Below are 288358 nucleotides of genomic sequence, written 5' to 3'. Positions count from 1 at the left end.
GACCCAACAAAGCCAAAAAAAATTAAAAATTAAGGCTAAGTTGTGAAATATATTTAGGTGCTTAATCATGGAAACCATGTGCGTTCTTCATATGTTTGTTTCCTTAGCTTAGAGACATAAGGCAACTAAGAGAAAGACCAAGATTCATATCAAAGCAGGGAAGAGGATACTGCAACTGGGGTAGAAATAAATGCACAGTCTGTGGACAAAGAATTCCTGTTGAGCTAATAACAAAAAATATTTACAAGGTGACAGAACAAAAGGAATTCTCTTTGCTTCACTCTGTACCATTTTGTAGATTGTCATAGCATAGCAGTGACAAAAAATTGTCAGTGTTTTTCAAGAGGAGTGGGAAGATATGCATATAGAAATGTGTTTGATTTCTAAAGGTTCTTAGGCACCACTTAAGTTTTATAGGTGTGTACCTGAGATCATTCTTTACATGTGCCAGAGTTATCTGAATATAGACCAAGATCAGGAGCTTTGAGCTCTGTTTCAAACCCACCTCTGTTATTTACTGGCTTTATGATTTAAGGCCAGTTGCTTAGCCTCAAAATTATAGTAGTTCCTGCTTTATAGGCTGGTAGATAATAGATAAAACTTTAGGATAATGCATGTAAAGTGCTCACCACATAGTAAGCCCTAGATAAGTGCTGATCGTTATTATTAATAACTTTGCCCAGTTACAATAATAATAGCAATTTTCATGAGCCAGGAATTCAGTCACAGCTGGGAATCTGGAAATACATGAAATTACTCAACAAACAGAAAGAACAAAAGCCTAGGCTCCCCTTGCAGATCTCTGCTGAAAGACTTCCTCATGTCCTTTCACATCCTCTCAGGGTACTTATAGCAGTGCAAAGATTGTGGTGTCTTCTCAGACCAAACTGACTTCTCTTTGCACTTAAATTAGATTCTTGGGGACCAGTTGGGAACCCACCAGTGCTTTGAACTGGAGACTCCAGCAAGCCAGTAGGTTCTGGGGAATCTCTGGTTTCCAGTGATTCACAGATCAGAGGTCACCACAAATAACAGCACTTCTTAACCATCATTTCAGTCCCCTTATTTCCCACTCTTCACTGTTTACAGAGATGCTTCCATTTGAAATAAAAGCCTGGGACCATATGACTTCACAGGTGAATTCTGTCAAAAAATTTAAAGAATTTCAGTCGTTGTCAGACTCTTCTAAAAATTAGAGAAGAAGGAATGCTTCCAAATTCAGCATTTCCTAGATACTAAAGCCAGACAAAGACACTATTAGAAAATTACAGGCCAATATCCCTGAGTAACATAGGTGCAGAGATTTTCAACAGAATTCCAGCCAACGGGATTCAAGAGCATCTTAGAAGGATCATTCACCATGATCAAGTGGAATTCATCCCTAGGATGCAAGAAAAGTTCAGCATACATACATCAATGAATCTGACACATCACATTAGCAGAATGAAGGGTAAAAAGTATATGATCATTTCAACAGGTGCAGAGAAAGCATTTAACAAAATTTAACATCCTTTAATGATTAAGAGCTTCAGCAAATTAGGTTTAGAAGAAATATTTCTCAACATAATGAAGGTCATATATGACAAGCCCACAGCTAGCATCACACTAGAAAGTTAAAATCCTTTAACTTAGTGGAAAGTTAAAACCCTTCTAAGACTAGGAACAAGATAAGGATGCTCACTCTCATCATTTCTACTCAACTTAGTACTAGAAGTCCTAGCCTTAGCATAGCAGTTAAGCAAGGAAAAGAAATAAAAGGCACTCAAATTAAAAGGAAGAAGTAAAAGTATCTGTTTTCAAATGATATAGAAAATCCTAAAGATGCCACTGAAAAAAACTGTTCTGTGCTTAGTCGCTCAGTCATGTCTGACTCTTGGCGGCCCCATGGACTGCAGCCTGCCAGGCTCCTCTGTCCATGGGGATTCTCTAGGCAAGAATACTGGAATGGTTTGCCATGCCCTTCTCCAGGGGATCTTCCCAACCCAGGGATCGAACCCAGGTCTCCCGCACTGCAGGCAGATTCTTCACTGACTGAGCCACCAGGGAAGCCTGTTAGAACTAGTAAATGAATTCAGTAAAGTTGTAGGATACAAAATAAACACAGTCAGCTGTGTTTCTATATCCTAAAAAACAGCTGTCTGAAAGAGATATTAAGAAAGCAACCTCGTTTACAGTAGAGTCAAAAACAATAAAATACTTTGGAATAAATCTAACCAAGGAGCTGAAAGACCTTGGACACTGAAAAGTGTAAGACCCTGATGAAAGAGACTGAAGAAAGTACAAATAAATGGAAAGCTGTCCTGTGTTCTTAGATTTGAAATAATATTGTGAGAATGTCCATACTACCCAAAATGATCTACAGAGTCAATGCAATTCCTCTGCAAATTTCAATAGCATTTTTTTTTTATAGAAATAGAAAAAAGCTATCCTAAACTGGTATGGAACCACAAAAGATCCTTATCTTGTAATGTCCAAACATAGAAAGAAAAACCTCATATAACGCAGTAGCAAAATAAGCAAATGATCCAATTAAAAATAGGCAAAGAAGCTGAATAAATGTTTTTCCAAAGAAGATGTGCAGATGGCTAATAGGTAAATGAAAAAGTGCTCAAATGTCACTACTCACCACAGAAATGCAAATCAAACCCATAATGAGATACCACTTCATACCTGTTAGGTTGGCTATTATCAAAAAGATAAGGGCCCAGCAATTTGTGTTTTAACAAACCCTCCATATGATTCTGGTGCCTGCTCAAGTTTGAGAACGCCTTCCTCCAGCCACCAGAATAGGTCAGTTCTTTGCCATGGAGATGCTTTGGTGCTTGTTTCCAGGGATCAGGCTATTGAGAGCAAGAGGCATGGTGTTGTTCTTTATGGTCTTATCTTTATTTTGTCATATTATCTCTTACTTTTCCTGTAGAGAAACTAACAGGATGCAGCATCCTTCTTACAGCTAAATCCAGCTGTGTTACTCTGCTTGCATATGCATAAATATATTAGACTTATTTCCCTCTATTGCTCATTATTGCAAAATGTGAGGTTGAAAATTTTAACTGAATTTATCCTTTTAAAAATTAACCAGTAGCATGCCATTTCATTCCCTAACAATCTTTTCTTTCGTGTGTTTCCTTTTTTCTCTTTAGGAAACAAAACACAGTATCTTCATCATCTTTAATCCTGAGGCTGAAAATCGAGAACTGGTTGTGGATTTTGCATGTGTATGTATATGACAACAGTTATGATTGCTTCAAGTATTATGGTACTGATAACACCAATGCCAAAACTATTAAATAAGGCTAATGCAGCCAATATAACTTACAAAGCAGTTACATGTATTTTCTTATTTCATGCTTACTTTTGCTATAGATACTATTTTTATTTTAAAAATGAGGAAACTGATTTTCAGAGGGTTATAATTTAATTATTGAGCATCATGAGATTTTTTTTATGGGGTTTCCTAGGTGGTGCCATGGTGAAGACTCTGCCTGCCAGTGCAGGAGACACAAGAGGTATGGGTTCAATCCCTGGGTTGGGAAGATCCCCTGGAGTAGGAAATGGCAACTCATTCCAGTATTCTTACCTGGAAAGTTCCGTGGACAGAGGAGACTTGTGGGCTACAGTCCATGGGGTCACAAAGAGTCAGACACGATGGAGCACACACACTCACCATATCATTCTAAACAGAGCTTTCTGTTGGAATACCAGTAACAACTAAAGCATACTGAGCACTATCTAAGACCTAGAGACTGTCATCCAGAGGGAAATAAATCAGAAAGAGAAAACAAATGTTGTGTGATACTGCTTATATGTGGAATCTAGAAAAATGGTACAGATGAACGTACTTGCAAAGCAGAACTAGAGACACGTGCAGAGAACAGCCTTATAGATGCCATGGGGCGGGGGAGGAGAGGGCGGGATGAAGTGGGAGATTGCAGTTGACAGATATACACTAGTGTGTGTGAAATAGGTAAGTGACAAGATCCTAGTGGACAGCACAGGGGCCTCTACTCCATGCTCTGTGGTGACCTGCACGGGAAGGCGATCTAAAAAGAGGAGCTGCACCTGTATATACAAAGAACTGATTCACTTTGTTGTGCAGCAGGAACTAACACAACATTGTCAAGCAACTGGACTCCAGTAAAAATTAAAAAAACCATGCTGGGTGCTGTCTTTGTGCCAGGTATTGTGATAGATAGGTTCTGTTTTACTTGACCCATAAAATAGCCCAAATGAGGTGGTAGATATTCCTCTTCCCGTCGTACAATAGGTAAACAAAGGTTAAAAAACTTGCTTTGTTTTTCAAAGGTTAAATTACTTGCCTGTATCATATATAGTCTTATGGAGCTAAAATTCAGTTCCAGGTTTTTAAAATCTGAAAACGCTTGTTATTTTTGCCTATTACAGGATCTCTGGAGATGCTCATCTGAGTAGTATCTTAATCTTTCAGAAACTGTTAGTATTATGAAGGAAATTTCCCCTTCCCCTATATTCTGTACCCAGCAAGAAACATAGCAAGAATGAGCCAAAGAGTCTCCATCAAAGACTTGACTCCTTGAAGCCAGGGGACTTTGCTGTTGAGGGATGGAACAAGGAGTTACTAGCACCCAATTTATTATATTAGTTGCCATTGATGGTTCAATTTGTCAGTGCCCATCTCTGACCAGAAAGGATTTTTGGAAACCATAAGGGTCCATAAGAGATCTCCCATAATCCCGTAAGTGCCTCTATCTGCAAGTGGGAAGGATAGCCATTTCCTAAGAAGCCTGCCTCCAGCTGGGTTGTGTGTGTGTTAGTCACTCAGTCATGCCCAACTCATTCTGACCCCGTGGACAGTAGCCCGCCAGGCTCCTCTGTCCATAGAATTCTCCAGGCAAGAATACTGGAATGGGTAGTCATTTCTTTTTCCAGGGGATCTTTCTGACCCAGGGATTGAATCCGGGTCTCCCATGTTGCAGGCAGATTCTTTATCATCTGAGCCATCAACTGGGTTATTTTAAGTTAATTGGGACATTCTGTTATTCTCATTATACAGGGGGCTCAAGTACAGTCCAGCTTGAGACATATACTTACCTGTTCAGCACAAGATTACTTTGAATAAGAAGCTTAAATGGTAAGTACAAACTGGTTTGCCAGGATTCAGTTGGATTTTTTTGTTGTTGCTGCTTAGTCACTGAGTTGTGTCTGACTCTTTTGTGACCTCATGGATTGTAGTCCACCAGGCTCCTCTGTCCATGGGATTTCCCAGGCAATAATACTGGAGTAGGTTGTCATTTCCTTCTCCAAGGGATCTTCCCAACCCAGGAATTGAACCCATGTCTCCTGCATTGGCAGGTGGGTTCTTTACCACTGAGCCACCAGGGAAGCCCATTCAAACGGTACAGAGATACAAGCAAAAATAAAATAGAAGCTTTTCTGTAATCAAATTTTAAACATTTGAATGCTTTTGAGCAAGTTTCATGGGGAGAAGACAAGAAGAAAATCCCTCTTCCATCCCCTAAACCAAGCATCACTTTGATCCTATTACAAAAGAAGCAAAGTTCACTTTCCCCTTGAGCTTTTGCCAAGTCTCTGGTCTACCAAAGGCTGAGCAGGCAGGATGAACTCGCTGGATAAACATGTTATCAGTTATCCTCTAATTGGGGTTGTTGATCTCCAGTTTCCAATAAGGACTGGTCTGTGCTTTAATCACCAGTGTGCAGCAATTCCCCTTTTTTTTGGTCCCATCATGATTCTTCCTTGTTCCTAAGGAGCTACTTGTACATGAAAGAGAGTTACATGTCATAGATGTATTAAGAACGCCAAAGTTCTGAGCTTAAACTAACTGTAAGTTTTTGGTTTTTCTGGGAACGGTTTTTTTAAGATACAATTCACATAGCATATAATTTCCTTATCATACAGTTTACCCATTTAAAGAACAAAACACCTGTTCATTCCCCTGTGGCACGGGGGAATAAATAGATTTTTCCTCCAGTCCTTAATCAGCAAGTATTTATTGAGACCCTCTGGTGGGCCAGGCATTGGGCTAAATGTTGGAGCCCTAACAGTAAATAAAATAAAGATGGTTCTTGCTTTCATAAAGCCTTTAGTCTAGGGACAGAGATATCATAGCCCAATAAGCTTATAAATAAAATAATTAAAATCATGGTAAGTGCTGCATAGGAAACATAGGAAATAATGAGTTGGACATCAGGAGGAATCTCAGGTGGACAGTAAGGGAGAGGACTCACATAGGACTGAGCCCCTGAGCGGGGAGAAACCTTGGCGTGTGCCGGGCACAGAAGGGAGGCAGAGGGGCTGAATTAAACCAGGATAGGGTGAGGGTGTTGGCGTGAGATGAGGCTGAAGAGGGAAATAGGAGCCTTCATATGTGTTTACGAGCTCATGTCCTGTACTGTTGAAAGAATTGAAAATGGGAATTATAATCCAGTGTGTGAACTTAAGGCTTTATGTTAATGTTGGAGCACTGTGCTTCAAGCTCTGGACAAACGTCATTCGGTGAATTAGAAACCCCCCAGCCCCAGGTGTGGCACACAGGCTTCGTTGCCCTGCAGCATGTAGGATCTCAGTTCCCCTACCAGGGATCGAACCTGCATCCCCTGCATTCCGAGGCAGATTCCTAACTACTGGACCACCAGGGAAGTCTTCCCCCCTCAACTTTTTGGGCTTCTCCGGTGGCTCAGTTGGTAAAGAATCCGCCTGCAATGCAGGAGAATACCTGCAACACAAAAGACATGAGTTCGATCCCTGGGTCAGGAAGATCCCCTGGAGAAGAAAATGGCTACCCGCTCCAGATTCTTGCCTGGGAAATCCCATGGACAGAGGAGCCTGGGGGGGACTCCAGTCCGTGGGGCTGCAAGAGTCAGACATGACTGAGCAACTAAACCACCACCCCCAGCCCTAGAGCCGGGTTCTCTTCCCTTCCCTAGCAGACTTTCTGGAGAGTCTAGACTTTAGAAGGGCTCTGTCATGGTATTCTAGAACACAGTGGGAATGGCATGCCCTGGAGTTGGACACCAAGGATGTATTGACTGCATATCATCTCAAGTTCAGCTACTCAACAGGCCATTTCATAGCTAGCCCAGTTTAGATGGGGTCAGAGATTGCCCTGCATTGGACAATATCCATTTCTGTACTGTTATATAACAGTTACAATTGTTGATTCAAATGAAAATATTTAATTAGTTCTTATATGACTGACTTGGTCTGTTTGAGCCAGGCTTAGATAAGCTAATTTTCCAGGCCAGCAGATAATTCCTCTAGATCTTTATGGGTCACATAATGATGTGGGAGTTCTTATTAAAACACGCACACACACCCAAGTGCCTAAACAACTGTAGAAAACCTCCTTAAACTCAGCCATTAATATCTCATAGAATGTTCAGATGAAGAAGGGTGCTTTTGACAGCCTGTTCCAGAAGGTGCTCACATAATGTACGTTAATTTTGGGAATTTAAATTTGTCACGTGAAAATAATTTAGACAGGAAAAAAAAAATCCCAAATCATCTCTCATACTTAAAAAGGCCCGTTAGCGAGCTGACAGGCATAGCTGAGGTTGAAGAGATTGCAGACTTGTGATGAGCAGGTCAGCAACGATGAGCTCCTCTGGGCCTGCAGTTTCCAGTCAAGGGCAGTTGGCCTGCTCGTGGCCACCTGCTGAGGATCGTAATAGCTGACACTTACGGAGCCCTTCCTAGGCTCTAAATACAGTGCTCAGTTGATTTTCATGTGCTTTTTACCCCTCACAACAGCTCAGTGAGATAGGCGTTAATAGTCACCCTCCTTTGATGGAGGAGGCGTTAACATGCCCACAGTCCCCCAGCTGATGAATGGCGCTGCTGGGACTTGAACCCAGACATCAGATGGGAGCTTTGCCCCGTGTTCTGTGCCCTGTTACTTCTTCACGCTGTGTCTCTCCCTCAGCTGCAGCTTTGCAGGGAGAGCAGTGACTGCCTGAAGTGAGGGTAGCAAATCCACAGCCTGGCGAGTAGTCACTGGTGGGGCCTGGTGGAAACAGCTGTGTCCGAATTGAAACGGGGGTTATTCACTAGGCCAGTCAGGTCTTTGCTCCTGAATATGAATAGAGGAATGTAGTAGAGTTATTACAGAAGGAAGGGGCCACCACCAAGAACAGCTATGGAGAGCTCAAGGAACTGAGGCCATGGGCCTAGAGGTCTAGAGAAGCTGTGAAGGGACCAGAGCGAGGACCAGGCAGACGTGTTAGTAAGCAGGGGTGTGAGTGGGAAAGACCCAGATTAGAGGACAAAGTGGATAGCCCTGGACGAGAGAGAGGGTGTTCCCGGTGGCTCAGTGGTAAAGAGTCTGCCTGGCAGTGCAGGAGTCACAGGGGACCCAGGTTCAATCCCTGGGTTGGGAAAGATCCCCTGGAGGAGGAAATGGCAATATTCTTGCCTGGAGAATCCCATGGACAGAGGAGCCTGGTGGGCTACAGTCCAGCGGGTCGCAAAGAGGCAGACGTGACTGCGTGACAGCATGCACGGACAGTAGAGAATAGGATGTGACAGAGCGCTTTGTGAACCCTGCTGGTCAAAGACGACAGAGACCAAGTCCAGGGTCACGTGCCCATTATCCCCTGGTGCCCAGGGATGCTCAACAAATGCTGGTGGGTTGAGTGGGGAAGGAAGGTGACTCACAGGAGGATGACGGGGCCCTGCTGGGGGTAGCACGCCTCACGGCAGTACAGAAACTCTTGCTGCTGAGAAGCTGAGACCGTTTCAGCCTCTGGAGCTGAGTGACTTTCAGGGGACACTTCTCTCTCTTCTGTGGCTCCTTTATTCTCATGAGACTTTCTTCTCCTTTATCGTTGAGTGCCATTTTGATAAAACTCTGTTTACGTTTTTTGACATTGTTTGAAGCTACTTTTTGGGGGGGGGGGACAAGAACGCTGTTTATGTGAAAAGAGGAATCAATTTCTTGACATCCCCTTCAAATATTCCTTTGCTCTAGTTAGGGATAGGAGCGAGAATAATCAATTCCACCCAGAAGTGATTGCTTTTTAAAATCAAAGCATGTAAAGCTGTTTGCTTAGATTTCATAACATCTTAAGTGTAACAAATTTCAAGTTACTGTTCAATGATGAAAGATGTTTTGTTTTTGTTCTTTTGTAAAAATTCAAGATTGTTCATGCATTTGCATGAATAATCTAAATAATGACTTTTTATTTATTGCGTGCTCAGTGGTTCAGCCATGTCTGACTCTTTGTAACCCCATGGACTATAGCCAACCAGGCTCCTCTGTCCATGGAATTTTCCGGGCAAGAATTGTGGAGTGGGTTGCCGTTTCCTACTCCAGGGGATCTTCCTGACCCACGGTTCGAACCCAGATCTCCTGTGTCTCCTACATCTGCAGGCAGAATACATGAGATAGAGTAAAATTATTAAGATAATTTACAAAGTCTACTTCATGTATTCTCTTCCGTTGTCATTTATATGCTCAAGAATGGTGCTCAGGCCAGCTTTATATAAAAGTTTACACCCACAAATTTACTCCTTGGGACCTGGTCTTGAAATGTATTTAAAGAACCAGATAAACAACATGGGGGGCATGCTTCATGGGGAGAATACAAGATTTTTGAGTCAATAGTGCAGATTTCTAGTCCCAGTTTTGCTACTTTTCTTAGTGCATCTCAAGCAAATGACTTAATTTCTCTGAGCATCAGTTTTCTCATTTGTAAACTGGGATATGTAATAGTAAATTTAGCAATAACTATTTAACATGATTCTGTTTTCGATTTCATAGCAAATTTGATAATGATCTATATGCGAAAGCACTAATGTGATGATTATGGTTGTTCCAGACTTTTCCTTAATGCTGATTGTTGGCTACAAGCTACATTACTAATATTTGCTGCACATATTTGCTTTATTTACTGGCTGAGTGACTTTGAGCAAGTTGTTTAATATCCTGTCATTATTCTTTCAACAAAGAGTAAAGTCTTTAACATGGCTTGTCTCTCCTCAAGACCACATCCTTCTCTTGCTGTTAAGGCTCTGATCACACTGGCCTTTCAGGTTGGATGGAAGCCACGGATGGAAGCCACAGCTTTGCCCCTGAGAGCCTTGCCTGTGTTTCTTTGGTTGAAGTGCTTCCCAATTGCAGTCTTTCTCTACTTCTCGCCTCTCTTTGTTATGCCTATAAGTCTCAGTTCAAATGTCACACATCCGGGACAATCCTGGCCACCCACCAAATTAGCTCAAGTCTACGATTACGGGTGCTTCTACCAACTGTCTACTTCTTCCTTGTACTCTTTACTGCATGTTATTAGTGGGACAATTGCAGTATCTTCCTGAAAACAGAGACTATGTGTATGTTGCTTCCACTGGGAGCCTAACACATAACTAAGTGCCTGTCGTGTAGTAGGACCTTAAACATTTGTTGATTGAATACAGGGAAAATAACTTGAATATAATCAGTAAAATCCATAACGCAAAGTCAGCATATTTACTTAGTCAAAGAAGATCTATATATACTAACAGTATAGTAGTAGAGAGAGTGATCAAATGTGTGCAATAATTTATTGATTATATAGGAATTGAGTTTGTCGATAAGTATGTATAATTACAAGCTAACAAAATAGTTAAAAATTAGTATCTGAGAATATATAAATATACCAAGGCAAGGTCAGGTAAACAGATAGAATAAATATTTAGACTGGAAGGTTCAACAGGGTTAATAAAATTGAGCTGTAAATGTGATTCTCAGCTTGCCAGGGGCCATAACAAAAATAAATATATGATCTGTTATGTGATGGTCATTGACCTGAGGGAAAAACACTCCAGTCTTCTGGAGAAAAGACGGCTGTTCATGGTGCTCTTTTTTTCTGGAAAAAATTGCTTTGCAGGGAGAGAACTTATTTTCTCCCTGACTGCTTGAGCAGCTTGGCCACCTTACAAAACCTTCAACATTAGAAGGTCGGAGATTCTATTCCCACATCTCCTCTCCAACTCTCCTGCCTCTTCTCTCCTCACCTTGTTTCTTCCTTGTCTCTCCTGAAATTTCTATCTCACTGCACTTAAACAGTAAACTTCAAGTGTGGTTTTTCCTAGAGCTAGGGCAGTGGTGGCGGAAGGTCTAAATCTGGCAGGTCCTAATTTGGTGGTGTATGCAGTGAAAACAGTCCGACAGCCCAGCTCCAGCACTCACTCCACACTCCTGGACTGAATTACTTCATCTCATGGCTGCTCAGTTTTCGTGTCTACAGGGAGCTGCTGGTGCCAGCTTCAAAGGGCAGCTGAGAAGCTAACTGTGAACACCTGGGGCTGTGCCTGGCCGAGCCTCTGTCCCGTAAATGTTCTTTCTTACAGGTTTCTTCCTCCTTCTCGGAACTTGCATAAGGATCCATGGAGATAGTATGTGTGTTTGAAAAACTCTAGTAAATGTATTAGCTTGTGTATATTCTAGAGGTCCAAGGAGAGGAGAGACCCACTCTTCTAGCTTAACCAACAGCGAGGCAAGAGAGAATTGCTCTTGATTAATGATCTCCTCCCCGAATGTTATTATTATTTATTTACCTAAACCAAGACAGCGAAGAATGGATTCATAGCCTCTAATCTTTTCATTATATATATATATCATATATATGTATGGGGATTCTTAGGTGGTGCTAGTGGTAAAGAATCTGTCTTCCAATGCAGGAGATGTAAGAGACGCAGGTTTGATCCCTGGGTCAGGAAGATCCCCTCAAGAAGGGAATGGCAATCAACTCCAGTGTTCTTGCCTGGAGAATTCCATGGACAGAGCAGCCTGATGGGTTTCAGTCCGTGGGGCTGTGAAGAGTCAGACACAGCTGAGCGTACACACATACACACCACACTATATATATATATATATATATATTTAAAAAATTAATTTATTTAATTGAAGGATAAATGCTTTACAGAATTGTGTTGGTTATGTGTACTTACAAGTAGTTTAAAAGTACTTATGCAATATATTTTAAAAAATTCCTATTTCTGCAAAATAAGACAGTGCATCAGTGGTACTTGCAAGTCAAAACAAAACAGGAAGTTATGGAACCAGCGGTATTCATAGCCAATGGTCAGGAATGACTTAACACTTGAGCTTTGGTTGGGGTTCCCCACCTTCACAACATTTTTACTGAAAAACTGGACTCTGACTTAGCTGAACTGAATTACTGCCAGAGTCCTCTTTCTTTAAAATTCTCAGATTTTTTGTTTTCTCTCTTTTGCTAAATTTCTGTAGTAAAATTAAAAAACTAAGCCTATCATCCTTGAGTAAATTCTTCTTGCCTTTTTAACTTATTCAAGCCAGATGTTTCCATTTTGGAAGGTCCTGAGGAATACACAGTTTCTATAGGACCCGCCTCAGTTATGGTGGTTTCTATGACAAAGCCTTGGGAGTGACAAAGTATTTATATTGCCTGCTGGTTAGTGGCACAGTACACAGAGGGACATGATTATTTGCACAGTGATTTCCTCTAATTTTTTTCTTCTGAAAGAAAATACCCTGGTAGCCCACCAAATCTAAAATTGGATACTCTGTATGTATCTCATTATGGTTTTGTGGACAAAGGAACTAAAAACAATGGTAGTTTAAAAATAAAATTGCTTTGTTTCCTCTGGCTGTGTCAGATATGTAGACTCTTTCAGGGAGGAGAAAAGGGTACTAATTGTGTGGTTGTAACACACTAGCAAAAATGTCTTTAGCACCGAGCATTATAATTGGTAAAGTCTGAGTGGAAATATACAGAGAAATCCAGGATTTTTATCTCTATTTAAGAATATTTAGATTTAGTCATCTGCAGATATTATTGAGAAAGGTTTTAATGATCAATATCCATCCAGAATTGACTGGAAAACAATTCTGTTTTGAACATCTGGCATTTCACTGGGTTCAGCAGTTTTCTGTCTTCACAATTTCTAAACTTGGAATAGTAACCCCAAAGACAGCCAGTGAAGGCAGTTCTTTGTGGTCTGTGAAGCTCTATTGCACAATTCTGCATTGGAACTGGTGAACCAACATTTCTAGCTCTGGGAGGCTAACACGGTGTTTACTATGGTTTCTACATAGTATCTGTGTAACACATAATAAAGATGAACATATATCTCCTTGTTGAATGCTTACTATGTTTAGCACAACTCAAAGTCCTTCACCTATATTATATCATTTAAATCTGAATTGATATTATTCCCATTTTACAGAAGAGAAATTGAGGTTCTGAAAGTTTAAGTGATGCCGGTGTGTATTTTGCAGCACACATTTCAATCCAGGAGTCTCTGGCTGTGGATTTGTTCCTTTAAGTTGCTCCATGTGTTGCTTCTCAATGTCTGCTTAATAGTTACTGTATTATCAGTAGGATAGATGAGTGAGGACTGGTTTATGGTCCTACACTACAGCTTTTTTTGTGGGTGACCTATGTGGCATGTTGTTTATTCTTTGGCTTTGGTTTCCTTATCAGTCAAATATATAGAACTGAACTGGATGGTTTTTAGAATTCCCTTTATCATCCTATTGTATGAGTCTATGATTAATATAAATTATTTGGGCAGTCTGGATAATTTGAGTAAGCAGTGACTGTTGTAATCTACGTCATAGCATTTTATAAAGGGGAATGACTTAACCATGATACTGGGCATGATAGACAGTGGAAAGTACCCTGGACTTTCTGATGACCTTCTGGAAGGAAGTCCAAGGATCTGTGCCTGGCAAGGAGTAAGTGCTGCACAAATGTTACTTGGAAAGCTATGGGGAACCTGCAATCTATTTAGGTGTGTGATGCAAATAGAGTACTTTTATGCTTATGACCGTAAGGAAGGCTGAACACCAAGAATTGATGCTTTTGAATTGTGATGCTGGAGAAGACTCTTGAGAGTCCCTTGGATAGCAAGGAGATCAAGCCGGTCCATCCTAAAGGAAATCAACCCTGAGTATTCACTGAAATGACTGATGCTGAAGTTGAAGCTCCAATACTTTGGCCATCGGATGCAAAGAACTGACTCATTGGAAAAGACCCTGATGCTGGGAAAGATTGAGGGCAGGAGGAGAAGGGGGCAACAGAAGATGAGATGGTTGGACGGCATCACCAACTCAATGGACATGAGTTTGAGTAAACTCTGGGATGCTCCTTATTGCCAAATTGAGACTTAAATTGAAGAAAATAGGGAAAACCACTAGACCATTCAGGTATGACCTGAATCAAATCCCTTACAATTATACAGTGGAAGTGAAAAATAGATTCAAGGGATTAGATCTGATAGAGTGCCTGAAGAACTATGGATGGAGTTTGTGACATTGTACAGGAGGCAGTGATCAAGACCATCCCCAAGAAAAAGAAATGCAAAAAGGCAAAATGGTTGTCTGAGGAGGCCTTACAAATACCTGTGAAAGGAAGAGAAGCCAAAGGCAAAGGAGAAAAGGGAAGATATACCCATTTGAATGCAGAGTTCCAAAGAATAGCAAGGAGAGATAATAAAGCCTTCCTCAGTGATCAATGCAAAGAAATAGAGGAAAACAATAGAATGGGAAAAACTAGAGATCTCTTCAAGAAAATTAGAGATATTAAGAGAACAGTTCATGCAAAGATGGGCTCAATAAAGGTATGGTATGGACCTAACAGAAGTAGAAGATATTAAGAAGAGGTAGCAAGAATACACAGAAGAACTATACAAAAAAGATCTTCATGTTCCAGATAATCATGATGGTGTGATCGCTCACCTAGAGCCAGGCATCCTGGAATGTGAAGTCAAGTGGGCCTTAGGAAGCATCACTATGAACAAGGCTAGTGGAGGTGATAGAATTCCAGTTGAGGCTATTTCAAATCCTAAAAGATGATGCGATGAAAGTGCTGCACTCAATGTGCCAGCAAATTTGGAAAACTCAGCAGTGGCCACAGGACTGGAAAAGGTCAGTTTTCATTCTAATCCCAAAGAAAGGCAATCCCAAAGAATGCTCAAACTATTGCACAATTGCACTCATCTCACACGCTAGTAAAGTTCAAGATTCTCCAAGCCAGGCTTCAACAGTATGTGAACTGTGAACTTCCAGATGTTCCAACTGGATTTAGAAAAGGCAGAGGAACAAGGATTGAATTGCCAACATCCACTGGATCATCAAAAAAGCAAGAGAGTTCCAGAAAAACATCTACTTCTGCCTTATTGACTACGCCAAAGCCTTTGACTGTGTGGATCACAACAAACTGTAGAAAATTCTTAAAAAGATGGGAATACCAGGAATATACAATGAAGAAAAGACAATCTTTTAACAAGTGGTGCTGGGAAAACTGGTCAACCATTTGTAAAAGAATGAAACTAGAACACTTTCTAACACCATACACAAAAATAAACTCAAAATGGATTAAAGATCTAAATGTAAGACCAGAAACTAGAAAACTCCTAGAGGAGAACACAGGCAAAACACTCTCCGACATAAATCACAGCAGGATCCTCTATGACCCACCTCCAAGAATATTGGAAATAAAAGCAAAAATAAACAAATGTGACCTAATTAAACTTAAAAGCTTTTGCACAATGAAGGAAACTATAAGCAAGGTGAAAAGACAGCCTTCAGAGTGGGAGAAAATAATAGCAAATGAAGCAGATGACAAAGAATTCATCTCAAAAATATATAAGCGGCTCCTGCAGCTCAATTCCAGAAAAATAAACAACCCAATCAAAAAATGGGCCACAACTAAACAGACATTTCTCCAAAGAAGACATACAGATGGCTAACAAACACATGAAAAGATGCTCAGCATCACTCATTACCAGAGAAATGCAAATCAAAACCACAATGAGGTACCATCTCATGCTGGTCAGAATGGCTGCTATCAAAAAGTCTACAAGCAATAAATGCTGGAGAGGGTGCAGAGAAAAGGGAACCCTCTTACACTGTTGGTGGAAATGCAAACTAGTACAGCCACTATGGAGAACAGTGTGGAGATTCCTTAAAAAACTGGAAATAGAACTGCCATACGACCCAGCAATCCCACTCCTGGGCATACACACCGAGGAAACCAGATCTGAAAGAGACACGTGCACCCCAATGTTCATCGCAGCACTGTTTACAATAGCTAAGACATGGAAACAACCTAGATGTCTACTGACAGACGAATGGATAAGTAAGCTGTGGTACATATACACAATGGAATATTACTCAGCCATTAAAAAGAATTCATTGAATCAGTTCTAATGAGGTGGATGAAACTGGAGCCTATTTTACAGAGTGAAGTAATTCAGAAAGAAGAACACCAATACAGTATATTAATGCATATATATGGAATTTAAAATATGGTAACGATATGAGAGACAGCAAAAGAGACACAGATGTTAAGAACAGTCTTTTGGACTCTGTGGGAGAAGGCGAGGGTGGGATGATTTGAGAGAACAGCATTGAAACATGTATATTATCATATGTGAAACAGATCGCCAGTCCAAGTTTGATGCATGAAACAGGGTGCTCAGGGCTGGTGCACTACGATGACCCAGAGGGATGGGATGGGGAGGGAGGAGAGAGGGGATTCAGGATGGGGAACACATGTGCACCCATGGCTCATTCATGTGAATGTATGGCAGAAACCACTGCAATATTGTAAAGTAATTAGCCTCCAATTAAAATAAATTAATTAATTAATTTAAAAAAAGATGGGAATAACAGACCACCTGACCTGCCTCCTGAGAAATCTGTTATGCAGGTCAAGAAACAACAGTTAGAACTGGACATGGAACAAGAGACTGGTTCCAAATCAGGAAAGGAGTACATCAAGGCTGTATATTGTCACCTTGCTTATTTAACTTATATGCAGAGTACATTATGAGAAATGCTGGACTGGATGAAGCACAAGCTGGAATCAAGATTGCTGGGAGAAATAGCAATAACCTCAGATATGCAGATGACACCACCCTTATGGCAGAAAGTGAAGAAGAACTAAAGAGCCTCTTGATGACAGTAAAAGAGAAGATAGAAAAAGTTGGCTTAAAACTCAGCATTCAGAAAACTAAGATCATGGCATTGGGTCACATCACTTCATGGCAAATAGATCAGGAAACAGTGGAAACAGTGAAAAACTTTATCTTTTTGGGCTCTAAAATCACTGCAGATGGTGACTGCAGCCATAAAGAAAGCTGAGCGCCGAAGAATTGATGCTTTTGAACTGTGGTGTTGGAGAAGTCTCTTGAGAGTCCTTTGGACTGCAAGGAGATCCATCCAGTCCATCCTAACGAAATCAGTCCTGAATATTCATTGGAAGGACTGATGCTGAAGCTGAAAATCCAGTACTTTGGCCACCTGATGCGAAGAACTGATTCATTGGAAAAGACCCTGATGCTGGGAAATTTTGAAGGTGGGAGGAGAAGGGTACAACAGAGGATGGGATGGTTGGATGGCATCACCGACTCAATGACATGAGTGTGAGTAAACTCCTGGAGTTGGTGATGGACAGGGAAGCCTGGTGTGCTGCATTCCATGGGATCGCAAAGAGTCAGACATGACTGAGCGACTGAACTGAACTGAACTGGGAGATAGTGAAGGACAGGGAAGCCTGGCATGCTGCAGTTCACGGGGTCACAAAGAGTCAGACATGACTTAGCTACTGAACAACCACAACTGTGTGTCAAGCACTATTCTGTACTCTAGGGAAACACCAATGAACACATTAGCTATATATTTTTGACATTGTGACATATCTGACGTTGTGCTGCTCATATTTTAGTTGGTGAAAATAGATGATAGGAAAAAAAAAGTAAACTTGTAGAATGTTCATGGGCTTCCCTGGTAGCTCATATATAAGATATAGACAGTGTTAAGTGCTATGGAGAAAAATTAGGTAAGGAAAGAGGAAAAGGAGTAGGGTGGAGAGTGTTATTGCAGTTTAAGGTAGGCTGGCCAGGGACACTCTCATTGTCTCATGGGGAAGGTGGTTTCTGAGGAAGGACTTGAAGCAGGTGAAGGAGCGAGCTCCTTGGCTCAAAGAAGGATGAGCAATCCTGGCCAAGGGGATGGCAAGTGAGAATTCCCAAGAATGGAGCTATGCCCAAGGCCATGGACCAATAGTTTGGTGGGCAAGCAGGGCGTCAACCAGGAGCTGGGAGAGGAGTCGTAGGAGATGCTTTTGGTAGCGAAGGTTCTGGTAGAGTAACACTTTTGACCTGTGTGCATGGGAAGCCATTTCAGGATTGCCAGTGGAGGACTGTTGTAACCTGACTTAGAATTTTCAAAGGATATGCTGGCCAGGGTGTGAACAGACTGAAGAGCAAAGTCACAGGCAAGAGATCATTTCACTGCTCCAGGCATGAGGTGATGGTGAGTTGAAATAGGGTCCCAGTGTAGAAGTGTCCAGAAGGGTTCAGCCTCGGGTTCTCTTTTGAGGGTACCATTGACAGGATTTACTGATGGATCAGATATAGGATGTTGAGTGAAAGAGATGAGTTAAAGATGGCTCTAAGGTTTTTTGACCTGATAAACTGATGGAGTTGCCATTCATTCAGAGACTGGAACAGACACAGGTTTGAGGGGAATGGTTAGGAATTGGGGATTGGCTTGTGAAGTTTAAGATGCCTGTTAGAAATTTTAGTGGAGATAAGGAGTTGGCGTATGGATACACAGGACTGGAGTTGCCGGGATAGCACTGGGTTAAAGGTGTAAATTTGTGTAAAAGTGTGTAAGTATAAATAGTATATGTAGGTCCAAGAGACTACATAATGGAAAGGATGCTAATAAAAAATGATTGAGATACAATATTTTCCCTTAAAGGGTGAAAAGCGTGGAAATAAAAATAATTAAAATAAGAAGGCAGAATGTCACAAGTACTTAATAATTAAAGGAAAAAAAGTTGCCATAAAATGGTATACTGGGAATTATGAAGATGTAGTGAACACGATCGGTGGAACATGATACAGGAGAATGTGATCAAAATGCTTCCTCAAGAAATCAAAGAATGCTTCAGAAAGAAGACTGGATTGTTTAGTCACTCTTAAAGGGAAAATAGAAATTTTGACAGGAAGAAATGGGTGGAGAAATACAACTCAGGCCAAAAGGTGGTTGTTAGTAAAAGCACCAAGAATGTGTGGAATGTCACTATAGTTGGCGAGTAATGAGAATTAAGGTTTTTGCCAGATCCTTGTCTCTATGGAGCCTTAGATGCCGTATGAGGAGGAGAGCTCTTTAGCAGACTGTGTGCTGCCACTTCCTAAACTTTTGGTTAAATCGTTGTACAACATACATACTGAAAAATGCTTAAATCCCAAATGTATAGCTCAATGAGATTTTACCACACAAAAATACTCGTGTAACCAATACTTCAATCAGAAAAACACCGGCACCCCAGAAGCCTCACTATTCTATCCCTACGCACAAAGGAAACCACAGTTGGAACTTCCAGCACCATAGATTAGTTACGCCTGATCAAGCCTTATCTGAATGAAATCATTTAGTGTTGTTACTCACTTGTTTCTACTTTTTTTCAATCATTGTGTTTGTGTTGCTTATATTCATTGTCTTTAGGAGCAGTAATTTGTTATTTTTCATTTCTGTAAATAATGTAGTTTATTTTTTGAATCTACTATTGATGAGCAGTTGGATGGTTTTGAAGTTTTGGCTATATATATTATGCTACTGTGAACACTCTTATGCATGTCTGTTGGTGAACACATTTTTCTTGGGCATTTGCTTGAGAATAGAGTTGTTGGCACACAGGTAATATAAATGCTCAGCTTCGGTAGGTAATGCCAGTTTTCCAAAATGTTTTTACCAGCTATCATTAAACTACCACTAGACTGCATGAAAATTCTGAAGGAGATGGGAATACCAGACCGCCTGAACTGCCTCTTGAGAAACCTGTATGCAGGTCAGGAAGCAACAGTTAGAACTGGACATGGAACAACAGACTGGTTCCAAATAGGAAAAGGAGTATGTCAGGCTGTATATTGTCACCCTGCTTATTTAACTTATATGCAGAGTACATCATGAGAAATGCTGGGCTGGAGGAAGCACAAGCTGGAATCAAGATTGCTGGGAGAAATATCAATAACCTCAGATATGCAGATGACACCACCCTTATGGCAGAAAGTGAAGAGGAACTAAAAAGCCTCTTGATGAAAGTGAAAGAGGAGAGTGAAAAAGTTGGTTTAAAGCTCAACATTCAGAAAACTAAGATCATGGCATCTGGTCCCATCACCTCATGGGAAATAGATGGGGAGACAGTGGAAACAGTGTCAGACTTTATTTTTTTGGGCTCCAAAATCACTGCAGATGGTGATTGCAGCCATGAAATTAAAAAACGCTTACTCATTGGAAGGAAAGTTATGACCAAACTAGATAGCATATTAAAAAGCAGAGACACTACTTTGCCAACAATGGTCCGTCTGGTCAAGGCTATGGTTTTTCCAGTGGTCATGTATGGATGTGAGAGCTGGACTGTGAAGAAAGCTGAGTGCCAAAAAATTGATGCTTTTGAACTGTGGTGTTGGAGAAGACTGTTGAGAGTCCCTTGGACTGCAAGGAGATCCAACCAGTCCATCCTGAAGGAGCTCAGTCCTGGGTGTTCATTGGAAGGACTGATGCTGAAGCTGAAACTCCAGTACTTTGGCTACCTAATGTGAAGAGTTGACTCATTGGAAAAGACCGTGATGCTTGGAGGGATTGGGGGCAGGAGGAGAAGGGGACGGCAGAGGATGAGATGGCTGGATGGCATCACCAACTCAATTGGCATGAGTTTGAATAAGCTCCGGGAGTTTGTGATGGACAGGGAGGCCTGGCGTGCTGCAATTCATGGGGTCGCAAAGAGTTGGACACGACTGAGCGACTGAACTGAACTGAACTGAGACTGCATGAGAATTACAGTTTCTTCACATTCTTGCCAACACTTGGAATTGTCAGACTTTATAAGTTTTAAGCCATTCTGGTGTGCATAGTGGTAGGTGGTTATAATTTTAATTTGCATATTCATGATGACTAATAACATTCAGCACCTTTTGATGTGTTTAATTATAGTTGATATTTGTAAGTGCTTATTCAGGTTTTTTTGTCAGTTTTTACTGGGTTGTCTTTTACATGCAGATTTATAGGTATACTTGATATATTCTGGGTACAAGTACTTTTACGGATATGTACATTGCACGTATCTTCTTTAAGTCTCAGTGCATTTTCTTTCTCTGAGTAATGTCCTTTAATAAACACACATTCTTGATGAAGTCTCAAGGATTATCAAATTTTCTTTAAGCTTTATGTTTAAAGATAAAAGTTGATATCTTCCTCCCTACATAAATTATACATTACATGTATATGAACATAAAGCACCCTTTCTAGACACACCCAGAATAATGTTTAATCAAATACCTGGGTACTGTGTGGCCCAGTCAACATGACACACAAAATTAACCATCACAATTATGTTACAGTTAGAAAGCTTGTTTTTCATCATAAAATTAACACATGCAGTTATGGAATTTTGGAGAACTGATACAAGGGTCTCACAACTCAAAGCCTAACACAGTATCTGGCACTTAGTAAGTTCTCCAGGAGTGTATGATAATTGAATGAAGGTGCTAGGAAAGAAACCTTTGTTAATGTATTAGCGCTCTTTTGTCTATCTGTTTTTTTTGTTTTCTACACTTTTGATACTATTTGATGTATTTTAAAGTCACCTTTTATTTGGACTGTTTGATTTTCTAAGTGTTGAGTCACTTCTTTCTACTAAACAAGTGTGAAGATTTATCATTTGGCGTTTTCTCATCTTCCAAATAACATGATGTGAAGATGAAGCATGGGTTTATCAATCCCTACTGCACCAAAAATCTCTTCGTGATAAACTTTTCCTGCATATATGTCTGTTTTGTCTAATGGAAAGTAGCTGAGGTGTGTAATCAAGCTGATTTGGGGGAATCTTTATAATTATCAGGAAAACTCAGGAACTATCTGTTAATGTGAATTTTCTGGCAATGTGAACTGTGGGAGTAACAAAACATCTATTTTGATTTATTTGACTTTGGCTCCAGTTTCATGGGATTTGGGTTTCCTGTGATTGGGTCTAAATAAGGAGAATCATATGAGAAAATGAAAGATCAGAAAGCATGACTCAGAGCCTTGTTGGACAGGAGACTGAAGCTACAAAATGTCTCAGGCAGAAGAGCAATTCATTAATTACCAGTGGAAAGAAAAGTTGAATCCAGGATACAGTGTTTTTCTTGAAGAGGTGAGAAGGCCTTGGCAGTTGGAGTAGCAGAACTGAAAAGAAACACGTACATCTATTTACTTTGTTACCAGTACATTGGTTTCATAAGACATTTTTGCTTTCTTTACCATAGTTTCTCTACTGTAAAATGAAAAAGACATTTATGGGATTTAACTTTGAAAGCTTAATTCTAAAAATCATATTTTAAAAATATCAGTTACGGAAATCAATTCATTCAAAATATACGTTGGGCAGCTATGATGTACACAATATCGTATTTGTTTTTATAAAGTGCCAAAGCAGTGTAACCCTTCTGCTTTGCTCTGAATGTGTCCCCCAGAATTCATGTTGACATTCGAACTCCCAAGGTGATGATGGTATTTGCAGGTGGTTAGATCTGGAGGACGGAGCTCTCACAAATGGGACTAGAGCCCTTATACAAGAAGCTCCTCAGAGTTCCCTTGCCCCTTTCCATCCTGTGAGAGAACAAGAAGTCTGCAACCTGCAACCTGGAAAGCTTTCACTAGAACCGACCATGCTGGTATCCTCATCTTTAACTTGCAGCTTCCAGACAGTGAGAAATAAATTTCTATTTTAAAAATAAGCCACCTAGTCTGTGGTAGTTTGTTATATATAGCAGCCTGAATGGACTAAGATACCTTCCTCTTTCTGTGGTACCTCAAGCCGGGTTCTGCACACAGCAGGTGCTCAATAAGTGTTATAGAAGGGTTCCTACCCCCACGAAGCTTACATCCATTTAGGAAAAATAAAAGACACAGTTACAGATTCGACAGTGACATGGCAGTCTTCCAGCCTTGTGATACACATCAGACTTTGAGTAGCATCAGAGTGTCCAGGTGGAGAGAACGGTGGGCAAAGGTGGCTGAGGAAGCTTTCCGGGCCTAACAGGGAACAGTGATTCAGACAGGTGGGAGGAGGGGGAAGATGCTCAGGCACAGCACGCAGCCCCTGGCGATCCTGGGGGGGCAGAGCACCCACCTGCTGCAAGGAGCTGCTTTTAGAGAAGTAGTGGGAGATACAGCTGCGAGAATCTGGGCTGTCTGTCCTGGCCCTGGGCTACAGAATAGAATTTTGCTCTTTATCCTGTAAAGAGTGGCTACCTTTGTTTTTGAGCAGAGGAGTGACAAGATTGAACTAGCGTCTTTAGAAAGTTCTGTGAGCTGTCAACAAAAGGAATGAATGGGAGAGAACCCAAACCAGAAGCCAGATACTCTTATTATAGCAGATGAGGGTCTGGTTTTGGGAAGTGGAAAGAGAAAGTGGACATGTAATTGAAAAGCTTTATTAGTGATCGAACTAATAGAAAATTAACAGTTTGGTAACCTTGGGAAGGTGAAGTGGGAAAAGGAAGAACGAAGGAGGATGACATTTGAAACTCAGGTGTCTTGAAGCATAATGTTCGCCTTTGACAGAAGTAAAATAAAAGAAGAAAGGGAAGCCAGACAAAAGGCAAAGTGGATTATTTCATTTTTACACTAATACATCATGATTAATGGTAAGGCATCTTGTTTAGTGTTTCTATAATATAGCTTACTGGGTGCTATCCCTGGGATAGTAAGTCATTTGTGATGATGCAGTAGTCTACTGGAAATCCACAGTTGGTTAGAGATATGCAAATACAGGTAGAATGTGAGGAAAAGGCTGGGAAATAGCTTATAACATCTCCCACATGGAAGTGTGCAGAGCAGACGGCACAAAATGACTCATTTTAATCTCCCATTTAGTTCTCTTAGTAATTTGTGTTATTTAGTTTGGAGCAGTGTATCTATGACTGAATGATTAAAGCGTTAATGTTCACTTCTTTCTGCAATAGCCAGTGAGTGATATTTTAAAATATCATCAACCAGCATTTTGAAATAATTCTTTCAAATAATGTTTACATCCCATCTTAGCATACGTTTGCCTTAAAAATGTTACAAGTATATATATAATGTATGTAGATTTACATATATTTATATGTATATGAATAATTTCCATTTGTAGATTCAACAGTATACTGGAACAAAACCAAACAGGATCTGCTGTTGCATGTTTTTATCAGCTAGTGCTGGGGAGAGTGATTGGCAAACTGAATTGCAATGCTATTATTAAAATTCATGAACCAGAGAATTACCAACGTGTAATATTCAAAAGTATCTTTGACACATTCCCTAAAGCTTTAACCATCTTGGGAAAAAATGTTAGAAGTCTGTCAGGAACATATTGGATTTTCCTAAAGCATATGGTGATGAAATAGAATATCACTTTATGAGAAAATATTGTCATATTGGCTTCCTGGCCCAACATGTCATAGTCATTTTCTATTTCCATTTTTGTATTAGTAGTTGCCTTTCTCTTGTGCCCTTTCTTTCTAGGATGAATTTAGTTCCTGGTCTTGGAAGAATGTCAGTGTCTGGCCCCCCTCTCTCCTTTGGCCATTCTTTTGTTTTCATTCTTTCTTCTAGAGTCTTTTGTTCTCTGCAACAAAGTTTTATACTAAGTTTCAAGACTGGGAGGTGTGTGCTTTGATCAAGTTTTTGTTTTGACTGCGCTTAAGAGTTTTTGTCTTCTAACCCTTTCTCGCCTCCATAGTTTGTGTGCTGCCCTTTTATCCTTTTTTTTCCTGAAGTAATTGTTTTCATCCCAAACCTTGCTGGATGGCAAGAATGGAAGTTGTTATTCTCTAGCTTTCATTAAAAGAAGTCTGTTTTTATTTCAAGAAGATGATAGGAAAAAAAAAAAAAAAGCCACTGGACCCTTTTAACCACATTTTCTATTTGGTCTTCTTAGGCTCTTTGTGAGCATTGAAAATGTTCCCAGAGTTGGTCTAACCCACAGCACCCAGCTGGTTGGTTGCAGGCAGTGTTGTGGGTTGGCATCCTCTAGGGTGGTTGGTTGGTGAGCTCCATTTCCAAGTTCCTGGAATTGTCACATTAATCTGTTTTCTGAGGCAACTGAGGAGCAACATAGTCTTACCCAAGGGCTTTTATTGTTTTAGAGGCCAAGTGGGCATTTCTAGTTGGCTGTGAATTTCAAATTCTTTGCTGTGTCCTCTCAATAATTGAGACCTGGTGAACTTGGATAAACTGCTCTTCAGCACACACAGAACTCCCTACTTGAGGCAGCTGTGATGCATGCCATAATTCACCCCCTCCCCCGGTGAGGACAAGAGACGCCTCCCCTCAGAGACATTTAAGACAGCAAGTTTTAAATTTTGTACCAGGAAATGGACTGGGAAGACATGGCTGAAAGCTGGACCAAAACAAAATCTGGGCCCACATCACCTGGGGTACGGCCCAGTTTTTGATATTCATCCCGGAGCTGATTCAATCAGTTGTAGTACTGGGGGAGGCTTACGTTTGAGAAAAGAGACATAAAAGATAGAGACATAAAAATCACAGCCTATTCAGGGCAATTAGAAACAGTGGGACATCAAACATTTCTTGCAAGCGAGTTAATTCCAGAGGAATGATTTAGATATAAACCATTAGCCTCCAACTAATAATAAAAATAAATAAATAAATAAAAAGAAAAAGAAAAATCAAAGGGTGGAGCAGTATCAACAATAAAAAAAAAAAACATTTAAACAAATACTATTTAAAAAGATTTAAGCATTAAAAAAATATATCATCATTAAGTGATTTCCCAGCTTCCCTACTTTCTAGATTCAATCTGTTCTCCTTGATATTAACAGATATATCTTAACTTGCTGTTTACCCCTTTGGGATCTAGATCACACTAAAAGTACTTAGATTGGCCCATAAATATCACTGAAATACCTAAAATATAATACTGTTCATACAGAAATTATTTTCTGTCATGAAGTTAATTTAAAATGGTTAAATTCCACCAGTTCTTTCACTTCTCCATCTGTGAGCCACTTTGTGACCTCAGTTATACTGTACTGTCCAAGCTAATTCCTCCTGCTAGAATATTCCTCCCCCCACTTCTCACCTATTGAAACCCCTCTTGTTGGTTAAAGTTCAACTCAAATGCCACTTCTGGAAGATCTGCTTATCCAGTGCCTTCTCTGGACCAGATGGTATTCTGAGAGCTGGGGACACATCAGTGAATAAGAATAGAGTTCCTGCTCACATGCAGTTTACATTCTGGGAGTTGGCGATAGCCAGTGATAAATAAAAAAGCAAAATGGCTGTCTGAGGAGGCCTTACAAATAGCTGTGAAAAGAACAGATGTGAAAAGCAAAGGAGAAAAGGAAAGATGTACCCATTTGAATGCAGAGTTCCAAAGAATACCAAGGAGAGATAATAAAGCCTTCCTCAGTGATCAGTGCAAAGAAATAGAGGAAAACAATAGAATGGGAAAGATTAGAGATCTCTCTAAGAAAATTAGAGATACCAAGGGAACATGTCATGCAAAGATGGGCTTGATAAAGGACAGAAATGATATGGACCTAACAGAAGCAGAAGATATTAAGAAGTGGTGGCAAGAATACACAGAAGAACTATACAAAAAAGATCTTCACGACCCAGATAATCATGATGGTGTGATCACTCACCTAGAGCCAGACATCCTGGAATGTGAAGTTAAGTGGGCCTTAGAAATCATCACTACGAACAAAGCTAATGGAGGTGATGGAATTCCAGTTGAGGCTATTTCAAATCCTAAAAGATGATGTTGTGAAAGTGCTGCACTCAATATGCCAGCAAATTTGGAAAACTCAGCAGTGGTCACAGGACTGGAAAAGGTCAGTTTTCATTCCAGTCCCAAAGAAAGGCAATGCCAAAGAATGCTCAAACTACCGCACAATTGTACTCATCTCACACGCTAGTAAAGTAATGCTCAAAATTCTCCAAGCCAGGCTTCAGCAATACGTGAACCATGAACTTCCAGATGTTCAAACTGGATTTAGAAAAGGCAGAGGAACCAGAGATCAAACCGCCAACATCTGCTGGATCATCGCAAAAGCAAGAGAGTTCCAGAAAAACATCTATTTCTGCTTTATTGACTATGCCAAAGGCTTTGACTTTATGGATCACAATAAATTGTGGAAAATTCTGAAAGAAATGGGAATACCAGACCACCTGACCTGCCTCTTGAGAAACCTGTATGCAGGTCAGGAAGCAACAGTTAGAACTGGACATGAAACAACAGACTGGTTCCAAATAGGAAAAGGAGTACCTCAAGGCTGTATATTGTCACCCTGCTTATTTAACTTACGTGCAGAGTACATCATGAGAAACGCTAGAAGAAGCACAAGCTGGAATCAAGATTGCCGGGAGAAATATCAATAACCTCAAATATGCAGATGACACCACCCTTATGGCAGAAAGTGAAGAGGAACTAAAAAGCCTCTTGATGAAAGTGAAAGAGGAGAGTGAAGAAGTTGGCTTAAAACTCAACATTCAGAAAACTAAGATCATGGCATCTGGTCCCATCACTTCATGGGAAATAGATGAGGAAACAGTGGAAACAGTGTCAGACTTTATTTTTGGGGGCTCCAAAATCACTGCGGATGGTGATTGCAGCCATGAAATTAAAAAACGCTTACTCCTTGGAAGGAAAGTTATGACCAGCCTAGATAGCATATTAAAAAGCAGAGACATTACTTTGCCAACAAAGGTCTGTCTAGTTAAGGTTATGGTTTTTCCAGCAGTCACGTATGGATGTGAGAGTTGGACTGTGAAGAAAGCTGAGCACCCAAGAATTGATGCATTTGAACTGTGGTGTTGGAGAAGACTCTTGAGAGTCCCTTGGACTGCAAGGAGATCCAACCAGTCCATTCTAAAGGAGACCAGTCCTGGGTGTTCATTGGAAGGACTGATGCTGAAGCTGAAACTCCAATACTTTGCCCACCTCATGCGAAGAGCTGACTCATTTGAAAAGACCCTGATGCTGGGAGGGATTTGAGGCAGGAGCAGAAGGGGATGTCAGAGGATGAGATGACTGGATGGCATCACCGACTCAATGGACATGAGTTTGAGTAAACTCCAGGAGTTTGTGATGGACAGGGAGGCCTGGCGTGCTGCGCTACATGGGGTTGCAAAGTGTCGGACACGACTGAGCAACTGAACTGAACTGAACTGAATGATAAATAACCAAAAATGCAGATATGTAACGTATCAAGTAAGTTGAGGAGATAAGGTAATAAATAAAATAAAGTAGGGGAAGTGGCTAGAAAGTTGGGGGAAAGGTCAGTGAGGAGAATACAAACTCTTCTTTTGTGCTTCTATAAAATATAATCACACTTTAAAAATTACATATTTTTAATATGTGAGAAAATGACATTAACGTCTTAGTTGTAAGTTGCTTGCAGACAAGAAGTTGTTTGTCTTTGTATTCACCAGTGCCTGGTATACAGTAAGCATGTAATCAATGTGCAGTGTGTATGACATCGGTGGCACATTGGAAGCTGACAGTTTATCTACAACATCACGCATGAATGTTGATGTTGTGTAAACTAAGTCAGATCAAAAGGAGAAGGGTGTCTTGTCAAGCAACTAGGGAGCAGGAAGGGACATTGGAGACAGAAGTCCACCTTCTAAGGCTGGAGATGCTCAGTGGGTGGAGGTCAGAGAAGTCCAAGGAGGCAAGCATTCAGCTGAGAGTGTGCTGGAAGGAAGGGGAGAGGCAGGTTGCTGCACCAGAGGGACTAGAACAAGGATCACTGCCGATGCTAATCTGGTAAAGGTCCCTCTTTGTACTAATTAGTGAGCCTGGGGACCGCAGCAGCAGGGACCCCCCCAGTGGTGAGACTTTGAAGCGCATACTGAGCTTCGGCTTCCATATGATATCCCTTTAATTTAATGTGTTAATTAGCTTATGTATCATTTAATCCCATGAATTAAGCATCTTTTCTGAATAAACTTTTTGGTAAGAGTACTAGCAAGGCTAAATCTGGCTTGTACTTCAGCTGTTTCCAGAAGTGTTAGAGTGGGATAAGAAGTGAGCGGGGAGTAGGCCAACCACGGAAATATTCTGTGTAGCTAATTACTCAGAAATTCACACTAGACTTTAGTACCACAGGTCTTTTTTTTTTTTTAAACCAACAGGACATACGTAGAATTGACAATGTGCGTGCTGAGTCACTCCAGTTGTGTCCAACTCTTGGCGACCCTGTGGGCTGTAGCCTGCCAGGCTTCCCTGTCCATGGGATTTTCCAGGCAAGAGTACTGGAGTGGGTTGCCATGCCCTTCTCCAGGGGAGCTTTCCGGTGTGGGATCAAACCCACATCTCCTCTGTCTCCTGCATTGCGGGCAGATTCTTTACTGCTGAGCCACCAGGGAAGTCCAGAATTTACAGTGTATCATGCACTATTTTAAACATTTTACTTACCAAATGATGTCTTGCGTTTGTGGTGCCCTTTTCAGTGTCAGATAATTCCATCTCTCTGCTTGATCTTTACAGCCTTGGGATGTGATATTCATTCCATCTGGCCTTCAGATATGGGAGGGTGTGGTCATTGCCAGTGAGCTGCGCAGAACTGCTCAGGTTCTGAGGGCTGTAGACTCCAAGACTCCAAACCCCAGTGCTCATGCATTGTGTTGAGCAGATTTGTGAATCTATAGATTTGAAATGAGAGCCAGATATTGGTCAAGGTATTTTGTTACTTTCTAACTTGAAAAGAAGCCAGATTCCTCTAGCCATCAGCTGCCCAGTTTAAATAGTGTGGTCAGGGTGTACTCATTTCAAAGCTATATTCAGGGAAGTGACCCTGTCTTCCTCTAGAAGCCTCTCAGCTTTTCCAGTTGTCAAAAAGTTATGCTGGAGAATGGGTTGTCTATTAATGGAATTTTTAAAAAGTTGGAAAAATTTTTGTAGCTTAAAGAAGGCAGTTAGTGCTTCTTTTTTTTCCTGGTGTCAATGTAGCTTTAACTAACTTTAGATGTTCAGTTCAGTTCAGTTCAGTTGCTTAGTTGTGTCCGACTCTTTGCAACACCATTGACTGCAGCACGCCAGGGCTCCCTGTCCATCACCAACTCCCGGAGTTTACTCAAACTCATGTCCATTGAGTCAGTGATGCCATCCAACCATCTCATCCTCTGTCGTCCCCTTCTCCTACCGCCTTCAATCTTTCCCAGCATCAGGGTCTTTTCAAATGAGTCAGCTCTTTGCATGAGGTAGCCAAAGTATTGGAGTTTCAGCTTCAGCATCAGTCCTTCCAGTGAACATTCAGGACTGATTTCTTTTTGGATTGACGGGTTTGATCTCCTTGCAGTCCAAGTGACTCTTAAGAGTCTTCTCCAACACGACAGTTCAAAAGCATCAATTCTTTAGCGCTCAGCTGTCTTTATAGTCCAACTTTCACATCCATACACGACTACTGGGAAACCATAGCCTTGACTAGACAGACCTTTGTTGGCAAACAAACGTCTCTGCTTTTTAATATGCTGTCTAGGTTGGTCATAACTTTCTCGCAAGGAGCAAGCATCTTTTAATTTCATGGTTGCAGTCACCATCTGCAGTGATTTTTGAGCCTCCCAATATAAAGTCTGCCACTGTTTCTCCATCTATTTTCCATAAAGTGATGGGACCAGATGCCATGATCTTAGTTTTCTGAATGTTGAGTTTTAAGCCAACCTTTTCACTCTCCTCTTTCACTTTCATCAAGAGGCTCTTTAGTTCTTCTTCACTTTCTGCCATAAGGCTTGTGTCATCTGCATATCTGAGGCTATTGATATTTCTCACGCAATCTTGATTACAGCTTGTGCTTCTTCTAGCCCAGCGTTTCTCATGATGTACTCTGCATGTAAGTTAAATAAGCACGGTGACAATATACAGCCTTGACATACTCCTTTTCCTATTTGGAACCAGTCTGTTGTTCCATGTCCAGTTCTAACTGTTGCTTCCTGACCTGCATATAGGTTTCTCAAGAGGACGTCAGGTGGTCTAGTATTCCCATTTCTTTCAGAATTTTCCATAGTTTATTGTGCTCCACACAGTCAAAGGCTTTGGTGTAGTCAATAAGACAGAAGTAGATGTTTTTCTGGAGCTCTCTTGCTTTTTTGATGATCCAATGGATGTTGGCAATTTGATCCTATTTCCTCTGCCTTTTCTAAATCCAGTTTGAACATCTGGAAGTTTACTGTTCACATATTGTTGAGGCCTGGCTTGGAGAATTTTGAGCATTACTTTACTAGCGTGGGAGATGAGTACAATTGTGCGGTAGTTTGAGCATTCTTTGGCATTGCCTTTCTTTGGGACTGGAATGAAAACTGACCTTTTCCAGTCCTGTAGCCACTGCTGAGTTTTCCAAATTTGCTGGCATATTGAGTGCAGCACTTTCTTTCTTTTTTTTTTTCCATTTATTTTTATTAGTTGGAGGCTAATTACTTTACAGTATTGTAGTGGGTTTTGTCATACATTGACATGAATCATCCATGGATTTACATGCACTCCCCATCCCGATCCCCCCTCCCACCTCCCTCTCCACCCGATCCCTCTGGGTCTTCCCAGTGCACCAGGCCCGAGCACTTGTCTCATGCATCCAGCCTAGGCTGGTGATCTGTTTCATCCTTGATAATATACATGTTTCGATGCTGTTCTCTCGAAACATCCCACCCTCGCCTTCTCCCACAGAGTCCAAAAGTCTGTTCTGTACATCTGTGTCTCTTTTTCTGTTTTGCATATAGGGCTATTGTTACCATCTTTCTAAATTCCATATATATGTGTTAGTATATCGTATTGTATTGGTGTTTATCTTTCTGGCTTACTTCACTCTGTATAATGGGCTCCAGTTTCATCCATCTCATTAGAACTGATTCAAATGAATTCTTTTTAATGGCTGGGTAATATTCCATGGTGTATATGTACCACAGCTTCCTTATCCATCCGTCTGTTGATGGGCATCTAGGTTGCTTCCATGTCTTGGCTATTATAAACAGTGAATGCAGCACTTTCACAGCATCATCTTTTAGGATTTGAAATAGCTCAACTTTAGATGTAGAAATAAAAAATCTTCAATAAAGTATGCTTTAAGTAAATAAATTAGGGCCTTGATTTAAAAATACATATATATTAGCAGTAGCCAGAAGATGTTTTCGAAATGATCCAAAGCTATTTTCTTTATCTCTCTCTGTCTTATGAGGTATAAGTGAGGCAAAATAAACCAAAGGGATTTACCCACATTTTATTGTAATAAAATTCTGGACATAGAGAACCTAGGTTGGGAAAAAAACACACTTTTCTCTGGTTCCTTTAATTTATATGAATCCACTACTGATTCATAAATTTGCTAGCATAGCCTTAAGAAATGTCTTACAAAATGGGGTATTGATTTCCTTGTTTATTCTTTTTCTCCTTGATACCTAGATTTTCTTTCAGTCCCAAAGTAGGGAATGGAAGAAAACAAAATCCTGAAATAATGAGTAGATATAAAGACTGGGGACAACAAATGCTAAAATGTACTAGGTTTTAATATTGTGTGATTATTATAGAAAGATTTGTTTTTGTAGGAAAAAAGTTGCCTTGTATTTTGAAAATTACCATGTATAGTAGTTACATGTCATTAAGACAATTTTTTTTTTCAAAGGAATGTAACTCCTGAGCTTTACATAGATAGAATCACAAACTCAAATACTCACATAGGCCAAGTAATAGGAGAGAGTGAAGTGGGTCAAGGAGAGAGGATGAGATTTGAGGCACAGCACTCCCCCCCGCCCCACCCCCCACCCCACCACTTCCGTGGTCTGGCTCTTCTGATCCAGCTGCAAATGTGGGCCTTGGGCAGCTAGATTTCCCAGTCTTCAAGCTGGGCATCTAGTTGTTGATGTGAAAGTCCCCAGTTAAAAATTGGTATGCAATTCACTAGTTGGTTTCTGGCACCAGAGCATACCTATGGGCTGGCCTCAGCTTGAGAAGGGCTGAGGTTTAGCTTCTAAGACAGAGGATTGCCTCTGCACTTTTTTGTTGTCTAATTTTATTGCAAAGCCAGAAACAACAGCAATGAAGGCTTGAGACTGTGGGAACAACCATTCTTCCAATGAAGTTGTCTGTTCTCAAAAGTTCAAAGGAATGCTATTTTAAAAAGAGGAAAATTATAAAAAGGTACTTTATAGTCCAAATGAACAGCAGTTGCAGTGTTTGGGAAGTATACTAGGCAAGCAAGTGGAATTGAATAAAATTCTGGTAGTCTTTCAAGACCATTCTTAAACCCCACTTACTCTTGATCCTTTTGCTTTAAAACGAGCTGTAACATCTGTGCTGTGTACTGGAGGACTGTAATATTTATATCTAGAGTGATACCTAGCAAAAGGTTTAACAGTAGAATTATCATAGATAATGACCAGTCAGAATGTCTACAGTCTTTAAGAAATGAGTACAGATATGCAATGCATGTCAGCTAAGCACAAACCCTGTCTATTTTATCCTTGAGTATCCTAGAATTTTGTTACACAAAGGGTAGACCTCACAGCTGCATCAGCATCACCTTGGTGCTTATTAGAAATGCAGACTCTCAGGCCCCACCCAGACCTTCTGAAGCAAAATATGCACTTTAAAAGATAATTTTATTTTTAATTTATTTTTTGGCCGCACCATGCTGCATGTAGGATCTTAGTTTCCTGACTAGGGATCAAACCCAAGCCCACTGTACTGGAAGTGCAGAGTCATAACCATTGAACCTCCAGGGAGGGTTCCAAAATACACATTTTAAGAGGATCTCAAGGTGATTGATACACACGTTACAATTTAAGAAGCACTGTCTTGGAACACTTTATAGCTCTCTTTGTCACCTACCATATCCTGCTTATTAAAGGTTTTTTTTTTTTTTCTTTGTCACTTGTAGATTATTAATTTGTTGAAAGCAAAGTCTCCACCGGAAAAAATTCTACTACTGTGCTCAGCATCTTGACCACAGTAAAGAGTTAAAAAATTGTATTGAATTCAAATGGCAAAAAAAAATATATATATAGTCATAGCAATACTTATAATTAGAATACCTCAAATTTATTGGATGCTATGTGTCTCATGCGATTGTATTTAATTTAGTGCTCACAATTGGTCAGAAGTGAAAATCATTATTAAATTTATGTTACAATGAGGGTGGGGAGGATTTGAAAGGTTAAGTACCTTCTGCTGGGACATGAAAGGGCAGAGAGGGGACAGCTTCGCCTGATGCCACGCCAGATCCCACACTGTTAGCAGGGGAGTAGTTGTGAGTGAAGGAAATAAGAGAAGAAGATTGGAAGAAAACTATTTCAAGTTTGTGAGACAAGGAGAAGGATGTTTTATTCTTCATGATATTAGAGGATTCATCAATGGCTGTCTTTAGGATCTTGTCCCGGCAACATCATGCTTCCTTTTATTAATACAACAGGAAATATCTGCTGGTGAACATCCATATTTGGCCAGAAGATGGAGCACTTTTGTCTTCATATTTTATTGATTCATCTGCCTGGAGATGAAAAGGCAAGAAAATTTTTTTTTTCTCCCTCTGACAGCTGTTTTCCCTTTTCTCCTAAAGGAGTGAAAGGGATTAAGAACTTGGCTAAATGTAGGAAAGATGATTGAGTGTGGGGAGAGGAAAAAGAGAGGAGAATGTCACTTGGCTTTTCAGACCCTTCCAGTGGCAAGCAAAGAGCTTGATAGATTCTGTGGGACTGGAAGACCTAGTAACAATTTAATGGGACCATCAGACAGTACTATTATGGTGGTGATAGGCAGTATGTAATTATTTTTAACATGCACGTATGGTTAGGGCTTGACATGTATCCTAGTGGTGTTCTATGAAGTACAGATGGAATGAACTAATGAAGTATAGATGGAATGAACAATTCTCCCTGTGTTCTGGCAAAGAAGCCAGCCTAATAACTCACTGAGGGATAAAAACATGCAATGAGGAGCTTAATGACATTAAGTCTCTGCATGAGAAAGGGAGATTCTCTTTTCATAAGCAAGCTTTGAAACTTTTCCTAATGCTCTTAGGAGGAAATGTATTCGATTGTTCACAAGACACTCACTTGGAAAGAATTGTCTCAAGCCTCTTTTCCGTCCTGTTTTAAGAACTAGATGGTGGTTCCTGCATAGATTTTTCCACCTGCCAAAAGTTGGCTTCAGGAGATATTTAGTTAAACATCACTATAAGCAAAACAAAACATATTAATGTTCATTCCATAGCTATGTATGCCATTGCGCCTACAATTTAGGCAGCCCTTCCAACAATATCCAAGAAGAATATTATCTGCAGAATCTCTTAGCATAAGTTAATTAAAAGACATAAAAACTTATATATGTATGTATATATATATATATATATATATAGTCAAAATGAACAGGTCTCAGGAGTCATTTCTTAGATTTCAAGATAAATTAATGTCATAATAATTTATTTAAAACCCACTTGCGATCACACATATGAACTTCCATAATTATCTCTTATGGGATAATAGTAAAGAATTTGTTCCCATTAAAATCTTGGCTTTGGTGGTTTGGAATCTAACATATTCTTATTGAATTCTTAGGTAATTTAAATGACACTTTTAAATATAAAGTCTTACTGTAAACAAATATTAAATTTGGTTTCAGGATGATATGCAAAGATTTCTAATTTGGGATTTAGAACAATTCAAATCATGGAAATATTTTTGAAAAACCTCACACTCTGTATTTCACTAGCTGTTGACATGAGTTTGTCGCTGGCGAGAAGGTAATGTTCATCACCTGTGCATCTCTCGGTGCCCCTGAGTGGGCTTCTAGAAGGGGATCCTAGAATGTGTTCACAACCTGGGTCGGGGCTGGGTCCTCTTACTGCTCCATCTCTGAACCTCAGTCAGACCAGGGGAGGCTTGATGGTCTGAAAGTCCTTAGCTCACACAGGCCTGGCCCCATCCCAGCAGCACAGGGGAGAAGGTTCCCAGTCCTCTCTCCCCTCCGGGAGCCCTGCACTTCATGGGGGAAGAGCTGGAATGGAGAGGAAAAGGTGAAGTAAGCAACAGACAGAGGACACGCTAGACTCATTCAGTCTACAGATGTTTTTGGAGCACCTACTATGTGCCAAGGGGGCTTCCCCAGTGACTCAGTGGTAAAAGAATCTGCCTGCCTATGCAAGAGATGCCGATTTGATCCCTGGCTGGGAAGACCCCCTGGAGGGGAAAGTATGACAATCCACTCCAGTGTTCTTGCGTGGGAAATCCCATGGACTGAAGAGACTTGTGGGCTACAGTCTGTGAGGTTGCAAGAGTCGGACATGACTGAGCATGCGTGCAATGTATTTTATTTATGAAAATTAAAATTTATCACAAAAATACAGTACTTTAACTGTAAAAGGGTTTCATGCCTAAAAAATACTAGAGATTAGTAAGATACTGTTCCCACAATGCATCCAGAGACCTCCAAAATGGTTTATATTTTTCTACTTAGGATGTGAATCCAGAGAAAGACTCCAGCTGTCTGGCCTTGACTTTAGATTAACATTAGTTCTCCTTTGACGTCTCTCTGTCTCCCAATCCAGTTAGCCGTCATGCCTGCAAGCACCTTCTGTCTGCAGTGGAACTCCTGTGTCACAGAGAAGACTGCTGTTATGCTGGTTAGGAGTTTAAGCTCAGGAGACTAGCTTCAGATGATAGTTTTGCCACTTTACGGCGATGAGACCTGGGGCAGAAACTCTCTGGGTCTCATTTTCACTGTTTCATGAAGGGAGGATAGTAGCAACATCTACATTGTAAGAAAATTCTGTGGATTAAATGAGATAATGTAGGCACAGGAGTTATCAGAGTGTTCTTCTAGAAACAAATTCCCTCAAACAGCTATTTTTATTAATAGCAGGAGAATAGAACCCATCATCTTCACTAAATCAGCTTGTATTTTTACCATTTAATTTTATTTTTGAAATAATATTTTGTATGTATTTTATTACATGAGCAATATACAACCATTATTATAATTTCATGTAAGTAAGAAGGAAAAGTTATTTTAAATCTTACCATCTAGAGAAGACATTTATAATGACAGCAACAACAACACACGCACTTTTTTCCCTGTGCAAATATGTGCCTCCATTATGCATAAGTAATTCCATTAAACTAAAGTGAGATTGAAAACTCTATTAGTGTTTGTCAAAAGCACATGCACTGCAGCCAAACTGCCCCGGTTTAATTCCCGACTTTGCCAGTCAGTGGATTACATGACCTTGGGAAAATTACTGACCTCGTTTATGTGTTCTTCATCTGTAAACGGAGAATAACTAGCAGATGTCCCTCAAAGTGTTATGAGGAGTACGGGAGAATTTATGTAAAGCCTAGCACTCTTTATTATAGAAATTCCTGTGTCAGGATATATCTTTTAAGGATCCCGTTTTAAAGGCCCCTTTAAGGGTAACACATCAGGATCTAGTGTGAATCTATTCCCATTACTTTTCTCTCTGCTACCTTGATGCTCTAGCCCTTTAATTCTTCACATGACCACTGTTGTTACTGCTCTGGTTTATAGGTGATTTCTGGATGGAAAAGTCTAGCTCAGTTGAGATAGAGTAAGTACCTACAGTAGGATTATTTTTCCCAACAAGATTTAATCAGGTTGGGAGTAGTAACTGTATTTTACACTTCTTCATATTACCCATGTATATACATGCTATGCTTTGAATGTTAAAAATATGATTTTTGAAAGAGTACTTGAGAAGTCCATAAAGTAACATTCATCAACTGAGAAAATGTTTACTCACTGTTCTAAATGAGTTACTTGTATTTTTTCTTTTTTCTTTTTTTTTTACTTTGGGAAGAGGCAATTGAATGTGCTGATAAAGATTTTTTTCTATAATGTTGCTTGAACTGTATTAGAATTTTTTTTTTTCCTTTTCTTGCAGGTCCTTAAGCATTAAGTATTTTTTCCTTCAAATTCACATTTGCTGTTTGCTATTTGTCTGTACAAAGTGTAAGCCAAAAGATGAAAGTAATACTCTAAAAAAACCTGAAATCTCTCCAAGGATGATTGCAACAAAAGTTATCCATTGCAACTTTATAATTAAAGTGCTTGATGAAATGCACATGTTGAATAAGTTTTTTAAAAAGTTCCCCTTTCTGCCTTCTCCCGTTTAAAAGATTAATTCATTTAACTGAAACCAACCAGAGGAAGGAAACAGTATGCAGACTTAAAATTTTGTTTGGAAACAATTAAGTTCTGTCTTTCCCAAAATATAGATTGTGCAATTAATAGGGAACTTGGCTAGAGCAAGACTGTTGACAAAATGTAGCTAGAAGATTTGAGCTATTTTTAGTTATTATGCTGTTTGTACTTAATAATTTTTAACATGAACATTTACTTATATGGAAGTTATTCTTTTAAGAGAAAATGAAGAAATAGTTGGCATATGTTTTGAGAAAATATCTTGTTTTTAGTAAAAACAAAAAAACAAAAAACCCAAGAAACCCTATACTTTAAGGAGATAAATATCCTCATTGACTTTAAGTGGGGGGAAATTGTTTTAGGACATATAACCCTCAATTAAAAGATTTATTACAGAGGATGAGGTGGTTGGATGGCATCATAGACTCAATGGACATGGGTTTGGGTGGACTCCGGGAGTTGGTGATGGACTGGGAGGCCTGGCGTGCTGCGGTTCATGGGGTCACAAAGAGTCAGACACGACTGAGCGACTGAGCTGAACTGACATGTAAAGCTTACTCTGAAGAAGTAAAAACTCTCATCTATAAAACATTTTAATACCTCTTTTGCTTTCAAATATATCTAGTCACTGAAAGTCTAATAAACTTTTGTCTGGTAGAGAAAATTAGGAGAATTACTGTAATAAATAAAAAGGATTTTTAATTAAGATTGTCAGTAAAAGAGGTCATTCTTCAGTTCTTGAAAATACTTAAAATCTCTTCCTCTCTTCAGTCAATTCTTTGGGACCCGGTGGACTGTAGCCCTCAAGCTCCTCTGTCCATGGGATTCTCTAGGTAAGAATACTGGAGTGGGTTGCCTTGCCCTTCTCCAGGAGATCTTCCTGACCCAGGGATCAAACCTGTGTCTCTTATCCCTCATACATTGGCAGGCGGGTTCTTTACCACTAGCACTACCTGGAAAGCCCCCTCTCTTCAATAGATGGTTTCAATTATGATCTTTCTTCCAGTGTTTTCCCTTTCATAGGTAATAAAAGACAGTTTGTGTTTTCTCCTTGTTAAGTACTGTACACCTTTGGTAAGTGGGGGAGGAAGAAATGAGATGTTAAACACCTCATTGCCATGACACTTCAGTATCTCCATCCAGCGAGAGTGGATATGTCAACAAAATCAAAGAGAGTAGGTGCCTTTTCTCTGGATCTCAGTTCACCTACTTGGAGCTCATGGTTTCCTCTTGTCCTGGCTTCTTCAGAAGAATCTGAGAGCTCTGGGACTTCCAGTGGATCGGCTTCACTGGAGCTCTGGCCTGTGCTCTGGATCCATTAGATGGAGCCAACCTGGGATCTAAGCAGACAGCTACAGGGTCCCCCTAGCACTGGCTGCCCCATTCTTTTTTTATTTATTTTTAATTGGAGAGTAATTGCTTTACAGTGTTGGTTTCTGCAGGTCAACAATGTGAATCAGTCACAGGTATATATATTTCCTCCCTCTTGAACCTCCCTGCCACACCATCCCACCCTCTAGGTTGTCACAGAGCACCTGGTTGAGCTCTCTGCATCATGCAGCAGATTCCCACTGGCTGTCTATTTGGCAGACGGTAATTACATTTCAATACGACTCTTTCAGTTGTCCCACCCTTTCCTTCCCCTGCTGTGTCTGCGAGCCTGTTCTCTGTGTCTGCATAGCAGCCCCATTCTTTTTTTTTTTTTTTTTAATTTTTTATTAGTTGGAGGCTAATTACTTCACAACATTTCAGTGGGTTTTGTCATACATTGATATGAATCAGCCATAGATTTACACGTATTCCCCATCCCGATTCCCCCTCTCACCTCCCTCTCCACCCGATTCCTCTGTGTCTTCCCAGTGCACCAGGCCCGAGCACTTGTCTCATGCATCCCACCTGGGCTGGGGATCTGTTTCACCATAGATAGTATACATGCTGTTCTTTTGAAATATCCCACCCTCACATTCTCCCACAGAGTTCAATAGTCTGTTCTGTATTTCTGTGTCTCTTTTTCTGTTTTGCATATAGGGTTATCGTTACCATCTTTCTAAATTCCATATATATGCGTTAGTATGCTGTAATGTTCTTTATCTTTCTGGCTTACTTCACTCTGTATAATGGGCTCCAGTTTCATCCATCTCATTAGGACTGGTTCAAATGAATTCTTTTTAATGGCTGAGTAATATTCCATGGTGTATATGTACCACAGCTTCCTTATCCATTCATCTGCTGATGGGCATCTAGGTTGCTTCTATGTCCTGGCTATTATAAACAGTGCTGCAATGAACATTGGGGTGCACGTGTCTCTTTCAGATCTGGTTTCCTCAGTGTGTATGCCCAGAAGTGGGATTGCTGGGTCATATGGCAGTTCTATTTCCAGTTTTTTAAGAAATCTCTTTCCATAGCGGCTGTACTAGCTTGCATTCCCACCAACAGTGTAAGAGGGTTCTCTTTTCTCCACACCCTCTCCAGCATTTATTGCTTGTAGACTTTTGGATAGCAGCCATCCTGACTGGCGTGTAATGGTACCTCATTGTGGTTTTGATTTGCATTTATCTAATAATGAGTGATGTTGAGCATCTTTTCATGTGTTTGTTAGCCATCTGTATGTCTTCTTTGGAGAAATGTCTGTTTAGTTCTTTGGCCCATTTTTTGATTGGGTCATTTATTTTTCTGGAATTGAGCTTCAGGAGTTGCTTGTATATTTTTGAGATTAATCCTTTGTCTGTTTCTTCATTTGCTATTATTATAGTAAAGTTGCAGGATATAAAATTAACACACAGAAATCCCTTGCATTCCTATATACTAACAATGAAAAAACAGAAAGAGAAATTAAGGAAACAATACCATTCACCATTGCAACAAAAAGAATAAAATACTTAGGAGTATATCTACCTAAAGAAACAAAAGACCTATACATAGAAAACTATAAAACACTGATGAAAGAAATCAAAGAGGACACAAACAGATGGAGAAACATACCGTGTTCATGGATTGGAAGAATCAATATTGTCAAAATGGCTATTCTACCCAAAGCAATCTATAGATTCAATGCAATCCCTATCAAGCTACCAATGGTATTTTTCACAGAACTAGAACAAATAATTTCACAATTTGTATGGAAAAACAAAAAACCTCGAATAGCCAAAGTAATCTTGAGAAAGAAGAATGGAACTGGAGGAATCAACCTGCCTGACTTCAGACTCTACTACAAAGCCACAGTCATCAAGACAGTATGGTACTGGCACAAAGACAGAAATATAGATCAATGGAACAGAATAGAAAGCCCAGAGATAAATCCCCGAACCTATGGACACCTTATCTTTGACAAAGGAGGCAAGGATATACAATGGAAAAAAGACAACCTCTTTAACAAGTGGTGCTGGGAAAACTGGTCAACCACTTGTAAAAGAATGAAACTAGAACACTTTCTAACACCATACACAAAAATAAACTCAAAATGGATTAAAGATCTAAATGTAAGACCAGAAACTATAAAACTCCTAGAGGAGAACATAGGCAAAACACTCTCCGACATAAATCACAGCAAGATCCTCTATGACCCACCTCCCAGAATATTGGAAATAAAAGCAAAACTAAACAAATGGGACCTAATGAAACTTAAAAGCTTTTGCACTACAAAGGAAACTATAAGTAAGGTGAAAAGACAGCCCTCAGATTGGGAGAAAATAATAGCAAATGAAGAAACAGACAAAGGATTAATCTCAAAAATATACAAGCAACTCCTGAAGCTCAATTCCAGAAAAATAAATGACACTTAAAACAGAAGGGCAGAGACTGCTGTTTCCTGACCATTGACATGAAAGGTTTAGAAATCAGGCAAGTCTGGATGGGGTAATAGGACTCATCAAGGCCAGTAGGGGGCATCATGACTGCCTCCCTCTTCCCTGCTGTTTCATATTTGCTGGGCGTGTGTGTGTGTGTGTGTGTGTGTGTATGTGTTTAGATTATACTTCTATATAAAAAGATATACGTGATTCATAATCACAAAAAATGACAAAGTAATACATTTACAAGGATTTTAATAAAGACACTGCCCAGCCCTGCTTTACTCCATCCTGCCTCCTGTTTCTAATCCCTTACCTTGGAAATACACTTAGAAAACTTTCAGTTTTATATTTGGCATTTGCTTTCTTATTTCTAAGTAATAGCTACAGATATTTTTTGATTTCCAGTGTTATCTATTGACTATCTACAAATCTTTCAAATATAATGTTCCTCATAGCTGAGCCATATAGGGTACTGATTAATTTCCTTTCTTCTATAATTTTCCTTCCTTGATGTTAATATTGTCTCAGTTTTTTTTTTTTTTTGGTCCATTGCTCCATATTCTTTAATGAACATCTAAAGACACTCAATATACCAGCAGATTTGGAAAACTCAGCAGTGGCCACAGGACTGGAAAAGGTCAGTTTTCATTCCAATCCCAAAGGAAGGCAATGCCAAAGAATGCTCAGACACTGCACAATTGCGTTCATCTCACACGTTAGTAAAGTAATGCTCAAAATTCTCCAAGCCAGGCTTCAGCAATACGTGAACTGTGAACTTCCAGATGTTTAAGGTGGATGTAGAAAACCAGAGGTCAAATTGCCGACATCCACTGGATCATCGAAAAAGCAAGAGAGTTCCAGAAAAACATCTATTTCTGCTTTATTGACTATGCTAAAGCCTTTGGCTGTGTGGATCACAATAAACTATGGAAAATTCTGAAAGAGATGGGAATACCAGACCACCTGACCTGCCTCTTGAGAAATCTGTATGCAGATCAAGAAGCAACAGTTAGAATCGGACATGGAACATCAGACTGGTTCCAAATAGGAAAAGGAGTACGTCAAGGCTGTGTTGTCACCATACTTACTTAACTTATATGCAGAGTACATCATGAGAAACACTGGGCTGGAAGAAGCACAAGCTGGAATCAAGATTGCCGGGAGAAATATCAATAACCTCAGATATGCAGATGACACAACCCTTATGGCAGAAAGTGAAGAAGAACTAAAAAGCCTCTTGATGAAAGTGAAAGAGGAGAGTGAAAAAGTTGGCTTAAAATTCAACATTCAGAAAACTAAGATCATGGCATCTGGTCCCATCACTTTATGGAAAATAGATGGAGAAACAGTGGAAACAGTGGCAGACTTTATATTGGGAGGCTCCAAAATCACTGCAGATGGTGATTGCAGCCATGAAATTAAAAGATGCTTACTCCTTGGAAGGAAAGTTATGACCAACCTAGACAGCATATTAAGAAGCAGAGATGTTTGTTTGCCAACAAAGGTCTGTCTAGTCAAGGCTATGGTTTTTCCAGTAGTCATGTATGGATGTGAGAGTTGGACTATAAAGACAGCTGAGTGCAGAAGAATTGATGCTTTTGAACTGTGGTGTTGGAGAAGACTGTTGAGTCCCTTGGACTGCAAGGAGATCCAACCAGTCCATCCTAAAGGAGATCATTCCTGGGTGTTCATTGGAAGGACTGATGCTGAAGCTGAAACTCTAATACTTTAACCACCTGATGAGAAGAGCTGACTCATTTGAAAAGACCTTAATGCTGGGAAAGATTGAAGGCAGGAGGAGAAGGGGATGACAGAGGATGAGATGGTTGGATGACATCACTGACTCTATGGACATGAGTTTGGGTAAACTCTGGGAGTTGGTGATGGACAGGGAGGCCTGGCGTGCTGCGATTCATGGGGTCGCAAAGAGTCGGACACGGCTGAGCAACTGAGCTGAGCTGAACTGAACTGAATAGTTCCTAATCCTATTTGGCAAGTGTACAGGCCCAGCTTTGTTGTGAATGGTTTGTAAGTAGGAAGTTAAGGGATGGAAGGTGGTACATGAAAGGACAAAGTTCAGGTTCTGTGCTGTGTCTTGTAAGATCTGGCCCCTGGCCAACCCCCTGGCTTCATTCCTCCTCTTTCCCTTTAGTTTGCTTTCCAGTCCCTCTTGACTCATTTTAGATCCCAGAATTTACCAAGCCAATCTTCCCTGGCCTCTTTACCAGCCTGTGGCTGGCTGAATCACTCTTCTGACCCTGTTACCTGCCACTTGGTCATCCTCAGGTACCAGTCTTCCATGACCCCTAAAAAATGTTAGTGGGTCCTGTGATGTATTCCTATAGCACTGTGCTCTTCTCACTCACCACTCTTCATGCTTATTTTATTACTTGGTTAACATCTGTTTTTCTCTCTGAACCATAAGCTCTGTGAAGGCGGGTCTGGGTGGTCTTGTTCCCTGAAGGGGTTCTCCACATTTGGCATCTACATTTTTGGCTATTTGTAAATTTTATATATTATATGATGGGACCTCTAAGAGAATGGCAGGGATACAAATGTACATGCAAACATTGCAGTGATTTAGGCTGAGAAAATCCTGTGTAAGGACAATGAATTTTTTACTCACATGAAGTAATTCTGTTTCTCCTTTATACGCTGCCTAACCTTAAACTGGCTGAGAGTTGTAACTACAGAGTAAAGGTGATGTGGCTTCAGAGATTAGAAAAGCTGGGTCTAAGAATTCAATTCTTACTTAGGTTTTCCAGATGCTGTTAGGAAACTTTGAAGAAGTCAGTTAACAGTTTGGAGTGTCAGCACAGCTGGCCATGAATTCTCCAGACTTCCATCTACCATATTGTACTGGAACGGTAGGACATGCCCAAAGCTCTGGTTCTCTGAGCAGTAAAACCAGAGAAACCAATGGGGGCTCTGCCTCATGGAGTCTCTCATCTAGGAAGGGAGACCGGTGATCTGCAGCTAAATATACACATAAATACATACTTACCGATGGAAAATGTGGTGTCAAACTGAAGACAATAATGATGGAGAACAAAGAGGTAGCTGTACATACATGGCAGGGAGGAAAGCCTGAGGATGCATCACTGAAGTAAAAAAGTAGGACAATGGAGGAAAAGTAATTTTGAGGTGTCTAGGATAGGTAGCGGTTAAGGTCATGTCTCAAAGATAGCAGGATTACGTCCAGGACACAAAAGGAGTTCCTTGTGGCTGGAAGAGAGGACGCAAAGCAGGAGGGGGCTCAAAATGAAGTCTGAGATAGTAACCTTCATTATTTGGGATTGTGAAACCAGTGCTGCTGTATTTGTGGTCTGCACATGGGCCGCAGGTCTGCAAACTATCGGCCACTGTCTGTGATCAGAAAAAGAGCCATGCACATAGAAATCAACTATGCCACCTAGGATGCTTTTTTAGTATGCTTATACACACACACGCATGTAGCAAAGGCTTTCTCAGTAAGGGAAGGAGTGGGCAGCTTTATATTGATGTTATGATGTAAATTCCTTACCTTGATGAGGACTGACACTTTGAGCATGTGATGGACAAACACTGAAGGATCTTCAGGGCATATGAATGAGAATATGTGGTGGTGAGGGAGTTGGTGGGAGGATGTTATAGAGTGACTGGATTCACTTTTCAAAATAATTTCTGTGGCTATAGAACAGAGAGTGGAGTGGGAAGACGCAGGAGAAGCGTGAGTCAGGACCAGCGATCTAGGGAGGAGATGGCAATGGCCTGAACCAAGATGGTGGCGATAGAAGTGGAGGACTAGTGGACTGATCACTGTTTTCTTGGAGATAGGATCAGTAGGATTTTCTCCTGGATTGGAGGATGAGGAATTAAGAGGATCCTTCACTCTTAACCTCCATGTTTCTGCTCGGAACAGCCTTTTGAATATTCATGCTGTTGACTGAGATAGCGACAGTTGAGAAGGAACGAGTTTAGAATAGGGGAGATGGTATGTTCAGATATTAAGAGTGGTAGTTCTAATAGCGGATTTTTTGGGGGAAAAAGAAGTCTTTATGAAATCTTCAAATTAATAAATAATAGCACAGTCCACTTTTTTTTTTTCTCATAAAATGCCTCTTTTGAGTTTTTATGTCTTTGGCAGTGGAAGCATGGAGTCATAACTACTGAACCACCAGGGAATTCCCATAAAATGCTTCTTTTGAGAGCAAGGAAAAGAAAGACAAAAAGTTGTGTTGAGATATAGATGTTGGGAGTGGGTTAGGTTCATTCATCAGCTGAGGGATCTTTTCAGCATAAGTGATTTAGCTCTGTGACTCAGCCAAGTTATATAGCTATCATGATCTTGAAGAGAGCTTCTGAATGGTTGAAATTATAAATGTTATACCCACGAATACCAAGGGGTATGTCCAGGGTGAGGAATAAGTTTCATTTTAACTGTCAACTGTGATTAATTTTTAGTGAGTGCTCTGAAAGCTCTTTTGGAGGCCGCATCTGGATTGAGTGAAAAGTCTGCTGTCATCAATTTTTTAGTGTGTACCTTGGATGCAAGAGGAACTGTGGCAGCAGACAGGCCAAGTATCTGCCGACCCTCTGTATCCTTCAGGTATAGAAAATGAATTGGATAAATGTCTCAGCATGTGTGGCGATAGATATATCATTCCAAAACCTGCAAAATGGAACAAGCACTAAACTTTGAAGAGGACTGTCTCTGTGATTAAAACTTGGGATGGATTCCAAGAACTGGAATACAGTGTTGTGACTGTTCCTTCCTTTGACCATGATACTGGAACCAAAGCTCACTGATAATAACTAAAATGCCCTCTGGGTTGTTAATGCAGTTTTGGTCTGGGATCCATTAGAGATACAAAATCAGCCTGATAAAGATTGGGCAAGTTCCACTGGTCTGCCAGGGCTAATTGCCATGAAGTCAAATTATATGGCTGCATTTGGTGATACAGTGGACCATTCTCAACTTCTCCCATTTTATTCTAAATGCACAAAGACTGTTTTGCTTTCTGTTTACTCATTTCAGTTTAATTTGGCTCTATCATCCCTTCCACTACCTCTGAACCTTTACCAGCAAATGATGGCTTTTTCTTCCCTACCCAAAAGAAGATTCTGGTGATTGTGTAAAATATTTTGGGTTGCCAGAGAAATGGAAGACTAGTTTGGATACATCAGAGAGTGGCAACATTTTGATGGAACCTTGGGTAGGGTGCTGCCAACCTCTGCTCAGGTTGTACAGATAGGAAGTCTGATTGGTGATATTAGAGTTGGCTATCCAAGGACTCTGCCATGACTTCATCAATAATAATGATAATAATTTTCATGGTGAAACAGAAGGGGAATAATGACTTGAGGAAGTTGATAGAACAAATTACATCAGTTTTAGGGCCAAAATTCATGAACAGCTTCATTTTTCTAGTGGAGAGAAGACCCTAGTAATTTTCATAATTTAGATACCTTTGTCAAGGAGCTACCAAATCAGCTTGACATGAGAAAAAAATGAGTCAAATTAAAAAAAAATTACTTCAAATTTACCCTGAGATGTTTGCTATGGGAGTGCAAACTGAATTGAGATAACAAGTGAATGCTTGTTTATTGGTTAATATTTGGGTAGACTCATAGAGTTCGGGATGTTTGAGGTCATTCTGTCTACATGATTTCAAAGACTTTAATAGCACAACTTTCTTTTTTTTTTTTTGAACTTTTTGTTAAACTTCAGTGAAAAACAGGTAAAAGTAAAAGTGATTGTGTAAGCGATGGTGTAGCGAGCTGAGAGCCTGACCCCCTTGGGTTTGTGACTGTCTCCACCCACCTGGTTTTTCCATGAGATACCACTGTTCTAAGGACTCAGTTTGAAAACTACTAATCTAATGCAGTGTCCTCATTTTATAAACAAGGAATAAGATGACTTACCCAGAACCATGCAGTTGATTACTGGGTGGACCTGCTCCCCATACGTATGATCTTTCCATTACATTATACTTGGAGTGTCCGTGATGACCTTCCTGTGTCCTGCTGCTAAGCCTCTTCAGTCGTGTCCGACTCTGTGCGACCCCATAGACGGCAGCCCGCCAGGCTCCACCGTCCCTGGGATTCTCCAGGCAAGAACACTGGAGTGGGGTGCCATTTCCTTCTCCTGTTCCCTGAGCTCCACTCTAATCCTTCCTATTGCTCTTGTCAGCAGGGTTCTATTTATAATCTTACTCTTTCCTTGTTATTTAGTAGACTTCATCCCCACCACTGCAATTCTCATAACAGCCTAAAGAAAAACTTCTCTGACTCCATGTACACATGAGGGTGCAGTGAGGAACATCGGGTGTGACTTCCTCAAAGGCCGCTGCTCCCGAATGTGCCCTGTGAGCAAGGGTCCGATTCCATGATGGACAGTGGGTGGGAGGGGAGCGGGGAAGTAGAGTCTGCCTAGTCATCTTGTATTGTACTCCCCTGCCATGTGACAGAATAGAGTGATAAGAAACTCTCTGCAGGTCTTGGGTTGTTTGAATACTGCTGTCTTTCTAAGAACTGGCATTTTGTCTGGCCTCTGTTAAGTGTTAAATTCTTATATCCTGTTTTGTGAGATTTTTAATCATTTAGTTAATGAGCAGACTACTGCAAAGCATAATAGTGTCTGTCACCTGAATAAAAGAAGCAGTGTTAATTTTATGTGAACTTGTATTTCTAAGGTCACTGATTTTTGGAGGTAGATACGGTCTTGAATTTCTTCTCCATTTTTTTCTCTTACAATGAGGAAGCTGATGTTCAAAGTGGTGAAGAGCTGTGTCTGTGATGAGTCAGCTAGTGTGAAGCACGGAAACTCAAACTCAAACTCAGTTCTCCTTATTCAAGACCCATTGCTCATCCCACTGTTTGGTTTGATTTGCATCCTCTCATGCAAAATATCTGTGTGAGAGAGGGGGAGATTTTCCTATTTCTTTGATGGGGAGGGGTAGACAATAAAGACCCTCTGAGTGCTGAAGTCTTTACCACATTTACAGGAAACCTGCTTTCTAAAATCATTGTTTGCCAACTCCTTTGGTCATTTAAAAAAAATGTTTTTTTGAAAATTGAAGAAGGAAATGGCAACCCACTCCATTAGTCTTGCCTGGAGAATCCCATGGACAGAGGAACCTGACAGGCTACAGTCTGTAGGGTCGCAAGAGTTGGACATAACTTAGCAACTAAACCACCACCACCATGGGCAATAATATCTCTTGGAGAGATGAAGTAATCTATATGTGACAATGATGAGAGGGAGGAGCCTTTATTGTATTAGCTTTGTCCTTAAAGAGTAAATAGCAGTTATTTTTCCTATCTTTGAAAGCAGTCTATTAGCGATTAAGAGTTTGGGCTCTGGAGCTGGACTGCCTGGGTCTGAATTCCAGCCTTGCTTTTTAAAAAATTTCTTGGCTGCAGCACATGGCACTCAGGATCCTAGTTCCCTGATCAGGGATCAAACCCATGCCCCTGGCATTGGAAACACAGAGCCTCAACCACTGGCCTGCTGGGGAAGTCTATAGGCTTGCTTTTTACTGGTTACATGACCTTCATTGAGTTAGTTAACTTCATTGTGGCCAGTTTTTTTTTTTTGCATTTGTAGAGTAGGTAAATAAGAGTAAATACTTCAGAATGTTCTGAAGATTAAATGTGTAAATATGTACAACTGATAGAATAGTCTAGCATATATTAATAGTAAGCACTTAATAAATATTAACTATTATTATTCTCGTATGGCTTAAAGGCATCCTCCAAATCCAGATGCACATCAAACTTCTAATTGTTTGAAACAGGATCTGGTAAGTATTTGTTGTTTGAAGCAGCTACAGCTTGAAATAATTTGTTATGCAGACATAGATAACCATACATCAACCATGATTAAACGTCACCACCAATAAATATGTAGACAGTCTAGACAGAGCACATCTGATGTCTAATTCTTGTTTTTTCATGTACTTATTCAATATGCATTTACTCTATGCTAGGCTTTGTGAACACAAAAGTTATAAATAATTTTTTAAAAAGACACTGTCCTTGCCTTCTCAGAAAAATAAGCTTGAAAAATTTGTAGCAGACGTATTTATGCAACTAATTTATTGTAAACTGTGACTTGTTTTGTTTAATTTGAATAATTTGTTAAATATGTAATTAAGTATCTTTACTCTATTAAGACAAGCAAACAAACCAGTCCTTCTGATTGCCATGGATTGCAACAGCCATCTCTTTCTACGTTCGGAAGCTTTTAGACATTGCCAACCACCGATATCCTCTTTTGGGATGACTTTGCTTGTTAGGGTCTTCCCTGGTAGCTCAGTTGGTAAAGAATCCGCCTGCAATGCAGGAGACACCAGTTTGATTCCTGGGTTGGGAAGATTGCTGGAGAAGGGATAGGCTACCCTCTCCAGTATTCTTGGGCTTCCCTGGTGGCTCAGCTGGTAAAGAATCTGCCTGCGATGCAGGAGACCTGGGTTCTATCCCTGGGTTGGGAAGGTCCTGGAGAAGGGAAAGGCTATCCACTCCAGTATTCTGGCCTGGAGGATTCCATGGACTGTATAGTCCATGGGGTCATGGGGTCACAAAGAGTCGGACAGGACTGAGTGACTTTCACTTTTCTTTCACTTTTTGCTTGTTGGAGACCAGAGCTGGTAGAAGGTCTGTTTTCTGGACTTTATTCTCTTGACATGCTTTCTTGAGTGTAATTAACGTGGCACATCCCGAGTCAGGTGAACCGGGGGTGGGAGGAGGAGGGTGAGGACACAAACCTGAGTAAGATGTGGTTTCAACCCTCAGAGGGCTAGGCAGAGAGAGGTGGGGTAGGGTGGGGATAGAAATAAACATGGGATGGTCTTGCCTTCAAAGAGCTCATTGTCTGAGAGAGACGGTCAGTAAACAAGTAGTGACCGAGCGTGAGAATCCTGCGGAGTGCTGGGGGGGCATGCGGGAGGAAGTGACTAAGGCAGCCTGAGGGGATGAGGAAGGCTCAGACAGGAAGTGACGTGCAGAGTGGGTCAAAGGATGAGTCACTGTTGAACAGAAGAGAGGTGAGTTTTAAGTTGGGGAAACCTGCATGTGCAGAGGCACGGAGGCAGGGTTCACCAAGTGGTCAGTCATAGGGCACCGCCCAGCTTCAGTCATCACCCACGCTCTCAGCTCAGCCAGCAGATTCTGGTGGGAGCCAGTCCCTGTCCACCTCCCCAAACTGTTTTTACTTCATAACCACTAACCACATTAGCTCCTTTTTTTTTCAGATTTACACTGCTGTCTGTTTCAGGAGTACAGCAAAGTGAATCAGTTAAACGTTTGTATGTCCACTCTTGTTTAGATTCTTTTCCCACATAGGCCATTGCAGAGTATCAAGTAGAGTCTGGTGTACTATACAGCAGGTTCTAATTAGTTGTCTGTTTTTGCAGTGAGTATATGTCAATCCCAATCTCCCAATTTATCCCCTCAACCCACCGCCTGATAATCATGTTTTTTTTCTACATCTATAACTCTATTTCTGTTTTGTAGTAAGTTCATTTGTACCCTTTTTGCAACTTCCATATATAAGCAGTATCATATGATGTTTATCTTTCTCTCTGTGTCTGACTTACTTCACTCAGTATGACAGTCTCTACAGCTATCCATGTTGCTGCAAATGCATTATTTCATTCTTTTTTATGACTGAGTAGTATTCTGTTATATATAGGTAGCACATCTTCTTTATCCATTCCTCTGTTGGTGGATATTTAGGTTGCTTCCATGTCCTGGCTACTGTGAATGGTGCTCCAGTTAACATTGGGGTGCGTGTCCCTGGATCATCATAAGCATGATCACTTCAAAGGTGGTGTCACTACCCTTTAGGTTTTTCTATACTTTGCCTGTGTCTTTATAGGTAGTCTCTTAATCTCTCTTTAACTTTTCTATGCCAGTCTGTTTCCTGCCTGGATTTGGAGAGATAGTAGAGGGCTGGGGACGAAGTTAGGAAAGGCCTTGCATGCATGTAAGCAGCTTGGATCATGCTCATTTGGAAATGGAGAACTATCAAAGATAGATCTTTATGTAGGGGTATGAAATAACCCAAGGAGTGGAGTTAACACATGGGATCAGGGTAGATCATACTCTTTAAACTTTTGATGGTACACTCTGTTGGTGAAGAATGAGTATGACCTGCTAACATATGCATATCTGTTTATTTGTAAGTTCTATCCATGCATTCTTTTTTATTGAAATATAGTTGATTTACAATATTGTATTAATTTCAAGTGTGTAGGAAAGTGATTCTGTTTATACATATAAAATATATATACTTAGATATGTATATTTCAAATTACTTTCCATTAAATGTTATTATAAAATATTGAATATAGTTCCCTGTGCTATAAAATAAATCCTGTTGCTTGTCTATTTTATGTATAGTAGTTTGTACATGTTAATCCCATACTCCTAATTTATTTGTTCCATCTCTCTTTCCCCTTTGGTAACCTTAAGTTTGCTTTCTATACCTGTGAGTCTGTTTCTGTTTTGTATATAGATTCATTTGTATTATTTTTGAGATTCTATTTAAGTAATATCACACAACATTTGTCTGTCTCTGTATGATTTATTTCACTTAGTATGATAATCTCTAGGTCCATCTATGTTTCTGCCATGCATTCTTCTACTAACAACTTTTGCATAATGTAAAATATAAAAGTTGGTATCAAAAGGAGCAAGATAAACTATATTTAAAATATTTCAAGTTGATTTTCAATTTTTATGTTACTAAAAACCATGCTGTTTGTGTTCTGGCTGCTTCGTTTTTAAGTGTCTTGCTAAAATTGTAGCTAATGTTTCATTATACACTTAGAGTGTCCTTCATTGTTGTTTATATGCACTCTGGTGCATATAAATCCGTTTTCCAAATAATCTTGATAACTTCTGTTGGGTAGAGGTAGGCTAATCTCTTGTTGGATCTAGTTACAATTGTTTTGGACATGTAGTATGGTGACAAATCACTTCAACCAAGAGTAGTTTGTTAATTAAAAAAAATTGTTTTCCATATTTATAGCAAAGAAAACAAAGAAATTAGAACAATAGCAATTATTAAACACATAATTTGGCCCATGTTATTGACTACAGATGAATAACCAGGAATTTTAAGGTGCCATTTTAAACTCACACTGAAAAAAAAAAAAAAAAGACCAGGAGCTTTTGATACATGATCTAAATAAAACTTCAGAACAATCTTGCAAAATCAGCATTATTTTTAGCTTTTTATAATGAGGGAACTTCTTAGAAGCATGGAAAGATCAAGGAACTTTCCCAGGAGCTAATAAATGTCAGAGAATTCTTCAATTTAAACTCTGGTCTATCTGTGCCTGGAGAACTCCCTCACCTACCTATAAAAAGCTGATAAAGAAAAGGGAAATTTGGAATGCTTTTATCAGATGGCCTTGATTTTCTCAGTAAAACAGAAGAAGAGGCTTAGTGGACTTAAAAGGCTATGTTCAGATAAAACTGGTGTGAAATGTGATTAACTAGCTTGCAGACAGAACCCCTTTAAAAGCTGCTCTCTTCACTCCTTTCCACATTAAAACCGAGAATCTGACACTGTCCATACAGCCAATTCACTCTTATTCCATCCTGGTTTCTCTGTGGTTCCTTCCTTCGCAGCTGGAGGGACCATGCTTGGCACTTATAGTTAATGCTATAAGTGAGTAAGGACTTGGCCGGGGGAAAAAACAAAGAATGTACATTTCCTTTGCTTGTTATTTTTGGCATATTGTTTCTGGGCCCAAGTTGCAAGATGTTAAGGTGCTTGTCAAAAAATGTGAAGAGTTCTCAGGGAGGAAATGGCTGGAGGTCACTCACGACAACCCTTGAAAGGGAAGGCCACCGTTATAAGGTATAGAAACCTTGATGAGAAAGTCTGTTTTGATAGCTGGGCAGGTGATGTTAGCATAGTTCCTGTGGCGCTGGGGCACCATCATATCTGTATAATCTCTTGAGTCTGACAAGTCTGTGTCTTCTTTATCAGAGCCCAGCACTCTGAAAATTCATGATTATTGAAAGGGTTGGGGACCTGGGGGTATCCTCGTACAGGTAATAAGAGAAGATAGCTTAGAGAGTAAACAGTGTAGGGAGTGAGATGCAAACTTGGATGAACTTTAGAAGGACAACCATGGGGCTGAGGAATAGACCAAAAAGTCAACCAGAAAGGAACAGGATAACTGCTGACTTATACATGGAAACGTGAAAAGTGAAGTTGCTCAGTCGTGTCCGACTCTTGCGACCCCAGTGAACTGTAGCCTACCAGGCTCCTCTGTCCATGGGATTTTCCAGGCAAGAGTACTGGAGTGGCTTGCCATTTCCTTCTCTAGGAGATCTTCCTGACCCAGGGATTGAACCCAGGCCTCCCACATTGTAGGCAGACATTTTACCGTCTGAGCCACCAGGAAGTCCTATACCTGGAAAGAGCCCTTCTAATGTCCTAGCTTGTTAAACACTGGGTTTCCTACATGCTGTTCTGTGCACCTCCAGGGTAGGTGAGTGGAGAAACAAGTCACTTCAGTTCTTGATAAATGCATTGTTTTTTTCAAAGATTATAGTCTAAGGTGGGAGAGAAAACAAACAGAATTTTGTACCTGCACAATAATTCATAGTACTCCTCTGGGATGCCACGGGAAATTCAAAAGCATTATGTTAAGTGCATGAAAAGGTAGCACTTGTAATATACTTCCCATTATTTCTGACTGAATAGGTCAAGCAGTTCCTATTGTTGAACCCTGGACTTCTATTGTGGCTTGGGCAATTTTGGAAGGTGTTAGATGCTTTAATAAGCACACAGAATATAATGTTTCTGCTGGGACACACACTTGTGGTTCTCCATGCACAAAGGCACACTCCTAGCCATTGCTATCTTCTGCGATTCACCTGCTGGCAATAAAGAGTGCATCTCTGGGCCTTGCATTTGGTGGGGGAGGAGGATTGAGGGGTAGTGGGTGGGGGTAGGAATAAGGCAGGCTAATTCATTTACCTTGAGTCATTAAGTGCTGTTGGAAAAACTCGCTAAACCTTGAGACGTGTCTGCTTTTTCCTATACTCAGTCCTCACCAAAGCTAAGTATCATTTATCTGTTTAATGTCTGTTGATTCCTTCTTCTGTTTCTTTGGTGGCCATTGTAATACTTGAGTGTTCAACTCGACAATGCATTCCTCACTTTTTCTTATCTCTTCCTCCACATTATCACACATTGCTGGCCTCCTCCTCTGATAGGAAATGGTACACCAACCTGTTTTCCTGGAAGATTGTTTAAATTTAGCTTATTTACTCCCCCCAAAATCTTCTGCTTTCTCACTCTTCTATTCGGTGTCTCTTCTTTCCTCTTTGCCTGGATTCATGGTCATGTGTGTGTGTACTAAGTCACTTCAGTCATGTTGGATTCCTTGGGACCCTATGGACTATAGCCCACCAGGCTCCTCTGTCCATGGGATTCTTGCCTGGAGAACCCAACTCCAGTGGGTTGCCATGCCCTCGTCCAGGGGATCTTCCTGACCCAGGGATCAAAACCAACGTCTCTTATATCTCCTGTATTGGCAGCTGGGTTCTTTACCGCTAGTGCCACCTGGGAAGCCCATTCACGGTCACATCCATTGCTTATCCCAGATCTTTTCCTGCTGATATTAATTCCTCTAGGTAGGTGTATGCTCACATCTCCCATTTTCCTCATAATACCTGTTACTTCTTGAAATTTTAGTTTTTTTTCTTAAGATACCAGCTGAACTCATAGCAGCGGAAGTAGCCATAACTGCTAAGGTTTCCAAAAAGCATTTATTTTATACTTACCCTTTCTGTTTCATGATTCATGACTCTTTTTAACCTCTTCCATTCTTTACCACCACATGTGGAATGGTTGAAGGACAGAGGGATACTTAGTTTGGAGAAGACTCCAGTTTGCCATGTAACTTGTGTTCAGATCCATAAGGTCTCTGAGATGAGGGACAGATTACTTTTCTTATAAGTCTAAACTGGAGAATTTGAATCAACAAATAAAAGCTACAATGAAGTAAAATTTTAATACAAATCAGGGTGGATTTTATTATCACTGGAATTACCCAGAGATGAAGTGGGTTGCCATGGGTAATAGCAAGTTTCCTGCTGCTGGAGGTATTCAAACTCAGGTTGTTGTAGCAATGATTCAAGCATCAGATGAGCTGTTAGACCAGGGTGCTTCTGAATCCTGAGATATTCAAACCTTCACTGTGTTCATGTTATGTTAATCTTTCTGTTTTGTGTACATACAAAAATAATAATTCCGGGCGCCTGTGGGGTGTAAAAAAAATAATAATCATTATGAAAAATTTTAAAAAATACAAGGCGCACAAATGTCTATGTCCTCCTCTTTCTTCTCCATTCTTTCCCATTCACCAAGTCATCACAGCTAACAGTTTGGTGAAGATTGTTAGATAGATATATAAACATCTTTCTACCAACCTGTGTATGCACCTTTAATAAAATAGGCTTGTACTATATCTAATGCATCATAACTTTTTGTTTGTTGTGGAAAATGGAGGGCTGCCTTCAGGATCAGTATATAGTTCTTCCTCTCTGTTTTGATGGCTATATAGAATTCAGTAGCGTAAACAGGGGTCAGCAATCATTTTCTTTTAAAGATCAGAGAGTAAATATTTTTGATGTGGTCCCTACAGTCTCTGCCCTAACTGCTCAACACTGTGGTGTAGTGTGAAAGTAGCCACGGATAATACATAAATGAATGGATATGCCTGTGTTCCAATAAAACCTAACTTATATATACTACAATTTGAACATTGTGTAATTTTCGCATGTGATGAAATACCATCCTTCTGATATTTTCTACCACTTAAAAATATAAAAGCCATTCTTATTAGTTTGGGACTGCACAAAGACAGGAAGCAGGCAGGATTTGGCCATGGGATGTAATTTGCCAAACCCTGGTGTAAACGGTTAGGGAGGATTACTTATTCTTCACATTTTGTGCCCTTTCATGTGGGCTGAACGCAGCGTAAGAATTTGCTTTTTCTACCCCCTCACTAACTCTACACTTGGGAAAGGAAATGAGTGACTTGAAATGATTGGTGAGGTTACAAGAGAATGTGGGCATGCCCCCTTTCTCTTTTCTTTCTCTTTGGGAACCAGCTGACTGCAGGGAGCATGCACTTACCATGAGATGGCCTCTCTGGACCAGCATGGCACAGTGGACAGTCTGTCTAATTCCGTGCCTTAGTATGAGAAAGTCCACTTGCCTTTCTTAATCAGATGTAAGCCTCTTCATTTAATATCAAGTTCATCAATAATAAAGGTAAAATTTTGGTCTCTGATTGTTTTACTCATTTGCCTTATTTTTCAGGTGATTTAGGCATAGAATAGACATGCTACTTATTGCCATCTAATAATATCAACTTGGATTTATCATAATTTATTTAGCCATTCCTCACATTTTCATTTTTAACACTTTCTACTCCTTTGGTTAACCAATCATGATCAAATCTATGGATCAATTTTTTATTCCTTCTTCTTTGTCATGCCATCTAGAAGGCCCTTGTCTTATGGGTCTCTCTTTGAAAACTCTCATAGATATCTCTAGAGATGATCTATACAGTCTCTGTACCCTGTCTTTTTCCTCTTCTAGATTTATAGCCTGCTTTTACCAGCTTAATATTCCTACAAAATGACTTTGAGATGTCAGATATGTCATATGTATCAATCACTAATGAATCTCCATCAATAAGCAAATAAAGAATAGTTCGATAGATGATAGTCAAAGTTTTCTGCATTTAAACATTACTTATTATTTAGCTTGTCTTTTCTTATTTTAACAAAGTATTATTACATGTAAAATGGTTATGATAGTACCTGGCATATTGTAAACACTCAACACGTCAGCTCCATTAGTCCATTGCACTTACTCTCATCACTTTACAGTCAGAGTGACAACTTACTATTTCCTGCACAACTTGCTTTTACTTGTATTTCCCCATTTAATCAAGTCATCAAGTCATTTTCAAGTCATCAGCTCTACCAGTTGAAATCTTATCCAGCCTATAAAACCTGCCTGGTTAACTTCTACTCTGTGCATTATAAACTTACATTTTTAGAAATCTTAATTCAGCAGATGAGCTCAATAATGATGAGTTTTACAGAGAACTGTATGAAGGCCTTGGGACCCCCAAGATCACAATTATGTCTAGAAATTTCCATGTGAGCAAAAACTTGCTACACAGTGTCTGATGGTAAACTTTATGTGTCAACTTGACTGGGCTAAGAGATGCTCAGATAGCTGGTAAACACTGTTTCAGGGGGTGATGGTGAGGATATCTCTGGAAGAGATTAACATTTGAGTCAGTAAAGGGAGTAAAGAAGATCACCTTTGCCAATGCAGGTAGACATCGGTCATCTAATCCACTGAGGCCCTGAACAGAACAAAAAGGCAGTGGAAGAGTGAATTCACTCTCTTTGCTTCAACTGAGATATTCATCTTCTCCCACTCTCAGATATTGTTGCTCCTGATTCTTGGGCTTTTGAACTCAGCCCGGGAATTCAGCTATCAGCTTTCCCAATTCTCCAGCCTTCAGACTTGGATCAAATGACACCACCAGCTTTCCTGATTCTTGAGGTAGCAGACGGCAAATCATGGGACTTCTTGGATCCCGTAATGGCAGCATGTGTGTTTATTCAAAATTCTATTATTACTTGAGATTTGGCGCTTAAGAACTGCCCCATTACAAGCAGAGTGGGCTCCTGCCTGCTGAGATAGCCATCAGGCAGTGGAAGTCAGCAGTATTTCTCTAGGCGTCCTTCTAGGTTTGTGGTCTTGAGTGAATGAAGTCTTTGATGTGTTCTGAGAATTCCAGGCACATTGTAGGGATCTTCTGGATATCACAAGTGATTTTCTGTTTCAATGTCTGGCGATCTCCCCTGAGGACTCTACTGAAGTACTTCAAACAAGGCATAATTGTGGCTCATTGTAACTTCTACAGTGTGTGAAGATCAATAGTGAGAACATTAAGAAGGCATTTCTTCTGGTGGGAGAAATCTAAAGGCAGAACAACAGGCACAGAAAGAACTCTCAATGATTACGTGCCAATTATGTACCAGGCACATTTTAGTACACCTTGTCTAACTTAATGAGCTTAGTCATGGCAGGGACTTTGTGAAGAAGTCATTGTAGACCCATTTTGCAGGTGAGAGAATTAAAGAAAAGCGAAGCTTGTAGGGTGAAGTGCTTCGTCCAGTATCATGTAGTATATTAGTTATCTTTTGCCACATTAATGCTACATAAAAATGACTGCAAAGCCTAGCCTTAAAATAGCAACTGGTTAATTAGTTCACAGGTCTGCAGGTTGGTGATTTAGCTGGGAAGTTCTTTCAGTCTGCACTGGGCTCATTACATGTCTGGGAGGCAGCTGACTATCAGCAGATTAGAACTGCTTTGGCTGGGATGATTAGAAGGCCTTAGCTATGCTCCACTTGTCTCTCATCATCCAGTAGGCTAGCCCTGGCATGTTCTCTTGGCAGAGGACAAGAGCACAACCTGAAGCATGCAAGCGCCTTTTTAACCCTCTGCGTACAACATATCTGGTAACAACCTAGCGAAAGAAAGTCACCTGGCTATGACCAGTGTCAGAATTTGGGGGATTAATGCAATCAGTCTATCAACTTGGCTAGTAAATGCCAACTAAGATTTAAATCTGAAGCTCTGGCAGGCCAATTTTTGTGTACCATGAAACTTTGTTAGAAAGTGCTCCATTTTAATTGATCCTAGGAATTGTCATCACTGGTTTCAAAGAAAGTGCATTTATTTAATCCTCTGCATCTTTGTGCTGTTTCCAGTTCACCTTCTGACTCAAGATGGATTTGACTTAATTCATTTAATTTTATATTTTACTTCGTAAAGAAGGAGGTGGTAAGCAGAGAAGCATTCCAATGCTATTGCTACTGATAGGAATCCTACTCAATGGCCCCTGGACTCTACACACCTCTTTGAAGGGTAATTCTGCATGTATACAGCTTTGTCTTTTCACTGTCATTTTGATATTTCCAAGAAGAGATGGAGCAATGAGATGACTGTTGCTAATTTGCATGTAAAAGGAACTTTCCTTAGAGTGGGAGCTTTGCCCAAGAAGATTTCAAGTTCAACATAAAAGGTCAGAAATAGTTGTCCACCAACCAAGATAGTGTAGCTAAGGAGTGCTGCGATTGTTCCCGCTGCCCTGGGAAGCCTTGATTTAGGAATGCATCCTTCTTCTTCTTCTTTTTATAGAAGAGTTGTGACCCAACACTTTGTGTCCTGGCAGGAGAAAAGAATAAGACGTGACCTCCTTTTGTTCTAACATGAGTTTGCAACTGCCTCGTTCCATTATCTCAACGTGTATCATCTGTCAATCGTCAACTCTCCTTCCAGGACAGAGTGGCATTCTTCTTGTGTTATCACTTTGCAATGTGGTGTCCTTTCTCATCTGGTTTCGGAATTTAAAGGGGGGGGAAAAAGAGACCATGAAGAATGTGTAAGTTGGATGCTATTCATTCACTTATTTATAAATAAATGGAAACTGACAGACACCTTTTCAGCAAATGTTTACTGTGTGGACAAGTGTTGATGACATGGGCTGAAAGACACAGTCTGGTGCCACCAGGGCCAGCTGCTCCTTCAGCAGTCACCATTGTGCAGTCTTGCTTTCGTTTGGGCTTGGCACATGCATCTTCAGCCTGCCTTACATTGTGTCTCCAGGATACTTTATCTCTGGCACTGTCTGCCAGAGACAATAGATGGGTCTTTTTACCAGGCCTGAAAGCTTGGGTTTTGTCTGCTCTTGATCTCTGGTATTACCACTGCTTACATAATGGACCTTGCCTGGTGCCAACAGACACATCTGCTGTTGGCCCAGTAACTTTGCTTCATGAAAATGGCACTCGATTTTCTGTTCTTCATGCTGCCATGCTGACATTTGCTAAACTGGACAAATGTTTTTGTTTCCAGTGGAGAAGAAACACTGCTTCTAGCTTCGCTAGGGAAGCAGTGGATTAAGCTGTTGGATTTACAGTAGATCTCAGATGGGCTCAATTCATAGATCCTGAAAGATGCCCTCCTCAGCTACCCCAAGAGGTACCATTTAGAGGCTGTTAGGGAACTGATGCTTGGGCTCCTTGGGAAAATGCTGCTCCCTGTATGGAGTCTAACTTGTACAGGCCTGTTACATGGTTACAACAGAGGAGTTAAGTCCTTGTTTGTCAGTCAATCAGTCAATCAACCAACAAGCATGTATTTAACAGCTGCATGAATGCAGGGCACCGTGTTAGGCTCTAATACAGAGGGGGATGGGTCACTATTCTTGCTTTAGAGGTTTATAGTTGGATTAAGAAAAATTACAATGCACACAAATTATACACACATACACAGGACATACACATGAGGTACATAAATGCATTCAGAGAGGGAGGAATTTTAATTTAATTAATTGATTTTTAAAATTACCATATAGTTGCTTGACAGTAACTATGTGTTAGTTTTTGTTGTCCAGCAAAGAAGGGATTTTAGAAAGTGAGAGATCATTGTGAGCTGATATGCTTGGGGAAGACGTCCTTGGGAGAAATGAAATTTAACCTGATATGAAAGACTAACTAATATGTTGAGGGTTGAGTGAACCCAGATGGATAAAAATACACAGTCATAAACAGCTATTCTCAGGTGTCCAGTGGTGGTTTTAGAAATGAAAACACCCTATGCCTTAGAACATCATGTTTTTAATTCACAGGATGCACAGTGTCATTTGCATTTATTTGCTATAGCCTCCAGAGATCTGAATAAACTGAGGGGGAAGGGGAGAGGACTGACAGTCATTAACCACAGAAGTTTGCCAAGCGCTGTGCTATCTGCTTTACATATGTTATCCCACTGGATTCTTCTGCAGTCCTGCGAGCCACTCATCACTTCTAGTTATAGATGAAACTGAGGCAGAGAGAGGCTAAATCTCATGTCCAGGTCTCCTGGTTGTCCAGTTACAGTCCTCTGCATTATTTGCATCCAGCCAGTAACTTACATGATTTTTAAGGCAGTCAAGCTGCTGCTGTGCTTACTTGCTCAGTCGTGTCCCAGCTCTTCGGGACCCCACTGACTGCAGCCTGCCAGGCTCCTCTGTCCATGGGGATTCTCCAGGCAAGAACACCGGAGAAAGTTACCATGCTCTCCTCCAGGGGATCTTCCCAACCCAGGGATCAAACCCAGGTCTCCCACATTGCAGGCAAATTCTTTACTGTCTGAGCCGCCAGGGAAGCCCGAGAATCCTGGAGCAGGTAGCCTGTCCCTTCTCCAGGGGATCTTCCCCCCCTAGGAATTGAACTGGAGTCTCCCACATTATTGGCAGGTTCTTTACCAGCTGAGCTACCAGGGAAACCCAAGGTAATCAAGAGAGTAGGGAAATTCAGTATCAATGCTTTTTTCCTAAAAAAAAAATTTTGAACTGCTGCTTATTAGATTAATACATTTTGAACAATTATAAACATGGATTAAAATTTTTAAAAAATAACAGCAAAAAGAAATAAACTAAAACAATTGATGAGAATCCTTTTGGGACACAAATGTCATAGAGTATGGCACATGGAACAGTTAGAACAAGGGGTGTATGTGTGTGTGTGTGTGTGTTGTTGGGGCTGTATTCTTCTGAACTGGGTGCACTCCGCATATTTAGGTATTCACAAACAGGGTCAATATCTGATACATTAGAATTTTGTTACAAAATGATGAACAGTTGCACTTGGACTCTCAAGGCTGACAGATGTTCTATGGTTAAAATATTGCTTTGGGAAAACCAGAATAGACCCACTGTACCTAAAATAATCAGCCAAAAATATGAGGGAAAAAATAGAAAATGGAGACTTGTGGCAAAGGAGCACATTGTATTTGAGGGACAGTTCTCAGAATCTTCTCTGTGGTAGTACTCTGGCCGGGACAGTTTCTCTCCCAGGGGCTTCCTCTTGTAGACTCTCGGGCCTTTCATACTCTTGACCTTTGGACCCCTCCTGCTGCTGCTACTGCTGCTAAGTCGCTTCGGTCGTGTCTGACTCTGTGCGACCCCATAGACGGCAGCCCACCAGGCTCCGCCGTCCCTGGGATTCTCCAGGCAAGAACACTGGAGTGGGTTGCCATTTCCTTCTCCAGTGCATGAAAGTGAAAAGTGAAAGTGAAGTTGCTCAGTCGTGTCCGACTCTTCGAGACCCCTTGGACTGCAGCCTACCAGGCTCCTCCATCCATGGGATTTTCCAGGCGAGAGTACTGGAGTGGGGTGCCATTGCCTTCTCCGTTGGACCCCTCCTGTCCTAGTAAATGGGGCGATGAGGCTCCTGCACAGCAACCCCCAGAGCAGTGGCTCGGGGGCAGCAGACTGGGGAATGTACTGATGTTACTTGCACAAACAATTCCTTGTAGACTGTAACTTTGCCCTGGGTCCTTTAGCTATTCTTGGTGCATTTCCAGAGGCATAGGTCCTTATAGTAAAGCGCCCACCCTCCATGACCTCAGGCTGGAAACATCATCTGGTCTCTGTATGCTCTTGCATTTTGGGCTCTTATAGGGACCAGAGTGAGTAACCTGGGGCCTACAGCCTGGGCTGGGGAGAAGATGAGTTCATCTCATCTCGGCCACTCTCTCAAGAATTTGTCCCTTCGTGTCTTGCTGAAAAGCAACTCAACATCAATGCCTTTTTCACCAGGACTACCAGCCTCTATCATCTATGGCAGGCTATATTTTGCTGCAGGAAATGGTGAGACTTTTCTTTGAAAACTTTTTCATTGTGACATATGACACACACAAAAATGCACTACACAAATTTATATCTTAACGAATTATAAGACGATACCACTCTAATGGCAGAGAGCAATGAGGAACTAAAGAGCCTCTTGAAGAGGATGCAAGAGGAGAGTGAAAAGGTTGGCTTTTCAACATTCAAAAAACTAAGATAATAACATCTGGTCCCATCACTTCTTGGCAAATAGATGGGGAAACAGTGAAAGTAGTGACAGATTTTATTTTCTTGGGTTCCAAAATCACTGTGGATGGTGACTGTAGCCATGAAATTAAAAAATGCTTGCTCCTCCTTGAAGGAAAAGCTATGACAAACCTAGACAACATATTAAAAGGAAAAGATATCACTTTGCCAACAAAGGTCTGTATAGTCAAAGCTATGGTTTTTCCGGTAGTCATATACAAATGTGAGAGTTAGACCATAAAGAAGCTGAGCACCAAAGAATTGATGCTTTTGAATTGTGATGCTGGGGAAGACTCTTGACAGCCCCTTGGACAGCAAGAAGATCAATCCAGTCAACCGTAAAGGAAATCAACCCTGTATATTCAGTGGAAGGATTGATGCTGAAGCTGAAGCTCCAATACTTTGGCCACCTGATGTGAAGAGCTGACTCATTGGAAAATACCCTGATGCTGGGAAAGATTAAGGGTAATAGGAGAAGGGGAAGACAGAGGATGAGATGGTTGGATGGCATCACCAACTTAATAGACATGAATCTGAGCAAGCTCTGGGAGATAGTGAAGGACAGGGAAGCCCGGTGTGCTGAAGTCCATGGGGTTGCAAAGAGTTGGACACAACTTAGTGACTTAACATCAACAGCAATAAATGAATTATAAAATGATTGCTCACATAATTGCTACTCAGGAAGGACAAGGACATTGCCAGCACCTCAGAAGCTTGCTGAGCATCCCTTCCCAACACACCCACGTCTTTTCTCTGAAGATAACCCCTGTTCTGACCTGATTGATAATCATTTCCGTGTGTGTGTGTGTGTGTGTGTGTGTGTGTTATGATTGTTTCATCCATTAAACCTTTGACCCTCTTCAGCTTAACAAAGAAAGACTCCGTAATGAAATCTGAGATGCTGCATGTAAGAGATTTTGGTCTTGAACAAGGCTGGGGGCAAACGCCTGCTTTGCCGTTTCCTAGCTTTACGGCTTCAACAGGCTTCCTCGGTGGCTCAGTGGTAAAGAATCCACCTGCCAAAGCAGGAGACACAGGTTTGATCCCTGGGTTGGGAAGATGCCCTGGAATATGGCATGACAACTCTCTCCAGTATTCTTACCTGGAGAATCCCAGGGACAATGGAGCCTGGAGGCAAAGAGTCCATGGGGTCGCAAAGAGTCGGACATGATTTAGCAATGGAGCGTGCATGCATAGCTTCAACATAGGTCATGCGTAGGTCACAGATACTGCAGTTTCAGTTCAGTTTCCTTATTTATGCAATTGTGATGACAGGCCCTACAAACACGGCTGTTGTACCAGAAGCGAGGTAACACACAAAGCTACCTAGCATGGTGTCAGATACTTGGGGGCACCTCTTGCTCAAAGACAATGATGAGAGGTGCCTTCTGATGACATATGTGAAGTCTTTCTTCGCTGCTCCTGATCTCCATTAAAGATTCTACTTTTCATCTCCTGCCCTAGACAGGGTTTTGTACAGTTTGGTCACGCACCATTCATTCATTCAGGGCACTGGGGTGAGTGCATGGAGGTATACAGTACCTGACAAATAGTCATCATGGAATAATGCTGGCTGAGTGAATGAATTAGTGAATGGGTCACCTACCCTGGCCCCTTCTCGAGGACTTTATCATTTGGTAGAAGCAGTACGATGTGCACAAAAATGACGAGAAGAACATTTATGAAGAGGCTGTATGGAGAATGGTTAAGAGTGCCAACCTAGGACTTCCCTGGTGGTCCAGTGGTTATGAACTTGCCTTGCAATGCAGGGGCACAGCTTTGATTCCTGGTATGGGAAGATGACCTATGCTGCAGGGCAGCTGAACCTGTGTGCCCCGACTACTGAAGCTTGTTCCGCACCAAGAAGCCACTGCAAAGAGAAGCCTGCACGTCCAACTAGAGAGTGGCTCCTGCTTGCTGCAACTAGAAAAAGCCCTTTTGCAACAACAAAGACCCCGTGCAGCCAAAAATAAACAGATAAATAAAAATTTTAAAAAAAGTGCCAGCCCAACCACTCCACTTACTAACTGGGAACTGGGATGGTTTATTTAACAGTCTCTGTTTAGTTTTTCCACCTGTAAAATAGAGCTAACAACAGTAACTCCCTCAGAGACTTGTTGTGAAGGAGAAATGAGGAAAAATGGGTAAAGTGCTTAAGAAGAGAGTGACACATCGTAAGTCTTAATTAAATGATTTTTGTCCTTGTTATCATTATGAAAGGGTGATAAAATAGTATAAGAATTTGCAGAAGGGATGTAGTAGAGGGATAATATCTATGGGGAAATTTTTAGGAAGTTTTCAGGAGAAGATCTTATTTGTGCTGAGCTTTGAGCTGATGTAGGATTTAGATTGAACGTCTTTTCCGTCTTAGGGTGCTCAGAGGTGCTAGTTGCTCCTCTGAGTTCTCCTTTCTCCACCTTCCACACCTGGAATCCTACCCATCTCTCAGTGTCATTTGCTCCAGGAAGACTCCCCTCGATCTACCTGACAAGGTTAAGACACTTGGTCTTAAGACACATGGAGCCCTGCATGCTTGGTTGGTTTTTAGAGCATTGATTACAGTTTGTATATATAAGTTTATTCATGGATGTATTTATTTAATTTCTAATTCCCCTATTAGATTGCTGATTCTTCAGCAAATTGTTTGTGCCTTTGTTTTCCCCACTGCTTCATCCCCAGCACCAGTATATACAATAGTAGACCCCAATAAATACTGAGTCTGGAGAGCATCCCAATAAATACTTGCTGAAAGATCTCATTTATATAAATAGAAGTCATTTTGGGAAGAGGGACAAATACACAGAGTGGAGAAATAAGAGGGATCATAGATATTGTTTAATTAATCTAAGTAATGTGCTAAGAAAGAGAATGCTTCCTTTCGGAGAATACGCATTGCAGCTGTAATTCCACAGAGTCCCTGACCCTACTGCTGTTTTGTAACCAACAAGAAAGTCTCAGGGGGAAGTGGGGAGGTCAGGGGGGGTGGGCAGAGGAAGTGGAGCAGACCAGGGCGTGGCCATCTGGGAGCAAAGCAAGTTGGTCCCTGGAAACCTTCCTTTTGCTGAGGGTGGCCCAAATGAAGGACAGTGTGGTGCCCTAGGAATGGAAGTGTGAGTGACTCCGTGCCGAGGCAGAGAGCCCGGTGATCGGAACCTTGGACTTAGGAGTCAGAGGCTGTGCCCTAAGCCCGTGTGGCCCTGCCCTGGTCCTCTCCACAAGAACCTGGGGTCATAGTGAGGATAAAGAAGATGACAGGCATAAGCCGCTCAGCCCAGTGCCCAGCATTTTGGGATCCGCCTCATAGTTTTTAGCCACAATCACTGTTTCCATATTTCTCCTATTCTGTGATGTGCATTCCCTATTTCATTTTAATGTGTCTAAACTTGGAACCAGACTTGCGATCTAAGTATACTTTTATTGTAACCTTTCCTTTTTATTTAATAAAGCTATCATTATACTGAAGGTAAATTCTAGGATCAATACTGTCTTAGAAGAGGATATTTAACTTTCCTGTTACATTTTATTTTCCTCAGAAAAATGGCTTATATAGAGTTGAATCTTTTTTTTTTCCTGCAAGGTCTTTTAAAGAATTTTTATTTATTTATTTTATTTTTGTCTGTGCTGGGTCTTTGTTGCTGCACGAGCTTTTCTCTAGTTGAGGTGCATGGGCTCCTCACTGCAGTGGTTTCTCTTGTTGCAGAGCACGGGTTTCAGAGCACAGACTCAGTAGTTGTGGCACATGGGTTTAGTTTTTCCGCAGCATATGGGATCTTCCTGGACCAGGGATCAAATCTGTGTCTCCTGCATTGGCAGACGGATTCTATACTACTAAGCTACCAGGGAAGCCCCTCGAGTTGAATCTTAATTTGAGAGGAAAAAAGAGAAATGTTTAAAGTTGTCACGGAAAAGTATTATAAATGTTTCTTGTGTGTGCTCAGTTATGTTCGACCCTTTGTGACCCCATGGACTATAGCCTGCCAGGCTTCTCTGTCCATGGAGTTTTCCAGGCAAGAATACTGGAGTGGGTTGCCATTTCCTCCTCCAGGGGATCTTTCTAACTCAGGGATCAAACCCATGTCTTTTGCATCTCCCACATTGGCAAGCAGATTCTTTACCACTGAGCTACCGGGAAGGCCCATTAATATTTCTAGGTATTTATAAAAGGAGACAATCTTGGGGAATCTTTCCAGAAACTGGTAGTTTGTGAGAATGGGCAGCTTTTGTTATTGTCCTATTGAGTCACTCGTGTAATACTTTTTAAGAAACATAAGACATTTACTCAACTAGTGAAGAACCCCATAGGATAAAATTCTAAATATAAGCACTCCTTTGCAAGAAGTTCAAAGTGATTAGCAGATAGTTTATAATAAACTCTTACAAAAGGCATGTCCAATGAGGACTGGGGTGGAGAAAAGTAGGAATGTAGGATTCATTTCTACTTTTCTGTTTGAGGACACATTTAAGTAACTTCTCAAAGGCCAGAAAAATCAGGGACAAAGCTGGGAGGGAACTAAGTTCTCTAATGCCAAACTTACTTTGTTTATTTGCTGAATACAGTTACTGTTTCATCAAGTATCTTTGTGTGTGTTATCCTCTCCATTCTACTTACTTGGACAAATTTTCAACTTTCGGTTAAAAACAATTTCTTATTTGTTAACCAGCCAGGTGAGCGATAACTGTGATTGGCAAGTTGCTTATCTTGAGTTAAAACCTAAACTTCTGAAAGTAATGTAGATGTCAATTACTATTAAAAACCTATTTCATAAACCTGAAAGTTGCTCACTCAATGTGTGTATCCTTAGATATAATTTTTTAGGCCAGTATTTTCAGAATGTCTATGCTAACTGATACTATAAGTAAAAAAAAAAATATAGTTAGGCAGAAATCTGGGAGAAACCCATGTGTGTTGAGTTGTTTAAACAGTGGGCATTTCCTTTGAAATATCTGAAATTTACATCATACATCATTTTTGCTCTGAAACTGGCAAAGGCTAAATCACACAGTGTTGATCAAAGGAAGGGTCAGTTGTATTCTCACATACAAGTTGTGGGTATAAAAATAGTTGCAGCCTTTCTGGAAGGTAATTTGACAGTATGCATAAAATTGCAAAAGTGAAAAGTCTTTGACCCAACAATACCATTTCTAAGAAACTATCCCAAGTGACTAATTATGAATGTACTTCACGTTTTAGCTAAGGATGTTCATCACAGCATTGTTTACAATAGCAAAGCAATTATATGTGTCAAATATATTGATTAAGAAAGTTATGGTATAATCATATAATGAAATTCTGTGTTGCCATTAAAATTATATCATTTCATGTGATATCGGTTGATGTAAAAGATGCCAGTGGAAAGAGCAGATTACAAAATAGTGCTCAGCATGATCATGAGGATGTGTGAGGGTACGAGGTAATGTGCATGCATGTGTGTGGACACACATACATGCCCAGGAAATATCTGCAAGCATACACAACAAAATGTTAACAATCATTGTGTGTAGTGGGTGATTTTTATTTCCTCTTTTTCCTTATGCAGGTTTTCTGATTTTTTTTTTATCAGCATTTATTACTGTTAGAAATTTTTTTAAACTAAGTTTTAATTTTTCAAATATTTAAAAAGTTTACAGTGTCTTTTACAGGAACTGAATGGTGCACGCAGGTAGGTGTGTGCACAGAGTGCAGTATTGGGTCGTTTATCCCAGTAAGGAAGGGGCCTGCGATGGGAGACTAGTGCCTAAGAGCAGGGCCTGAGAATTTTATAGCATCTCCTGGGGAGCCTCAGGAACGTTAACAAACCACAAAGACGAAGTCACAAGCCCTGATATGTGGTGGCCCTGAGCACAGCGTCTCTTCTGTCAGTATTTTTCTTTGTATCCGTCTTCCCCAAAATAAAATGCTTTATTGCCAAGAAAATTTTCACATCTTTGGAAGGTGCAGGTGACCTTGCAAGTCACCTTCTGTTAGTTCTGCCTGTCTTCCTGTCTTCGCAGGAGCCAGAGCATTATGTGACTTCACTGAAACATTCGTTGTTGGCTCCTTCTTTGGAGAAAGTCGGCCCCTGTGCTCCGTCATTGGTTCTATTTCCGTTTTTTTTTGCCATGTGTGTACTAAGTCATTTCAGGTGTGTTGGATTCTTTGTGACCCTATGGACTGTAGCCCGCCAGGCTCCTCTGTCCACGGGATTCTTCAGGCAAGAATACTGTAGTGGGTTGCCATGCCCTTCTCCAGGGGATCTTCCCGACCCAGGGATCAAACCCGCGTCTCCTGCATTTCCTGCATTGGCAGGCGGATTCTTTACCACTAGCACCATCAGTGTTATCAAATTCATGATTTTTTTGATGTTCCATGTAGGTCTCCTGGTATTTCTCCTCCCTCCCTCCCTCTATTCCTTCCTTCTGTTATCCCTCCTTCCTTTTTCCCCTCCTTTCCTCTTTCTCTCCCTCCTCCCATCCCAGTAGAAGCAAGAATACCTCCCTTTATGCAGATCCACCCACTCAGTATCTCTGGAAAGCTCTAGACTAAGAGCTTGGACAACCATCTTCCTTCACTGACTCCTCATTTGCGTTTTTGGTGTTTGGAGACTTGAGCAGTCTATGCCCGCGCCATTCCTTAGGGCACAGAAGCTAGGAGGAGCCCTTCAGAGTCGGGGTTAGACCAGGGAAGGCAGGGCTCCTGAGAGGAAACGAGAGCTCGATGAGGCTCCTTTTCATCAAGGAGAGGAGTGGCCCGCAGTGCCCCCACCACACCTTCAGAGCGTCGACGGCATGCTCCCATCGTGTCACTCAGGAAAAACCACTGGCTGAGAACTTGCTTTATACCAAACAGTGCTCACCACATTTCTTGAGGTGGGTATTGTCATTTCCTGTGATGGGTGCTGTGGTGCCCATGTCTCCTTTCCTACCCCTCACCCATCCATCCTTTGCTGCTGTGAGAAACATCGTTGGGGATCAGGGTTAGGGGAGCTCCCCTTGGCCAGTGGGAGGTGCCTCCCTACCCAGACCTCAGCCAATGCCAGGCTGACCTGGGTTACAAAAGGCCAGTTCCCTTATCTCAAAGCAGAACTAACTCTCATGTAATTTATGCTTCAAAGTTTCCTTGTTTGGCTTTTCTAGCCACCCCATCCTGCTTCTCTCAATCCGCTCCTCCTGAGACTACTCTCCTAATAAACAGCTTGAACAGGAATCTCCAATTCAAGCTCTGCATCTAAACAGGGAGCCTGACCTCAAACACCACCCATTTTACAAAAGAAGGAATTGAGCTCAGAGTGGGTAAATTATTGCCCAAATTAACACAGAAGAGTAGGAATACAAAATCCAGTTCTGTGCTACTCTGTTTAGTTATTGTATGATAATTTTTTTTCCAATGTTAATTTGGAATTAAGCTTTCCCCCTTCAAGGAAATGTGAGACTCTAATGTCCAGGTTAGCAGCCAGCTGGGCTCAAATCTTGAGGTGCAGGGTTGGCAGCCTGTGATCCAACCAGGGCGCAATCAGAGGGTGTGTGCAGGGTCTCTGTAGGGCAGTGCTTCAGCTGTCCCCACACTTCCCACCACAAACCAGACACAGTTTGGAAGGGTATATCCATTTCTTTTGTCACCAAGACTGTACAATTGTCTTAACATTGAATGAAGACAGCCAGGGATGTTAAAAATCCTGCAACCTAAGGGGCAGTTGTGCTCAGCAAAGAATTGTCTTGCACCCAAGTTTAGGAACACTTCAAAGTGCCCAGGGTCAAAAAGTAAGTGAGCCAAAAGCAGTCATCAAGTCCAAAGGGCAAAGGGATGACAGAGAAGAGACGACAGAGCCGGGGGCGGCTGGGCAGCCCCCAGGGCTGGGGCCAGCCGGGCTGAGCGTGGCTGCTGTGCCCTCGGCCGGCGGGCTTGGGCATCCGCACCGTGGGAACTGGGCCGCTTCCGAAGTTCAGGACAAAGGAGGAATCCGTGTGGATGTTGTGGGAATCCAGGCCGAGACTACGTGGCATTAGAGTCACTGCTCATTTATCTCAGTGAACAGGTGGTGATCATGTTATTTTCTGGTGCTGTAGTGAGCAGTAAGCAAACCCAAACATGCTGATAATTGGTGTGTTCTGAGTGCTCGAAAGTCATTGCTAAGAAGTTGCTGCAGTCATGATTCGCCGTATTCTAATTTTGGCTGCCCTGCATTTGAACCTTATCCTATGTAGGAATTCTTTACCTTTTAAGTCTTGCTGGGCTGGAGGCCATCTCTCATGTGAGAAGCTGAAAATGCCAGATATCCACTTTCCCAGCTCCCCTGTAGGCAGGCCTGGAGAGCTGTCCCGGATTTTAAACTGGGAAATTGTTACCAAGGAGCAGAGGGAGAGGGAAGAAGTGTTTTGCTGATGAACACTGGGTGCTGTTTGGGGCTTTGGTTTCTAGCCACAGAGATCTAGAATTTGGATCTTCAGGCTTCCTAGTGGTGCAGGAAACTACTGAGCCTTCTTGAATACATTCCTTTCTTGCTTAAATCAGCCAGTTAGTTTCTTTTGTGGATGGTTGGTTGGGCAGCATCACCGACTCAATGGACATGGATTTGAGCAAACTCCGGGAGATAGTAAAGGACAGGGAAGCCTGGCCTGCTGCAGTCCGTGAGATCACAGAGTCAGGCATGACTAAGCAACTGAACAGCAACCAGCACCTTCTAAGTACCAGCTGCTGGGAGAACAAAGATAAATCAGACGACGATGCTGCGTTCTTAGGAGGATGAGTGGGTAGAAGGTCAGACTGGGGGAGCGCCGCCATGTAGGCCGAAGCTGCCGCAGAAGGTCAGAGTAGGAGGTAATGATAATCCATATTGGGCTCAATTTGTAGGGGAGACTGAAAGCCAAGGAGACTAGTGTGAGACAGTGAAAAATAAATAAATAAATAAATGAAGGGCGAAACTCATGGACATTTTGTTACAACTGATGTAGAACTGAGTCATGGGATGCGGCAGATCAGCTTTGACCTTGGAAGGCAAATGCCGGAAACAGGGGTTGTGATGGGATGGTGACTAGAGACTGCTGGGTTCCTAGCCAACCTTCCAGGGAAGCAGTGTCTGTGGGCTCAGCTTTCTCCCTGATTTTCTGCGAAAGTAGAGGATAAAGAGCTGCTCATGACAATTTGTGGCCCAGTTTATCCATAACTTCCCAAAGATCGTGCAACTTCTTCCCCTATGTGTTTGAAATCCCATGGTTTACAGACTACAGTGCAGCCTGTTGTGGTCTGTGCTATCTTGTGTATATTAAGTAGAATTTTATTTTAGGGAAGTTGGGGTGGGGCATGCGTTTAATGCTCTGATTCTGTTTTGTGACATAACTGTCATTCACTGAGCACCTCTTCCATGCCAGACTCTTTGCCACATTTATCTTTAATCTTCAGAACAATGCTCTATGAGGTTAGTTTTACAGAAGAGGCCTAAGGACTTGGCCAAGATCACAGAGCTGAGCCAAAATGACAAAAATGTGAGTCCAAGTGACTCTGGCTCCAATCTTCCCTGCTTTCCATGACACACACACCATGATTTCTGCCTACCAGATATCCTAAATCAAGGATCATGTGTCCTACCCTAGGAATAAATATCCATTGATCCATCTTAAGTTCATAGCTCATACCTGGCAGGTGTGCCTGAGATACATATCAAGCATCCTTAAGGGGTTGATTAAGATCAGCTACATAATCTGGAAAGATCAGTGGTGAATAAGTCTTTCTGATTAAAAAAAAAAAAGCACTGATGGTTAAGATAAAATAGATTGTAAAACCTCTTCCAGGCCTGATTTCTCTAAATACTGATTAGCTTGGTTGGTGGGATAATGCTGTTGCTGCAGGGACAGGAGCTGGAGGGGGTGGTGATGGAAGGGGAGCTGGTGCTGTTCAGAGGCCAAAGGCACAGAAATTGACCTATAAGCTCAGATTTGTCAAGCCCTCACCACTGTGCCTGGGCTTTCCTTGTGGCTCAGCTGGTAAAGAATCTACCTGCAATGTGGGAGACTTGGCTTCAATCCTGGGTTGTGAAGATACCCTGGAGAAGGGAATGGCTCCCTGGAGAAGGGAACGGCTACTGTCTCCAGTATTCTGGACTGGAGAATTCCATGGACTGCATAGTCCATGGGGTCACAAAGAGTCAGACACGACTGAGTAACTTTCACCACTGTGCCTAGGGGGAATATGGACCACCTAGCATGAGTAGACTGTTAGTATTAGTGGTAATAATAATAATTAACATTTCTTGAAGACTATGTGTTTGTAGTGTATAATGAATGCATTATTTGTCTTTAGTCCTCTGCGCAAACCTAGGAGGTTCCACTTTATAAATGAGAAACAGGCTCACAGAGGATCACCAACTACATCACACAGACAACTGATAAGCTCCTTGGAGGTTCAAATCCAGACCTTTCTGCCTCCAAAGCCAGAATCTGAGGGATCATGTGGTATTAACTGTAGATGAGCAGTTCCAGGTACACCTATGAAGAATTACTTTAAAGTCATTACCTGTTTATTCAGCAACTACTTACCACTGCTTATTTTAGGATGGGCAATAGGCTCCTACACAAAAGAGGCATGGCCTCTGCCATCATGGTGGAGGAGGAAAAAAAGTCAAATAATTACACACTTGAGCTTCTAACAACAAACTATGCTATGTGCTATGATGGAAAGGCACAGAAAGATGGATGAGTACATCACAAGGGGACCTAACCTAATTTAGCAGATCAGGAAAAACTTTTTGGAAGCAATGGTGACTGAGTAAATACCAGAAGGATGAGTGTAGTTAACTGGGAGGAAGGGAAGGGACCTGGGAGAAGAAAATTCCTGGCGGAATGAAGGGTATGTGCAAAGGCCTGAAACAGAAGGAAAGAACTTGTAGTCTGTGGTCACTAGACGCTGCTGGCCTGGGGGATAAATTTAGTTTGTAGATGTTTGTTTTGGCTCACAGACTCTTCTGGAAAATTTTGAGCCTTCAAGAGGAAATGTTGCATAAATATTCTGACTTCAAGCTCCTTTCAAAAAAGCATAAGGTCTGACAACCCTCGGCCCTCAGGGCTTCATGGCACCAGTGACAAGCACTGAGTGTGTGCCCAGTTTAGGTGGGGCACACACTGTCCATTTCACCAGTCTCTTCCACTCATTCTTGTCTCCCCAATGCTGAAGCAAGCTTCAGTTACCATCTGTCATCATATTTGCACTGTTGCAGTTCTTTTTTTTTTTTTTTGTTGTTGTTGCAGTTCTTATACTGGAGAATTCTTTCTTTGTATCCCTGTCTTGATAATAAATGAAAGTTAGACCGAGAGAACCATGTGCTTTCCCTCAAACTCACCATGTACCGTATTTCTTGGTAAATGTGGGCATTTAAGTCCTGCTCCCACTCCTATTTTGGTGGAAACAGAATAAAGGCTAGTAGTATGTACCGTGTTAATGGCTTAAAATATGTCGACTTTCTTGTCAACCACAAATGCTTAGTGAGACTAAGATATGCCTTAGACACTGTGAACCCCCCACCATGATAGGCATGGAGAGCTGAATATAAATTGATTTTTTAGTCACAGATATAAAAAATGAGGTCTACATTTCTAAATGTAGGACAGTACCTGTTTTTAATTGCTACTCAATTTATTAAGCATTTCTCCAATATAGGAGAGGAGCATGATAGATTATAAGATAGCCCTTGTCCCAGAAATATATGTTACTCATTCCTTCCTTGGTCAGATAAATTCAACTTGTCATCTCCAAACCACTGCTTCTTAGCAAGACAGCACAAATTATTTCTGAACTTTTCCTAAACATTTATAAACATGTCAAGTAATGCAGACATCTCTGGTATGGTTTAAGAGTCCTGGGCTGTGATACAAGAAACCACTTTACTTTATACAATTAACACATTCCCACAGTCAGAGTGTAAGTCACGCCACACATGCAGAACACTAGAGAGACTCACTGAGGGAACTTGTGATGAATCATTTTGTAAAGCAGAGAATTTGAATGTAATACCCAACATCCCTCATTAATAATTTTTTGTAGGAGCAAAGGATTTAATAAAGTACATGTGCATCATACATGTAATATGATGCCTCAATGTCAGTTTCCTTATATGTAACTAGAATTAGTTGATTATGGTGTTTGCCTTGACTTCCATTCTTTTCTTCTTTCCTCATGTTGTCAGTGTGACTAAACCCTGTTACAAATCAAATCTTCAGCTCAGACTCAACCAGCAGAGGGTACTGTTTGAGCATTTAAGTGGACTTCCCATCTTTGTCTTACCCATCCAAAGAAACAATTTCTGAATAATAGCTAGGGACAGTATTCAATAGGCAAGTTCTGGCACGATAATAGACAGCAGTGATCATGTTTCAGCATCGTTTTGCAGGAAATTCCCTTTGTTCTCTGCTGCTCACAAAATGGACCTGTAGTTCCTGGTGATAAACGTCTATGAAAGGTAGATGAAGAAGGTTCATGGTTATAGAGTAGAATCTGCTTCTAAATTTACCAAGTACTTATATCCCTTTTAGGTTTAGGGTTCTGAATCAAGATATCAGCCCCACGTGTTCTCAGCTTACTGGTAAATGATAATGAATAATTCCTGTAGTAGCAAGTGACATAATTAAATAATCAGGCAGCCTGTGCACATTGTAAATCAATGAGCACAGATGTCTCCAAATGGAGGGGATATTTGAAGATGCTTTAGATCTTGCTTGGTTTGGAACACTTGAGGGTGGGTTAGCGCCTGCTTATTAAAGTGAGCATCTCCCCACTCTAAAATCAAGCTCAGCATTAAATATATTTAAAAATATTGTAGAAGACTTTATCCCTTAATATTTACATAACTGATCAATTTGTGTATAATAGTGGATCACACATTTCTTAGTAAAATTTCTGTTTGTATTTTTACATTAATAATTTAAACATTTTTATTGAAACAAAAACCACACATGATAACAACAACAAAAAAAGATAAAAACCCTTGCACTAAGAAACAGTGGTTCTCTGTCTACTCTTTCTTCAGTGTCTTCTCAGATACAGCTTAACTTTTATAATGGGTTCTTTTGGTTATTTACTCCATATCTTTAAGCAATATCCTTATACTGCTAAATCTTGGGTTATTAGTTTCGGGTATTATGTATTGTCTTTCTATGCTGATACATGAGAATGTAACTTGATTAAGTCATTCAATACCTCTAAAGTCATATCTCGACTTTAGATCTTTATTGGTTACCTGTGCACTTCTAGATACAATACTTATTCCCTTTGCAACTTTAAGTGAGACGCTTATTCTTTTAACAAGAGACTGTTTATTTTGTGTCCCTGTCTTTCCGGTTCTTCTCTCCCATGTCTCCCTCCCAATCTGTACGTCTTGTAATCTGTATCTCTACAATATCAAGACTATTAACATTTGCCTCTCATCATCATCCTACCATCTTTGTCTATAGGTTGATTCTAAAATTGTAAACTGATAAGTAGTGCTTATATTGAGACTCAATCTTGTTTATGACAGTATCACATCGTATACTATCATTATACTTCTTGCACAATTTTTAATTTTTCTGGAGTTTCTAATTGTCTTTTCCTTTTTTTCTGTAGTACTTGCCTTTCTCGTGTTTGCATTTTTTGGGGGGCGTGGGGGGGGGTGTCCATTCAGGGATTTTGTTAAGTTTCTCCAGAAACTACTTTTTTTGAAGCTCTTCATCTTGCTACCCTTAATCAGTACTTGTTATGTAGGCTGGCGAACGGGAATCATCTTGGTGTTATTTTTCTTTGTTTCCTCATTTCTGGAATGTGAATCTTTTGCTTTCTTCATGGACTTCTTTTTGATGCAGTACATACCGATCAAAATTCCTAAGAAAGGATATGTGAGATGCAACTTTTTTGATTCTTTGATTGTGTGAAAATCAGCACCTGCAAGTGGGATCTAAGTTTACACTTGAGTAATAATTTAATTAGATACAGAAAATATGAAATTCCACAGAATTTTAAAGGCAGTGTTTCTTTTTCCTGGTCATCTGTATTGCTGATGTGAAGTTTCGTGCCTGCTTGATTCTCATTCTTTGATGATCTGCTTTTTCTTTCTGCTCTTTTTCTTTCAGGAAAAGTTATCAATAGAGGCTTTTTTACAATCACTGGTGGGCTGCTCCAATCTGAAATGTTTAGTCTTTCAGCTATCCAAAATTTTCCTATATTAATCCCTTCCATTTTTTCTCCCTTCCATTTTTGCTACTTACTTTCCATAATTCCTGTTAATTGTCTATGAGTTCTCCTGATTCAGTCCTTTTGGCTTTTAAAATTTTGTTTTCTGCGAGAATTTCTCAATTCTATATTCTAACACTTCTTTTTCCTTTGACAATCATATTCTTTAAATCAAGTTTCCTTCTTAATCTTTGTTCTTTTTTCATAGTATATTGTTCTTGTCTTATGGATGCAATGTATTCTTCAATCTTTCTAAGGATGTTAGTGTTTCCATAAAAATTTCTGTTCTTCACATTATCTCTTTTTATTTTGGAATCAATATTTCCTGTTTGTTTTGGTCAGAATATCTCACATTAGGCATTTATTCAAATGTATGGGAGTCTTGGGTTTTCTGTTCACATTTCAGAGTAAGGCAAACACCATGCCTGGGTTTATGATTTATATAGTAGTGAAATCAGCTGTGTCATAAATAGAATTTTAATTGATTTCCCCTATTTTTCAGTCTTATGTGTCATTCCAACCCCTAGTGCATCTGAATTTTCAGAATTCTGAGCATCTCAATGGTTCTTCTGGGTAGCTTATCTCCACCTCTCTTACTATACCACCTACTTCCCTTTTATTTTACTCTAAGCTCACTTCTTTATAAATATATGCCTTTCATCTGTTAGCGTATTTCCATCTACTTGTCATTTCCCCAAAATTTAAGTCTTCTATCAGCTAAAGACCACTATTTATTCTTATCTCATGAGTTTATACCTACTTGCATTCTTCACTGACATTTTAATGGGCTTCTGGATGGAAAAAAACATAAATACATGTGCACACTCTGTCATCTTTATCTGGAAGTCCATGTTAATTTTTGAATGTGTTATTTTATGATCTGAAACTTCTAAATGCATATTCAGTATTCATTTATAGCCCACGTCATTTGTAAGAATGTATTTTCAATGGACATATTTAAGATATCTTTTGGCATGTGTCATTTCACTGGCTATTTTCTTTTCTTTTTTTTGGCTATTTTCTTAATACGTGAAGGTAGAATAACAAGTTGAACATTTGTTTAATCTTTTGAGGTATCAATTATTTCAACTGATTACATTTGTTCTTTAAATCAACACTGTGGAATAGGTATTGCCACAATCCCATTTTATAGATGAGGAATGGATTTGAATGATAAGCTTAAGATCTGGTGAGTGCTGGCCTGGTTCTTAGATCCAAACCTTTCATTTCTTTTCTATGAAGACATATTATGTCTCTTAGATACCACTTAGTAAAATCCAGTAAATACAACAGCATAAATAAATAATGTAATCTGCCTACAGAATAAATTCCTACACTCATAAAGCTTCATGTGTTATGTTTTAGTTCTACTGTTTTTTGTACTTTTAAAATAATATTTAAAACTATTCCTGAATATTTGTTAAGGATATTGCATTCCAAGCTTCTTCTCCCAGTGAACTCCTGGATAATCTCCACTGATAAAATAAGTCATGTTGCATAAAGGAAAAGCTATTCTTTCAAAATGTCAGGGGCAGAGCTAAGGTAGAGTCAGACTCTTCTGATTGTCTTCAACTATTATATGCCTTACTAAATTTTAGGTCAGATAATTTGGCTCTTAACATTTAAAACTGTATTAATTATGGGATTTTATAACAAGGTTATGCAGTGTATGTTTGCCAATTGGGAAAGAAAGATAATTATGCTTGAATGTAGGTCACATTTAAGAAACTCTCTTAGGCCTAATGGGAACCATTTTCCCTTAAAAATCAAGAATTAATGATATTGAAGAGAGTGGTGTCTCTCTCATCCTGTGACCCAGTTCTTCTGGTCCAAGATTTTTTTTCTCTGCCTCTTTTTGGTGGCTGTTGTTAGGAAGAGGTTGTTGTGTGTGCATGCTCAGTCATGTCTGACTCTTTTGGAATCCCATGGACTGTAACCTGCCAGGCTCCTCTGTCCGTGGGATTCTCCAGGCAAGAATACTGGAGTGGGTTGCCATTTCCTACTCCAGGGGATCTTCCTGACTCAGGGATCCAACCCATGTCACCTGGGTCTCCTGCATTGGCAGGTGGATTCTTTACCACTGAGCCATCAGGGAAGCCCTTCTTAGGAAAAGAAACTTGCATAATTTCCTATAGACAGTTTGGGCCAGCAGTGGTAGCTCCTGAACTGGGCCCTGTTAGTTGTAAGAAACTGGTGGATGAAGAATTATCAATGAAGATATTATAGAGACATTTTTAGGGTTGATATCATAAGCAGATAATTCTCCTAACTCCTCCCAAAGTGTTTTATGTTGATTTGTATGAGAAGGAGTCTTAGTCTTTGCCCTTGAAAAACTGCTGGTATGTCTAAATTGTCAATGTTTTTTGCTTTCTTTTTCTCCTGAGCTTTTTGAGTTTCAGCATTGTCAAATGGCAAATCTAACGAACATCATTTAAAATGGGAGTGAACTCTCCTCAAAACTAAGGACTTGATACAATTGTGTAGCATCTAAGGAGCATCTAGGCTCTGTTGTATCTAATTAACCATTTTAATTGAGGCATGAAAAAATGCTCCACTCAGGGATTTGCCAACCACTGCTCTACCCCTCCCAAACTCACCCCTCACCATCAGGATAAAGGCTACAACAAAATAATGGACTGTTTAAAATTCATTGCATGGTCAAAAAAAAAAAAAAAAACAGTTTTCTAAAGGTATATCTGGGTTTCCTTGGAATGGTGCAAAAACTTTGATTTCACCATTGTAATTTAAGTGGCTTAGTGTTTTAACTTATGTTGGGACTGGGACAAAAATTGCTTTTTAAAAAAGAGATAGGAGATCTAAATTTTAATTTATAATTTTAAATGGGCTAGGATTTGTATCAATTTGAAATGTGCTTATTTTCAGTTATTGTTTCATCTTTTCCTTATCTTATTACTAATGGAATTTTATAGTCAACCAGTAGCTATTGAAATATTCTGAGGATGATTTTATAGTTGTGTTTCTTTGTCTCCTTTCCATTTTTAAAGAATTAAGCTACTTTAACAAGCTGCTTTAAGGAATTAATAGTATCATAGAACACACTGTATGTTAAGATTATCAGGCATTTTTCACTACAGGTGCATATGAAGCCTTAGAAAGATATTTGAAGGATAATTGGGGCATTGGAAAGGTGTGGTCCTGAAGTAACTCCCCTGATTGGGTCCCTCAACCTTACCTCCAAGCAGTTACTAGGCCCACAGGACTGATGTTTAGCTAGCTGGAATTCAGAAGTGAGAAAATAGGCCTGGTTCTTCCCAGGTCTATTCAGACCCATTTGCTGTTAATTGCCACTTTAGAGTTCTTTTTTAATGGTGCATGATACCAGTGTGAGAGTTGGACCATAAAGAAGGCTGAGCACCGAAGAATAGATGCTTTCAAATTGTGGTGCTGGAGAGGACTCTTGAGAGTCCGTTGGACAGCAAGGAGATCAAACCAGTCAATCTTAAATGAAATCAACTCTGTATATTCATTGGAAGGACTGATGCTGAAGCTGAAGCTCCTATACTTTGGCCACTTGATGTGAAGAGTCAACTCATTGGAGGAGACCCTGATGCTGGGAAAAACTGAAGGCAGGAAGACAAGGTGGGGACAGGGGATGACATGATTGGATGGCATCACTGACTCAATGGAAATGAACTTGGGCAAACTCCAGGAGATAGTGAGGGGCAGGGAGGTGTGCTGCAGTCCATCAGGTCGCAAAGAGTCAGACACAACTTAGTGACGGAATAAAAACAACATGAGCAGTGTGTGAGTTCCTTAGGGTTTTGAGCCTTCTGTGAATGTGAAACTCTGAGATCAGCTCTTAGAAATAGGTGAGCTGTGGTACAGTGATCCAGCTGCTGCTTGCCTTTGGGGTGCAGTATGCTTAGCTAATCCTATCAACTATAATTCTAACTGGGTGGCTCTTGTTAAATCTTTGTGCAAAAGATGTAATCTTTAGGTGAAGGATACATGAAGAAAGTACTCCAGTCATTCTTGACACTTCCCAGGTCATAAAGCAAGAACGTGATTTATTTTTCTAAACAATATTTATAAGGTACCCAGACAGATCTCCACTTGCAGGATGAGGTTGGAATCTAACCAGGATAGTAGAAACACTGCCTTTATCAAAAAGGGCATTGTTCAGGGTTGTAAGGCAGGATGAAGAAGTAACGAATGTCATGCTTTAAAGACATGTCTAATTGCTAGGAGATCATTCAGGTAGCAACCCTATAGCTCTGCCCCAGTGAAAAACATCTACTTCTGCTTTATTGACTACCATAAAGCCTTTGACTGTGCGGATCACAACAAACTGTGGAAAATTCTTAAAAGAGATGAGGATACCAGACCACCTGACCTGCCTCCTGAGAAACCTATATGCAGGTCAAGAAGCAACAGTTAGAACTGGACATGAAACAACAGACTGGTTCCAAATAGGAAAAGGAGTACCTCAAGGCTGTATATTGTCACCCTGCTTATTTAACTTATATGCAGAGTACATCATGAGAAACGCTGGGCTGGATGAAGCACAAGCTGGAATCAAGATTGCTGGGAGAAATATCAATAACCTCAGATATGCAGATGACACCACCCTTATGGCAGAAAGTGAAGAAGAACTAAAGAGCCTCTGATGAAAGTGAAAGAGGAGTGTGAAAAGTTGGCTTAAAGCTCAACATTCAGAAAACTAAGGTCGTGGCATCTAGTCCCATCATTTCATGGCAAATTGATGGTGAAACAATGGAAGCAGTGAGACAGTTGGATTTTCTTGGGCTCCAAATTACTGCAGGTGGTAAGTTCGGTCATGAAATTAAAGGATGCTTGCTGCTTGAAAAAAAAGCTGTGACCAACCTAGACAGCATATTAACAAGCAGAGACATTACTTTGCCAACAAAGGTCCATCTAGTTAAAGCTATGGTTTTTCCAGTGGTCATGTATGGATGTGAGAGTTGGACTATAAAGAAAGCTGAGTGCCAAAGAATTGATGCATTTGAACTGTGGTGTTGGAGAAGACTCTTGAGAGTCCCTTGAACTGCAAGGAGATCCAACCAATCAATCCTAAAGGAAGTCAACCCTGAATATTCATTGGAGGGACTGATGCTGAAGCTGAAACTCCAATACTTTGGCCATCTGATGAGAAGAGCTGACTCATTGGAAGAGATCCTGATGATGGGAAAGATCAAAGCTGGGATGAGAAGGGGATGACAGAGGATGAGATGGTTGGATGGCATCACTGAATCAATGGACATGACTTTGAGCAAGCTTTGGGAGTTGGTGACAGACAGTGAAGCCTGGCATGCTTCAGTCCGTGGGGTCTCAAAGAGTGGGACATGTTTGAGTGACTGAACTGACCTGAATGATCTTTGGGAAGACATTCTTAAATGCTGGAGAGGAGCAAGATTTATAAAGGGGAAGGACTGTGTTTTTCCGTGTCTCTTTAAATTTTTTTTAAAGTCTTAGGATGACTTGTTAGTGTATGTACATGACAGAATAAATTTAAGTGTTTCTGGTACTCTAAGACTTTGTAAATAAGGGAATTTTAGGTAGGTCTACAGGAATATGAGGAAAGTTGGATAAAGAGTCTCACAGGGTGGAAATAAGTTAAAGATTCTTCCTTTCCCTATTTGAATAACATTCACTGGTTTGAAATTATAATTGTGGGAACTTGGGAGAGAACTTTAAACTCAAGAGCGAGATGTCTGTTTTAATATTCAACACAGCAAGTTATGTCTATGAGGAGATGAGTAATTTTTGGATGATTTTTGTGTTTTAAAACACTGTGTTTGGTAACCCTGTTATAAACTTTTGGGTATCTGCTGCACTCCGTAAAATAACTAAAACAGTTTGGATTTTTTTTTTAATGGCAAGAGCCACTATATGCTGTAGCACTTGGATCTGATCCATAATGCTTCATAGTCTAACAGCAATCTCTAGAGCCCAGAGCCCTGGGACTGATTCCAACCAAACAGTAGGTCAGCACTGGAAAAGAAAGAAACTGTTGCCCAGATTGCCACAAATGGAAATGAGAGAAGAGAAATGCTTATCAGGGTAAATAAACTCAAAGCCTTATTATTAGGAAGGGAGCGACAAGGGGGCAGAAGGAGAAATAGACATAGGGCTGACATTTACTGAGGACTCACTCCATGTCTCATTTATTGTTAAATGCTTTTGTGTATTATAGTAGTTCACCTAATCCTCACTGAATCCTAAAGGTTGTATTATGTTCATCATTACAGATAAAGGAAGCTGAAGAGAGAGGTTACAATACTTGCCCAAGGTCACAAAGCAAGCATATGGTGATGTTTGTTAACTCAGGTGACTGACTCTGCCACAGGTAGGTGTAATTTAGGTGGGTTATTTGTGTCATTAGTGTCTGTTAGTACACCCGTAACAGTTTAGATCAATGTACTGTGGCTAAGGGTGATCAAATCATCCTGTTTTCTGAAGCTTTGAAAAGTCGAGGTAGAGATTCATGGAACCTTGATAATCAGAAGTATTGATACACCCTTGGCTTTGTTCACTCATTCACCAAGTATTTATTGAGGTCCAACTGCATGCCAGGTACTGAGCTGAGTAATGGTCCCACAGCAGGAGATGCAATTCTTATACTCTGGAAACAGTAGACAAGAGGTGAATACATTCACGTTCATGAAGGGACTAGTTCAGTGAGTGGAAATGTCATGTTATCCTGATGTACTAGGTTGCCATGGGAATGAGATGCACAAGTGATCTGAATGTTCTGGTTACCTACATAGACTTTACAGAAGTGGACCTGGCCTCACTGCATGGCACATCCACAGATGAGCATGCCCTCATTCATGGGTTGTTTCATCCATGGATTTGCTGCTGTAAAATTGTCCTCCTCATCCTTCTCTGTATACACCACTCACCCTGTTGGTCCTTCCATTTTTCTCCTAGTCTTTTCCTCTGGGGGATTTGCTTGATTCCACTGATAATGTAGAGCACTTCGGTAGGGCTGTATCATCTCCATTTGGGATGGGAGTAGTTTTTTCAAGAAAGGGAATGGATTTTTCTTCTTTTAAAGGTCTTTAAAAGGTCACAAGAGATTTAGAATGCCCTTGAAAACATATAAATTATAAACTTGCAAGTTAATATAATAATATTTATTTAATAATCTATCAAACAATGCTGAATGTTTTTAAAGGTATATACATTATATGCAGAAAAAACTTATAGAAAAAGACACACCAGACCCTGGGGAGAAAGTTGGGATTGCAGCTGATGGCCAAATGGGATTTTGTCTAATTCATGCTATTATAAAATTTTATCTGGAGAATGAATTTGCATATTTTTTTTTTGCAAATTATTTTTATAATAAAAAATGATAATGTGAAAAGAGGTAACTTGAATGGAGAGCAGCTAGGAAGCTCTTGTAATAGTACAGAAAAGAGATGATTAAGACCTGAAATAAAAATGAAGACAGTGTTGCCTAGGGATTGAGAACCAGAGCTCTGAATCTAGACTGCTTGGTCTCAAATGTCTGCCCTGACACTCACTAGCTGTGTACCAGCTGGATAGATTACCTAACCTATTGTGTCATGGCCATTTCATCTATAAATGAATATGTAAAAAAAAATAACACCTACTCATAGTGTTGTCATGATAATTAAGTGGCTTAGTATATATCAAGTGCTTAAAACAATGGTTAGTAAGTCCTCTGTTAATACGGCCACTATTTTAGAGGGGAATAGACAGCATTTGGTTGGGAGGAGTGGAAAGCAATGAATAACTGAAGATGCTAGTATCTTGGATACCAAATTGATGCTGAATATTTTGTCTTGTGCATCATCATGCTTTTATGAGCATCACTTCCCACTGGTTGCCCTGAGGTCATAGGGGTATAGAATGTCATAATGTCTCTCTATTAATTCTGTGGCAGGTACTGGAAGTTGGTTTTCTAATTATGAATTGCAGTCTGGAATGAGATGATTATATCACTTAGCCTCCTGTCTAGTGCTCTAATTAGTAAGTTGGTAACCATATCACTTATCTTTAGTGCTTGGATATATTTTTTCTATTAATAATGTGACAATACACATTTCAACAGACATGCAAGTTCCCTTCTCCACTTTTCCTGGCTTATCCTAAAGCATTTTTCAGTCTCTGATAAATCTGCTCCCCTAGATAATGTTTTGGGGAAACAAGACAGGTCAAAGGAAAAACATTACCTCTCAGAGTCCAATTGTGTGAAAACACAAAGATTAATATCACTCAGGGGGCAGTGGGCGCTGCTGTGACTCTGGCACGCTGCCTATCTCTCCGAATTATTTTAAGGATTCAATGAGCAAAAGTATGCTTTAAGAAAATATCAGAGACTGTACACATGAGTATTTTATCTGTTGGCTTTCAATTTGTCATTTTTTTCTATTCTGCACGATAACACTGTAGAGAAAATTCTAGATGGCTACATTCAAAAAACCAGCTTTCACTGAGTTCATATTTCTCTTCAGTTTTATCTACCTGTCTCACCGTTGAATTTACTAACTCTTGAGTAATTGTTTAAGTCTTGACATTTTATTCTCTGCAATTTTTAGAACTCTGTTAGGATAGCTGCCGAATCTTTGGAAAAGGGTTAATATTTAGTTTAGATGTTATCCTCCCTTCTCTATCCAATGTATATCTACATGTTTTTTCTCTAGTTATGACCCTAAATGACACTTTGATGGCATTAAGGCCTTTTCACCTGTGCTTAGGAAGCTCTTTGAGCGTTTCTTGAAGATCTTAATGTGGCTTGTAGTTGCCTTGATTTAGGTCATAATCTAGCCCATTTTCTAGCCTGTTTCATGCGTGCCTGCTTAGTTGCTCAGTCATGTCTGACACTTGGCAACCCCGTGGGCTGTAGCCCACAAGGCTTCTCTGTCCATGGGATTCTCCAGGAAAGAATACCAGAATGGGTTGCCATTTCCTCCTCCAGGGGATCTATCTGACCCGGGGATCGAACACACGTCTCCTGCAGTGTGGATTCTTTACTGGCTGAGCCTTCAGGAAAGCCTAGCCTCATAGGTAGATCTAAAATAATGTAATTCCACTCCTTTTTCTGTGCAGGCCCATATTCCAGGTCATAATGCCTTTATACTCCCTACCATAAGAAAAAAATTCTTCTGTTATTGATTGTTTTCTTCTTCTTATTTGTAAACCTGGAGTATTACTTTATACATTTCTGGGTTTTCACTTCTACTGGATTTTGCTCACTTATATATCAGAAAATATCTTAATACGTTATTATAAATTTAAAGATGTATTCTCAAGTGAGAAGATACTGATATTTTGTGAAATTCTAAAGTGTGCCTTAAAAAAAAATAACACTTTACTGAGGTATAATTGGCATAAAATAAACTGTACACATTTCAAATGCCCAACTGGAAAACAACTTTTGAGTAATAAATTCAATTCATTTTCCATAGAAACTCCAATTTAGGTACCAGCCTATCTTTCTTCTTGTCTTCAAAGCTAAGCATCTGAATTACTCATCTTCCAGTAGTTCTCAGTCCCTCTCAATCAGGTTTTTGTTCTCATTCCTCAGGTGAAATTGCTGTGGCAAGACTCCACTGCCAAATCCAGTGGACATTTTCCAGTCTTTTCAACTTGGATTCTTTGGGACTCTTGCCGTCACTGACCATTCTCTACCATCTTGAGTGTCACCTTTCTTGGCATCCACAGGGACACACTCCTCTGGTCCCTCTCCCACCACAAATGTGGTCCCTCCTCATCCTCCTTTCCCTCCCCGGCCCTGAAGCGGTGCAAGTGCTGTGGCTCTACCCTTTGCTACTCATCATCTCGACATCTGCACTCCCCCTGAGTGAGCGCATGCACTCAATTTGTCATCCTGAACAGATGCTGACAAGTTACAAATGAACAATTACAGCATAAACTCCTTTTCTGACATCCTATCCATACACATAAACTTCTTATTGGACATTTCTACTTGCATATACCTTAGGTATACAAATTTAGTATTTTTAAAACTTATTACCATTTTTCAAAACCCTTCTCTTCCTTCTGTGTTCCTTAGCCTAAGACATAGGCCTTTTCTTTGGGCAGATTACAGTGTTGGTGGGAAAACAACATAGAAGTGTGTGAAGCAATCACAAACAAGCTTGTGTTGTTTATGCCAGTTTGGTATCATGAAGCGGCAAAGGACTCTAGTGGTAGTAGTGTTAGTTGCTCAGTCTTATCCGACTCTTTGCGACCACTTGGACAGTAGCCTGCCAGACTCCTCTTTGCAAGGGATTCTCCAGGCAAGAATACAGGAGTGGATTGCCATTCCCTTCTCCTGGGGATCTTCCTGACCCAGGGATTGAACCTGGGTCTTCTGCATTGCAGGCAGGTTCTTTACCCTCTGAGCCATCAGGGAAGCCCAAAGACTCAGTGGTCCTACACAACTGTTTGGGGACGAGAACCCTCACAACTGAATTCCTGGTGAAAGGGAAGGATGGATGGATGCAGAGTATTCCGAGATGCAAGAATGCCAAAATGAGGCAAGAGATGTCAAAAAAGCCTTCACAGAGCCCACGCATCTTCATTCCTTCATTTACTCAACAGCTGCCTGTTGAGAATATTCCATGTGTTGTGAACTCTTAGGTTCTGGAGAAGCATTAGTGGAGAAGAGGCAAGACTCTTGCTCTCATGGAGCTTATTATATATTCTAACTGGAAGAATCAGACACTAAATATGTAAAACATTAATAAAAATATAAGGCTTCCCAGGTGGTGCAGTGATAAAGAATCCTCCTGCCAGTGCAGGAGATGCAGATTCTATCCCTGGGTCGGGAAGGTCCCCTAGTGTAGGAAATGGCAACCCACTCCAGTATGCTTGCCTAGAAAATTTCATGGACAGAGAAGCCTGGTGGGCTATAGTCCATGAGGTCTTAAAGAGTCAGACATGACTGAGCACGCACACACAGTCATAAAAATAAAGCTTTAGAGATAAGTACTCCGGGGCAATTAATAGTATAATAAACTAGAAAATGATGGAATGGTGGGGAGGAGTCTGTTAGAACTTAGGATGAGGGAACCCTTTCAGTGATATTTGAGCTGTTTGTTGAATGAGTAAATGAATCTTCCTCTCTTCTTTACCTCTAAAGAGCAAAAGGTTTCAAAACCAAATTGCATCTTTAAAAGGAACCCACAGAGTGAATTTCAGGCACTGTGAGTTTTTTTGAAGTCTTCACAGCAAATTCAGAACAAATGTTTCTCTGTTTCACTTTCTCTTCTTCAGAATTTCAGATAAGATGCAGATTTACTGGGCTTGTGTCTCTCACTCAAATACTGCGTTTGTGCTGAGGAAACTGAAGCGTTCTCAGTAAAGAGACCTCTGTCTGGAGTGTCTGTGCTGTGAAATCCTTAGCAGTGTGCAGATGTTGGCCTCCTATTTATCTTTGATGGTATCCCCAGATTCTACAAGTTCGGCAACATATAAAGAAAAAAATAGAAGTCTTTGATTTATAAGTGGCGTCCTGCATGTTTATTCAGGGAATTGAATTCAGGAAGCTCATTTCTGGGAAAACAGCAATAATTAAGACAAATTCACATAAAGGTCTTACCTTCTAGCAGAAGGAAGCAGACAATAAACAAGTAAACAAATAAAAATAAAATGCCAGAGTGATAAATACTAGTGATAAAATAATGGGAGGAGGATAAGGAGAGAAAAAGTCATGGAGAGAGAGCAATCTTAGAAGGTATCTCCTGGGACAGCGGTCCCCAACCATTTTGGCACCAGGAATGGGTTTCAGGGAAGATGATTTTTGTACGAACTGAGGTGGGGATGGTTTGGGGATGATTCAAGTACATTACATTTTTTTGTGCGCTTTATTTCTATTGTGATTGCCTCAGCTCCACTTCAGATCTTCAGACACTAGATTCTGCAAATTAGGGACTCCTGTCCTGGGAGGTGATATTTGTGTGGAGACCCAAGAGATGAGAAGGTACCAGCCACAGGTGGAAAGGTAGAGCTGCAAACCAGTCAGCTAAGAGTCTGGTTTATTCAGCAGGGGGATAACTTCTCATTTCAGTACTTTGCTGTTTATACCACAGCACTTTCACAAGCATGACATTTAGACCAGAAAGGGAAGTCCATTTGACCTATAGATCTCTTACCTTAAGGATTTTTTTTTCCCTAAAGTTGTCTTATGATCTTGAATGAACTGATGTCCTCAAAAAGTGCATACTCAATTCCATCGTTGGAGACAAGATTCATAAAGACTTGGTGTTCCACGTATTTAGTTTTGCTATGAAAGCAGCAGAAGGATAAGAAAATGTAATACAAAGGTGGTCCTTTACGGTCTCACTGACTTTAAATTCAGTAAAATAAAATGGAAGAGCGTGAATGTGTACTTGGCCTTGGTAGAGGGAGGAAGGAGAGCATCTCTCCTTGAAGGTCGCTTTTTCTGAGCTCATGTCTCTGCTCCACCGTTGGAAAGCCCACAGCTCCCCTTGGCGGTTATAACTTTTCACATGAAATAAGGAAAAAGAACTAGGACTTGCTACCCCTGAAGAGAAGCCAGAAGCCATTAGTATTTGGTTTTCATTGCTTTTGGTTTCTTTTTGAAGATGCTTGTTCTTGGAGAAGGCATGATGCTGACCTGGGGAATTTTTGCTTGAGGTTTTCAGGTGACCCAGATGAGCTGGCTGATGAGACAGAAATCTTTTCTTTAAAAGGCATTTTGGGGAGAAGATAGGGTTTGGAGTGAGAGCTTGGGAATTGAGTCCTGTCACTATTACACTTGTTTGACTTTCAGTGAATCACAAAACTCATCTTCTGGGACAGTGAGGATGAGGCGATGACTCTGTGTTTGGTAATTGCAAGACACCTTGAAAATATTGCTTATTGGTTATTACTGTTCTCATTATCATTGTTTTTATTCTCCTGGTAGACTTCTCCCAGTGACTCATTTTACTCAACAAACTTAACAATTTGAGGTTTTCTGTACTGTCCTGTTTGAAGGAATGTGTCCTAATTAATTCAACACACAAATATTTAAATTTGAGAAAAAAGAAAAATAAATATTAGAAGGTGTTAACAAAACAGGTGAGGCATTAGTCTAAGGTGGGTTGGGGAAAAAGCCAGGAAAAAAGCATAAGTCAACAGTTAAAAGAATGTAACAGAGGGTATGAAGGGTGAATTCTGCCAGGAAGAACCACGGATATGTGGTGGCTTAGAGAGCACTCAGTTACGTACTCAGAGGTTAACAGACAGAGCAGACGCCTGGCCCGGAAGTGGCCTGACCGCCTGTGCAGGGGCAGGCGTGGGACCACGTGGGCGGGACGTCCAAAGCGGCACGTACATCTGTGTCTCCTAAGCGTGGCAGCAGTCAGCCTGTGCTTTCCCAGTTTAGCTGTCAACATCACAGGGCCAAGAGCAGGAAGGAAGGGCAAGTCCCCACAGGCCCAGGGATGGGGCACCGGAGTGAATGATAATAACAGCTCCTGGCAGCCAGGCAGCAGCTAATCAGGACCAGAAAATCTGGTGTCAGTAGCAGGGTCCCTGAAAGCTTTCCCACCATGACTCTATTACTCCCAGATCCATAACCACACTCACACACATGCACGTGCACACACACACACACACACACCACCCCCTCTCCCTTTTATTAAAAATGACAGCTATTTATCAAGCATAGCCACAAGAGTCAGAAGGCCTGTTTTGAGTCCTGGTTCTGCCATCTATTGGCTGCGTGACCTTGGGAACGTTTCTCAAAGCCTCTATAACATGGGTCTGCAGACTGCAGGGCTCCCCAGGACAAGGGTGCTGAGAGGAGTCAGTGAGATCATGTACAGGCGGTGTTGCAGAGCTTGGCACATCATAGATACTCAATAATTAGGATGCATGAAAATGGAACCAGTGCTGGAGCCAAAACTGGGCCCACACTGGAGAGTCAAGATATTTCCCACAGTAAAGATGTCCTTGAACTTGGAACAGCAGCAGGACTCTGTTCATGCTGCATCTCATGGGGTGAGGTGAGTTACCTGTATGTCTGGACTGCCTGCCTCAGGGTGGGTCTGTAGGTTGGCACAGGGTTGTACTCCAGGTGAAGGGCAGGAAGAGGGATATAGGATCTGGAAACCGGGAGGGTCCTAGCACACTGCCAGGCAGAGGTGTGCGCGTTCTAGAATGGAGGAAGGCTGTGGCAGGGCCAAAAGCACATAGACAGGCCAGGAAGCCAGAAAACAAGGGCTGAGAGGTCAAGGGACCACTAAGAGGTGAAATCAGTGAGCCAACAAAGAGGTCCGGGCATAAAATTCCAGAGAGGTGGAGTTTGGCTGAAAAGACAAGCAAGCTTGAATGAGAACTCTTCAGGATCTGAGAGACTTAATTGTTGGTTTAGGAATAGATGATGAAATGAAAGTGAGGGTGAAATTAAATGAACAAGAGAGAGCGAGATTGATGGAACAAATCTATGTAGGAGACCGAGAGGGATCACCTAGTTAGGTAGACTGACTTTTGGAATGAAGGAAGCTTTCCTCTCCCAAAAAGGCGGGTGAAGATGTAGAGAAACAGTGAGATAGAGAAGAGAGAAGTTGATGGAGCCTGTATCTCGTGGCCTCAGTCTCAGAGAAAAAGGAGACAAAGGCGTCTGGTGGGGAGGGTGGGGGCAGTGAGGCAAAGGCTTAAGGAAAAGTGTCAAATAGTGCCTGGGGAATTTGGTAGGAAGCCAACTGAAGATGAATCCCTCCCCTGTAGTGACTTCAGCATGTCTGGAATGCACCTAGCCAGGCTGCCTCATAAGGAAACTGAAAGTTGTCTATACCCAGGGCCTCAAATAGCAAAACCAAGCTCATCCTCCCCTGCTCCAGCTGATACAAAGCGCCCACACCTACTGTCCCCACTTCCTACCACAAACTCTCCCCTCCACACCCACTCCCCTCTCCAGACCCTACTGTCAGAGGCTGTCCAGGCAGCCTGGAGGCCATGATCCTTTTTCTCAGTTCTTATTGCTGTCCCTAGAGAATAAATATCTTTTCTTCTCCCTTCCCCTTACTTTCGCTCCCTTTCTCTGATGTCTTCAATGTTTTTGTTTAGACCAGCGTTTCTCAAATATGCGTACAAATCGCCTAGGGCAGTTTGGTAAAATGCATATCTTAATTCTGGAAGTCCTCCGAATCTACATTTGTAACAAATTCCAGGTGGTGCTGGTGTAGCAGGCTCTTGTGCCAGTTCCATGACAGGTTTCTAATTTTTCCCTCACCACAGTTACATTGCTGCTGTTTCTCCCACTGTATTTTGAGCTAGTTGAGGGTGGCCTTGGTATCTTTGTACATCTCTTTATTCTCCCAAGTGCCTGGCGCATTGTCTTGTTCCTGGTGCCCAGTAAGTACCTGGGATTCATGACATATGCTGAAACTATCTACTTTGTGTCAGGGCTTTTTTCCTCCCATATTTTTTCTTTATCACTGTCTCATTTCGCTTCACCTGAAATGTGTCACCTCAGCCCTGGGCCCGGTGTGTCACTGGAAGGAATCTCCATACTAAAATGTTAACTTGAACTATTACTTATCTCAAGAATATTTGAAGGAGAAATATCCACTTAGAGGTCAGTGTCTAACACACGATATACAAATCATCTATGCAGTGTTTCTCGTGTTCCTCTAGGTAATTAATTTCATAGTGTCTTGCTGAGTAACAACTCTCATGACAATATTTGAAGCAGGGGAAAAGCATTCCCACCACAGAATGTTATTTAGAATTTTCAGAAACTGAAAACCCCTCATTATCAGAATGGTATGTGTTAGAAAGTGTTAAGTCACTCAGTCGTGTCTGATTCTTTGCGACTGCATGGACTGTATCCCTACAGGCTACTCTGTCCATGAAATTCTCCAGGCAAGAATACTGGAGTGGGGTGCCATGCCCTCCTCCAGGGGATCTGCCCAAGCCTGGGGTCGAATCCAGGTCTCCTGCTTTGCAGGTGGATTCTTTACTGTCTGAGCCACCAGGGAAACCCATGAATAATGGAGTGGGGAGCTATCCCTTCTCCAGGGGATCTTCTGACTCAGGAGTCAAACTGGGGTCTCCTCTGTGCAGGTGGATTCTTACCAGCTGAGCTACCCAGGAATCCCTCAGAATGGTATAGGTACTTACAATTCTTCTTTTGCCTTTGCTTCTGAATAACTTCCCACTCATCTCATAACCTGGAGGGGGAATTTGGTGATTCAGGCTTCACAACTTCCCACCTTCCCCCTCTCCTGGAACTTCACTGAACATGCTGATTTGAGTTCTCTCCATGGTCCATATAGCATCATGTAATATGCTCAGTCTTGGAAAATGGCAACAGCAATGACAAAATCCCTTCTGATTCTTCCCAGTGAAATTCCCGCCTGTGTCCCCCCTGTGCTTCTCCTGAGGGCTTGTGCTGCTTTCTGCTTCGGTTGCTGCTTTTGAGAATTGATAGACCTTGTAGTCAAAGCATGAGCCTCCCAGGTGGTGCTCGTGGTAAAAAACCCACCTGCCAATGCAGGAGACATAAGAGACATGGGTTCAGTTCCTGGGTTGGGAAGATCCCCTGCTGGAGGGCATGACAACCCACTGCAGTATTTTTGCCTAGAGAACCCCACAGCCGGAGGAGCCTGGAAGGCTACAGTTCATAGGGCTAGGGCTTTACAGAGTTGGACATGGCCGAAGCAACTTAACATGCATGCACCTAATCAATGCATAGCCAGCTCTCCACCCATGGCTCCCCTTCAGCCAGTTCTGATGCTGCTGGAAAGGGAGGGAGCAATCAGTTCATTTTACAGAGGAGGTCACTTATTTTAGTTTTCTTTATCATCTGAAATACGGCTTCCTGGAGGGATATTTTTGACCCTCTGTGAGCCTCTTTCATCCTAAGTGTCTCTCTGCCCTCTCAGTCCTCCAGCTTGTGCTCCTCTCTGCGGTACATGCTTCAATGACTGTAAGGGAATAGAGAAACTGGATTCTCAGAAGGATTCTAAGACCTTCGACACTCAAGCGGTAAAGACACATTTGAACAGAGGGGTCTTTTCAGGTCCTTGAACCCACTCTATGTAGCCAGTCATTCCCTATGTGTATGTGCTAAGACGATTCAGTCATGTCCAACTCTTTGTGACCCTATGTACTGTAGCCTACCAGGCTCCTCTGTCCTTGGGATTTTCCAGGCAAGAATAACTGGAGAGGGTTGCCATGCCCTCCTTCTGGGGATCTTCCCAACCCAGGGATCGAACCCGCATCTTTTATGTCTCCTGCATTGGCCAGTGGATTCTTTTACCACTAGCACACCTGGGAAGCCCAGTCATTCCCTACACCTGTGCCTAAATTTCACTCTGACCGGAGGAGACCATCTCATTGAATGAATCATAACTTTTGGATCTCCTAGTCACAGTAGCATCATGTAGGCACAATAAAATTTCTGACTGTGGCTCTTTATCAGACTACTTAGAGCTTCCCACCTTGAACCACTGATGTTTAGAGCTGAATGTGATGTAGTACGTAGGGCAATTTTCCAATAGAATATCATAGATTGAGACAGAGAAGCCTTCAGAACTCTGTTCTTCAAAGAATCCTTGCCAATCATTTCAACCTTCCAATGTCCACCTTAGTTTTTATTCCATTCACTTTAATTACCATTTGCCCTTATCATAAAACACATGCATCTTTGTGCATCAATATCATGCTTTATGTGATGGGGGAGGCTGCCACTCAGCCATTTAAAAAGACCTGTCTTTAAAAAGGACATGTTCAGGGTGTGGCCAAAGGCTCGTCTGAAACCCTAGAAATTGTAGGTGGAAAGTATTTCATGGGTTGTTTGAGCAAGGCTGCCTGGGGGAATTATAAGAGTCCAGAGCAATAACTATCATGTAGGCTGTTTCAGAAATTAACTGAACGGGAAAATAGATGCCATCTGACTTGCTTAAGTGTAAGGACAGGGAGCATATGGGCCCAAATTTGGCTTCAATTTCACTTTGAAGTTAATGGGCGTGGCAAGTGCTTATCTAATTGTGACACTTGGACCAGTGTATTTTGCACATTCAGGATTTTGTAATGAGATACAGTGACTATTTATGTTCTGTACTCTTCCCCAGAGACTGCAAAAATACCCTTTGCTCAACTCTGTCTAACCATTGCATGTGTCAACAGGCAAAGGTAATGACAAAAGGTAAGTTTATGGAGCAATAACCCTGTTAGTTGGTATAAAAGAGCTATTCCTGGAAAAAAGATTTAAGTAATCATGAACTTCAGTCTGACTGAGAGGGCCTCAGTAGCTTGGTGATCCTAACATAACCATCTTTGGTCAGATTGGTAGTCAATGTAGAAGTGAGGGGTAGGTGGGAAGGTGCAGTTGATGGTTATTTAACATATAGAACATGAGTCTCATGTTATTTCTTTCCAGGTCAAGTTTAAATTTCTAAATCTGGTGTCTCTGTCCACTATAACACTCACTGGTCACTTTCTAAATCAAGGTCTATTTATTAAACACTTACCAAATACCTACTAAATTCTAGATGCTGGGTTGGACCTTGGAGAGTCAAAAATAAGTGTGACTGAGCTTTAGGAGTTCTCTATCTAATACTGAATCCCTTCACCACGGTTCGCCTGGAATGTGATTCACAAACTTACTCATGGACTCATCACTGTCGCTTTTAAAATAGTGATGCCTGGATCTCTCCCTAGATATGTCAAATGAGAATCTCTGGAACTGCGCTCCCAAAGCTGTGTATCTCACAGGTTCTCAAGACAATTCTTTTTTCCCCCCCAAATTTTAAATTTTTAAAAATTTTTTTCATTTATTTTTATTAGTTGGAGGCTAATTACTTTACAATATTGTAGTGGTTTTTGCCATACATTGACACGAATCAGCCATGGATTTACATGTGTTCCCCATCCCGATCCTCCCTCCTGCCCCTCTCTCCATCCCATCCCTCTCCCCAAGACAGTTCTTATGCAGCTGTCTCTGCAAGAGTCTACAGATCTGAGTTTGGGGACTGGTCACATATTTTGCTTGTTACACAACAATGTTATTATATATATTTTATTGATTGTCTTATAAGTCAAGCTCCTACAACCCAATTTAAAATTACTTGAAGAACTATGACTTCTAATAGTCTCAAAGTCAATCATAGTATTGTGTTCAGACCTTTAATAAATCAGCATTTTTTAGCCCTGAGTGCTTTCTAGAATTTTTCAGAGCTTTTTTTTTAAATGCTGAAGCCAGTCACTACATACCCAGTAAGTTAGAAACTCTAGACACTGGGTATTGACATTAAAACATTTCTCCAATTGATCCTAATACGAATCCAGATTAGAGACCCACTGGAATAAATCTTTGCTGTTGATGATAATGAGCATGATGAATCCTTATCTTCCTGGAACCAGCATGCACCTTTTGATAATTCCCTCCATTTGTATGATTATCCTGAGTGTTCAGAGTGCTTTCATCTTTCCACATGAATCTTGTAAACTCCTGGAAGAGGCCTGAGAGATGGTCTGTGTCAGAGGTCAGCAAATGGTTCCTGTAAAGGACTAGATAGTAAGTACTTTAGGCTTTGTGAACCGTGTGTCACAATTACTCTGCCATAAAATGAAAGCAGCCATAGACAATATATATATGAGCAGGCGTGGGTGTGTTCCAATAAGCATCATTTCCAAAACAGGTTGGAGCTGGATTTGTCCCTCAGGCTGTTATTTGCTAATCCCTGATCTGCACCAACACTCTTAGTTTACAGACGAGGAAATTGAGGTCCAATCATTGATGTGATTTGACTCAGATCTTACAGTTAGAAAAAGGCAAAAATAAGCCTGAAGTTTAGGTGGTGGTGGTGTTTAGTTACTAAGTTGTGTCTGACACTTTTGTCACCCCATGGACTGTAAGGCCTCTGTTCATGGGATTTTTCCAGACAAGAATATTGGAGTGGGTAGCCATTTCCTTCTCCGGGGGATCTTCCCGACCCAGGGGTCAAATCTGAGGCTCCTGCCACATCTTTTGCATTGGCAGGTGGGTTCTTTACCACTGAGCTGCCTGGGAAGCCCCAAAGTTCAGATAGTGAGGCTTAAAAAAACCAAACAAACCCAAACGATGATCCACAATCAGTGAATAGTGTTTTTGAAAGGTTTTCTCATCTTTGCCTTCTATGTTTGTATGGACTTACTATGTAATGGTTGCTGCATGCATGTTTATTCCTCTCCTCTGGCTGCAAGCTTCTAGAAACTAGAGCCTAAACTTGTTCTGTGCTGTGTCCCCAGGGTCCTGGGACAAAGTAGCGGCCAGTACCTGTCAGTGAATTGAGTCTATCAGAGCCATGCATTTGGAGCTCAGTTTCATGTGTCTGTTTTCAAGACATTCTGATCCTGGCTGGCTCATCAACTTCCTTGACTAACTTTTGTTAATATCTAGCTTACTAGGCTGTGCCTGTGCTCTTTGTAACTTCAAATAACATTTGCATAATGACAGAAAAAGTCTTGAGGTTGTCACAGTGGATAAAGCAAAGGTCAAGAGTATAATTACTTTGAAAAAGTCCACCTTCATGTTTTGCCAAAAAATGCTAAGCAATCAGTGTGAACACTATTCTCCCTGATATTGTTTGCTGTTCACTTTTTCCCTCTGTCCAGGCATGCGGGGCAGTTTATTTGTCTCATATGTTACATCCAGAACTGCCTTCCCACCCCCAGAGCCCCAAAGCACTGGGCAGACTCCCTAGCTTAACCTTGAGAGGTACTGTTTACAGTGGGGTGAACCTGGGGCTCTCCCTTCTTGATTTAAGCTTAGCAAATGGGCAAGAAGAACCAGCAGAACCTGTACAGCAATTTCAGTCTATAAACAAGCAATCCAAAGGGAATGAAGGTAGATATTACTTTATGACCGCAATTATTGTCTTCTCTCCCAAGGTTGTCAACACACCGGGCTGACCAGTGGCTTGAGAAAGTTGCTCACTTCTCAGGCAGGTTTGCTGGTTGCCATGCCAATAATACCATCCGGGGGGTTTGCTTAATTCAGGTGCAGTGGGCTGTTATCTTATGTCCTTTACTTTATCGAAGCATATGTTTTTCATACACATATACATGTTCCTTCACACACACACACACAGAGTTGCTAATGTTGCAGTACAGAAAAAGAGCAAGACAGAATGTTATGGTCTCACAAAGGCAAAAAACTTTTAAAAGATAATTCATACTGGGGAAGGATGGGTCAAATGCTTGGGAAATAAATGAAGGCAATTTAGCCGTCAATACAAGGTGTGGCTCTAATGTCACATAATTTGCAAAGCCCCTGTACAGAACCATGTTATTTGACTTTTAATTTCTGTACCCTGATAAATAGTTTGAGAGATATTAAAAAAAAAATAGATGACATGGTTCCTGACATCTACTAGTTGACAATCATTTGAGGAGAAAGGACAGTGCATGTATATGTCATTGAATGAATGAATGATTGATGTACACGTGTAAAAAAATGATAAAGACTCCCAATGAATGAAATAGGTGGTGCCTGTTACATGAATTCAGAGGGGAGGATATTCTGTGTGGAATGGAATGCCTAGGAGATGGTATTTACATTATGTCTTGAAGGATGGATTTGGATAGTAGAGGGGAGGTGAAGACCATGCCAAGCTGGATGGTGAATCAACAGGGCATAAGTGAAGTGTGCCATCTGTTTGGGGCAGTGCATTTCATGATGGTGCATTGGTTCCAGGGTAAGGTGGAAGTGGCTGTGGGAAACTAACAATGCCGTAGGTAAAGTCAAATCCTAGCTCTGCCGTGCTTCATCTATAACTTGAGAATAGTAGTTTAATCTCCCCACACCTCAGGTTTTTCTTCTATAAAACTGGCTGATAAAAATGTCCATCTCATGAGTTATTTTGCAGATTAAATGAAATTATCCATGTTAAACTGTGCAGTGCTTGGCGCACAAGAAGCACTCCATCAATAATAACTATTAAATTATGGTAGAGCCTGAAGGTCAACAGGAATTATAATTTCCCAGACAAGTTGGTACTCATTCCTTTTTAGACATCTGCTATGACCTAAAAATCTCTTCTCAGACTGCCACTTCTTTTCATTCTTGTCTGTGATCCAACCAAGGTCATTCCCATCGTGGAGAGCTGCTTCAGGAGTTCATGGTAGGGCTCTGAGACTAAACATCATGAGTCAGGACTTTGAAGCACTAATCTGACTGCTATGACTGACATGTTCTCTGGGCCTTTGATATCTAAATTCAACATCTATAAAATGGCCTTTGATGCTGATATAGGGAGTGAGTCAACATCACCCCACCACCATCTTCCACTCCCTGAAAGGTATAAAAGAATAATATTTCTCTTTGTGTACTTTATTGCATGTGTGCTAAGCCTCAACAAGGAATTATGAAAGAAAAAAATAGTAAGCTAGGGTGGGAGTATTCAAAAGAACCCATATGATGTCCCCTTAAAGAAGAGGTTTATAAAGGAGGAAACTGAAGCCCAAATGATGGCAACCCACTCAAGTATTCTTGCCGGAACAATCCCATGGACAGAGGAACCTGGTGAGTTACTGTCCATGAGGTCGCAAAGAGTCGGACTCAAAGAGAGCGACTGAGCACACCTGCTCTAAGCCCAAATGATAGATCTAACATGCTCAGGGTCACACCAAGCAGGAGATTTCCTGAAACAAGTTGGAAGGCTCCTTGTTTATCCTACTAATCCTACTTGCTGATTTATAGAAGTATTGGCTGCTTTATTTTTCCAATAATTAGGACCCTCAGTTAGGACTGAGAGTAACTCTTATTATGGGGTCCAGAAAGAATTATGCCAAGGAAAGATTATTCATGAAACATTTGTTATGCAAAGTGCTGCCTTCCTAAGTAGAGCGATCCCACAGACAGCGTTCCCTCCCTGGAACTGCCAGTGTGTCTCAGTTGCCAGAGCATCTCCACCAGCCTACAGACACGGGCTGCTCCCTTGATGGGCTTGTCGTGGCTGTTTGATGGCCATGAAATACCATTTAGGAGATGGGTTAGTGTCTTTTTGTTGTTGATCCTTAGCTTTCATGGAGCCTGAGCCTCTGAGGGGTTTGCTTTCAGGCCATGTGCCCAGAAAGGGTTTCTCAGTCTGAGGCAGTCCATTGCTGGTTGCTAGGGTCAGGGTGTGCTGGTTACCGCTGTGTTTCCCAGCAGTGCCAGCAGGATCTTTTTCTTCCTCTCTGTGCCTCCAAAGCAGTTCTTCTGGGGTCGCTTTGTGTGTGCTCCTGCCTGGGGCTGAATGGTGAATGGCCTGGGGATGGATGCATCCTGCCCTTGCCCCCGTGTGTGTGAGCCTTTGGAATCTGACTTCCAGGGCAATTGCAGTTTGGCTACACTCCAGGGCATCCTTTTCAGAGTTGGCTATTTGTCCTGTGCTGTTTGGAGAGCCTAGAAAAGTCCCTTGGGAAGCTTATCAGATGGTCTGACGAGAATAGTTTCTCAGAGTCAAATTGCCATTTTCAGCATCATCTTTGCTATTGGGTTTCTCTTATAAGAAAGACATAAAAGATAAACAGACTCTTTTCCAAAGAAGTATGGACTTTGCTCATGATCGTTGCAAGGAGCCTCACTGTGTAAATACCTCTCCTCCTACAGTCATGTGGCAGCCTCTCTGTTTGCCTTGAGCCTGGGTGAGACCAGGTGGCTTTATTGATATAATCTCCCCCATCCCCTGTCATCCTTTACTTCTCACCCTCTGCTCTCCCTTGACCTTTCTGATTCCCAGAGGGTGCTAGGGCAGTGCCCTCCAGAATGGGTTGAGCCAGATAAGTTTCTGAAGGTATCTGGACATCTAAAGACTCCTGGCAGTCACAGTGACCACATCGTGGTCAACAGTTTCCAAGAGAGACAACTCAGGCCTGCGGTCCAGGAAAACCTGACACAATAATAACCATTAGCAAGTACTGAGCAGTTGCTCTTTTCAGGCCAGAGGTCAGAAGTTTATAGGAGTTGTATTAATATTATTTGATGTTCACAGCATTCCAAGAAAATTATTTCTTCTATTATTCCCATTTTACAGATGATAACATTGAAGCTCTAAAAGCTTAAATGAGTTGCCTGAAACCACATCCATTGTGGTTAGTGATGGTTAATCCATAGTTAGCCATGGGGTCAAAATTTGGTCTCCAGGGCTGTCGGACCCCAGAGGCCATAACCTTAACCACTATGTTATATACTGATTTAGTTCTGGTGCGTGGTAACTATTGCCAGTTTTAAGAATAAACTATATCTAGTTATAAATAAAGCACGAATATTCCTTTCAAACTCCAAAGGACAAGAGGTCATCCTTGTGACTTTGATAGGAGGCATAAGACAGGTTGTGGAGTGTTTTGGGTAATTCTGGGTATCTGAACACCTGTTCGGCTATTCTGGGATTCAGTGGTGGGGGTGAAGGGAACATGGGGAGGGTGAGGTCATTATTGCAAAAACCATTTCCTGAGAGCGCGACTTCAGGAAATGCTGGAGCATTAAAAATACCACTTGTGTGGGAGCGTGGTAGAAGCATGACTCATATTCGGCAATTGTGTCCATAGGTCACAAAGGATTTGGGGAACATAGGGGATATTCATACAAGATTGTGCTTGTAGGCGGTTCATTATGAAATTTTTAGTAGGTTGAGCAGCATGGTCAAATTTCAAGAAGAGTGACATTTAAGATTCTCCGTGAAAATAGTGTGACTTGACTCATCCATTTATACATTGATTCACAAACATCAATCGTCCACCTACTCCATGCAATGCGTTGTGCTGAGTGCCTTGAGGGGAATATAAGAGAAGTCAGCATGAGCCCAGCTCTTGGGCAAAGAGCTTATGAATTGGTAGCAGTGAAACAAGATGCTTTCTTTAACTCTTTGTTTCTTTGCTCCTTGAAGCCTTGATGAAAGGAAACCAGTCCTTAAAAGAAAGAACTTTGCCTTATTTTCCAACACAAACTTCAAAAACCAGGTCTGGTAGCTCATAGCTCTTCTGAACAGGATATTGTGATTGTGAAGAGGAAAGAATCAGGAGTTTGGCATGGTTTACACACCTTTGATCACTTTAGGGTGAGTCAGGGCAGAAAGGATAGGAATTGTTCATTGCTTATTTGAAGTGTGCCCAGAGAATTCTTCTTGCTTTAATAGTTTAAAGTTACACTTTATATAAACTTTGAGACATACTAGAGTACAATAATATAGTGATGACCCGTGAAACTATATCCCGATGTAAGTACCAGAATAGTATCAATAACTTGCATCTCCCCGTACGTTCCTCCTCTAGCCTAATGCCCTCCCTCTCCACTCCCCTCCCCTCCCAGAGGTAATCACCACTTTGAGTTGGCATTTTCCTGACAGAGCTTGGATATTTCAGGTCTATTAAGCTGTACGTGATGCTGTATATGAAGAAACACTGGAGAAGTCACAGAGAAATAGCTTAGTGATCAGGGCCTATTTTGCCACGCTAGTAGATCTGTGACTATGTTGCTCCCATACAGAGAGGTTCAGTCTACTCACAGATGCAGTTCCTCTTTAAGGGGCTTCAGAGCCCAGGACTATGAGCATGGGCTGGAAGTGTGGGTTATAAGCACCGAAGTCTAGTAGATCTGTCTTCATTTCTAACCTCCGTTAGCATGAACCAGCTGTATGACCTCAGTCTAATAGCATAACCTCTTTGAGCCTCATTGTAAATATGGAGATGAAGGGACTTCCCTGGCAGTCCAGTGGTTAAGAGTTTTAAAATGGTCCACATTAAAAAAAAAGAAAATCTTTAAAGAAATGGAGCTGAAATAAGAAGTACCTGCATTTCAGTGTAGTGGTAAGAATTAAAGGAATAAATGTGCAGAAACTGCTTGGTTAGTACTCAATTAAAGGTAGTCAGAGTTTCAATTCAGCTCAAAGGAAGAACTAAATGACTCCTTGAAATACTGTAAAGTGTGCTAGTTATTGTTAAGGAAATATGCAGAATCTAAATTTGGTCATCTGTATTATTTCTCCTTTTGCTTTTTAGTTTTTCTCTTTTTTAATGGTCTTTCTCTCACTGCCTACCATTGGATCTTAACATGTTTGCCAATGTTTCATATAGGTCATCAAGAGAAAAAGAACTCAAACAGTAAATGTTTTTTTAGTCAAGATGTGATATGTTAGAATGCTAGGCTAAAAGTGCGACACTTTTAGTGAGCAAAACTAATACAGACAAGGGAATTCCCTGGTAGTCTAGTAGTTAGGGCTCTGTTTCCACTGCAGGAGGCATGGGTTTGATTCCTGGTTGGGGAGCTAAGATGCTGCAAATTGTGTGGTGTGGCCAAAAAATAAACAACAACAACAACAAAAACCCTAATGCAAACTAAATGTAACCATAAGAACTGATTTTTAATCATTTCTATATTGGTGGCATTGGATTAGCAAATTTTTGATGATTTAATGAATTCAATTAACTTTTTCAATTATGTTAATCTTTAAAATTTATAGGTAGCAGTGCATGAAAGTAAAACAATTATTTAAAAAGCCTTTTTATCTTTTCCCTAGCAAGCAAAGCTTTTCTTACTTTTAGAAACATTTTGGTTCTGAATAATATGTGTATACATGTTGCGTGTGTATGCACGCATGCTCAGTTGCTTTAGCTGTGTCTGATTCTTTGTGACCCTAAGGACTGTAGCCCACCTGGCTCCTCTGTCCGTGGGATTCTCCAGCCAAGAACACTGGAGTGGGTTGCCATGCCCTCCTCCAGGGGATCTTCCCGACCCAGGGACTGAACCAGCTTCTCCTGAGTCTCTAGCATGGCGGGCAGCTTCTTTAGCGCTGAGCCGTGAGGGGAGCCCACGTGCGTGTCTGTGCTGGGCTGTGCTTAGTCGCTCAGTCGTGTCTGACTCATTGTGACCCCATGGACTGTAGCCCACCAGGCTTCTCTGTCGATGGAGATTCTCCAGGCAAGAATACTGGAGTGGGTTGCCATGCCGTCCTCCAGGGGATTTTCCCAAGCCAGGGATCGAACCCAGGTCTCCTGCATCACAGACAGATTCTTTACCGTCTGAACCCCGACGGTGCATGCTGGAGTGACTAGCCTATCCCTTCTTCAGGGGATCTTCCTCACCCAAGAATGGAACCCAGGTCTCCTGCATTGCAGGAGGATTCTCTACCAGCTGAGCTACCAGAGAAGCCCATATGCATGTCTACCTATGTATACATGTATGTGTATGTGTATTTACTCAGTGTTCACGTTCCTTTTGCTGGATTTGACAAAGAATGTGATTTTCAATTGTGAATTGTTATCTATGAAATACTTGGGGGAAAAAATCTTAGAGACCTTTTGGAATTAACTGGGCTTATTCATTCAACAAAATATTCAGCAAATATTCACTGCATAGGTATTATGAAGTGTAATTTTAGGGGCTAGAGATGACTTATAAATTCCAGGAGACGTGAAACTGAAGATGCCTTTTGTTTTCCTATGTGATAGTTTCCAAGTTGTATTTTAATCACAAAGTCACAAATACATTTAAGAACTATCCATTTGAATACCCATTTATAATAGGAACATTAGAAATTTAGGAACAGAATAATGGATTTCCTTAATAGATAGATATATGGAATATAAAGAATAGATGGGGTTGAAATATATTGTCTCTACCTTATGTATCAGTGCACTTTACATATGACATCTCAGTTATTTCTATAGCTATAAGAGATAAATATTTATATCAACTTATTGATGAAGAAACTGAGAGATTGTGGATCTGTTACGGATTCCAAACTAAGAGAGACACCATCAGTATAAAGCAAACTTCAAGTCTTGTTCCAAAGTCTCCTTTCTCCTGTTAGAAACATCCCTGTTTAAATCAGTTTAAAAAAAAGACAACCTTTCTAATATGTGTTAAATATTGTTTTGGAGTTCTAGTCAGTGCAGGAAGATACAAAAATCAGAAGAATTAGTATTTGAAAACAAAATTAAAATGTTATCTTTGCATGCTGTGATTGTATACTTTTAAAAACTAAAATCAAAAGTCTTAAAAAAAAAACTCTAGGCATCAATAAAGCAGAAAGATGAATACAAAATGAATACATACAAATCCCAAAGAGCCTTTTATCTCAGGTCAGAATAATGAAAAAGCATCTAAATTATTTAATAATATATATTTTTATAAGGGAGTTGCATGTTTTATTTAATATAGACAAAAGTGTAAAACTTTAGAAGTATTAGATAATATTAGAGAACACCAATGGAAAGATAAACAGTTATCCTTGAAAGTGACGATAAATCAGAAAGACTTCTATTTAATTCAGCCAATTTATAAGTTAGACATAACCCAACTCAAAAGCTGAATAGGATTTTTGAACTTAATGGTGATTATAATTTGTTTCTGCAAAAATACATATCATTCTGGAGCACTTACTATGTGATGGACATTATTCTAAATGTTTTACATAGAATAAGCACTTCACATAAAACAGTATCTTTATTATCTCCATTTTACAAACAAGGAAACAGAGGCCAATAGAAGTTCAGGTAACTTACCCAAGTTCACATGATGATTAGTAAATTGCTGAGCCAGGGTTCTAAAGGCCCAGTGTCCATGTACCACCACGCTCAGCTAGGAGCATAAACTAGCACTTTGCAAAGTGGAACATTAAAGTGGAGCTAGTCTTCCCAAATAAGCATGTGATGGTGGTGGTTTAGTTGCTGAGTCACGTCCAACTCTTGCAATTCCATGAACTGTAGCTTGCCAGGCTCCTCTGTCTATGGGATTTCCCAGGCAAGAATACTGGAGTGAGTTGCTATTTCCCCTTTCAGGGGATCTTCCCAATCCAGGGTTTGAACTCATGTCTCCTGCATTGCAGGTGGATTCTTTACTGCTGAGCCATGAGGGAAGTCCTCAGCGAGCATGTACAACATTTATCTCCACTGAGATAAATGGAATAGCATAGTCCAGAAATAAGCATATCGTATAGAAGGATATAATAATAAATAACAAGAGACATCTTAAATGAACAGTGAATGAATTATTTAATCTACATTACTTGAGATTCATAGCTACCACTTTTTTGAAAAAAGAAATCAGCTTCCTAGCCCAATTTCATACCTCATGATTGAAGTAAGTTTTGAATGGCTAACATGATAGGTAAGAGAGAACATAGCAGAACAGATAAGTTATTGCCTGTCAGATGTCTGGAGAAACCATTATTACTGTTATTATTATTTGTTTACTATGAAGTGACAGAAGAAATCACAAAGGGAAAAACTGACAGATTTGGCTACGTAAAGACTTGTAAACACATGTACAACAACAAGAACAAAATAACTTAGGTCACCAGATGGGAAAGGATCACATCAGACATGACAGAGGCCACCATCTGTGGTGGAAACCCTCAAAGGAGAAGAGGAAGCAGTGAACCGGTTCTTTTCTCCATGCTGAGCTTTGGGAGCAGAGAAGACCCTCTTTCAAGCGGGAGCAGAGCTTGTGTTCTGGGGATGCACCTGGGGTGTCCGCATTGGACGTGGCCTGTGCCCAGGGAGAAGAAGGCTGACCTGCGGCTTGGTGAGCTCTGGCCAGGCTCTGGGGGGCTGGTGGATTGGAGTGGTCCTCGGGTAGGACAGAATGTGGCCACCCAGAAATTTTGTATCTTGGAAGGTCTTTGTCTCCAGAGGAAGAAAGGAAGGAAAAACTGAGAGGATACAGTCTGGATGTGGAACAAATCAGAAAAGCCAGCCTAGAAAATCCACCTCACTGGCAAGGAGAGTAACTACTTTCATGGGCAGAGAAGGTGGTGAAACGGTGTTTCCTATTGTTTCTCCGCTGGAAAATGGAAGGTCTGTAAGCAGGAGAAACAGGATGCCATGGGAGGTGGATTTTTCTTAGCTGTAAGTGAATTCTTTATGTGGTGATGACAGGACAGTGGTTTCTAAGGACAATCCCAGGACTCAGGAGGCCACGTGGGAACTTGGAGGGAAATAGAAGCTCTGAGGCATCTCATGAGCTTTCACATCAAGAACTCATTTAATACATGGGAAAAAAAGACATGAATAAGCAATTCATACAACAGCAATGACAGCCAACTAAGAAACAGAACACAGATCACCTTCACGAGTACCCAAGCACGTGAAGCTGATACAGCACTTCAGGAAAATGACTTTTTGTCTGATAAACCAGCCTCCTTCTGCTAAATCTAAGCTCAGTGCTGACAGAGAGTTTTGGATTTTATTTTGTTGCTCTCCTATACCCCTAAGAGTGATTAGTCAGAGTAGTTACTCAATAAATGTTAAATGTAAAAGACAACACTTAGCTGCCCTGTTTGTGGCAAAAGCTTGATAATTCAAACGTTGCTGATGACATGCTAAATTGGTTCAGCATTTGGGAAAAATAAGAAAACAAAGTCATGTTTCACTGTGCATATGCTGATGTTCAAATCTTTTGAGTCCATCAGTGTACTCTTGGGAATTTGTTCTAAGAAAATAGTTGAACCTTAAAGCAAAGCTATACATGTGAACTTCTATAATACCAGGGAAAGAAAATAGAAACAGAGGTTAACAAACCTTACAGATTGTATAAGTAATGTTATTTATCCATTTAAAATGACATTTAAGAAGACATAGACATCTCCATAGAGATGTAGAGAAGGATTCCATAATGGTAAATGAATAAAGCAAAATATAGAGGAGCCTTTCTGCAGCCTCCAATGCCCTTTATGGAAGCACATCTTCCTGCCACTCTGAATCTTGCGACTGTAGGTGCAGACCCTGTAGATGCCTGATAAAGCTTCCAGTGTTACACGATGCCGCCGTTGCCCAGCAAGTGTGCCTGCTGCATATCACTAGATGTGATATGCTTTCATTTTTTTTTTTCTTTGATATGCTTTTACTTTAGTGTCACATCTCCTACATTGAGGTCCCCAAATTGTACAACCTTATCTTCTCAAGGAGATCAGTCCTGGGTGTTCATTGGAAGGACTGATGCTGAAGCTGAAGCTCCAATACTCTGGCCACCTGATGCGAAGAACTGACTCATTGGAAAAGACCCTGATACTGGGAACGATTGAGGGCAGGAGGAGAAGGGGACGACAGAGGATGAGATGGTTGGATGGCATCACTGACTCAATGGACATGGGTTTGGGTGGACTCTGGGAGTTGGTGATGGACAGGGAGGCCTGGCGTGCTGCAATTCATGGGGTCACAAAGAGTCCGACACGACTGAGCGACTGAATTGAACTGACCTTCTCAATTGGGTCAAAAACATTAAATGGTAAGATGTTATGTTGACCTTTGTCCTTATACTGTGTTCCAAATCATCACACTCTTCCCAACACTGTTTGACCAAAAGTATGTGTCCAATTCTAACTTGTTTACATTAGATTTTCTTCAAAAGCCCTGCAGTTTCTTATGCAAATCAACCCCACTGGCTCTGACTCTATGCATGCCCATGCATGCCTGACTGCTACAGTGACGAGAACTACTTAGGCGCAAATTATGACCCACTGATGTGAAAAGAATTTTTTGTTAAGTGGTGAGATGTGATGTTTGCTCTTATTTGAACAATGTTTTTATATTTTATACTTATATTTTATGTAAAATATGATGTAATATATAAAATATTTTGTAAAATACAGGAAAATGGAAATCAATTTTCATTAGCAAAAATCAGTCACTGATATCTGTTCATTTTTTGACAGTTCTTGAGTTACCCCTTTGTGTGTTATTCTTTTTTTAAATTTAATTAAAAAATTACTAATGTAAAGTCTGTTTGAAACCATTAGAATGTTTATATATAAAAAGTTGATAATCTTATTCTGTCCAATCCATTTTTCCTCCTCTGAAAAACAAATCTCAGTAGTTTAATGTATAGGTTTCCTCACATTTCTCTTTTTCTTCCTGTTTATACAAATAAACCTAAATTCACATCCTCATATATGGAGAAACTGTGTGTATTTGAATCACCCTATACACACGAATCTGAAGCTTGTTTTTTTCCACTTACTAACTCCTCTGGACATCTCTTCTGCTCATCTAATATGGATCCCACCAATTATATTTATAGTAGCACAATATTCTGTAGTATAAGTGATTCATAGTTTAATTGACTTAGACTTTTCCATTCTAAGAAAAGTCTAAATTTCTAGGGAGGGCCTTAAAAGCACTAATGATCACAAACTTCTTGAGAGGAAGTCCATATCTTATCTATTTGGTTATAACAAAGAGTTTAGTACATGTGTATGAAAAAGCCAATTTCTGGGGAAAAAAAATCTACCAAATACATGTATCCCTTTAGTGTCAGAAGCTAGAATTAATTTTATATGTCTCTTTTGTAATTACTTGAGTAGTTTTCTAATGAATCATAAATAAGAACCATTATTATACTGGATGCCATGAAAAAGGAGGCTGAAATTGAGGAAAGAGAATAAAACCTTTTGAACAGATACTCAGAAGTGAATTTATTATGCTAATTTTATATCTTGAAGGCTTTGATGCATCTTCTAAATTGCTTTTAAAAGATATTGCTCATGTTTAAAACACTTCTATCTGCAGATTAAAATCTTTAAGCCTTTTAAGTAAGATCTTTAAGTATCATGGTGTCTGCAACTAACTTTCAAATGGTTCAGCAAAAAATTATACATATCATGTGTATATATATACATATATATATATAAAATCACATATGTGTGTATACATAAACACACAGATATACATATGCATATACAGAGAGATAAAGCAAATTGGACAAATGTTAACAGTTAATGACTATAAATGAGAGGTACTTGGATATTCATTGTACTATACTTTTACATTTTTTGAAGCTTTGAAAATTAGCAAAAGAAAATATTAGGAAAAAGAATGCCAACAGTGTTTGAAAGCATGAATTTTAAAACAAATCTCAATAATCCTAATATTAAAATAATTTTGAAAAGATCTCTCATGATTCAAAAGAATGATATACAATTTTAGCTTTTTACTTCTTTAGTTATAAAGATGAGTATTTTTCATATGTCTCAAAGAACTTTAACTTTCCCTTTTATGAATGGTCTTTGTCCATGCCTCTGTGGAAGGCTTATTTCTGAAGAGCCTTTTATAAATAAATATATTGATCTGAAAATTTGAAAGTGAAAGTCACTCAGTCATGTCCAACTCTTTGTGACCCCATGGACTGTATAGTCCATGGAATTCTCCAGGCCAGACTACTGGAGTGGGTAGCCTTTCCCTTCTCCAGGGGATCTTCCTAACCCAAGAGTTGAACCCGGGTCTCCTGCATTGCAGGTGGATTCTCTACCAACTGAGTTATCAGTGAAGCCCCTAAGTATATTGATACTTTGTGGGCTTCCCTCATAGCTCAGTTGGTAAAGAATCCACTTGCAATGAAGGAGGCCCGGGTTCGATTCCTGGGTCAGGAAGATCCCCTGGAGAAGGAAATGGCAACTCACTCCAGTATTCTTGCCTGGAGAATCCCACGGTCAGAGGAGCCTGGCAGGCTGCAGTCCATGGGGTCGCAAGAGTTGGACTCGACTTAGTGACTAAACCACCACCACCAACTCTCAAACATATGTCATATGAAAATTTTACTTGGTAAAGTACAATAACCAATGTAAAAGGGAAAAATTGGAAAAGTTGGCAAATTCTCACATACACATATGTGAGCTTTTTTTTACAATATCTCACACTATTTTAATTACCAAAATTAAGGATATATAGTTAAGTTGATGCAAAAAAAGCATGAAATCTTAAAAACCATTGAAACAAATACAGATAATTATTAGTTGATCTTGGGAATGGGAATAACTTTCCATAAAAATGATGGCAGAAAGAACAAAGAAAAATTTGGCATTCTATTTGATTATATACAAATCTAAAAAAAACTGTGTGTAGATAAACACCAAAGAATTGAAATCCTTAAAATATCCCCTGGAGAAGGAAGTGGCAACCCATTCCAGTATGCTTACCTGGAAAATCCTATGCACAGAGGAGCCTGGTGGGCTACAGGTCATGGGGTTGCAAAGAGTTGGACATGACTGAGTGGCTGAACACACACACACACACACACACAAATATTAAAAAAAGAAAACTACATAGACAAACACCAAAGAACTGAAATCCTTAGTATAAAGAGCACTCGAAATCAATAAAAACAATAATGTCACAACAGAGAAAAAACATAAAAAAACCCAAAAACCCAGAAGAAAGAAAATTCAAGTCATGAAAGAAGAACTCTAAATGCCTTTAAAACGTCGGAACATTTCTCTAATAATGAGTGATGTTGAGCATCTTTTCATGTGTTTGTTAGCCATCTGTATGTCTTCTTTGGAGAAATGTCTGTTTAGTTCTCTGGCCCATTTTTTGATTGGGTCATTTATTTTTCTGGAATTGAGCTGCAGGAGTTGCTTGTATATTTTTGAGATTAATCCTTTGTCTGTTTCTTCATTTGCTATTATTTTCTCCCAATCTGACGGCTGTCTTTTCACCTTACTTATAGTTTCCTTTGTAGTGCAAAAGCTTTTAAGTTTCATTAGATCCCATTTGTTTAGTTTTGCTTTTATTTCCAATATTCTGGGAGGTGGGTCATAGAGGATCTTGCTGTGATTTATGTCAGAGAGTGTTTTGCCTATGTTCTCCACACCAGTCAGGATGGCTGCTATCCAAACGTCTACAAGCAATAAATGCTGGAGAGGGTGTGGAGAAAAGGGAACCCTCTTACACTGTTGGTGGGAATGCAAACTAGTACAGCCGCTATGGAAAACAGTGTGGAGATTCCTTAAAAAACTGGAAATAAAACTGCCATATGACCCAGCAATACCACTTCTGGGCATACACCCTGAGGAAACCAGATCTGAAAGAGACACGTGCACCCCAATGTTCATCGCAGCACTGTTTATAATAGCCAGGACATGGAAGCAACTTAGATGCCCATCAGCAGATGAATGGATAAGGAAGCTGTGGTACATATACACCATGGAATATTACTCAGCCGTCAAAAAGAATTCATTTGAACCAGTCCTAATGAGATGGATGAAACTGGAGCCCCTTATACAGAGTGAAGTAAGCCAGAAAGATAAAGAACATTATAGCATACTAACACATATATATGGAATTTAGAAAGATGGTAACGATAACCCTATATGCAAAACAGAAAAAGAGACACAGAAATACAGAACAGACTTTTGAACTCTGTGGGAGAAGGTGAGGGTGGGATGTTTCAAAAGAACAGCATGTATACTATCTATGGTGAAACAGATCACCAGCCCAGGTGGGATGCATGAGACAAGTGCTCGGGCCTGGTACACTGGGAAGACCCAGAGGAATCGGGTGGAGAGGGAGGTGGGAGGGGGGATCGGGATGGGGAATAAGTGTAAATCTATGGCTGATTCATATCAATGTATGACAAAACCCACTGAAATGTTGTGAAGTAATTAGCCTCCAACTAATAAAAAAATTAAAAAAAAAAAAAAAAAGTCAGAACAGATATTTTAAATGGAGAATGCAGGGCATTTGTTCAGTTGGCCTATGGCAGTTTGTATGAGTGGGATTTAGCTTCAGCTGATGATGACCCAGAAAACTGGCAATAATACTTTTGGAAATGTTAATGTAATATTCAACTCTCTGTTAGCAAAAACATGGCAGGCAAGAGGGCAGATTATCCAGCCATATTTGGCATTGGTCAGGCCCTTATTAAAGTAATGCAATCAATATGGAGTTCCACCCTTTAACATGCATGTGGGGAAACTATAGAGGATCTCCTAAGAGGCATGGCCGAAATGATTACAGAGAAAGTCAAACTGATGGGGGAAGATTAAGGGGATTGTATTTATTTAGTCTAGAGAGGAAAAGCTAAATAGCAAATACATAGTTATTTTAAATTATATAAGTATGTGAATAAAAATGATTATCCTGAGGAAAGCTGGATTATTCCATCTGTATGTCAGACAATAAGCTAAGAGGAATATGCTTAAATTACACCAAGAGACTCTAATTAACTTTAGGCCTTGCAAAACTTCAGGGCAGACTAACAAAGAAACTAAGGAACCCTTGCCTTTGTATATCTTTCTGAGCAATTTAGACAACTGCCCATCTTGTGGCTTAGTTATAGAATAGCAGGTGGCTGGGTCCTTGATTAGAATTATAGGTTTATAGAATCTTAGAACTGAAAAATAGCTTCAGTAGATTAAAGTTTCTCATTTGTATGTTCTGTAGATTTCTGTTGCCACTCACCAATAGCATATACAAAGGAGAGAGTAGGCTATAAAGTGTTAAAAGTTACAGTTCTTTCGTGGTCAAATGACTGGAGCTTTTTAAAGCATCTACTCAGACAATGTGAACAAATATTAGTTATCTGGTAGGAAAAAACAAACTGTAAATTGGGTTTGGGGGGTAGTACTGTGATTCTTAAGCTTTTTCCAGGTTAGATAAAAACTAGTATTTATCTCCCGCCAAATGCAAGTAGTTACATGCACACAGGTCCCCAAACATAGAGGCCAAGGTGGAGATAGTGTGATATAGTGGTTAAGAGCACAGCCAATGGACTTCCTATATCTGTATTGAAATCCTACCTTTTCCAGTTACTAACCTTACAATCTTAAGAATCTTAATTTCTCCACCTCTGTGTCCTCATTTCTAAAGTAGGAATGGGGGCTTCCCTTGTGGCTCAACTGGTAAAATAGGGATAACTTATATTTTGGAATATTTTGATAAACATCAATTAAGTAACAAAAGTAAATTAAAAAATATTTTTAAGTAAATGGCCTGACCCAAAGCTGATGGTATAGAAAAATTATCAGTAGTAACATTCATTCAATAGGTAATGATTGATATTAAAAAATGAAAAAGAATAAAATGCATTCCTTGCACTTAGTAATTAATAATTACTTTCAATAGTTTTTTTCTGTTTTTAAAATATGTGTGTGTAAGATTGATGTGGAGCCCTTGTGTTCAGGTAGTGATAGATACATGATATTTATTATTGTAGGTCATGGTCAAAATGCTTGTAGTCATTATAGGTTATTACTTTTGATTTTTTTTAACCCCTTTAAAATTTTTTTCTAGTGTTTTCTATTGGAACATAATATATATCCCCACCTCATTTCAAATTATTTTGAAATAACATGACGCCACCTTGTACGTAAGGCACCAACCCAACAATATACTTCCATCCACCCTTGGTGGATGGCCTTGGTGCCATGAACCTTATACATTTTAATTCTACACATGTTACCAACCCTACAACATAGTGCTGTCTTTTTTGCTTTAAATGGTCAACTTTCCACCAAATAAACTGAGAAAAAGGTAAAAAAAAAACCTCCATATGTATTATCTCTGGTATGCTTCAGTATTTCCTGTAGAACTGAACCTCTTTGCCCCCTGGTCCTCCCTCAACCTAAAGAATTTCCTTTAGCATGCTCTATCGTGAGAGCCTTCTGGCAATAACCTCTTTCACCCTTAACAGTCTAAAAACATCTCTATCTCATTCCCACAATTGAAGGACATCTTTCCTGGTTATAAAACTACAGACTGCCAATCCCCCTTCCTTAGGACCTCAAAGATGTTATCCCATTGCCATCTGGCCTGCTTTGCCTCTGCAGAAAAGCAAATATCCCTGTCTTTGTTTCTCTGTGTACAATGTCCCCTCTTAACTCATCGCATGTGGTTTTCTCTTTATCCTTGGTTTTCAGTAATTAGACCATAATATACACCAGTGTTATTTGGCTTGTATTCTTTCTGCTTGAAATTTACTGAGTTTCTTGACTTTTAAAGTGGATATTTTAAATCAAACTAGAAAGTTGTTCAGTCATTGGCCCTTATAATATTTTCTGTCTCTCCTCTCCTGAGATTTCCATTGTATGTCTATTGGGTCATTTGATTTGATCCCTTAGATCACTGACGTATTCTGTTCTTTTTTTCTTTCAATCATTTTTTTTTTTTTTTTTTTTGCTTTGGAAAATCTTTACTGATCTGTTTTTAATTCCACTGATGATTTCTTCTGAAGTGTACAGTGCTTTTGTGTTTGTTTGGATTGTCTGAGAAAGCAAATGTAAAGATGGGATTCGATTTCCAAAAGATATGTTGGGAAAATATCTGTGAAGGATAAAAGATGAGGGAGCAGAAAAAAAAAAAAGAGAGAGAGAACCTTCAGATTGTAAAGTTTGGTGCCTGTGAAGGAGATGAAAAGGATATGGGAAAATGATTGTATGGGAAATTTAGACTTTGTTACCCAAAAGTAAAAAAGTTTTGCCAGGCTGATGGAAATTTCTCAATCCAAAGTAACCCATTGGAGAGTTCCTAGAACTCACAGAAAAGGGCCTTTTTAGCTGTCATTTTCAGCCATTGGCTGGGAGAAGCCCGTAGGAGGCTTGGCTTTTGTATGACTGCCATGAAAGATCCAGAGAACAGTTGCTGGGCTCTCAGTCAGTTTTGTTTCATACTGCAGGTCTGAACAGCACCCATTTGTGATTAACCTAGAGTTGTTGCTGCTGCTAAGTCACTCCAGTCGTGTCTGACTCTGTGCGACCCCATAGACAGCAGCTCACCAGGCTCCGCCGTCCCTGGGATTCTCCAGGCAAGAACACTGGAGGGGGTTGCCATTTCCTTCTCCAGTGCATGAAAGTGAAAAGTGAAAGGGAAGTCGTGTCTGACTCTCCGCGACCCCATGGACTGCAGCCTATCCAGCTTCTCCATCCATGGGATTTTCCAGGCAAGAGTACTGGAGTGCGATGCCATTGCCTTCTCCACTAGTGCTGTTAGGCCCGCCTAATTATTTTTAATTTCAGATATTGTGTTTTTAGTGCTATAATTTTCCTTTTGGCTCTTTTTAATGTTTTTGTTTCTTTCCTTAAAACCCCTATGTATTCATTTATTACATTTATTTTTTCTTTAAAAGATTTGTAATAGTTAAAAGGAATTGTTGTTCTTCAGTCACTAAGTTGTGTCCAACTCTTTGCAACTTCATGAACTGCAGCACACCAGGCTTCTCTGTCCATCACTATCTCCCCAAGTTTGCTTAAACTCATGTCCATTGAGTCAGTGATGCCATCCAACCATCTCATCCTCTGTTGCCCCCTTCTCCTGTTGCCCTCCTTTTTCCCAGCATCAGGGTCTTTTTCAATGAGTCAGTTCTTCGCATCAGGTGGCCAAAGTATTGGAGCTTCAGTGTCAGCATCAGTTCTTCCAATAATATTCAGGGTTGATATCCTTTAGGACTGACTGGTTTGATTTCCTTGCAATCCTAGAGACTCTCAAGAGTCTTCTCTAGCACCACAGTTTGAAAGTGTCAGTTCTTATGTGCTCAGCCTTCTGTATGGTCCAACTCTCACATCCATACATGACTACTGGAAAAGCCATAGCTTTGACTATATAAACATTTGTTGGCAAAATGGTGTCTCTGCTTTTTAAAACACTGTCTAGGTTTGACATAGTTATTCTTCAAAAGAGCAGGCATCTTTTAATTTCGTGGCTTCTGTCACCTTCCACATTGATTTTAGAGCCCAAGAAAATGAAATCTGACACTGTTTCCACATTTTCCCCATCTATTTGCCATGAAGTGATAGGACCAGATGCCACGATCTTAGTTTTTGAATGTTGAGTTTTAAGCCAGCTTTTTCACTCACCTCTTTCACCTTCATCAAGAGGCTCTTTAAGTGCCTCTTCACTTTCTGCCATTAAAGTGGTATCATCTGCATATCTGAGGTTGTTGATATTTCTCCCGGCAATCTTGATTCCAGTTTGTGATTCATCTAGCCTGGCATTTCACCTGATGTACTCTGCATAGAAGTTAAATAAGCAGGGTGACAATATACAGCCTTGATGTACTCCTTTCCTGATTTGTAACCAGTCTGTTGTTCCATGTCTGGTTTGAACTGTTGCTTCTTGTCCTGCATACAGATTTCTCAGAAGGCAGGTAAAGTGGTCTGGTATTCCCCCCTCTTTCAGAATATTTCAGTTTGTTGTGATCCACAAAGTCAAAGGCTTTAGCATAGTCAGTGAAGCAGAAGCAGGTGTTTTTTTGAAATTCCCTTACTTTTTCTATGATCCAGCATATGCTGGCAATTTGATCTCTGGTTCCTCTGCCTTTTCTAAATCCATCTTGTACATCTGGAAGTTCTTGGTTCACATACTACTGAAGTCTAGCTTGAAGGATTTTGAGCAAAATCTTGCTGGCATGTGAAATGAGTGCAATTGTACAGTAATTTGAACATTCTTTGGCATTGCTTTTCTTTGGGATTGGAATAAAAACAGACCTTTTTCAGTCCTGTGGCCAATGATGAGTTTTCCATATTTGCTGGCTTAATGAATGCAGAACTTTCACAGCATCATCTTCTTTTAAGATTTGAAATAGCTCAGCTGGAGTTCCATCACCTCCACTAGCTTTGTTCATAGTAACACTTCCCAAGGCCCTCTTGACTTCTCATTCCAGGATGTCTGGCTCCAGGTGAGTGACCACATCATCATTGTTGACTGGGTTATTAAGAGCTTTTTTGTATAGTTCTTCTGTGTATTATTCTTGCCACCTCTTCTTAATATCTTCTGCTTCTGTTAGGTCCTAGCCATTTTTGTCCTTTTTTGTGCCTATCTTTGTATGAAGTGTTCCCTCAGTAAGTCCAGTTTTCTTAAAGAGATCTCTAGTCTTTCCCATTCTGTTGTTTTCCTCTATTTCTTTGCAGTGATCACTTAAAAAGGCTTTCTTATCTCTCTTTGCTATTAACTCTGCATTCAGTTGGTTGTATCTTTCCCTTTATCCTTTGCCTTTAGCTTCTCTTCTTTTCTCAGTTATTTGTAAGGCATCCTCAGACAACCACTTTGCCTTCTTGCATTTCTTTTTCTTGGGAATGGTTTTGGCCATCATCTCCTGTACAGTGTTATGAACCTCTGTCCGTAGTTCTTCAGGCGGTCTGTCTACCAGATTTAGTCCCTTGAATCTATTCGTCAACTCCACTGTATAATCATAAGGGATTTGATTTAGGTCATAACTGAATGACTTAGTGGTTTTCCCTATTTTCTTCAATCTAAGCCTGAATTTTGCAATAAGGAGCTGATAATCTTAGCCGCAGGCAGTTCCTGCTGACTGTGTAGAGTTTCTCCAACTTTGGCTGCAAAGAAGGTAATCAATCTAATTTCAGTATTCATCATCTGCTGATGTCCATGTTTTAGAATCATCTCTTGTGTTGCTGGAAGAGGATATTTGCTATGACCAGAGTGTTTTCTTGGCAAAACTCTGTTAGCTTTTGCCCTGCTTCATTTTGTACTCCGAGGTCAGACTTGCCTGTTTTCAAGGTATCTCTTGATTTCCTACTTTTGCATTCCAGTTCCCTATGATGAAAGGGGGAAAATAATTAGTTTATTAATAAAAATATTTGTCTGCTAATTCCAATAGTTAGATCATCTGTCAGTCTGAATAGGCTATGCTTTTCTTCTTAAATATGGTCACATTTTCCTTTTTCTTTGTCTGTCTCATAATTTCTTACTGTTTTCTGGATATAGGAAAGAACGTGGAGACTGAGTTACATTATTTTTTGTTTGTTTTATTATCCAGAGAGTGTAAATTCTTTCTTTTGTTTTTTGATTACAGTGAGGGACTAGTAATTCATCTCTCTCCTATAGGGGTGTTCAGCTGGGGCTGAATCACAACTTTCATTGTATCGTATTCACCTGTGATTAACCACATTTCCAACTTCCTTCACAGACTTTTGACCTTGTCAGTATTTGAGCTGGGAGGAGGTTAGGCTGTAGTTTCATCTTTGAATCAAAATCTGGAGGATCCCAAGAATTTGAGCATCATGAGAATGTGAGAGACTTGGTAATTATGTTTTTTCTTCCAGTCTCCCTCTCATTGCAATCTGGGGGTATGTCAAGGAGAGCACTGTCAGACAGAGCAATTAGTTTTTCATCTAGGACTCAATCAGGCTCTAGTCTTCTCTGCTAGGCTTCACTGTTGAATAACATTTGTCTGATTTCTTTTTCACTCAAAACATCCCAAACTACAACAAGCTGGCTCCTCTGTCCTCCTCTACCCAGACCGTGTGCTCACACCCAGGTGTGGGATCTTACTCTGTTTATCTAAGAAGGCATATTCTCTGAAATTCAGTTCATCAAGTCTTCCTTGCACCTGCCACTGCACATCTCGCAGAGAAGTATGATTTTTATTTTGTCTAAATATTTCTTACGATTACCATATATGAAAAGGTCTTTTGTGTCTGTGTAAGATTACCTGGAAACAGAACTATGTTACAGTTTATTGATAAGTGGTAGATGAAGACTTACAGCTCACTGATCTATAGTTGAGCTTGAAGCTATTTAGTATTGATATAATATTAAATATTATTTATTAAAATTTGGTACCCAGATAGGATGAAGGGTACAGGTTTGCTTATTTTACATCATCTCCCTTTGGCCTGATGCTTCCTGCTGCTCCTTCCCACTAGTAAGTGGTGATCTAGCGGGGATGATCACTCCCCCTTGCATGTTTTCTCAGTGCTGTCTGAGTAACCTTAAACTCACATATTTTTGCTTGGCTATTATTGTCCCTCCCCAGAATTCACTTTTCCTCTTTTTCTACTACAGTGAACTCCAAAACCCACTTCATGCATACTCTCCTTTGAGAATCCTTTCCAAAATCTTTAAAGCTTTTTCTTAAACTTTGTCTGCTAAGGACAAGAAAATACTTTGTTTTGTAGACCCTTCTCTGTCAGCACTATTCAACTCAGCTAGTGAGGTAAGAAAGCTGCAGGTCATAAGACTTTCTTGGTCATTCTTGCTGTCTTGCAGGTTCCAAGATCACTACACTACAGATAAGATGTAAATGAATAAGCACAGCTATGTCCCCATAAAATTTAATTTACCAAAACAGCCAGATTGTAGTTTGCTGACACTTTTCCTAAAGAATTAGTAGACCCACATAATTGTGCTTGTCGAATTGTAAGGTGGTTGATTGTTCATTTGGGCTACTTTGAACACAGTTAATGTGCAGTGTACTCTGTTACTGGCATGTATGTTGGGCACACAGTAATTCTTTGCAGTATAAATGAAAGAAGGAAGAAATGGAGGAAAATGTGAGATGACTGTGGAGATGGAGAGACAGAAGAAAATGGAAAAAATAGCTGTCTTTGATGAACAATGCTAGTTCCCGTACCAGATGAACCCTTCAAGGTCAGGTCTCAGTTTCTTAACACAACAAAGATTTATTTCTTACATCATGTGTGCAAGAGAGCTAAGTCACTTCAGTCGTGTCTGACTCTTTGCGAGCCCATGGACTGTAGCCCACCAGGCTCTTCAGTCCATGGGATTCTTCAGGCATGAATACTGAAGTGGGTTGCCATGCCCTCCTCCAGGGGATTTTCCCAACCCTTTGATGGAACCTGTGACTCATGTCTCTTGCATTGACAGGTGGGTTCTGTACAACTAATGCCACCTGGAAAGCCCTCCTTCCCTCATAGCTCAGTGTGAAATGGTAGGGTTCAGTGGCATAGACTCTGTTCTGCACAGTCATTCAGGAACCAAGTCCTTCCACCTAAAGGCTCCACCATCTACTTTCGGTCAATCCAGACAAGAGAAGAGAGCAAAGGTCATGAGTAGGCGGTTCTCATGTCCCAGGACTGGAAATGGTACACATCACTTCTGTATATGTTCTGTTGTTTTTTTTTTTTTTTGAAAAAAAAAGAGTCTGAAAATTTTTTCCTAACTCTGTGCCTGGCAAGTAGAAGGGGTTATGGCTGTTGGTAAGCACTAGCAATATAGTTTGGGTTGCCTTGAATGAAGGCAATGAGAGAATAAAGCTGTTGACATGAGAAAACAATCAAAAGACACTTCCCAGAGAGAGGGAGCAGCATCTCCAACAATAGCATCCAGGTTAATTTTCTCAATAGACACTGCAGCCCTTGTAAAGGCTATCATTTGCAAATATATAAACTATCTTAGATAAATATAATTGTGTGCTAGTGTGGGAAAAAAGTCCACAAAACTATGATTGGCCACACTTCAAGATACATTGAAACAATATGGCAGATGTGTGGGAAGGCACCTGCCCTCAGTCTGGGTGAGGTTACAGGTACTAGATTTGGTTATTTTGAAGCCCATGGTATAATTATCAGTCTCTGAAAACAATTTTATCCTAATTTAATCTTAATTACATTGAGTCTCTTTCTCAGTAGCTGCAATTACGCCCTTTAGAATAATCCCACTGGCCATTTCTCAGAGTTATTGAGAGTGTTTTCTTATCAGAGCTGGTGGGAAATAGTGACAGGAGTGGGAAGGTAGAGATCTTACATATAAGAAAGCAGTTTATAAAGAATAAAAGAAAGATATTGATCATGTAACATGTGTAGTTATTAAAAGATTATTATTGTTATTTTAGTTTATTTATTGCAGTTGAATTGTTTATGGAGTTGAAATACCAGTCATTATACCTGCCTAAGGGAGATTAATCCATGAGAACTTTTTTTAAATGAAGGGATTACAGGGAAGCTGTTTTCCTGAGGATGCAAAACAAGATTGTGGGTCCCTCCCAAAATTCTACTTCCTTTAAAAATCTGGTTTCAAGATGGCTTTCCAGAAGAGTAGATAATTTACAGTAGATATGCTGTAAATAAGTTCCTGGGCCTGAATTTCCATTGTCAATGTAGTGGTTGGTGAACAAATGAAAAATATCTGCAATTAGATTCAGGCTCTGGAGCTGAGGCAGCTTGAAGAAAGCCACTAAAGGGGTCGGAAAGAAACCACTGCCCTTTAATTTACAAAAGGATGAGGCATTTCCACTGAAGCCTTGGTTTCTTAAACAGGCCCTGGAACTCCATCCTGACAGCTCACAAAGTATCTTAATACAGTCTCTCTTGCAGTTTCTAGCAGGGTCACCAGCTTTTCACAATTGCTGTCACGGCTGTGGCTCCCTTGGCAGAATGTACAGTCCTTACTGCCATAGAGCCTGGATATATTTAGCTCAGTAACCATGCTTAGGAGTTGGGCGGAATGTGTTGTCATGACTTTTGGTTTCTGTCCTGCCTTTTCTTTAGGATGTGAGTTATCTTGGCTGACACTGAAGAATGAAAGAATGCAGATGTAGTTTGGGTGAGTGAAGGCTATGCATTTTTTCATGATTGTTAAATTCTCATTCTATACTTTCAAGGAGTGGGCATGTGTATTGAATAATGTAAAATTTCCTGTTACAAAAGATTAAAATGACATGTTTCTAGGTGCTATCAGCTAATGATTGCGCTAACCAAAGAAAGGAAACATTAAAGAGCTAGTTGAGAATTGATTTCACTTTGGAAAGTAGAAATCCATGAGAAGAGTTCTAAGGAAAGTGTGAGCTGTATTAACTGGGTGCTTGGAAACACAGTTAGCTCTCAATAGATGATAGTCTTTAATAAAAAACTTTAGTTAACATTGATTGAGTGCTCATTATGTACCAAAAACTGTTCAAATGACTCTATGACATAATAACTCTATAATACAGGCAGTATTATACCCATTTTACAGATGATGAAACTGAGGCATAGATAATCTATAGATCTTGTCTAGGTTCACAAAGGAAGTTCAGAATTAGAATTCAGTTTCAGCCACCTTGACTCCAGAGCCTCATCTGAGAACCTTCCCTATATTCTATTGCCCACCAACCTGGCATATGGTCTGCTTTCCTATGCTTTTATTATTTTAATTTTTAATTAATTTATTTTTTTCTATCCTTCTTCAGTTCTTTCACCATTTAGGTTGTTACAGAATATTGAGCAGTTTCCAGTGCTATTGGAGAAGGAAATGGCAGCCCATTCCAGTATTCTTCCCTGGAGAATCCCATGGACGGAGGAGCCTGGTAGGCTACAGTCCATGGGGTTGCAAAGAGTCGGACCAGACTGAGCGACTTCACTTCACTTCACACTTCATGTGCTGTACAGTAGGTCCTTGTTGGCTATCTATTTTACTTAGTTTTTTTTTTTTTTTTTAGAATATTTTTGATGTGGACTGTTTTTTAGAGTCTTTATTGACTCTATTACAACATTGCTTACATTTTACATTTTGATATTTTGGCCATGAGGCTTGTGGGGTCTTAGCTCCCCAATCAGGGATCAAACCAGCACCCCCTGCATTGGAAGGTGAAGTCTTAATGACTGGACCACGAGGAAAGTTCCGGCTTTTCATTTTTCTGGATTTTCAGGATGTAGTTCTAAGAGAAAGAGGGAACTGTCCTTTCTTAGGTGATGCCCATAGCTTTTCTACTCCTGTTCAGACGGCAGCCCTACCTCCAGGAGGAAAGGGCAACCTACTCATTGGGGAGGATCTGAGTCTGCAGCCCATGCTGAGTCAGGGTATCTGGAGGAGGTAAGGAGGATGTAGGCTAGTGGAGAAAGGGGAAATGAAAGGCTTTCTCTCCTCTCCAAATTTCCCCAAAGAACGCCAGCACAGATTAGTTGGAATAGTTGGTTTGGAGCAGGTTGAAGAAACTTTTTTTTACTAAGAATAATTAAACCACAAATAACTTCCCCCACATCCTTAGCCACACACATTAATGCACACATGTAGAGTACACATTTGAATTTTATATTTCAAACATTAAGCAACTGAGATCTCTTCGCATTCTGGCTGCACTGAGCAGATGAAAATCATTACAGCTTAAACGTTTCTGCTTTTTCTGCACACAGAGTAAGAGAAGTAATAGTCCAAGATGTATAGCAGAATATTTTTCAGCTTTGGCTTCAAACCACTTTTAGAAAAAACTTAGAGGTATACTCATGCAAGCATGATATTGGTTATTTAAGTGAAAAAGAGTGATTTTTAAGAAGTGTGCCAAAGTGTGTTCATATCGATGAAAGCTGTCTCTTCCTGTAGTCAAGATTGGAAAGCCGTGTACTTATCCCGATGTTTTTATCATGGCCAATCAGATTTTCTTTAAATATTTTAGAGAACCTGATCAATATTCTTTCCAAGTGATCTTGGTTGGTAACAGATGGTTGCCCTTTGAAGACAAATTTCATTTTTTTAATAGTAGGAAATAATTAGGAGCTGAGTCTGTAGAAAAGCATCAGTGATTTTTAAAAAGGCCATAGATTTTTGATGAAACACAGGGTGTGACTATAAGAATCAGATTAAATTTGATTGTATAAGTTTATTGCTGTAAAGGTGATTTCCAAAAAAGCAAGTGCTGTATCAAAAAAAATTGTGACAATGTTGAGTTTGTGGTCTCTTGACCTAATAGTAATTTTTTGTATGTTTGAATTCACTTAAGTGTTTATAAGACTCCATTTCAAATTTTATAACCACATGATATATATATATTTGAACAATAGCTCTTAATTTATATTCAGATTTAATAATAGGAAAAATTATGTTCTAACATTGTTTGATAATAAGAAAAGTCAAATTAAGTCAGCACTTCTGGTTTAGAGATAATTTTATGATAAAACCATGTCTTTTTTTTTTGCCATATCTTACTATAATCCTTTAAGGAGTTTTCAGAATGGATAGGAGTAATGCAAAGTTACCCCAAACAGAAGATAATTTATGGAGTCATCTTGGTAACCTGATATATGAGTAGCAAGTCCTTTTTCCTATAGCACAGGGGGAAAAAATGAACATACTTGAAATTTTTATAATAAAACCTCATTTTTGTTATTGCTGCTAGATTTAAAATTTCCAAGAGATATACTACAGTTTTAAATTTTAATACTAGTAAGAAGTTCACATTTTATGCTTTTTACTCCTGGGTTCAGTTTTGGGAAATGGTAGTTGTTGCCAAATGACGTGGGAGAGAGGAAAGCTCTGTGCTAGGAGTGACAGAGAAGGGCATAATCCTTTCTATATGTTTGTTATTGCTTTATTTGTACAGATAAAGAAGGTACCCCTATCTCTGGGCCTTAGTAATCGCATTATTAAAAATGAATAGAATAAACTACAAGATGTCAAATAGTTCTGCTCAGTTCTAACCTTTGGTCACTTCGTGTTCTCTAAAGTCATAAACTGGGGATTTTGTGGTTTTGATGACACAGATATCTGAAGGCTCTGTCTTACTTGTCATCTGGCATTAAAGAAAAGAGCCAGCTCAGCAAACCTGTTTTGTCTTCCCTCATGGTCTGAGCTGGGAGAGGGAATGACCTACCCAAGCTAAACAGGGTCATTACTCTCCTGGTGAGGCAACTTAACAACCAGCTTTTCTGTTTCCTGGTTGACATACCCAGGAATTATCATCATTATATGCTTCATGTATTGCTTAACTGATGCACTGTAGTATATTTGGAATATTTTGCAATGCTCCCTTTCTCTTGGTGGTTTTAAACCATAGAACCACTATGAAAAATCAACTCTCACATATACATATATATATAATTGACTTTGAAGATCTATCTAATTATAATCATTCACAGTGGACTAGGGCAATTCAGAACAAAGAATAGTTCATCATATTCATGGTCATGAAATTGTAAATCGTTTACATTTTTTGTTAGGTTACAAAGATATTATATATAAAATCCTTTTAGGAATCCCTGTGTTCCAACCCAATATCCAGGACTCTTTGCCCTTTTTCACAAATTTACAAAATATTTGCTGAGTATAAAAGTAAATACAAAATATTTAGTGTGACTCATCAGATTACCAGAATACCTTTGCAGATTCAGACACCATGGCACATAAATCTAACTGCTTCTACTCCCAGTTTTAAATGGGTTTCACAGGGACTAAACACTGAGGTGTCTGAATTATACATAGATGCTCAGTTTCCAGAAAGTGACTTGAATGATTAAATGGTAAATCTAGCTTGGCACATGCAGCTTTTAAAAACTTTCCACATTTTAGAGGTGGACAGTATTGCTTGACAATAGGAAGTAATAATTGGTAATGTATACCAAAATTCAAATTCAGGAATATTAGTGTGTGTGTTGGGGGGAGGTGCTGTTAAACAGGAATTGATCTTGGGATAAAAAGTTCATGACAAAAAGGCTCTTCAGTAAGTTAACCTGTACTTTCAAACTGCAAGTTGTACATGAAGAATTTATGGTCCTAGCAGGCACTCAAGGAAAGCTTATGAAGCTGAATTAAAGCTGTCCATGGCCAGCTAACCCTGGGGGAAATGGGAATATACTTCAGCATACTTAAAAGAAAATGTCAAAAGTCTCTTAAATTTCAAGCAGTTTTTAGAGAGTCTTTCAAGCTTTAGAGGTTTAGGGTTAAGCAAGTTCTTTTAATGTTTTTGAATTATGAACTGAACCCCTAGAAATAGTGGTATATTAATCTTTTGCTTTCAATCGGGATATATCTAAAATTCTGTATGTCTGTGTCTATTCATATCTATCATCTTTGCATCTTTCAAAGATGGCCATGAGTAGATTTTAGGCAAGGACAAGGGAGAAAGACAGAGAAGAGAAAAGGAGCAGTAACAGGAGGAAGTGGAAAGGAGACAAGAAGGAAGAAAGAGTGTTAAGCAAGAACTTCTGCCTATTTGCTCAGTCGTGTGTCTGACTCTTTGTGACCGCTCCAGCAAGAATCGTGGAGTGGGTTGCCATTTCCTCCTCCAGGGGATCTTCCCAACGCAGGGGTCAAACCTGCATCTCCTGAAGCCCCAGCATTGACAGGCAGACTTTTTACCACTTGAGCCAACTGAGGAGCCCACACAAGAACTCAGCCAAGTTTTATAAACAGTTTTTTGTCTTGAATAAGTTTTTTTTTATTTCTTTACGAGATGATACTGTTAAAAAATTATATCATGATGAGATTTGACTCAGCTTTCTTTTTTTTAAAGTAATATCAGCAGGTTTATTTATTCATTGATTTTCCTTCCCCAGAAAGGAAATCCTCATCTAGTTGTCAGGCATCTACTGTTAGTGTTCCTCTCTAGCTAAAGTGGAATCTTCCTGGATGTCCAGTAGTGAGCTACAAGACAAGCTGGCTTCCCCATCTCTCCAGTCAGTGAGTGCAGAAATTAGACCAGTGGCCCCAGTAGTTGAGAATTCCACTTTCTCCCTTGTGACTTCTGTTATACTTTTTGATGCTGGGCACTTAGATAAAAATGGCCCACCCAAATAGTAATGATGATTCTTTCATTAGGCATATAGCTCTAAATTTGAGTTGAATTACATACAGTCGTTGTGAAGGAGAGTTTATCAGTCTTTTTCTGGGTAATGTTGCACTAGCAAACCCTCAAATATCCAGTGCCTTACAGGAATAAAAGCTAACATGTTGGTCATGTTACATGTAGGCAGTAGGTCAGTTATGGCTCTGTTCCTTATCTTCTTCACCTTGACATCCAGGTTGGTAGAGCTTCATTGAGGACATGGTAGACTTCTGTGTCAGAGGAAGAAGAGAGAGGTGGTGGAACCTCACAACAACTCTCAAAGCTTCTATACATGTCACTGCTACTGCTGTGTCATTTGCCAGAGAAAATCACATGACTGTGATTTGTAGGAATGTAAAATCCTCCCACGTGGAAGTGAATATTTTAAAAGATAATAAAATCTACCAGAGAGTGTATGAGACACAACTATTTAAGGTTTTGTTCTCCATATGATCCAGCGATTCCATGCCTGGGCATAAATCCAGAGAAAACTCTAATTTGAAAAGATAACATGGGCCACAATGTTCGCAGCAGTGCTATTTACAATAGCCAAAACATGGAAAAACCTAAATGTCCAGCAATGGTGGATGCATAAAGAAGATGTGGCATAGATGTGTGATGGACTATTACTCAGCCATAAAGAGTGAAATAAAGCCATTTGCAGCAACATGGATATGCCTAGAAATTACATACTAAATGAAGTAAGTCAGAGAAAGACAAGTATTATATGATGTCACTTATGTGTGGAATCTTAAAAAAAAATGATACAAAGGAACTTACTTACAAAACAGAAATAGACTCATAGAAAACAAACTTACAGCTGTCAGAGGGGAAACCGGGATGGAAGCAGGGGAAGGCCCTACCATCTAGCACAAGGAACTGTATTCAGTATCTTATAATAAATTATAATGAAAAGGAATCTGAAAAAGAATATATATGCATGAATATATTTATAAGAAATATAAGAATATGTTTATATACTCTTTATATATACAATCTTTTTATATTCTCTCTCTTTATATACATTTGCAAATATGTATTTAATTGAATCACTTTACTGTATACCAGAAACTAACACAAGATTATAAATAAATATATTTCAATTTTATGTGTGTGTGTGTGTGTGTGTGTAAAATAAAGTCTTGTTCTCTGCTTGGGAACTAAATGACATCCTGATTTTTGCCTTGTCACCTTTCTCTTAATTTATGGCTTTACCCTTGTGATAACAACATAGAAAAGCTGGAAAGCAAGATTTGTGGGGAAAATCTTTTGTTAGCATTCAGGCTACCAAATATATTTCAATAAAGGAGTTTTATAACGAGGCCTTCAAACTGTCTCCCCCAGGAAATCTTCCTGGATGAATCCAACAATCTCTTACTTACCAATTCCTTGTACTGATGGAGTAAGAGCAGTGGGGGTGCCCTTACTCCATCAATGAGCCCTTCCCTTTGTGGTAAGTATAAAATAATGATAGACACATGTTTTCCTACCTGTTTCTTCTCTTGTATTAGACGTTATCTAAGAGATTGCCGCACAGCGCAGTAAAGTCGTTGCCTAACTGTGAAGGTCCTTAAAATCATACCATTCACTAATTTGGTTATTCTATTCATTCCTCAGAATGAGAAAATAATTTGATTATAAGACCCTTCATCACTTCGCTCTTTCTTTCTCAAGATATAAAGTAAACCATAGGCAACAGTCGTTCATTCACTCATCCTCATTCATCCAATATTCAGTAAATAATGAATGCCCATTATAGTCCATGCGTTAAGCCAAGTGCTGAATTGTTGCACCAGGAGCTTACAGTCTGTACCCTCATGGACCTTCCTTTTGAGTGGTAATGACCCAGACAAATCAAATAATCACACATGCTTATAAACGATGATGATGACTAGGAGGAAAATTTACAGGGTGCTCTAAGAACATATAGGAGACGTGACTTACTCCATGTGTCTGTGAAGGCTTCTCTGAGGAAATGACCGTTGAGCTGAGATCTGGAGGAAGAGTGGAAGTTACCTGTATATATACAGAATGAAAGGAAAGCAACTTACAGAAGCCGCAGAGGCACGTGCAGAGGCCTGAGGTGGGAGGAAGGGAAGAAAAGGCCAGTTGGAGGGAGTGAAAAAATGGAGCAGCACGCAATGTTGGGGGGTTAAGTCTTTATCCACTGAAAGGTCTTTAGGAGGGAGTGACTTGAAAAAATTAGAATTTTTAGATATCACTCTGGTTGGCATGTAAAATGGATTGGAGAGTGGCAAACGGATGGCAGGATACCAACATAAACTCTTTTGCAGTAGTAGAGAGAAAAATTTCTGCTCAGCACAAAACTGGCATCTAAAAGTTGGATGACACGCTGCTGATATTCTGGATCTCTTAGTTATAGCATTTACATTTAAAAACTCAATCCAGCAAGAAAAATAATCTAAGTTTGTCCATGGTTCATGATTTACAACACTATTCAAAATATAACTCAAGCCAAATATGCCAGTTACACCAGGAGTATAGGTTTATGGCCCTCTCATTACTTCAATGATGGGCTATTTAGGAAGTCCATGAAGCTCTTGAAGTTCTGTGAAAATGGTGTGTGTTTATTATGCTTATATGTTATTCTAGGGAGAGAGTCCATAAATTTTATCAGATTCATAATCTCCCAAGCACTTAAAAACCACTGGTTTGCATTATCACTTGACCAACCCGTAGTTACTCTGTCACCAGGATGCAGGTGTGGGTCACATGTCTTGAAATAATGAGAAAAGGTCAACTGACTGCTGATTTGAGCTCCTCTTTTTTCGTGCAAAGTGACTGCTGGTAAGCTAGAGACTATTTCCTAGTCCCTGGCATCTTTGGAAGGGCTAGGGGGGTTATGACTACATACATTTTATTGGTGAGTAGTCATTTTGATTGCTGTTTGTGTGTAGAGTTGAATATGTATCTGATAAGCCTTTTCCATAATTTTCTCACTTTCTCTGGTGACTTTGAGGGCCACATTTTGAAACTGGCAGTATCACATGATGAAAGAATCCTTGATTACTGAGTCACAGAGGCAGCCAGGAGAGCTGTCCAGCTATTAACACTTGCACTGGATTTTGGTGATTAAGAAATAAATTTTATTGTCATATGCAATTGAGATTTAGGGTTGTTTGTTATACCAGTTAATCTACTCTGGCATATAAAAACAACATCTCATGTAGGAAGATACAGAAAAATGCTTTTGTTGGCTGGGGACAATTCTTTTTGGATTTCTTCCTGGAACCAAGAAATAATGCTGCCTTGCAGGCCATAGTTTCTTGGTGTCATTTGGCCACGTGTAGGTCGGACACGACTGAGCGACTGAACTGAACTGAACTGAACTGAGGTTACTCTAAGCTCAAATTTCTTGCAAATCCAATCTTTGGTTGCATGAGAAGATGATTACCATAGAGAACTATTAATAACGAAAATGTCTTTTAACCACATGAGAATAATTAAGGTAAAAGAGAGACATGTTTTAAGTGGGTAGAGATAGTCATTTACTCATTCATTTAATAAATATTTGTCTATTGAATTTCTTTAATGTGTTTTAAAATGTACCCAGAATCTTGTTTTAGTCAAATATGGTAAGATAACAGACACAGATACAACTGTTTTTGAAAGGAGCATTTTGCTTTTAGTTCCCAGGAAGAAAAGATACACCAAGCCATACAGGACCGCTGGAGAAGCAGCAGGTTTAGTCAGGAGGCAGAAGGAGTGAGGGGTGACCCTCGGGTGACTGAGGGCAGGGGGTAGTGTCCCAGATTGCAGGTGCCTGATTATGGAGGTGGGTGGGAGTATTGACTCAGCATGGGTTGGTTTCCTTATGAAAGGTATGCTTACAAGCACATTGTTTATCTCTAGGAATTAGCTAAGCCTGGAATGGGTAGGTCCTCCTCGGTCCACAAGGCCCCTGATGCCAAATTATCATGAAGTATAGAAAATTAAAAAAAAACATGATTAATATATAATGTTGTTGTTTAGTCACTAAGTCATGTACAACCCCATGGACTATAGCCTGCCAGGCTCCTCTGTCTATAGGAATTCCCAGGGAAGAATACTGGAGTGGGTTGCCATTTCCTTCTCCAGGGGATCTTCTTGACCAAGGAACTGAACCTGGATCTCCTGCATTGCAGGAAGATTCTTTACCACTGAGCCACCAGAGAAGCCCAATATGTAATGTACCAGACATATTTTTAAAAACTAGTCACCAGGGTCTATGTAAATCAAATTAACTAATTACATAGATCACTAGCATTCAGTAGACATGGTTAGTGTCTCATTACTGTACACCACAGAAGTCATTTTGACCACTGCACATTTCTACCAAAATTATTCACTTAAATATATATCCAGTTGTTCAAGATTAAAATGCTGCTGCTGCTAAGTCGCTTCAGTCGTGTCCGACTCTGTGCGACCCCAGAGACGGCAGCCCACCACGCTCCTCCGTCCCTGGGATTCTCCAGGCAAGAACACTGGAGTGGGTTGCCATTGCCTCCTCAAATGAAGCCATAGGTATTTAAAGTTATTAAAAGGAGGGTCTTAGAGAATTGTCTAAGGACTTCAGGGTTCAAATTAGAGTTTATACTAAAGCATGAACTCAAAAAGTTTGTAGTCTACATTGGTTCAGGAAGAGAAATGCAATCCCCTTTAATAAATGCCTCTAGTTCCCCAACCCCCTAGTCCCCACACAAACAGTGTTCTAGGATATAGTCCATACTTAAAACTTTCCACGGACTCCCCATTGCTTATTACCAACATTTTCAGACTTTAATCATTTATAAGCCACCTTCTTAATTTTTGCTGTATCTGCATAATACTGTCTCTTGTATTTTCTTAATTTTTACTATAGATTAACTCACCATGGTTCTGTGTTTACTTTATCTTTAAACAAAATTGTATCTATATAGCTTTGGATTTAAGGTACTAGTTACATATTTTTCTAATTTGTACAAAAATAAATACAATCTTTAAAAATTTTTTAATTGAAGTATAGTTGATTTACAATGTTATGTTAGTTTCAAGTATACAGCAAGTGATTCAGTTACACATACATACATTTTTTTCAGATCTTTTCCCTTACATGTTATTACAAAATATTGAGTATAGTTTCCTGTCCTCCTTGGCTATCTATTTATATAGTTTAGACTTCCCTGGTAGCTCAGCTGGTAAAGAATCTGCCTGCAGTGCAGGAGACCTTGATTTGATTCCCTGGTTGGGTAGATCCTCTGGAAAAGGGACAGGCTACCCACTCCAGTATTCTAGGGCTTCCCTGGTGGGCACAGACAGTAAAGAATCTGCCTGTAATGCAGGAGACCTGGGTTCAATCCCTGGGTTGGGAAGATACCCCTGGAGGAGGGCATGGCCATCCACTCCAGTATTCTTGCCTGGAGAATCCCCTGGACAGAGGAACCTGTCGGGCTGCAGTCCATGGGCTTCCGAATAGTCGGACACGACTGACTGACTAAGCACGGCCCAGCACCCACAGTGTGTATGTCAAACTCCTGTTTCATCCCTCTGCCACTCCTTTCCCCTTTGGTAACCATAAGTTCCTTTTCTATGTCTGTGGGTCTGTTTCTGAACATAAGTTCATTTGTATCGTTTTTTAAAGAATTCCACATGTAAGTAGTATCATTTGGTATTTGTCTTTCTCTGTCAAGCTTATTTCACTTAGTATGGTAATCTCTAGGTCTATCCATGTTACTGCAAATGGCATTATTTCATTCTTTTTTATGGCTGAGTAATAGTCCATAACATATCTATACCACATCTTCTTTATCCATTCATGGTTAGGTTGCTTCCATGCCTTTGCTATTGTAAATAGTGCTGCTGTGAACACTGGGAGGCTTGTATCTTTTTGAATTATGGTCATCTCCAGATCTATGCCCAGGAAGGGGATTGCAGGATCATATGGCAATTCTATTTTCAGTTTTAAAAGCTTTGTTTATTTCTGGCTGTGGTTGGCTTTGCTGCTGCGTGTGGGCTTTCTCTAGTTGGCGGCGAGCAGGGCTACTCTCTAGTTGTGATGGCTTCTCTTGTTGTGGAGCACAGGCTCTAGGGCGTGTGGGCTTCAGTATTTGCAGCGTATGGGCTCAGTAGTCACATCTCCTGGGTTCTAGAATGTGGGCGCAGTAGTTGTGAGGCACAGGCTTAGCTGCCAGGTAGCATGTGGGATCCTCACAGACCAGGGATTGAATCCTCATTACTTGCATTGGTAGGTGGACTCCCAACCACTGGACCACCAGGGAAGTCCTAGTTTTTTTTTTTTTTTTTAGGGAATCTCCTAAAAATCTTTAAAGTATTATTTGTAAACCATGAAACAGCACATTGACAACTGCCAGTGGGGCCCATGCCATCCTGTGGGAAACCCCAGCTAGGAGGATGATGTTAATCCCCTAAGGGTACTTTTAAAGGCTGTTCGTCAATGGAGGTCCTGACTCCCTCTTTTCTATCTTCCTCTTCAGTTGTCTGGGCATCAGTTGTGAGTACTGACCTTAACTCCCTCGATATGCTCTGCTTTGGGACTTCCCAGGTGGCGCTAGTGGTAAGGAACCCGCTTGACAATGCAGGAAACAAATATAAGAATCGCGGGTTCGATCCCTGGGTCTGGAAGATCCCTTGGAGGAGGGCATGGCAACCCACTCTAGTATTCTTGCCTGGAGAAATCCCATGCACAGAGGAGCCTGGCGGGCTCCAGTCCATGGGGTTGCAAAGAGTTGGACATGACTGAAGTGACCTAGCATGCATGCACTCACGCTATGCTTTGTCTTGCCTGCCTGGACAGGTTCTGTACCTTTAACTCTGCCCTTAACAACCCGACAGTCCCTTAGCCCGCCTCTAAAAATACCCTACAGTTCAGTGCAAAGGCTTCTCCCTAGGCTCTTCCTCCTACCCTAGCCCCAAACCTGGTGTTTCTTCCAATTCCTGCTTTGCTATTGCTGCTTTTTTCCTTCCTACTTGGTCCCATTAGGGTCATGTGTGGTTATTATTTTCCACTGGGTTTAATTCTACCTTTATTCCTAATTCTGCCCTTGGGGGCTCCTTGGTTTTAAACTCTGAAGTCCATGGGCCAATCCTGTCTCATTTCACTCCATTTTGCATCCTAAGTTCCTAGAACCCAAGTCAGAGTACACCATTGCAGACTTCCCACCTTACCCAAGGGGAAATCAAGACTTTTCCACGACTATTCCTTCTGCTTGGAACACTCTTTCTCTCCTTGGTCTTCTGGTGTGCTCCTAGTTAGCTCCAAAAACTCACTTCTAATATCATCACTTCCTGGGTGCCTTCTGTGCCCTCTCTGTTCTGTTGTCTCATAAAACTTACCATAATTGCTATAGATATTGGTCTGATATGTCTCTCCTGCTTGTTTGAGGACATAGAAGGCAGGGGATATATTTTAGTTATCTTGGTTTCCCCAGCAGTTAACACAAGGCACAATACCTAGACAGTGCTTTTAAATGATATTTATTGAATGCATGGATAACTTAATAAGCTGGAAATATTAATCAATATGCACTTTGTCATAGAGTTTTGAGATTTAGTTCATAAATATGATATAAGAATGGGGAGAGAAGTGTGTTACTACACTAAAAATCATTGAGGAATAATTGTTTTTGAGCTTCCCCTACCCCCCAATCCCCACTCCTCACGCTCCTATCTCCCACTCATACCCCAACTGACTCCTGTGCACAGGAGACCCATGGGATCGGGAGAACTTTTAACTTACAGGATAGGACAGGAAGCCGCCTGTGACCCAGGCGTGAAAAGTCTCCATCACACCTGATCCCCAGAAATTCACCAGACTAAGTCCTGTGAAGAATTTTGTTAGGGCTAAATACTAGGAAAAACACTGGATATTTACATAGTACATTTCCCCCTCATTTAAGCTAAAGAAAAAAAAATTGAAAAGAGGGGAAAAAGCCAAAGTTAAATAAGCCAGCTGGTTTAACTTCTCTTTTTACATATTTTCCATTGCAGTCCTCTCTCAGTCACAAGGTCTTTCTCAGCCATTTCACTGCTTTTCATTCGGCTGAAATTTTTCCATTTTTTTCTAGGTTAAAAAAAATGAAGAATGAAAGCTTGCATGGATTGTGACTTTATTCTCTGTCTCCTGTATCTTTCCCCCTCTCGTTCACACACACACACACACACACACACACAATCCAACTGTGTTTGGTTAAAACCAGTTTCTGATAACAGCTACCCAGAAACAGTATCTCTGCTCTTTTTAAGAAACAAAGCCCATCTTTCTTGAGGTGCAGAAAATATTAGATGTCACTCCCCACACCCCCTGCCTGCCAGTGTCTCACCCTCCCTCCCCCGCATCCACTGCAGGCAAGGCTTCCGAAGGAGCTCGAAGAGCAGCTGCTACCCCACAATGGTTCCTTACAGAGCCAGTAAATAGACAAGGCCCCATTTTCTTGACCTTTGCCACCTCTGCTCCATCCTCAGAATGAGTGTTTTGAGTCTGGGCTGTGAGGGGGGGAAGGGAAGGAGGATAAGCGAGGCTCCTCTCTCACTTTGCCATTCTCTGTCCTTAAAAATAAGAGAAGTGTTCATTGGGAAATTTTGCTTAGTAATTTTGTCCCCCATCTTAAAAACAACCAAAAAAAAAAAAAAAACAACACACAAAAAACGATGTCGTGCAGTGTGTGCATGTGTGTATCTGTTTCACAATCCCATCTTAAGAGGAGTTGCTTCATAAAAGAGGCCTCTCTTTCTTTAGGAGGCTGTGCGATTTGCTCAGTGGAGGAGAAGCTCACCGGCATTGTTCAAGCGAGTCACTGCACTTGGACGAGCTGGCCAGTGAGGGGGTACTCTGAAGATGGGTAGCAGGTCAGCATTTCCAAGTGGGTAAAAATAACGTTAGCTCCTTCAGAGAAGCAAGTGGGAATCCATATGCTCTTTCAGCTCTCAGACAAGGACCACCCAATAACGCCTTTCACCATGCAATAAAGAAGCATTTCTTCCTATAGGAGCATTTCTTCTTAGCAGGTTGGGAATGTTTTATCTGCACAGAGTTCCAATGTGACCCTGGCTTGGTGGCTGTAAACTGCATTTTGGAAGCACCAGTCACCCCAATCCACTGCCATACAAGCTTCCAACAGAGCAGCCCAATGTGATGGATCTTTTCTTTTTTTGAAAACGTCAGAGAGCAAGAAGTAAATCAAAGCTTCGAGCCTTGCCTGCTAGGCTGCCCCTGTGTATGGAGCTCAGTGGTGATACTGCTCGTTCTCTCCCCTTCGCTAACAAAAGACTCCCCAATCCTGAATCCCTTACACAAAAAACGTGTAAAACCAGCCTGGGGCCTGGAAATAAAACGAACACTGCAGGAGCAGCTGGCGCATTAATGCCCCCGAAAACACTAAACACCTCACTGGCGCCTCACCCTGAAACCCAAAATCACCCTTTCTCCGTAGGGACTGGGGAGGGCTTTAGTTTTGCTACAATACAATGAAGTATATTTTTAACAAATAAACACAGTTTTAGCAGAGTAAAGACCCTAATGCTGGGAAAGATTGAGGAGAGGGGGTGAAGGGGACGACAGAGAATGAGATGGTGGGATGGCATTACCAACTCAATGGACATGAGTTTGGGTGAACTCCGGGAGTTGGTGATGGACAGGGAGGCCTGGTGTGCTGCGGTTCATGGGGTCCCAAAGAGTCGGACACGACTGAGCGACTGAACTGAATTGAACTGAGGCATAGTTAGCTAGTAAATGCTTTATACATTTGCTGTAACTGTCTGTACACCTTCCATCCTCAGTACCACTCCCCCTCCACACACACCCAGGAGTCATAGCTGAGGAAAGAAGTAATTGCCCACAAATGCATTAAATCAGAAAAGAATGGCTGTACCCCAACTTTACAATCAAATTATTACTTCCCCTTCTGATGAGCCACTGCCTGAACAACCCTCTGTAATTTTATTTTCATTTCCTGAAGGCTTGAATCTTGCCTTATAACTAGCAAGGCTTGTATTTGATCGCCACTTTCTGAACTCTGTCTCTTGTCAGCTTTGCCTTTTCTCAAAGTAAACCCAGCCCAAACTTCTGGGAAATCTAAGTACCGCGTCTTCAAGGTGGGTTGGATAAAGAGTTGTGTTTAGAGAGCTGTGTAGTTTTCTTTGCGTTAGCGTCAATGTCTGCTGATTCTTTGGGGACAGAGGATGAACAAGGTTGAGGAACACAGTCAGCTTTTGCTAGTTCCTCAGCCACATCCCATGCTGGGAATTCACAGCTGCTCTGGGGGAGATTTATTGGGAAAGAGTAAGTTTTAGTTAATTCCAACTGCTCAGCAGAGTCACATGTGGCTCTCACCCAAGAGTCCAGACCCTCTCTTTAAGGGAGAGATAACCGTGAGGGAAAAGTGAGAGGAAAATGCCGAAAGCAGGCAAAAAGAGTGATGGAAGAGAAATAACATTCACTTGGGATTCAGGCTGCAAACAGGGAAAATTGCAGAGAAAGAAACCCTTCTTTTTTTCTGAATGCTGCTCCCAGCTCCCCATGGCTCCAAGCCTCTTGTAATTGAGGTCTAAATTGGAGAGCTTCCCAAGGCTGCTGAGTGTGATCACACTTAATTTCAAGTAGCAAAGTCCATTTCAACCCATATTCTCACACTGACAGGGTGAATCTGAATAATAGTGGTATTGAGGCTGGTTTTTGAATGACTTGCCTGGCCAATATGAATGTTACTTTTTTAGAAGAGAATGTGTTTAATAGTTCAGAAACATCCTTTTGATGACCCCAGAATCATCTCAGGAATTCCGTCCAGTGCAGCTCTTTGAAGCTGCACTTTGAATCAAAACGATGATTGTCTACCAGTGTGCCCTCCCAGGTCTAGCTCAAATCTGTCTCTACTGGGATGTTTCACCCTGGCCCAGGTTGTCCATGTCTGTCTTCTTTTCAGTTCCCTGGTACCTCGGTCTCAGAGGCTAACTTGATTTTCTTTATCTTCCTAGCATCTGACCAGCCCTTCTCTGTGTTTCTTTGGTTTTGTCTCCTCTTTCAGATCTCTGAACTGGAGTAATTTCCCAAGGCTTGGTGTCTGGTTGTGTTACCGGATGCCCTGGTGAAGCCTGACTCTCCAGGGGCCCAGGATGGCAGAGCAGTTCCAGGTTTCATGTCAAGACAGAGACAGAACAACTTCTAGAGGAAAACAAGAGGCCATCTCCTCTCAGACTTACCTACAAGCTTCTCAGTGGACTTGTCAGATCTCGTTGCCTATATTTGTGTCCCATGCACATTCCTAACAACAATAATGGCCACTATTGGCTTCAACTAATGGAGATCCACCTTCTGGATCTGGGTACAAGTTGGAATAAAGCTTATAGCTGAGAGGATGTGGGATAAGGGAACCAATTAAGAATTCAATTAGGAAGGTCAAGGTGGGGAATAGTGGTTGGGAACCCACTGTGTCAACTACACTGCTTTTCTTCATTTTTCTTGGAGACTCACAAACTCAAGATTTTAATTGCCTTAGTGTAGATGAATCTCATCACCGCCTTTGACCAAGACCCCTCTTGATTTCTAGTTACATGTGCATGCGTGCTAAATTGCTTCAGTTGTGTCCAACTCTGTGAGACCTCATGAACTGTGGCCTGCCAGGCTCCTCTGTCTGTGGAAGTCTTCAGGCAAGAATATTGGAATAGGGAGCCATTCCTTTCTCAGGGAACCTGTACTCATATTGGTCAATGCATTAATTATCTATTGTTGCATAACAAATTGCCTCAAAAAACTTAATGGCTGAAAATAATATATATCTCACAATTTCTGTGGACCAATAAAACTGTATGTGGCCTAGCTGGTGATTTTGGCTCAAGATTTTTTAGTGAGGTTTCCCTCAAATTGGTGGCAGGGACTGAAGTTTCATCTGAAGTCTCAGCTGGGATGAGGGATCTATTTCCAGGCTCACTCATGGATGTTGGCAGATGTGAGTCCCATACCTTACGTGCCTCTGCACTTGAGAGAGTACACCCAAGTTGAAAGCCATGTTTTTAAATACCCTAATTCCAGAAGTGACATTCTGTCACTTCTGCCACTATCTATTTATTACAAGTGAACCAGTAAGGCCATACTCAAAAGGGGGAGATAATATTGATACAAGGGCATGAATAGCAGTGGGCAGGATTCACTGGTGGCCATCTTTGAGCATTCCTACTATAGTCGAAGGGGTTTCACTAGTGGCTTAGTGGTAAAGAACCCACCTGCCAATGCAGGAGATGCAGGTTTGATCCCTGGGTCGGGAAGATCCTCTGAAGAAAGAAATGGCAACCTACTCCAGTATTCTTGCCTGGGAAATCCCACAAACAGAGGATCCTGGCGGGCTACAGTCCATGGGGCCGCAAAAGAGTAGGTCACGACTTAATGACTAAACAACAACCTTAGTCAAGGACTCTTGGTAGACAGGAAGTTAGCTCAAATTATTTTAAGAAAATAGGAAATTTATTGGAAGGAAATAGAAGTATCCTATAAAAACTGAAAAAAGAGGTACAGAAACAAAGGGTCTCAGGAACTGCATATAGTACATCAACCATCCCTTCCTTAATGTTTTCTCTACATTAGTTCTAGAACATGGCAGCCTGCTTGGCTTTTCTTCTACTCCTTGAGATGGTCATTCTCAGGTTTCTTTACTAATTTTTCACTTTTCCTGATTTTTAGATGTTTAAGTGTCTCAGGGATTAGGCTTCAAACCACTTCTCTGCTCTGTCTAACCCAGTGGTCTCCAAACTTTTTGGCATCAGGGACTGATTTCATGGAAGACAATTTTTCCATGGACCAGAGGTGGAGTGGGGGGATAGTTTGGGGATGACTCAAGAGCATTAACTTTACTGTGTACTTTATTTCTAACCTAATGCTGCTGCTGATCTGACAGGGGATATTGGTCTGTGGCCCAGAGGTTGTGGACCCCTGATCTAAAGCCACTCCTTTGGATATGTCATGTAACCTCATGTTTTAAATGGCATTTTTACATTAAATATTCTTCATTATTAAGATAATGCTAGCTGCCATAACAAATTCAGGCTAATGCAGCCTGGTAGACATCTATTTCTAGAAAGTTCAGCCTGGGTGTTTTTGATCAGTTGACAGCTCTCCTCAGGGTGGAGATTTAGGCTCCTTCTATTGTATGGTTCTGCTGTCTTTAACTTACAGCTTTTAAAGTTGTCATATTTGTTTGTAACAAGCTAGAAAAAGTTTAAAGAGTATGAAGGCTCTGGCACAGTAGATTCTCATGGACCAGGCCTGGAATTGTATCTATCATTTACATTTATATGCATGGCTAGAATTGTCATCTGGTTAGATTAGGTTAAATTGCAGAGGTGGCTGGAAAGGTGAATCCAGATCTGAACCCAGGAAGAAAAACAGATAGGTTTGCAGATGAGTCTGTAATCATACTCATAAGTTTTTATCTTTTTGCCTATGGCCACAAACTTTCTTCTTTTAACTGCTACTCAACTTACGTACTTGCCTAATTGCCATCAGCCTGGGTAACATCCTACACACTATGCAACTAGAAAGGAAAAATAATTTATCTTTTGGAATTTAAGTTTCAAATACCCTGGGGGAAGACTCTTCCTGGCCCTGGTGGGTGGCCTGACTACAATTTCCCATGGCCAGGGAAATGGGATGTACTGATTGATCTTGCCCTCTCTGTGGCTAAGAAGACTGAAACCAAATGAATTGGGGGGCACACTGGAAGCATTTCTTTGAGCCAGGCAGATGCCACAATTTGTGCCTTCCTCACAAAGTAACTGGTGATAGAAAGTGTAGAAGTTGAGGTACATATTGCTAGAGCACAGACTTTAACTCATCAAGTTCATTGGTCCTATGTGATATCATGTAGCAAACAAGTGTGCCTGCTAAGATGCTTCAGTCATGTCCAACTCTTTGTGACCCTAGGCACTATAGCCTGCCAGCTTCCTCTGTCCATGGGATTTTCCAGCAAGGATACTGGAGTGGGTTGCTGTGCTCTGTGACATTAACTAAATTAATAATTAACTAATTAACTAAGTGTTCATTAAGGCCCTGCTATATACAAGACCCTGTGTGAGATGCTTAGAGTACTCTTAGTGGTGAGGAATAGAGTAGGCACTCAGAAACTACACCCGAATCAGTCATGTTCTTGTGACTTGGAGATTCTTCTCCTCCGGACAGGAAACTGTCCTGTTTGACTCCTGCACACCAGGACTTAGTCTGATCATTGCTGTCGCTGGAATCTTTAAGGGTTTCTGTTGGCGGTTCTTAGATTCTACTCTTGGGAGGAGCCATAAAACCTAAGATTTCTGTCAGTGTGGCAGTTGAAAGGTCATGTGTTTCCTGATTCTTTATCAATGAAGATTGCTGAGGAGAATCTTATTTCAAGCCTGTTTCCTCCAAGAGTGATGAATAAGCTGCACTTATTTATAAATGTTTGAAGCAGTATCTCCTATATCTCAATTTTGCCACCTTCTCCCTCAAAAAGGTGATCTGGGAGGTGCTGGTAGGTTAGGGTTCTATGTCACAAGCTGATTGCACATTTTTACCCTCCCCCTCGCCCCACTAAGAAGCATTTCAGCTGCAGGACTGAACTGATCAGATGAAGCACATTCTCCTTTCTAATGAAAACTTAAAAAGGCTGTCACAGTGGGTTCTCCAGACCAATAGGATCAGCAGCATCACCTGTAAGCTTATTAGAAATGCAGATTCTTGGGTCCTGCCTCATGCTTGCTGAATCAGAAGCTCTGGGATTGAGCTTATTGAGCTTATTTCAGCAGATTGTTTCAACAAGCCTCTCTGTTCCTTCATTCCCCCACCAGATGACAGGATGTCAGCGAAAGTTTTAGAACCACTGACTCCAGGTTCTGTTCTACAGAAGTGGTTTTTCTGATGATGGGTAGAAATTCCACAGAAGTGATTTTTTTATTTTAATCTCTTCTTGGCTCTACATTTCTGATGATATTTTCTCTGAAAATTGCGGTAGTGTTAGACTAGTCAGTATCCTATTTTAAGTGCTGACTCTTCCTATATGACAATGAAGAAATACATTTGAGTATTGGGTGTGGATGGTTTACATTTTGCTTGGCTTATTCAGCCTGGTATATATAATATATATCTAAACCAAAGCCAGAAACAACAGTACCCTTTCTGAATAAAGGAAAATGAGAACATTATAATCTGGGATCCTCTGGTGACCACTTAAATTTTCCAAATGACATTTGACTATGCATAGATATTCATATGGAGAAAAAAGAAAAGGATATCACCTCAGATCATTGGAAGCTGCTAAAATCATGGGGAATAATGGGAATTGCATTCCTTCCAGGAAGGCTGCTTTAAAACTGATGAGGAATCTGGATTTTTCACTATTTTTCAATGCATTTGTTTCCACAAAACTGTTGTTCCCAGCAGAGTTCCCCAAGTGATAGGACTCTAGCACTTGTTCTTTTTATGACTATTTTATAACCAGGAACAGAAAGCTGGTTTGTTCGCCTTTTGTAACTGAACCAAAGAACTTTAAAAAGTGTCAGGTGCAAAGTTTTAAATTCACTGCTCAAGTCATGGTTAATAAGCCATGGTGTCTCAGTGATTGCCTTCAGGCCATCTCCTATCTCTAGCAGCAGATATTAGTGGTGGGACAGATCCAGTGGGTTGCTGAATTACAATGTAGGTAGAATCGATAACTTCATCAGATCTCTCAGGTAAGAGTCATCAATAAAATGTATTGAGATAGTCTACATTTTTTGTACTAAGTTTTCAAACTATGATGTGTATTTCACATCCCCATTACAGCTTAGTTCAGGTAAGCCATGTTCAAATGCTCAGGAGCCACGTGTGGCTAGTGACTGCCATGTTGGACAGCTCAGGTATGGGCAGTTGGGCTGAGCAGGCCAGTTAGCATTCCAGCAGTGAGACGATTTGATAATTGGAGTAAGGAGAGCACAAAGACCTCCTTACTTGAGTAAGTGAATGAGTAGGAGACACATTCCAAGGATTCCTACTCTTCCTTTCCACCAGCTCTACTTTAATCTGCTCCTAAGGGTTCTTCTTAGGGATGATTTTGGTCAGTGCCTCCTGCAGAATATTACAAACCTCTGTCCATAGTTCTTCAGGCACACTGTTTACCAGATTTAATCCCTTGAATCTATTCGTCACCTCCACTGTATAATCACAGGGGATTTGATTTAGGTCATACCTTGACAGGCCTAGTGGTTTTTCCTGCTTTACTTTATGCCTTGTTATGGCACCCCAGGCTAAGATAATAAGGAAAGAAATACTCTGCTAATGCCTACCTCAGCTGTAGTTGTGAAAGATAATGGACAAAGAACTTCCTAGAGTAACTGGTGTTGGGGTCCCAAAGGACAATGGACAAGGGAAACTCTCCCAGGGATTAGGACCAAGGGCTGTCAACTGGATCAACAGTCAACCTCCCCTTGCCACAGTCCCGTCATGGGTGTGCTGTTCTGCCTGCCCCTCAGAATTTGCTTGTTGCTGGGGGACTGTGACAGCTGTGTATTTCCTTTTTGTTCTTCCCCCAGAATTCTTTATTGCAGTTTCCCTATTGCCTTCACTACCATTTTCTATTTGGCTTAGTGGGGGTAATAACTTGTCTTTTAGTCTTGTAGCAGCCACATCTGAACCCAACAGACAGGAAAGCACACAGCGACTAGGTTTTCAGCACAATGTAGCAAACAGATGAACTTTGTTCCAGGCGTGAGAATGGGTACATAGACGTGTTTAGGTGGCTTAGAGGTTGGAGTCCACTACTCGCTTCCGAATAGCCTTTCCTCTCCTCTTAGTAATGGAACCCTGGGCCATGGCCAAGTTCAATGGTATAAGATAGGAATAAGCCCTGTAGAAAGTAGTGTGTTTGTGATAGTTATTCACATACTCTTGAGATCATACTTAATTCATTTTTCTTTTCAATGAAGTGATAGCTATGAAATCGTTCAAGGGAAAACTGTGGTAGTTGTCGACTGGGCTTTTTAATTAATCAACTGTCACAAAATGTAGTGGAAAATTCAGTGAGATTTCTAAATGCCCAGTAGCATCTGATTGTCACATCTATAAATGCTATTTGTAATGAGTATTTTTCAATTGTGAGAGTTTGTTCCCACTACATCTCCCAGACAGAATCTAGGTATAAGTTGGTTTACTCCGGTTATCAGAGTTCCAAAATGAGTCTGTTTTAGTGTTGAGATTGGAACACAATAATTTTTTTTTTTTTTCTGTCTTGGACCCTCAAATCATACACACTGACATAGTTAGGAGGCTTAATGACTTTTCTTATCCCCATAATATTCATGTAATATTGGCATCATTCAGTAGAAAGTATATCACTTTGTCACTCTCTAATCTCAAAAACAAGGGGATATTGAAATAGAGTGGAGTGTCTTAAAGATGGTATTCCATTGCTCTTATTGCAAGACTCCACTAAAAATCTCAGTTAAGCAGGCTGTTGTCATAAAAATGGGGTGTGAAAACATCCACATAGATAGTTTGCTTTCCATTTTCTTAATTTTAAATAGTAGATTTTCAACATATGGAATAAAAAGCCAACTTCAGCATAAAAGTAGAATTTCTCTTGTTTCTTACATAGCTACCCATTTAAGAAGGATTTTTTTTCCAAGGAATTCATGCACTGAGTATAGGGCTCAATCTTACATACATACTTTCCCACATGTGATCCTGAATAGGCTGCTGAATGATAAGATGATAAGATGAACAAAAGCAAGACCAGAAGCTTTTCTTTCTTTATTTCTTTTTTTAAAGAAGGAACAAAAGCTTTATTGTGCAGGCCTCCAAATGACAAAATAGCTTACTAAAAATGCAAGTTCAAAGCTAGTTGATGTTTCATTGCTGTTTAAAAGCTCTTTCCAAGCTATGATTAACACATTGATAATTGAAAACTATCTGGACACGTTATATGTTCTAGATACTAATCTGAGGCTTTCAGGAGTCCCTATACGTTCAGACTAGCTAAGCTGCCTTAAATCCTTTCTGGAGGGAGGAAGGGTAGAAACAAACCCAATGGTTGAAATAAATAAATACAGTTAGTTGTTCCATATTTGTTGAGACAGCTTTCAATCCAGAGAGTATTTGTTCCAGTTATCTAATCAGCCTCATTAAAAGCTGCAGCTACCCTGAAATAATCCAAATTAATGATTTCTTAGGGCAGTGTTAAAGAGCTTCCAGATAGTTGTACATGTCATGAGCCAACAGGATTAACTTCATCTTGTCATTGACCTTTTTTATGTAAAAAGATGGAAGTTGTTTTTTGTGGAGAGATGTTTACTGTAAGATGGTTTGCTTACATTTATTTTCATATGAACATAAACATCTCCCAACTGCAGAATTACAAACATATCAAAAAAAAAGGAAGGCTCTACCAATCATTGGCTATTGTGATTGGCAATGGGTTTTCTGGAGCTTGTACAATTTTAGTGACTATGGAGGCTTGAATTTGCGTACTTTGAATACATTGCTAAACTAGGAACGTACAACTCCTGAACCCCTTAATTGAGTATGGTGTTTCTCCAGGTAGTTTGCTTAAAATGAGTCTCTAAGGCTTGTAACTACTAGGCTCATACCTCACATGCATGAGACCTGTTGTTTTCCGTGAGTGTCTGTGTTAGTCGCTCAGCTGTGTCCGACTCTTGTGACTCCATGGACTGTAGCCCACCAGGCTCCTCTGTCCATGAGATTCTCTTGGCAAGAATACTGGAGTGGGTTGCCATGGCCTTCTCCAGGGGATCTTCCCGACCCAAGGATCGAAACCCGGTCTCCTGCACTGCAGGCAGATTCCTTACCGTCTGAACCACCAGGGAAGCCTGTTCCGTGAGTAGATGTAACCAGACTCTGACTTGTCCTTTTTCATACCCTACTTAAAAAAAAAAAAAATCTTCTTTGGGCTGCTTCTTTTAGTTTGTTCCCTTGCCTTAGAATTTATATGAACCAGCGTCTGAGAATATAATTTTAAATTTCAAAGAAGGAATTGAACTTGAAAGCACTTTTTTATTTCCTCCACATTTGGTCTGGGTGGTGATTGTATTAAATTAGGCTTTTATGGAAACGCTATCATTAAAGAAAACAAACAAACAAAAAAAACTTCTCATAGTCTCTAGGGACAGGACTTGGAAATCTGACGCAGGCCTTTCTGATCAGGGGTATGAGAACTCCCACTTGTTAGCAATGGTTTTGTCTTGTTTTTGATTTATAATAACTCCCAGCTAATGGTCCTGTTTTTAGAACTATTTAAAGAAGTTCTAAACTAAAATTGTAAAGGAACTAGATGAAAAACATTAACAAAAAACATTAACACAACAACTAGATTTGTGTCTCCACCCCGGCAGTGCACAACCTGTCAATGCTGTCTCCTTATTTTTCTACCCTTTTCTTCAATTTGTCTTGCTGCCTCCTTTTCCCCTTCCCTCTTCACCCCTCAGAGGGCCTGGCCATTTCTCTGGGCTCTAGAGTCTTAACTCTGCTTCCTTTCATTCTTTCTCCCATGATCCTCCAGGTCCTCAGTTCTGTTCTGTCCTCCCACTAATTTTTCCCGAATTTTCCATTGCCTGATCCTCTTCTGGGCTGCTCCGCCATCCTTCTCTTCATTCCCCTTTGGCCTGAAGCCTCTTTTCCTTGCCTTTCTGTTCATTCTGCTGTTAGTCAGAAGCCACCTCTTAACCTTGGAGGGACTTTTGATTTGTTTTGATTTTTTTCCCCTGAAATTAGTTCAAATTTAGGCAGATCTTTTTCGGGAACTTTCAGAGCAGGAATTTCCTAGCAAAGCCAACACCAGAGCATAAGATGCTGTGTTTCAGAAGGAATTGTTTTGGGCTAAGTGTGGTAATTACACATGCCCTTTCCCACCAGGAGCTATGAAAACTAAACAGATGACAGGAGGTGGATGGGAGATGAAATAGTCACTATTCCTAATAAAGCTGGACTAGTGACCCTGACTTGACCTGTGGTCAAAACCAAGCTTCTACTTTAAATTATCTCTTCTGGCCACTGGCAGAGCAGCCAGCCAACCAAATGTTGTGACCTTTCCCAGGTGTCTCTCAGTATGAGGAGGCACAAATGAGGGTCTGCTGAGAACTCTTGTTTTTCAGCCTTGGCTGCTGCTGCTGCTAAGTCACTTCAGTCATGTCCGACTCTGTGCGACCCCATAGACGGCAGCCCACCGGGCTCCCCCGTCCCTGGGATTCTCCAGGCAAGAACACTGGAGTGGGTTGCCATTTCCTTCTCCAATGCATGAAAGTGAAAAGTGAAAGTGAAGTCGCTCAGTCATGTCTGACTCTTAGCGACCCCGTGGACTGCAGCCTACCAGGCTCCTCTGTCCATGGGATTCTCCAGCAAGAGTACTGGAGTGGGGTGCCATTGCCTTCTCCTCAGCCTTGGCGATGCCCCTCTAATTCTGTCCACTCCTGGAACATGATGAATGCAAGTGCACAGTGAGTGCTCATGCTCAGTCCCCAGTTTTATCCATTAGATCAGATCCTGTGTAATAATTAATTTAAACGAGTCTGTCCTTTTACCTAATCCAAATTAATAACATGCATTTTTATACAATTCAATATATTTTTCTAAAATTCTGACCGAACACCTGATAACTTTTTGGGCACCGAGGGCACAAAAATGAATTGGACATGGATGACTTTGGCCAACAAAGAACAGGTGCAGGAAAATTAATTAGACATAATTGTATGCAGAAACATTGTTATCTAGGAGTCCTGTATGAAAAGGCCTCGTGGGGGAGGACCATCTCTGTTTTATAAGTACCTTTATTAGGATTTATAAAATGATAGGTTTTGTAAAGCTGATGGAATTTGGAGTGCCCTTTTTGAGAAAATATAAAATTATCAATTCAAAATCAGATTCAAAAGTGACTATCTAGAATAAGAGTAGAAACCACAGAGAAATTACTAAAGCCTTGGAGATACAGGTCCTTGGTTTCTGAGTTCTTTTGAAGCATTTCTCCAGAAATGCTCCATTTTGCTATCTCGTTTTTTGCCTAATGGAAAGAACTCTGTAGTTCCTGGCGACTTCCAGAACTCATGGGGTATGTGAAATTGGGGCCTGAAAGGTAACTCTCACTGGCTTCATGGTAGATCTGCTCTGGGGCAAATTTCCAGAGCTTGAGTGTTGGTTGGATCATGGCTTCAAATAATGGAGGAATAACTGTGCAAAAAAGGGGAGGGGCATGGAAGAGCTCTGTGCCCTGTGACTGCTCCCCAAACCCCCGTCAACCTTCAGGAAAAACTGCAAAAATCACAACAGGCCCACTGTGTTTGTTTCTTCTGAAAATGGTGAAAAATTACTTCTGCATTTTGATTGGTGTGAGATCAAAAAAGAGTTGAGACGTGATTGACATAGGTGTTATCTATGTTGCAGTATCTTAAATGCCATGATCTTTTTCTGAACTATGTTAGCTTATGACGTGTAACAGTATATACACCAAACCCTGCAAAATATATGGTTAGGATATTTGCATTTGTATCCAGTACTAGATTAATTTATGCCACATTATCTCTCAAACTGAAAATATCTAAAATCATATATATATATAAATTTCTTTTTCTGAATGCTTCTTACTATTTCTGACCTCAGTTAATGGCACTTACATCCATTTTGTGTATACAAAACAGAATCCAAAGTCACCAAGTCTTGTCCATTGCACTAATGACATTTCACATTTAAGTCTCATTCCTCTTTCCCCTATCTTGACCAGAGAGTCAAGATATCTACTTCTGCTTCATTGACTATGCCAAAGCCTTTGACTGTGTGGACCACAACAAACTGGAAAATTCTTAAAGGGTTGGGAATACCAGACTACCTGACCTGCTCTTGAGAAATCTATATGCAGGTCCAGAAGCAACGGTTAGAACGGGACATGGAGCAACAGACTGGTTCCAAATAGGGAAAAGAGTATGTCAAGGCTGTATATTGTCATCCTGCTTATTTAACTTAAATGCAGAATACATCATGAGAAATGCTGGGCTGGATGAAGCACAAGCTGGAATCAAGATTGCCAGGAGAAATATCTATAACCTCAGATATGCAGATGACACCACCCTTATGGCAGAAAGTGAAGAAGAACTAAAGAGCCTCTTGATGAAAATGAAAGAGGAGAGTAAAAAAGTTGGCTTAAAACTCAACATTCAGAAAATGAAGATCATAGCATATGGTCCCATCACTTCATGGGAAATAGATGGGGAAACAGTGAAAACACTGATAGACTTTATTTTCTTGGGTTCCAAAATCACTGCAGATGGTGACTGCAGCCATGCAATTAAAAGACGCTTGCTCCTTGGGAGAAAATTTATGACCAACCTAGACAGCATATTAAAAAGCAGAGACATTAGTTTGCGAACAAAGGTCCATCTAGTCAAAGCTTTGGTTTTTCCAGTAGTCATGTATGCACTTGAGAGTTAGACTGTAAAGAAAGCTGAGCACTGAAGAATTGATGCTTTTGAACTGTGGTGTTGGGGAAGACTCTTGAGAGTCCTTTGGACTGCAAGGAGATCCAACCAGTCCATCTTAAAGGAGATCAGTCCTGAATATCCATTGGAAGGACTGATGCTGAAGCTGAAACTACAATACTTTTGCCAGTTTGGCAAAGAACCGACTCATTGGAAAAGACCATGATGCTGGGAAAGGTTGAAGGCAGGAGGAAAAGGGGACGACAGAGGATGAGATGGTTGTATGGCATCACGGACTCTATGGACATGAGTTTGAGTAAACTCTGGGAATTGGTGATGAACAGGGAAGCCTGGAGTGCTGCAGTCCATGGGGTCGCAAAAAGTCAGACACAACTGAACTGAACTGAACTGACCAGAGATTGCCCTTTTAAAGAGCCCTATTGCCTGCTGAGGTGATGTCATTCATTGCTAAAATGATGAAGGGTGCATATGGTAGACAGAATAATGTATCTCCATCAAGTATGTCTATATCCTAGTGCCTGGAAACTGTGAATAGGTTACCTTACATGACCAAAGGGACTTTGTAGATGTGATGAAAGATACAGACCTTGAGATGGAGAAACTATCCTAATTTTTGGGGTGGGTCCTGTTAAGAGAGAGGCAAGAGGCTCAGATTAAAAAGAGTAGGAAATGTGACTCTGGAAACAGAGAAAGGAGAGAGGTAGAGGTGAGGAAAAGGGAGTTTTGAAGATGCTACATTACTGGCTTTGAAGATGGAAGAAGAGGCCACCAGGCAAGAAATGTAGACAGCTTCCAAAACCTGAAAAAGCCAGCAAAGCAAATTCTCTCCTAGACCCTCTAGAAGCAGCACAGCTCCAACAAACTTTAATTTTAGCCCAGTAAGATCCAGTTTGGACGTCCAACTTCCAGAACTGTAGAATAATGAACTTGTATTGTTTTTAAGCCACTATGTTTGTGTTAATTTGTTATGGTAGTAATGAGAAACTCTAAGAGTGACAATAATTCGTTCTTTGCCACTGTGGTCAAATGGTCCATTCATCAGCCTTGAGTATTGAAGAAAGCTGATATTGTAAAAAAAAAAAAAGAAAAGAAAAAAATTGAATCACTATAACCTTCGCTTTTCTCTCCCTTGAGGCTTTTCTCTTTCTGTAACCCAGAATCTCAGGACTCAGTCTAGAACAAAAAGGCCAGTGCTGCAAGAGAGAGGGGACTCTGATCCACCAGAGGTGGCTGTGGCTTTCACAGTATCTCAGTGCCAACAAGTGACTATAGCTGTGGTTATGGCCTTTCTGGGCCAGAGCCTTGGTGATTCAGGTAAGGATGATCTTGGCCTCTCCGAGGGGCTCAGCTATTTATCTGACACTTTCATATTTAAAGGAGGTGCCTCCAGCATTAGCCACTCTGTGCCAGAACCCCCAAGCCCTGACTTAGAGGTGTACAACTAATCCAGACATCTTTTCCCTAAGAAAGAGCCCCTTCTTTGGTTCCTTTTACTGCCAAGAGGCTCACATATCATCCCAATCCATTAATGATTTGAAAGTCCATTTAATCTTCAAGGAAAATGGTTGGAATTATACCCTCTCTCCTTCTAAGGAGGTAGCTTGGTTCCAATGCAAAATTCCTCCTCCATTCCCTGTGACCTTCACTGGGAATATTAGGAAGAGACACAGAGATGTTTCCACGTTCCCTACCACAACAGGTGCTTGTTCCCCTTACCTTACATAATTGTACAAAGGCAGGAACAGCAAGTTACCAGGAAGCCAATTTTCAATATTATAGAAGAAACAATTTGTCTGCTGTGGACTGTCACTGAAAGAACAAAACGTAACAGTTAAAAACAGTAGCATCCTCAGTAGGAGAGATGTGTGCCCCACAAAGTTCCAGTCACTTTTGTGACTTGAAGTCTAGTCGTTGCCACAGTCCCAAAGAGCTGTCACTATATATGTGTCCTCGGGGGGTTTCTGCCTTTAGAAATAGTAAACTGGTGGAATCACCTCACAAATACTCCAGTTTTATGGAAGATGACTGTCAAATGCTGCATTTCAAATGGTCTTTTGGCAATCTGAAAACTGACTTTTAAAACATTAGTTCATTTACTGTTACCTTCTGCTTTTTAGAAGCATATCAGACTGTCTGGGGTGACTTGATTCTGTTAAACATTTCCTGTTATTCTTGTTTTTAAGATATTTTAAGTTTGGACTTTAATGACAAGAGAGCAAATCTATCTTTATATTTTCAGTAATATCTATTCTTTGTCGTAAATTTCTATCCCAGGCTGTCATCTAGGCAAAAGTAAATAAACAAAGATACAAATAAAAGCCCTAACAATTTTAAAGAAATTTATTGAAAACATTGTCTTCTAGGCATCAGGCCAGTTGGTAAAAATAGAAAAATGAGTTAAACTTAGTCCCTTCTCTAGAGAAGCTCCGCATGTTACCACCATAAAGTACAGAACCACTCAATTGATATTTGAGTTCATACTTTGTGTAAGCCTCTGTAGTTTCAGAAATAAACATGACAGACATGAAGCTGGCCCACATGTAGCTTAGAATTTGGTGAAGGGAGCAGCCTTTGAACTAATTTTCACAAGTATAACCAGTGTCTCAGTGGAAAACCAAAACACTGTATGAAAATGCTTAACAGGGCCACCACTTGACATTTGAAGGGCAGGACCAATATTAGTTAGGAAAGAGTGGAAACATTTGGGGGTGGGATGGGTGAAGTGGGCAGAGAGAAGATTTCAACATAGCAGGTGCCAAAAAGGCTAGAAAAAGTATGAAATGTCTTGAAAACTAAAGGCCCTTATTAGGGCTGCAATAAAGAAAGGCAGTGGAAGAAGATTGTGTGGGTTATGTTTTAAAATTAAGCATAGATGAAGTCTCTTACGTATATGCCAACATTAAGAACTTTTAAAGAAAACCCAGTAAAACCATTGTACATTGGTTGTTTAGGCACTTGCTCATTCAGTGAACACTTTTTAAATGCTCATTACGTGCCATCTCTCTGATAGGCACTGAGCATAAAAAAGAAGAATAGACAGGGTCTCTATATGTACTCTAAATAGTTTGTATTGTGATGGAGGCAGATATAAGATAGGATGAAAGCCAGAGATGAGGAAACAATCCTGTGTTCATACCTTTTTAAGAAGAGTTACAATTTTCATGCAGCTATTCTAAGATGTCCGGCTCAAATCATGTCTCAAAATAATAGGAGAGTGCTGAATGGCAGTAGAACTCCCATCTAGTTACACCTCTGAACCTGGGCAGGTTTTACTATTGCAAGTGCCTGACTTGCTCCGTAGATCTAGTGAATTTCAATCTGTGGAGGTGAGACCCAAGAATCTAGAATCTTTAAAAGCATCCCAGTGACTCTGTGTGTGTTCTGCAAATGGCATCTGGGAACGACTGAGACAGAGTGTGACCTGGGAGGTCGCAGTAACATTTCCCAGCATGTGTGCTGCAGATGATATTTGGACAGAGGATCGAGGGGTGTAATGAGTTGAACTGTGTCCCCTCCCCTCCCAAAAGTCCTGATTCTCAGAGCCTAAGGATGTGACCTTATTTGGAGACGGTTTTATGAGGCTATCAAGTTTAAATGAGGTCATTTGTGTCGACTCTCATCCAATATAACTTGTGTCTTACCGAAAGGGGTGCTCAGACATGGACAGACATGCAGGGAGAACAGCATGTGAACATGAAGATGACATCTGTAAGCCCCAGAGAGAGGTCTGGAACATCTTTCCCTCACAACACTCAGAAGAGACTGACTCGGCCCACACCTTCATCTTGGCCTCCTAGTCCCCAGTACTGGGAGACAAAACATTTCTGTTGTTTAAACCATCTCTGGGTACTTTCTTACAGTGGCCCTAGCAAACTATTTTCATACCAGTGGTTAAATAAATTTGGGAAATTCTGAGTTAAAAGAGTTAAAAGAGTTTTTCTGCTGCAGGACCGAAAGAAGCTCAGATGCTAATCTCACATGCTAATGTGACCCGGGGCCCTCAGAGAGAGGGCAAAGTCTGCATCTCATTTCAAATTTGATAACAGAGTGCTTTTCATTCATTGCAGAGGATTTCGAGAGACTGGTATTGTGTGGTTCTGACGCAGGCAATGTTGGGCTCTCTTCTCTGGAGGAAGTAGTCATGCTGTGGGTCTTGATACTGGAAGGTCAGCCTCATGGAGTTTGGCTTTTTCAGTAAATAAGAGCAGGGTGGGGGTAGAACTTGGGGGGTGGTGAAAATTTTTGAATGCATTCCTTCAAATCCATCACATCTCCTGGAAAAAAATCAGCTCCCAGGGTAGGACTTACTGGAAATGATCAGAAGCCATCTCTCTTGATCCATGAATCCTTTGATTCCTGATGTTTTACTTCAGTGATGCTGGAAGCCACTTGTGGAAGGGAAAAAGGGCAAACAGTGCTATGTTGTCTACCTTTGTGGTTCAGGAAATGCAGGAGGAAAATATGGAAAGGTGATTCTATTAAACTGAGCACACCACTTCACCTTTGCCTTCCAAGGCCTCCATTATTCCTACTGTTGTTCCCTCATACCTTGCTAACCTGGTGATCCATCTTTGTTGAAATGGAACGCTGGGAGAGAAATGGACACTTGTTAGTGTAGGGATTAAAAAAAAATAAGACTGCAAAAATTTAACTTGCATTATTTTAGTTATTAAACACAGAGTGAGGGAAATGTGGACTTGATGGGCCCAGACTTTTTAAAAATTTTTTTAATTGGAGGATAATTGCTTTATAATGTTGTATTGGTTTCTACTGTACAACAACATGAATCAGTCATAGCTTTATATATACATATATAAATACATATATCCGCTCCCTTCTGAGCCTGTCTCCCTCCTCTCATCCCACCCCTCTAGGTCATCACAGAGTGACAGGCTGAGCTCAGGCTTTTAAAATTTTTTCAAAGTTGAAGTACTTCAATTTATTTCTCCAAAGTGTTTTACATTATTTAAGACTAGACTTATACCTAAGAAAGTTTTAGACTTGATAATTTGCTCTGCAATCATGACAAAGGTTTGTGACTATTCCATGAAAAGTGGAGATCGTGCAAACCAAACATTCGTTAATCTTTGTTTCATATTTGTAAACCATTATTTAAAAACCCTGAATGGACTTCCCTATGGCTCAGTTGATAAAGAATCCACCTGAAATGCAGAAAACATGGGTTCGATCCCTAAGTCGGGAAGATCCCTGGAGAAGAAAATGCCCACTGACTCCAGTATTCTTGCCTGGGAAATCTCATGGACCGAGAAGCCTGGTGGGCTACAGTCCATGGGGTCATAAGAGTTGAACATGACCTAGTGACTAGACCATCACACCATTTATAAACACTACCCATCCATCATAGTCAAATTCAGCTCCCTTTCAACCACCCCCACAGGCTGGTGATCTAACTTATTCTGTGTTTGCTCCAATCTCAACACTTCCCCATAATCAGTGCTCATCAAACAAGAGCACTGCCCACCTCAAACAAAAGTGCAGTTTCTTTGGCTCTACTTCGAGAGTTTCTGATTTTTTAGGGCTGAGTAAGTTGAAAATCTGTATTTTTAACAGGCTTCTCAGGTAAGACTAATGGCCAGCTCAGTTTGAGAATTCAAACTACTCCCTGGGCATTTACCATATCCTGCCTCATACTGTTAGGGAGCCTTCTTCATCTGGGATTATCTTTTCCTTAACTCAATTAAATTTTTAAAATTTAAAGACTGTGTTTTTGAGTGCCAGAAAATTATTCTAATGCTGCTTTTACATTTCTGTAAGTGTGTTTTTTATTCTTTGTTAAAGTGGTTTTCTGTATCCTCTGGAAGTTTTATGTTAACAGAAAATATTCATCTTGGTGTGTGGATTGTTTTTCCCTGATCTAAGTCCCCTTGGGGGTGTTCATTATCTTCACTACTGACCCCTGCTTCTAATTGTCTGGCTTAGCATTTAGGACCTTGAGTTGCAGGAATGGAGGGAGCTATATCAGTCCTGGTTCCTGTTAGCAAATTGTCACAAGGAAGTCACTTTCCCACAAAGCTGCAAGGTGGTCGATCAGCCTCAAGGGCAGAGAGGACTTGAGCCCATCTGTGCAGCTTCCCCAAAGTGAAAGAGACCAGCAGGTACCCTTCAGACTATCCCTCAAGCGGCCACACTATCCTGTAAGGGTTCGCAGATCCCGCAGGGCCTCACTGTCTCCAGGTGGACTCTCACAGATGAGAGGTTTGACATGCATCCTCCAGACCCCACCCATCACCCTGCCCCAAAGATGCTCTGCTTAATATAGGGAGAAGTTGATTAGAATTGGAATGGAGTGGGAAGACAGGAGAGGGGGGCATCAGGGTGGGTGCTTGGGCCACCATTTTCCCAGAATGTTTGAACTTTGCATCTCTGTTATGTCTGATCTCTCCAGCTAAGGGATTTTAAATATATATTTTGAAAGCAGAGATGATAATAGCCTCCACATAAAATTGGCATTGAAATCACAGCTACCACCATTGCTCTCTTTCTGTGCCAGGCACCTGGCTGAGTGGTTTACATGTGTTAGTGCCAAATGAGATAATACAATTGATGCATCTAGCTCGTTGCCAGGAACAGGTGGGTGTTCCATACATGCCAGTTGTTCTCCTCTGTTTTGCTCTTAGCTGCTAACCTCATTGAGGGCAGATGCTGTCTTGCACACTTTTAAAGTCCCTCCTCCCCTCTGCACTTTACACCCTACCTTGCAGAGAGACACTCAACTTATTTGTTGGTTGAGTAACTGAACAGATCATATGTTTCCAAATGGCAATTTCCTATTTTCTCAGCGTATGGTCAGTTCCATTCATTTTACATGCTTCTAAAAGCCCTAGCTAAAATTCACTTCTTTTTGCAGAACTGCATGTAGTTGCTGTCCTCTGATCAGTTGAGTTCACTTCAGTCGCTCAGTTGTGTCTGACTCTTTGCGAAACTATGGACTGCAGCATACCAGGCCTCCCTGTCCATCACCAACTCCCGGAGTTTACCCAAACTCATGTCATTGAGTCGGTGATGCCATCCAACCATCTCATCCTCTGTCATCCCCTTCTTCTCCTACCTTCAATCTTTCCCAGCATCATGGTCTTTTCCAATGAATCGGTTCTTCACATCAGGTGGCCAAAGTATTGGAGTTTCAGCTTCAGCATCAGTCCTTCCAATGAATATTCAGGACTGATTTCCTTTAGGATTGACAGCTTTGATCTTCTTGCAGTCCAAGGGACTCTCAAGAGTCTTCTCCAACACCACAATGGCAAAGCATCAATTCTTCAGCATTCAGCTTTCTTTACGTCCAACTCTTGCATCCATACATGACCACAGGAAAAACCACAGCTTTGACTCTGTAGCATGTCCTTTGATAGACATAGGACATTTTTCTCATAGCATGTCCCCTGATAGAATCTCACTACACATAGGTATTTATCCCCAATCTATCTTAATATTCAAGTTATTTATGCATATGAAGATCCCTTACTAGAATCCATACCTTTTTTGCTTCAAATCAAGGACTGTTCTATATCTGAAATTCCTTCTTAGGAAACCCTGCCCCTAAAATCTGAGAGAATTGTCATAGGAAACCAGAGTTAGAGAAATTCTGTCTTTGTTTCTTTGAGAGAAAAAGCGGTCAAATTGGGAATGGATCATGTGGAAGCATGTCCACTGAGGGTGGATGTGCAGGAAGAATATAGTAGAACACCATGGTTAAAGTGTTGTGTTGACCTGCCTTGGGCATCCTGCACTCTTGTGAGGACTTTTAAAAATGACTTGTTTTCCCATTAATGCTCATGGGCTTTTCTACTCAAGTAAATCAGCATATCCATCTCAATTGACTCAGCTTTTCTTTCTAAATGATTAATCAGTTTTTTAGTCTAGGCACCCCATATTTTAGAAAATCTTTCTTTAATAGGTTATTGTGGTTATTTGTCCCCCTTTTTGGGGGGATATAGTTGCTTTATAATGTTTGTTAGCTTCTACTGTACATCATGAATAAGTCATATGTGTACATATATCCCTTCCCTCTTTGAGCCTCCCTCCCACTCTCCACTGCATCCCTCTAGGTCATCACAGAGCACCGCGCTGAGCTCCCTGGGCTATTCAGCAGCCTCCCACTAGCTGTCTGATTTATACAAGGTGGTGTATATATGTCAATGCTACTCTCTCAATTCGTCCCCCACCTCCCCTTCCGCCCATGTCCACAAGTCCATTCTCTTCCTCTGTGCCTGTGTTCCTGCCCTGCAGATAGCTTCATCAGTACCATTTTTCTAGATTCCATACAGCTTTTTATGAGTTGAAGTCAGGCCCTGATGTCTGGCCAACAGCTACCCAAGTCCCAGTAGGTGCCAGGGTTCTGTTTGCTATAATTGTCTGGTGTGGGCTCTGCGCTGTGAAAGGAACTTTTAGGAGAACCAGACTTGAGTCCTGCCTCAAGTGATTAGAAAAAAGCGGAGGTCAGGAGGTAAGAACATGGATATGAACATTTAATCAGGGTTTGAGTCCTGAAATACCACCTATATACCCTCTGGATCCATGTGAGCTTGACATACAGCAAACTTTTAATACATATTAGCCATTATTATTGATAATGAAATAAGATACTTGGAAAATTTTGCTAAAGTGCATGCTACTGGAACACAAGATCCCAGTTTGATTTATTTTTGAAAATTGCAATGCCCAGCACAGTATCCTATCATAGGTATTGTAAACATTCCCAGAGTATGAAGCTGTCACTGGAAGGTGGCTGCCCCATTGGGAAATACACTTCACATCCATCTCACATCTAGGGGTGACTGTGTGATTTGTTCATTTTAATAATGTGTGAGCAGAAGGTGTTACAAGCAGGGGACCCTTCACAAGAAATTTTTCTCTTATCTGGGATAAATGTGGAAGACTCTGAGGCTCTAGAAGGTGCAAGAGACACAGGGAGAAGGGATTCTGACTCTGAATCTAAGTCACTCTCATTGCACTACTTCTGTCAATGATAATTAAACCTTTATGGTATTACAATTTGCCCATTGAAATGTGAGGGTTTACATAATATGTCCATTTGCATTGCCTTAACTGATACTACTGTTCAGCACATTTGTTGAAGGAGTAAGTGGGCTGTGTAACTAAACCACTCCTAGGACAATGCCATTTTATACCTAAATATGGGTATATGATATACCTGTCCATCTTATTTCATCAATCTGTCAGTGGTCTCAAATAAAATCAGTGACAGTCAATCAGAATTTGAAGTGGGGGCAGTGAGACAGAGTAGCTTTGAAGCAATATAATAGCTTATCTTTTTTATTTTAAAAAATACATTAGCCCCATGCTATAAAAAAGAGAAGGAAGTTGAAGAACCTCTGAGTGAGGTGGCAGTGGGGAAACTCTTATACATACATTGTGGGTGTGTTTCATCTTAGTAGTCAGCTGATGGATGAAATGGAAAGCATTTGTCTGTATGTTTTCTATTCAATCTGTTGTATATTTTTGTCTTTTTATATAGGAAATAGAGTCAACAATTCCCTTACTAAACTGAAAGAGAATTAGAAAAGGCTGCTAATAGCTTTTGTGTTTAGAAGTATAATATCTTCCCAGGAGTTATTTTATGGGTGAAGTGCCTGGAATTGCTTATAAATACTGGGTTATAGATTTTTTTCTTTCCTTTTCCTTTTCTCTCTCTCTCTCTCTCTCTTTAACTAAGAGAACTTAAACATCATATTAAAAAAAACATTTTATCAAATGGTAGAAATGTCAGCCACATTTCAGTTCACTCTAAGGCATCCCCTAAAAGGAATGACTTTTAGACGTAACAATAGTCATGTTTTTATAAGTGGCTGGTAATATCTGCAAATGTGTAAGGCGTTCATTTTCCAGGAGCTCTTTTCTCCCTGGTAACACTCCAGGAAATACAGAGCGTTGTTATTTGAATTCTTTCTCATGCTCTGTCTCCCAGATGAATTGAAATTCAACTTCACAGTCAAATGAGTAGCCATTTAAAGCTCAGGTGTGTATTTCCTAAGACTCTCTCAAAGGATATATAGCTGCTTATGTCTTTCCTAAAGACAGTGAACTGAATTTTAATTGGACCTTGCCACTCCCAGGAGATCACTATACCTCTACTCCAAGGCCATATAAAGCTTCAGTATGAGTTAGAACATGGAGTCTGGGTTTGGGTTTAATATTTAAAGAATCAGTTATAGTAGCTGACACCTGGGTCATTTCGGCCACTCCCCAACCACAGTTTTACTCAATTTGAATCCCTCAGAAGGTGAATGAACACACACACACACACACACACACAAACTTGCATGTCAAAATTCCATACATTTTCAGATTATGAAAAGCAATTTGTTTTCTCAGGAAATAAGTCTCAAATGAGACTCGTTCCAAACTTTTCTTATCTCAACCTCACCTTGACTTTATCAGATAGATTTTTAAAAAAATGATATAGTGGTTTTATATATATATATAAACCACTAGTTTAGTTTATATATATATAGTAAAGATGGGTCAGAACTGGGCCTGGGGGAACTTCATGTGGCCCAGCATGGCTGGTAGAGACACAACCAAAGACCATCTCAGGCATCAGTGCATCTCCAACTAGTCTTTTTCTGTTCTAAGAAGTAAATAAAACATCTGAAAGAAAACCCAAAGACTTGTGTGGTTAGTTCACCAACACTAAAAAGCACAGCTATATGGCTTCCCTTTCCTTTAGGAATCCATGTAATTTTCTTGATGTCAATCAGACTATGAAGACCAAGGTTAAAAATACTGTGAAAATATGCCAGAGCATGCTAAAGAGTGGAATTCATACTTTAAAACTCTTAAGGGGCAGTGTTATGGTCTTGCCTTATACCATAACAAAGTGGATCTTTGTGTATTATATGTAGTTAAGATTAGCTTTTTTCCCCCTGGAAAATTCAAGTGGTATCTTTATTCCAGATTTGAATGTTTTAGAAGTCTGGATTTTGTTTCCCCTTAAATTTGTAGACATAGAGTTGGATTGGCAATCAGGGTACTGTGATAGAGAGTATGTCTCTTAGTTTTTTTCTAAGACGTGGTTTCTTCAGTTATAACATTAGAGAATTGAAGTAAGTGATCTCTAGACTAGTTAGAGTTATAACATTTCATGGTTCTAAATTTTGAGTAGTTTTTCTCTATTTATATATACATCTTTAATTTCAGCGTTTTTCTGCCATGAAGTAAAAGACTATTTGGGATACATACTCAGTGCTGGAGTCTTAGACAGGCTTCAGTCTGCCCATTTATTTCTACTTAATTATCTTCCTCTGATAATAGACCTCTTGCTTCAACCTTTTTATCTCTCAATAGTATCAGCAGCTTCTCAGTTACTAGGCTCAAAATGTTGAAGTTTTCCTGAATTTGTTCATTCTCCTCTGTCCCTAGCATTAAATCAATCATACAGTTTTGGGGGGTACACCTCTGTGAAGGGTCAGACTGGTTTTACAAAACAGAATAATAGAATTGCAGAATTAGAGGGGACTCCATTTTTTGGTTCAGATTTTATAGCGTTGCTTTGGGGATCTGAAGAAATATATGCACCATCTCTCTGGGAGGGGGATGGTGAACACACACACACACACACACACACACACACACGCTTTTGAACTGTGATGTTGGAGAAGATTCTTGAGAGTCCCTTGTACAGCAAGGAGTTCAAAGCAGTCAATCCTAAAGAAAATCAGTCCTGACTATTCATTGGAAGGACTGATGCTGAAGCTGAAACTCCAATACTTTGGCTACCTAATGCGAAGAACTGACTCATTGGAAAAGATCCTGATGCTGGGAAAGATTGAAGCAGGAGGAGAAGGGGACAACAGAGGATGAGATGGTTGGATGGCATCACTGACTTGATGGACATGAGTTTGAGGCAGCTCTGGGAGTTGATGATGGACAGGGAAGCCTGGAGTGCTGCAGTCCATGGGGTCGCAAAGAGTCAGACGTGACTGAGCTACTGAACTGAACTGAACAGATACATACATATAAATTTTGCATATAATTTCTAGAGATTCAAGACTTCATGAAGCTCACCTAAGGAACTCAAATTAGGGATCCCTCAGCTAAGCTAAATATCTCCGAAAGCACAATTTCACTCTGGAACAACCCTACTGGAAAGGTCTCTACATCTGCTGAGTACTTCTAGTGATGGAATGTGCTCAGTCCTTTTGGAGCTTTTTCTTCCCTTGTGTGTAATGAAACTTTTATTGTTGGAAAATTTTTTAGGGTTCAAATCTGCCTGTAGCTTCCAGTTTACCCTTTAGGTCTTAAGTTTTTGAAGATATCTTCCATATCCATCTAGATCTTCTATTTTTCATGTTAAATGTTTACTATCTCTTCAACTATGCCTTTTATTGCATGACTTCCAGACTCTTTACCATCCCAGTCATCTTTCTCCAGACGCTCATTAATGTTTTCATTTAATTTTGTTTCCTTAAGATAAATAACATTTTTCATAGGTGATATGAGTAGCTAATGCAAAGTTCTTAAAAAATTTTTTTCATGAACGGCACCCAGCCTTGACTGAAGTCTTGACTCTGCTATTTGCTAGCCATTTTGACCTAGTGCTGGTTACTCCGTCTCCTCCATTTCTCATCTGTAAAATGGGAATAGTCACACCATCATTATAGGTTTCCTCCCTAAGCACAGAGAGGTATTCAGTAAATGCCAGATGTTATTTTTACTGTTAAATCAGTTTAAGATTACTTGGGATATTTTGGAGGTTACATCACATCTGATGATGGACAATAGCAATCTCCAAAATATTTTTAGCCAGTATTAAGTTTGGCTTCTCCTTCCCCAAAACTATATTGCTTTTTGAAACTTAAATGCAGAATTTCATAATTAGCATTGCTAAATTTTATCATCTTGTGTTTGGTCCACGTGTTGTGCTCTTATGTTATTACTGAATCCTGATCCAGTCATTCAGATGTGTTACCTGCCCTTCCTGGTTCTGTGATCTCCAATCAGGAATAGGGCCAAGGACCAAGCTCAGCCCCACACATTAGCCACTTCCCCACATGAACTTTAATTGAGTAAAAAACTCTCCGTTAGGAGCATCAAGACCAGAGTTTGTCATAATGTCTTGCTGACGTATGATATACTATGTATTTGGGATTCCCCTGATCTACCTACCAAAAAAAAAAAAAAAGAAAGAAACTCACCATGACTCAGTTGTTTTGAGTTTTTTTTCCCAAGTCCCCTGAGTCAGAACTAAACTATATGAAGAAGGCAGAGCATGCACCTTATTTGTACAGATTTTGCAGTACTTCCCTAAATGTATAATAGATTGCTTCTTTGACTCTCAGAGTGAAGACAGTTTCAAGGGAAAGTGAAGGAAGAAAGCCTGGGTCTTCAATGCATGGTCCAGTTATCTCACGAATATAGTGTCTCTTAGTTCTTCCAAAGAATGGCCAGGGACCATGATGATGGAGATCATCAGCATCTCTAAGGAGAAGTGTGGCTAGCCAGCTGTGAGTCTTCTGTCCTCCCCACGCTCAGAAACAGGAGATGGAGAAATAATAAACCAGGCATTCATACCTTCCAAAAGATCTGCTAAGCTGAAACTCTGAGAAATCCTTCAACAATCTTTATGAATGAAATTTTTTGAAAAAGTTCCTTAGATGAATATTCCAAACATCCTTTAGTGCTGGGAAAAAAAAAAAAAGAGGACTCAAAGCTAATACACTTCTTATGAGCTCAGTCTGTTTTGTTCTCGCCTCCAGCTGTTGCATGAGTTAGGGTCATATTTGGAAGGACAGCTTATTTGGCTGGGAAGGTCCTGGAAGGGAGTGTGGAAGAGGAGGGGCACAGAGATGCCAGACAGACGGGCGAGCCAGCAGACGCACGTGGACAGACTCAGCGAGCTCCTCTTACTGTTGAAGTGTGGCTGCCTGAGATGGAATCCACAGATCCGCCCCAGGAGTGCAGGAGAACCATGGCCTCTCTGTGAACCTGACGGTGAACTCTCCTAGAGAGGGCTTTTTCTCAAGGTCCCTGACTCTCAGGGGGGCTTCACTTTGAATTTAAATTAATTGAGAGCTCTGTTAATATAATTGAATACATCTTTCCATCCCTGCCATCTACAGGGAAAAGAACTTTAAAAAAATTTTTCCTCTTATTAAGGTCCATCCTGAAGTTTTAAGGTATGATAAAATGTAAGATATGTAAAGTTTCACTTTCTCCAGGGGAAGATGCAATAGCCAATCAATATATCTCTCTTATCTTAACCTAGGTTTTTACTTCAAGCAAATAACAAATGTCCAAAAACATCTGGCTTTCATTTCCTGGGTAAAATTCAGGAATGGATTGAATTCCCCCAATACATAAACCTCTCCCCACAAATTAGCACATATTGGAATAAGGCAATGATCCTTTCAGATAAGTATTTAGTATATGAAATGAATGCCCCTCAAAAGAACACATAAATGGCACCCTAGGACAAAGCAAGGAATTAATTTAGCTCTCCCCAAACCCTTACTTTTCAGGAATATATTAAGCTATGGATGAAATTGGCACTCTAAGTTCTATACGACTCCTTTGAAAAGGTGATTCTTTTATATCCTCTATGCTATTTTTAAAAAATGATATTTATCTCTTCTTTGTAAAGTAGATAACTGATGAGAACCTACTGTAGAGCACATGCCCTGTGGTGACTTAAATAGGAAGGAAATCTCAAAAAAGAGGGGTTATATGTACATGTACCGCTGATTCACTTTGCAGTATAGGAGAAACTAACACAACATTGTAAAGCAGCTATACTCCAAAAAAAGTTTTTTAAAAAAGTGATATTTATAAAATTGTGTGGCCCAGGGCCACATTTTTTATGACTCAGGTTCCTAATCTGAAAAAAAAATGCACCTCATTCCTACCTGGCAGACTTGTGAGTATTAAAAATACCACATATCAGCGCAGTTCTGGAGGGTGCCCTCAGCAAATGCCAGCTTACCATTCTTCTAATAGGAGACTTTGAGAGGCAATGACCTGGGGCACTAGCCTTGTGATGCCTGCAGTTCTGTTGCAGAGACCTACTGGGGTTCCCTCTTGCCTTGTCCTGTATTATAGTAAGCATTGTTGGTACTTTAGTCATAAATTCCTCTTGAGTTGATCCCATGCTGAACCTCTCATGCTGATGTCCGTTAATTTTAATTAACTGTGTATTTGAATTTCGGAGATCATGGAAATCATCTATTCAAAGTGGTTTTCCTTCTGGTGCATCTGGGATTTATAAGGACTTGAGCCTTTCCTGAGCATCATAAGATATGACCGTGAGTGTTTTTAGGGAGATCTTTAACTCAGGAAAGGCTACCAGAGTCCAGGAGATGGTTGGAAGGATGGACCCATAGGAGAATATGTGTTTGTCTTCCTTGATGGTGAATGCCTTTGCTGATAATGGTTCCTGGGACTCAGGGGCAGTGAGTCACTACTGACTGAACCCAATTTACTTAAGAGAGGAACTGAATTTAACACCCAGATATTTGAGGAAGGCCATCTCCTGTTCCTTCACACAGCAGCAACAATCAAACGTGATGATAATACAGAGAGGTAGAATAAGAGACCTAGAAGACGATATTTCTTAACTTGGGTTTTCATTTATAGATGTGAAAAAAAAAAAGATGGTTATATTTCAGATTTTATCTTCCTCCTTTGACTCCTGTATCTGCCTCTTTGAGATTATAAAAATCTGCAGATTCTATTGAGGGAATAAATGTTTTGAAGAAATAATCCATTGATCATTTCTTCTGACTTGACATGTTTAACTAGACAGAATCAATACTTCTTAGAGTAGCAATGGCTTTGTTTAAAAAAAAAAGGCATAAATTGGGTGACATGAAACATAAGAGGATAAAAGAATCCCGTAGACAAAGTCTTTCTTTCTTCCTTATCCTATCTGTGAATATCTTTGACTAAAAATCATATGTGTATGTGTATACTGGATATATTAAGTTACCGAATTTATGGAGTCAGGGCACAAAGGAATTATTTTTCTTCCAGTACATTTACTTGCCAACCAAGCTGCCTTAAGTGGCACACATGAAAACAAAGAATTTTAATTTTAAACCAAGTCAAAGAGATTGAAAACATAACTCTGTTAAACATCAGAAGTTCCATTTTAAAAAGAAGTTGCTTAATTTTAGAGTATTTAGAAAACAGTGCCCCTGCTTAACACACTTATTCAATACATCAGCTCACAGGCTTTATTCCCTGCCATTCAAGGAGTACAGTATTTCAACTGGAGAACTTGAAACAAACACAAACAAAGGCTTTCAAAAATGTTTAATCCCTTCAGAGAAGACAATCACTGCTTCATTTTGATTGTCACCTGGATTCAAAACTGTGCAACCAAAGACGGTTTCATATGGACAGATGGCCCTGGCAGTTAAGAGGGATGGTGGGGGGAGGGAGAAATAAATGAATACTCTGTTTTCTGTATAAGCAAATAAAAGGGAAGAGGAAACAAAAGAAATGAGCCAGCCACGGCTGAACCAGAGAATTCCTCTAAACATACCTTGACTTTCCTATAAGAGATCTACTGCCCCAGCACAGTTTGCAAAAGCTCCTGCCGCTGAACCTAAGAACGCTTGCCTGTCAGAGATTAACGCTGCGCATTTGCCCGGTGCGCAGAGCTGTGTGCGATAACCAGTAATGGAATGCTGATGGAGTCGGGGGACTTGAATCACCCTCCTTTGATTGGAGTGAATTGCACATCGTGGGCAGCATTTGGTCGAGGGAACGTTGCATGCAAAGACCCCAATTCCCCTGCGCGCTGTCGGGGGGACTGAGCCTAGGGGGATTTGAATGACGTCGACATCCGTGGTGGGGAAAATGCATTTGAATGTTGGCTGTTGAATGGCGCTGGGCATCAGAGCTTTTGTTTACTTCATCCTCCGTGTGAAGCTCGCAGCTGTTTCTTTCAGTTAAAAAAAGAGTAGAAGAATGCAGCAACCTACCTCATATTTTCCCCCTCCTCCAAATGTTTGTGGAGCCCAACAGCTGTCTTTGCAAATCCTGCCACTCAGGATTGGAATGGCTGTACATAATCAAGAATGGAGTGGTGAAACTAAGATTGTTGGCTGGCTCCAGGCGGCAGGTGGGAATGAACTGTTCTCTTAATGGGCTCACATGGTCAGCTCCTGCAGGGATTGACTCAAAAAAGAAGAAAAAAAAAAGCATTTAAAGGAGGCTATGAAGAGTTGAATACATGCGTCTTGTATTTCATACTTATAGATCTCAATGGCTGTAAGGCATGAATTCACTGGTTGTTAGAGCTGGAAGGGATTTGAAAGGTCCTCTTGTCTAGGAGTCTTCAAATTATTTTTAGCAGCAGACTTTTTTCTGCCCAAACACATCTTGGACCTGGAGTGTGGGCCTCCCTGGAGTATCATGTCATAAATGAAAATACCCATATAGAACAAGCAGGAACATTAATGGTGGAAAAGTGGTGAAGTATAAGAAGCACAGCTCCAATAATGAACGAACCCAGTGTTAGAAACACAGTGGGAATGGTGGGGACTATGGCAAACTGGATAACCAGATGGAGCAATTGCTATTCCCTCCTAGTATATTGTCATCTTTGCCAGGTGAGGATTCATTCATCCATTCATTCAACTAATAAATATTTATTAAATGCTTACTACATACTGGGTACCGTTTTAAGCACACACAAAACAGAGAAGATCCCTGCTCTTATAGTGCTTTTGTTCAAGGGAAAGAGACAGCAAACAAAAAAGGGTATACGTAAAAACATATATGTTTGTACTAAGTAATGATAAATGCCAAGAAGCATGCAGGAGGGTAAGGGATAGGGAAGAGGAGGTATTAGAAAGAACTATCCCGGAGGGACTTTTTTATGTGTGTACTACTTTAGAAAAAAAAATTATTGGAGCATAGTTGACTTAAAATGTTGTGTTTTTTTTCTACAGTACAGCAAAGTGGATTAGCTATATATATATATATATATATATATATATATATATATCTCCACTTTTTTAGAGTAGTTTCCCATATAGTCATTACAGGGTACTGAGAAGAGTTCTCTGCGCTAAACAGTAGTGGGAGGGACTTGTAAGGGAGTGCTTGACTGAGTGCATGACTCAGCCGCTTCAGTCATATCTGACTCTTTGTGACCCCATGGACTGTAGCCCACCAGGTTCCAATGTCCTTGGGATTCTCCAGGCAAGAATACTGGAGTGGGTTGCCGTGTCCTTCTCCATTTAAGGGAGTACATGATAGCAGAGAATTACATGATGGGAAAGAATGAGCTATGCACAGATCTGCAGGTAGGGTCAGAGTTGGGGGGGGGGTAAAGTTGGGGTGGTGAGCATTCTAGGGAGTGGAAAAGAGAGTATGAATATCCTGAGGCAGGCTTTGCTCTTCACAACCACCCCACTAACGGAGCACAATTTGGATTTCTATCTTAAGTCAATCTTTTGTTTACCCTAGATAGACCAGAGAGGTAAAGATGATTGTCCAAGGTCACACAGGGATGTGCAGGGACTGGAAGTCAGGTCTTGCAAATTCTACCCAGTCCACTTCCCTTTTGCTTAAAAATATATGTTTAGTCAACATTTTCTCCCATGCTCCAAGGGAGGGATAGTCTTAATAAATACTACATGACCAAGGCTGGAATGACTAATGAACAGCAACTCATATAGTAGCAGTTTCCAATTAGAAATTCAAGGAAGACATTTAAATTTTTATAGAGTTCTGTCCCAATTCGCCTAGCCAGATTCTCAGGGTATAATTCTATGTTGTTTACAGCCTTAACATCTTTTCTGTGCTTTTTGTAAATATGATTACAGTTTAAGTCATTTACTCTTACCCAATAGATTAAATCCCACAGCAACAGAGGTGTCTGGAATATAGGAAAAAAATCCAAATTACTAATAAAGAAAACAAAACATATCAGCTAAGTCTGACCAATTTCAAGAGGCACACTGATTTTTTTTTTTTAATATACTCAGATGATCTGGCTATCTCACATTCTTAGCTCATTTTTCACTCTACTGTTAGGTCAGCCAGGAGATGAAATAACAGTCTTTGATTATCTCTGGGTTCAAAGAACAGAATACAACAGATTGCTTCTGCTCAGTCAACCAAGTTCTTGCTTTCCAGTCACCCTGACATCAACTTCAGGTGGAGAAAGAATATTACATATCAGAACAAATAAAACTGATGGCAGGGGTAAGACCCCTCTTCCTCACCCTCTACTTATCCACATGTCTATAGCCAGAACCAAGGCTTGACTTTGCCTGTTTTGAAGGAACTTGACTTAGAAACTGACTTGAAGACAAAAATGTATGTTCTTCTTCTGGAACAGGGCAAAATATTCCTTGATATTAACAACCTACAACTCCTCTCTTCTCATTTCTTAAATATAAATAAAATTTGCCTTTCATTCACACTGTAACTTTTTAAAAAACATGTAGGGTTGAAGACTTACAGAGAGTATCTTTTTCTATGTTTAGTTTTTCTCTCTAGACAGGAGATGTGAAAGGTCGAATTATGCCCTACTCATTGAAATCTTTTGTGATGTCTTAGTTAGACTTTCCCGAATCTTTTAGATGACAGTAAAGGAAACTGTTAGCTCTCTTTCCAGGTGAAAGGTGTTTGATGATCTGATGTATCACTCGTTTTGTTTAACCTAGTAGAAGGTAGTCTGTTGTTAAATATTTGCTATAATTCATTCTTGGGTGTTTATAGACACTTCAGTGGCATATTTTACTTATAAATATCAATAACAATGGCAATACTAAAGGAGGAAAAACAAAATATGAAATTAAAGCTTTCCCTTTTATTAAAAGTACAGTGGAGAATTATCTTGAGATAAGCACAGACTATGGGTTGGACATATCTCAGAAACATGTTGAGTTTTTTGCATCTGTACTTTGGGCTTATTTCAGTTTAATTAAGTCTATGAATTATTTTATGAAGAATTTAGTGGATTTTACAGTGTGGGAGGTAGAGAAATGTGGGTGCAATTTTTTATGATTGCCAGTGTTCTCCACAGAGATTGGACTAACCCATAAAATGTTAATAATACAAGTATCATCAAGTATGACAAAATTTGTATTATGAAAATTCTAAAGGCTAAAATTACTAGGGAAGAAAGAATTCATGGAAAATTAAGGTTGGGTTGGATCTGAGATCACGAGTAGAATTTGGATCTGTGGAGAGAAATGAAACAGCAGACAGACAAGCAATGACCAAGACACAGAGCAGCTCTGTAGATGAAGGGTTGTGGAGAGGACACATCATAGATACTAATAGGGCCTTCCATGTCCTGGAGAAGCTTGAATCTCAGGCAGAGAATCTCACCTTGTTTGGAGAGTCACTGGAGAACCTGGAGGCTTTGAGATTACACTGACAATAATATACAGAAAAAATTGGAGGGAAGTAGGATCAAAATTTCAAAATCACCTGGAAACAAAAAAAAAAAAAAAAGAAAGAAAAGAGAGCTAAAGAAAAAGTAGATGGTAGAGTGATGCTTGATTCCAGGATACTTTTATTCACAGGTATGATTTGGATACCTCCCTGTGTTATAAATATCCAGTACTGCCCCTGCCCTCATAGGGCATAAATAAGCTCTAGGAGACCATAACCAGAACTGAATTTAAGACCTACATGTGGATTTTTAACAAAATGTTATGTCAAATGACTCTTGCAAAAGGCGAGACAGAGTCGAGAAAAATAATGAAAGCACACATTACAAGTGCTTAGGCTGGCCTTTGTCCTTAGAGAGCTAGGTCAGCATGTAGGAAAAACGCCAAGGAATAAGATGTGTTTGATGAGCCCGCATCTCCATCAGCCTCAGCAATGGATTGAGGGTTGACCTCTGAACCTCCAAAGCACCATTTTAAAATCCCAGTCATCTCTTTGGTATCAAAACTGATGGGGAAAGCTCTGGAGCAGTAAGTCTCCTGATTTGAGTTTTAACTCTGCTACTTGCTTAGTAGTGTGGTCTTGGGAAGTTATTTATATTCTGAGTCTCATTCAACTTCCTCATGTCCTGGGTTGGCCAAAATGTTTGTTTGGGTTTTTCCATATGGTGTAATGGAAAAACCCAAATGAACTTTTTGGGCAACCTAATATAAAATGAGACTAATGGCACCTGCCTGGCAAACTCAGAGGATTATCAGGAAGATCGAAGGAGAAAATATATATAGATGCCATTGAGCATAATGATGATGATGAGGGAGTGGAGGGATTAAAGAACTCTCTTTAGTAACTCTTTGTCTTGTCCTAACTGTCAGGGTGTGATTTTTTAAAGGTACATAAGAATCATTCTCATACTAGTGATTTCAAGCCTTGGTCTTGAAAAAAAAAAAAATCATTAAAGAAACAAACTGCTCAAGTTAAATGTTTTTGTTGGGGAATGCCTTTTTTAGGTCCAAAGGAAACCTGACATGAAACTTCAATATTTAAAACAGAAAACAAAACAAAACAGTGAGTCATTTTTGGTATAAAGGTTTTTTAAAGTAAATTATAATATGTACTTATTATAAAGTCAGTTATTGAGAATAATGAAGTTTTTCTGATTAACACAAAGTTAGAAATGAGAATTTTATATCCATGTCAACTTCTAACTTTCTACTTTTTTTTAACTTTGGTTGCACAATGTGAAGACAATTCTGATTCACACAGATAAGTAGTTAAAAATGGTCTTACCTTGAATTCACTGCATAATCTTTAAATAAACAGGAAGAACAGGAAAAGCTTTGCTCTACTATCTGGGCACAAAAAAAGCTAACAGCACAAGATAAAACATAGAAGAAGAAAATAGATTAAATTTGGTATGCATTTCTTTTTATTCAAGTGTTTTAAATAGTGAAAAACAACATTGTTTGAGTCAAATATTTGTGGAAACTTTGAGAGAACTCTCTGGAGCCTTAAGTGTCTACAGAATTGTTTTTGTAGCTGGCCACACGCATTGAGCACAGGATGGTGTTCCAGACACTATTTGTGGCTTATTAATCCTTACGACCACTGTCTGAAGCAGGTGAAGACACTGGGACACACAAAGGTCGAGTCATTTTCCATAAAGCACATAGTTAATAAACAGCTGAGGCAAGATTCAAGCCCACGTTGTTAAACTCCATGGTCTTAAGTCCTAGAGGAGAATGAATTCATGGTCTCACTATACAACTTAGAAGCTAGGTAATTTCAGTTTCACATCTGAAACCAAATATGGATCAGTTGTAAAGTTTAGTTATGACACTATCTGAAACCCTTGACATTTAGTAGGTGTTTAATAGATGTGTGTGGACCTGGAATTTACCCTATGGCTAACTCCCTTTCACAAAGCCATCTATGTCGTGATCATTTCATGCAGGGGTTGGCAAACTACAGCTGCGGGCTAAATCCAGCCCATAACCTGTCCTTGTAAATAAAGTTTTATTATAACACTCCTACTCGTATCTTTTTATGTGTAGTCCATGTAGTTGTGGCAGAGACCGTGTGACTCACAAAGTCTAAAGTACTATCTGGTCTTTTATAGGGAAAGTTTGTCACCCCTAGATCTAATATAATGACTGTATTTTCTGTCAGCTCCCCATAACACAGAACCATCTAAGGCAGCAGTTCAGGCGTGTGTAGCTGAAGATGGAAGGTTGAGGCCTCGTGAATGAGCTTGCATGAAACCAGAATTGATGAAGTTGTTTGGGTGCAGTAAGTATTCTTCTTGCTACCACCCTGACCATGCTCGGTCTACTGATACATTTTGGTTTGCATTAAAAAACTTTTAGCTTGTCTTGTACATCATAAAACATGGCTATGTTTATTAAGATTTTTTTTTTAAATTGGGATTAAGAAACTTGAGCTAGTGATGACTCAGAAATGAGTTAATTGTTTATTAATGTTTCCAAAATTGAAGAATGGATTTTTTTTTTAAGGAAAAAATGCGGGCTGTTCTCCATCGTGAATGAAAACCAAACGAAAGAAATAGTATTAAATTGATTGTTACTAAGTTAAAGTATTTCATTTGAGTTTAACTTTTATGAAATTTAATAAAGTTTATGAAATTTCTGTAACTTAAGGAATAAATAATTTGAGGGAGGTAGGGAAGTGATACAAGTACTACATTCCATGCTACTAAGTGAACAGGTCCTTTTTAGTAAAAAAATTTCATCATTATATGTATTAATAATATCACGTTGATAGCTTCAAGCCTCACACTCCATTTTGGTAACATATCTGAAAAGTATTAGTAAGTGAATGTTGGCAGAATGTTTTATCATTCTAATGCTTACATGCCTAGAGAACTGTGGGTGATGATTCCCCTACCTATGGAAATATGTGTGCATTTAGAATATAGGGGATATTATTAAGGTGTAAGTGTATAGGCATCAACTAAAAATTTGAGTAGAAATTCCTGTCATTCATTCATTCAGTAAATATATATAGAATACCAATGATGTACAGTATGAACCACTGGCTAGAGATGTTATCTGGCCTAATGGAGTTGAAGAAGACAGATAAGAAGTAACACTTAAAAATATTTTTTTTTGCAAATTTTTATAAGCACTATAAGGAAAATAAACAAGATGAAGTGACAGGGAAAAAAATGTTAGAAACCATATAAAAATGGATTGTGGTGGTTGGGGGGGTGGGCAGGAAGAATTATCTGGATGTGCAAAGGCCCCGAGGCACAATGAATAGACTTGAGGTGTTCAGTGAACTGAAAAGATGACACCATGGTTGGAGAAAGTGGAAGGAGGTAAGGTTGGAGAATGAACAAAGGGCCTCCTGGGCCATGTCAAAATTGAGGAACAGTTAAGGTTTTATATATGAAAGGTTGAAGACAGGAGGAGAAGGGGACGGCAGAGGATGAGATGGTTGGATGGCATCACCTACTCAATGGACATGAGTTTGGATAAACTCTGGGAGTTGGTGATAGGCAGGGAGGCCTGGCATGCTGCAGTCCATGGGGTCACAAAGAGTTGGACATGACTGAGCAACTGAACTGAACTGAACTGATATTTAAGTGAAAATGTATAGCTTCATTTATTAAATGAGACCAGTTCAAGGAAGCTTGTGTGGATGAATTTTTGATATCTCTTTTGAGTGACACCATTTCTCATCTATTTATCTTTGAAATGTCCAGCTAAGGGAAAGAAAGGTAGTGATGGTGTAATATGACACACCCTTTTGTGGATAATTATATAATGCCACTAGGGTAAAAGCATTTAAAGAGAGAAGGAGGTAATTTTACTCTTTTCAGCCTGGAATTTTTAGTAGATAAAACATTTCAAGCTTCTCTAATACAGTGCCATCTCTTCAGAGAATCAAATTACTCTCCTTTCTCTCCTTTACAAAAGACTCATGTCTTAATTTATCACATGAAATAAAACATTTACATAAACCCTGAAAATTGCATCCCTGAGAAACCACAAAAATCAAGAGAAAGTCATTAAGGCAGGATTAATCATATATAGTATATTTTTAACTTTCTAAAAAGCCACACAGTTTGGCAATTTATGATGCTATAATAGTGAAATTGATAGGGAATTACAACTTCTGAGATATTCATGTTTAGCAGCTGGTAATTTATGACAGTATCATTTAGTACATAGAAGAATATGATCTCAGTAGGTATTCCTGACCACATTAAAATTTAGGGGATTCTTGATAAACTGATAAAATAATGATGATGATAATTATTAGAATGAAAGCCAGTTCTTTTCAGCAGCTGAACAGAAAAGAGAGGTCAAGATTAATGATCCTTTAGAGCCAAGAAAGAAACTCAGCGCCTTCTGTGTTGTGGGTTACTCTGCTTTGTAGGGCTTGGCTGTGAAACACTAGATGTAGGATGTATCCCCTTAATATCACTAACCATCAAGTAGGATCAATACAGAAATGTAAAAGGTAGAGTTTCAAGTGCTATAGTTTCCACCTGCAATTTCACTGCTAAGTGAAAAGCCTGGGTTGATTACTTCGAAGATTAAATTGCTATCACTGTTAAACCGGCATGGGGAGCAGATCACATTTCCTTTGTTAGTGTGCTCCGCTTGGAGAACCTGTGTGATGTATTGGAAAGAGCTGAGATGAAAGTCATAAGACTTACTCTTGCTCACAGTAGACTAAATATGACCTTGGCCAAGTCACTTAATCTCTATTTGTCTGATTCCTCATCGGTAAAATGAAAACCAGAAAATATCATTGCTTTTGCCCACTTCACTAGATTTTTGAGGTTAAAACAAAACACCTGGTTATCTGTGAAGCACTATACTTCTGCACTGATCACTATATTTTGTCATACAGCAGAGATCAGGAGATTGCTATGTAGTCACTGTAAGTGTGGTTAGTGTTTATGCCATGTCATACTGATTCACCCACCCACATTTTGGGAATCCAAGGGACAGCTGTACCTTAGGAGATATTACATTGTAGGAGAGGCATTGTGGATGTATTTGGGTTGGTCAAAAAGTTTCCTCAGGTTTTTCTGTAACATGTTATGGAAAAACCCAAGCAAAGTTTTTGGCTAATCCAATACTATGTCTTTTTGGTCTCTTGTAGAAGCAACTCTAGCATACTTCCTTTTGCTTATGATTCTATGGTGTGATTAGAAGAATAGAATTCTTCGAAAGAGAACAAGGCAGCAAGATGGGTCTCTACCAATTGAAACTTTCATCAACCCAATTATACACTCTCATTGGTGGTTACAATATAGCAAACCGCCTAGTTGGATGCCTTTTCTCATGTCTCACTCAACATGACTGCAACTAAGTTTGTTTATCTTCCTTCTCATAGTGAATAATAACATTATCATCTCTTTCATTGCCAAACCCAGAAACCTGAGATTTGTTCTAGGTTTTTCTTCTTGTTCAACTCCCACATCTACACCCAGTATCAATCCTGTAGATTCAGTTTCCTTAATTCATTGTACAGTCATACATTCCATTCTGTTTGTGTTGTCTCTGACGTGATTCTGGTTCTTATGTTTTCACAGCAGAGTTACTGCAGTACAGTAACTTCCTAATTGGGCTCCTCTGTCCAGAACCAGCTCTTGTAAGTCATCCTCTTCGGTGATGACTAAGTTCCTAACTCAGAGAGTTGACCGAATTACTCTCTTGCTAAGAATTTGTTAACACTCCCTAGAACCCAAGTTACAGGTTCTTGGCATGTATGGCTTTTACTGTAGCTCCTTGTTCAATCAAGCCTGCTTATCGCATTTCTCTCAGTGTATCCTTCACTCTGTCCATATCATGCTTTTCCTTGCTTCTGTATTTTCTCACATGATGCTAACACAGTCTAGAAAATTCTCTTCCCGGTTATAATGCCTACTAACTGTTTTTCAAGCTTCAGCTCTATTGCCATCTCTTTCCAGAAGCTGCCTTGGTGTCTGTTCATTTAAATGTTCCTTCTCTGGACTCTGCCATTGCCTCGCTTATGCTGGTGCTATATTCACTAGTCCTCAACAATCCTCATCTTAAGGTTTTCCTGACTATCCCTGGGCACTAACAGTGACTGGCTCATGACGTGGTATTCAATGCACTTCTTTTACATGGATAAGTCCGCACAATCTATATTTGGCAGCCATACCAGAGTGAAGATGAAAGCTCTACACTGACTAGGTTGAATGAAAGAAGGGACATCCAACTGTAAAGACATTACCTGTGAAGGCTTTAGAGTGAAGACTTAAAGGGAATAAACTGAGCAAGAGAGAGAAACAAGGAGATGAAAAGTAGCTTAGGATGAATCTTACAGTACTCTAGCCAGGGCTGACACGTCCATTAAGTTACAGCCGCATCCTCAAAGTTAGGAGATTGCAACAGACATTATTGTATTTTGCAGTATTTGAGAGACAAGGAATAGACGATGCAAAGGCAAGTCGTATGTTTGAATAACATGTGAAAGGCCCATTTGGCTGGAGCAGAGTGAGAGAGGGTAATGTGGGCTCAACTGTATCCCCTCAGATTTCACGCTGAAAGCTTGACCTATGGTACGTGAGAACATGGCTGTGTTAGGAGACAGCTAAGTCAAACGAGGACTTCAGAGTGGGCCCCAATGTTATCTGATCGACGTCCTTATTAAAACAGGAAAGACCATGGGAGGACGGAACGAGGAAGTGGCCATTTTTAAGCCAAGGAGAGAGACCTCAGGAGAAACCACACCTGGTGAAACTTTGGTCTTGGACTGTGAGAAAGTAAATTCCTGTTGTTTAAGTCACCCATTCTGTGGTGTGTTGCTATGACAGCTCTAGCAAACTAGTACCGAAGGGAAGAGTAATGGATAAAGTCAGCAAAATGATTGGAGTTTGGGCAGAGGCAAAGGGGGAGAAAGTTGTGGGGCTTTACAGGTCGTTGTAAAGACTTAAGATTTTATTCTAGTGAAACGGGAAGACATGGGAGGATTTGGAGCAGGTGAATATTATTTTTTTTTCATTTATTTTTATTAGTTGGAGGCTAATTATTTTACAATATTGTAGTGGTTTTTGCCATACATTGACACGAATCAGCCATGGATTTACATGTGTTCCCCATCCCGATCCCCCCTCCCGCCTCCCTCCCCATCCCATCCTTCTGGGTCTTCCCAGTGCACCAGCCCTGAGCACTTGTCTCATGCATCCAACCTGGGCTGGTGATCTCTTTCACCCTTGATAGTATACTTGTTTCAATGCTATTCTCTCAGAACATCCCACCCTCGCCTTCTCCCACAGAGTCCCAAAGTCTGGAGCAGGTGAATATTATGATCTGATTTTTACTTTTGTGGAGATTGGGAATTGATAATCAGAATAATACCGATCAGCTAGTTAACACTGTCAGTTGTGCAGAGGGTGAGAGGGGAAACAGTCAACAACAGGGAGAGAGCATGGGATATGTTTCCTCGCTCCCATTAAACAGCTGAAAACACTAAAGATCCAAGGAGGATCCCCAAGTGACTTGCCCAAGTTGACAGAATAATTTAATAGTGGTCCTGGGAATAAGAATCAAGCATCCAGTTCTCTTTACTACTTGTGCTTGAAGGGAGATGCATTTGGCTTCTCCTGTAAGGAACACAAGTTTGGTTGCCTAGTATTTGGGGGAGGCTAGGTGTATCCTTGTGAGCAGTTTTTAACACTTGAGTGAATTATAGTGGCCATGGCATATGCTGTGATGCTTTCAGCTACCTGCCCATGTCTCTAAGACTCAAGGACACGTAGTGTAAGAGACTGGCAGGAACAAGTGGAAATTATTCATGGGCTCTAGTCACAGACTGTGTTTCCACAGATGTCCTTCATGGTAGATCATTTCATTGACAGAACAATTTTCAGTGATGATAATAGCAATGGCTGAACTCTAAACTGTCCTCCAACATGCCAGGAGCCTTACATGCTAGGAATAGGACCTTTTGGTTCTTGGTTGATAAAGAATTTGTATGTGTGTCTGTGTTTATACATATACACATATATATTGTGTATATATCAATTATATATTGTATACACATATATACAATATACTCATATGTTTGTATGTATGTGAAATGCATATGTATATATGCATATTTTTTGTATTATATACTGTATCATATATATGTATTATATAATAGAAATATCAAATTTGAAGAGAATAAAATATTCTTAATAGTATAAATATGCTCAATTAAATCTGCAGGATGTTGCATAGAGATCTAGGTTTAAATCACAATTCTGTCTCTCAACTCACTAGATGGACTTGGGAAAGTTATTGAACCTTAGCAAGGCTCAATTTCCTCATCTGAAAAGCATAATAATGATGACTAAGTTTAGAAAAGATACTTGGACTTAAAGCACTTAAGACAATGTCTGGGTCGTAGTATGTGCTGAACTAGGGCAGCTTTTATTATTTTTTTTCATTCTGCTTGCTCAGATGGTAAAGAATCCGCCTGCAGTGCAGGAGACATGGGTTAGATCCCTGGGTCAGAAAAATCCCCTGGAGAAGGAAATGGCAACCCACTCTGGTATTCTTGCCTGGGAAATCCCATGGACAGAGGGGCCTGGTGAGCTATGGTCCATGGGGTTCCAAAGAGTCAGACGTGACTTAGTGATTAAATAACAACAACAGACTTTGGGTTTAATTTCCTCTTCTTTTTCTAGTTTCCTAAATTGGAAGCTAAGATCACTGATTTATCTTGCTTCTTTTCTAATGGAAACATTTCATGCTATAAACTTTTATTTAAGCACTGTTTTTGTTGCATTCCACAGATTTTGGTATATTGTGTTTTTATTTTCATTTAGATAAAGACATTTAAAAATATCTTTTGTGATTTCCTTTTTGATGCATGGGTCAATTTAAAAATATTTGAAGAGTTTTTTTTAGGTATATTTCTGTTATCAAATTCCAGTTTAATTATCTTATGATCAGAAAACATACTTTATAATCAGAGAACATAATATCAATCCCGTTCAATTTATTGAGAGTTGTTTCATAGCTCAAAATAATGTCTGTTTTATTTTATTGAATGCATCTAGGTATCTTACTTCACCTGCAAGGAGAACAGAACCTTGGATTTTGCCCTATTTGAAGGGAAGGTCTGTGTGAGTGTGTCTGTATGCATGTGCACATATACATGTGTACATGCCTGTGTGTACATGTGTGTTAGACTGAGGAAGAAGCAAGTTAAGTGCCCAAAACTATCCAGGAATATTCACCAACATATAACTAAAAGTTCTGTGGATATGTCTCACAGGAAGTCCTAACAAATTCAAAGATTGATATCAGATCTTTTCTGAGTGAACAGAGGAAGAAACGGGGGTGTGATGTCTGATACATACGAAGGCGTCAGGCCCAAGAAAAAGAGAAGTGGAAAAGCTTTGTGACTTTATCAAAGTTTCCATCCTAACTAAAACTGACCAAAGATAGAAAAGGAAACTGAAGCATTTGTGTCATACTTGATTGTGAATGTATGTTTATTCCCTTTTACAAAAATGTGTCTCTTCTTTTTGCATATACATGTGTATATTCTTTTTCAGATTCTTTTCCCATTTTATATTGTTACATAATATTGAGCAAAGTTCCCTGTGCTATACAGTAGGTCCTTGGTGGCTATCCATTTTAAATATAGCAGTGTGCACATATCAGTCCCAAACTCCCTAACTATCCCTTTCCCCCATCTTTCCCTGCTGGTAACCGTTAATTGCATTCTCTTAAGTCTGTGAGGCTGTTTCTGTTTTGTAGATAAGTTCATTTATATCATTTTTTTTAAGATTCTGCACATAAGAGATATGATATTTCTTTCTCTGTTTAAAAAAAAAAAGACCTCTCACAAGGCAGTTTCATTCTCAGGTGATTTGTATACTTGTGTTAACGAATAGCTTTTCAGTGGCAGAAATCTGGAAATGGCATAGGGCAGGTCTCTTCTAAGAGAATTCTACAGAAGAAAGGACTCAGCTAAGCAGTCTTGTTAGATTATCATGTCTTTTAGGGAAGGGATGATGTCTTATGTATTCAGTTAATCCCCAACTCCCATGCCTGCACACAGTAGGCATTCAGGAAATATCTATTGAATGAAAACCTGAAGTTTGAAGAATAAGAACATTTAATGAACAAGTGAATATGAAACTGCTATATCTTAAACCCCATTTTATAGATTTCACAGTGTGTATTAAACTATTAGAGACTCTTAGAGTGCCTACAGCAAGAAAAATCTATTTATTTTTTGAGAAAACTATTTTTTTGCCAGTATCTTTGACCATGGAACTCTTCGTAGGAGCCACCTATTACCATTCGCAGAAATTCTATCATAACTCAATGTCTTTGAGGTAGCAAAGCTGATGACAAAGATGAGAATTTGAGCAGATGGTTGTGACATCACGTCTCACCCTGGCTAAACTGACTCCACACCACAAAGACCTTTTCAGTGTTCAAGTTAAACTGGCTTCTTGTCTGAGCTGGACTTGGTGGGTCACACACAGAAAGCAATTTTAATTTTGCTTCTGCCCCTTCGAAGCTGCTGTTTTGACTGTTCACTCTGAACCCCTAGATTCCACTAACCAGTACAACTCTGGGTAGCTGTCCATTGGCGTCTCTGACTCCCAACAGGTAGTAAGTGATGGTAAAATGTCTAGTGTAGTAGAAAGTCCAATCCAGGTACATGTTAGCTCTGTTTTATCTTATAACTATTACCATCAGGCTGGAGATCCAGGAAGAGGAGAAGGGGCAGGTGGGTCCGTTCTCTTTCCCCTCTCACTATTTTCTCTCCCTTTTCTAGCTGTACTTTCTGACCATCCAGCAATAGGGGAGGCGGGGGGGGGGGGGGGGGGAGGAAAGCAAGGCTCAGGGGGAAAGGTGGAATGAGCTTGACCGGCCACCATAATCTGCCATTGTGATCCTCTATATGTAGTAGAGTCCCAATTGACTTTTCCCTCAGGGGGCACTTTGGTGAGTTGTTGTGAAGATATCTCCTTTTGCCTGTGTTACAGGGCATGCTTCAGGAACTGTTCTGATGCTAGTTATGCCTTCTCAGGCCACTGATGATTTCTTCATTCTCTTGGCTTCTAGTGGTACATCCTTCCTAATGAGGTCATGTCAGCCATCCAGGAAATCTCTTCCAAGATGACCCACTCTGCTTTTTCTTGAGTAGATCCTTAGTTGCCCCACCAAATTCTGGAAATGCTGCTTATTCCCCACACGTCCTGAATACCAGAAAAGGCTAGTTCAGGCCACAGTCCCCTGTATTTTTAAGTGTGGTAAAATGTCTAGTGTAGGCATTTTATGCCTACTAGACTAGACTAAAATGTCTAGTTCAGGCATCAGTCCCTATGACTCTTAAAGACTGGAAGACATGTAGCAAGCTCTGCATGGCGCCATTGATATGCCTCTCTTTTGGTGTGTGTTAAAGAAGAAGCACTTCTCTCTGGAGCGGAGGGTGAGGATGGGAACACTTGCTGAAGTGATAACATCGCCCAAAGAAATCCTTATGCCAACTTCTTTAAAGTCACTCTCTATAGGCTGGAAGTTGCCAGTGTGATTACCTGGGTAGAACCACTTCCATAACCTCTTATAGGGTCCCTGAAGCTACCATCTAGTTACAGAATGTGGGCTTTTTGGCATAAACTATATTGGACCTGTTCTGAGACGTCTAGAAAAGAGGAACTTCCCATTGCACATGACTTAATGTATTTAATCCACACTAATACCTTTTTTGAGAAATATAGCAAGAGAAACCAAAGCTGAAAAAAAACTAGCCAGAGATCTAACCACTGACAACTAATCATGTTTTTTTAATAATGCATAAAACCTACAAAATAAGGAAGAAAAAAATGGAAAATACGAGTTTTATGTACCAATTATTAGCTTCATATGGTGAGTTTTATAGGTATTAGGATACGATAGAGATTGAATTTCATTTGTGAAAGACTCAGTTTTCTCTGTCCCCTAGTTCATGGCCATCAGACAACAAATTAATTTCCCCTATAAATACTTATTTATGCTTAGGCTTGCGCTTGTCCTTTGGTTTTTGTGGTGTTTGACCTTTATAACAATAGAGCAGCCTTGTTTGCCCAGAGATCTCCTGTTGTCAGCACTGGTTCTTAATGAGCTCAAAGACATTAAGGCCACCAGCAATGAAGCTAGACTTAGGAGTCCCAGCTAAAAGCAGAAAAAGAAGTTCATAGTGAATGTTAACTCTGACTGATGTTCAGGAATTAACTGTACATTTTATCAAGTTAAAACACACACCTTTCTGAAATTCTTCCACTTTTTAAAAATAACACTCTAACACAATGCCTCTCAATTGGAATTGCATACTAGAATCACCTGGGAGTAATTAAAAATTCTAGTACTCAGACTGCAGCCCTCTGTAATTAAATCAGAACCTTCATGTGGGGACCCAGATATCAGTGTTTTTAAAATTTCTTGGTATTCTAATATGCAGCCAAGTTTGAACAACACTGCTAATACCTTCTGCGTGTTGTGTAGCTTCTATTCATTCATAGCAGAGCACATAATTAAATTTCTTATGAAACTCTGTTCCATCTTTAGGTAGAAGAGATGGGGAATGTATAGCTTAGCCTGTGGTAAGTTCAGTTTGTCTGTTCAATGCCTCTTTAAATGTTGATTAGACTCCATTATTTAAAATCAAGTTCTAATGACAAAATTTTTTATTGTTTAGTTTCCCTTGAAAACACAGTTGTTCAAGCCACAGTGGCCTGCTTCTCCTCATGACAAGCAGCTGGCGCTGGGTTGCAGCAGATGGCTTTAGAGGGGGCCCATACTTCCCCCTTTGCCCACAAGCCTCACTCACTGGCATCTCCTGCCTGGCCCTTATAGGCCCCTATAGGCAGAGTTCTGGATGCCTGCCATTGTCCAAGTTTGGAGAAGTCTTTTAAATCTTAGCCTCTTCTGTGTTAAAACACAGGCAACTCCAACTTACTCCAAAGAGTCCTCTTTGATCTAAATGGCTCAAACAGTCCCTTAACCCCTGGATTGTTTAAAAGGTTATGTGTTTTCTCTATTCCATTCTCTGCCAGCTCATTTTGTACCCACCCTCCCCCCGCCCCACGAGAGAATTTGTTCTGTTCTTTCGCTTTAAAAAGGAAAACAAAGTGTGACTACACATCTATTCTCCAAAGGCCATAGCTTCTCAAGGCTGAGAGCCAGATGCCTGATTTGTTTTCCATCCAGAGCTGTACATACAGAGAAAGTCGGCAGCACAAGGCCATTCTGCTTTTGACCTTCCTAGGGCTGAATGCATGGCTGGTCAACAGAGGAGCTGAAAATAGAACCCAGGACTTTCAAATCATTGTTCTGCTCACTGGGCTGTGCTTCCTCCCATAAGTGCTTGGTAAAACAATGTCCTGTTTTGCAAAAGTAGGAATCATAATATACGTATGAGAAGTTGGGCACAGAAGAACTGCAGGCCTCCCCCTCAGGAAGGATGGCACTGTAACATAGAGGAGCGTGAATTCATTTCTAGCCCTGAAGCACAGAGGCTGGACACACTCAACAGTGTGTGTTGAGTCATCATCTGTGTAATGTGTGATGTTTTGAACAAGAAGTTTTCACTGAATGCCAGGATATATTTGCCTGACAACCCACAGAAAGGAAATTTAAAATATTAGAAAGGTTGTCATGAAAATGACAAGATCTGTGTATAGAGATGGTCGGGGACCTGGAGTCTGGGAGTGGCTTTTCAAGATAGGGTGGCAAGTATTGTGGGGAGGGACCAGAGGTTTGGTAATGCTGTGGTTCTCAGCTCAGGGTATGTGTGTGGCCCACAGAAAGCAGAGGAAGCAGTTCTGAACAATAGAAGGATTAGGAGTAGCTGACACTTGCCCAGGCTCCAGGGGAGAGCTGGGAACTGTCTGTTGTGTGCAGAGAGCTTACCTCTCTTTTAGGGAGACTGCACTGATTTTCAGTGAGCTTTCTGAGGGCTTCCCACATCATGCTAGTGGTGAAGAATCCCCCTGCCAGTGCAGGAGATATAAGAGACATGGGTTTAGTCTTTGGGTCAGGAAGATCCCCTGGAGAAGGGAATGCAACGCACTTCGGTATTCTTGCCTGCAAAATCCCATGGACAGAGGAGCCTGGGGGGCTCAGTTCATAGGGTTGCAAAGAGTCAGACATGACTGAGCACACACTGCTACTGAGAGGGCAGGGGCCATCTGTCTCAGGGCCACCGCCTCCATGCCTGGCGCACACAGGGGGACGAAGGCAGAGCTCAGAACCACTTTCTGAGTCTGAGCCCCAGCTCGACAGCCTCCCATCCTTGAGACTTTGGACAAGTGTGTTTTTTATCTCTGTGTTTCAATTTTCTCATTTGCAAAACAGACATAGTGGTAATGGTTCTCACCTCAAATGGTCATTGTGAAAATTGAGTTACTACACATTAAGTCACTTCAGTCGTGTCTGACGCTTTTTGACCCTATGGACTGTAGCCCACCAGGCTCCTCTATCCACGGGAGGCATGAATACTGGAGTGGGTTGCCATGCCCTCCTCCAGGGGATTTTCCCTATCCACGGATGGAACCTGGGTCTCCTCCATGGCAGGTGGATTCTTCACCGCTGAGCCACCAGGGAAGCCCTCTTAGAATGGGGTGTGTGTGTGTCAGTTGCTCAGTCATGTCCAGGTCTTTGTGACCCCATGGACTGTAGCCTGCCAGGCTCCTCTGCCCATGGAATTCTCCAGGCAAGAATACTGGAGTGGGTTACCATCTTACACTTTGGTACATAGTAAACATCACTAAGTGTTAGTTATTAGAGGCCATCAATACGTTAGTAATGAAGGATAAATAGTAAACGATATAGAAGAGTTAGACCAGGCCAAGTGACTTGAGAAGCACTTTTCGTGGATTACCTTATTTAATTTTAAAAACAAGTGCACAGAACACTACTCCTATTGCTCCACGTTACAGACGAAGCACAGAGGGGTTAAGTCACTTACGGTCACACAGCTGGTGACAGGAGAAGGAGTTGAAACAATGTGGACTAATACCACATCTTTCACCACTCTTCTGCCAATTAAGTATTTCCTAGGAGAAATTCTAAGGTAATAGCTGCTTTATGATGGTCTTTTGAGGCTTAAATATAACTTATTGACACTTTAAAAGTAGTAAAAATATGTACACATATGTAAGATGATGGTGATGACTAATAAACACACAAGAAATCTGCCCTTATTAGCCTCACTTAGCATATCAAAGGGTGTTAACAATAATAATTGGCTTTGGGAACCAAAAAACAAGTGAAACCAGTCATTTTGACACACCAAAATGCCATTTTATATGCGGGTGTCACCTACTCAAGATAACAGCCATTGAATAAATTAACAGTTCTTGTTGAGAACTGAAGTGCCATGATCCTTTCCTTGTTTTTTTGCTAAAATATACTTAGTTATGATACAATTTACTTATTTACCTGCTTTATCTCTGAATAGTTTCCCCAGCCATAAATATGAGGAGAAATGATGAAATTTTTTTCATTGCAGGAATTATTTGGAGTGTTGTGGTATCATGGAAAGCAAACCAAACTTGAGGATGGGAGATGAGGTTTCTGGCTCTGGCTTCATCATCATTTAATTCCCTCTAGAACCTGAAGCAAATCTCTTAGCTTTCCCGGGCCTCAGATTTCTCTGTTGGAAAACAGAACTTTGGATGCCACTAGTACCAAATTCCTAGTACCTTTAGAAATCTTTGATTTCTCTCCTGGAAATTTTTAGTGTAGAGCATACCTTTTCCTGGGCTTCCCCAGTGGCTCAGACAGTAAAGGATTTGCCTGCAATGCAGAAGACCTGGGTTCAATCCCTGGGTCGGGAAGATCCCCTGGGGAAGTGAATGGCTCCTCACTCCAATGTTCTTGCCTGGAGAATCCCATGGACAGAGGAGCCTGGTGGGCTGCAGTCCCTGGGTTCACAAAGAGTCAGACACGAGTGAACAACCAGTGCTTCACTTCAGCTTTTTCTATCCCCATCCCCATGTATATATTTCATTATTTTTGAAATCAGGTTATTTCACAAATAAAACATACATTAAATTTAATCTTTACCTTCTGCTTCTTCTTCCCCTAAAATATTAACATTAAATCAATAGTGTGTCTTAGAATTAAGGCAAAGAAGTAAATCATCTACCACCGTAAATAATAGCTGAAGCTGTTCCAGAGGCTTGGTTGATGTGTGAATGAACTTGTGTCCTAAAAATTAGAGAGAGAAAGAGCACTTAACACATTCCTACTGCTTAATTTCTTCAGAGTTCAGGCCCTGTTCCAAGGAATAAATTATATTTTCTCTGCAGCAGCCAAGATCCAGGGGTTTCCTTTGCCTGTATCAACAGCACCCTATCACAGACAAATACTTGTAAAAACTAAAATGTCTCAGTACATCGACAATAAAATGTCATCTGTATGTCCCTGTGACTGATCTGTACAAAGTCAAGTCATTTCTTTGAAGTCAGCTGAGAATATAGGGGCCCTTCTTTCCTCCAGACACATGGAAGTGGGGGAACAGCTGTTCTTTGTTCAGGAAAGGACAGGGCGAAGGTTAGTTCATGGGTAGAGTTTCCTGTTTGTAATGTCTGAATCCAAGGGAGGTGCCAAGAATTTTGAAGGTTTTATTCAAGGGAAGATAGTTTCTTGTTGGGGCAGAATTGCAATGAAAGTACAATTTCCTCCCCAGTTGATGCCTTGGTCCTTCAGAAGTATGTAAGATTAATCATACAGTTGTCTTGCTATTGGCCATTTGATGGTTGTCCTTTTTCTACCAGGGAATGTCCAAACACTTTAGCCCTCTCCAAACTCCACCAAGAATTATATGCAATTCTGTGAACTCTTCTTGCTTCTCTGTGCTTGGAATGGCTTTTCTACAGCCTCACCTGGACAACTCACCTGTTAAGATTCAGCACAGCTTTCATCTTTCCTTAGTAGCCTTTTGGTAATTATCAGTTAGTATTTGAGCCTTTTCTTTGTGGTCTCCACGCATCCCATGCTTTCCTCTGTCTAGAGTGTTCTCCAACCTGCCTGCAGAATGGAATCACCTGGAAATTTATCAAAACACAACAATACCCAGACCCTACTGAGGGACTTTGATTCCACTGGTCTAGGTTGGAGTCAAATTGAAACCAGGCAATTCTAATGTGCAGCCAGTGTTGAGAACCACTGATTTATTGTAGACCTTATGACATATTATATTAAAAGCTTTGTGTTTATCTTCCCCCAGATTAAGTTTCTTGAGAACTCAAATTATTTTATATTGATATGCATGTCTTCTGATATTTAAAAATGCCAAGTACTAGGAGGTGCCCAATAAGTCATTTGTGAAGAATGAATGAATGATTAGCATATACATATCCCAACCTCCCTTTCACTTGTGTTTAGAAGCTCATTTATGTGCGTGCAGTTGCTCAGGGTAAGAAAACTGTGGAAAATAGAATTGATATGGATCCCAGGTGTTCGGGGACAAAAGATACATTCTAAGAGAGGTGTCTGAGGAAACACAATAAGGCCTGGAAAAAAACCTGGGAAATTTTGAATTAATTGATAGCAGGTGCTAAAATAACAGAACCAACCATGCAATCTGACCTGAACAGAATTTGGGAAGAGAGACTAATGCAAGAGATTCTGGGTTGGAAATCAGAAGGGAACAACCAACTTAAAATGTAGGAGACTGAGAAGCAGTTTAATTCTGCCTACACAGGATAGAAATAGAAGACACATGGACTCTCTCCAGAAGAGACTTAGCTTTCCCTTAAGCCCCAGGGTCCAGAGGCTATAAGTTAAGGTATCCTAGTAGCTTGAAGGAGAACCTGCACAATAAGATGCTTGAGCATCCCTGGACACTGCTGTACCCTAAGCATGCTGTCAATCTTTGTTTTGTGGCTCATAGTATGTGCTCAGTGCTTTATGTATTTTCCCACATAATATGCAGGATTAGGCTTATGAAGGAGCCTTTATCTTATCAAATTTTATAGATGAGGACACTGAAGTTTAGGAGAATTAAGTCCCAAGCCACCTGTACTACAACGGGTAGATGTCACCTCTTACATGGCCAGTGAGCCTTCCTGATCAGATGATTCTCTGTGGAGGGGAGTTACTGGAGAATATGGAAGGATGAACAAGAGCTCCAGGGTCTCAATCCAAGAAGAGAGGTTTATCCTTCAAGTCCTGCCAGTGGACCAGGAGACGGCAGGTGAAGGAACTTTTTGTGGATGGTTGGTGTGAGTGTTTTGATTTTAAAGAAACTCCTATTTGTGTGTGCCCGGCACCGTGAAGTGGCCTTGGACAGTGAGAACACAATGCTGTCTACTTCTGGACTCGTAGTGAATGTATTTGTAGAAAGCATGTGCCCTTTTTCAGAAGAGGGAAGATGAATGAGAACACTTAGAATCTTTCAGTGATTCTACAAGATGGAAGAATGTTTGGGTATAAAGTTTGGACTGTTTTAAAGGATGACCTATGAACTCATTACTTTCATAACATGGGATTTGGTTTTACTTTCTATAATATGTCATCAAAATTTTAGTCTTGTAATATTTGGTTTCTCATTTTAAGCGGAATTTCCTTTCCCACAATCTCCCTTTTGACTATTGACAGTCTATGTTTCAGGAAGCTTCTTCTCTCTCATCTTAATAAACTTTTAGGTTCCAAAACAAAGTCTGATCTTAACTATTAGTTTAACCAATCAGTTTAGTCTGTCTACATAATGGTGCAATGAAGATGCTTGCAGATATTGATTCCCTAAAGTCAACTTCCCTTACCAGTCAGCTGTGATGACTAGTTCGTCTGGAATAGTTCCTGCAGTTCCAGCCTTTGTGCCAAGCACGTTGCAGCTGCTGGCCTTCCCCCCAGCCCTGTACACAATTCCCGTCTGTGGAAACTATAATCACCTGCTGGAAGAGATACTTGCTTGTCCACACGCCAGGAGGAGGCTGGAGTTGGGACGTTTCTTTGGCTTGCTGGGAAATAACCTGGACTTTAGACTTAGCTGAACCTAGGTTCAGATCCTGACCTTGCTGTTTGTAAGCACTTCCAGGGCTAAGGGAGGCTCAACAAATGTTGCTTTCCTCCCTTGTCTGCCTTTGAGAAATAGTGCAACCTTCTTTCCAGTGGATCATTTCTGTGATCCAACCACATAGACATTCCGTCCAGCACATCCACACCAAGAGCACATGGTTATGAATTGTGCTCTCTGTTGCCTTTGGTTCTTTTTCACAAAGCCTGCATTTCAGAAACAGCTCATGAACAGTCTGTATTTCACAGTGATTTTTTGTCTCACCTTTCTCTAGATGTGGATGTTCTATGACTCCTGGCTTCCTGACATGTGAAAAAATATATTCCTTCTCTCTCAGTCTGTGTCTCCTGATAACAAGTTCAGACGAGCCTTTTCTAAATAATAAAAGAGAAGGTGGCTGCCACAGGGCTTTTATCACTGACCTTATTTCAGAATTCGGTTGGGTAACTCTTACCTCACTTTCCAGAGAGAGGCAGTGTGTGTCATGAGAGTGTGTGTGTGTGTGTGTGTGTGTGTGTGTGTGTGTGTTAGTCACTCAGTCATGTCCGACACTTTGCAACCCCATGGACTGTAGCCTGCCAGGCTCCTCTGTCCATGGAATTCTCCAGACAAGAATACAAGAGTGGGTTGCCATTTCCTTCTCCAGGGGATCTTCCTGACCCAGGGATTGAACCTGGGCCTTCTGCATTGCAGGAAGGTTCTTTACCATCTGAGCCACCAGGGAAGCTGAGAATCTCTCTAGAGGTAGTCAAAACAAATGGCAGTCCCTAACCTTGGCATGTTCCCCTGGCCCTCTGTGGTCCTGTGTTTCCTCCTCTTTGTGAAAGGCAGATAGTGCTATGTGACATCCAAGGTCCCTTCCTCCTCTAAACCTTCCAGCCTCTAACCCGAGGCTACTTCTTGCTGATTTATAAGAAAATATATTGACTTGCTTGAAGATATTAAATGGCAAATATTTAAGAAAACTGGTCCTTCTCCACTTTTTTATGTCTAGGTTATAAAATGATGATAATGATTACTTTTTCATTACTCACCTAATCCCATAAAACACCTCTCACTATATAAATGTACATAGCCTTTTTTCAACAACTATTGCTCACTTTGTTGAAGGGAATCAGGTCCTTGCTCAAGGCCAGTAAGAGAGAGCCAGCTTTCTGCTAGTAGACTTTACATTCCTCTCTGGGCAAAAGGTTTACCGTGGCTGAGACCAATACAGCGTCACCAGTGGTCTTCTCCTAAAGGGGAGTTACCAACTGCTCATTAATTGCTCCAAATGCTGGTAACGTGTGCCATGAGGGTGAGGAGAATAGAAGGAACATTTACTAGAAAGAAAAATTTAGATATAATAGGTTCTTCCTCCTGGGTCTCTCTCTACTGCTTACTGTTAAATTGAAACCTTTTACATTGAAATCTTGTTTTCCTTTTTTATACTCATGACCACGTTTCAAAGCAAGTCTTATACCTCTTTTATAGCTGAGAACATGGAGGCTCAGAGATGTTAATGAATATCCCAAGCTCACCCAGGTCTCTGGCTATAAAACCTGTGTTTATTTAATGTCATTAACATGACCCCCACCAGGAATTCCTAAGTGTGTCTAAAATGGATTAAAAAAAAAAAAAGGGATGTTTAGGATATGGAGAAACCCTGAAATGATCACATCACTAAGGCAAGCCTGCCATAATGTTGTTTTCCACATTTGTAAAGTTTCAAGGAGGTACCCTGTGAACTGGAAGCAAATACTGAGATATTTCACACCCCTATATCAAGAGGGTTTTGAATCCTTTTCCCTAGTAGATTCACAGAAATCAGGCATTATTTGAGATGTAATAGTAATGGATGCCATTGATTGAACTCATTATGCTCCCAGCTCTGTGCTAACCACTTGATAAGCATCATCTCATTTACACAGACATTGTTCCATGAGATGGTTACCACTGTCTTATGCAGACATGGGCACTGAGACTTATATAGAAGTGTCACTTACCCAAGTGTCATGGATTGAAAGATTGGGAATCCAGGTAATATCTGAATCTAAAGCAAATTGCTTCTATTGATTACTCAATAATGCCTCGGCACTGCAGGGCAGAATGGGACAAGGGAACCCCGTTCTCTCTCCCTACTGGATCTGCACTTCCATATGGTAACTTGAAAGCCTGCATAAATCAGCATTGTGACTAATGTCCACACCTGGCAATAGCAATTATAATGACAACCACCCCTGTAAGTTCTCACCCTACTTTCATTCATTAAAAATAGAAATTAAAGGGGAGGAAGGCAGACGGGAAAACCCCTGTCCCAAATGGTCATTTGAGCAATAGAACAATCTCTGTAATTATTTAAAGGGAAAAAAACCTGATTATTTATCAGAAATAGAACTATGAAAAGGCCGCCTCCAGAAGCACCTCCGTTGCAGCATTTCCCAGAAAGATTACTTATTGTTTAGTTTAATAGTTTCAAAAATATCAAGGAATAACAAGATCTGCCAAACTAGATTGACTAGAAGATAAAAGATTCCCAATAATGGAATGCTTTCAGTTGATTACACCATAGTCAAGCCAAAGCTAGCAAGTCATCATTAAGAAAGAGTATGTAAATTCTGACCTTGGGTTTTGCAGTCACAACACTTACACAATCATAGCTTCATCCAAGTTTGTCACAGGATGCTAGACTTTTCATATCATGACTTTCACTTCTCAGCTGAAATCTGTTTATGACAGCAGTCCTTTTCCTGGGAATTGAATAAGATTAAAATATATAGTGACCTGATAATTGTGGATTAAAGAAATGAGGTCAGAGATAGGAGATGGATCAGGGTTGGTAAACAACTGTGGCCACTTGTGTTGCAACTGTGGAGGATGAAAGGCGGCCAGTGCACTCTCTGGAGTCCTGTAGACTAGACTGGCTTTCAGGCATCTGCAAAGCCTTTCTCCTCTGATCTCCAGCACTCACATGACTTTCTCAAAATGGCAGAAACAAGAACTTCTTTGTTTGTATCCAGTCTAGATCCCGAACTTCTAACTCAGGTTTGATGTCTATCGGCATTTTAAAAGGTGTTCAGTATAGTTTAGTTCAGTTGCTCAGTCGTGTCCAACTCTTTGCGACCCCATGAACTGCAGTGCACCAGGCCTCCCTGTCCATCACAAACTCCCAGAGTCTACCCAAACCCATGTCCATCAAGTTGATGATGCCATCCAACCATATCTTCCCTTGTTGTCCCCTTCTCCTCCTGCCCTAAATCTTTCCCAGCATCAGGGTCTTTTCAAATGAGTCAGCTTTTCTCAGCAGGTGGCCAAAGTATTGGAGTTTCAGCTTCAACATCAGTCCTTCCGATGAACACCCAGGACTGATCTCCTTTAGAATGGACTGGTTGGATCTCCTTGCAGTCCAAGGGGCTCTCAAGAGTCTTCTCCAACACCACAGTTCACAAGCATCAATTCTTCGGCGCTCAGCTTTCTTTATAGTCCAACTCTCACATCCATACATGACCACTGGAAAAACCATAGCCTTGGACTAGATGGACCTTTGTTGGCAAAGTGCTGTTTCTGCTTTTTAATATGCTGTCTAGATTGGTCATAACTTTACTTCTAAGGAGTAAGCGTCTTTTAATTTCATGGCTGCAGTCACCATCTGCAGTGATTTTGGAGCCCAGAAAAATAGTCAGCCACTGTTTCCACTGTTTCCCCATCTATTTCCCATGAAGTGATGGGACCAGATGCCATGATCTTAGTTTTCTGAAGGTTGAGTTTTAAGCCAGCTCTTTCACTCTCCTCTTTCACTTTCATCAAGAGGCTCTTTAGTCCCTCTTCACTTTCTGCCATAAGGGTGGTGTCATCTGCATATCTGAGGTTATTGATTTAAAAGGTGATGGGAAAACAAATACGTTTCTTTCTCAAATATTTATTGAGTACCTACAAATACACTGGGCACTGTGGAGCATGTGGTATATAGATGCAGAAGCCGGACAAAGCCACTGAAAAACAAACAGCACTGCAAAATGGTTCACGCTCAGTACCAAGGGAGGCCTGGGCCGGAGTGTAAACACAGGAAACAGCCACTGTGGGCAGACACCTGATGCTTTCCAAGAATTACAGACCAGATACACTCAGAGAAGTGAAAACTTCCTTGAAATTAGAATGTGCCAGACAGTATTCTTTTTCTGAAATGATCTATTTATTAAATTATGATTTAGACATAAAAGAACCTCGAAAGAAGTCTTTCAGACTTCTTGAAAGAAAGAAATTCATCCACCTGATCCCACAACAGTAGCACTGTGAAAGGACTTAAAAGAAACATTAGTGCAAAGATATTTTCTGGTTTTAATTCACTTCTTATCCAAGACACATACAGCATAGGTGTCATTTTTAGTAGAAGAAAACTTCCACTTAGTGCTTCTACACAGAACAGGAAAGTGAGGCTCAGAGGCACCACATCTGGTGGACCAGGAATAGAGTAGCAAAATTCAGGTGTTACAGGTCTGTATTGCCTCCTTAGTCTTATTATGACTCTGAACTTGGTTACTCCTGCACAAAAGGTATGGGATTCTCAAAGAAAAGATAAATAAATGTTAATTATAATAGTAAAACAACTGAACCTCTGATTGACTGCTATCCAGAACAAAAATAAACAAGGCAGAAAAAATAATATGTCCTGTAACTTTCTGAAAGGCATCAGGAATTTAGAGCAAGCTTTCTATTTGCATTTGCAGAACAGGGCATGAAAATATTGATTACTGTGAAGCAGAGAATTGCCTGCCTGCCTTCAATAAAACACATTCTGCAAGTCTGATATTCTTGGAACATAGCGTTACACCTTGGAATTTCCCTAAATCTGAAAAGAGTGGTTTTTGACTTTTTCTGTTCTAAATAGCATATTCTTGTTGTTGTTGTTCAGTTGCTCAGTTGTGTTCAACTCCTTGTGACTCCATGGACTGCTGCAGGCCAGGTTTCCCTGTCCTTCACCATCTCCTGGGGTTTGCACAAACTCACATCCTTTGAGTTGGTGATGCCATCCAACCATCTCATCCTCTATTATCCCGTTCTCCTCTTGCCTTCAATCTTTCCCAGCATCAGGGTCTTTTCCAGTGAATTGGTTCTTTGCATTAGATGGCCAAAGTATTGGAGCTTCAACTTCAGCATTCCTTCCAAAGAATATTCAGGGTTGATTTCTTTTATGATTAACTGGTTTGATCTCCTTGCAGTCTAAGGCACTCTCAAGAGTTTTCTCCAACACCAGAGTTGGAAAGCATCAATTCTTCAGCATTCAACCTTCGTTATTGCTCAAGTCTCATATCCATGCATGACTACTGGAAAAACCGTACCTTTCACTATACGCACACATTTATTGGCAAAGTATTGTCTCTGCTTTTTAATATGCTGTCTAGGTTGGTCATAATTTTCCTTCCAAGGAGTAAGCATCTTTTAATTTCATGGCTGCAGTCACCATCTACAGTGATTTGGGAGCCCAAGAAAATAAAGCCTGTCATGGTTTCCATTGTTTCCCCATCTATTTGCCATGAAGTGATGGGACCAGATCTCATGATCTTAGTTGTTTGAATGTTGAGTTTTAAGCCAGCTTTTTTCACTCTCCTCTTTCACTTTCATCAAGAAGCTCTTTGGTTCCTCTTCACTTTCTGCCATTAGGGTGGTGTCATCTGCATATCTGAGGTTCTTAATATTTCTCCTGGCAATCTTGATTCCAGCTTGAGCTTCATCCAGTCCAGCGTTTTGCAAGATGTGCTCTGCATATGAATTAAATAAGCAAGGTGACAATATACACCTTGATGTACTCCTTTCCCAATTTTGAACCAGTTCATTGTCCCATGTCTGGTTCTAACTGTTGCTTCTTGCCCTTCAAGAAACCTATTAAAGACATATTCTAACTTCCTTAAAAGGATGGATCTACGTGTGTTAAGAATTTGATATCTTCATTTCCTCTGGATCCCAATTTTCTCTCCAAATGCACATCCTCACATGGTTTATATCATCACCTTCTTTGAAAAGACTACCACCTCTCTCCTGACCATCCACATAGGTCAGCTGCTTCATACATGAGATGTCTCTAAAATCATTGGTAGAAACCAGTTGCATCATTAGAAGTTTAGATTGCCTTTCCTGCTAAAATGAATAACCCTTCAAGCATCTGAAGTAGTGTTCATATATGTCTATGAATTGTTTTTATCAGAAGAAGAAATCAAGAAGGGGAGTCCATGTCCCACCTGTTCCTTAAATGTGGCAGGTCTTTGTGACTGCCTTGATGATAGAGTGCCAAGGAGGAGATCTGGGTGACTTCTGAGTCTGAGTTGGAGAAGTCCATTGACTCTGCCAGTGTCTCCTGGGACACTCACTGTGGGAGCTTTTGCCCCATGTAAGAAGTTGATCTCTCCTGTGTCCACCACGTGGAAAGATCATGTGGAGATAAAGTGGCACCTTAGAGGCCTCCCAGCTTAGATGTCAGATGTGACTGATGAAGCTTTGGTGATAATTCCTGTTGCAGGCACTGTGATAGCCTCGTAAGATCCTGAGTGTGAACCACTCATCCAACCCCAGTCAAACCCAGGATTTGTGATCAAAATAAATGGTATTCTTGTTTTAAGCCATGGTTTGAAATGTTTTGTGCATGATAGTAGATATTTAGAACAGATTGTGAGAACTGAAAGTTGGGTTCTGGTGTAATGAAGCCTAAAACATGGGACCCTGACTCTGGGACAGAGTGGTGGGGAGAAGTTGGGAGGGGTTTTGAGGGACTTGAGTAAAAGCCTGATGGCACTTGAGGAGAACAGTAGAAAAGTAAGCAAAACTGTCACCTGCAGTGACATGAAAAATGCAAAAGATAACTAATGAACTGTAGATTTGGCTAAAAAGAATTCCAGCTGGAATGTTGAGACTGCCCAATAGCTTCTTTTAGTCACATATAAGTATGAGAGAGATGAGTTTAAAAAAGGAACTGTTTTATTTTCAAGAAAACTTAAAGAAAATGTGTAAAAGATCCAGTACTTGCTACATTCAAATATAAAATTATTTCTCATTCCCCATTTCTCCATAGAGAAGATTTTAAGATTAAAAAATGGTATCAGGCCAAAGATCAAATCCCAAAGCCAAAGAATCTTTGTTAATAGCTTAGAAAGATTTAGGGTAATGGTTCATAGACCCTTTGAAACAAAGTTCCTCTAAGGATCTTGAGGGCATGCCCGGCAGACTCTCTTAGTTAAACAATGAGGCTTCTAAAAATCTTAAAGAAATGGTCCCATCACAGCTTTATAGAAACCCCAAGCAGAGAAGGACTTAAAGAGATTTCTAGGGAGGTTTTTGTCTAGTGGAGTAAATGACAATAAGAGTGATGAGAAATCCACAGACAGCTTTTTTTCTTTGGTTTGTTTTTTATTGATATATGATTGACATGTAACATTACTTTTATTTCAGATGTATAACATGATTCAATATTTGTGTATATTGTGAAATGATCACCTCAGTAAGTCTAGTTGAGGTTCATCACCACAATAATTGTAATTTTCTTTTTTTTAAATTAATAATTATAATTTTCAAAAAGTACAGTGATAAAATTGTGTTGATTAACATTTTGCTAGCATGGACTAAAAGGGACCGAAGCAGTTTGAAGCAAAAGGAAGTCTTTAGATTTCAGATTTCCACGGGCAGGAGACAAGCTGATAAAACTATTCAGCTTCAGATACAGGGCACATTTTACATAAAAGGAAAGATAATTTAAAAGGTGGAACCCAGAACTTAAAGGGGAGCCCTAGAACTTCCAGATGTTCAAGCTGGATTTAGAAAAGGCAGAGGAACCAAAGATCAAATTGCTAACATCTGTTGGGTCATCGAAAAAGCAAGAGAGTTCCAGAAAAATATCTACTTCTGCTTTATTGACTACGCCAAAACCTTTGATTATACGGATCACAACAACATTCTGGAAAATTCTTAAAGAGATAAAAATACCAGACCACCTGACATGCCTCCTGAGAAATCTGTATGCAGGTCAAGAAGCAACAGTTAGAACTGGACACGGAACAACAGACTGGTTCCAAATAGGAAAAGGAGTACGTCAAGGCTGCATATTGTCACCATGCTTATTTAACTTATATGCAGAGTACATCATAAGAAATGCTGGGCTGGATGAAGCACAAGCTGGACTCAAGATTGCTGGGAGAAACATCAATAACCTCAGATATACAGATGATACCACCCTTATGGCAGAAAGTGAAGAACTAAAGAGCCTCTAAATGAAAGTGAAAGAAGAGAGTGAAAAAGTTGGCTTAAAGTTCAACATTCGCATCTGATCCCATCACTTCATGACAAACAGATGGAGAAACAGTGGAAACAGTGGCAGACTTTATTTTGGGGGGCTCCAAAATCACTGCAGATGATGATTGCAGCCATGAAATTTATGACCAACCTAGACAGCATATTAAAAAGCAGAGACATTACTTTGCCAACAAAGTTCCGTCTAGTCAAGGCTATGGATGTGAGGCTTTTCCAGTAGTCATGTATGGATGTGAGAGTTGGATTATAAAGAAAGCTCAGCGCTAAAGAATTGATGCTTTTGAACTGTGGTGTTGGAGAAGACTCCTGAGAGTCTCTTGGACTGTGAGGAGATACAACCAGTCCATCCTAAAAGAAATCAGTCCTGAATATTCATTGGAAGGACTGATGCTGAAGCTGAAACTCCAATACTTTGGCCACCTGATGCGAAGAGATGACTCATTTGAAAAGACCCTGATGCTGAGAAAGATTGAAGGCTGGAGGAGAAGGGGACGATAGAGGATAAGATGGTTGGATGGCATCACCGACTCAATGACACAAGTTTGAGTAAACTCTGGGAGTTGGCAATGGACAGGAAAGCCTGGCGTGCTGTAGTCTGTGGGGTCTCAAAGAGCCAGACACGACTGAGAGACTGAACTAAACTGGACTGAAAAGCAGTGGGAAAATCCTTCCTAGGAAGTTGGACTGAGACCTGAAGAAGAAACAGGCTGTGATTTCCTGGCTAGACTTCAAAATTGCAGTGAACCAGTGACTGTTGTATACTTCCATTTCCCCCTATTTTCAGCAAGAATGTCTATAGTGATTTTTCCATTGTGTAGCACACCATTGTCTGTTGCCTATATAGTCTTTGTTCACAGGTCTTAAAACTGAGAGGAATAATACACACGAAACTTAACCCAAGGGGCTTCATTTGTTTTTTTTGTTTTTTTTTTAAGGGGCTTCCTTTGTACCTAGATCTGATTTAGATGATAAGATTCTGAACCTAGAACCTAAGCCTGATGACACATTGAGGTGTCCTGGAAAGGGTGAATTTATGCACTTTTTTTGCATGTGGAAGAAATAGAAATCATTTGTGGCCAGTAGATATACTTTTGAATTTTAAAACATATTCACAATTTTTTGACAGTCTTCTTGTCAAGAGATGGAGTCTAGAGGGTGGGATAAATTGAGAGTAGCATTGACAGATATGCACTACCATGTGTAAAATAAATGGCTAGTGGGAAGCTGCTCTGTGGCACAGGGAGCTCATTCTTGGTGCTGGTGATGGCCTAGATGTGTGCGATGGGGGTGGGTTGGAGGGAAGCTCAAGAGGGAAGGAATATATGTATATGTATAGCTGATTCATGTTGTCGTACAGCTGAAACTAACACAACATTGTAAAGCAATGATACACCAATTTTAAAAAAAGAAATTAAATGGAAAAAAATATAAATGTGGAAAGAAGAGAGAGATGGAGTTTAGTTCCTATCCCCTTGCATATGGACTGGACTCACTAACTCATTTCTAAAAAATAGAGTGGGATGGAACTGGTGCTATGTTAATTCCAAGCCTAAGTCTTTAAAGATGATACAGCTTCCTCCTGATTCCCTCTTGGAACACTCACACTTGCAACCACCTCCTCCCTGAAACCTATGAGAAAGCCCAGGCCAAAGGGAGAGTCCAGGAAATGAGCCAAAGCCCCAAGCCCTCAGCCCTAGCTGAACTCCCAACTTCTTGGCCACATGAGGGAGCCACTTTGGACGGAGATTCTCCAGTTCTCCATCAAGCCGATGCCACATGGAGCAGAGACAAGTCTTCCCAGACAAAGTCGCTCAGTTGTGTCCGACTCTTTGTGACCCCATGGACTACAGAGTCCATCGAATTCTCTAAGCCAGAATACTGGAGTGGGTAGCCTTTCCCTTCTGCAGGGGATCTTCCCAACCCAGGGCTCGAACCCAGGTCTCCCGCATTGCAGGCAGATTCTTTACCAGCTGAGCCACAAGGGAAGTCTAAAAAACAGCATTCCCAGACAAGTGCTGTCCAAATTGCAGATTTGCTTGTAAAATAAATGACTGTCGTTTCTTTGAGCTGTTAAATTTAGAATAGAAATTCTAATCCTATATCAATAGAAACAGGAATAATTTCTCTTATCAGGTCCATATACAGTTGAATTAGCCATGCTGACCCTCAGTGTCATTGAAAATTCACATACAACTTTACAGTCGGTATAGCCTCAGATTCAACCAACCACAGATTGTGTAGTATTGTGGTATTTGTTATTGAAAAAAAAATCTGCCTTCAAGTGGACATGCACAGTTAAATTCTGTGTTGTTCAAGGAGGGTTAACTGTGTATATCTCTGATGTTTATTAAGGAGTTAATATTGGCGACGCCCTATTTTATATGCATTACATATGTTAACTTATTTCATTCTAATAAGTCTATGAGGAAAATATTTTAATATCCCCATTTAATAGATAAGAAACAGTAGATAAATCATGAAGAAGTTGACCAAGTAACTTGACCCAGGTCGTATAGCCAGAGGGCCCAAGCCATTGACCTAGCTGATCCAGTGTCCAGAACCATTGTGCTTCTCTGAATCTTATAATAGTATTGTTTACTTTAATATTTCCACTTACATTAACACCAGGGAGCCTCTTCTCCATAGCTCTAGCCTTTACCTTTAGTTGAGGGAACTTCTTGCTAAATAGGCAAACTGCAGTTTAAATTTTGTCCCTAAATGACAGTTTTGCAGAGATAAGTCAGCTGTGGCCCATGGGCCAGATCTGGTCCACTACTGCTTTTGTAAATAAACATTTTTTTTTTTTTAACACAGCCATTCTTATTCATTCATGCTTTGTTTTGGTTGCTTCTGCACTACATTGCAAAGTTGAGTGGTTGTGACAGTGGCTGTGGCCCACAAAGCCTAAAATTTTACTTTACAGAAAAGGTTTCCTGACTGCTGACTTAGATCCCTCAAGTTCCCTTTCTCACTGAATTCATAATATGTCATAAACAGAATGCATGAGACTTTTAGACAGACTGGTCTGGACTAAAACCCACTTCTATTTTCTATGTGTGACCTTCAGAGAATCTCTTAACTTCTCTGAATTTTAGTTTTACAAAAATTGAAGAGAATATGTGGTAAGACATACCTCATGCGAAGAGTTGACTCATTGGAAAAGACCCTGATGCTGGGAGGGATTGGGGGCAGGAGGAGAAGGGGACGACAGAGGAGGAGATGGCTGGAGGGCATCCCTGACTCGACGGGACACGGGTTTGAGTAAACTCCGGGAGTTGGTGATGGACAGGGAGGCCTGGCGTGCTGCGGTTCATGGGGTCGCAAAGGGTCGGACACAACTGAGCAACTGAACTGACTGAACTGCACTGAAGACACTGAGACACAACGTTACCCCTGTGTTAGAGGTCTCCGAGTCTTCTATGACTGGAGCCACGTTTAGGGGAGCACATGCTGCTGCCGCTGTGTCACGTCAGTCGTGTCCGACTCTGTGCGACCCCACAGACGGCAGCCCCCCAGGCTCCCCCGTCCCTGGGATTCTCCAGGCAAGAACCCTGGAGTGGGTTGCCATTTCCTTCTCCAATGCATGAAAATGAAAAATGAAGTCACTCAGTCATGTCCGACTCTTAGCGGCCCCATGGACTGCAGCCCACCAGGCTCCTCCGTCCATGGGATTTTCCAGGCAAGAGTACTGGAGTGGGGTGCCATTGCCTTCTCCATGGGGGATCATATAATTCAAGGTACAAGAAGAAAATGCTTAAGATTTTATTTTTGTGTTTATTCGTGTTATTCATAACTGTTAGGGCACACAAAGGAAAAAAAGTGGCAACGGCTTCTGTTAGGTGTAAGACACAGGTGGGAATCAATGGTTTGTGAAAGTCCAGGTTGTGAATTTCCTTCTATCGTCCAGATTTTTTAAGAAAAATCCTGCAGGAAGAGGTGACTTCACAGGAAGCAGTTTTCTAACCCCAATTTCTGATTGATTAAATATCAAAATTTGGAGAAAGAACTTTTGGTTGCTTATTGAGCTAAAATAATCATATTTTCCCCACTATAATTGGATATTTTTCTTTGAGAATATGAGTAAATTTAGAATCCTGAGGCCAGAGTGACTTGACCCAATTAAAAGTATTTTTTTTTCCATGTCTACAGTTACCCCAAGCCACTCTCACCAAGTTGGTTATTTCATCATTTCCGCCAAAATGACTTAATATCATGGGGGTTGGGATTTTAAATAAATGATCTGGGTGGCCAGTTGAACTGTTTCTGTCCTGAGAGGTGACGGTCACAAGCTGATTTCCTGGAGAACAATGAGAACCAGATTCTAGCAGAGTGATGTCAGGGGCATCCATTTTCTTTGCTATTGTTGCCTCGAGACTTTTCTCTATCCTCGGCGTGTCAGCTGTGGAGTCAGAGCTTATCTCGGCTCCCAAGTGACGCAGGTCAGCTTTATAGGTTTTGATGGCATATCTGTCTAGATGCAGGTGACATTGGAGTGTGGGAGAGGCTCTGCTCTGTGTGAGGAGCTGGGGCCTGTCACACACGAGGGGTGTGAAAGGAACAGAGACGCCTCAGGGGCCCTGATGAGAGAGGTAGAGTGGGAATCAGATAAACACCACTTGCAATCTGCTGTGAGGATTCTGGTTTTCTTCACTCGAATTTCTTTTTTTATTTTTTTATCCCCTCTTTTCACTTGTCACACACATAAAGGGCAGTGAAATGCCAACCTGGCCCAACTGAATATCTGGAGATATGAAGCTGTGAAAGAAGATAACGATTAGACACTTGTGGAGTTGACTAGAGACCCTTGATAGCATGCTTTATGTTCCTGGTTAACCTTTTAGCTACAAAAAAACCCCCTCTCATTTAATAGACATGGGCTCCTTGAAAGAAATAAAGGAAGGAAGAAAGAAAGGAAATGAGGGGAGAAGGAGGGAGGGAAGGAGAAAGGGAAGGAGGGAGAAAGAGAGGAAGGAGAGAATAGAAAGAAAAAAACAGACATAATTTTGTCTCAAACTGTCACATTTTTAGTACTGTACCATTCCAATGTATTAGTTCAAAGAAATCATAGAACCTAAAGGTAGAAAATTCCATAGACGTTAGTTTGTCCAAATTTGGACACCTGCAGAACTCTGCTGAGTAACTACCATGGTAGGTACATTAATTCTTTCCATGATGTTTTCTGAACCTGGTCTGTCCCAGGTATTTTTTTTTTTCTTTTTGTTTTTTTTTTTTGAAAGATAATTGCTTTACAGAATTTCGTTGTTTTCTGTCAAACCTCAACATGAAGCAGTCATAGGTATACATATATCCCTCCCTTTTGAACCTCCCTCCCTCTCCCTCTCCATCCCACCCCTCTAGGTTGATACAGAGCCCCTGTTTACGTTTCCTAAGCCATACAGAAAATTCCTGTTGGCTATCTATTTTATATATGGTAAATGTAAGTTTCCATGTTACTATTTCCATACATCTCACCCTCTTCTCCCCTCTCCCCTCGTCCATAAGTCTGTTCTCTATGTCTGTTTCTCCATTGCTGCTCTGTAAATAAATTCTTCAGTACCATTTTTCTAGATTCCGTATATGTGCATTAGAATATGATATTTATCTTTCTCTTTCTGACTCACTTCACTCTGTATAATAGGTTCTAGGTTCATCCACCTTATCAGAACTGACTCAAATGTGTTCCTTTTTATGGCTGAGTAATATTCCATTGTGTATGTACCACAACTTCTTTATCCATTCATCTGTCAATGGACATCCAGGTTGCTTCCATGTTCTAGCTATTGTAAATAGTGCTGCAATGAACAATGGGATGCATGTGTCTTTTTCAATTTTGGTTTCCTCAGGGTATATGCCTAGAACTGGAGTTGCTTGGTCATATGGTGGTTTTTTTCCTAGTTTTTTAAGGAATCTCCATATCGTCTTTCATAGTGGCTATATCAAGTTACATTTCCACCAACCATGCAAGAGCATTCCCTTTTCTCCACACCCTCTTCAGCATTTATTGTTTGTAAACTTTTTGATGATGGCCATTCTGATCAGTGTGAGATGATATCTCATTGTGGTTTTGATTTGCATTTCTCTAATAATGAGTGATGTTGAGCATCTTTTCATGTGTTTGTTAGCCATCTATATGTCTTCTTTGGAGAAATGTCTGTTTAGGTCTTTTTCCCACTTTTTGATTGAGTTGTTTGTTTTTCTGGCATCGAGTTGTATGAGATGCTTGTATATTTTGGAAATTAATCCTTTGTCAGTTGTTTCATTTGCTATTATTTTCTCCCATTCTGAGAGTCGTCTTTTCACCTTGCTTATAGTTTCCTTTGCTGTGCAAAAGCTTTTAAGTTTAATGAGGTTCCACTTGTTTACTTTTGTTTGTATTTCCATTACTCTAGGAGGTAGGTCATAGAGGATCTTGCTTTGATTTATGTCATTGAGGGTTCTGCCTATGTTTTTCTCTAAGAGTTTTATAGTTCTGGTGTTATACTTAGGCCTTTAATCCATTTTGAGTTTATTTTTGTGTATGGTGTTAGGAAATTTTCTAATTTCATTCTTTTACATGTAGCTGTCCAGTTTTCCCAGTACCATTTATTGAAAAGGCTGTCTTTGCCCCATTGTATATTCTTGCCTCCTTTGTAAAAAATAAGATACCCATAGGTGCACGGGTTTATTTTGGGCTTTCCATCTTGTTCCATTGATCTGTATTTCTGTTTTTGTGCCAGTACCCTACTGTTTTGATGACTGTAGCTTTGTAGTATACTCTGAAGTCAGGAAGGTTGATTCCTCCAGCTCCATTCTTCTTTCTCAAGACTGCTTTGGCTATTTGGGGTCTTTTGAGTTTCCATATGAATTGTGAAATTTTCTGTTCTAGTTCTGTGAAATATGCCATTGATATTTGCCATTGGTAATAATGCCATTGGTAATTTGATAGGGATCACATTGAATCTGTAGATTGCCTTTGGTAGTGTAGTCATTTTCACAATCTTGATTCTTCCTACCCAAGAACATGGACTATTTCTCCATCTGTTTATGTCGTCTTTGATTTCTTTCATTAGTGTCTTATAATTTTCTGTGTACAGATCTTTTGTCTCCTTAGGTATGCTTATTCCTACATATTTAATTCTTTTTGTTACAATGGTGAATGGGATTGATTCATTAACTTCTCTTTCTGATTTTTCATTGTTAGTATATAGAAATGCAAGTGATTTCTGTGTATTAATTTTGTATCCTGCAACTTTGCTAAATTCACTCTAGTGAATTTTCTGATACTCTAGTAATTTTCTGATGCTATCTTTAGGGTTTTCTATGTACAGTATCATGTCATCTGCAAACAGTGAGAGCTTTACTTCTTTTTTTCCGATCTGGATTCCTTTTATTTCTTTTTCCTCTCTGATTGTTGAAGCTAGGACTTTCAGAACTATGTTGAGTAATAGTGGTGAAAGTGGACACCCTTGTCTTGTTCCTGATCTTAGGGGGGAATGCTTTCACTTGTTCACCATTGAGAATAATGTTTGCTGTAGACTTATCATGTATGGCTTTTGCTATGTTGAGGTAGGTTCCTTCTATGCCCATTTTTTTTGGAAAGGCTTTTTCTGCATCTATTGAGATTATCATATGGGTTTTAGCTTTCAACTTATTAATATGGTGTATCACATTGATTGATTTTCATATATTGAAGAATCCTTGCATCCCTGGAATAAACCCAGCTTGATCACGGTGTATGAGCTTTTTGATGTGTTGCCGAATTCTGTTTGCTAAAATTTTGTTGAGGATTTTTGCATCTATGTTCATCAGTGATATTGGCCTGTAGTTTTCTTTTTTCTGTTGTCTTTGCCTGGTTTCAGTATCAGGGTGATGGTGGTCTCATAGAATGTGTTTGGAAGTGTTCCTTCCTCTGCAATTTTTTGAAAGAGTTTTAAAAGGATAGACACTAGCTCTTCTCTAAATATTTGATAGAATTCACTTGTGAAGGCATCTGGTCCTGAGCTTTTGTCTTTTGGGAGATTTTCTATCACAGCTTCAATTTCAGTGCTTCTAATTGGGTTGATCATAATTTCTATTTCTTCCTGTTTCAGTCTTGGAAAATTGAACTTTTATAAGAATTGGTCCATTTCTTTCAGGTTATCTGTTTTATTGCCATATAGTTGTTCTTAATACTCTCTCATAATCCTTTGTATTTCTGCATTGTCTGTTGTAACCTCTCCTTTTTCATTTCTAATTTTGTTGATTTGATTCTTCTCTCTTTTTTTCTCGATGAGTCTGGCTAACGGTTTGTCAAGTTTATCTTTTCAAAGAACCAGCTTTTAGGTTTATTTATCTTTACTATTATTTCTTTCATTTCTTTTTCATTTATTTCTGTTTGGATCTTTATGATTTCTTTCCTTCTACTAATTTTTGGGTTTTTTTGTTCTTCTTTTTCCAGTTGTTTTAGGTGTAAAATTAGGTTGTCTATTCAATGTTTTTCTTGTTTCTTGAGGTAGGATGGCTTTGCTATAAACTTCCCTCTTAGAACTGCTTTTGCTGCATCCCATAGGTTTTGAGTTGTCGTGTTTTCATTGTCATTTGTTTCTAGAAATTTTTTGATTTCCCTTTTGATTTCTTCAGTAGTTCAGCTCAGTTTACGCACTCAGTTGTGTCCGACTCTTTGCAGCCCCATGAACCACAGCATGCCAGGCCTCCCTCTCCATCACCAACTCCCAGAGTTTACCCAAACTCATGTCCATTGAGTTGGTGATGCCATCCAACCAGCTCATCCTCTGTTGTCCCCTTCTCCTCCTGCCTTCAATCTTTCCCAGCAGTAGGGTCTTTTCAAATGAGTCAGCTCTTCTCAGCAGGTGGCCAAAGTATTGGAATTTCAGCTTCAACATCAGTCCTTCCAATGAACACCCAGGACTGATCTCCTTTAGATGGGCTGGTTGGATCTCCTTGCAGTCCAAGGGACTCTTAAGAGTCTTTTCCAACACCACAGTTCAAAAACATCAATTCTTTGGTGCTCAGCTCTCATTATAGTCCAGCTCTCACATCCATACATGACAACTGGAAAAACCAAAGCCTTGACTAGATGGACCTTTGTTGGCAAAGTAACATCTCTGCTTTTTAATATGCTGTCTAGGTTGGTCATAACTTTTCTTCTAAGGAGTAAGTGTCTTTTAATTTCATGGCTGCAATCACCATCTGCAGTGATTTTAGAGCCCCCAAAATAAAGTCAGCCACTGTTTCCACTGTTTCCCCATCTACTTGCCATGAAGTGATAGAACTGGATGTCATGATCTTAGTTTCCTGAATATTGAGCTTTAAGCCAACTTTTTGACTCTCCTCTTTCACTTTCATCAAGAAGCTCTTTAGTTCATCTTCACTTTCTGCCATAAGGGTGGTGTCATCTGCATATCTGAGGTTATTGATATTTCTCCTGGCAATCTTGATTCCAGCTTGTGCTTCCTCCAGCCCAGAGTTTCTCATGATGTACTCTGCGTATAAGTTAAACAAGCAGGGTGACAATATACAGCCTTGACATACTCCTTTTCCTATTTGGAACCAGTCTGTTGTTCCATGTCCAGTTCTAACTGTTGCTTCCTGACCTGTTGGTTATTTAGAAACATGTTTAATCTCCATGTGTTTGTGTTCCTTACAGTTTTTTTTCTTGTTATTGATATCTAGTCTCATAGTGTTGTGGTCAGAGAAAATGCTTGACATGATTTCAATTTTCTTAAATTTACTGGGATTTGACTTGTGACCCAAGATGTGGTCTATTCTGGAGAATGTTCCATGCGGACTTGAGAAAAAGATGTATTCCTCTGCATTTGGATGGAATGTCCTGAAGATATCAATGAGATCCATTTCATCTAATGCATCATTTAAGACTTGTGTTTCCTTATTAATTTTCTGTTTTGATGATCTGTCCATTGATGTGAGTGGGGTGTTAAAGCCTCCTACTAGTATTGTATTACAGTCAATTTCTCCTTTTATGTCTGTTAGTGTTTGTCTTATGTATGGAGGTGCTCCTCCGTTGGGTGCATAGATATTTACAACTGTTATGTCTTCCTCTTGGATTGATCCCTTCATCATTATGTAGTGTCCTTCCTTATCTCTTGTAATCTTTATTTTAAGGTCTATTTTGTCTGATATGAGGATTGTTATTCCAGCTTTCTTTTGCTTCCCATTTGCATGGAATGTATTTTTCCATCCTCTCACTTTCAGTCTATATGTGTCTTTAGGTCTGAAGTGGGTTGCTTGTAGACAGCTTATATATGGATCTTGTTTTTGTATCCATTCAGCCAGTCTGTGTCTTTTGGTTGGAGCATTTAATCCATTTACATTTAAAGTAATTATTGATATATATGTCCCTATTGTCATTTTCTTAATTGTTTGGGGTTGATTTTGTAGATCTTTTCTTCTCTTGTATTCCTTGACTATACAAGTCCCTTTAACATTTGTTGTAAAGCTGGTTTGGTGGTACTGAATGCTCTTAACTTTTGCTTGTCTGAAAAGCTTTTTATTTCTCCATCAGTTTTGAATGCTATTCTTGCCGGGTACAGTAATCTTGGTTGTAGATTTTTCCCTTTCGGTACTTTAAGTATATCCTGCCATTCCCTTCTGGCCTGCAGTTTCTGCTGAAAGATCAGCTGTTAAGCATATGGGGTTTCCCTTGTATTTTACTTGTTGTTTTTCCCTTGCTGGTTTTAATATTCTTTCTTTGTGTTTAGTCTTTGTTAGATTGATTAGTATGTGTCTTGGCATGTTCCTCCTTGGGTTTATCCTGTATGGGACTCTTTGTGCCTCTTGGGCTTGATTGACTATTTCGTTTTCCATGTTGGGGAAATTTTCAACTATAATCCCTTCAAAAATTTTCTCATACTCTTTCTTTTTCTCTTCTTCTTCTGGGACCCCTATAACTAGAATGTTGATGTGTTTGATATTGTCCCAGAAGTCTCTGAGACTATCCTCAGTTATTTTTATTCTTTTTACTTTTTTTCTGCTCTTCAGAAGTTATTTCCATCATTTTGTCTTCCAACTCACTGATTCATTCTTCTGCTTCAGATATTCTGGTATTGGTTCTTTCTAGAGTATTTTGAATTTCAGTAATTGTGTTGTTAATCATGATTGCCAGGAGAAATATCAATAACCTTAGATATCCAGATGACACCACCCTTATGGCAGAAAGTGAAGAAGAACTAAAGGGCCTCTTGATGAAAGTGAAAGAGGAGAGTGAAAAAGTTAGCTTAAAGCTCTACAGTCAGAAAACTTAGATCATGGCATCCAGTCCCATCACTTCATGGCAAGTAGATGGGGAAACAGTGGAAACAGTGGCAGACTTTATTTCTTTGGGCTCCAAAATCACTGCAGATGATGATTGCAGCCATGAAATTAAAAGATGCTTACTCCTTTGAAGGAAAGTTATGACCAACCTAGACAGCATATTAAAAAGCAGAGACATTACTTTGCGAACAAAGTTCTGTCTATTCAAAGCTATGGTTTTTCCAGTAGTCATATATGGATGTGAGAGTTGGACTATAAAGAAAGCTAAGTGCTGAAGAATTGATGCTTTTGAACTGTGGTGTTGGAGAAGACTCTTAAGAGTCCCTTGGACTGCAGGGAGATCCAACCAGTCCATCCTAAAGAAGATCAGTCCTGGGTGTTCATTGGAAGGACTGATGGTGAAGCTGAAGCTCCAATACTTTGGCCACCTGATATGAATAACTGACTCATTTGAACAGACTCTGATGCTGGGAAAGATTGAAGGCAGGAGGAGAAGGGGACAACAGAGGATGAGCTGGTTGGATGGCATCACCAACTCAATGGACATGAGTTTGGGTAAACTCTGGGAGTTGGTGATGGACAGGGAGGCCTGGCATGCTGCGGTCCATGGGGTAGCAAAGAGTCGGACACGACTTGGCGACTGAACTGAACTGAATTGTGTTGTTTGTTTATTCTTACATACAGAGACCGTTCTCTGTATGTTTATTCTTTAATTATTTGAGGTCTTTGTTAATTGATTCTTGCATTTTCTCCATTTTGTTTTCAAGGTTTTTGGTCATCTTTACTATCATTATTCTGAATTCTTTTTTTCAGGGAGTTTGCCTGTTTCCTCTTCATTTACTTGGAATTCTGTGTCTCTAGTTTGTTCCTTCATTTGTGTAGTATTTCTTTGCCTTTTCATTATTTTTTTTTTAACTTATCGTGTTTGAGGTCTCATTTCCCCAGGCTTCAAGGTTGAATTCTTTGTTTCTTTTGGTTTCTGCCCTTGTAAGGTTGGTCCAGTGGTTTGTGTAAACTTCATATAGGGTGAGATTTGTACTGAGTTTTTGCTTGTTTGTTTTTCCTCTGATGGACAAGGTTGAGTGAGGTGATAATGCAGTCTGCTGATGATTGGATTTGTATTTTGTTTGTTGTTTAGATGAGGCATCCTGCACAGGGTGCTACTGGGGGTTGGGTGATGCCAGGTCTTGTATTCAGGTGATTTCCTTTGTGGAGTTATCACTATGTGATACTCCCTAGGGTTAGTTCTCTGGCAGTCTAGGGTCTTGGAGTCAGTGCTCTCACTCCAAAAGCTCAGGGCTTGATCTCTGGTCAGGAACGAAGATTCTACAAGTGGTTTGTTATGGCATTAGGTGAGATTAAAACAAATATCCAGAAATGAGAATCCAAAGATGAACCCCAGAGAAATGGCAGTTACAAAATCAGGCAAATAATAATTAAAATAATGGAATATGCACACATACATATATACCCAGGACAAAGTTAAAACAGTCCAACAAAAATAAAGTACAACAGATTGACCCAGTGAACAAAGGAAATCAAAAATCGTATTTACCAGTTAAGAACAAAACTAAAGCACAAACTGAAAAACAAAGCTAAAGCAAGGTGCCAAATGGGGAATAAAGCAATGAAAGGAAAACTAACAAATATGTTGAGAGGAAAGTAAAGAAAGTAAAGAAAGAAAGAGTAGATATGCAAAGTTAAATAGAGGTAGATAAAGAAGAATTATATACATTAAAAATTAACTGCAAGGGGAAAAGAACCGTAGGAAAAGCAAGCAAAGGAATAAATGTAGAAAAAATAATAATAGGTTTAAAAAATTAAAATTAAAAAAAAGAGAAAAGAAAAAAGGAAAACTTCTCAGAACTGGAAACGCCCAATGTAGAGGCAGAGGTTTGTAACAATAAAAAATACGACTAAGAAAAAAAAAAAGCTTAAAAGCTTAAGTAGATTTCATAGTGCCAATAAAATCAACAATTACAACAGAGAAGGAAAAAGAAGGAAAAAAAAATCCAGAAGAATCTACAGAACAAGTCAAACCATAAGAATAATAAATGTTTTTCTTGAGTCACTGCTGTCAGAGTCCTTTCCCTCGCTGGGAGTCACAGTCCACCTCACCTCCCTAGGATGTCCTCCAACACATGCTGATCTCTGGACCTGCTGTGGGGGCAGCTCAGACTCTAATCTAGTCCTACTCCTGTGTATTCTTGCCTCCAATGTCCACAGCCATCAGAACTAGTGCGTTTTCTTTTGAGGGAGCTCTCAATGACCTTTCATATATTCCACAGACACAGAGTCTGCCTAGTTGAGCGTGCGGATTTAATCTGCAGCTTGCACAGCCGGTGGGAAGGCTTTGGGTCTTCTTCCCTAGCCACAGCGCCCCTGGGTTTCAGTTGTGGATTTATTTCCCCCTCTGCATGTGGTCGTCCACTGGGGTTTGCTCTTGAGGCTGCCCTGGAGGACTTGGGTTTGCCCCTGTGAGGGCCGGGTGTGGAGATGGTGCAGCTGCTTGGGTCGCAGGGGTTCTGGCAGCACCAGGTACTCAGGGGGGTTGGCGGCTAGGGCAGCAGGAAATGCAGTGTTTTAGAAGGGTATGGCAGCCAGTATTGGCCAATACGCTCCAGTCTTCTTGCCTGGAGAACGCCCCTCCTGACAGAGAAGCCTGGCAGGCCACAGTCTACAGTGCCGCAAAGAGTCAGACACAACCGAAGCAACCCTGCACGCATAGACGCAAGACTTTCTTTGCCTGTGGCAGCTCTGCCCCAGCGAGAGTTGAGCGTGAAGGTGGCACAGCTGCTTGGTCTGCAGGGACCCTGGGCAGCACGTGTTCAGGGACATGGACTGCCTCCACCTCAGGAGTTATGGCAGTGTCTTTTTTCGAGCCTCTTGTATCTGGCGATCAGAAGATCTCTTTGGCCAGTCTTTCTCCATAGCTCTGCCCATTCAGGCACTTAGAGGGCTCCCTTGCCTGGGGTCCTTCTCTGTTTTTTGGTGCATCAGGCACATAGAGGGGCCCCCTGGCTGGGGTCCCACTCTGTAGTCTGGCACATCCAGTCACTTAAAGGAGCCCCCTGGGTGGGGTCCTACTGTGTAGTTCACTGTGTCAGGCACTTGATGGGACAGCCTCTCTATTGTTCAGCTGCCAATGCTGGCGTGTAGGGGGAGAGAGGCTATGGGGATGGCTCCACCCGCTACGTGTGACTCAGCTGTATCGCCTTGCTTCCATGGGTGCCCGGCTTTCCTCCACAGGCATTTCCCACCACAGTCTCCTCCCTCACATCCCCCCGATCCATCTCTCTGCAGTCAACAATCCCAGCCCTCGCCCTGGGATTGCTCCACAGTCTCTAAAGTCCGGCTCCCAGCCTGTGCACCTTCCAGGGGATCTACGTCCCTGTCCAGGGTGTGTATGGCTGTGACAAGGACTGTCTGATTTTCATTCCATTTAGGCTGCCACAGACCATCTGTTTTACTCTCAGCCTTAAATGTTTCTCCTCTGACTCATACAGATGCACTGATGTGGGGATTGGGCCCCTGCTTCAGTTCCCCCACCCGCCGAGGGCAGATCCAGTCCAACTAACACTCCCATTTTCCCCCCTAGTTCTTTTGTCCTACTGAGTTTTGTGGGGGCCTATATATTCTTTTCCGCTGGTCAGGTACTCCTGTCAGCTCTCAGTTGGTGTTCTGCATGCACTTCTGTGTTTGAAGGTGTAATCCTGACGTATCGGTGGAGAGAGATATACTCCACGTCCGCCTACTCCTCCGCCATCTTGTTCTCTCTCCTGTCCCAAGTATTGATCTTGGTAAAGGCCTGAACAAAAGAGATAAACATTCTTGCCTTCATGGAGTCAGATTGCATTGCAAGACCTGTGCTTGAACATTTCCAGTGACCAAGAGCTGTCAGTTTAGAAGGGAATAAATCAATTCTTGAGATTTTTATTTATTAGCAAACTCTTATGAAACTGAGGTTTAAGAACATTACAGATACTAGCTCATCTAGTGCTCTTTTTAAAAAAAAAATTTATTTATTTTTTAATTGAAGGATAATTGCTTTACATAATTTAGTTGTTTTCTGTCAAACATCAATATGAATCAGTCATAGGTGGACATATGTCCCCCACCCTCTGGAACCTCCCTCCCATCTCCCCCCGCATCCACCCCCTAGGTTGATACAGAGCCCCTGTTTGAGTCCCTGAGACATACAACAAACTCCCACTGGCTGTCTATTTTACACATGGTAATGTTAGTTTCCATGTTACTCCCTCCATACATCTCACTCTCTCCTCCCCTCTCCACGTGTCCATAAGTCTGTTCTCTATGTCTGTTTCTCCATTGCTGCCTTGTAAATAAATTCATCAGTACCATCTTTCTAGATTCCATATATATGCATTAGTATATGATAATTTTCTTTCTCTTTCTGACTTACTTCACTTTGTATAATAGGCTCTAGGTTCATCCACCTTATTGGAACTGACTCAAATTCATTCTTTTTTATGGCTGTTAACTCATCTAATGCTCTTAATAATGCAGATGCTATCACCATCATCCCTCTTCTACAAATGAACAAATTGAGGCACAGACAGTTTAAGGAATGTCCCAGAGATTGTCAGTACCAAGAATTGAAAAAGGAGAGGATGAGGAAGTTGGGAACATGAAAAAACTCATGTGGGGTCTTCTTAAAGACTGCCTTCCACCAGAGCCCAAGCAATTTAACAATCCTTCACCAGAACATAAAACAGGTCTATCAAAATAGGTTTGTTGCCTTGGGTCTGGAAAAAAAACCAAAAAAAACAGAACTATGCTGTCCCATCATGGAATAGGAAATAAGAAGGAGCTAGACAGGAGTTTGAATAGGGCTGCAATACTTTGGAAATTGTTCTGAGTTAACTCATCTGTTGATTTAATCCTTTGTTTGAAAGAAAAAAAAATGTCAGATGTGTTCTTCTTTTAAGTGGAATTGTCTCAAAATACCCTCTAACATCAAACCCCCATGATTTCTGGATTATCACTCATGACTCTTCTTCCTGTCATTGATAAGATTAATGCAGTCAACTTTCTTTAACTAGTTTACTGGTCTCAGAGATCTCTGCCAATGAAGCTCAGCCAAGATGACATCCTTTCTCTTACCTAGTCTTCCTACCTGCAAATGTGGGCTATAGAAAGTAAAATTCCTCTTCCATTCCCTTTTCTGCTCTGTCATTCCAAACAAGAGGCTCTTCTGTTCACATAAATCCTGCCTTAAAGTTTATCTTCTTTTGCAGATACTTCCAGGAGGCTCTTCTGAACACAACTTGCTCCCCTGTCTATTGCTCCCCATTTCAGCCTTAGATGTATAACCACTACTTATCTAGTAAACCAGTGGACTCAATGAATATTTCCATGTAGAGTGCTGGTCATAGCTGTTGTTCTTTTTCTTACTTCTTCTTTTTCTGGCTTTACCATATGGCATGCAGGATCTTAGTTTCCTGGCCAGGGATTGAACCCAGGCCCCCTGCATTGGGAGCACATGGAAGATTTTAGTTTCCTGACCAGGGATTGGACCCAGGCCCCCTGCATTGGAAGCACATGGAAGATTTTAGTTTCCTGATTAGGGATTGAACCCAGGCCCCCTGCATTAGGAGCATGGAATCTTAACCACTGGACCATCAAGGAAGTCCCCATAACTGTTTTAAAACCAAAATAATTATCATAGCCAGTGTGTAGGTATCTAGAAAACAAAAACAACAGCTACTTAATGTGGACATTTCAAAAGATTATTTCTATGAGTTTGTGAAAGACAGTACCCTTTAAAGATTTTTCACATTACATGGTCCTTAATTTTTATTCAACAAAACCTTGAAAGAGTCATACACATCCGCAAGAAGGGTTTTTGAAATTAATAAATTTTAGATTCCTTGACACCCATCTGTGAAACATTACTTTTTCTAAGTAAAGAGTATTTGGCAAAAATAATTTGAGATGTTTCCCATAATCTCTTAAAGAATCTGGCTCAGAATCTGAGTCATGGGACCAAATACAGATACTGACAAGTCAGGTGGGCTCCTATTTCATCCAGATGAGTTTGTTTTTCTTTTTCCTGGATGGATATTTTTTAAGTGCCTGCTGGTTATTAGTCAGGGAAGAGGGGTGTTATAGGCCATTAACTTAAAAAAAAAAGGACATTTCTTCTCTTGAATTTTTCCCGAATGCTTTGGATGGATTTCTGTTGCATTATTGGTTGTGTCTATCCTGACATGATAATCTACTTTTAGTAGCTTCATTTACATTAGCTATGACTCTGGGGAGCCATAGTGACAGGCCACTGAATTACTCGAGAGAAATTGCTCTTGAAAGTAATCATTGTGAACGAATTTTCATCACTTGGTCTCATCATTTCATGCTGTTTCATCTTTCTTTTTTGCCCCTGACAAAAGTTAAGCACAAAGAGGCCTTTGTTATTATCTCATTCTCCTCAGAAAACTTAATCTTATTAATATAGCAGTCGATTTACACAAACAGCTGAAGAGTATCACATATACACACACACTCACCCCTGCAGAGTTTTTGAAATGAGTTTCATCTTCTTGTGGTGAGCACTGTTTTATTTTACTTTACTCTACAATATCTCTTGTAAATTCGGTTTTTATATAACCTAATTGGTGCAATTTTAAGTACAGGGGCTTGTTTTAAGCAGGAGAATTGGACTTATTTCAACAACAAAAAAAAATGAAATGTTAAACTCTTGGAAAGAAAACTTAGAATATAGAAGAAATAATATTCAAAAAGTATTTAACAAATACTTAATGTTAGGTGCTATTTTAAAAGATTCTTAAAGGGGATTCTTGTTACTGTTATTTATTAGTTTTAAATACTTTCATTTGCCCCCATGAATTTGATGCTACAACTTTTCTTATTTTCCTTATTTTTCAGGTGAGTAAACAGGATTTCAGCAGATACATAACTTGCCTAAGCTCACACAGTTATCAAACAATGGATCCAGGCTTACAACCCCAAAAGTCTGATTTCTCAATCTTTCTACTACATTCCCTTATATGGTATCTGCTAAGGAATACTAAAGTGAGTGGGGAAAAAAGAAATTAAAATTCTAGTTAGTTACTACTTATATGAGATTGTAAAGCTACAGATGATGACTGACCTAGTTGCTGAACTGTTGAAAAGGTTTCTCCCCAAATATAATTTGCCATTTAATCGAAATGAAATTAAGTTTCTACATGGTACCTAAAAACTGGAAGTTCTGGATTTTTTTGTTTTTTGTTTTTCTTTTAAAATATCTAAAGAATGGGCCAACAATGAGTAACCACTGGGGAAAACAGACACCAACAGCTGTTTTCTTCACCAAAATACACTTGTGTTCAGGGTCACATTCAGCTGTACAAAGTCAGAGTTTCATATGTTAAGAAACTGCTAGAAATTTCGGCCAGACTCAGTTTTTTAAAATAGAAACTTGAAGTAATAAGTGATTACAAATGTTACTGTTTTAATTGTTAAATTTAGTTATCAGTACTGTTTCCAGATGTCTGCTCTGTATTTACTCCTTTCAGCAGATGGCCGTTGACACCTGCTCTGTGCCCAACTCGGCCGAGGCCCCAGGAAGACAGTGGTAAACAGAACAGATGACTGGCTTTCAGAGATTCTGCTCCACTGAGGGAAACACTAATTGACAAACTAAAAAGAATAAACATGTAATATAACATCAGGAAGTGGTAAATTCAGTGAAGAAAAAAATAAAACTGGGCAAAGCAATAGCGACAAGGTAAATAGTGAAGCCTTCTCAGATACAGTGATATTTGAAGGCCTTCTCTGAGGGCTTCCCTGGTGGCTCAGATGGTAAAGAATCTGCCTGCGATGTAGGAGACTCTAGTTCGATCCCTGGGTCAGGAAGATCCCCTGGAGAAGGGAATGCCTACCCACTCCAGTATTCTTGCCGGGAGAATTCCATGGACAGAGGAGCCTGGCAGGCTACAGTCCATGGGGTCACAAAGAGTTGGACAAGACCAAGTGACTAACACTTGCACTTTCTGAGAAGGTCACAGAATCTATACAAAAGGGTAATGGTTCACTTAACAAGGTGAGGCGTGGGAGAGGCCTTTCTGCATATTTTGCAGAAACATGCATAAGATTTGAATGTGAATGCATTGGGTTTTTAACTCTCTGCCACTACCAGCCCCTCCCCTCAAATTGTCTTTTTAAAGCTCCATTCAGAGTGTAAGTTAATAGTTGCTTTGCAAAGGGCTGGCCCTTGAGGTCTTATTAATGTTCGGTTGTTTTATTTCCCACATGTGGAAAAGAAACATGATTTAACCAAATATTTGTGAATTCTTTTTCATCTTACAAATATTGTTAAAATTCCAGTGTGCTTTGATGCAACATTTGATATTTTCATTTCCCCAAGCATTTGCTAATCATCCATTTTGAGAGGGGATGAGGTTTCCCTTCATGGTTTTTAGGAATGGGGTGCTTTGACAAATGTCTTGCTATTCGATATGAATAAACTTAGTTTGGCTTCAGATTTAATGATAAAATATTCTCTGGCCTCTGTTTATAAACACACACCTTTAAAGCTAGTCATTTGTAAAAACGAGTAAGGGTCCCAAACTTCATCTTCCACTCAGATCTCCTTTCTTGAGCCCTCATTGAGTCAGCTGTTCTTGTTTCCTTGGGATTTCTAACCCTACATTTGGTTCTCTCCAGTCTAACCACATTGGGAGCTCATAAAGCAGCAGTGTATTATGTCATGGATTCCACAGAGCTTCTGCAGCCTTCTTTCCCAACAAAAGTGGTTGCAGCAGCTCTGAGGTCCTCCGTAGCTCTGTTTTACAAAGATTCTCCTTGTGTCATAGAGGGGCAGCACTTACAATGGAAGGATATACAGCTGGGACCTGGGCATCCGGAGGTTGAAGGAAAGGTAGGTTTGAGGGTTAAGGAGTTACAGCCCCAGTAAACGGATTACCCCAATGGAATCATAATGGAAATCAGGTGCTCCACACATCTGAGTGGCCTGTGCAAGGAAATCTTGCTTCTGTTTAGTATTCATTTCCTTTCTCTCAGATTGAGTGGGACCTCCCAGGGTGACCAGATAGCCTGAACCGGTCAGTTCAGAGCATTTGAGACCCCTGCCTCAGGAGGGGCACCTCCTAAGCTAGGCCTGTGTGGTGAAACATACTCCCAGACCTTCGGCTGGACTGTGGGGAGACAGAAGTTGTCCTTTTGGAAATACTAAGATGGTATTGTATGTATCTGGGGCTACGGGAGGCTATTTTGCCAAGTCACTGGAGACAGCCTGTCTGAAAAAGAATCCAGTAGAATGAAAAGCATGTAAGAGGTTGGAGATGTAGGATCACGTTCTGTCACGTCATCTGGTCTTGGATCTAGCTAGTTCTTTTTCTTTCTTTAAACATTTATTTATCTACTTATTTATCTTAGCTGCACTAGGTCTTAGTTGTAGCATGCAGGATCTTTAGTTGCAGCATGAGAACTCTTAGTTGCATTGTGTGGGATATAATTCCCTGACCAGGGATTCAACCAGAGCCCCCTGCATTGGGAACATAGAGTCTTAGCCACTGGACCACCAGGGAAGTCCCTGGATCCAACTAGTTCTAAAGCCAGTTTTACTCATGGACTTCTTGGTTCTCTGAGCTCATAAATTTTTGCAATTTGATCTGGGTTTATGTCACTTACAGCTAAAGGACTCCTAATCAGATACTAACTAAGGGAAAACCAAAGACTGGTAGGCAAGCAATCTGTCAAAGCAGAATGAAACAAAAAGGTCTAGGTGACCAGTGGCTTGGGATTCACTGACTGCATGTTTTGAGATGATCATAACCAGGCAACAAAAATGCCACCTGATCCTAGGGTAGGGGCTACTTACCCTCTGGCCTATTTTTTTGCATGGTGGCTCTGAAGTTACAGAAATCTAGGGTTCAGCTGGAACTGGAGAGAGAATCTACAGAGGTAGATGTGATCTAGTCCTGTCTGGGGCCAGCCAAGGACAATTGGAATTATTAGGTGATTCTTCCTACTCCTTTGCTTGATTTCAGAACAAGCCTGGAGTTTCTGTTGTTTACTACCTGTGACCATCAATAAAGTATTTCATGCTTTTTGAGCTTATTTTCCTCTTTGAAATGGAAGAAAGTTCTATTATTACTTGACCCTTGAAGTAGTTCTAGTGTTATCCAAAGTGGGATATTTCATCATGATGAAGGGTTGTTGTTGTTCAGTTGCTAAGTCGTGTCTGACTCTCTGCGACCCCATGGACTGCAGCACGCCAGGCTTCCCTGTCCTTCACTATCTCCTAGAGTTTGCGTAAACTCATGTCCATTGAGTCAGGAAGATGAAGAGCTAGCCAGCCTCAATTAGGGCTGTTTCAGGCAGATCAGGACCTATGGGACCCCCTTTCTGAGTCATTTCTCCTGGTTCTTTTCTGACTGGATTTTTCACACCTATCTTCTCCCTTCAATCTTTTTTTTTTCCCCCCAGAAAAAGAATTCTAGGTGATTTCTCTTTTTTGCTGTATATACAGCTGGCTACATCATGCTGCTACTATGAGTCAGGTCCTGTTTTATACTCACTTAGCATGTCTCCTTGCATCTTCCCAGCATTGCTGTGAGGTAAGAATAATTTAGACTTGAGAAACAATCCTGGAGAAGTTGAATCCATGCCCTCTGCACTGCCAGGCAGCAGTGGACCTGCCCTATAGAGCAGGCAATCAGAAGCCAGAACCTTTGCTCTGCTCACAGTGCCTGGTTGCCTCTTTGTCATTCAGATGTGCAGATGAGAACAGTCAGCCTCATTTTCCTCTGTATCATTTTAAAGCCCGGGGGTTCAATAAAAAGGAATGAAATCTTGCTATTGGCAACAACGTGAATGGACCTAGAGTGTATTATGCTAAGTGAAACACGATAGACAGAGAAAGATAAATGCTGTATGATTTCACTTACATGGGGACTCTAAAAAAAGCAAAGCAAACGAACAGACATAACTAGACAGAAACAGAGTCATAGATAAAGAGAACAAACAGGTGGTTGCCTGAGGGGAGGGAGTGCATGGAGGAGAGAAATAGGTGAGGGAGATTAAGAGGTATGAACATCCACTTGCAAAATAAATGAGTCAAGAGTATGAAATTTATAATGTGGGCAATATAGTCAATAATTATGTAATATCTTAGTATGGGGATGGATGGTAACTAGACTTATCATGGTGATCATTTTGAAATGCATAGAAATACCAAATCACTCTGTCATGTAACAGGGACTAACATAGTGATGTAGGTCAATTATACTTCAAATATAAAGAAGCAAATAAAATCATAGGAAAGTAGATTAGATTTCTGGGTACCAGAGGTGGGAGGTGGGGGGAGAGAGAATTGAATGAAGGTGGTCAAAATATACAAACTTCCAGTTATAAGTAAGTTCTAGGGATGAAATGTATAGCATGGTGAATATAATCAACCCTGCTGTGTGTTATATATGAAAGTTGTTAGAGAGTAAATCTTAAAGAGTTCTCATCACAAGGAAGGCATTTCCCCCTCTTTCTTTAATTTTGTATCTGTATGAAGTGAATGTTCACTAAACTTATCGTGCTATCATTTCATGATGTATGTAAGTGAAATCACTATGCTGTACACCTTAAACTTATACAGTGCTTGGTGTTTAGTCACTAGGTTGTGTCCAACTCTTTTGCAACCCCATGGGCTATAGCCCACCAGGTTCCTCTGTCCATGGGGTTTCCAAGGCAAGAATATGGGAGTCAGTTGCCATATCTTCTCCAGGAGATCTTCCTGACCCAAGGATCGAACCCATGTCTGCACCAGGGAAGCCCCAAACTTATACAGTACTATATGTCCATTATATATCTATAAAAATGGAAGAAAAAATGTCTGGGAGATCATAATTTTCAAAGATAGAGGTAATATTTTTTAATATCAGAGGTCTCCCTCAAAGTCTTTCCACTGCAGCTTCTGAAGGCTGTGCTAATAAGAAAAAGAAGAAGGTTCCCCTTGAAGTGTTGATGGAGCCTGGTTCTCTGGGCTCCAAGTGGTGATCTTGGTCTCCTGTGGCCCAAGCTCTGCCATCTGTCACAGAGCCTTCTAGGAGGGTGACAATGAGAGTGAGCTCCTAGTTCCATCTTAAGCGTTCCCTGGAGGCTTGTGTGCCTGTGTGTTTGACACTCAAATGAAGCATTTTCTACACCCTCTTCCTCTATTCCCCAAATTTATTTTCAGTAATAATCCTATAATAATCAGTGAAAATTATTCTTTTTTTGACTTGTTCTTTAGTTTTAAGTTCAGTTCAGTCGTGCAGTCGTGGCTGACTCTTTGCGACCCCATGGACTGCAGCACGCCAGGCTTCCCTGTCCATCACCAACTCCCGGAGCTTGCTCAAGCTCATGTCCATTGAGTCGGTGATACCATCCAGCCATATTGTCCTCTGTCATCCCCTTCTCCTCCTGCCTTCGATCTTTCCCAGCATCAGGGTCTTTCCACCTTGGCAACAGGTGGCCAAAGTTTACTGGAGCTTCAACTTCAGCATCAGTCCTTCCAATGAATATTCAGGACTGATTTCTTTTAGGATTGACTGGTTTGATCTCCTTGCAGTCCACAGGACTCTCAAGAGTCATCTCCAACACCACAGTTCAAAAGTATCAATTCTTTGGCACTCAGCTTTCTTTATAGTCCAACTCTCACATCCATACATTACTACTGGGAAAATCATAGCTTTGACCAAATGGACCTTTGTTGGCAAAGCAATGTCTCTGCTTTTTAGTATGCTGTCTAGGTTGGTCATAACTTTTCTTCCAAGGAGCAAGCATCTTAATTTCATGGCTACAGTCACCATCTGCAGTGATTTTGGAGCCCCCCAAAATAAAGTCTGCCACTGTTTCCACTGTTTCCCCATTATTTGCCATGAAGTGATAGGACCAGGTGCCATGATCTTAGTTTTCTGAATGTTGAGTTTTAAGCCAGCTTTTTCACTCTCCTCTTTTACTTTCATCAAGAGGCTCTTCAGTTCCTCTTCACTTTCTGCCATAAGGGTGGTATCATGTGCATGTCTGAGGTTTTGATATTTCTCCTGGCAATCTTTAGTTGTAAAGCAAATGTCAATTCTAAAAAGAAAGGAAATTATACTTTTAATGATACTGTGGAAGCTTGGAAAAATATTTCAGGTATTAAAAATTTATGCTTAAAAACCAAAATATTACACCTTGCACTTCATGCTGCTTCACTGTTTGAAATTTTAAATACAAACAAAAATTCCAAGCCATCCCACCAAATGACACATTTGAAGCAACTCCAGTATCTCTGTCTTTACAGTTACTGTATTATTTTTGCTTATTTTGAAGCCATGTTTTGAAATCAGGAATACATGGTACCAAAGTACCACACAGACCAGGGCCATGAATTTGCCCTTATAGTCTGTGTAAGTTGAAGGCTGATTGTATGCCTGGATGTTTTCCACAATCATTTTTATGTCAGAGTTAATTAAATGATAAATAATGAAACTGTGCTAATTTGATGCTTATTCATCTAATATACAACACAATGGAAATCACAATAATTACTTAAACTATAGACCAAGAAAAGATTTCTTTCAGTGAGGAGTATTTCAGCACCGAAGGAGTATTTCAGCACTGACATTGTTTGGAATTATGATGCATGGCAATAATGATCGACTGGATTATTTTTGCTTTCAAATTGTCTACAGTGTGATCTGATATTGCCTGGATCAGAAAATCCTGTGGCCTTGAACTTGGAACTTGACTGCCTAGAAGAAATGAAGATCAGTGTTCAAAAGTACTTCAGTTCAGTTCAGTTGCTCAGTCGTGTCTGACTCTTTGCGACCCATGGACTGCAGCACGCCAGGCTTCCCTGTCCATCACCAACTCCCGGAGATTACGCAAGCTCATGTCCATTGAGTCGGTGATGCAATCCAACCATCTCATCCTCTGTCATCCCATTCTCCTCCTGCCTTCAGTCTTTCCTAGAATCAGGGTCTTTTCAAATGAATCAGCTCTTCACATCAGGTGGTCAAAGTATTGGAGTTTCAGCTTCAGCATCAGTCCTTCCAATGAAAACCCAGGACTGATCTCCTTTAGGATGGACTGGTTGGATCTCCTTGCAGTCCAAGGGACTCTCAAGAATCTTCTCCAGCACCACAGTGCGAAAGCATCAATTCTTTGGCACTCAGCTTTCTTTATAGTCCAATTCTCACATCCATACATGACTACTGGAAAAACTGTAGCCTTGACTAGATGGACCTTTGTTGGCAAAGTAATGTCTCTGCTTTTTAATATGCTAGCTAAGTTGATCATAACTTTTCTTCCAAGGAGTAAGCATCTTTTAATTTCATGGCTGCAGTCACCATCTGCAGTGATTTTGGAACCTCAAAAAATAAAGCCTGACACTCTTTCCACTGTTTCTCCATCTGTTTACCATGAAGTGATGGGACCAGATGCCATGATCTTATTTTTCTCAATGTTGAGCTTTAAGCCAATTTTTTCACTCTCCTCTTTCACTTTCATCAAGAGGCTTTTTAGTTCCTCTTCACTTTCTACCATAAGGGTGGTGTCATCTGCATACCTGAGGTTATTGATATTTCTCCCTGCAATCTTGATTCCAGCTTGTGCTTCATCCAGCCCAGTGTTTCTCATGATGTACTCTGCATATAAGTTAAATAAGCAGGGTGACAATATACAGCCTGGCATACTCCTTTTCCTATTTGGAACCAGTCTGTTGTTCCATGTCCAGTTCTACCTGTTGCTTCCTGACCTGCATACAGGTTTCTCAAGAGGCAGGTCAGATGGTCTGGTATTCCCATCTCTTTCAGAATTTTCCACAGTTTATTGTGATCCACACAATCAAAGTCTTTGGCATAGTCTATAAAGCAGAAATCGTTGTTTTTCTGGATCTCTCTTGCTTTTTCAATGATCCAGTGAATATTGGCAATTTGACCTCTGGTTTCTCTGCCTTTTCTAAAACCAACTTGGACAGCTGGTAGTTCACGGTTCATGTACTGTTGAAGCCTGGCTTGGGGAATTTTGAGCATTACTTTACTAGCATGTGAGATGAGTGCAATTGTGCGATAGTTTGAGCATTTTTTGGCATTACCTTTCTTTGGGATGGGAATGAAAACTGACCTTTTCCAGTCCTGTGGCCACTGCTGAGTTTTCCAACTCTGCTGGCATATTGAGTGTAGCACTTTCACAGCATCATGTTTTAGGATTTGAAATAGCTCAACTGGAATTCCATCACCTCCACTAGCTTTGTTCATAGTGATGCTTCCTAAGGCCCACTTGGCTTCACATTCCAGGATGTCTAGCTCTAGGGAGTGATCACATCATCATGGTTATCTGGGTCATGAGGATCTTTTTTGTATAGTTTTTCTGTGTATTCTTGCCACCTCTTCTTAATATCTTTTGTTTCTGTTAGGTCTATACAATTTCTGTTCTTTATTGAGCCCATCTTTGCATGAAATGTTCCCTTTGTATCTCTCATTTTCTTGAAGAGATCTCTAGTGTTTTCCATTCTATTGTTTTCCTCTATTTCTTTGCACTGATCACTGAGGAAGGCTTTCTTATCTCTCCTTGCTATTCTTTGGAACTCTGAATTCAAATGGGTATATCTTTCTTTTTCTCCTTTGCTTTTGGCATAATTAGTCCTCATTCCAATTTTGTCCATTAAATGTCATCTGTAGTAAAGCAATGGGTACTGGAAAATTTTTTCATATCTTCTAAGAGATCTTCAGAGTGCTTTGTTACAAAATACAGTTGTTGAACCCCTGACATGCATAGGCTAATGGCCTGGGATTCTCTCAAATGATAAGTTAACTGCACCCCCATAAGCAGGACAATTATCCCCGATTTACATGCCTCCCCATCTTCACATACATTTAATTAAAACCCTGAATTTTGAACTATAGTCAATATGAGTTTTGAACTGTAGTCAGCATACACACTGACTGATTAGTGACTCCTTATTTCTTTATGTAATTGGTAGTGAAGACTTGTAGATGGTCTATGTGCTTGATTTTATAGTGACCCAAAGGTTATAATCAGTCCTCAGAACTCGATTTTGTTCATCCCAGCTCAGCCTGAACTTGAACTTCAGTTAAAAGTGATGAGGCAGTAGCAACATAGATCAACTTGCAGAGTATTATGCTAAGTGAAATAAGTCAGACAGAGAAATATAACTATTGCCTTGGCCAAAAAATTTGTTTGGATTTTTCCTTAAGATGTTACAGAAAAGCCTGAACAAACTTTTTTTGGCCAACCCAATACTATATGATTTTCACTTATACATGGAATCTAAAAAATATAACAAACTAGGTAATACAGCATAAAGGAACCAGACTCATGGTTGTAAAGAATAAACTAGTGCTATTGCTGATTCATGTCAATGTATGACAAAACCCACTGGAAAAAAAAAAAAAAAGAATAAACTAGTGGTTACCACTGGGGGAGGGGCAGCATAAGGGTAGGGACATGTGAGGCCCAAACTCTTGGGTGCAAGACAGGCTCAGGGATGTATTGTACAACATGAGGAATGGAGCCAATATTTTGTAGTAACTATAAAGGAGAAGTAACCTTTAAAAGTTGTATCATTTTTTAAAAAATTTAAAACCTAGAAGGAAAAAAAAAGTGATGATTCAGTGAGTTCTTGGATCTTGTTCCTGGGAACTAGGAAATGAGAGTGGTAGTAACATTTCCTTTCGATGGAATTCTCTTCTCAGTGGCCTTGCTAAAAAGTTTGCCTCCCAAGCAATGAGATTTCAGGGCAAAAGCAAAGAACTGCCTATGTGTACATTGTTATTGTTCAGTCACTAAGTCGTGTCCAACTCTTTGCGACCCCATGAACTGCAGCATGCCGGGTTCCTTTGTCCTTCACTGTCTCCCAGAGTTTGCTCAAACTCAGGTCCATTGAGTCGAGGATGCCATCTCATCCTCTGTCACCCCCTTCTCCTCTTGCCTTCAGTCTTTCCCAGCTTCAGGGTCTTTTCCAATGAGTCAGTCCTTGGCATCAGGCGGCCAAAGTACTGGAGTTTCAGCTTCAGCATCAATCCTTCCAATGAACATACAGGGTTGATTTCCTTTAGGATTGACTGGATTGATCTCCTTGCTGTCCAAGGGACTCTCAAGAATCTTCTCCAGCATCACAGTTTGAAAGCATCAATTCTTTGGCACACAGCCTTCTTTAGGGTCCAACTCTCACATCCATACATGACTACTAGAAAAACCATAGCTTTGACTATATGGACCCTTGTTGGCAAAGTGATGTCTCTGCTTTTTAATACGTTGTCTAGGCTTGTCATAGCTTTTCTTCCAAGGAGCAAGTGTCTGTGTACATGAGAGCAGGCAAAAGAATTGTGCAGAGAGGATGCTTTCAGGCAGTGTTTCCAGGGCGATGGCGGCACAGGAGGAAAAGTGAAATGTGCAGGCGAGAGTAGGAGAAAGATGTGTTGTGTGGGAAAGCAGCCATCATAACAACAGCAACACTGATTTGGAAACTAGAACCAGTGCACACAGCGTACAGATAAAGCCAATGAAGCCTGAGAATGAAACCACCCGACAAGAGAAAGCACAGCCACAGCGGATGTTTCACATGACAACTCAGAACCAGGTGACTGACCCCGGCAGCAGAACACGAGCAAGGGGAGAAACGGCCCAGACCTGCACATTTTGACTCCTGGACTTGAGTCCAGACCTGTGTCAGAAGGATTAGTGACCACAGGAGACTATCTTTGGTTTAATGATATAAGTAAGAATATAACTAATTTTATATTTAGCCACATACGTTTAAGATCTTAATTTGTCTTTAGTTAAATCATAATATATATTAGATTCAATCCTTTGAAATTGCAAATATGCACTCTTTTTTTTTTTAACCTAGAAAAACTACAGTTTTGCATGGTTCAAGCTCACAGATCTGAAGATATTCTTTTTTTAATTGGAGGACAATTGCTTTACAATGCTGTGGTGGTCTCTGCCACACAGCAACGTGAAACAGTCATAATTACATATATACCCCATCCTTTTGTGCCTCCCCCACCCCATTCTACCCTTCGAGGTCGCCGCAGAGCACCAGGCTGGGATCTCTGTGTTATACAATAACTTCTGTCTAGTTATATATTTTACACATGATCGTGTATATATGTCAAGGCTACTTTTTCAATTTGTCTTACCCTCTCATTCCCATGTTATATCTACCAGACCATTCTCTATGACTGTGTCTCCATTTCTTCTCCGTAAATAGGTTCATCAGTACTATTTTCTAGATCCCATATATATGCACTAATATGTGATATTTGATTTTCTGGCTCTAGGCTCATCCACCTCACTAAAACTGACTCAAATTTTTCCTCTAGATGGCTAAGTAATATTCCATTAGGTACCACAAGTTATTTATCCATTTATCTGTTGATGGATATATAGGTTGCTTCCAGTCCTGGCTATTGTAAATGGTACTCTAATAAACATTGAGGTGCATGTGTCTTTCTGAATTGTAATTTTTTTCAGGGTATATGCCCAATAGTGGGGTTGCTAGATCATATGGTAATTTTATCTCTAGTTTGTTAAGGAATCTCCATAATGTTCTCTGTAATGGCTTTAGCATTGCAAACATTTTGGTTTTCTTTTGAAGTCCATGTTGGAGACCCAAGGAGAACTTTAGCCTTTACTAAGATTCCTCCCTTTTCCTAGAGTTTGTAATTTATGAATTTCATGCCATCTGGGGAAGTGACAAACCCATGGTGTCCACTCTGACTCTGCCCTGGATATGAAATGAAGCTGGGGAGAAAGAAAAGTTCCAGCATTGGATAAGCTGAAGGAGGTGGTTGTAGCTTCTGTACCTGTTTATTTCTTTTTATTGCTTTGTTTTTTATTTCTAACTCATTTGACTTGGGGTTCCAGATTTGTTTTTCTCTTTGTAAACTAGATTTTGAAATTATTATCCAGCCCATCTGTTTGCTTCTCTTAAATGAAACATAAATTGGCTTGTTTTAAATTTCAGGTACTTTAGATTTGATTCTACTATTCATCTCCTTTCGGCCTTGGCAATAAATTTTTTGCTGCCAAGAAAAGAGAAGCTTTGCTGTTTAGAATCTTTTTCTTTAAAAGAATGTACATTTGAGTATTAAAAAGAATTCTCAGTTTTTAATAGTTTGATTTCTTTCTTCTGATCTTATGTCTTCTTTCTTTATTCTCATTCTTTCCTGTCTGTGACTCCACATTTATGCTACCTTTCATGTATTTTCATATTCTCTGCTTCCACAAGGAATTCAAGATGAGATACTATCTGTTCCTGTCTCAAAATTTTTTTAAAAAGTGTGGGATCAGGCTGATTCCTGCGGGTCCCTGGCATAAATGACCATGGTGCATTAGATAATGACCCATCATTGGCCAATCAATAATTATTGAGCGCCTAGTTTGTGTAGAATCCTGTACACACAATAGTGTGGGTAATAATGGAAACACATTTCATGGGAGACATTGAAATATTCATGGACATGGACTTCCTTGCTACAATTGCTTTTGAGATCCATTTATAATGGACTCATATTTGGGATGGAAGGAAGCTTGAGACTCTCCGAAAGGTCTGATACAGTGCCTTAGTAATGAATCTAACCATTACGAAGCTTGGCATTATCTGTATATCCATCACTGTTTACCACTGGCGGTGCCTTGCTGTGTAAGGCAGGCAGGTTAATAGGCAGACAGTTGTTCTGAGGGTGGGGAAGGTTCTGCCTTACAGAATATTCTCTCCTCCCCCCACCTCTGTCATACTACTAAAATGCCTTCTTGAGGATTATCTTAAAGGTACGTTCTTCTACATAGTTATTTTATTACCTAGAAGAGGTACTTCTCAGCTAATCACACATTAAACAGAGCAAGTGATCTGCTTCACATGGCAGGAAACAAGGCCATAAGCAACTAGGACCAAGGATGATTTGACTTTTTTTAATAATTAGTATATAGTTTTATTTTGGAACCATGTACATGCTTTACATAGTTTAACAAATGAAATAGAAGACTTTGACCTCGTAGAAGTTGCTTGGGAAAGAGCTTAAAGAAAGGTCACTTTGAACTGCTCTTGGGAAGGAAAAAAACAATGTCAGGACCTTCAATAAACAAGGGTAGTGAGAAGGAGGAACAGATGCCAAAAAAAGGGAACTGAAGCAACACCACCGAAGCATCCACTCTTGTTGCAGTTTAGCTTTGGGCCAACCTGAGCAGGGAAGTTGTGTGAGCAGTGCAATAACTTGCTGGAGTGCTTGGGGAAGCTTTGATTGGCCATCTAGATGGGGAGATGCATGTGCGGACACCAGCTCATCCAGGTTTGCCTAGGACTTCCCTGGTTTTAACACTGAGAGACCCACATCCCCCAGGACCCCCTCAGTCCCCACATGCCCCTACCTCATACCCCATATACTGAGAATACCACTCTCTTGTTCACAAATGATTTTGCCAGGAAATCTGCATGAAAGTCATTGTTACATGAGCTATGTGAAATAATGTGATTCAGACTCAAATCTTTTGTTTTTTTTTCCTAAGGTTTGGGACCGTCCTTGTAGGTTATACTGTCTTTTGTTTTTGGATAGCATTAGCCTTTCCTTCTGGTAGAATGTTACCTCACCCCTCCTCACTCCCCACAATTGTTTTCCTTTTTAATTTTAGAAACTGATTCATTCTAGGAATATCACCTCTTAAAGATATTGTTTGTCGCTATGTGAGCAGATTCTCAGAGGGCTCTAACAGGCACTGTGAAGCTGAGATATTTCAGAGGTGTCATTCTCACTAGAATCCAACAGTGGCCACCTATTTCCACGTGGAGATGAGTGTGAAGTGTGCTGTGACTTCAGGGACGTCAGGTCCTTGGTCCCAGGAGATAAGCAGTTAGTGATTTTCTCCCAAGAAGCATAGACTGCTTCAAGATACACAGCATTTATAAAACATGTGCTTGCCTTTGTCCTGACAAGTCTTTGTTTAAGTTATAGTTTACAGAAAGACATTAAATCCTGGTTGTAATCTTATATGTTTACATGAATCTGTGGTGATATCATAAAATCATTTATACATTTCATAACTGGAGAATGTTTTTAGAAAATTTAAGCCAGATTAAATAATTCACTGAAAAATCATTTGGGTGAAATCTAATACATTCTACTACCTGAAAATAATTATAATAAAATTCCATCCCGTGCAGATATTTTGTTACAAGATAGTCAAGTATTAATGTCCTTAACAGGAAAGACAATGAAAACATTCATAAATTAGGATTTTGTTCATAAAGTCAACTTTCATTAATTCTATTAAGAGTGGAAAGAAAATGCATTGTTTTGTTTTAAGCTGAATTATAGTTAAAAGTTGACAAAAAGTGGTACAAAACTCAGTTAGTTAAAAATGCATCCCATATTTAGAAACACAATTACTATTGAATAGAGATCATCCCAAAGTAGAAAATTAATATAAGTCACTAAGTTTAGCAGCATTAGACATTACATAAACTCTTGGTGAGGGGAATATGTGTGAAGTGGGGAGACTAGCTGTAAGGTTTTGATCTGTCAAAATAATCTACCACTGTTGGTGTTTCTCAGCTGAGCACTTTTTTATTCAAATATTTGAATAGTAAGAATCCTAATAACTAAAGCATATTGATTTCTATGTGAAACATGTAAAGTTTACTGGGTTTGCTGGTTTTTACTTGCATATAAAGTCTCATTTAAATCATCTAACAATCATATGAGGTAGGTACAGCTATAATTCCTTCACATTTACATCTTGAAGTCTAGAGGATACCTACAAAGGTACATACTATGTGGCGCACACCTTCTGAGTTAGTGTCTCTGAAAGTAAGCTCAGGAATCCTCATTAACAAGTTCCCAGATAATCTGGATGCCCCCAAAATGAAATGTGTGTATGTGTATGTTTTGATAGCTCAGTCATGCCGATCTCTTTGCGACCTCATGGACTGTAGCCCGCCAGGCTCCTCTGTCCATGGAATTCTCCAGGCAAGAATACTGGAGTGGGTAGCCATTCCCTTCTCCAGGGGAGCTTCCTGATTCAAGGATCGCACCCAGGCCTTCTGCACTGCAGGTAGATTCTTTACTGTCTGAGCCGCCAGGGCAGCCCTAGTAATTAGAGGCGTGTTATAACCATTGTCGTTGCTGTTTTTCAGTCACTTAGTCATATCTGACTCTTTGCGACCCCATGAACTGCAACATATCGGGCTTCCCTGTCCTTCACTATCTCCTGGAGTTGGCTCAAACTCATGTCCACTGAGTCAGTGATGTCATCCAACCATCTCATCCTCTGTCATCCTCTTCTCCTGCCTTCGGTCTTTCCCAGCATTAGGGTATTTTCCAGTGAGTCGGCTCTTATTATTACTCTCCAGTGACATCCCAGAATTAGGCAGTACCTTGCTCTCATTTTCAGCCAGAGCAGATACACTCATTTCTCAAATTAGTGTATGGTGTAGAAGAGTTCTTAACATGAGAGGAAACTTTTCTTAATAGAACTTATACAAAATGTGGACATAGGAAGTATGAGAGAGAGGGAGAGTTCATTTTTGATTCTCGATCTCCTCCAACAAATGCCGTTACTGGTAAAGTTTATGAAGAAGTTGACACTGAATTGCATGAATATCTTTGTAAGAATATCATCTAGGAGGTTTATTTAAAGACAAGAAACACATGGAGCTAAAAAGAGCTCAAGAGCCGACTCAGTGGAGAGACTGGTTAATGTAAGGTCAGAGAGTTTTGGCAGAAAAGCATGTTCCTTTATGTGGCTTGGAGAAGTGGAACAGGTGTTTTGAAACCAGGGTTTTGAGAAATATTTCATGGTGTGGAATAGCTTTCTTTTTTAAAAAACTTAAGTAAATATTTACTGGCCTCCCCCCCACCCCCACTCCCCCACCCAACACATATTTACTGTCATATAAACCTGAACTTCCAAACTCAAATTTCTGGACATACCAACAAGGGTGAAAGTGCATTTTGTTCAACATGGCCTTTTAGGAATTGCCACCTCTCAAATTATTGCCTTCTGTAGTGCAAAACCCACTGCTTACCTGCCTGCCTCTCTTCTTCCTCATTCCTCCTGCCAACTTGTTTTTCCTCATTTCTTTCTTTCCCCTGTTCTTTCTCCCCTCTTCCACACCTCTCTCACATTTTTTTTTGGTTTGGTTCTTCTCTCTGAATCTCATCCTTTCTCCAGTCTCATGGCGGCTCCCCATCTCATCTTGCCAGCCTGCTCCAGCCTGTAGTGATGTCTCCTTTTCCTGGTTCATCATATTACTGAATGTCTGCGCCAACGACTTTGGCTCATGGTTATTCTAACACACGGTGTGTTGTCCAGTTGTATTTTATGTATAAATCCAGTTCCCTCAATTAGATCCTAAATGTTTGAGGCCCAGAAAGACAGCATACATTAATTTTACATTTTCAATAAGAATACTTAACCAATGTTCAGGAAAGATACAGTATTTTGAATCACATGGAATTTTTTCCCACTTTCAAACTCAAATGTATTTCTTTCCTTGTTCTTATCCTGCCATGCTAATTTTAACTTGTGACTCCTTTGATAGGCTGAGGGAGGGAAAAGGAGTTAAGAATCACAATCAAGTTATTCATTTGTGGAAAGCAAAGTGTTAAACAATATTACTATTGATTTATTTATTAAAGAATATTTATTTCTTCATCAAGGAATAAAAAAATAACTATTAAATTTAATTTAGACTGAAAATTTGTTCTCAGTTCACACAAGGGAAGTGAAGACAGTTATATTTCAATTAATGTTAAAAAGTTGAATGGCAATAGACAGCAGTCAGCAGATAGATCCCAGATACTACCTAGAGAAGCTACAGATTGGCAAGATAAGTTTCTGCTCAATGAAGTAGACATGTAAAATGAAGAAAGAACTGTAATTTATAAAAACTCCTTTCCTAGTAAATTTGATCATTGCTTACATTTGATATGAAGACTTTTTATGTAATTATTAAATGTTGCATACTGAGATTAGCCATATTGTGGAACATGTCTGTATGATTTCCCCCTTTATAGTCAAATAATTCTTTCTGATAACAATAAAACATTACCAATGGAGAATAGAGCCCCAAAGGAGGGTAGACAGTGATAACAGCCAAAGGACAAGAAGTTAGCAGGCTTTCAGTGAACTTACTGAGTGAGTGTAAGATTTTTAGAAAACACATATCCAATAAATACTGGAAATATATGAGGTCAGATTTGTTTATGATTCATTTCCCAGTGTTATGAGATGAGCACAAGCTGGGGTGCAGAAGAACTTCAGTTCAAGCCCCATTTATCTGCTTTCTGGCTGTGAGACCTTGGGCCCAATACTTAATGCATTTGAATATTAATTTCCTCATCTGCAAAACATGTAAGAGTATTTAAGTGGGTTTTTGAAAGTTACATTAGAAAAATCTGTAAGTACTTGGTGAGAAAAAAAAAATTGTAGGTGCTTTTTGAATGATGTCATCCATACCTCAACTTCTCCATATTGCATGGGATCAGACTGACAAAGAATGCTATAAAACAGAGATAATAAAAATTTACAGCGTGTGACTCAAAGATCAAGAGAGATGACTTAAGGATTAAGAACTGATCTATGAATTGAATCTGAAAAATTGTGCTTCTCTATGTGTCTGTCATCAAGGAAACTAACATTCGCTATTTACTCTGTGAAAAATGGCCAGAATTAGCATGTAGGTCTACAGCACAGACCACAGTAAGGCAGGCTGGGGGCTGCTGATAGCCCAGGGTGCTCAAGTACAGGAAGCCTGATGGAAAGCAGAGTGGGCAGCTACGCATTGTGGGCAGCAGTGGCGCAGAATCCCCCGAACCAGCGACAGCATGGCACATGCAGCTCTGAAGTCAGGATTGCCCTCAACAGTCCTGTGGACTGACCCCTAGCCACAGTTCACGTCTTCTTAGCATTTACTGCATGCACTGGCTTCCCTGGTGGCTCAGATGGTCAAGAATCTGCCTGCCAGTGCAGGAGACACAAGAGGGGAGAGTTCAATCCCTGGGTTGGGAAGATCCCCTGGAGAAGGAAATGGCAACCCACTCCAGTATTCGTGCCTGGAAAAGCCCATTAACAGAGGAGCCTACAGTCCATGGGGTTGCGAAGAGTGGGACGCGACAGAGCGACTGACACTTTCACTTTCACTATTGCAGGCAGGCATTGTGGTCTGCATCTCTTTTCTCACTTCATCTGCTGAAAAACCCCATGAGGTAGGTATGCCTGGCATCGTCTACTTACCAATGAGTAAATTGAGGCACAGAGAGGTTATGTAGCTGGTGCTAAGGCGCACACCTAGGAAATCAGCAGTAAGAGTCGAGCCCAGGCCATCTGCATCCACAGGCTGCTCCCTTAAATCCTTCTGAAAGGAAAACACCTTTGGTACCTTTACACGAACACCAAGAGAGGTGGCTCCAGGATCTGGGACGGGGTGATGGATGTATGAAGGGAAGGGCCGTCTGGTCAGGTGACCCTGTGTGATTTTGTCAGTCTGGGGTGCTGCCTACACGGCAGAGAATCTGCTTGCAGACGGATGCTGGGTGAGAACGTCTGGCGATAAGAAGGGCTGTACGTGCTGTGTGTCCCAGCCACTGGGTGGGTTGTCTATTTCCAGGGCCTGGGGGCAGCTCTCCTTGACTTGACCCAGATAAGCGCCAGACATGGGAGCACAGTTGCAAGATCAACTGGTCTGCTTCTTGTGTGGAATTTTCCTGCTCAAAAAAAAGGAAGGTGCAGGAAAACAACAGCTTCCTATGACCTCATTCTGCTCAAAATTCCTGGATATGTCTCTGTTTCCCTTCTGGTTCCAGACTTTTTCTTACTTACTTTTAAACTAAATTCAGCTTCTCTTGAAAGGAAACAAATATCAACTTTATAAAGATGTGGCATTATTTTTTTTCCAGAACATTTTGAACTATAGAGCCCAGTTATCTTATTTAATTGATCCCTGATTAAATTTTTTCCCCTGATGGTCAACCTTTTCTGGGAAGGTGATTCATATACTTTCTGCATTCGATTCAGAGGGCATGTTCACTAAATTCAGCCATTGATTTATCAAAGCTATTTACTGAGTGTATAGTATGTGACAGGTGTTATGTTAGATGTTGATTGGTGGTCCTCTCCCCACACCTTCTGAATTAATATCTCTGGAGTAAATTCCAGGAATCCTCATTTTTTTTTTAACTTTATTTATTTATTTTTTTAATTGAAGGATAACTGCTTTACAGAATTTTGTTGTTTTCTGTCAAACCTCAGCATGACTCAGCCATAGGTATACATATATCCCCTCCCATTTTGAACCTCCCTCCCATCTCCCTCCCATCCCACTCCTCTAGGTTGATACAGAGCCCCTGTTTGAGTTCAGGAATCCTCATTTTTTAACAAGTTTCCAGATGAATTTTATGCCCTCAACGCTTTGAAGACCACTATCCTTTATTATAAACTCTTCAAGTATAAAGCTTGGGGTCTTATGTAACTTTGTTTCTAGCCTCTAACAGATTGCCTGGAAGGTTAGTGTTGATGTGTGATTGGTTACAATTCAGTGAAGAAAAGAATTTCCAAACTTACTGCTTAGAGTGATAAAGGAAGATCAAACCTATCATTTATTTTCTTAAAATATTTATTTATTTATCTGGACTGGGTCTTAGTTGCAGCACTCCAGATCTTAAGTTATGGCATGTGGGATAGTTAGTTGCAGCGTGCAGGGTATTTTTAGTTGTGGCATCCAAACTCTTAGTTGCAGCATATGGTATCTAGTTCCCTGACCAGGGATCGAACCTGAGCCCCTTGCATTGGGAGCAGAGTCTTAGCCACTGGACCACCAGGCAAGTCCCTGTCATTTGTTCTTGTTCATGTGTTTATACTTTTTAATTTGCTGGTCCCGGACCTAATTTAGAGAAGGAAACGGCAACCCACTCCAGTACTCTTGCCTGGAAAATCTCACAGAGAGCGGAGCTGATAGGCTACAGTCCAAGGGGTCGCAGGGTCATACACGACTGGAGAACGTAGATATTCTAACACCTGTAAGTCAAAAATCTATTTATTTCAGAGTTTTGATTTTTATTTTGTCCAGGAGGATATCGATCATCAGATTGTGTGTTTCTTTATTGGGGGAATTCTTAAAATCCACTTTGCTTTATTATTCACAAATTGAAGAGTGTCAAATTTGAATAGACTTTAAAAGAGAAGAATGCCAACCTCTCATCAAGCACTTAAATTCTCCCCACAGTACTCTCTTTGTATTAGTTAGAACAGGGTTACTGCTTTAACAAATAACCTTAAAATTTCACTGGCTTCATCACAATGAAGTTTATTTCTCACTCACAACTTATTCCAACGCAGATAGCAAGAGGAGGCAGTGTCCTTCAGGGACCGAGGTTCCTTCTATCTTGTGCCTCTGTTCTCAGTTAGAAAACCAGGGTCTTCCCCATTTTAGCCAGCAATGGTGTAAGGGGGTAAGGATCACGCGGTGATTGAAAGGGCAGCCCAGCATGATGGGTACCACTTCCACTCACATTTCATCAGCCAGAACTCACCCACTGACTGCAGAGGATACTGGCACATGCAGTCAGAGTGGGTGATCAGATGCCCCCTGTCTTAGCCTCCAGGTAGTTATATGGCCTCCCTAGTGACAGAGAACTCACTACTTTTTGAGTAAGATAACGTATTCTTTAAACATCCCAGACAGTTAGAATTCTTGCACTGAATTAACGTATATTTTGCTGCATTGGCAAGATTCCATAGTACTTAAGAGTGTGGCCTCTCAAACCAGACGGCTTCAAACCTCATCTTGTATCCAACCTCATCAACTTTGGCCAGTTACTCATTTCTTGGAGTCTCTTCCTCATAAATTAATCCATGTTTTTGCCTAGGCTTGTGCTTGATAAGTAACAAATTCTCAATATATGTGAGTTGTTAATGCTTGGTATATTGGCCCTTGTTCCACCTCTGTGCTCACAAAATAGGTATCTTTGTCCTTGGATATTTAAAGGTATTTCTGCCCCCTCTTCTGAGCATCTTCCAGAATCTTCAGCTGCTCCTTATATGACCTTACTTAACATTCCTTCTTCATCCTGGTCACTCTTCTCAGGTTGTGATCCAGTGTATCTATGGCCCTTTGAAGAGAGTAGCCCTCTTACTGGAAGATTCTCATATGCTCTGATCAAGGAAAAGAGCAGCAAAACTATAACCTCCTTATTTTTAGCTGCTATACATCTATGTGTGTAGCCTAAGATCATGTTACTTTTTCTGGCTGCCATGTCAGTTGATACCTATTGATCTTATTTTCTACTAAAATTTAAAAATTTTATATAAATGTAATTGTTGAGCCAAGTCTCTTTTATTGTTGTAGACTTCTTTGGTTTCAAGAGAAGATTCTTATATTGCTAGCTGTACATTTCTGGCATATCCTATTTGATCTTCTATTTTCAATGTTTTTAATCTGAAAGGAGGAGTTACTGTACCCTTAGGGCTCTTCTGTTACCCAACAGTGGTTAATACAGGTTAACTCAACATCCAAGGAGAGTGACTAAGACTCACCTGTAAGTGTGAATTTCTTTTGGTTCAGCGCTTGTGAGCATGAGCTCAGTCACGTCTTTGCAACCCATCAGGGTCCTCTGTCCATGGAATTTTCCAGGCAAGAATGCTGGAGTGGGCTGCCATTTCCCTCTCCAGGGGATCTTCCCAACCCAGGGATTGAACTCTCCTCTCTTGTGTCTCCTGCGTCGGCAGGCAGACTCTTTACCACTGAGCCGCTTGGGAAGCCCTTTTGGCCCAGAGTACTTGAGAAAAGACCCCTAATGTCAGAGATATTTACTAAGCTGGTGTTTGGGATTTTTCCCCCCTCTATTTATGAAAAGCTGAAAAAAAAAAGACAACACCAGCTCATTTTCTTGACATGTAGACTTGAATCACTGCATTAACCCAAATTTCTTTGGCCTTTTCTTCTTTATGGGCAGGAGTTTCTGCATGTGTTGCCACATCATGTGGGTTTAGGGAAGGATAAGAAGGAAGGAAAAGATGGGGTGGGATAAGCAGGCAGATACTGCAGATGCTACTTCGGGCAAGCTGTACCCAGCAGGCTCCTTGGTGACCCTGATGATTTCTTGGAAACCTATGATTCTAAGACTCTGTATCATAAATAAGTGGAGTCCAGCTCCAGAAGATTCAGTGTACCAACCTGGAAAATGGGAACATTCTGATTTTTTTAAATCCTTCTAAGTACTCTCTCAAGAATGATCTACTTTCTTTTTAATAATTCCTCTGTGATCACTCTTCTACAGTCACCCTCTTCATTCTTGTGAAAACTTGAACTTGGAGCTTAATCCATCAAGCTTTCTGGCCTTCTTTACTAAAGTCAGTCTTTGGTAATGATTTATTTGAGACTGGTACACTGGTCTTTTCTGTAACAATAGCAGAGAAAATAATAGTAATACAATAGCTAATATTGATTGAGTACATACTCTGTATGAGGAACATGCTATGTGGTAGGTATTATATTATTAGCCACATGTCATAGAAGAGGAAACTGATAGATAGAAAATATAATTTGTCCAGGGTTACATAGCAGGAGAGCCAGTTAAATAGACTTTCCAGCTGTAGAATGCAAATAACCACTCACAAATGAACAAAGGCCCCACCATTCACCCCCAGATGGCTCAGCTGCCAGCCTGCCGCAGTCAAGTCTCAGACCACATAACATGCCCTTTTGTGAACACTCTTCACTAAACTTACTTGACTTTGATATATCACGCTTCAAAGTAGACCCTATTAACCCAGTGGTTGATAAGAAGCTAAAATGGTACTTCGGTGTAATTTCCAAATGATCAACATCGAATCTAGGACAACACTTGAATCAGGGGCACTTCAAGGAACATAGGGAGAGATTTTATAGCATATTAATGTGATGACTTAAAAAAAAAAATTCCTTACAGGACTGAGGCTACTAATCCCTGAGCTGAGGGTGGGGAAACCCCAAGAAACAGAACAATCCAATCACCTTCTCCAGTAGCCCACATGCACAGCTGACTTCTGAGAAATGAATTTAACTTTTAGAGGTTTCATGATCAGCTGCTGGACAATATCCGGCACCAACCTAACCACTAATCTCAGACCTCATAGCAACACAGATCGTCTGGAACCCAAAATAGTCCTGCCTCGGGCTCTTTTCACTTCTTATCACTTGAGCAAGAGCATGTGTAAGAAAGGTGTCTGTTAGCCGACAGCTGCTGATTCTCAGAGAAATGAATGGATGTGTGGCTGCTTCCATTTAATCAGTCACCATCTATCTCAGCAGTATAAATGCTTCTATTTTATACCAGATACATCCCTGAATGTGTATTTCTTTTTATCCAAGAGTCCACTGGACTTTTTCAAATTCACTCACACGTGATATTTTCATAGGGCTTGATATTGAATGAAATCCTCTTTAATCCCAATCCTTCTCCACTTTATTTTGTTTCTTAACATTTTCCTTTTGTAGAAACACTAGGAAGTCTGACTTTGCTAGAGGATCTTTAACCTGCCTGGAGCTTTGATATCTTCTGATTACAGCTCCTCCTTTTTTCATCCTTTGGCCTCAGTTAGAGACTTTGCCGCCATAAAGTGGATTATTTCTGAATAAGGGCGTAGTGTCCACTGTGATAAAGTTCCTTTCATGCATGATGGCTGTGGGACTGGCAGCCTAAGAACACTTCGCTTGATAGTAGGTACCATTTAGTTTTGACTAGAATTCTTATCTAAACAAAACTCTCTGGGCTTACTCAAGGACAGTTTACGTCAGCAAGAGAAGTCAATAAAGAAATACGAATGGAGAATATGGTGGGAATTTGTTGCAAAGGTGTATTGTTTTATGATGAAAAACCAATAAAGATTTTTTAATTGCATATTTCTAGATTACCTAAATAATTAGCTCCTACACTAAGTTTAATATAAGGAGACAACATGAAAAAAATTGTCATTTTTCCTTAACTTCTGCCCCTCCCCTCTAGTTATAGGCAGACTCCATGTACTTTCTCATCCTTTTCTGTCCATCTGAAGCTATTACATTATTAATCGGCCACACAATACAATATAAGCATTTAACAAAATACAATAAAAAGAAATATTTAATTTAAAAACCAAATAAAGGCAAATAAAGAATACAAAATTTCTACAAGAAAAGAGAAAGCAGTTGGATAGTTATATTTGTTCTCTACAATCCCCATATGTTCTTGCTTTAAGGTAAAACTAAGGATACTTTGTTATTTGCTCCATAGGAACTAAAGACTCAGAGTTGAATTTAAATTAAACAAAAAGAGATCATCAAGCTCCAAGCAAATCCTGGTATGTAAGGGTATGTTTATAAAGATCAAGAAGAACTACTATATTGCAGAGATACCAAGGGTTTGGTAGAATACAGTGCAATCCTTAGGCAATCATTAATCATTTATGATGAATAAGCCATTTTTTCAGTTAAGAATCCTGCCTTTAAAGCACATTTAAAGGAGAAGAGGAAAGGAGGAGAAGAAGGAAGGAAAAGGAGAAGACAGTGGTGATGACACCACCTTGTTAAAGAATCAAAAAGTGGACCTGTTTGTCCTCTCCCCCACCCAGCCACCCAATCCCTGGTGATGTCCCACTTTGATATTCACCAGGGTAGAGGAACAGAGGCTGGCAGGACCCTCTTAGATGCCTGCCTCGGCAATATTACCAAGTACCATCCCTTCTTGAGGTTTTAGAAGGGAAGTAATGTTTACTGGGCTCTTTGGCACTTTATGTGCCTTAGATATATGGTTTTGTTTCATTCTCAGACAAGTTTGTGAAGGAGGAATGTTTTCCCATTTGTATAGATTAAGTGTAAGAGGTTGAAAAACTTGCCCCAGATCACATAGCTAACAAGCCAGGAGCTGGCATCCAAGTCCGCATTGGGAATGCTATGCCTGGGCTTGTCCCGTCATCTCACATGCACTTCTCTGCTCTACCGAGAAATTAATCTAGCATCTCCTTTCCAACCTGGTGCCCTGGCTCTCTGCCATAGCTTGCCCTAAACAACGTTTCATGCACTGCGCCATGTCCCTATACCTCACTGGCAAGACCCTGCCCAAGCATGTGAGTTCTGCTTTGGCCAATCAATTCTCCCAATGTGGCTACGCATTCATGTTTCTCACCACTTCAGACAGACCCTCCCTCAGACGTAAACACTGACAACACAATGGATACACTGACAGTTGCCACACAGGTCGGACAACTCTCAGTGGAAATGAAAATGCTGGGGAGAATGTGGGAAGTGGATAAAGACGGATTTTGTGTGATTTAACAATGCACACAATATTAATAAAATACTATTTTAAATAAATATTATTAATATATTTTAATAAAATATATTTCCCTTCTTTACTTCTGATCACATCAGAAAATGCTGTCATGCATGTTGCTATTTTGAGCTGTGAGTTTTTAGAGTCGTTTTTTTTTTTTTAATGAAGTAAGGGCTTTTTTCCTGGGTATGCCAGGGCACTTTGACTGAAATGGAAGAAATCCTCCCACAAGATTGTTGAATTTGACATAATATTTTTCAAAGGAAGAATGTCAGGGGAAAGATATACCATCATAATCCATACTAAGGAGAGGGGAAAATGAGTTGAATGCAAGAGGACTTTAAATTTATCAAATGCTCATTCTGTGCCTTGGTTTCACATACAGCCAACTTTATTTTCTTTGTTCCTCTCAACAATTCTGGGAGATATAAATATTCTATGTACACTACCATCACTACCACTGCCAAGACTCAAGGAGCAACACTTGGTCCAGGCTCCAACAGCTGCTGAATGGTAGAGCTGGGATTTGAATCCTTGTCTCCCTGGGGTAATATCACTACACTGTGCAATTTCTTAATGAGCAGGGCTCTATTTAAGGTCTGGGGAATAAAAGAGTGACAAAACATACACCCTGTACTCAAGAGGCTTACAATTCAGTAAGCAGACAAACAGATTTAAAAGATCAATAACTATATATACTTGCCCAAAAATATGACTAAGGAGAACCTCAGGAAAGGTATAGGATCTCAATGGAGACATTGATTATGGAGACCCTGAGTGGTGAAAGAGTCCTGGTGAAGGACAGAGATTTGAATGAGATTTAGAGGGAAAACTGAGAACTTAGAAACAGAGAAGAAGCTAGCAGTTGTCTAAAAATGGGGATCATCCTGAGCTACGAATGTGCATGCTGGATTCAGGAAATAAGTGGGAAGTCATGGTGGTTTTCATTGTTGTTTCCAGAAGTGAACATAGAGGAGGAGCTGAGAAGTGACTTTTTGGAAGGTGCATTAGGCCTTTTCTCCTCGAAGTGTGGCACAATGTCATCTCCATCATCCGGGAACATGTTTGAGATTCAGAATCTCAGGCCCTGGGCCAGATTCATGGAGCCAGAATTCTGCATTTTCAGAGGATTCCACATGTGATCCAGGGGCACATTAAAGTCTAAGAAGGACCACCTTAGAGAAGTAGATCTGCTCCTCTTATTGTCCTTCTCATAAATCCCAAAATAAGAATGAAAAGAGGACAGAAAAGTTCTCTTTTCTGCCCTTCTGCCCCCTTCTTTTCTTTCTTTCTGTAGAAGCCCAGGTGGCTGTTGCTGAAGTCAGGGACTTGAATGGTGCTTCCTTTCTGCTGCTTTGCCTAAAATTCAACATCCTCTTTCTGTAACTTCTGTGCGTCATTCTCCTCTTCCTTTTCACTAGCATTCACTGACCTGTGAATGTCACACTGAAGAATGTGGAGCAGATGCATTTTGTACACAAATGTCTACAAAATGGAGCAACTCAATTGCCTTTCCGGGAGGCAATCCTGAACAACTGGCCTATCTGTGAAACTGGTTGATCTCCACACAATAGAACGTCCTGTGTGAACACTGCCCATTTTAAACAGTGGAGTTTAAAAGGTCAATGCTTCCCTTAGCGAGACTGTTTGGAAACAGAGCACCTCAAGAAGACAGAGGCAGCTTCAAGATGTGAGCCCTGCCTTGTGATTCACCCAGTTTGTTTAATTCAGACTCTTTATTCCTGTTAATGTTATTGATCTTCTCACTTGGGACTGCCACTACCATTTTGGGAAGAGATCAGGTTTAGGAGAAACTTGGGAAAAGGAACATTGTATACGTAAACTGGGGGCACTTCTAGTTTCTGGGCTGACACATAAAGAACTTGGAAGTCTTCACTTCCATCCATACAACAAGAACAAAACAGAACAAACTGGAAACCAAGAACTCTTCTTAGATCTCTCAGGTAATTGAAGTCACAGGACAAACCATTGTCCCCCAAACTGGACAGATAGATATGGAGAATTACAGCTTACTAGGAGCAGAAGCTTTTCAGAATCAATACCAGAGAAGGACAACCTAAATGATAATTGACGACTTACCAGAAGCTCTGTGTAGAGAAGTTTGAGAATTAAAAGCTCCTAGGAGGGCCACAGTTCTATGAGCTTTACCTCCAGGAGCTCCACCAGGTTCCCGCTGTGAAGATGAAGGAGGTGGGGGGTTGGGGCAGGGGTCGTTCTCTCCTGTTTCCTGCAGGGGGAAGACAACAGTGGCTACTTACTACACCTTTAAGTACCCCCCCAGAGCCCTCCACTCTCCTTAACAAGACCTGCCCTAAAGGAAAACTACTTTATCAGAGCCTGATCCACTGGAGTTTCACCAAAGGACTTGGAGGAGGGAATTGTCCAACTCAGAGTCAGTGAAAAACAGACCTAAGCATTGGACTTTAGAATGCTTCCCCACCCCACATCTTACCAACCTGTCTATAGTGCTCCTGACTAATAACAAGAGATTATAGCTAGAAGAACGGGGTGGGAGGGGAGCTTGGGGGAGAATGGGTACGTGTATATGCATGGCTGAGTCTCTTTGCTGTTCACTTGAAAACTATCCCAACATTATTAATTGGCTATACACCAATACGAAATAAAAAGTTTTTTTTTAAAAAAGAACTGCAAGCCTCAGACTCTAATTAAGGTCTCTGTGGGAAAACTCAAAGACAACCTGGGTGACTAAAATGACATGAGAAGAAATTTTAGCCTCTGACAACACATAACATAAACACAGTCTAACTTAACATAATAGCTAAGTAATAACTTAACAGCCAACTAAATATAAAACATCACACCAAATACTTATCTACAATCAACTGGGGAAAATTTGTAATGTAGGTTGCACTTATCCAGATGTAGTCTCTGCTCATGTAGCAGAGTGTTCTAGATTTTTTGCTTAGGAAGGAAACAAAGGACAGAGAGAAGCAGTCATATGAATTTCAGATTTAGACAGAAGAGAGAATCACCTTCCTGCCTACAGACTCTACCTTCTTTGAATTTGACAGCTGTCATCTAGCCACAGGCAATTATTTACCTGCAGTTCTTGCCATCAGTGAAATAACTTCAGCTGATATTTTAGAGATTACAGAATCCAGGGGGTTCATTTGTTGCAAGTCATCAAGATTTCTATGAAAGTTTTGTAGTTGATTATAGTAATGAGTTAGGTCATTAATGCTGAATATTTGTAGGGATAACTTTATCTTGACAAATCTTGTGCGTTCAAGTGTTTCTCCAGCCCCTTTGTCAGACCTGCTTGCCAATGTGTGGGTGTCATGGGAAAAAAACAGTTTCCTGAGAACTAAGGACATCTAACTTCTAGTTCTGATTTTGCCAGGCATTTGTTGTATAATCAAGGGGAAGTCACATGTCCTTTCTGGGGCTCAGTTTTCCTAGCTGTAATACAGGATAATAGTAGGTAGACAATTTCACCCGCAAAGACAGAATCCAGTAAAGTACTAAGATGTCATTTCAATGCACAGTTATTAATGTCTGTAAGCTTGTAAGTATATATATACACAAAATGGTGGCAGTAAAAAAGAATTATGAGGATTAAACCTAATTCAGATGCAACTTAAAAGGGTGTCCTCAGAAAATATGGATATTTTTGTAGAAATCATGAGTTTCTCTAAGTTTCACTTTATTTTTCTAATTTCTGCACCTTCTTCTCATGCAACTCTATTTCATCTCTTTTTAAACCTCTCTTCAGAGCTCTACTTATGTTTTGAAAGTATTTGGGGAGAAATTGAGTTTTGAGATTTGCAAACATCTTTGAGGCATGCTAGTCAGCTTAAATTTGGCTGTATGTGGATTTTCTCTAACAGGAAACCAAATAAACCACTCTTGACAGGGCAAACAAACAGTCATCCTGAGGGCAATATTTTTAGGAGCTATGTGTAAATGAATAAAAAAAAAATTGATAGTGATTTGTTTTCCCTGAAACATAAAAGGAAGCTAAAAAATAAACATCTCATCCCAAATGCAATTTGGATCTTATTGAATTGAAAACAATTGTGCAAAGTATTGAGGCCATTTGAGGATCACATCAGGCAGTTGGATCCCACATCCGCCTAGAAATCTTACCTCTTATATGTAACACAAAATTACTGGTTCACTGAGCAAGAATAAGTCATCCAGTGATCCAGGAGAGGACAAAATTGGAAAAACACAGCATTAGTCACCTCTCGCCAGGAATGCTCATGAAGGCAGACCTGTGAAGGGAAGACATCAGGCTTGGGATTGGTCCAGCTGTTCGTGTGTTAATGGGAGGTGGTAGATGAGCCCAGGACTGATAGCCCGCCTGTGGGTGAGGATCTGGAACTTGAGGTGAGTTCCATGCAAAACTGACTGTTGATGAAAATTAAGGAAATGGATCAATGCCAGGACTATTCATGTCTTCAAAATAATGTAAGCTGACATACAGGTTCAAACAGGGCTGTGAACAATGAGTCAAGCATTAAAGGAATCAGTTTATCAATGGGTTTTTGTCCACTACACCCACTTTTTGGAAGTCAGGAGAACACAGATGTTAATTAAGAAAGTGGGTTCTGGAGTCAGATAGTAAATTCCTAAGCGTCCTTGCCTAAGTGTCCTTGTCCATAAAAGAGTGATCGTGATAATGATAGTGCCCAACCCATTGGGTTGTTGTAAACACTGTAAGAAAAGAATTTGAACAAAGCGAAGCACCTGGACTTGTGTCCTATCCGTGGTGATTTTTTTTTTTTTTAAATAAATGTTATCTTTATTTTTTTTTTCTTATGCTACTTATAAAGCATAAATTTATTACAAATTTTAATACATGATTAGTAAACAAAAAGTAAATATTGTATTTTTTAAGATAGATGGGAGTGGTATTTGAGTAAATTACCCTTGAATTAAAGATTTAATTCTTTATTTTTAATTGCATATTTAAATTATTTTTTTAAATTGGAATATAATTGATTTGCAAAGTTGTGTTAGTTTCAAGTGTACGGCAAAGTGATTCAGTTATACATATACATATATTCATTCTTTTTAAAATTCCCATCTCATATAGGCTATCACTGAATATTGAGTAGAGTTCCCTGTGCTCTGCAATGGGTCCTTGTTGGTTATCTATCTTATATTTAATAGTATGTATATTCATATCAAGCTTCTGATTTATCCCCCCCCGTGGTGATTATTGTTACACATTCCTCTTTATCTGTTCTTTCCCAACACTTCCCAGCTGCCCTTCTTCCCTCTTCACAACCTCATCTGGCCTTAGGATTCCTTCTAATAGCCTGTGCTCTAAGCATATCCCAACTAAGGCCCTTTTATCATGTGTGCTTGCTAAGTTGCTCAGTCGTGTCTGACTCTTTGCAACCCTATGGACTATTGCCTGCCAAGCTCTTCTGTCCATGGGATTCTCAAGGCAAGAATACTGGAGTGGGTTGCCATGCCCTTCTCCAGGGGCTCTTCCTCACCCAGGGATGGACCCTGCATCTCTTATGTCTCCTGTATTGGCAGGCAGGTAATTTACCACTAGCACTACCTGGGAAGTCCAAGGCCCCTTCATACCTTCCTCCAATTCAACTTTACAAAGGTTTTGTCAGACCAGCATTTTTCAACTCCAGTGTGCATATAGGACTTCTTGGGGAATCCAGATAAAATGCAGATCCTTATTCAGTAGATTTGAGTATATCCCTGGGACAGTCTGCCTTTCTAACAGGCTTCAGTGCTTTGCGTCTTCAGGCCACACTTTCAGTAGCAAGTCACTAGTTACCCCAAATAACCAGCATGTTCTTTTTCTGATCCACTTGAATGATTGAGTTTTTCAGTCAGATACTAGGTTACTGTCTGTAATCTACAAGTAGTCTGATCCTCATTCAGTCATGGAATCCAGTTGTCAGATAGATTCCTCACATGGCTTCATTTCTCTGTATGCCAAATTTAAAATTAACCATGTTAATTTAAACTGAGGTATGTGTGAGGAATGACACCTTAATTTGTGGACCAGCCAGCAAGTAATTTCACATCTAAGGAAGCTTGGTCTAAGGCTCAAATGTGAGACTAGTAATTTTAGGTAGATATATGTAGAGGCAAAGCTACTCTTGTTAGCAGTCCTGAAATTACTAGACAGGTATTTACAACGTCAAGCCGTCCCATAGTGGTTGGGAAAAATAAATGGTGAACACAGACAAATATTTTTTTCCTGTAAATATTTCCACACAGTTCAGTTTAGTTCAGTTAGTTCCATTTAGTTCAATTCAGTCTCTCAGTCACGTCCACTCTTTGTGACCTCATGGACTGCAGCACACCAGGCCTCTCTGTCCATCACCAGCTCCCGGAGCTTGCTCAAACTCATGTCCATTGAGTCGGTGATGCTGTCCAACATGCAGGACCTTATTTAGAAATAAGGTCTTTGCAGATGTGTTTAGTTGAAATGAGTCCAAATTGGATTAAGTGGGCCCTAAACCGATCATTGGAGTTTTCACAAGAAGTGACACAAAGAGCTAAGGGTGATAAGACACACGAGGAGGACACCATATGGAGGCAGAGATTGGAGTTCGCTGCCTTAAGTCAAAGAATGCTGATGATTACCAGTGATCACCAGAAGCTGAGGAAGAGCCAGGGAACAGACCCTTCCCCTGAACCCACAAGAAGGAACCAACCCTCAGACACCTGCATTGTGAACTTCTAGTCTCCTGAGCTGTGAGAGAATGAACTTCCATCATTTAAGCCATCTTGTCTGTGGTAATTTGTTACATCAGCTGTAGGAAATGAATATACCATCCATGAAGGGACACGTTCAGTCCAGGTGCCGACTGAACCCTTGGTGTTCAATGCTCAAAGGCCCTCTGCCCTTTTGATCTCCGGCAGCTGAGCTGGCAGTAGAGAATTAGGGGATACTGCCAACATGGATGCCTTAGTCCTCTTTGCTCTCTTAGATCAAGAGTAACAGGGGAGAAGGGGAAACGTTTTTCTCTTTGGTTTGAAGATGAATCCTTTCAAAGAAAAGATAATTGAACACCCATAAAAGAGAGTTCAACCAGTCCCTCAGCTTTCACATCTGGCCGAGTTGCCTGACCACAAACCTCTCCATGTGGTCAAGTCTCAGGTGAGGCAGGTAAGGAAGGAGAGGCAGTGGTATAGGAGGCACTGAATGAAACCTCCTGAGGATGATACCCTTGGACACAAGCTAATGGAGGATGATCAACGATGTCCGAGAGGTGAGGGAGAATGGCAGTGAGTGGATGAGATGGAAGCAGTCTAATCCATCAGTGCTATTTTAACTCCCCCCATCCCCACATTTGCAGGCACTTTGGTTTGTGCTTCTTGCCTCTGCCTGGGTACCAAGGCTTGCCTCCTAGGCTTTCACAATCTCAGACAACTTGGAAACTTTTGCTTTGACTAGTGAGGAGCCTGAGATCCACATTTATCTCAAGAAAACATACTCAATTAAGGAAAACAGACTCCTTACCCATGATTATTCTATATTCAGTAATGCTGATTAAACATAGGCCTCCTGCCAAAAAAAGTCTTCAGTCTGTTTAAACAGAATGAGGAAAAGGCCTCAAATGATTCTTTTCCCATTTCCAGCCCAGTGTACTCATATCTTCTTTATTCTACTGTGTGGTTTAAGGAAGAACAAGGGAATCAGGAAGAACCTTTTATCTATAGAAATTAAAATAACCCTGTTGAAGTGCTCTAAACACACTTTATTTTAATCTGCTAAGGTTGGCTGAAAATGTTATCACCAAGTGTTTGGGGGGATTGCCAAAGTGAATATGTGCATCTGAGGAAATTCAAGTCCCATCCTCTGTCTTGAGTGGATCTGGGACTTGAGCTGCAGATTTGGAGTTGAAAGGACTCTCTGAGCTCAAGATCTGCCAGTTACTAAGGAACCTGAGAACATTTCTTCAAAGTCTCTGAGTGACTCAGTTTATTCCACCTAAAGCATTGACTACTAAGTTTGCAGAGAAGACTTTATAGCAGATTTATAAGTCATAATAGATCAGCTCACCAATAAATCATTCACACTCATCATCTGAGTGCAAAGATAATGAAGAACGAACTTCACTTTGAGCAGTTTCATCATTTTCATCATTTATGAAACCATCCTTTCTGTTGGAAGTTCTTCTTTCTCTGATTTTTTAAAAAAATTATGTGGCTTGAACTATATTTACAATGGCATCAGCCCACCTCACTTTTTTTTTTTTTTTAACCAAATATGGCTTCATTCACGATATACTCTGTATCTTTAGTCTGGGTTTAGAGACATATCTCTAGAGTTCTCTGCCCACCTTTTCCTCTGACCATTTAGATAATCAGGAAACATATGAGTATTACTTCTAGAAGCTTCTGGTGTTGGTGGAGTTTGAACTGCAGTCTCAGCCTTCTTTGGTGATTGAAATTCACTTTTCTCAACCATCATCATGGAGAACAAAAGCAATAAAATATTTTGATTGTTATACACATAAAATGAGGCATTATATTTAAACATCCATTTAAAACTTTTAAAGCTCTCTAGAAATGTATTAAAAATTAAATGCCTTTTTCATTCAGTAAAAAACTTTTTGAGCAAGGGAACCTGGCTGAGTTCTCCCATGTCACACTTTTCAGCTGTCTAGGCTTACTTCTAGCCTTTGGTTGTATGGAAAACTGTATCCTGAGGGTATTAAGGATGTGTATATTTATTTAACAAGTATTTTCTGGGCACTTATTAAATAACCAGTACTTCTCTAAGCTTTGGGATAATACAGAGAGAAAGAAGTAAGTCATAATTTCTGCCCGCATGAAACCTGTGTTCTAGCAGTGGAGACCAGTAGTAAGTACACAAACTAATATAATCATTCCAACTAGATTTTGTATGATGAAGAAGATGAGAACAGAAGCTAGAAAACCAGGAAGGAAAACCTTTATATGGTCCATCTGAGATGGCATCTCTGAAGAAGGATGTTTAAGCTGAGACCAAAGGACGACAACGATAGACCTGTGTGAGTGACTTCCAAGGAAAGGATGTTCTCGAAAGAGAGATTTGTCTGAAATAGCAGCTGAACAGAGAGATATGCAGCTGCAGTGTGGTGAGCTGTAGAAGGAAGCTCATGGGGAGGTTAGAGAAGGGCCAAGGGTCAGATCCTACAAGACCCTTCAAGGGCCATGTGTTGGGTTTTATTTCAAAGTCAATAGAACGCCATTAAAGAACATTAAGCGCAAGTGTAATGTAATTTGGTTTATATGTCAGTAAGACCACTCAGAGTTCTGTGAAGAAAATGAGCTGGAGTGGGGACAAGAATGAAAACAGAGAACCAGTTAAGGAGTTGTTGCAGTGCTCCAGGCAAAAGGTTCTATTGGCCTGTATTCTTTTTAATGTACAAAGATTTTATTGGAAAAAACTCCTATGAAAGGTAAGGGGAGGGAGCTGAGAAAGGCTGGAGAAGCTATCAGAACACCATGGAGTCTAACACAGGGTGATAGTTGGAGGGAAGGAAGTCGGTGCCATGTTGCATTGTATGGACCTGGCTGCAGAAGAAAATGTAGAAAAGCAGATACAACTGAAAAATTTTGGAATGGAGCTGAACAGGACTCACTAAGGGATTAACGAATAGCAGAAGTGGGGATGAAAAGAGGGATGAATTAGGATTTGTCTATTTAAAACAATGCCTAGCACAAGGTAGATGCTCAGTAAACATATTCAGGATTTGTTTTCCTCCCATAAAAGCAAGATCTCCCAAACTGATAATCAAAGAAAGAACAGAGGCATTATAGAAAATAGATAGATGGATAGGGAGAGTGAGAACCCAGAGGATGAATAAAGGAGGAAAAGACTCAAATTTCCTTTTGGTGAAGCTAGATAATGACTTTACTGTCAGTGGATCAAGGTTAAAATCTTCTTCCATGTGTCTCCCTCCAGACAGCTTTTCAATAAATGTCAAAAGACATCCTCCCAGGGCAGCAGAGGCAGAATTGAATATTGCACGGTGAATAAGCGACGGGACTATATAGAGAAAAGACATTTTTAAAGTTATCTTGTGATCTAGGAAATAATTTTTCATCATTTCCTTGGTTAACTTTGAAGAGAGAGCTTAAGAATAAAGAAAAGACTGTGAAGCATATAGTCTGAGAATGATGGAACCGAGCAATTTTGTCTTGGTCCATCGATTTGTATATTACAGAGGCATTTGTTAGCACTCCACTTTAGCATAAATATCGCATACATGCACAGCCACGTTCCTTTTGAACAAGACCACTAAAAAAAAAAACAAAACCCTGAAATAGACAACATAATCCTTGCAAAGATTTTAAATAGGAAGCACAAATATTCCCACACTTCAGACTGGCAAGATTAGAAAAAAATAGATGAGGGTCATACATATTAAATACTAATGTAAGTGATTGCAAACACCCATGCTTTAATTGGCACCTGTGGTTTAATTCAGGACATTTTAGAAATTCTGATAATCTTAGAAAGGAGTTTCAGACATCTATATTTGTCCTCAGTCTTTCTTCCAAGCTTCAATTTATGGACCATTTTTAAAAATCCTGCTAGCTCCTCACATTGTGCCTTCTAAATTTCCTCTAAATGAACTTAAAAATAAAATGTACTTGCCTTCATGCTAATACCATGTGGAGTCTAAAAATGGTGTTCATGACTTTAGTCCTGCTCTTTCTCCTCTGGCTGTGGTTTTTAGTCTCCTGGATGTGATTGACACTCTGGGAAGGGACCACATCACACACATCTTCGTTCTACTCAGAACAGTGATGCTCAAGGGGTCTGCTTATTCTCTAACTATAGTTCCTTCACTACCTTTTCAGCCAAATGTTATCTGGAATATCGATAGCTTTGAAAAAAGTTATGTTTAAAAAGGGATGACCCAGCCATTACAGGGATTAAAGGAAATTGTTGTTAGGTTGCTCAGTCATTTGGGACTCTTTTGCAACCCTATGGACTGTAGCCCACCAGGCTCCTCTGTCAGTGGGATTTCCAAAGCAAAAACACTGGAGTGGGTTGCCATTTCCTTCTCCAGGGGATCTTGCTGACCCAGGGATCCAACCTGCATCTCCTGCATTGGAAGGTGAATTCTTTACCACTGAGCCACCAGGGAAGCCCAAAAGGAGATAATAAAGGCCTTTAAAGGGAGAGGAAGAATACTTCTAAGCATTGGGAAGTGGCGTCAATAAACACTGACTTAGAGGCTGAAAGGTCTTTGGAAGGGTCCCTCACATTAAGTATCTGACTTGCTGTTCACTTTATGCTGTGGTCAACTCTGAAACTAAGACCTTCTCCAGAGGTGTGTTGTGTGCATCTACAGGCGCAGTGTGGGGCCAGCATCCTCCCTGGTACATCAAGGGCCACCCATGTTGACTTGTAGCAAGATTTCTAAAAATGCACTGGGTAGTCTTACCTCACTTTGCAACTGCCTTCTTTTCCCCAGCCTGGAGTGACAGGACTGAAGATTTTAGAAAATTTGTGTAATTGATGAGTAGTCCATAGCAGATATTTCTTCTTCTTTGTTTTTCTTGGAGTATAATTGCTTTACATTATTGTGTTACTTTCTGCTGTACAAGAATGTGAATCAACTATAAATATACATATATCCCCTCCCTCTTGGACCTTCCTCCTACCCCTGCCCCCATCCCAACCCCCTAGGTCATCACAGAGCACTGAGCTAAGTTCCCTGTGTTGGCAGCTTCCTACTAGCTATCTATTTTACCTATGGTAGTAGTGTATATATGTCAATACTAATATCTCAGTTTGTCCCACCCATCCTTTCCCTCCCTGTGTCCACATGTCCATTCTCTATGTCTGTGACTCTATTCCTGCCCTATCTTTTCTGACCCCCTACTCCCTCCTTAGGTGGCATAGATGACCCCATCCTTTGGATCATTTGGTACCTGGGCTTACTCCCCTACCCTCCTACACACAATACTTTATTGTATTTATTCATATACTGTGTTGTCTCTTTTCCCCACTAGTCTCCTTAGCAGAAGGGATTGAGCTTTATTTGTACTTTCATCCCCAAATGCAAGATGTAGGTGTCTAACCCAGATGAAAGGATCAGGAAGCATTCTCCACTGTATGAAATCCTGCTCCCTTGGGACTTTGTAAAGTTGATATTCACATAGTAGAAAGAGACAAACACATTAATTCTTCCCTGTTCCAAATCATCACTAGTTTGGAGGTTTTAATGGAACTACATGTACCACACAACATTTTTATCTCTTGTCCTAATGATGAAGCAAAAAGGAGAAATATAGGGGGTCCTGACTCCTCCAGGCTGAATTTGGGGGAGCTTGCTTCTGGCTTGAGAGAACCAGTGTTGAAATTCCACAGGGTCAGCCCGCCTCACAGCCCTGCAGAAGTATAGGCTTGCTTCCTTATTGTTATCATCAGCCAACACCTTATCTTAGCAGAGGTGGGGATGTTCTGCAGCTACGGAGGAACCAGTGGCGTTCATTTATCTTAAATGAACTTTCCTGAGTTCAGCCAACACTTCTGATGAATTTTAAGCCGCAAACTCAGAAACCCAGAAGTCAGTGCCATCATTTCCAAAGGACAACCTTAGTCAATTTAACTCATTACCCTTGACTATGCAATCCCTGAAAATGCAGCATTTAAACCTTCATTTCAGAATAATTTATTGAATGACAAGGGCTGCTAATGTAATCGTCTGATTTAATCAGCACTACAGTTTCTGGTCAGGAGCAAAGTGACCCTTTAAAAAAGAAATTTCTGGTGTCACTGGAGATGATGCCCAGTACATGTTTGGTGAAGGAATGAATGAACCAATGAATGACATCTAAGTTCAGTTTTCACTCTTTCACTCAGCACTCTGCATAATCACCTCTCCTGACAGCAGGTGCTCATGTGTACTCGGCATCACTGTCCAATTTCAGTTCTGCTGCTGCTGCTAAGTCGCTTCAGTCGTGTCCGACTCTGTGCGACCCCATAGATGGCAGCCCACCAGGCTCCGCCGTCCCTGGGATTCTCCAGGCAAGAACCCTGGAGTGGGTTGCCATTTCCTTCTCCAATGCATGAAAGTGAAAAGTGAAAGTGAAGTTGCTCAGTCGTGTCTGACTCTTCGAAACTCAATGGACTGCAGACTACCAGGCTCCTCCGTCCATGGGATTTTCCAGGCCAGAGTACTGGAGTGGGTTGCCATTGCCTTCTCTGGATTTTAGTTCTAGAAGACAGTAAATGTAAAGAAGAAACTTGACTGCTGGTATCACAAAAGATGCATCCTATGAACCTAGAGCCTATTATAGAGAGTAAGTCAAAAAGAGAAAAACAAATATTGTACATTAATGCATGTGTATGGAATCTAGAAAGATGATACTGATGAACCTATTTGCAGGGTAGCGATGGGTACTCGTAGAGAAGAGACTCATGGACTTGACAGGCATGGGGGAAGGAGAGGGTGGGATGAATAGAGAGAGTAAGTAGCATGGAAACATACATACTACCATATGTAAAATAGACAGCCAGTGGGAATCTGCTCTATGATTCAGGCAACTCAAACGAGGGCTCTATGACAACCTAGAAGGGTGGGAGGGAAGTTCAAGAGGGAAGGGACATAAGTGTACCTGTGGCTGATTCATGTTGATATATGGCAGAAACCAACACAACATTGTAAAGCAATTATCCTTCAATTAAAAACAAATACATTAAAAAAACAGTGCATCCTAAAGATTTTAGATGACTCCCAGAAGGTGGCTTTTTGAAATTACTATTTTTTAATCAACAGAAGAGTTGGAGAAAAGTTTCAGCCCTTCAAAAGATTAAGGGTTGATAGGTTTATAGTCTCTGTCCCTTGGGAATATCAAAGTATTATATACATGAAGAAACTTGCAACACCAAATAATTTTTAAAAAATACTGGATATCTTTCTCCAAAATTTCAGAATATGACATTAGAAGAAACCTCTGAATGATTCCTCAACAGATCACTTCACTCATGGTACCATCTGTATCTTTTGTCACTTGTGTCATTAATTCCTCTTTCCTTCCTTCTTCCCTTCCTTCCTCTCTTATTCTTCCTTTCTTTCTCTCCCTCTCATTTCCTTTTTTATTAGTCACTAGGTTTAGATGTATTCATAAACATTATATAGTCCTCACAAAAATGAAATATAAGTATTATTGTAATTATTTTTACAACTTGAGAAACTGAGTCTCAGAGACATTAAATAACTTGTCCTGGGTCACACAGTACACCCAGAATTCAAAACCAAGACTGAAAGACTCCAAGGTCCATGACCAGTCCATTTTATCAGTTTGTTTCTGATATTGTTCTTGAAGTGACTGTTGAAAAATGGTAATGTGGTTTGGGGTTTATTAAAAGCTAATGAAAAAGAAGAAAAAAGTTGAAAAATATAAGATAAATCAGAAACATAGCATATTTTTATAGCCCTAAGCAAAAGACAGAGAAAAGCAGAATTAAACAAAAATTAAATGCTATTTCCTTCAATACTTTTCTTAATACATTGTAAAACTTGATCACGTGCCCTTAAAAGGCCATAATACAATTATCTGGATGCAATTGTTTGACAATGAAATGCAATTCTTTGAGTCTATTTTGATATTCAAAGACAGCCACAATGGCCTCTAGGGACAGAAAATAAAAATACAGATAGAGACACGTAAAAGGATGTCATTTACAGAGAAGTCTCAAATATTTTACTGCTTTTTTTTTTTCTTTTTGCTGTTGTTGTTGTTGTTTAGTCACTAAGTCATGCCCAACTCTTTGCTACCCCATGGACTGTAGCCCACCAGGCTCCTTTGTCCATGGGATTTCCCATGTGAAAATACTAGAGTGGGTTGCCATTCCAGGGGATCTTCCCAACCCAGGGATCAAGCCTGTGTCTCCTGTGTTGGCTGCCAGGTTCTTTACCACAGGGAAGCCCTCTTCCACCACTAACCATATTAATTTTTTCCAGAGTACCATGTCCATGTTCCTTCCATTTCAAAATCTGCACCTTTTCATTATGTTTCCTTTGCTCATCCCCACCCTTCATTCCCATTCTCCCCTATCTTCTCACCTCTTCTCACCCCTTCTTATTTATCCTTCATGTCTCAGCTTACCCTTTCCTTAAAGAGTCCCCCCACACAGCATCTGCTATGTGTGTCTCCCCACCACAAGCTGAGCACTTGCTAGTTCCAGACACTGTTCGAAATATTTCCCATGTGCTGCCCTTTATTCCTCACAACAATCTTTAGAGGGAGGTACTATTATAGCCCCATGGCATAGCTGGGGAAACTGAGGCACAGAGCAATTAAACAACTGGCCCCCTGTCTCAGGGCTGGTATGAGGAAGGACAAAACTGGAGCTTCCTTGTTATAATCCAGAGCCCATCATTCTCTCAACCACTTGGCTATACTTCCTCTCTTAGGAAACCCTGTCTGCTCACTCCTAGCATCCATGAAGAACTGATCCTCACAATTGTTTGTGAAATTGTTTGTCTTTTTTCAATCTTTTCCACTATACTTTATGAAAGCAAGGTCTAATTTATAGATCATTGTCCCTTCATCTAGCATTTGTGCCTGGAGTATAGGAGATAGCTAATAAATATTTGAAGAGTAAATAAATAAATAGATGATCAAATGGAGGGACAGATGGATGGGCAGATGAGTGACTTGGTTGGCTTATGTCTTTAAAAAATGGTGCCAGTGAATCTTGGATTTTAAGCTTTATCCCTGTCCCTGGGGTAGCAATATCATCATCTTATATGAAGAGCAGGGTGTTTTGGACAGACTGGGTCTTGGTTCATCTTGATTTTCTTTTTCAGTGGGAAACACTGATATAGAATGTAGAATGTCCTACATCCAGCTAAACTTTTAAGAGGTCAACAATAAAACTGGGATGAGGTAGAGAAGAAGTCAGATAAAATGGTATAGTATTTTTTAGCTAAAAGAGACCATAAAGATCACCAGATTCAATTTCTTTGTGTTACAGGAGCTGCTGTAGTAATGATCCTTAGGTACTTAGGCCAGATTTCTCCAACCTCACCTTCACCTGTTTTCAGCATAGGTGACAGGATTCAGAACTGTTCTGCCAGTGCCGTACTGTCTGGCGTGCTCAGATGCTGTCAGATAAAGGCAAGACATGGGCATTTTAGACAAGCCATATGACTCTGATATGACCCTTTCATCCAGCTGTGGAAGACACAGTGACTGATAATGACTTCAGAAACATCACCTACTTACCAGGTGTCTGAACTCAAACATAAATCAACAATCTGAAGGGATAAAGCAATTATTTCATTGAAGTGTGAGGTTTGAACACAGGTTTCTGAAGGAAAAGGATTTCACAAAGGTATTCCATTTGAAAATAGTATGGCAATTTTTGTTAAGATCAAAGGCTGATATCAAAGGAAAGACCTCTCTGAATATTTTCATTATTCGGGTGTCTGACCTGCATAGAAATACAACTCCAAACCCAAGTTTGCCTAGGAAAAAACTGCACAGAGAGCAGTATTTGATGCCCGAAAATTGTCCTCTTTCTAGCTGTGACCTTGGGAAACCACTTGACCTGAGTCTTAGTGTCCTCGTCTCCAAACTGGAGCTAGTCCGTTAACAATTACCTCTGTGGTGTTTTCTTTGGGTGAAGTTTACAAAAGATGGCAAGTGCTACCATTTCTCAAGTGCATACCATGTTTTGGGAACTTTACCTACATGACTTCAATCTGTCCGCAACAAAACCCTGTTATCGAGACACTGGAATTGCAGCTTGGAGAGTTATCAACACAGTGAGTGGAAAAGCCAGGATTCAAACTCAAGTTTGTTGATCCCAAATCATTGCTTCCTCCACTCAGCTTCATATCCAGGCTCTTGTAAGAGAAAGGGCTTTGAAAAACTGTGAAGGGCTAGGAATGTGACTACTATTGTGTTTGTAGGTGGCCTTAACTGGATTTAGGCTCCCCACTAAATCCGTTTTTTTCTCTTTTTTTCTCCCATTTTTATCTCAAAGGGAAATCCTTACCGAAATTTTCTTTACTCTCTGCAGCTCCCTGGAGGAAACCTGGAATGGAGCTTGCAATAGCTTTGCTTGCCTGCCTGTCCTGTAGCTCTGCCCAGCTTCTTCCATCTTTCCAAGAGGAGAAGAAGAGTTGTGAGGGCTTCTTCACACCCCACAGGCTGAGATAACAAGCCAAGCCCTCCTTCTCTTTCCCTCTTCCCAAGTGTCAGAGTATCTTCAGGCAAGAGCCCTCATTTCCTAGCAAAATCTTACACTTTGGGGAGCACTTATTCTCCTGAAGATAATCTACCATTAAAGGTCTTGAATGTTTTAAGTATTGATTATTTTAAATTTTTCCAGCTTTATTGGGGTATAATTGACAAAATTGTATATATTTAAAGTGTACAACAGGATGATTTGATATGAGTATACATTGTGAAATGATTGTCACAATCAAGTTCATTAACATATCCATCACCTCATATAGTTACTCTTTTTTCTTTTTGGTGACAATGCTTAAAATCTACTCTCAGCGAATTTCAAGTATACACTATAGTATTATTAACTACGATTACCATACTGTACTTTAGATACTCAGAACATAGTCATCTTATAACTGTAATTTGCATCCTATGACCAGTATCTTCCCATTCCCCACCATCCAATGCCAACCCCTAGCAACCATCATTCTATTATACTATGTTTCTGTGAGTTTGACTTTTTTTTAGATTTCACATATAAGTGATACGATACAGTATTTGTCTTCCTCTATATGGCTTATTTCACTTAGCATAATATGCTCTAGTTTTATCCATGGTGTTGCAAATGACAGGATTTCCCTCCTTTTCATGGTTGAATAATATTCCCTGATGGGCTTCCCATTTTACTCTTCCTCAACTCTGCTCCCAGATAGACTTTTGTTTTCTCAAATAGAGTCTTTACTTGGATTCTTCAATTAAACAGACCTGAATTTTGATTCTATCTTTTCAATTACTAGCTATGGCAGTATTTAGGCAAGTTGCTTAAATATCCCCAATTCTCTAATTTCTCACCAGTGAGGTAGGGATAATAATAGTATGTACTTCATACGGTATTGTGAGAACGAAATGAAGTAAAGCGGGTAAAATGAATGACAGTGCCTAGCACAGAGCTTGTGTTCAATACACATTTGCTGTCTCTGTGTGTGTGTTTGTGTGTGTGTGTGTGTTCAGTCACTCAGTCATGTCTGACTCTTTGCAAGTCCATGGACTATAGTCCACCAGGCTCCTATGTCCATGGAATTTTCCAGGCAAGAATATTGGAATGGGTTGCCATTTCTTACTCCAGGGGATCTTCCTGACCCAGGAATCAAACTCGAGTCTCTTGCATCTCTTGCAGTGGCAGGCAAATTCTTTACGACTAGCAACATTTACTAGAATTACTAGCTATTGTTCAGTGCTGATAAAAAGGCAGGGGTTATATTACCCCTCATATTTTACCCCAGAAGACCAATAAATATCTAGAACAACATCACTCAGTGCTCCCAGTAAATTGATCCCTTTTCCTGTTTGACTTGTACTCTCACACTCCTAGTAATGTCTACCGTCTGTTATGCCCAGCTGAACTTGTTATCTATTTCCTCTCATTCTTTTCTTCTTCCTATCATTGATACCTAGGACTGCCTCACCCGTGGAACACACTCAGTAATTCAAATTCCACCAAGAGTGAGTTACAAAAGACTGTCCAAATTCTTTGCAACTCAGTAAATAAATGCATCACTTTGTACCATGTCTTTGAAACTATGCCCATCGGCTCCTGTGGACGGGTGAGTACACACTGGAAGAACACACCAGAACAGAGGTCTGGCCTTGGGTTGAGTAGGTCCACAGTCTGTTGTGCTGGGCACAGCACGTGAACTGAAGTGGAAAGAACGAGAGTGTGGGACACAACCTGCAGTGTTTCCTAGCACCTCTACCAGCTTTGAGACTTCGGCAAACTTTATAACACTCATTGCGCCTTGCCTTCTTCAGCTGAGAAGTGGAAATGATAACTATATTTTTAGTTAATCTAAGATAAGTAATGATATCGAGTATGTGACATGTTAGTGGGAGTACAGTAAATGGTAACTACTGCTCTCCTGGACTTAAGAGAGGAGGTAAGAATTCCCAGCAAGGCTAAGATCAATTTAGAAGTTCAGCCACAAAGCAGCTTAGTGGGAGTTATCAACATGCTGAAAGCAGAAAACAGGAGAAAGCTTGTGTTGAAAGTTGACCAGAGGGTGGGGAGGCAGGTGGGCGGGCGGGGGGCGCTTCACATGTATACCTGTGGTTGATTCACGTTGATGTATGGCAAAAACCATCATGCTACTGTAATTATTCTCTATTAAAATTAATTAATTAATTAGAAAAAATAAATCTAAGACTGACCCAAGATTGCAAAGATAAAAAAATAAAAGAAAGTTGATCAAGTTTCAGAGCAAGGGTCAGACAAAATTAATTAGAAAAAATAAATCTATGACTGACACAAGATTGCAACAACAACAACAAAAAAGAAAGTTGACCAGGTGACCAGGTTTCAGAGCAAGGGTCAGACTTCTGCCATGAAATAAACCCAAATCCCCAGCTCAACATGGGCACCCAAATCATGTTAACCAAGGCATTTTGCTTGTACATCAACCTTAGGATAAATGCTACCTTTTAAACTCTAGCCTTACTACCCAAAGTGCAGTCCAGGGACCTGCAGCTTCAACATCACCTGGAAGCTACTCTCAGAAATGCAGGTCCTCAGGCCTTACCTCAAACCTCTCAGTCAGAATCTGAATTGCATGATGATCCCCTAGTGATCCACATGGAATGTTCCATAGGTCACACAGATCAACCCCAGTGCAGACTGGGCCGGGGTGGGGGTGGGGGGCAGTACACAAGGGTATGAATGCCCTTAAGGAAGGTGGGGAGGTGGAACTAATGAAAGGCCACCTTCAAGTCTGGGTCCCACATGTGTGTACCTTATGAAACACTTAAAACAGTGCCCTGCACATACCAGCATTTCGGCCAATATCATGACCATTATTTGGTATTTCAAGCATCTGGGGAAAAGTTTATTTATATCTCTTGAGCATCAGGATGTCTCAGTGAAATCAGTTTTAGTTGAGAGGACAGAAGAGGACAGGGAGAAGAAATATACCCTTCAATAAGCCAAAGAGGGTAAAAGGACCCAGTCTGCCAAGAACAGAATGAGGCAGTGAGAGCTCTGGCCAAAGAAAGGGGAGAATTTGACAAATGGTGGAAGGAAATAGAATTAAAGCATGCCACGCTGGCAGATAGGGGTATTTGAGCACACCTACTGACTATAACGACCCACCCTCCCTTGGTTCTCCTCTTCCTTCTCAGACTGAAATGTTTTGAACAGCTCTGCAGGCTCATTCTTCTTTCATCCTGGAATGACCTTCCCTACTTCCAAGACTGACGACACCCCCGCCTCTCAGCAGTGTCTATCTCTCAGCTCTCACAGTGCATCCTTTGTACCCGTGACCTCTTATTTTGTTCTGTTTGACTTGATTGCTAGTTTACCTCCATCTCTAACATTACATTTGAGCTTCCTGAGCCCAAGGGCTGTGTCTTATCTAGTCTGAGACTTTCCGAAGTGCCTGACACGTAGTAGATCCTCTATATATGTTGGTGGAAATGACATGTGACTGAGATTCAAGTTCTGTGTTCTCTAATCTAAAATGTACAAAGACTCACGGTCTTCTTATTAACCACCAAATTAGTCAACCTCCAACAGAAAATAATGATTCCCTCTTCTCACACACAGATTCCCTTTTTGGAGCCTGTGACTATGCAGAATTAAATCGGGGAGTATTTATGACTTTAGCTATGATGGTGACAGTTGATGTTGAAATTAAAAAGAAAACTATAAAATATTCTTTTTTATAACTTTAAAAAATCTTTTTATTTTGTATTGGAGTAGAGCCAGTTAACAATATTGTGATAGTTTAAGGTGGACTGCAAAGGGTCTCAGCCATACATATTTATTCTCGTGTGTTTATTCTCGTCTAAACTCCCCTCCTGTCCAGGCCACCACATAAACATTGAGCAGAGTTCCATGTGCTATAGTAGGTCCTTGTTGGTTATCCATTTTAAATATAGCAGTATAGTTTTCTGTGTAAAAGTCTTCCTTCATAGGATTTATTCCTGTGTATCTGATGATTTTTCTTGGTACTGTGTCATTTTTAATATTCATTTTCTAATTATTTTCATATGGAAATATGATTTATGCATATAAACCTTAAAAAAAAAAAGAAAAAGGGCACAGAGGGACAGATTACCTCTAGACAAAGAGGAAGCCTGGTTTAAAAAGAGACTATTTCAGACAGCTGTGGGCCAGTCAGGAACTGAAGCAAACACTTCATTGAGTTTTTCTTATAGTTGTCAGTTCTTGTACATTTTTCCATTTATGTATCTAAAGCCGTGTGCTTATAATATTCCTTAAGCACCCTTTTCATTATTACCTGCTTTTACGTTTCATTACCTGCTCCTGGTAATTCCCCAATTAAAAATCCATCATAATACCCAGCTTTCTTTTTTTGACTTGAAGGAAATTTTTATTTACAGCAAATGACTTTCTATTACATCTTTGCCATTTGGGCTACATGATATCCTTTTCTTCTCCTAGGACCTGGAGTCCCAAGTACTTTGTAAGGTCTGTTCATGCACAGGTACCCTGGGGCATAGCTTCAAGGGCTTTCCAGGTTGGGAGAAAAAAAATCACAGTGATCTCACTCTTGGAAGTGCAAGTAGGCCAAGTGTCCCAGGACAGACCCTGTCAACAACGCAGAATTCAGTACATGTGTCCTCAATCTGCCCCGTCGTTGGAGTCCTTGTCCTGAGACTCCAACTCAAACCTTGTGAGTCAGTCTTGACTAGTTGAAACTACGGTGCTGTGAGCCCCACCCATGGGTGGACTCCAGCATTAATTAGTCCTGGTTGCCCATCCTGCCATCTGTGTATGCCTTTTCCCATAACCTGCAGGGCATTTACAGGCATCAGTCAACATGAGTTAGGGCTGAGTATTAGGATGGGACTTTGTGTTTCTCTTTTCCTCCCTAGTCCTTTAGTTGGGTCCAGAGTGAGAGGCAATGTGATATGCTTAATAGAAAGAACCACAAATCTAGAGTCAAGCTAATCTAGTCTTCCTCTCACTTCTCCCTCTTTTTATTGTTTAGTCTTGGACATATTATAATCTGTTTTCTCACTTGGAAAATGGGAAGAATAATACTTGCATTATTTTTCATTATGATAATTAAATGACCAGAGGGATGTGCAGATGGTTATTATTTTTGTTTCTGTCTTCCCTTAGACTGAAGTTCTGTCCTTCCAACCCAGGGGGTCCAATGAGGACCTGTCCTCTGGTGCAGTGTCCCCCCGCCAGTTCCCTCCATTGATAACCTGACTGCCACTTGAGTCCACTTCCATAACTCCTTGGAAGTGACTGCAGCGCAAATAAACACAAGGTCATTGTGTCCTCTGGACTTGTTATTCTGGATTGGTGGTTGCTTTCCTTGGGGCACAGTTTGGCTGTTGATTCAGTTTTCCCTCTCTTAGCCTTAGCTGGTTCCAGACCCTCCCATCCCTCTGCTCAAGGCCAGTAAGACACAGGCAAGCAGAGTGGAAGAGTGAGTGTTCAAGTTTACAGGCTTCAGGGTTGCACAGCTTGAGCTTAATTCCCAATGCCACTACTTTCTTACTGTGAGACTTTAGGCAAGCCTCTCAACTCCTCTAAAGCCTCAGTCCTTCCATCTTGAAAGAGCGCTTCAGAGTATTATGTAACTGTAAGACAGTGGGGAGAGTCATATGAAAAAATACATATGAAGCTCTTAGCAAAGTTATTGTTGTTCAGTCACTAAGTCATGTCTGACTCTTTGTGACCCCATGGAGGACAGCATGCCAGGCCTCCCTGTCCTTCACTGTCTCCTGGAGTTTGCTCAAACTCATGTCCATTGTGTCAGTGTTTAGCATAATGAATGCTCAATTAATATTGGCTACTATCTTATGCTTTGTGGCTGAGCCCAGCTGTGTATTGATAATAAGCACTAATCATGAAGCAGTATTTCTGTCTTGAATACTGCTTACCTGTCAGTATTGGAATCAGGCCACTGCTGTTGTCTGTCAAGTTAGGCAGTTTCAGTTTTGTGTGATGTATTTTGAGTGAAGGGATGAGTGATTCATTGGCCACATGTACACTGGAACATGGTTTTTATTTGCTTTACCTCCTCTAGTCACAACTGACCTCAGAGTTTAGGTTTGAGGTAAGGAAAGAGTAATCAGTCAAGATTCTTACTTTATCTCCATTAGTATGTCCATGTTGTGTTGTTCAGTTGCCCAGTTGTGTCCAACTCTTTGCAGCCCCAGAAACTACAGCATGCCAGGCTTCCCTGTCCTTCACTATCTCTCAGAGTTTGCTCAAACTCATGTCCATTGATTCAGTGATGCCGTCCAACCATCTCATCCTCTGTTGCCCTCTTTTCCTATTGCCCTCAATCTTTTGCAGCATCAGTGTCTTTTCCAATGAGGCAGCTGTTCGCATCAGGTGGCTAAAGTATTGGAGCTTCAGCTTCAGCATCAGTCCTTCCAATAAATATTCAGGTTCTTGAGGCAAAAGGAAAAATTTGAATCCAGAAGAAAAGTGATCTGTAAGCAGTCTATTGTGATAATCTCAGTGAGAATCTCTCAAGGCCTCAGCTAAGCAGAAGGATATGAGAGTAAAAGTCCCCATGAATTCTGGGCTTTAGGGCACCCTGCATGTCTAACTACACTGATGAAATGATACCTGGGAGCCTCTGTGACTTGGAATCCTGCACTCTGGGCTGGCAACCACATGACTGAAACCCAAGACACCGTTCTTCTGCTAACACCGCTGGAGCCCTCGGAAAATACTTCTCCAAGTCTGTTGACTTATGTCCTTAGAAGAAACGACAATTACATCATATGCCATAAAGGTTTGTGGATTGTGCCACTGCTCAAGTGGAAGTCAGAAACTGTTTAGAAAGACAGGGAGCCCAATTGGCTGGCAGGAGCACCCAGATAAAAAAAATAAAAACCAATTGTTTAATTTGTCAAATTCTTCCTCTGTGAAGCAGGTATGAAACAAGATATTGGTTCCTTACATGGCAGCTAAATGTAGAATGGTATTTGTTTTATAAAAGCATTTAATAATCTTATGTAACTTTTTAAAGAAAATAAATAAAACAAATTTTATTTAAAAATTTTGATTTATGTTTTGATCCTTCTTAGTTATAACTTGTGTTTGTCTTTTAATTTTAATAATTTGATGTTTGACAGAAAAAAATGACTTTTGAAAGCCCATGAAAAATACTATTTTACATTTTAGGTTTGCTTTATTCTGTATTTTTTATTAAAATATATTCAAATTTGCCATGATCTGGACATAATTACATTTTCATTTGTAATGCCTTAGATCACTATTATTAATGGAATCAAACTCTATGAAAATTTTGAGAAGAATAATAAATGTTGCTGAAAGGAAGGCAAAAACATGAATTTCATGAAATAAATACACAATAATTTTTTATTATGTATGCTTAAATTATGTATGCTAACAGAAGCAGAAAATATTAAGAAGAGGTGGCAAGAATACAAAGAAGAACTGTACAAAACAGATCCTCATGACCCAGATAACCATGATGGTGTGATCACTCACCTAGAGCCAGACATCCTGGAATGCAAAGTCAAGTGGGCCTTAGGAAGCATCATTACAAACAAAGCTAGTGAAGGTGATGGAATTCCAGTTGAGCTATTTCAAATCCTGAAAGATGATGCTGTGAAAGTGCTGCATCAATATGCCAGCAAAGTTGGAAAACTCAGCAGTGGCCACAGGACTGGAAAAGATCAGTTTTCATTCCAATCCCAAAGAAAGGCAATGCCAAAGAATGCTCAAACTACCGCACAATTGCACTCATCTCACACACTAGCAAAGTAATGCTCAAAATTCTCCAAGCCAGGCTTTAACAATATGTGAACCATGAACTTCCAGATGTTCAAGCTGGATTTAGAAAAGGCAGAGGAACCAGAGATCAAGTTGCCAACATCCATTGGATCATCAAAAAAGCAAGAGTTCCAGAAAAACATCTACTTTTGCTTTATTGACTATGCCAAAACCTCTGACTGTGTGGATCACAACAAACTGGGGAAAATTCTTAAAGAGATAAAAATACCAGACCACCTGACCTGCCTCTTGAGAAATCTGTATGCACGTCAAGAAGCAACAGTTAGAACTGGACACGGAACGACAGACTGGTTCCAAATCAGGAAAGGCTGTGTATTGTCACCCTGCTTATTTAACTTATATGCAGAGAACATCATGCGAAATGCTGGGCTAGATGAAGCTCAAGCTGGAATCAAGATTGCTGGGAGACATATCAATAACCTCAGATATGCAGATGACACCACCCTTATGGCATAAAGTGAAGAACTAAAGAGTCTCTTGATGAAAGTGAAAGAGGAGAGTGGAAAAGTTGGCTTAAAACTCAACATTGAGAAAAATAAGATCATGGCATCTGGTCCCATCACTTCATGGCAAATAGATGGGAAAACAGTGGAAACAATGACAGAGTTTATTTTGGAGGGCTCCAGAATCACTGCAAATGGTGAGTGCTGCCATGAAATTAAAAGATGCTTACTCCTTGGAAGAAAAGCTATGACTAACCTAGACAGCATATTAAAAAGCAGAGACATTACTTTGCCAACAAAGGTCCATCTAGTCAAGGCTATGGTTTTTCCAGTAGTCATGTATGGATGTGAGAGTTGGACTATAAAGAAAGCTGGGCGCTGAAGAATTGATGCTTTTGAATTGTGCTGGAGAAGACTCTTGAGAATCCTTTGGACAGCAAGGAGATCCAACCAGTCCATCCTAAAGGAAGTCAGTCCTGAATATTCATTGGAAGGACTGATACTGAAGCTGAAACTCCACTACTTTGCCTGCCTGATGGGAAGAACTGACTCATTGGAAAAGACCCGGATGCTGGAAAAGATTGAAGGAGGGAGGAGAAGGGGATGACAAAGGGTGAGATGGTTGGATGGCATCACTTGATGCGATGGACATGAGTTTGAGTAAGCTCCGGGAGTTGGTGATGGACAGGAAGCCTGTGGTGCTGCAGTCCATGGGGTCAAGAGTGGACATGACTGAGTGACTGAACTGAACTGATGGTTTTATTTGGGCTTTCCAGGTGGCGCTAGTGGTAAAGAACCTGCCTGCCAATGCAGGAGACAAAAAAGACCTACGTTTGACCCCTGGGTTGGGAAGATCCCCTGGAGAGAAGGGCATGGCAACCCACTCCAGTATTCTTGCTTGGAGAATTTCATGGACAGAGGAGCCTGGCGGGCTATAGTCCATGGGATCCCAAAGAGTGAGACATGATTGAAGCGACTTAGCATGCACACACACATGCTTTTGTTTAATTCGTCACCCTAACTTTGGCAGCCCATCAACTGACTGTTTAGACATGTAAATATTTTTAATTAACTTCAGCCATCCTTGATAGTTTTTAGACTTTTGAGTGTACAAAAACTATAGCTTATATAGTTTTAACAAATTTGTCATTAGAAAGATAGACTCTTACTAAGGTAGGTGATAGAATCAAGAAGATAGTATTAAGTAGTCTGTATGCTTGAGTTGTACTTTTACTCCATTCATACTCCTGAAGTGAGAGCAAGGTTGGGATCTGGTTTATAAGTCTTCCCATCCAAGATTGTTGAGACTGAAACAGAAAAATGAAGGCAGTGATGCCAATTTGAAAACCAATCAACTAGCCTAAGACAGAACAGAGAACAACAAAAAGCAGTCACTGAATCTGGTTCCGCCTGCCCACATAATGGACTTTACATCTTAAACATAGGCACTCTGAACTCCAAATGCATTGCCCATAAATTTTAGGCAAATTTGTCCTTTATTAATTTTTTCTTTCTTTCTTTTTTTTTTTTTTTTTACAAAAAAAGGTAGGCACAACCTACAGAATGTTTCATTCCTGATTTGCTCATGTTTGACTGCTTGCTAACAGTGGAATTCAGTTGTAATGCACTTAATTCAGAAAGCCAATATCCAGGTTTTTTGACATTCTTAGAATAAGAATGCAGTCATAGATAATGATTAAAGATGACCAGGGACACAGAGTTCCAGTTAAGCGAGACTGACCAGACAAATTTTCTGGTTTAAAATGTTCAGAGATTAAAGGACAAATTTCTCATCTTGTGTCCCTCACTGACTCATTTCAACACTTTTCAAATAAAGAGGAAAATGAAAAAGCTGGCTTAAAACTCAGCATTCAAAATACTAAGATCATGGCATCCAGTTCCATCACTTCATGGCAATTGGATGGGGAAAAAGTAGAAACAGTGACAGATTTTATTTTCCTGGGCTTCAAAATCACCGTGGACAGTGACTATAGCCGTGAAATTTTAATGAACAAGATTAACAACAAAATTTTAATGAACAAGCCATGAACAAGATGCTTGTTCCCTGGAAGAAAAGCTATGACAGACCTGGAGAGCATATTTAAAAGCAGAAACGTCACTTTGTCAACAAAGATCCATATAGTCAAAACTATTGTTTTTCCACTAATTGTGTATGGATGTGAGAGCTGGACCCTAAAGAAGGCTGAGTGCCAAAGGATTGATGCTTTTGAACTGTGGTGTTGGAGAAGACTCTTGAGAGTCCCTTGGACTGCAAGGAGATCCAACCAGTCTATCCTAAAAGAAATCAGTCCTGAATATTCATTGGAAGGACTGATGCTGAAGCTCCAATACTTTGGGTATCTGATGCAAAGAGCTGACTCACTGGAAAAAACCCTGATGCTGAGAAAATTGAGGGCAGGAGGAGAAGGGGGAGACAGAGGATGAGATGGTTGGATGGCATCACCGATTCGATGGACATGAGTTTGAGCAAGCTCTGGGAGATGGTGAGGGACAGGGAAGCCTGGTGTGCTGTAGTCCTTGGGATCACAATGATTCAGACATGACTTAGTGACTGAACAACAACTTGGATACTATTCAGATGTCAAATGACATTACATTCGGTACCACCAAGGACAGCACTGCCTTTCCAGAACAATCAGGTGGTCATCAAGGTAGAAGGCACCTAAAATGTACAAAAAGCAAGACCCCCCTGCAACACACACACACAGATACATGCATAGTTACAAATGAAAAATACCATATCATCGGTTCAGGGTTCTGAGTTGACAAAGATCTGTGCCAACAAACTTTGTAATTTTAATGTTCTACAGGGCAGTGGCTAGAAAGCAAATTTATTCTTCCTGAAAGTAGGTATTTAAGAAATTAGCAAGGATTAGGAAAACCTTTTGTAAATATCTCTTTGGTCTTATTTTACAAGGTTCTGTGAAACAATGAAATCAGTGTTCTGCATTAGAGTCTGATCTCCTTGGGTATAACGTTTTACTATCTGGTTCCATTGCTTTGTAGCTGAGTGTGTGTTCAGTCTGAGGTCTATGTAGAAGGCACAGGGACGAATGGGTCCCTCCCATAAGTCCTCACTGCCACATTCTATATTTGTAATCAGACAATCAATATGTCTAACCCGTGCCAGCTTCCCTGGAGGAGAGTGAGTGATCGTGTTAGAGATCCGTGATACTAGAGAAATAATGTGAAGAAGCTGTGTGAATGGGACTCATTGTTTGCCTGTATTTTAAATGTTCTCATTTTTCGTAACATTTTATGGAGAGCTCTTAAAAGGCCTATACTGATAGAGATACTCATTAAATGTCAATTTTAAAAGAGGTGCTGTTGATGTAGTGTAATATAATCTACTTTTGCATAAGGCTTTTCATCCCAGTGTTTGAGGAGTACTTTGCCAAACCAATCCTATCACCAAAATCCCAGACATAATTCATAGAAGCTAAGAAAACTGCCTTCTAGATTTAAACTCAGATGCATGGGACATTTGTTAGATCCAGTATCCAAAAACTACTAGCATAAATTTAGTATGTGACTTTCTATCTCTGTGATAATTAGACATCACATTCAGATATCATTTATTGAGAACCTACCATATACCAGGTGCAGTGCTGGGCAGAGATTTAAAAAAGCTAGTATTTTTACCTTATGATGACAGGAATGGACTGTGGGTACATTGATAACAATACAGAGTGACAACTGCAATTAAGTGCAGTTTAAATAATATAAGTGCAATGTAAGAACCTATGCAAGTTAGAGAGTTTAAACAGAGCATGTGTGTGCTAAATCGCTTCAGTCATGTCTGACTCTTTACGACCCTATAGACTGTAGCCCACCAGGCTCCTCTGCCCATGGGATTCTCCAGGCAGGCATAACTGGAGCGGGTTGCATGCCCTCCTCCAGAGGATCTTCCCCATCCAGGGATCAAACCCACTTCTGCAGTTCCTGCATTGCAGGTAGATTCTCTACCTCCAAGCCATGAGGGAAGCCCATACATAGAGCACTGATTCTCAAAACATGGTCCCAGGCCCAGCAGAATCAGCATCATCTGGAAACTTATGAGAAATGCAAATTCTCAGGCTTCAGAACTACTGAATTCTAAATTTAGAGAGTAAACCCTGCAATCTCTGCTTGAACAAACCCTCTATTGGAACCTGATCCTTGCTCAAGTTTGAAAACCACTGGCCTAGACCAGTGAGTCTCAAAACTCTGGTGCATATTAGTATCACCTGGAGAGTCCTTAAAACTCCCAAGGCTCAGGCCACAACCCAAGCCAATTAAATCAATCATTGGGTGTGGATAAAGCAGTATCAATGCCAGGGTTTAAAAGTCAAACAAGATATTTCCAGGAAGACAGCGGGTCTTCCCTGTGGTTCAGTCACTAAAGAGTCTGCCTGCAATGCAGGAGACCCAGGTTCAATTCCTGGGTCGGGAAGATTCCCCTGGAGAAGGAAATGGCAACCCACTCCAGTATTCTTGCCTGGAAAATTCCATAGACAGAGGAGCCTGGTGGGCTACAGTCCATGGGATCACAAAGACTGGGACACGGACTGAGTGACTAGCTAACACACACACACACAGGAAGACAGTGAGGTGTTTCAGGCAGAGGGGAGGTTCCACAAAGGCTCAGACGCAGGGAACAGCTCTGGATATTGGAGGTAAAATCAACATTGTTGCTGAAGTATAAAGTTTGAAGGTAAAAGTAAGGGGAAAATGAGCTGGAACAGTAGGCAAGGGTCAGGTCACAGAGAGCTGTGACTTGGAGGATGAACTGAATTTTGGTTACAGGGTTTTTTTCTGTTCTTTATTGGGACATTGGTTTGGGTTCCATCTTACTACCTACACCCATTTTGCTTCGTGGGCTTGGCTTTCCTAGCATTAATGAAATCCTTTCTCTCAGCTGAGGCTGTTTATAATTAAGACCAGTGATTACTTAGCGCCCAGTAGAGCTCAGCCACTGGAGAAGGAAATGGCAACCCATTCCAGTATGCCTGCCTGGGAAATCCCATGGACAGAAGAGCCGGGTGGGCTATACAGTCCATGAGGTCGCAAAGAGTCAGACGCAACTGAGTGACTACTACTCCTGGAACTCAGCCACGTGCTGCCGAGTGGAAGGAGAGAGAGGACTGGGAGAAGACAACAGAAAAGAGGATCCGGGACCAAGGGAAGGAGCTTCAGAAAAGAAAAGGGTTGCTTCAGATTTCTGGTCCCAGTTGCTGTTGTTGCTGGTTGCTGCTGAATCAGGGAGCGACTCTGGAATATGTGCACCTGCCCTCTAAGAAATCAAAGCCAGACACAGGAAGTGGCTGGAAGAGCCTCAGCTGCCACACGCCTTCGTCTGCGGTGGGCGCAGCGGCTGCACAGGCCCCTCTTGTTGGGAGACAAGACAGGACCCCTTCAGTCCCATGACCTCAACCTCCTCTCCAAGGGGAGAGAAGAGGGAGATTGAAATTCTTCCCTGTGACTGAGTGCATGAGAATATGACAGTTATTTAGGGTAACAGGTTTCCTGAGGGCCGTGGCGGCCAACAAGGGTGACTGTGTGGGGCAAGCACCCCCCCGGGCTTGTGTCAGGAGAGGGGACAAGGAGAACGAGGAGGCAGGCGTGGTTCATTCCCTGATTTGCAGAATAGGAGTGCGGGGAAGTCGCTCAGTGGCGTCCGACTCTGAATACTTCTGATGGGGATTTTCAGGGTGTCCACATCTCTGCCGTTTGAATTGGATTCAAGGTCAACTCTAACCAGGTGTTCACATTTGCTGCAAATTGATGAGGTCAGAGTGACTGTGAATCAGCTGTGAAGATAAAGGCTAACAGCCAAGCCAGTACTGACTTTATTAGACCCAAGTTGCCACCGTTAAAATAGATATGGAGGGAAAGGAAACATGTGAAATGGAAGGAAGCGGGGATGCATATGCTTTGGACAGGATGTACCAACTAATTGAGCCTGAGATTGTGATGAACAGTTTTAGGCTCATTTGAGCTTATTCCCAATAAGCTCATCATTTGATGTTGAATTGGGCCCTGTCAAGCTATTTCAGCATCATCTCCCATCTCCATACATAATACCACAGCACATATCTGGGATACAGTGCCAAGTCGGTTTCCTTCTGACAGGTTATTTGGTTTTCTTCCTCAGTTAATTTTGAATGTAGCTCTTTTGACTGACTTTATTGAAGCCTTACTCTGTGCCAAGTTATGATAAGCACTTTGTATGGCAATATGATAGCATAGTTCTTAAACTACAGGCTGCAGAATCATTCTGCTAGGTTCAGATCTCAGCTTTCTCTCTTCGGGCAAGTCACCTAATCTAGCCTAGCTTCAGTTTTCTCATATGTTAAATAGGAAAACAATAATAGCACTTGCCTCCTTGGACTAATATGAGAGTTAATCAGCTTATTCATATGACATTCTTACTATAGTCGCCTGACACATAGTAAAGTGCTGAAAGAATGTTATTACTGTCATGAACCATTGTTTTCACTAAGTATGTATTGTTTGCAAAGCAGAGAGGAAGGGGACTGAGAGAGCTGAAGTTCTAGTTCAAAGTTACACGATTTGTAAGTGGAAGGGAGGGTGAAGATTCACACTCAGCACTGTAGGTGGAGTCTGTCTTGTTCAACACTACACTTGACGGTCTCTGCCAGTCACTTTTTAAAAAAATTATTTGATTATTTAAAGCTGAGTCTCTTTCTCAAAATGATTACCAGTTTGTCCTATGCATAATTTGTTCTCAAATCTTACACTTTTCTGCCCCGATTTGATTCCTCTTCTCAGCTTGCAATTTTACTGTTGTGTTTCTGCCTTGTACTCACAACAGTTTTAATGCCGTCTGTTAGAAACTAGTCATTTTGCTTCCACGCATTCCTAAAGATAAGACTATTTCTTAAGAAAAAATAGAATAAAGCAAGAACAGATTCTCAGATGTAATCATCATGATGTGCAATGAATTTCTGAGCGCTTACAGGCTCATTACACTTTCAAATATTCCTTTTCTGGTCTGCGTGGCAAAGACTCAGTAACGCTTTCTAAAGACAGCTGGCTATTGTAGTCTAAGTGAAAAGCTTCACCAATAGATCTGTGCTCAGTTTAACAATGAGAGAACAAACATGGTGTGAGTTTTAGATGTGCATGCTAAGTCACTTTAGTTGTGTTTGACTCTGTGCGACCCAATGGACTGCAGCCCGCCAGGCTCCTCTGTCCATGGGATTCTCCAAGCAAGAATACTGGAGTGGGTTGCTGTGCCTTCCCTCCAGGGGATCTTCCTGACTCAGGGATCAAACCCGTGTCTGTAACATCTCTTGTGTTAGCAGGCAGGTTCTATACCACTAGAGCCACCTGGGAAGTGTACACATATGTATCTACATTTATATACACATGTATATGTGTACATATATATGCATTCATGTATGTACATACACACCTGTATAATCACTTTGAACTATTAGAGAAGATACGGTTGGGCTCCACCAATAGATCTGTGCTCAGTTTAACAATGAGAGAACATATGAGGTGTGAGTTTTAGATATACGTGTACATATATGTATATATATATATATATATGCATTCATGTATGTACATATACACCTGTATAGTCATTTTGGGCTATTAAAGAAGATAGAGTTGGGCTCTTATAGGCTATGTACATAAACCCCCACCATAAACTGAAAAACCATTCAGTCATTTACCAACTTATTAAATTGAAACAATTGAAACTGGACAGTTTCTCTGGGACTATTAAGATGTTGATAATTTGAGAAGTCAGTTATTGGAAATCAATTGTTATTACATGTATATGATATCAAACAGATTCATTTTGGACTTATGGTATCAAATAGGTTCTTCACCGTTATGGCAAAACATATTTTATAATGTCCAATGCTAATGAATGCAATATATTTGTAGAAATGTTACCCCTTACATCTTTTTCTGTTTGAGTGAGCCATTTAGCTGTGGTTTCATGGAGACAGGAGCTATACTTTGCTTGTATTTTTTACACCCCCTCCAGGGTGTAGTACTTGGCATACGATTTTTCACTCAGGAAAGATGTACAATTAACTGAAACTCATTCTCTCTCTTTTTTTCAACCTACTATTTAACTGGTTAAGAAACAAGTTAAATTTTTTTTTTCCTTAGCCCTTTAAAAGGAGTTAAAACACACACACACACACAACTAGTCAACATCTATGGGGCACTCACTGTTTGCAGATGTGCTTTAGAGAAATGCAAAGTGTTAGACAGAAAACAAGTAAGCCCATCCCTACCTTTAGTTAGCTCCCAGACCAATGGCACTATAGGCCTGATCGAAATCATTATCAAGCTGCAGATCTTGTCACTGGGCTGTGAACTCACTGTATTCTAGAAACAGACTTAGCATTATTTCCTGTTAGGCTTCACAAACAGAAGAAATCGTGTTCTTTCTTGACAAATCCCCTGTTCGTCACTTTTCCTTAAGTTAGCTCTTTCAGGTTGCAGAAGAACTCAGGAAAACCGCATAAGAGGAAGCACAACTTCTTTTTGGTTTTCAATGTATGAACATACTAGATAACATGAATTATTAAAGAAAAACAGCTCTCTGTTGACGCAGGCTGTGGGCCCCATGCTCACCCTTTCTCTAGTGACCTTGCAGAACTCTGTACTTTATCCACTGAGATAGTTGTCACAAAGTTAGGAGATTCCAGAAAGGGCATGTCCACTGACAACTGCACTGTCCCCATTCAGTAATCACAGCGACCACCTCTGGAGGATTAATGGAGGGAAAATGGAGGTTCCAGGTAGCTTGGGGCTCTAAAATGGCTCAAAATGATCATTTTATGGACATGACATCTCTGGAATATTTCATCAGAGATCTGCCTCTTCTGTTATTTATTCTATACACACTTACTTCACTGTCCCAGGTTTTGTTTACATGTCAAGGACCCATGCACGAAAAGATACAGATCCTGTTCATAAGGAATTTATATGTCTGGCTAGACTATTTGAAGGCCCCAGATGTGTGGCACCCACTCCTAACCATTCTGAAGGAACAACTGTTAGATTCTGAAACTAGATACAGTATTTGCTTTAAGAGACTACAGCACAGGAAGTCCTGAAATACACCACAGAGTATGAATAGCTTGTGAATAATATTATGCTGTGGCTTAATGCATACTGTAGCCAAGGGCAAGATATCTCATAACTAATTATATTTATTTTGCATTTAACAGAGACATTCAAAATACAGATCTTAAAATGTGTAAGTTGAACTTCTGTTAAAATTACACTCTCCCTGAGGAAAATAGCTCTCTTCCCTTGTTATATATTAGGCTACATTTACAGGCTGCCAAAACGCTTCATTTAATTTGGAGGAGAAGTCTGTCCAACTGTTGTCTAGGATCACGTAACAACCGGTTGTTTTGCTGATTTTTTTTTTTTAAACCTTGTAACTGTATGTTTGCGTTTTGGTGGCCTAGCCTTAGGCTACTTGAGAGAGATGGAATTGAAAGAGTCAATTCAAATAGGCAATGAAAAAGAGAATGTGTATCCTTAAAGAGATCTGGAGTTTATAACACTTCCACATGTATTATCTCATTTCACTATCCCAAAGGCTCTGCAGACAGAGGTACTATTATTGTCCCTAATTTTTAGATGGGTTATTATTTGAAGAAAAGAGAAAGAGGTAGAATGTACAGAGGTGGCATGCCTCAAAATCCTGTTTTCCCCCCGCATCATATTTCTAATGTCCAGTGTGTGTTGGGATAAATCTTTGCTAGAACCATGTTTTCAATCTGATTGCTGATGCCATAATGCCAGTGTTGCTTAGTTTTCTCAACTAAGGATCGTTCCTTGCGGGACCCAGACTCTCTAGTTGGGGTGCGTGGGCTCTGGGGTGTGCGGGCTCTCCAGTGTGAGGGCTCAGAAGCTGCAGTGTGTGGCTTAGTTGCTCCACGGCATGTGGGATCTTAGTTCCCCAACAAGGGATCAAACCCATGCCCCTCACATTGCAAGATGGATTCTTAACCCCTGGACCACTCTATGTCACTTTCAAGAGCAATGATGAGAGTTATCCAAAATGTTCAGAATATATGAAATATACCCTAGGATAGAGAACCTGTGGTTCAGATTTCATTCTCCATTGAGGAAGATCTATTTTGTTCTCATCCTTGACTGGACCACACTAGACAACATGAAGCTTTTTATCAATAAACGGAACTGCAGAGTATTCATTGTATCTTGGTTGAGGGTCTGTATTTCTCTCTGATTCTGTTCTTATTTCCTCCTCCTCAGACTGATGCGGGCATTCATGTGATGCTTAGGAAGTGTGATGCTTCTGAAACAAGAACACGTTTTACAAAAATGGCCCCTAAAAACACTTTCCCTTCTCTATTCTTGCCATGAAGGTGCATTTTGGTGTTAAAAATATAAATTCTAGGCTGGTTCTCCTGTGAACAGTCTTTATCTGATTATTTAAAGGCTTCTGCTCTGTGGTTACTTCCTGTATTGGGCCATTAAATCTCCTACCCATAGAGTCCTGTCCCCATCTTCCATCTATTTCACAGATGTTTTAGAAGAAATTCTTTGTTGCCTCACCAAGGTATTTATTTTTAAGACTTTAGTGTCTGCTTACACAAGAATTACACTAGGTCCTGTGAGTGATAAGAAAGAAACAGTAAACAATGGCTTCTAACCTTAAAAGAGTGGCCACACATTATAATTTGCTTGGGCAGTTCAGGTTCATGCCTGAACTGAACTATAATTATTAATAACATCTCTTTTTAGTCTCAAAAGTGTCCCAATTTGGATAACACATTATATGACCCCTAGACCTAACAGGAAAAGGCTACTAATGCAACAAAGCAATGTGTGATGCATGCAAAGTATATGACCTGTACCACCAGTGAATGGAACCACATTTTTGAAGCAGAAATTGCAAGGGCTGGAAGACTGACATTGGCTCTTAAAGAGCATGTCAAACTCAAATAGGCTGTGAAGAAAGAAGTTCGTGCAATAAACCCTTTTCTTGAGACTCTGCTAAAATCAAAGCAAAACATAATTTTTTCAATTTGAATAAGTGCTTGTAAAAATTATTCCCTCTGCTCTTCAAAGCAAGCTGATGTCATGGGCAAACCAGCTTGGAGTCTTGAGCAGAAAAGCCATTTTAGTCTATTTAAATATGTGAGTGTTTTCCAAATGTTCACTCTGGTTCCCAACCACATGAATGAGCCATTTACTTTGCTAACATAATCACTACCCCATGGTTACGGAGGGACCAGAGCATGGGCCCAGGGAGCCCCAGAAGGTAGCCTGGGCTTCAGTGGCAGTTCCAAGGTGTGGAGTTGTACACATCATGCATTTCCTATTTGACTCATGTTTCAATGATCTCTTGATCCAACTGGGTTACAGGGACACAGTGAGAAGGAAGTGACGAGTAGGAACATACATATATAAGGCTACAGCTCAATTTTCAAAGGCTTCTAAAGGAAGTGGTGAAATGTGTACACCAGTGTTACTTATTATTCAAAATATCCATAATGAACAGAGTTAAGTTTAAGGCTTTTGAACCTAAGGTGTGAATATCACAGTCATCCTGCCTTTTTTGAGCATCATTCTGTTAAATTAAGCACATGTGGCTGTTCTATTCTTAGAGACTGAGTACATCAGTGGTTTTTACATTTTTTCCTTTAAGGTTTAAAACCTTTTATTCAAACAAAATATTGGAAACGGTGATAATTTGTATGTTACAGAACCTGCTAGTTACTAGTCCAAAAGTCATGCTCTTTTTTCCTTATTAACAAAGCTCCAATTTTTATTGGAGACAGTAGTATGCCCAGCTTAAATCAATAAAAAGTGAATTACCTAGTTTTCATTTTACCTAACATAGCCAAAAGAAGACACAATATGATGTGTTCAAGAAAACTCTTCAAAGAGGAGTAAGTCCTCTGATATATACCCTTTGGCTCTTTCCCTCTAGTCTTAATGAATAGTGGATATGATGGCTGGAGCTCTAATAGCCTTCTTGAGGACATGAAGATGGGGCCATATTCTAAAGATGTGAGAATAGAAAGCTGTAAGAAACTTGGGTATCTAATGATAACCATGGAACTATCATTCCAACCTCTAAATGTTATACTTTTGGACTTATTTGAGAGAGAAAAATTTCTCTATGTTACTTATTATTTGTGTTGCTCAGTCACTCAGTCGTGTCTGACTTTGTGGCCCCATGGACTGTAGCCCACCAGGCTCCTCTGTCCTTGGAATTTTCCAGGCAAGAATACTGGAGTAGAGTGCCATTTCCTACTCCAGGGGACCTTCCCAACCCAGGGGTAGAACCAACATCTCCTGCCTTCTTTATGCTGTAATTTAAAAGTTTCTGCATTAGCAAAAAAGGGCCAGTTTTAATATTAAACTGTTAAATTGATCCATGTTAATCTGTTGAATAGGAATCTACAAATAGGAATAGGAATCTACAAATAGAAATAGGAATCTACAAATAGGAATCTACAAATCTACAAATAGGAACATTATCTGATTATAGGTGAATGGAGACCAGAGTTCTACCTAACATAATATTTTGATTCTAAGATATTTACTAAGCAACTTTGAGTTAATATTGCATTTGTGGAGGCACTTAATAATATAAAGGTCTTACGTAGCTTACTTAATCTTACTAGAATCATAGCCCTCTGTATTGACTGAAGATTGCTCTTTGAGGTGCAAATATTAAAAGAAAATAAAATTTGTTTCTCTTTTATTTCAGAGCAAGTGCTAGTAAATCTGGAGGGCTTTAATTCAGACCTTCATCACTATTGAATTAACTGATTGGCCTTCCCTTGATTTAAGTGTGTGTGTGTGTGGGGGGGGAGATGCAAAAGAATAAAGAGAAAAGACTTTTTTTGAGTATCACTTGCTGGTCATTTAATCTGTATTATACCATTTAATCCTCACTACAAACCTATAAGGGAGAGAGACTTTACACTTTGCCCAGATCTAACAGACACCATTCACAGAGAATACAATGAAGAGCGGGCCTGCAGCAGCTGTGTAATACAGCACCCCTAAATTAGAGGGCATAACCACTTTTGTTTGTCTAGTGTTCCTCCTTTTGGAGAACTAGCCTCCATTCTGTAGCAGTCCTACACCATCCATGTTATTCGGCGAGCCTGTTTTCCTTGCCACGGGCCTCAGTTTGGCCATTTGACCCAGACTTGGCCTGACTCTCCTTCTGTTAGCCACAGATGATTCAAAAATGTTCTTAACAGAAGACAGACCGATGAGAGTACCTCCTGAGACATTTCAGGAGCTTTTCTTCCTCTTGACTCCTGAGTTGTAAAGAACATGTGATCCTTTAATCTTATAGTGGCCATCTCATTGCTCAGTAGCAAGAGCCTCCCTACAAATGAAGCTATATCATTATTTGAGGATGCAGATCCAGTAATGTTGAAGACACTGGGCTTTTTCAGTTACATGAGTCCATTAATATTTTTTTCTGATAAAGCTAGTTTGATTTCTTTTTCTGTCACTTGCTATCAAAAAGTTTCAACTAATTCAGGTAGCTATTACCATCTCCATGAGGCTGAGAAATTAAGTAACTTGGCCATGCTGAGTCAGTAATTGATGCAAACAGGATTCTAATATAGGGCAATCTGGTATTCACATCCATCTTCTTTTCATTGTGCTATGTTGCCTCCCCAAGCCAGTGAAAATCAATCACAATTTATGAAAGTCATGTTGATTTATCATTAGGCTTTCTAAAATAGAATATCATTTCTACAAATATAGTTTCCATGTCTCAAATTTTATGCCAATTCTAGCTGGTAAGTTTGTGAAGCAGGGTTATTATTCTTTGTTATGGAAATATTTCCATTTTTACAAAGCCTTAGAGAATGTTTCAGTGAGACTTGTCAACAAATCCTTTTGAACACCTACTATGCACATGACATTGGATTAGTTATTAACAAGGAAACAAAAGAATGAGTAAATGGTCTAGAGCATAACACATATTTAAGTCACTGTATATCTAGATGGAAAGTGGTAAGTGCCATAACACCAACACATATAAAATGCTATCACATAAAAGGGTGGGGGACTTCCCTGGTGGTCCAGCAGCCAAGACTCCATGCTTCTAATGCAAGTGGTGTGGGTTCGTCCCTAGTTGGGGAATTAAGATCCCACATGCTGCAAGCCATGGCCAAATAAAAGGGGCGGGGGGGGGGGTCAAAGAAGGAGGTGTTATTTGAGCTAGGCAGTAAAGATCATATAGGATTAAATGTGAGGCAAGGTGAGCAGCATATTCTAGGCCAGCACCATTCAACAGAACTTTCTGCAATGATGAAAATATTCTGTATCTTCCCTGTGTAACATGGTAGATACTGGCCACATATTTCTACTGAACATGTGAAATGTTAACTCGGCAACTGCATTTCTCATGTCTACCATATTGGCCACTGCAATACTAGACCAAGAAACAAGCATTTAGCACCAGCAAAAGTATAGGATGGGAAGGAAGAATGGAAAGTATAGGGTTCACATGAACGGTTAAAACAAGTTGTCTATTTTAGCTGAAATTGAGCTCATAAGAAAATAAGTAAGAAAAGATATTTGGTAAAGTTGAGTAGGTCCAGATCATGAAAGATTTGAATTTGGGCCTTTGTCTTTGGTTAATAAGGAGGTGGTGGTGGCTCCCAAGCTAGGAAGTGGTATGATCAGCCCAGATGTGGATATGTGGAACTCAAAAGGATACAACATGGAAGTAGAGAAGCCACATATGAGACCACAGTGAGAACCTTGACAAGTTAATGAAAACCTGGACACTATTTAATGAAGACAGTGATGAAATGTAATTAAAAAAAAGAGAGAGAGACGTGAAATACATCATGAAAGTAGAAACAACAGAACTAAGAACTGATTAAAAGAGCTGGAGAGCAAGGAAGAAGAATACATTTTGGAGAATAAAGAACAGAAGGGACTTCCTTGGTGGCGCAGTGGATAAGAATCCACCTGCCAATGCAAGGGGCACAGAGTCGATCCCTCGTCCAGGAAGATTCCACGTGCCACAGAGCAGCTAAGCCCATGTGCTGCAACTATTGAGCCCCTGCTCTAAAGCCTGTGAGCTTCAGCTGCTGAGCCCATGTGCTACAACTACTGAAGCCTGCATGCCTAGAGGCTCTGCTCTGCAACAAGAGAAGCCACTGCAATAAGGCCCGCATACCGCTGTGAAAAGTAGCCCCTGCTCACCGCAGCTAGAGAAAGCCTGGGCAAAGCAACGAAGATCCAGCCCAGCCAAAATAAATAAATAAATTAAATGGAAATGAAAAGAATAGAAGAAAAATTATAAGAGAAACAGATGTGGTGGTATAATCGTATGATCTATACAGATATTCTAAGTTTTATTTTTTAATATTTTGGATTTAAGGTACTAGTGTTCGAAATATATTTAAAGGGAAATGTTAGAATTAAAGAGAAATATTTTAAAATGTAGTAGAAATTTGAATTGGAACCTGTATGCAAATAGATGAGAAATCAGCTATCTACAGACTTACAAACTATAAGACCCTTCTAGCCCAAATTAGCCTTATAGTTTATCTGGCCTTCCACCTATTTTTTAAGTAAAGTTTTATTGGAATGCAGCTACTCTCATGTATTTACATATTATCTGCAGCTGCTTTGCAGTATAAATGTCGAGTAGTTTCAACAAATTGTTATGCCCACAAAGCCAACATTATTTATTATCTATCCCTTTACCACATACATTTACTGGCCCTGATATAGATGGTAGGAACCACCAGAATGCATGAGATTCTAATAACTTTGCTATAGGAAATTATATTATTCATTAGAATTCAAAAGTACTTTGTTGACTATTATTATTATTACATTGACACATCTATAACAGTATTCAGAATGAAAATATACAGGCCTCCATGATCCTAAACAATCTCTTGGATAATCAAGAAAATAGTAAATGATTCTCTATATAAAAAGATTGTTCATTGTATTGTATTTTTGTCTAGATATTTGGAAATTGGTACTCCTTTCATGGCTTATATTTGACCAACTGTTAATCATAGTATTTTATTAAGCAGAGCACTTCATTCTCTGTCTGTGAGACACAATATATATTTTAAGCCATGTGGAATTCTTACCTCATTAAAGTTTCCTCAATTCATGGAAAGTAAAATCAGAAGTACAAGTTTTAGGATCAAACTTGTGGGCCAAAGGAGTATGGGCAGCTATTTACATCTTACAGGGAGAATATATTTAAGTATTAGGATAATAAACAAATAAAAGAAGGAAGGGGAGGAAGGAAAAGGAAGGAAAGAGGGAAAAATACAAGGACTTCCCTGGTGGTCCAGTGGTTAAGACTTCTTTCTCCAAAGCAAGGGGTACAAGTTCAAGATCCCACATGCCTCATGGCCAAAAAAACAAAACATAAAACAGAAACAATATTGTAACAGATTCAATAAAGACTTAAAAAAAAAAAAAGAGGAAGAAATACAGGGATAAAAGAGAAAAGGCAGATTAATCTATGGTATATAGTTGACCAGTTAAAAGGTCACACACAGAGTATATCAGGGTAGCTGTTGAATGCCTCAGATTCAGAGAAATAACAAATACCTCCAGAGTGTAAGAAAAAATATAAGGAACAAAACCAAACAACAACAAAAAAGGAAATCATAGGGTATTGAAATAGTACAGAAAGTAGAAAGAAACTTCAAAATGTTACAGTTAGTATCCCCAGAGGGATAAAATGTTTAATAAAATGAAACGATTAGGATAGGAATGAACAATGGAAATTTAAAGCATGCCAGCTGAATTAAAACATCAAACTAAAAGTTTGGAGAATAATATTAGGAAAATTTCCCCAAAAGTAAGCTTGTGACCTTTGACCAGCATCTCATTTCCCTCACTTCCAGACCCTGACAACCACCATCTACTGTTTCTATTAGGTTGGTGCCAAAGTAATTGCTATTTTTGACTGTGAATTTTAAATCAAATAGCTAGGCCCCAGCACATCTTTGTTAATTAACATAGGAACCTTTACAATCAACACATCTTTGCCAACAAGAAATAAGTTTGCTTATTCCTGTAGCATAAAAATCCATGCTTTGGGATTCTGTGAACTCTTGGAAAGCATTTTCTGCATCCTACTGGTGGTTGTGGAATCATTTTTCTGGCCAAAAAAAGTTGTCAAGATGCTTGAAGAAGTGGTAGTTGGTTGGTGAGAGGTCAGGTGAATATGGAGGATGAGGCAGAACTTCATAGCCCAATTCATTTGCCTTTTGAAGCCTTCCTTGTGCAATGTGTGGTTGGGTGTTATGGTAGAGAAGAATTGGGCCCATTCCGTTGACCAATGCTGGCTGCAGGTGTTTCAGTTTTCAGGACATCTCATTGATTTGCTGAGCATAATTCTCAGATGTAATACTTTTGCCTGGATTCAGAACACTGTAGTGAATCAGACAGGCAGCAGACCACCAGTGACCGTGACCTTTTTTTGGTACAGGTTTGGGTTTGGAAAGTGCTTTGGAGCTTCTTAGTCCAACCACTGAGCTTGCTGTCTCCAGTTGTCATATACAATCCACTTCTGTCGCGCATCACAATCCAATCCAGAAATGGTTCACTGTTGTGTACGAGAAAAGATGACACTTCAAAATTAGTTTTTCTTTTTTTGTTTAATTTTCAGTCAGCTCATGGGGCACCCACTTATCACCTATCCAATTTGTCTCAAATGCTGAATAACTGTAGAATAGTCAATGTTGAGTTCTTACGTGTCTTCTTGTGTAGTTGTAAGAGGATCAGCTCCGATGATTGTACTCAATCAGTCATTGTCAACCTCCAATCACTGGCCACTATGCCCCTCATCATCTTCAAGACTCTCATCTCCTTTTGCAAAAATTTTTTAACCACCACTGCACTGTATGTTTGTTAGCGGTTCCTGGGCCAAATGCATTGTTGATATTGTGAGTTGTCTCCACTGCTTTATGACACATTTTGAACTTGAATAAGAAAATTACTTGAATTTGCTTTTTGTGCAGCATCATTTCCATAGTCTAAAATAAATATGAAATAAATAGCAAGTAAGTAGCCATTCCAAAGAATAGCAAGGAGAGATAAGAAAGCCCTCCTCAGTGATCAGTGCAAAGAAATAGAGGAAAACAATAGAATGGGAAAGACTAGAGATCTCTTCAAGAAAATTAGAGACAGCAAGGGAACATTTCATGCAAAGATGGGCTCAATAAAGAACAGAAATTGTATGGACCTAACAGAAGCAGAAGGTATTAAGAAGAGGTGGCAAGAATACAAAGAAGAACTGTACAAAAAAGATCTTCACAACCTAGATAATCACGATGGTGTGATCACTCACCTAGAGCCAGACATCCTGGAATGTGAAGTCAAGTGGGCCTTAGGAAGCATCACTATGAACAAAGCTAGTGGAGGTGATGGAATTCCAGTTGAGTTATTTCAAATCCTAAAGGATGATGCTGTAAAAGTGCTGCACTCAATATGTCAGCAAATTTGGAAAATTCAGCAGTGGCCACAGGACTGGAAAAGTTCAGTTTTCATTCCAATCCCAAAGAAAGGCAATGCCAAAGAATGCTCAAACTACCACACAACTGACTCATCTCACATGCTAGTAAAGTAATGCTCAAAATTCTCCAAGCCAGGCTTCAGCAGTACGTGAACCGTGAACTTCAGGATGTTCAAGCTGGTTTTAGAGAAGGCAGAGGAACCAGAGATCAAATTGCCAACATCCGCTGGATCATCGAAAAAGCAATTGACGATGCCAAAGCCTTTGACTGTGTGGATCACAATAAACTATGGGAAATTCTGAAAGAGATGGGAATACCAGACCAGCTAACCTGCCTCTTGAGAAATCTGTATGCAGATCTGGAAGCAACAGTTAGAACTGGACATGGAACAACAGACTGGTTCCAAATAGGAAAAGGAGTATGTCAAGGCTGTGTATTATCACCCTGCTTATTTAACTGATATGCAGAGTACATCATGAGAAACGTTGGGCTGGATGAAACACAAGCTGGAATCAAGATTGCCGGAAGAAATATCAATAACCTCAGATATGCAGATGACACCACCCTTATGGCAGAAAGTGAAGAAGAACTAAAGAGCCTCTTGATGAAAGTGAAAGAGGAGAGTGAAAAGTTGGCTTAAAGCTCAACATTCAGAAAACTAAGATCATGGCATCTGGTCTCATCACTTCATGGCAAATAGATGGGGAAATAGTGGAAACAGTGGCAGACTTCATTTTGGGGGGCTCCAAAATCACTGCAGATGGTGACTGCAGCCATGAAATTAAAAGACGCTTACTCCTTGGAAGGAAAGTTATGACCAACCTAGACAGCATATTAAAAAGCAGAGACTTTGCTTTTACTTTACTTTACTTTGCCAACAAAGGTCCGTCTAGTGAAGGCTACGTTTTTTTCCAGTAGTCATGTATGGATGTGAGAGTGGACTATAAAGAAAGCTGAGCACTGAAGAACTGATGCTTTCGCACTGTGGTGCTGGAGAAGACTCTTGAGAGTCCCTTGGACTGCAAGGAGATCCAACCAGTCCATCCTAAAGGAGATCAGTCCTGAGTGTTTATTGGAAGGACTGATGCTGAAGCTGAAACTCCAATACTTTGGCCACCTGATTCGAAGAGCTGACTCATTTGAAAAGACCCTGCTGCTGGGAAAGATTGAAGGCAGGAGGAGAAGGGGACGACACAGGATAATATGGTTGGATGGCATCACTGACTCAATGGACATGAGTTTGAGTCAACTCGGGGAGTTAGTGATGGACAGGGAGGCCTGGCGTGCTGTGGTCCATGGAGTCGCAAAGAGTCAGACACGACTGAATGACTGAAGTGCACTGAACAAGTCATTAGCAAAAAGCATAAAGCGAAAAATGTGCATTAAAATGATGTATAATATAACCACATTTATTAAGAATGTATTCCAATATCAAATGCAAATTTCAATAATGTAAAATCTGAAATTACATTTGCAGCAATCTATATGAGTTCAGCTTTTTTAAAGATTCTGCATATAAGTGAGATCATGCAATGTTTGTCTTTTTTGGTCGGGCATTCACTGGCATAATACCCTCAAGGTCCATCCATGTTGTCACAAATAGCAGGATTTTCCTATTTTTATGGCTAAATAATATGGTGGCACTAGTGGTAAAGCACCCACGTGCCAATGAAGGAGACATAAGAGACACAGGTTCGAGACCTGGGCTTGGAAGATCCCCTGGAGAAGGGAATGGCTACCCACTCCTGTCTTCTTGCCTGGAGAATCCCACGGAGAGAGAAGCCTGGTGGGCTCTGGTCCCCAAGGGGAGAGCGTTGGACACGACTAAAGTGACTTAGCACAATGTTTCATTTGTATATACACTAGCAGGACTGTAGTGTAACATTGCACTAAGTCACTTTAGTCGTGTCTGACGCTGCCCCCCTAGGGGACCTAGTCCGTGGGGTCGCAAAGAGTCGGACAGGACTGAGCAACTTTCACTTCACTTTACTATATGTGTATACACACACACACACACAAACACACACACACACTACTTTTTGTACCATTGTAAATATTCTGCCTTGGCATTAAGCTTCTGTTCTGAAAATGAGAATTCTAAATTATGTTCAGAGATAGTTGGAAAACTTTTATTAAAATTTTAAAAAGTAAAGGAGCTTCCAACTGACTTTTGAAACTTTTGGTAATTGCTGTTCTAAAAATAAACTCTGCAGATGAAAATACATTATAATTTATTTCTACAAAAGCAAGGAAGGAATTGAACAAATTAGATGATGACAGGATGGTGAACAGAATTTAAGTCCGAAATTTTGTAGTTGTGTTTTGAAATATTTCTACTTGTGAGAAGAACCTTTTTATGGACTTCTTCTTCAGAATGGAATGCAATAAAATTAAGAAGACCTGTGACATTGCAGCATCTAAATGTGGCAAAAGATTAAAATAATTGCAAAAATGGGGAAAACTTATTTGATGTGTCTGGATTCCTAAAAATATTTGAAAAAAGAAGCCCTCTGAATGAAGGGTAGAAGGCAGTATGATTAAAATAGTTAAAGTAGGATATTTATAAAATTCAATAAACTCCCTTAAGACTGTCCTTCACTGAGCAGAATTTACTCTGAAATTACAAAATACCTCAGTAGCTTTAGAGAGAGTATTTTCTCAGTAAAAAATTTATGGTCAACAGAGAAAAGTCAATTAAGGTTTTCAAAATGTCAAACTTATTAACCACTAAAAAAATGCAACTTTAAGGAAG

General features: G+C 40.3%; 2 long non-coding RNA genes across 3 annotated transcripts in view; both read left to right on the top strand.

Annotated features, from left to right (window-relative positions):
- Positions 1–123722, top strand: part of LOC122680146 — a 168376-nt gene extending 44654 nt beyond the window's left edge. For both annotated transcript variants that reach the window (XR_006336646.1, XR_006336647.1), the window contains 5 exons: positions 3144–3218; positions 5033–5110; positions 84322–84419; positions 122986–123040; positions 123666–123722. This is a non-coding gene — a long non-coding RNA (uncharacterized LOC122680146). The remainder of the gene's footprint in view (positions 1–3143; positions 3219–5032; positions 5111–84321; positions 84420–122985; positions 123041–123665) is intronic.
- A 7061-nt stretch (positions 123723–130783) lies between these two features.
- On the top strand, positions 130784–258960 carry LOC122680142. The gene is made up of 3 exons (XR_006336645.1): positions 130784–130896; positions 172995–173114; positions 258687–258960. It is a non-coding gene; the product is annotated as an uncharacterized LOC122680142 (long non-coding RNA).
- Positions 258961–288358: the final 29398 nt, after the last annotated feature.

Source organism: Cervus elaphus, chromosome 3 (genome assembly GCF_910594005.1).
Source record: "Cervus elaphus chromosome 3, mCerEla1.1, whole genome shotgun sequence".
Classification (NCBI taxonomy): Eukaryota; Metazoa; Chordata; class Mammalia; order Artiodactyla; family Cervidae; genus Cervus; species Cervus elaphus.
This window is presented reverse-complemented; position numbering and strand designations above follow the sequence as displayed.